The 288,358-nt window shown below is 38.5% G+C and overlaps 14 protein-coding genes and 1 long non-coding RNA gene across 18 annotated transcripts in view; 5 read left to right on the plus strand and 10 right to left on the minus strand.

Moving 5' to 3' along the window:
* Positions 1-6,344, minus strand: part of LOC119779705 (vang-like protein 2) — a 30,209-nt gene extending 23,865 nt beyond the window's left edge. The window contains exon 1 of one of the 2 annotated variants that reach the window (XM_038279470.1): positions 6,198-6,344. The gene's annotated coding sequence lies outside the window, so the exon portion shown is untranslated. Of the gene's footprint in view, positions 1-5,649; positions 5,843-6,197 lie in introns of those variants that run through there. The other variant, XM_038279480.1, reaches the window with a different exon arrangement.
* Positions 6,345-9,372: 3,028 nt separating this feature from the next.
* Positions 9,373-35,650, minus strand: ncstn (nicastrin). The gene is made up of 17 exons (XM_038279504.1): positions 35,547-35,650; positions 33,737-33,838; positions 31,488-31,611; positions 25,743-25,864; positions 24,237-24,382; positions 22,650-22,794; positions 22,395-22,507; positions 20,584-20,736; positions 20,386-20,490; positions 19,132-19,209; positions 17,500-17,669; positions 17,316-17,418; positions 17,030-17,128; positions 13,453-13,540; positions 12,992-13,155; positions 12,440-12,652; positions 9,373-10,402 (listed from the first exon to the last, which is right to left on the minus strand). Exons 1-17 carry the CDS (start codon positions 35,602-35,604, stop codon positions 10,280-10,282), a joined length of 2,106 nt encoding a protein of 701 aa, XP_038135432.1. The 5' UTR covers positions 35,605-35,650; the 3' UTR covers positions 9,373-10,279.
* A 2,182-nt stretch (positions 35,651-37,832) lies between these two features.
* copa (COPI coat complex subunit alpha) lies at positions 37,833-57,009 on the minus strand. Its single transcript, XM_038279511.1, is given in 29 exon segments — positions 37,833-38,048; positions 38,146-38,507; positions 38,600-38,782; positions 38,857-38,997; positions 39,131-39,277; positions 39,495-39,598; positions 39,689-39,778; positions 40,805-40,928; positions 41,592-41,680; positions 42,760-42,855; positions 42,933-43,122; positions 43,227-43,373; positions 43,496-43,658; positions 43,859-43,997; positions 44,109-44,334; positions 44,781-44,813; positions 44,815-44,864; positions 45,024-45,099; positions 45,183-45,249; positions 45,335-45,485; positions 45,623-45,841; positions 46,099-46,198; positions 48,736-48,845; positions 51,295-51,404; positions 52,520-52,596; positions 56,053-56,133; positions 56,261-56,334; positions 56,425-56,538; positions 56,796-57,009. Coding segments are annotated over 28 exon segments (3,264 nt in total). The 5' UTR covers positions 56,836-57,009; the 3' UTR covers positions 37,833-38,048; positions 38,146-38,384.
* Positions 57,010-63,046: 6,037 nt separating this feature from the next.
* On the minus strand, positions 63,047-79,763 carry ltb4r2b (leukotriene B4 receptor 2b). The gene is made up of 5 exons (XM_038279519.1): positions 79,607-79,763; positions 71,461-72,019; positions 67,288-67,488; positions 67,144-67,187; positions 63,047-63,874 (listed from the first exon to the last, which is right to left on the minus strand). The coding sequence occupies exons 2-5, from the start codon at positions 72,016-72,018 to the stop codon at positions 63,601-63,603; spliced, it is 1,077 nt and encodes a 358-aa protein (XP_038135447.1). The 5' UTR covers position 72,019; positions 79,607-79,763; the 3' UTR covers positions 63,047-63,600.
* Positions 79,764-85,159: 5,396 nt separating this feature from the next.
* On the minus strand, positions 85,160-97,503 carry pex19 (peroxisomal biogenesis factor 19). The gene is made up of 8 exons (XM_038279529.1): positions 97,360-97,503; positions 96,262-96,353; positions 95,101-95,263; positions 93,469-93,554; positions 93,210-93,383; positions 92,945-93,115; positions 91,533-91,577; positions 85,160-86,450 (listed from the first exon to the last, which is right to left on the minus strand). Exons 1-8 carry the CDS (start codon positions 97,421-97,423, stop codon positions 86,364-86,366), a joined length of 882 nt encoding a protein of 293 aa, XP_038135457.1. The 5' UTR covers positions 97,424-97,503; the 3' UTR covers positions 85,160-86,363.
* Positions 97,504-104,061: 6,558 nt separating this feature from the next.
* On the plus strand, positions 104,062-115,640 carry LOC119779757 (myeloid-associated differentiation marker homolog). The gene is made up of 2 exons (XM_038279540.1): positions 104,062-104,211; positions 113,299-115,640. The coding sequence occupies exon 2, from the start codon at positions 113,385-113,387 to the stop codon at positions 114,267-114,269; it is 885 nt and encodes a 294-aa protein (XP_038135468.1). The 5' UTR covers positions 104,062-104,211; positions 113,299-113,384; the 3' UTR covers positions 114,270-115,640.
* An 8,090-nt stretch (positions 115,641-123,730) lies between these two features.
* LOC119779448 (myeloid-associated differentiation marker homolog) lies at positions 123,731-125,650 on the plus strand. Its single transcript, XM_038279099.1, has one exon. The coding sequence runs from the start codon at positions 123,852-123,854 to the stop codon at positions 124,740-124,742; it is 891 nt and encodes a 296-aa protein (XP_038135027.1). The 5' UTR covers positions 123,731-123,851; the 3' UTR covers positions 124,743-125,650.
* Positions 125,651-130,223: 4,573 nt separating this feature from the next.
* On the plus strand, positions 130,224-132,168 carry LOC119779456 (myeloid-associated differentiation marker homolog). The gene has a single exon (XM_038279110.1). The coding sequence runs from the start codon at positions 130,379-130,381 to the stop codon at positions 131,258-131,260; it is 882 nt and encodes a 293-aa protein (XP_038135038.1). The 5' UTR covers positions 130,224-130,378; the 3' UTR covers positions 131,261-132,168.
* Positions 132,169-138,157: 5,989 nt separating this feature from the next.
* nfatc4 (nuclear factor of activated T cells 4) lies at positions 138,158-182,847 on the minus strand. Its single transcript, XM_038279551.1, has 13 exons — positions 182,208-182,847; positions 173,887-174,053; positions 172,913-173,425; positions 172,649-172,824; positions 167,223-167,385; positions 166,937-167,037; positions 157,486-157,587; positions 154,953-155,140; positions 154,725-154,865; positions 151,451-151,506; positions 150,695-150,821; positions 140,958-141,653; positions 138,158-138,428 (listed from the first exon to the last, which is right to left on the minus strand). Exons 1-13 carry the CDS (start codon positions 182,392-182,394, stop codon positions 138,367-138,369), a joined length of 2,679 nt encoding a protein of 892 aa, XP_038135479.1. The 5' UTR covers positions 182,395-182,847; the 3' UTR covers positions 138,158-138,366.
* Positions 182,848-190,015: 7,168 nt separating this feature from the next.
* On the minus strand, positions 190,016-191,403 carry LOC119779465. The gene is made up of 3 exons (XR_005280230.1): positions 191,286-191,403; positions 190,387-190,412; positions 190,016-190,226 (listed from the first exon to the last, which is right to left on the minus strand). It is a non-coding gene; the product is annotated as an uncharacterized LOC119779465 (long non-coding RNA).
* A 3,561-nt stretch (positions 191,404-194,964) lies between these two features.
* sdr39u1 (short chain dehydrogenase/reductase family 39U, member 1) lies at positions 194,965-205,126 on the plus strand. Its single transcript, XM_038279561.1, has 6 exons — positions 194,965-195,120; positions 196,214-196,320; positions 196,516-196,598; positions 200,819-200,940; positions 201,042-201,194; positions 204,638-205,126. Exons 1-6 carry the CDS (start codon positions 195,105-195,107, stop codon positions 205,069-205,071), a joined length of 915 nt encoding a protein of 304 aa, XP_038135489.1. The 5' UTR covers positions 194,965-195,104; the 3' UTR covers positions 205,072-205,126.
* A 3,911-nt stretch (positions 205,127-209,037) lies between these two features.
* On the minus strand, positions 209,038-221,670 carry mettl17 (methyltransferase like 17). Its single transcript, XM_038279572.1, has 14 exons — positions 221,489-221,670; positions 220,761-220,902; positions 220,342-220,491; positions 219,001-219,088; positions 218,836-218,917; positions 218,375-218,448; positions 218,200-218,294; positions 218,055-218,125; positions 215,690-215,797; positions 212,482-212,550; positions 212,352-212,402; positions 212,158-212,250; positions 211,377-211,573; positions 209,038-209,420 (listed from the first exon to the last, which is right to left on the minus strand). The coding sequence occupies exons 1-14, from the start codon at positions 221,555-221,557 to the stop codon at positions 209,321-209,323; spliced, it is 1,389 nt and encodes a 462-aa protein (XP_038135500.1). The 5' UTR covers positions 221,558-221,670; the 3' UTR covers positions 209,038-209,320.
* Positions 221,671-221,946: 276 nt separating this feature from the next.
* parp2 (poly (ADP-ribose) polymerase 2) lies at positions 221,947-242,447 on the plus strand. 2 transcript variants are annotated; one of them, XM_038279584.1, is made up of 17 exons: positions 221,947-222,102; positions 225,029-225,238; positions 226,564-226,719; positions 227,590-227,660; positions 229,788-229,838; positions 230,173-230,269; positions 230,348-230,423; positions 230,507-230,609; positions 232,190-232,343; positions 232,427-232,565; positions 232,634-232,697; positions 232,790-232,924; positions 236,230-236,357; positions 236,459-236,558; positions 237,892-237,990; positions 238,169-238,293; positions 241,589-242,435. In XM_038279584.1, exons 1-17 carry the CDS (start codon positions 222,030-222,032, stop codon positions 241,746-241,748), a joined length of 1,941 nt encoding a protein of 646 aa, XP_038135512.1. In that variant the 5' UTR covers positions 221,947-222,029; the 3' UTR covers positions 241,749-242,435. The 2 variants fall into 2 exon arrangements, with proteins under 2 accessions (XP_038135512.1, XP_038135520.1); XM_038279592.1 differs by lacking the exon at positions 225,029-225,238 and having other exon boundaries at positions 221,952-222,102; positions 241,589-242,447.
* A 79-nt stretch (positions 242,448-242,526) lies between these two features.
* Positions 242,527-249,255, minus strand: si:ch211-284o19.8 (protein lifeguard 1). 2 transcript variants are annotated; one of them, XM_038279605.1, is made up of 6 exons: positions 249,100-249,255; positions 247,915-248,183; positions 246,585-246,785; positions 246,354-246,482; positions 244,125-244,268; positions 242,527-242,766 (listed from the first exon to the last, which is right to left on the minus strand). In XM_038279605.1, exons 1-6 carry the CDS (start codon positions 249,197-249,199, stop codon positions 242,632-242,634), a joined length of 978 nt encoding a protein of 325 aa, XP_038135533.1. In that variant the 5' UTR covers positions 249,200-249,255; the 3' UTR covers positions 242,527-242,631. The 2 variants fall into 2 exon arrangements, with proteins under 2 accessions (XP_038135533.1, XP_038135542.1); XM_038279614.1 differs by having other exon boundaries at positions 247,915-248,179; positions 249,100-249,248.
* Positions 249,256-254,408: 5,153 nt separating this feature from the next.
* Positions 254,409-277,070, minus strand: zgc:66427 (uncharacterized protein LOC406256 homolog). The gene is made up of 5 exons (XM_038279624.1): positions 276,272-277,070; positions 274,384-274,479; positions 274,176-274,281; positions 268,871-268,972; positions 254,409-256,617 (listed from the first exon to the last, which is right to left on the minus strand). The coding sequence occupies exons 1-4, from the start codon at positions 276,801-276,803 to the stop codon at positions 268,915-268,917; spliced, it is 792 nt and encodes a 263-aa protein (XP_038135552.1). The 5' UTR covers positions 276,804-277,070; the 3' UTR covers positions 254,409-256,617; positions 268,871-268,914.
* Positions 277,071-288,358: the final 11,288 nt, after the last annotated feature.

Raw genomic sequence — 288,358 nt, forward strand, 5'->3', positions numbered from 1 at the left:
GCCCCCCAGCGGCTCGGGGCTCCAAGCAGTTGCTTGGTTTGCCTGTTGACAAGGTGCGCCTCTGACTGTAGGCGACGCTATGACGCATGCGTGTAAAAAAAAAATGCGGTTAGAGCTTAAAGATGGAAACGCGAAAACAGCGTTTCAAAATCTTCCCACTCTGAAGGCTGAATAAAAAAAAGATCGTTTACAGACCCCCGAAACGCCGGCTTCGTATAGATGAGAGGCTGGTTTGGTGAAAAATTTGTGCGTTTAGGCCAGGGTTTGACTTCGTGTGGACGGGGCCTAACTGTAGGCCAGCAGGAAGAGATGGTTCTACTTATTAACCAGTTAAAGTAAACAATGTTGTACTGGGTTACTTTTCAATTAGAAGTAAGGAAAAATTTAGATAATCTGCTTGATAAGTCTGTTTACTAAATAACTACTGATAAATCAATGGGTCTTTATATCAATATTTTTAGCAATAGCAGTGGTGAATATGGTGTAATTCCCTCTCTGGCCACTAGTTGACTGTATGTTTTTTCAAATAACACTTTGGGCTTAGCGAGCAGCTAAAAATATGATCTCATATTTGGCAAAATATCTTTCGATTCAAAGGCGTTGACACTAAAAGTAAGTACTCTGCCATTGATATTGATGATGTATCAAAATCAAATCAAATGATTTTATTTTAAGTTCAGTTTTAGCCTACCAGTAATAATAAACAACATCCAGAAACATTGTCAGCAGCATCATATTGCATTTGGGTACCAGGAAAAAGAAGCAAATGCAAAGATCATAATACACCGCAATACATGAAGCAGGCGGGGACCAAGGTTTACAATGCCTGGTCCAGTTCTAGTTAGTACTGTCAGCATTATTCAAAAGCCAGATGGCTTAATCTGATTAATTGCTTCAGCCCTGCATGGATTACAACTTTAACCAGTTATAACAACGTTATTATTGAATTCATACAGTTTGATCTGCTGTTGTTTAACTACTTTGGTACCTTTAAAGTCGTAGGGAAGCGGCTGTTCCAACGGTTGAATTTCCGAATTCTCCCAATGGTGCACGACTTTATACGAGTGAATAAAGTGAATGTGATTAGTCGTTTATCAAAGGAGTGGGATTGTTGTGACGGAAGGTTCACAAGCAAGTTTGGTTGTGGCTGGTTTGTCGGAAGCATCTTGCTAACCAGTTAGCAACTTAGTGCTAGTAGGTTCAAAATTGGAAATTCCATTGGGACCAAGTAGCACTAAATTGGTGACTTAGAAACGACACTGTGAAGGAACGCTATGGACAGAGGAAACATGCAAGAGGAGGAGAGTTTAGAGTCGGAGGTCGTGGATGAGTCTCCTCCGTCATACATTTTTTATCTAGAGGAGGAAAGCGAGGACGAAGATGTTGTGGAAGAGGACGCCAGGGCAGCAGAAGCTTGGTTTGGTGTAGAAGGCTTCCAGCCGTACATGTTTGAGCCCTTGCCTCGCAACGCTGCCTGTTCTGTTAGCTCTACGCCTGCTGAAGACACAGACGTCCATCCCCGTGAACACTGGGACGGAAATCAATGGGAAAGGAAATTATTCCTATTTCTTATTTCAACTGTTGTGTATATTAGCTGCGATTTATGAATCAAGATGCTATGACCGAAAAAAATTTGATTGACAGATGACCGTTGATTGGCCGAATTTAGGTGTTTCAGCTGACGTATAAATAAGTGGCCTGCATAGATAAATAAGCTAAAAAAAAAACAATACAGATTTTAAGACAGGATTTTTTTTCTTTAAAACAGAAATTTTCTTAATTTTAGGACAATATCATCTGATAAAGAGTACATTTATATACATGTTCAAGCCAGAATGTTTTGACATTTAAATGTGCTTCCGTACGACTTTTTAAAGGTCAGAGATAAAGCCACCTTTAAATGCTGTAAATCTGGCTTTATTCCTCTCTAGTTAGTATAAACTCACATGCCTAATAAGGCTGATGAGATTCCCTTAATATCTGGAATCTAAGAGAATAAATTGTGGTCACTCTGTCCAAAAAAAGTCACAAACATTTTCTTTCTGCAACTTTTCCAGTTAGGCTTATAATCAACGGATTCTGTGAGGTAGCTGGAGGTTTTACAGATAAACCAAACTTGACGTGAAGATTATATAATTTAGGTCTGGCTGTAAATGTCAGACGTTGCCAACAAAGGTGGAAAATTCTCAAGCAATACACAGAAAATCAGCAAAGCCTTTAAATAAAAACACAATGTATGCCATAGAGACTCTTAACTGGAAAACCAAGTGATTTTTTTTGCTGAATGATTATTCAAGTAAAATTAATTCCTCATAAATAAATGCATGACTTGTCATTTGTGGAATCCATTTCAACAGATGCATTTTTTTTTTTTTTTACTGCCTCCTTTTGTCCCCAAAGGCAAAAAGTAATCAAGCCGTCATCAAACGTAGGGCGCTGCTGTCCCTGTGCCAGCAGCTGTCAGGAGGAACAGCAAGCCGGGACATCTCTGAAATGACCGGCTCCACTCGACAGCCAACTGTGATAATAAGCCTGTACACACACCCAGGATCCATCAGAGGAAGAGGCTCATCAGCGTGGCAGCAGGGCCACACACACACACACACACAGATTATCGACCACCACCCACGCCTGCCTGGGATAACATCAGGGAGAACCAGAGATAAAGTGGCCAACTGCTGCTGTCAGTTTTAAAGCTTACTGGTTTAAAAAACTCCAGCAGGTGCGCCGCCGAGTGTCAAAAGCTCCCACGGTGAGATTACGTCCACACTGGGGTCTTGTTTTAATAGAGTCCTGGTACATTTATTTACAAACCCTGCTAAATGAATGCAGAGAGAGAGACAGGAAGTGGTTCAGCCTGAAGGATCGAGGCTACTCTTCCCAGAGTGATTCATCTTGGAAAATAAAGGCATTTTGTAGCAGATAACAGAGCTTTGCAGAAGTATTTAAACTTGATGTGATAGATCAGCTCAGAGCAGAGCAGAGTTATGGAGTGCAAACACAGAATAAAGAAAAATATATGTTTTTTAAACAGCATGTGATATCTAGCCCCCTTTACTGCGATACCTCTCAAGAAAATCCAGTGGATTTTCCAGCAGAAGTCACAAAACTTAGAGTTCACCTTTTGTGTAATTTATCATCAAAATAAATCAGGGTGTTCTGTGGAGGTTTATATAGTAGGGGTGCACCGACCGCAGGGTTCTGACCAATCACCGATTGCAATCGTTAAAAGGCCTGGAATGTTGATTCCAGTTCGGACTGATAAGGGTTTCGTTTTTTGTCAATTGCTATAATATCATAAGAAACCTTTAATATTTCAATCTTATCTTTCTTAAAGACAAGAATCAGATTTAAAACAATAAAAACTTGTAATATAAATGCTGTCAAAAATAAATCAAAGTTTAGAACAACAACAACAACACGAAATCTTCAGATATTTGCAGAGGCAGATAAGATTGCTGGAAAAGATCGGCAGACATCTACCTTGGGGAGTGTTGGATTAGTGATTAGAGCAGAGCGCTTGTGCTCTGGAAGGTTACAAGTACCCGGTTTGATCCCCACAGCCTGCATTCTGGGTCCCTGAGCAAGACCCTTAACCCCACACTGCTCCCCGGGAGCCCCATGATGGCAGCCAAATGATCCTCAAGGGGATGGGTTAAATGCAGAGGTGAATTTCTCCAATGTGAGATCAATAAAGTTCAATTACAGCATCACAAAGACCAAGGAACACCAGACAAGTTGAGGAAAACATTGAGGAGACATTTAAACATTTAATTGGGTTCTGCTCAATTCAATGAAAATCTGTTGACTTGATGGTCTGGGCATTATGGAGGAGTGGGAAGAAGCAAGAAAGTCACAGAAAGCTTGTAAAAGCCGTGTGGAAAACAGCAAAAGTAAAAAAAAAAAAGGTGCTCTGACACCAAAATATTACCTTTTTAAACATATTAAAACGCTCCATGTGGAGAAAACTAACCTTCCAGAACACATCAGTTCCTCGTCATGCTGTGGGTATCCTTTTTATCAGCAGGAGGAATAATAATAATAATTGAACTTTATTGATCTCATATTGGAGAAATTTAGCTCTGCATTTAACCCATCCCCTTGGGGAGCAGTGGGCTGCCATTGTGCAGCGCTCGGGGAGCAGTGTGGGGTTTAAGGGTCTTGCTCAGGAACCCAGAGTGGCAGTCTGTGGGAGTGGGGCTCCAGCTCAGAACCTCTATGCCCTAACCACTAGGCCGCAACTCCCCAATAACGAAGGAAAGCAATCAGAGTTGATGGGAAGATGGATGATTGATAAATAAGAATTCCAGCCAGACGGCAACCCTGAGTTTATAAAGTTTAAATCAAAGCATAATGTGTTTTGGAACGGCCCAGTCAAAGTCCTTCACTGGTTCTCTGGATTTAGTCTGATTGAGCCTGAGCTCTAAAGAGAAGAGGAAAAAAAATCTCTGCCTGTCGACATCATTGCCAGAAACGCTGAAGCGTGTAATGTGTCAACACATCGAAGAGTTTAAAAGGAATTAAGTCTTTTCCAAGACACTGCACCATCGTATCCTAACACAGCGTGAAACAGGAACACGTTCATCATCGCGGTACTTAGGAATTATCAAATGAAAACAAATCCAAACATAGAGTGTCAGTAAATTTATGATGGCGGAATGGATCTCATCTCTGCAAGAGATTTAAAACAGAGAAACCTTTCCTCCCACATGCAGCCAAATCCTGCGGATTATTAGGGCCACTGAAAAAATTTTTAAAAGTTAACTGATTCTTTAATTTTATTTCAGTTTAATATGGGGAAAAAGTCAGAATCCTGATTTCAATCTCAGAATTCTGATTTTTTTTTTCTCAGAATTTCTGAGTTTTTTTTCTCAGAATTCTAACTTTAATCTCAATATCTGACCCATATTAAACTGAAATAAAATGTAAAAATCAGTTACCTTTCTTTATTTTTTCAGTGGCCCTAATCATCTTCCGTAAAATCCTCACCTTCCAATATGTCTAAATAAATAATTATATTTTGAAAAACAGAAAAGAATAAAACATTTGAAAAGAAGGTTTAAATAATCCAACAAGATTATGAATATTTGTTCATATCTGATTTTAGAATTAGTTTCTGAACAGTGAATATATTTATTTAGGATTTTTTGCCTTTAGCATCACCTACTTCGGCTTTATTAATTAGGATTAATGTTCTCTCTGAAGATGAAGTGGTGTGGAAAACTTATTTTTTGTATTATTTAAATATGCAACAAGAAGTTTAACACTAGTAGCTGGACAATATAATGAACATTAGCAAATATTTATCTCTTTTTTCCCCTTAATAACATTTTTACTGATTAAAACTTTGATATTTGGCCATATTATTCAGGATATCTGTTAACATCCTATTCCATCACTGAACTGTTCACCCTTTTTTAAACATTTTCTCAACAGGAAGCTCTGTTTCTATGAAGATGGAGTAAGTATTTGTGTATGTGAATGCCTCAGTGATGGGCCTGTTTCTCTCCGTCAGATCATCATCCTGTCTGTTTAAATTTCAGCCTCATGGTAACAAAACTAAACAAACAGAATAAAGAGATATTTTTATCTGCTCTCTCCTTCCTCAGCATTTCAGCAACCATCCTCACACACAAAGGGAGAACTTACTGTGAAGCTCTATAAAGAGTTGTGGGAGCAATAAAATGAGGGGAGGGAAAGAGGGACAATGGAGGGCCCTTCGAGGCCCCCTTTAGTGGCGTCCTGAAGCCAAATGATCCAAATGTTTGGCCTGCTTGTTTCTTTCCCCCCTTCCTGTGAGTCCAGAACGGGACGCCCTCTGGAAATGAATGGAGGAAAATTCAAACCCTTCGGCCTACAGGCAGAGGAGACGCGCTCATCCCTCCAGGCGCATCTGCGTTCTGCTCCAAATCCACCCGGATCCGGTCCTCTGCTGGCCCCGGATCACCGCCGGAGCCGAGTGGGCCCCCGGAGAACAACAATAGGTGGAGATGAGGCTCCTAAAGTTGGCTGCGCTGCGGGAGAAAGGGCGACCATCGCGTCCTCCAGACTATTGTTTGCGGGGCTGAAACCGGAGCGCGCAGCGCCACACGATCCTCCGCGCTCCGCGTAAAGAAGCGGACACAAAGGGCCCACATCCACGCAAGCTCTGCCACATTTCCCCACAGCAAGAGGAAAACAACACAAATACTACTTACTTATTGCAGATCTTCCATTCAGGTATTTTTTTTTTCTCTCCCCACTTCCCACTTTCTCTCCACTCAACCGAAGCACCGTGGGGCCCCGCCTCCGTTCGGGATTGGCCCCTCCTCCGGGTTTCTCCCCCTCAGGGGACAAACGGGGCCCAGGAAACGATGCTGCTCAACCAAAACACACCGCATCTCCGTGTTGGGACTCATTTGAAAGGAATGCGTGTTTAAACATAAAAAAATAAAACCAGTTTTGGCATAAATTAGTGCTTTAAAGCAGAGGTGGGGCCCCTTTAAGGAGGAGCGGCGACTATGAAGACATTTATAGGGATTATCTTTAAAATATAAAGCGTTTAATAAATTATTATTTATTAAATTTATTTGCAATGCATGCATTTACAGCTCGGACTTCCAGGACCAGACAGAATGACTGTCCTCTGCAGAAACACCAGGAGGAGCTGGTTGGCTGGTTATGGAGCTGGTTGGCTGGTTATGGAGCTGGTTGGCTGGTTATAGAGCTGGTTGGCTGGTTATGGAGCTGGTTGGCTGGTTATAGAGCTGGTTGGCTGGTTATGGTGTCAAAACAATCATAATTAAAACACCTGAGAGGATTTCACAGGAAACAGGAACAATTCAAACCTCTGATGCAGTATTGCTGAGTTTATGGTCTAAAGTGTAATGTGCAATAACTAATTATGAAATAAAGAGTATTTATTTCATCTTTTTAACTTGAGCATTTTCTTGGCTTCCAACTAAAAAAAAAACATAGGCCTACATATGTTGCCTGGAGGTTAGTAGGAAATCAGAATAAATACAAAATAAAATCATACTATAAATCTGCCTTTTTAAAACTGGAGCTCCTCTGAGTAACTGTCCCCTTGGGACAAATTACTGAACAAAAATAATATTTAATGCTCTGAACTTCCATATCAATGCAATTTTTTTGCATCATGTTTTTTCTCCCACATCGTTTACATTCGATGCACTTTATGAAATGGAAATGTCATGAGAGCTGCACAAAACTAAATTTATTTTAATATACACTCAAATGACAATAAAAAATGTTTCTATAGCCAGACTAACTCTGTTTATTTTAATATTCATGACACCTGAGCTTGTTTTGATGTTGGAAAACAGCTGATCCCAGCTTGTTCCTCTGCTTGGTTTGATTGTCAAAGCTGAACTCAAACATATAAGAAAAACTTACTTTTAGGTTGAAAAAAACTTGTTTTATCCTTTAGTTTGGCCCTCACAAAACGGAACCGATCCCAGCCCTATTTTATTTTATTACCTGGGAAATAAAATATTTTCATGTAATTCAATTCAATTCAGTTTATTTATATAGCGCCAAATTCACAACACATGTCATCTCAAGGCACTTTACAGTTGTACCTCTTGCAATGCACTCCTGGACCACTAAGGATACAAGTACTCCCAGTTAGGAATCACTGGTTTATAAGAAGGTGAAGGGGATTAAATGATTAAATAAGTTTCACTTCTTCATACTTATTTTCTGACATAAGCACCAAATAATCCATATAACAATTTCTTTTGTCATTAATTATAATATTTGCATGGTAAATTTGTAAATCAAGTTTTTCTTGACACGTTGTTTCTGAAATAAAGTAGAAGTGGAAGAAAATAAATACCTGGGTGTTCATCTGGACAAGAAACTCAACCAGAGGCACTACTTTAGTAGAAGGGAGAGAGCAGACTGTAGTACTTCAGGAAGCTGATGATCTCTTCTGCCATCATCTGTTAGAGCAGCATCAGAGCAACGGAGTTAAAGAAACTCAAGCTGATAGAGAGGGCTGCCTCTGTAGAGAACTTCCTGACACTCTGAGCCTAATCCGACCGTCTAAAGTCTTCAATCACAGGACAGAGTTTCAGGTCATTTTCCTTTGAATTTTTCCTATGTGAATGTCAGAAAGGAGAGGTCCATCTTCAATTAACAGCTATATTATTATTTACTTGCAGATGCACGAGTGTGATATTGCATTGCTTAAAACTAATATCTAATAAAATCTGATTTTAAAAAAGGACAAATCAGGTAATTTATCTGTTTATCATTGTGCTTGGACGCCTATATAGGCCCTTTTTAAAGGGAATAGCCTCAAGAACACATTTAAAAAGATAAACCTTTAGATTTTTAGCTATTGAATCAATGTGCGTTCATGCATAAACAAAGACAGAAAATATAGAATGCATTTTATTTTAAATATCAATTTCAGAGAACCAGTTTCAAAGAAAACCAACATTCATTCATTACTAATTATTACTCATTTCCTATTTGCAAATCACAAGGATCGGTAATTGATAAAGAAAAGAACAGCTTTTATATTTATAAAATAGGTCTAAATGCTTAATTTTCTATTCCTCGTTTGAAGAAGTCGTCAACCTTGAAAAAAAATAAACCTTATATGGACATCAATTAGTTTAAGTTCAAGAAACAAGATGAGCAGTATGAATGATGGCTTTTCTTTATCTATTTATGTATAAATTGTTTTTTGTTTTTATAGTTTAAAAAAAGAAGATATGAATACAGTGTAACCTTTATTTTTTATTATTAATGTCATTTTTGTTGTTCAGAGATGGAGAATTATAAATTTTTTTGAAAAATCAACAGAAAATGATGAGAAAGCAGCTAGGAAAGTTTGAAAAACTTGATCCAAACCAGGTCTAAAAGCTTCTAAACAATATTAAAAAGATGTTTGGGAGGGAAACGGTCAGTACATTAAAAGTAAACAAAAAGTCAGAAATGTGACGATCCAAGGATCAAAACTTGATTTCAGTGAAGGCAGACGATGCTGAATTATTGTAGAGGGAGTTTTCAGGCAGAGCACTGAAACTGCATTTCCTTGTTCTTGCAAAATATTAATCTTATTAAACACGCAGAGATTCCAGGGAGCTGAATGCTAACAGCGTGAAAGCGGCATTTTAAGCAACCAGCTGCTGGCTGTGGTCATGGGAATTCTCTGTCCACAAAAAGTTATAAAACACACCAAAGGAAGAGGAAAGCATCTAAGTTCTAATAAAATGACGCAGATCCAAACCGGTTTTTATGGCTACTGTGGTGAACTAAAGCCACAGTATTATTACTGCAGTTTATAAACTGCTACTATCAGCTCAGTTCTTTTTAACAGCTTCAACATGTTGCAACACATCACAAACCAAACTCTGGGAATACACTCTGGGAAAAAAGAAAATGTTTATTTATTTTGTCTTCAAGACCCCAAAACCTTTTTATTCCAGCCATTCAATTGATAGAATTAAATAAAAACTTGCATTTTCTGCATAATGCTTCCAAAAATGATCCTAGGACTGAAAAAGAGGAATTGTGGGAGTGCAGAGAGTACCAGCACGTTTTCAGTGTTAAAACTCTAAATTTCTCCCTAAAAACTTTCCTACTGATATTTTCCAAATAAAACACTACATAAACACGTGCTGCACGACAGTTTACATTTCCTACCTTTCCAGGTCAGTTTAAAGCGTAAATAGGAATTTTAAAAGCTGATCATCGGCTCAAAAAGTGGCTTTTTTTTAATCATTACAGCTGATTGATAATTTACTTACATTTACACAGAAGATAGCTTCAGTATTGCACATACATCGCAATCCCCGAAATTCAGGCTCTGAACTCGCACTCACACACCCGTGCAAATGTTCACCCACTAGATCAGGCAGTCCGAATGTTTCTCACACACAATCGCTCAGAGACACAGTAAACAAAAACATTCCTCCACGTTAAAAAGTTAGAGAAATGAAAAAAAAAGGAAATTCCAGAGAAATATGAACATCTTGTCCGCTGACAGGGCCCCTCTGGTGCCTGACCAGTGTTTCTGACCCTGAGGAGTCCAGATCCATCCAGTCCACTCCGGTCCTGGCTTCCGACCTCACCGGGGTGAGTCCATGAACACAGAGTGGGTCTTAGAACCGGCCCGACTGCGCTGCTGACTCAAAGCTGTCTGTGTACCTTAATGTGCCGAGTTTTAAAGTCTGCTTGGGACAGAAGTAGTACTAGCGGTTGTTATAGTAGTAGTAGTAGTAGTGGGGGTTGTAGTGGTGGCAGGCCGGAGACGTCTTCCTGTGGATCAGTAGGTGGCGCTGGTGGGCTCCCGCCCTGAGCTGAACAGGATGTCTACCTTGGAGCTGATGATGTACGTCAGCAAGAGGGACGTCAGCAGCACGCCGATCCCCACGCCGAGCGTCAACATCTGGAGGAGAAAAGCTTAACCTTAGAAAACTTTATCAACTCCTATTAAATGTTCTAAAGCCTGGTTCTGCTGGAGGTTTCTTCCTGTTAAAAGGGAGTTTTTCCTCTCCACTGTGGCTACAAGCATGCTTAGTGTGAGGGATTGCCTTTGAATCAATGATCCGATGCAATCAACTGGTTTTCCTTAGATAGAAAACTGTGAATCAATTTGGTTGAACTGTAAAGTGCCTTTAGATGACATGTTGTGAATTTGCGCCATAGAAATGAACTGAATTGAATTTTTCTAAATGTTTACATCTAATGCAGGCTGATTCTGGAGAAATGGCATTTAAACTTTTATTTAAAGGAGGCCAAATATGAGGTTAACTCTTAAATTCTGCTCTGAAGAGAGAACATCTGGCTGACGAACTCTAGGATGCTTCAAATTAACCGTCACGTTTTGCCCCGAGACCCCATTTAAAATTCCACCTCCAGTGAAGTGATAGCAGAGATGAGGGGCCCTCATTTAGTTCAGCACGATGCTCCGCTGAGCGTGCAGAGACTTGAAGCTCCTTCAAGAAACACGATCCATCTCTGTCACATCTGGACAGATTTACGTTTATTGCTGGAGTGAAGTAATGGCTGTTAGTTGAGCTCTGCTCTGCTGCAGGAAGGCTGCCTCACAATAAGCCAATGACTGGGTGCATTTGACACACCGCTGCTTAATAAACAAAGAGGTGATATTAAACAGCCACTTTTAGATCATTTCCAATGTAAAATTAAAGACTTTTCCACACTTTTATTTCCAGATTTATCCGGTAGTTTTCCTTATAGAAAACACCTTTACTATGAGTATAATCCACAAACTGTGGCTTTTTTTAACCAATTAATAATTAGATAGCAAAACTTCCTTAAAGTAGATTTTAATTTTTTACTAAAAAGGTAAAACTAAAACTTTTCCACTTGAGAAGTAGAGCATATTGACAGACAAAGCGCTTTTTTTTTTTAGAACTTAGGCCCCGTCCACACGAAGTCAAACCCTGGCCTAAACGCACAAATTTTTCACCAAACCAGCCTCTCATCCACACGAAGCCGGCGTTTCGGGGGTCTGTAAACGATCTTTTTTTTATTCAGCCTTCAGAGTGGGAAGATTTTGAAACGCCGTTTTCGCGTTTCCATCTTTACGCTCTAACCGCATATTTTTTTTTACACGCATGCGTCATAGCGGCGCCTCTAAACACGCATGCGCGACCAGTATCACAACAACAATGGCGCTGCTAATGCTACTCACCCTGCTGTCGGGCTTACAACAGAATCTTCTTCTTCTGGAATATCTCCAGGAAGAACAGAGCAATATCGACGACATAGTGCATCACCTGAATTTGACTGAACCACGAAAATGGACCCACAGGGCAACCATGTATAAATATTAGTGCGCATGCCCAACATTTCGTCGCTTATTTTTGCTTTGGCACCACAGCGCCACTTACAGGCCTGGCATACATTTTGCAGCGTTTTCATGCATTCGTGTGGACGCTCACATTTATTTTACGTCTCCGTCTTTACGGCAAACGTTTTGGAAAATATCAGCGTTTCGTGTTCGTTTTGACTTCGTGTGGACGGGGCCTTAAATGCAAATGTGTTTGGTGTAATTACTGCTCTAAGTGAGTCGTTCTGTAAGTTAAAGGTATGTTTTAAAGTCTCTATCCTCCAGTTAACAATTAATCGATTACTAAATTAGTTGGAGATTATTTTAATAATCGATTAATCCGATGAATTTTTTCAGGCCTATATGGTATATTTATACATTTTTATCTGTTAGTTAGAGAGAGAAATAAGTTTGATCTGATATCTGAGACAAAATACTTTAACTAATTATGATCCAAAATAAAAAATCCAGTGTTTACAAAAAATGAACTCAGAAGCATCAAAGTCTAAGACGTTAATCCCACCAGAAGCCCAGCAAAGCACAATCTCTGCAGCTACTAAACAGGAAGATTAATCCATAATTCAGAAACTGCAGGACAGATGGCTGCGGGACGAAACCTGACCGATTTACCTCCAAGTCATGGCTGGCCACCAGGAATATGCGTCCCTTGATTTTCTTCCACCTGGACTCCGTCCATGTTGAGTAAATACTGGAGGTGTAGTCCTCGAGCTCGAAGGCCGGGGACAACGCTTTGGACCACGACACGGTGGAGCGGATGCAGAAACCCTCCCGCTGCGTGCCGTTGGGAGCTGCTGCCCCCTGAACCCAAAGGTACTTGTACAGCTGAGGGGGAGGGAGGGAGTTAGAACAGGGGGGGTTATAATCTAACAGTTAAATAAAAACTTTTGGATGATGATGCTTTTATTGTTATTTTCAAAGCGTTCATTTTCAAACTTGGTTAAACTTCATAACAACCTTTAAATTTAGCTGATGGCGTTTCTTCAATTAAAAACAAACATTATATTGAGTTAAAATCAGAACTATACTAGTTTCTACATATTTACCATCCGTTCTTATTATCTATACTTTTACAAGCTGATTACTCTGATTGATTTCTGAAAAAGTAGCATAAATAAGGCCAAATAATGAAGATGGTGTCATAAAGAAAGCTGGAGATCTCACATGTTGGCTCTCCGTGTCGTCTTTGTTCTCTCTCTGGTTCCTGCAGTCCTCCTCTGTGACGTTGACCGTGATCCCAGTCAGGTTAGCCAACATTTGCTTGACCAGAAGAGCCGGCAAACTGGTTTGGTCCAACACACTGATATAGAAGTTTGTAGTCTGGTTGTCTAACAGAAAAGACCAGCATAAATATCCAAAGCCCGATCCAAAGTAGATCACTTATAACCCTTTAGATTTCACATCCCCTTAAACTGTGAACCAAAAGTCTCATTTTTTAAATTAATATCAGGGTTAAATTACACAAAAATTGACTCAATTAACCAACTGGCTGACTTCTGAATGTAAAAGAGTTCTATTTTAGCACTGAGACGTCAGATTAAAACAAACTAACACCACACATGAACAAAATGTAAAGCAAGAACAGCTTTTTGTTTGTTTCAGAAAACACCCCAAAGGTAACTTACTTAGATGGCCCACATGTTCTGGGCTGATTATCTCCTGGATCCAAGAGTTATTTGATGATATGAGGAAACTGTAAAGCATTCGGCTCACCTGGGGAAAGAAAAAAAACAAAACTAATAAGCTTTATACAGTTCTTATGACTTGAGGAAACATGCTTCTGACAAGCAACCAAGAATTTATTGTTACAGGATTTATAATAAACCAGAAAGGCTTTGATGAAAACATCTGACTTTAGTAAAAGAATCCCAGCATAACTTGGAACAGAGTATAAAAGTTGATAAAAATGTTGCTCTCAACCAGCAAACTGGATTCTGGTCAGCAGTATGTGATCCTAAGGATAAATATGTTTGGGATAATCATCCTGAGCTCACCAGCCTCTTTGTAAAATGGCTGAATTAAATCCTTCAGAGAGACACAAAAGACTAACAGCAGTTATAAATGATAGCAGTTAATGTTGCTGAGCTTTTAAGGTGCAAAATAACTTTCACACAGAGCTAGGTTTGGATTAATCATTGAAATAATCCAAAACCTATCTTTTATTAACTTCATTCTAGGCTTTACTGGCCTAAAATAGGAATAACTTTAAAGAGCTATATGTACATCTAGAAGCAACATAAAAGCTGAAACATTAAAAAAAAAGTATTTTTTATGGCAACCTCAACATAAAATAGAAAAATAATATCAATAACAAAAACTGTAAACATAAAGAGTCTAAACTTCATTTCCAACAGGGCAGACATTTATTATTTAGAGTGTAGAAAAGCAAAGCACAAACACATTAAGTCTAAACTATAAAAAAGCTATGCTAACTTTACTAAGAACTGTTCATCTTAAAGGTTATTAAACCTGTAGAGGCTAAAACTACAGCGCTCAGTGCAACTTATTCAAAAAATAAGTGTCTAGTTTCTTAGAGACCGACTCGGTTCTTGTTCTCTGCGATGAAATCAAAAGGTTAGAAATAAGTTGGATGTAAGAACAACAATAAATAAACGATGAGTGTAAGTTAATTAACCTAGCTTGTATGGTGGTATAAAGAAAGACAGAGTTTAAGCCCAGTTTACACAGCAAGATTTTAAAAAGGTCAGTGGTTTTAAAAACGAGCCCACATGGCGATAAAAAACATCTGAGATAAAACGGGTACAGCTCTACAGGGTGCAAGCACAACACGTCACACACCAGCTGATTTTAACCAGAAAAATATTAATAAATAAAAACAGCTATGTTTGCATTAGGGGTGGAATGGTTCACAAAATCCACGATTCGGGTTCACGGTTTTGGGTCACCGTTTTCGGTTCGGTATATGTTGATAGTTAGCCTGACATGTTGGTCATGTTGCTGTTAGCATAAACCAAACGTGTTGCACAATGCTTGCACACTGTTGCACTTTTATCCACCACTTTCTTTCCGCCGTCATCGTAGGTCACTCTAAATGCAAAGTGGTCCCATACAGCAGACCTATAAAGTGCTGCTGGCGCGTCTTCCAACTCCTGTTCTTTCCCACTCGCCATGCCCACAACTGTTTGTTTTTTTCTGCTTCGCTACTTCTTCTTGTTTACTACTGGTGGTTGGCTTTGGTCTCAGTACCGCCACCTTCTGCTCTGGAGTGTAATCGCTTCGCCTATGAGAAAAAGGAGCAGCGCATGAACCGAACGCAACACACGTGAACCGAACCGAGACAGTAGAACCGAACGGTTCGGACGGTTTTCATAAACCGTTCCATCCCTAGTTTGCATGCACAAAACCCCCCCCGATCCGATCTAAACCTTTGTTGAAATTCTAAATCTCTGTTTAAAGAAGCACTAAATAAAACGATCCAGTCATAACGAGTGTACAGGGGACGTGCAGCTGACTTTAGCCAATCATGTGACACCCGGGACTCCGCCTCCTTGGAAAGCAAAACAAACTTTACATATATAGAAAAAGACTAACAGCCATGGCAGTTTTCCCCCACATTACCTTGAAAACACCAACAAAAACATGTTAATCTCGTGTTTAGCATATGGGTGTACCAACCGACAAGGAAGAAAGGGCGCCATCTCATTCTATCGCTTTCCTAAAGACCCAGAAAGGTGAGTGAAACGGGCGTCTGCCGTTAAGAAGCAGCTGAAACCAACTAGCAGAATTTGCTGCAAACAATTTAATTGAATAGAATAGAACAGAATAGAATAGCATAGAAAATCCCTTTATTGTCCCACAGTGGGGAAATTCTGGGTTACAGCAGCAAAAAGATTATAGAAAAAAATGGTCACACAAATTTGGACCTTAGAAAGAGAGTTAAAAGATAAACGATAAAAAAAAAGTATTTTAACAATTTAAAACTGTGCACCTGGAGAAAAAACAACCTATATACAGTTGTTAAACTACAATTTGGTTATAGAGATTAATTTAATTTGGACAGCTGTGGAAATTGCCTCTGACGCTAGTCAAAAAAAAGGTGGAGAGTTTTATCTGTTACCAGGAATTTATAGCTGAATAGCTGAAATGCTAACTATGATTATAACCCAAATGCACAGTACGTCCACCACGCTTCGCTCCTTTCGCTGCCATGGCTCAGAACTTTCCCCTGCTTGGTTTACACAAAATAGCTATAGAAATCTAAACCTTTTAAAACCTTCAATGTTTTTCCTGAAAAGTAAATCTGGTGATTCAGCAAATAACTATTCAAGTGGTGGTAGATGAAGTCAGGGATGTAACGATGGCAGTCATGAATCAGTGAAAACAAGCTAGCTTATAGAGATCCTGCTCTGCAACAAGAGAACTTTTTGCAATTTAGCAGCTTATTAACTCCCTACCTAAAAATGTTGAAGATATTTTGGCGATGCAGGGTTGGCAGATTCTCCTCCCGTTTTGGATTAAATCTCTGTATTAAACATCTCGCTGTATTATTGCCAGGTATGCAGGTGCTTTATAGGTCGTCCAGCATGGTAGCGTTAACAGACATAGGTTATTTGATTGCACGTCCTCTATACATGTACCACGGTTTCGATCAGATTAAATAATTTTAGCATAGATAGAACTGCCTAATTTTTCCAGAAAAATTGCACAATGCCACTGACATTTCACGCATGTTAGTGGAGATTATTTTACTCCAAAGAATGGACATGGACACCAATCAGGAATGGTGTTCAGCAAACCTCCCTGTTTAGGAATAAAATATATTTCAGATCGGAGTAAATAAGATTAGAATCTGATCAGGCCTTCAATTCGATTATTGGTGCTCATGCTAACGGCTAATGAGATGTTAAGACAGGACGTCTCACAGAATCTTGTGAAATAAAAAAGGTGTTCCAACGACAATGTCAACATTCCAACGAGGAAGAAGCAATGGAGATACTTTGAGGATTAATTCTGACAAAAAAAAAGTACAGTAAGAGAAGAAGTCGGTAGACGTTGTTTTCTTTTCCAGGAGCTGCTTTCTGATTGGCTGCACGTCACTTTCAAAAGGTTTTATACTTAATTTGCAGTCTAGAAACACCGCAGGACATCAGCCCAAGACAATCCGATATGTCGGACTTCCCCTATTGGCGATGGGATCGACCTGCTATGTGAACCAGGCGTCAAGGTAGATCATAGCCTTACCGTCAGCTCATCTGCTTTAATGGTGCTGATTTGGCTTTTTTCTCCTCCAGCCTGAACAAAGAGAGCTCGAGCCACGAGGGTCGCCACCTCAGTCAGAGACTAACGAGGAATCAAAGAACAGAAAATAGGTTTAAAATGTGATGGATGGATAAAGATGGGTGGATAGAGAGATGGATAAATAAATGATGGAGTAACAGAAAGATTTAAAGCTCAGACAGTTTTTGTCTTTGATCTAAACTACAATCTATAGGGGAAGAAGAAGCCATTCTATCATCTATATTTCTACCTTTGCAGTGTCTGAGATGTGGTTCAGCTGCTCCTCAGGGGTCAGATCAGGAGGGAACAACAGGTTCAGGTATTCGGGGTTATCATACATGCTTTGGTAATACCTGCACATAGACACCAATCAGTACCTTAAACCAGTGGCAGAAACACCACAGTATTCTGGGTCGCGTGTTTTTAAAAGTTACTTGTTGGTGAAACTGGAGCTGTGGTCCTCAATGACGACACCAGGGAACGGCCGGGCTAGCAGGAACCTGTGGAAGGACGCAGGAGGCAGCGGCTGGGTGGCGGCGGGTTCCTCCACAGAGACGTTCGAACCGTTAGCAGCGACCTGCAGGTTGGTGATGAGGTTCTTCACCTGCAGCAGATCAATTAAAGGGAAACCACTGAATTCTTCCTTAATCCAACAACAAAAAGGGATGAAAGACTTTATTACTGATTAAACACTGAATAAATAGATAGAAATATGAAAATAGATTTCATCTGAAATTCATTGCCACATTTCAAGTGAAATTTCTGTGCTCGTCTTTATCTTATGCTTTCTACTTTAGTAACTATTTATGTCCGTCTAAAAAATAAAGTTACAAACAGAAACATCACCGCTGTTGAACGTCTGCCAGACCTTGAACGGAGCAGACAGACCGCTGCACGCTAGGTGCACAGATCCTGCTGACTTCTCCTTTAAGCTCCTTTAAGCCGGGCATACACTGTGCGATATTTACAATTGCTGCACGCAGCTACAACTTAAATTGTACGACAAAATAGCATGGTTTAAAAATGTACAGCTCACGATGTATGTTCTCACATTGTGCGACATTGGAAAAATTCTTGCACGACAAAAAGGCAAAGAAATCGTAGTGTATGCCCAGCTTTAGTGCTTATATCCCTTCTTCTATATCCCTTTTTGTAAATAGGCTATTTTAATGCAGACAAACAAATATACATTTCTTTAATTTAATTTTTTTTTTTCATGATATAAATTTGTTTCCACTTTTCAGCCACTTGTGCTGCAAGTATAAAACGGTCACCAGGTCCTAATTATGAGTGAGTTTTCTCTGCAGCTGTCATCTGTGAGTTTAAAAAAAAAAAAAGATCTGATCTGCTATCAGCTAGAACCTCAGAGCCAGAACCCACCATGTTCCTACCATGTTTTAGACTAAAAGTTCCCAGACCTAAAAGGTTTTCTGTCGTTTTTTTAAGTATGAATGTTCAATGTGCCTTTAAACCTCTTTATAGAGTATCTCTAGTTTACGCTGCCAAAAAAATATTGATTTAAATATATAGTGGGTTTCCATACTTACAAAAAAAAAATACTTCAACAGCATAGTGTGATAAAAATGTTTTTAGATGATGACAATAATCGCATCTAAACACATCCTGTGAACAATTACAACAGCTTTGTTTACCTTTTTTTAAACTTCCCCTCAGAGGCCAGTCTTCTTCTCTCTAATCTCACTCTTAGGCCTGAGGGGGGAACTTTAAACTGCTACTACTAATGCTACTAATGCTTCTGTCTCCTTGAACCCCAGTCTGCCTCAGCAGATGGCCGCTCACACTGAGCCTGGTTCTGCTGGAGGTTTCTTCCAGTTAAAGGGAGTTTTTCCTCTCCTCTGTCGCTACAAGCATGCTTGGTGTGAGGGATTGCTTTCAAGTCAATGAGTCGATGCGATCAACTGGTTTTCCTTAGAAACCTTTGAATCAGTCTGACTGAATGATCTGGTGAGCTGTAAAGTACCTTCAGATGGCATGTGTTGTGAATTGGCGCTACATAAATAAAGTGAACTGAATTACTACTGTATGTGAGAAGCAAAGAGCCAAACCTCTTCCTCGATGCTGCTATTTCTCCTAGAGACAGGATCTGTGTGGAGCCAGAGCTTGGAGTTGGAGAGCAATCCCACCTGTAAAAGGAATTCAAATGAACTCATGATTTACAATAATTAAGATGAACAAATTACAAATCCCCACAAGTAATATTAAATAAATGAATATAGATTTTCTTTTTTTAATGCAGTGTTAAAATGGCCGCTGTTCTGTCAGATCAGCACCGTAAAACCGATCTAGAAATAAGTCACCATTTCTTAAATTAAGTGTAATCACTCTTAGTTTGAGCAGGTAAATAAAATAATTTCCAAATTGAATGAGGATTTTTAGATAGTATGTACTTAAAATAAGACAATGTAATTTTTTTTCTAGTTTTAAATGTAAATTGTCTGGTATCATTGGCAAAGTGTCTCACTTACATCCTCAATTCAAGAACAAATGCACTTATTTTAAGATTTCGATTTTTTCCAGTGAGCATACCCCGTCAGACCAGCATACCCATAGTAATAATGCACAAAGGGAACAACTTTAAACAACTTCTGTTACATTTTCAGATCAGTATGACAATCGGACAGGTTAGCTGCTATGTCAGGGTGTGAAGTAGAGAACACAGAAGGTGAGGCTGTCTGTGTTTAAAGCAGTTTAGCTTTAAATCTGTTTACCTCAGACTAAAACTTTTTGTTACATAAATAAGCTAGCCTACTTGACTTTCAGTGTGCTTTTCTGGTAAGTTTGTGTGTTTACCTTCAACTACAACGTTTTGTTTATCATATCACGCATGAATAAAGTAGCCTAGTAGACTTATAGTGTCAGACGTATAAAAATCTGGCGTCCTGCGCATGCGTATTGACTCTGGGTATGCTGATCTGACAGAACACCGGATAAAGATCATATTCAAAACTAATAAGTGGATTAAGAATATTTTGGGTTGGACTGGGAAATCTAAGAGAACTAGACACTAGCTGCATTTCCATTAACCATTGAATATCACAAAAATATAATTATGAAAAAGCTGAAGGAAACTGCAATTTTGTAAAAACTCCACAATTTTGCAATATAAAGTTTTTACAATTAAGTGAGGTGTTTTTTTTCGGTTGCAGTGAAATTGTTATAATTCACTAAACCGCTATGGAAACACTTTTTTCACACCACAAAACCTTTCTGCCTTTTAAAAAGACGAAGAATAAGACGAGAAGTCGGTGCGGCATATTTGGAGAAGACTGACTTTAAAAAATAAGGCTTCAAAGACAAACCTGTCCAATCTCCAGCACTGAGTGAATGTTGTCCAGATCAATAGGGAACTGATTCCTCTCCATGTCAAACACCATCCTCGAACTGCCGATGTAGTCAAACGTTTCCTGTGGGTAGAGGAGATCGTTGTTTCAAGTGGACAGAGTTGCAGAAAGTAAATCAATGGGGTTATATTTGTTAAAGACGGCCAGTAAACCGACCCCATGGAAGAAAGTGTAGAAGATGGTGCGGTTCAGCTGAGCCTCCTGGGTGGCGTTTCGTAGAGCGTGAGCAGCCGCCAGCAGGGTGACGAGGCCTGAGGCTGCACTCTCTGCTCCGGGGGCGATGTCAGAGAAAAAGGACCGGCTGTCAAGCTGAAGACATGAAAGGACAGGAAACAGCCGTCAGGTGACGTATTTATTTACATCAATCAATATGTGGCAACAATCTTCTATGTATAACTTTGAAAAATGTGGAGAACTTATGTTATGAGGGAGAATATTAATGTTACCATAAATGTTTTTGTTCCACTGCAGCAATTATTTACAATGGAACGCCGAAAAGGGATAAAAGATGTCATCATTAAAAGTGCAAAGTCACGTTATATAAAATGTTTTAAATCTATATGCCAGCAACTAACTCTGGTGGAATAAAAAGTTCATGTCCTGCTGCTGCTTTATTTGTTATTTTGTGTTTAATGCATTGTTTCTGCGTAAGTTGTTAGTAAATAAAGCCATTTGTGTTTGTTAACAACAGATGTAGGACAGTGCACATTTGCACAGAGGGTAAACAAAGAAGTAGCTTACAGCAGTTAAGCTATTAGCACCTCCAAGGGTAAAGAAACCAAAACGATTTGATTTCAGAAGGGATGTCACTTGAAAAGCACACGTAGAGCTGTATGAATGTTGAGGTTCACTGAAGCGAGAGCTAAATTTGCAGAGGCGTTCAGATGTAGCTGCATAGCTGATGAATGCAAACGTTATTAGGGCTGAAACAATTAATCAGATTAATGAAATAATCTTCAACTAATTTATCAATCGATTAATCGTTAACTGGAGAGTAGAGACTCCTGAACATGCCTTTAGCTGACAGAGCGACCCATATAGGTTCCATATATATATTAGGTTCTAGGGAGGGATCACTAGAACTTAGAGTTGCTGCAGATCACTTTATTTAATCAATATCGGCTGGACCAAGCCGAGCCGTTGCTTTCCAGCGAGGCACTGCAGGACAGCCAGGCTCTATTTACAGCCTCACCATTTGGTTTTCTGGTAGTTCAGCAGTACTGCCAGCAGATGGCGTAACATCTGTTTATATCTGCCCACCACCTGCGGTGCTGAAATCAGATTTAGCCTAAAAAATATCTAAACCCCATCATGTTGGATGCTTGGTGTATATAAACTTATTTTATTACGATCAAATGTTTTTTAATCTTCTTGTCAGGGCAGATAATGTGACTGCATCTTTAAACCAGGAAGAATATTTTTATTCACATTGATTTTATAGTTAATTTCACCCGCTACCAGTTGATTTCTGATGTCATTTAGTCCTCAATGCAATGCAAATAACGACTTTCCCCTTTTCTTATACTTCTTTTTTTTCCTAATTAAAAAACAATGAAATTCACAAACACTTTTCCAGAGTTTTAACATTAGATTTTTTTTGTGATGTTTTTTCCTCACTATTCAATGAGATTTACATTTAAAAATAGATGTTTGGACGTCCTAAAGGTTTTTATTACTTGTATTTATAAATAATGCAATACAGAACAAGCTAAAAACACACAAAAAAATTCAGATTGAAATAAAATGTTTTAAGAAAATCATCAAAGTCATAAACCTTCAGAAGAAAAATATACATCAGTGTGGGTTAAGAATTTTGAAAAGGACAAACAAACGAAGTTGCCATCATATGATTAGTTTATTTTCTCGCATCAGCTTAGGAACATGTGCTGCTCTGTTTATGAGGATCTGAAAATTCATTTCTTATCATATTTGCTTTAAAAAAATCACAGTAGATAACCGATACTCACCCTGGCTGATGCGATGACCACGCTCTCCCCCGCCTTGTGGCCTTTCTCTGTGGTGTTCAAAGGTTTAACTGGGGCCCAAATATTATAGTCACTCAGCGGATCACAAACCATTTCTGAAAGATGAAGCAGACATAAAAATAATACATTAAAATGTATTACAAACAAAAAACAAGTTTCTGAAAACATTTCACTACATAACGAATGAACCGTCAGTTCATTTGAAGTCGTTTCAGTTTAGTGATGCTGTGGGATTACCTGGGCTAATGCTGAAACTGATGCTGTTTCTCCTCATGCAGGTGGCCGTGTTGGTGACGGCAGACATGTGGGAGAAAAGCTGCATGGCACACAGAGGGTACTGCGGGTCGCTGCCGTTCAATGCGCGGTTGTGGTCCATGTAGCACTGAGAATCAAGCAGACACATGCAATAGTTAGTTCTTCTTTAAACAGGGGTCTGCATCTTCAGTACCCTGCTGGCCAAATCCTCCAACCTTGGTATGCATCCCTGCTCCATCGCACAGACATCAGACGGCTAAATGACCTCCTGTTAGCCTGGTCAATTACCCATTCAACTGATTCAGGTGTGTTGGAGCAGGGATGTATGCAAATGTTGCAGGAGAGAAGCTCTCGAGGACTGAAGTCATAGCATCTTTAAAGACTCCAATCTTTTTTTAGTCAGCTAAAAAAAAAAAGGTAATATCTGCTGAAAAAAGCTAAGGGGCATCACTGTACATCAAAGTTTATAATCTTTAATCCAAATAGCTGCCAAAAGAGGAGAAAAATAAGAGTCTCCGTTTCCAGAACAAATTTTATTTTATTAACCTCACTACAAATAACTTTAAGAAAACATGCACATTTTGTCGTGGAAAAAAAGGGCTTCCATAATCCAACTGCAGGGACCTACTGGCAAAATGAACATTAATAAATTTTCCATATTTTGCTATATTACAACTAGGGCTGAAACAATTTATCTGATTAATCGATTGAAACAATTGTCAACTAATTTAGTGATCGATTAATCATTTACTGGAGTTTAGAGGCTGTAAAACATGCCCTTAGCTGACAGAGCAACACACTTTGAGCAGTAATTATACCAGGACTGCAAAAAAAAACCCCACATATATGCATTTTATTTAAGATAAACTATAATTTTTGTTTGTCAATATGCTCTATTCAGAACTCCTCGAGTGGAAAAGATTTACCTGGTTTAATTTCACAAAAAATCTTTAGGAACCTTTGGCTATTCGAATATTAATCTAAATGACAGATTATTAATTTGGAAAATAATCATTAGTTGCAGCCCTTGTTAGAACTATTTCCTATAAAAACCAACAGGAAGTTGTTTATAGCTGTCAAGTTGGGGGAAAATTATTTTTTAAATGGGTTTTAAACAATAATCTTACAGGTTTTGCGTCTACGAATATTTAGTTCCTTTTACATCGACACCTTTAAATAACAACGTGAAATGAACCACCTCTAGAAATTATATTTCTGTAATGTTTTTGTAATGTTTCACTTCTTGCATGTGTTTTACTTTCCTCTTGACTTCTGATGGTCTCCGTCTCGACCGCATATGTGTTCACTCTCGTCTCTCACAAATACTGAAGACTCAGAATTTCATTTTAAGAAAGTAAACTATGGAAATCTAAAATATCCTTGATTTTTTTTCCTTCTGCTGCAAAATATTATGTAATAATTACTTATGATTTATTTTTTCTACTGCTGTCATTTATCCGCCCAGCTGCTAAACATCTGATCTTTTATAAATTGCGTAATGGGAGGAAGGGTTTGGGTCAGATTATCCAGTTTCTGTCCTAAAAACAAATAAACGTTTGAAACCTTTACCTGCCGTATAACCTGTGTGTCATTGTCGTCTTTAAGGGAGAAGATGGGAAAGTCAAAGTCCTCGTAGGACAAGCCGTTTCCGAGGGGGTTCCACTCTGTTGTGTTGCAGTGGGCCAGACTGGGACCATAGTTCTCCGAGTACACGCCTGGGAAGAGGAGAAAAAAAAAAAAAAAAAAAAGAAGGATTTTGATCCTTGTTTGGAATCCTGTTTGGATGCCTTTATTTGCTTGTTGCTTTTAGCATTAAACCATCAATGTATTTATTACTAAATGACACAACTTGTGATGAGAGGTCAGAATCCTATAAAGTGGAAGGGCTCACCAGATGTTAACTGATAAACATCCTCCTTTTGTATTATAATTCTTCTTTATTTGATCACCTGGCTTGATATGATTGTGTTGATGTGAGGCTTTAAATATGTCTGTTAATTTTTGCCGGCCGATGAAGACATGTGCTGATTCCCAATCTGTGTACTTGTGCGTCATCATTCCCAGTACTGTTCCAATTCACAACAACAGCAGACCGAGAACGGACAAAGTCCCCGGATGTTGTTCTCGCCCCGCCCTCTTTACCCAGCATGCATCAGAGCAGACTGGTCCGTTCTTGAGATTGACAGCTGTCCCAGCATGCACTGCGGCAGCAGCAGTCACAGAGCTCAGAGTATTAAAGGGGAACACCGTTTTTTTTTACATTGGGCCCTTGATTTTACGGTACAGCCAGGGCTAATCCCTGCAGCAGCCCTCTCTCGGCATAGCCGTGTGTGAAGTAACACTGGATCTAATGGCGTTTTTTTTTTTTTGTGTGTGTTATTTGGCAAAACTACTATTAACTATATAACTATTATTCACCCAATAAATGAAAAAAGTCAGAATTTTTTAATATTATCTAGAGACTATTAATAATAGGAGGTGAAATGCAGCTCCAGACAAGCCGAGCGTGTGGTGACGTCATGACTACGCTTCTGTTCCAATTGACCCATATTTATGCTGCGTGCTCCCGTTCTCCCCGAGTCCAGACTTTCGTGTGTTCTTCTCAAGAACAAACTTGGAGAGGACACAGGTCTGGAGTCCATACTCGCGTTGTGAATTGAGAAACGGCCAAGATTTAATGTGAATATCACATTGTATGGCGACTTCCTTTAATTTTATTTATTTACTTTTTGTTTGTTTGTTTGTTCCTGCTCCGTATCCCATACTCATGTAAGATGATAGGCAACACAGAGTACAATTTGTGAAAACACAAAACTAACAAAAATGTTTAAATAAAAATGTATCTAATACATAAGATTTGTTCAAGGAACATACCTCATCGTCCAGCTGAGCATATAGTGCATAATGTCATTAACTACAAAGGGCAACACCTTAAACTGAACTTTGGGATCATGTTTCTCCTCATGTTTACAAAATATTTGTCTCAAACAATGAGGCCCAAAGTATTCAGCATTACAAATCTTTGCCTTCAAGCATTCTCTCTCTCCATCTGTTTCCACCCGACTCTCCACCCACCTGTGTTCTCGTTGGGACATTTAGTGTGCGGGGAGAAGCCCTGCGGTGGATTGGCGCTGGGCTCCACCACAGCGACGCCAGCCACCCTTTTGGAGCCGCTCTTCAGCTTCATCATGATGGATCTGAGGGACGGGAATTCAACAACGACAACAGGAGTTAAACAATGAACCGATGCATCTCAGAAAAAAAGTTCATTTACGTAGGTTTTCAACTAAGTGAAAGAATGAAATCTATGAATGGACTGCAGACAAGGCCGCACATTTCAAGCATTTTATTTTGGTTTATTTTAATGCTCGTAGCTTAAAATTGGTGAAAGTTTAATAACTAAACCAATGACACTAAGCAGGAAGTCGCCTAAAATGAATGTTAAAGATGCTTGCTGTGTACGGATGGTTGTATCCGAGCTTTTCAATAAAAGGTTTGGTGTAAGGAAAAAAGAAACAGTCGATAAAAGTGTAAAAACAGCAGCTTTGAGAATATTTGTTGGAAATACAGAGATAAAAGCCCCTACAGACAGACGTATGAAGAGACGGTCTAAAATGTGGCGCTCATGCGTTAACATCTGACCTACAGACAACGACCAGAAGAGGTTTGAGGAGAAAACCACTGAGCTGTTGCTCAGGTGAGAGTCTGTTTTATATTTCATTTCAAAATAAGATTTAAAGTCTGGAGGAAAGGGAGAGGTTTTCAATCCAAGCTGTTTTAATTGGAAAGCACAATTTAACCGCAGTTTTACCAGGTCCAAAGTCAGGAACCTTTAGAGCTCTTTATAATCCAATCCCTTCTTTAATGACCCAAACCTGAACAGATGAGCTAAAGGACACAATAACACCAACCTGGGCTTCCTGAACAGCTCAGCAGAGCAACATCCAGGCACTAAGAGCTTCAGCTGTTCACTACCTAGATCAGGGTTGCTCAAGTCCAGTCCTCAAGAGCTTCCATCCTGGAACTTTTAGAGCTACGTTCCCACGCAACCTGAAGTGACCCAAATCTGTTTTTTCGCCCATATTTGACCTGGATCTGATCTTTTCATGACTATCTGAACAACATAGAGCTGATTTTTTCCAATGCGATCAGGTCATTTGGCTACGTGGGCCTGAATCCGATACAATCTGATCTTTTTAAATGCGACGCAGAAGTGGCAAAAAAACAACAACAACAATGATGGACGATAATGCGGAGGGTAGTAGTTATAATTAATTATCTTGGAAAGATTTAGTTTTAAGGTTTTTAAGGTTGGGAAAGTTTGCTAAATGTTCTCCAGCACTACCATCCATCTTTACTTCCGTAAACACAGAGCATGCTTGCTTGTGATGTCATTGCTTCCTCTACTGCGCATGCGGGACACTTGCGTTGTATGACTGCAGTTCACTCAGGAGATCACATACAAGTTGCATATATATGGAAATGTGAACAGCAACGCAAAAAAATCAGAATTAAGCATCAAGGCCTGCAGTGTGAACATAGCCTTTGATGTATAATTTCTCTAACACATCTGAATCGAAAGGATCAATCCCCTCATTTAGCCCAGCTGAGGCATGGTAAGGAGCCACTCATCAGGTGTGTTAAAAATGGGTTGCATCAAAAAGTTCCAGGATGGTAGCTCTTCAGGTCTGGACTTGAGCAACCCTGACCTAGACTTTTAGGATTATAATGATAATTAAAGCCACAAGTGGCATTGCGCGGCCCTCGCAGCTCGCACCGCCTGGTATGTTGCGATCGCTGGAACCAAGCGACCTCCACCTCCACGCTCCTTCCTAGCCTGTGCTCCTGCTCTTCAGCCTATACCTGCTGCTGCTTCTCTTTATCCTCCCCCTCCTTCTTATTCTGCTGCTGCCACTGTTTCTCCTCCACCTGCAGCCTCTCCTCCTCTTACTCATCCTCCTGCTAATGCAGCTTCTCCTCATCATCCTCCTGCCGCTGCTTATCTTGCTGCGTCTCCTTCTCCTCCTCCTGCTGTTGCTCTTGCTGCATCTCCTTCTCCTCATCCTGCTGCTGCTCTTGCTGCATCTCCTTCTCCTCATCCTGCTGCTGCTGTTTCTCTTCATCCCCTGCCTGCTGCTGCTTCTCCTGATCCTCTTCATCCTCCTTATCCTGCTTCTTTTCATCCTCCCCCATTCTCCTTCTGCTGTTTCTCTTCCTTACCACCCTCCTCCTCCTTGTGTTGCTCATTCTCCTCATCCTCCTGTTGCTCCTGCCTATCTTCATCCTTCCCCTCCTTCTGCTGCTTTTCTAAATCCTCCCCTTCCTTCTACTTCTTCTTATTATCATCCTAATCATCCTCCTCCCCCTGTGCTCCTTCTCTTCATATTCCTCTTCCTGCTGCTGCTCTCACTGCGTCTCCTACTGCTGTTTGTTTCTCATCCTCATCATCCTTCTCCTCCTCCTAAAAGCATGGCTTTGTATGACTGGAGTTAACAGTTTGATGCTTAGCCACGCCCACATGCTTCCATGTAGAATAATAATTTTGATAACTTTTAAATTGCTATGACTATAGTCCATGTAAAGTTAATTTGAAGTCTCTAACTAAAAAAAAACCAAGAGCCCTTCACTCAGATATGTCATGACTTAAAAAAAGAAAATGGTAACTTTGATCCAAAATGGCTGACTTCTTGTTGGGTGTGGACCATGGCTTTAATTGACTTTTTTGAGCATCCTGTTGCGTTATACAGATTTAATAATCCTTAATAAAAGCAGGGCCTGAGGCAGTTTAGTCATACTCTAATGGCGAGAAGTCTAATTTTGATGCTTGGCCATGCCGACATGGTTTGTCACAGCAAAAATCTTTTGATAACTTTTGATCCCTTATGTCTTAAGTCTAGGCTCAGCAAGTTAGAAGTTTGCAGCCCAATCGCTCAAGGAGGAGTTAGCTAACATACAATATAAAGATGAAAAAGCTAATGATGGCTTTGATTCAAAATGGCGGACTTCCTGTGGGGTTTAGACCATGGCTCCAATATAACTTTTTTAGGTCCTGATGGGTTACATATGTGTACCAAATTTCATAACTCTCATTAAAAAAATGGCCTGGGATTTGCATTGTGTTTCATAGCAAAGGGACCACATTTGACACTTGGCCACGCCCACATGCTTTGATGTAGAAAAATTCCTTTGATAACTTTTGATCCCCCGTACCTCAGCTCAAGGTGGAGTAAGTTTGAACTCTGTAACTCAAACGGTCTAGGAGGAGTTTGCTCAAACAGGTAACGAAGGTAAAAAAGCAAAGTGATTGTTTTGATTCAAAATGGCTGACTTCCTGTGGGGTTTGGACCATGGCCCCAAGAGGCTTTTTTGTAGGTCCTAAGGGGTTACATAGGTGGTCCAAGTTTCATATCTCTCAGTCATAACATGGCATGGGGCTTACCCTTTGTTTCACTGCCTAGTGACCAATTTTTGCGCTTGGCCACGCCCACATGCTTTGATGTAGAAAAATTCCTTTGATAACTTTTGATCCCCAATGTCTCAAGTCATTATACAGTGAATATAAAGTCTGTAACTCAAAAGCTCTAGGAGGAGTTCGCTCAAATAGGTCACGAAGGTAAAAAAGCAAAGTGATTGTTTTGATTCAAAATGGCCGACTTCCTGTGTGATTTGGACCATGGCCCCAAGAGACTTTTTTGTAGGTCCTGAGGGGTTACATAAGTGGTCCAAGTTTCAGAACTCTCAGTCATAACATGGCACGGGGCTTACCCTTTGTTTCCCTGTCTAATGACCAAGTTTGACGCCTGGCCACGCCCACATGCTTTGATGTAGAAAAATTCCTTTGATAACTTTTAATCCCCAATGCCTCAAGTCAAGTTGGAGTTAGTTTGAAGCCTGTGACTCAAAAGCTGTAGGAGGAGTTCGTTCAAATATAGAGGCTATAAAATGCTAAATTACGGTGAAAATTTGAACTTCAATCCAAAATGGCCGACTTCCTGTGGGGTTTAGACCATGGGTCCAAGAGGCTTTTTTGTAGGTCCTGGGGTGTGTAACAGGTGTGCCAACTTTCATAATCCTAAGTCATTGCATGGCTTGGGGCTGGTCGTTTTAGTTTTTCTAGGGGGCGCTGTATAGAAAGTAAGCCACGCCCATCGATTATTGGCCTAGATTCTTGTGTGGGCTTGGACCAAGTTCCATCCTAGTGACTTTGGTGCAGATTGAAGGATCTATGAGGAGATGAGAGCCAAAAGTATGGTCACGGCGAAACGCCTGACTTTGCCAGGTCACCATGGCAACATCATTTAACTCAAAATCTTTGTGCTTTAAACGAAGTTAGACCAACATGTTTTCTATCATCTGACAAAGTTTCAAGGTGCTGGTGTTTAAAATGACTGAAAGGGACCCTCCCAAGTGAAAAAAGTGACTTTCTTCCCTTAGGGGGCGGGACTTAGATGATGTCATCATTTGACCATCCAGTATGGTCAAGCACCCAAAGGGGCTCCTTACTGCCAAACTTGGTTTGATTTGAATTTTTTTTGTAAAAGTTATTCAACTTTGAAATTCTTCAAAAGTAGCCTAACTTTGGGGCCCCTGGGGACCCCTTAAACATGCTCAAAAACGAAAACCTTTGATAACTTTTAATCTCCAATGCCTTAACTGCATAATTACCGAGTTTGAAGCCGATAGCTCATTATCCCTAGGAGGAGTTCGTTAAAGTTCGACATGAGCGAAAATGAAAAATGGCCAAAAATCGCACTTTGACCCAAAATGGCTGACTTCCTGTGGGTTTTAGAGCATACCTCCAAGAGACTTTTTTTCATGATTTGAGGAGATGTACCTGTGTGCCAAAGTTCAGATCTCTGGGACTTACAGTTTCCCCCAACTCACGTTAGGGGGCGCTGTGGCGTAATTTGGGGGCGGCCATTTTGGATTCCATTATAGACCGGCTATTTCACGCGGGGGACAATTTACTGCCACGTTTTCCTGAGTTTTTGAATATGCGAAGTCCCTGTAAAATGCGTTCGAAGTGAGAAAAGAAAAATAATAATAAGAAACTTTCGAAATACAATAGGCCTTCGCAGCGCTTTGCTGCTCGGGCCTAATAAATAATAATAATTCAACTTTACTGATCTCACATTGGAGAAATGTACCTGTGCATTTAATCCATCCCCTTGGGGAGCAGTGGGCTGCCATCGTGTGGTGGAGTGAGGGTTAAGGGTCTTGCTCAGAGTCCCAGAGTACAGGCTGCGGGATCAAACCGGGTAGTTTTTTGTTTGTTTTTTAAGCTTTTGTTGTCATTTATTAGGGGGATTTACCCAGAGTGTCAGTCTGTGGGAGTGGGGCTCGAACTCACAACCTCAGGATTCCAAGCTCTATGCCCTAACCACTAGGCCGCCACTCCCCTCAGAGTGGAAAAAGTTTTTCTTTTACCTGCAACCTTATCGGAGCACAGGCACACTCCTCTGACCACTAGGCCAACACTTCCCATTACGTTTGTGACATAACAGAAACAAAATGATTTTTGTTTCTTTCACATTTTAATTTCCAAAAAACTTATATATCTTTGTTCCCATTGGTTGAAAGTCATAATCATCAAAAAGAAAAGAAACAGACGCTTAAAGGATATGAATGCAAACTGAAAGAATAATTTAATATAGCTACATGCACCTACAGTATGTAAAGGTAAAAAAAAAAAAATTTTATTTTGCCATGAACGATTGTTTTAGTTCATTTTATTGATTAATCTATTTTATATTTGGGAAACTAAACTTCTAACCTCTAGCATCGTTACATCCACTGCTGGATAACAGCTGCAAACTGTACCTGGTAAAGAGTGGAGTCTCCAGAATGACCATGTAAGGAGGGTGGAGACCAGAACGAAGCACCAAGTCCAGGTTGTCTTCTGACTCCAGTACATGAAGAACTCCAACATCACCTGACAAAGATGCTAAATGAAGAGATGAGACTAGATATTGGTACCTAATGGCAGACGAACACAGTAAATGTCCTGGAAGTCGACCTTATCCACAGAATGTCTATTTATCAGAAAGGTTTTAGTATGAAGCATTTAAAATGAGGCAAATACAAGGTAATTTTATCTGGTTTTTATCCTCAATTATCTACACACTGTGGACTGCATGTTTTATATGGACATTTCAACTTTACAGAGTTTTTTCTAACCACATAACATGCATGCTAGTTACTAGGTCTAAAATGCCTGAAGAAACAAGAACAATATAGTGGTAGTTATTTAAAAACCCTCAAGTTTTAGGCCTGGATGAAAAAGACAAATATTAATGACAGGCGACAAATATTGCTTCTCTGCGTCACACGTGTCCGACTCACCGTTGTTTATCCATTGGAGATATGGTGGAGTTTAAAAGGAACTTTGTCAGAGAGGTTCTGATTTTTTATATTTCTTTAAACACTGTTTATTAATTTTTGATCACTGATCCATGACTCATTCCTAAGAGGAAGTCATGGATGTTTTAAAGGATTCTGATTGGCCGACAAGTTTTGGTTCTAAAGTGGCCCCTACGCGTCTGCTGAAGTAAAAAAACTAAACTAAACAAAAACGCACAATAGTGTATTTCTGTGAGTTGGTATGGAGGAAAAATTTACTTAAAAAAACCTCCCAGATGTTAAGTGTTGTTTTTAAAAGCGGTGTACGGTAGATTCTTTGTCTTTTAATCCCTGCTACGTGTGGTTTAGGCAAAACAGTTCTGAAAGAAAGCAATTGCATCAATAATCCCCAAATTGCCCAAATAAGACAGAACTTTTAAACACGTTTTGGGTCCTTGTACCATTTAGTCTTATTTAGTTCAAGATTTTACAGTGATATAATTCAATTCAGCTGAATAATATACCAACAATTCACAACACATTATTAGGATAAAGATTTTATAAAGCTTATAGTTAGAGTGGCTCAGGTTATCCTGAGCTATCTCTATAGTTATGCTGCTATAGGCTTAGACTTCTAGAAGACATAGGGACTCCTATTTCATAATTTTTTACTTAATTCTATCTCTAGTCTCCTACTCTGCAGGATCTGTTAGTTCAGATCTCTGTTAGGCTCTCTCTGCTTTTTCTCATAGTAGCTTCATCTGGTCTGTTCCTGTTTGGCTTTGACTCCATCCTTGAGAGAAACATCAGCTGTGCTGCTTCCATCAACACCCTTGTTAATAGATGTTGGAGATCGGCCTGTTTTCCAGTGAAGTCCTGTTTCTCTGACTGTGACTGGCTGGATGTGCTCTCTTCGTCCTCTGGCATGGGAGCTGGCTCGGAGCTCGTCTGCCTGGCTGTGTGTTTCCTGGACGGGGCCGCCTTTTACAGCTGCTATTTCTATCTCTGCTTCTGTCTCCTTGAACCTCAGTCGGCCTCGGCAGATGGCCGATCACACTGAGCCTGGTTCTGCTGGATGTTTCTTCCTGTTAAAAGGGAGTTTTTCCTCTCCTCTGTCACTAAAAGCATGCTTAGTGTGAGGGATTGCCTTCAAGTCAATAAGCCGATGCAATCAACTGGTTTTCCTTAGATAGAAAACTTTGAATCAATTCATCAAAAGTGCCTTAAGATGACATGTGTTGTGAATTGGCGCTATATAAAGAAACTGAATTGAATTGAATCAAGAGACAATTAGCCCAGATCATACAGTTAGATTGGTTAAAGTTTTTTTATTTAAGGAAAACCATGTGATTGCATTGATGACTTTGCAGAATTTGCTCCTCCTGTATGAGCTTAATTGTAAATCTTGGCTTGCACCAAGCAGCCTTTAGCAGAGTTGAAATTGCTTACATATAATTATCAACGTTTACATGTAAAAGAACACCACAGAAATGTTTACACCTTTAAACCTTAAGATTTGAAGTGCATTGTTTTGTTCTTCTCCTGAACAAGGCAATGTATTGTTGCTTCTACTGGTTATACATTTAAAAAAACACCTTTATGAGTCAGTGATTCACTTGAAAAAGCAAACTTTAGCATGTGGATGTGGACATGTGGACAGGGGAAGCTTTTTGTTCGCCTCTGCCCATCGGAAAACTCTGAAAATTAAACATATGCGCAGTTATACTCACACTGGCAACCTATTTGATGAGTTGCATTAAGAAGTCGTACGCAAGGCATAGTGTAGTTGAGATTGATGTAAATCTTGTTTTCCATTGAATTGCAACTGACATCTAGAAGGAAGGAAAGAAAAAAGTAATAATCAGAAAAGGTTAAATTAAAGGACCTTTTATTTATCTCTTTTTAAATGCATTGTAAGGATTTTAAGTGATATATGAGGTAATGCACCAGTGTTACATGGACAAAGGTCATATAATACTTTTTTAGTTCTACTGAGCACTCAAAGTGCCTTACAGTACAGCCATGTTCACCCTATAGCAAGCACTAACACACACACTGGTATGCAGATCGGAAACATGTGCCTTGCACAAGGGAACATGAGAATGCGGCAGGGGAAGGCTGGATTCCATCCTAATGCAAGGCGGCTGCCCTCAGACAACATCTAAGTCTAACAGCTCAAACTTTCTTCAAATAAGTCAGCTATTTGATTTAAAAATTGGGAGTGAGGAGTAACGGTTTAAAGTGAACATCACTTAGAAATACTAACACTTTTACACGCTTTATCATATTTATTAATACACATTAACTTCTGGTAAATAATTTAGGTATGTTTGCTATTTGAATAAAAAAATAAACTATTCCCAGAATATTTATGAGATTTTCTTTTTAAAAATCTCTAAAGGGCTGAAGATGGTTAGGGGGGATAACCATATTTATTCTATAATTACTAAATGACATAATTAAGAATACATTATGAAAAGAAAAGGGATTATCTTCCATTAAATTGTGTATTATTTTAACTTATAAATGTGGATTTGTTTGTTTTTATGTGTGACAGCGGGATTTCACTCAAATTAAAATAAAAATGAATGTAGGAGTTCATTGTGGGACTAAATCTCCACCTTTTCACTGGGGGAAAAAAAATCACGAGCAGTCACGCTGATGCCAGGCTACAACACACTGAAGTTGGCTTCCGGTTCGGAGGTGTAGTTCTTTTACTTTGATCCACCTTTGATTTGATCAGCTCAGGATCAAAAGAAGCTAATTAAATGGTCAAACCCTATGTTTTACAAATAACGGATATTTACAGAAGTACATTTTCCGAAAGGTTTACCCAGTTTTTACTTTTAGATTTTGAGTCCATTGTTTGAAGTTCCTTTTAAATCATGATAATAGCTTTGAAGGAAAAGCACATCCCTGTTTTACTAAACAAGGATTTTCTTTTTAAACTTTATTAAGGCTGGGTTAAGTTTCAAGCTCCATAATATGCATTTAAACTCAATCTGTCATACAGGATAGCCTAGCCTTCAGATTTTACAATCAAAAGTCATCTGGTTTGGTGACAGACTGATTAAAATGTTTCCAGATGAGATAAAAAAACAATAAAGAACCATAATAAATTTGATTAAAATAATTAAAAATTAAAGTCTAATAACTTTAAAAACACTAATATAAGCCTTGTTTATAACCAAAATAGCCTTTAACCGGTGCACCGAAAAGTCAACCAACTTCAGCTTTGTTTTCGATTAACCAAGACAGCTGTCATTTAATAAGACAATATGTCATTATTTTCTGTCTTGGTCTCCATTCAGAGGTATAAAAGTTATTCTCAGCCATGAAGGTCTTTGGTAAACCTCCGTAAATGATCTTAAAATGCAGATTAAACTTCAACAGGGCAGCTGTCGCTACAGCTAACAAGCTTAGCATCCAGCTAGCTACGGCACAGAAACATCTACCTAGCGAGCGTAATAAAAGAAATTGACATTTATAGTTATACTGGATATGTGGGCTCATAAGCTCAGAACTAATTGTTAAACTTACCAGTGAAAAACAAACATATAGTCAAATATACAATCCAGTTGTGAGACAGCAAATCCATCTTCCTGGTTTGAAAAGCAGAGAAACAGCGAACTATGATCAGGGAAACATCCGCTTCCGGTTTTTGGTTCCGTGTTAAATCAAAAAATAGCCATTTCCTCTATTTATTTATTTTTTTTGCCCCATAAAGCGTAAAAAAAAGGAAAAAAAAAAGAAAATTGTTAAATATTTTTATATTTTAGAGATTGTGAACCTGAGCTTTCCCTGCAACACCACCTGACAACAGAGTGCTCCCTTGTTTTGATGTCCCCTATGGCCCAGCCTTAATGTCCATCTTCAAGAATCCAATTCTACATTCACGTCCCTCTTTAACATTTTAATAACCACAGTATAACAGAAACAAAACAACACGATGCAGTTCTGTTCATAAACAGGAGCTTTATTATAGTTTCAGATGCAATAGAACAGTTCCACAGACTTTGAAATATTTATTTTGAGCTCAGACAAAGTGAAAAGCATGTTTTATATATAGGATTTAAGATAGGAGTAAAGGGTTGACACAGCAGAACTAACAAGAAAAAGCATTTTTATTTCTATCAACATGTACTGTAAGCAGATTTAAGTTTATTTCATCAGTATTATGTTGGATGTGTTTTGCAGAACATCTCGCCTTAACGAAACTGGAGTGGGCTCACACGCAGACCAATCACATCCTTGCCAATCTCAGTCACCTGAAAAATAAAATTAAATCACAGAAAACAAGATCAATACAAACTGATTAAGGAACTTAATCGAAGCTTGTCAACACTTAAAATTATGTAATAAGTATTGCCGTTTATAAATTTAGCAAACTAAACCTGTAATTATCAAAAAAACCAATACACCAAAAAATACAAAACCAATGTTTTTAAATACGTAAATCTTTAGGTTGCCCTTCCTAAATGGACTTCTGTATGGCTCTACAAAACATCTGTCATAAAACTTATTGCTGTAAAGTCTTAACGGTGGCTTTTCTGACCCCTGGAAACAGTTAAAAAAAACTCACTGAAACAAAAATCAAAGGTTTATAAAAAACCAAAAATGTATTTTGGTTTTTATGGCAGAATATGATCCGTTTCTAACGTAAATGCTAAACAGTACTGTAATAATCTAGACATTTGTGTGAAATAAAGGAAATTTAGTTAACCTACATGTTTTCCAAAATTTTCTCAGGAATTCATGTAAACTAGTAAACATTAATCAATCCTGAATCTTAAAATAATAAAATATTATATTAACCGTGACTAACGATTGGCTTTTTAGAAATGCGTTTTAAAGGCTAAAGGGCTGGTTATACTTCCGCAGCAGTGTGTCGCAGTGAGCTTGTCGGAGGTGTGATGCAGATATTTTTTATTTATGCCCAATATTGAAGCGTGGTCTGCGCTGTGTTATTCCACGCCACAACGCAAGAGGGACAATCACCATCTAGCTGTGGGTCTAGATATAGCCAAAGCGGTGAGGAAGTGGGGGCAAGTTTGTGCGACAACGGAGGGACATGAGGGCAAAAAAGAGCGGGGATCCAGGTGGAAAAAAGGTCCCAGCATTCTCGTGGACCTCGCTCTTCTAGCTGGTCCATCTTCATGAGTCGTTTTCCACAATGGCGGTCATACAAACAAAACAAGCCAGTAAGGTACCAAACAGGAAATACGCATAGTGTAGAGCGGATTTAGATTTGACCAATCAGAGGACTCCTGTCTGCGGTCACCTACAATGTTGGAGACGTGCAGCAGAGTATCTGCGGAAGGGGCGGGCCATATCTGCGTTCACTGCGGCACACATGCAGACGACCTGGTTTCTGAGTATAAATCAGCCTTAAATGCCACTTGGATTAAGCTGTAGGTTAAAAACACCAACCATTTATAATTCATCTACTCTATTTTGTAAATATTTATCATAAAAACCCAAATACATTTTAAATAAATTCATATACTGATGCTTTGTTTGAGACCTTATATTTTTTCAGTGCAGCCTGCAGTGATAAGTTTCAAATACTAAGTGAAATGGAGCAAATTATATCAATAGGACAAATTTCTACGTTATTCAATGACAATCTAGGAGAACCATCTATATAAATATTTAATATGACCTTTTAAGCACTATGTTTTCTCAATGAAAAATAGAATTTCTAAAACAATTTCCACTTTTCTATGACAACCATGTTTTCCTAGAGCTACTGTGGTAATCAGAATATCTTGGAGAACAAATGTATTCTCCTTGCCGTCTAGTAAAACATGGAGTCTAGATCTGTGGATGCCAGGTGTCCTTGCCTACCTGTGTTACCCTGCATATCTGGCTTTTATAAGGAGGGCAGTAGCAGGCTCCAGACAGTGGGCACTTCTCTACAGGACGTCCTCGGTAGAGAGGAACAAAGGAGGCGGCGCACAGATCAAAAGGATTGTGGGGGTCGTAGTTCAGCTGGTGGGTGTCTGTCAGGGTCTTCTCACAAGCTGCCAATATTTTGCGGGTCTAAAACACAGGGGATGGGGGGGATAAATAAATAAATAAATATTGGTAAAATGTCAACTTGATGGTTGTGAATGGAATAAAAGGAAACCACGGTAACCTGCTGTGCAACATCTGGCTTCGGGCCGAGCTCCAAGAGACGGCGTGCAAATCCTGCAGCTGTTTTGAAGTTGCGGAGCTTAAAGAAGAGGTTCAGAGCTGTGCGCAGCACAAGCACCATGTGGACTGGCTGCAGGTTACAGTGGGTGAAATAAGCAGCCATCTACAGAAAGAATACAGAAAAACAATCAGTTCAGAGTATTAAAAAATAGAAAAACAAAATAAATCAGTTCAGTATGATCATATCTTTACCTCGCAAATCCTCTTCTGTTGATCCAACGTCTCTTTCGGCAACTTCTTCCTCTCCACCTCCATAGTCAGACCCACAATGTACTCTCTGCATATGGTGATGAGCTGCTGAGCCTAAAATACAGAGATGTGGACATGCATATCAGCTGAACTTCAGTTTGTTGCCGATTAATATCCAATGTCATCCAAAGAAGAGGCTTGCTCACCTCTGCTATCTCCTGCTTGTTATCAACCACCAGTAGAGGGACAGAAAGCAAGATGGCTCTGAAGCGTTCAACCGCTTCCTCGAACCTTCCAGCAGTAGTCAGCTGGTAGCACTGCTGAAGGCGGGAAATCAGGTCGGAGAGGCGGAGCCCCACAGCAGGCAGGCCCTGCTTCGCCCCACAGTCCTACAAAAACATCCAAGGGTCAGGGCATAGAAGGATCTACAGTGAACAGCTGTGTGATTAGCCAAGAGCCATACCTTCCAGTTCCTCTGAGGATGGCCGCGCAGACACGGCAGAGACGGCAGCCCCAGGTAAGAGGTCCGCCCTCTAGACAGCGTCTGCATGAACAGGGACTTGTACGGAGCAAAGTTCACAACTCCAACCTGGTCATGAAGCAGCTGTGGGAAGAACATATCAGGGTGATTAGTTTATATGGACATCACTCATTAGGATTGGTTGTATTTTGTAATAACTGGCATCAAATAGCAAACCAACAGGAGAGAAAAAAAAAAGGTAAAATGTAGAACGTACCCTCATAGCAGTTTCAAAGGATCCAGCCAGGATGTGATCTACTGGCAGCTGGGAATTGTTACACCACATCTGAGTTGGACTCATCCCCTTGGTTGGCGGCACGAAGAAGCCGTCCTCTGTCAATCCACCAGCGCCCAGAGGAACATCCTGATGGTTGCAAGTAAAATTAGGAAATTTTAATGTTCATTTTCAACAAATTGAACCAAAATATAAAGGAGCTTCAGGCTAATACAATTTATCGCTGATAATGAAAACCATTTAGGATTTCCGCTATAAACGTTTTTAAAAACACTTTTCTTATGCCATTTATCTGTAGGAGGGTTTGATTCAATGTAAGAAGCTCCAAATCTGTTTCCAGTCTCACCAGCTCTGGAGGAAGTTCCACTTCTTCATCAATATCCCATCCTCCTCCTTCCTCCTTCCCCAAGCCTTCATCCCCTATACCATCCTGTGCATCAATGAAGCCATCTAGGAGAAAAAAAAAAAAAAAGAAAGATGTAATGATGTCAGCCAATCACGTTAAAGAAACTGAAGAAAACCTATCCGTTTCCAATTTACCTTCATCCATGGCGAGCTCAGCATCATCTCCCCACCCCTCACCTCCAGCAGCCTCCATATCCAAATCTGCAGCCATCTGACCTGCTTTACCTGCAACATAAAAACTTCTTAGCACCAATAACTCACAGCTTGGGTTAATTCACATATTCCTTCCCCTTACTCTTCATTAAACAAGGAAACATTATTCCTCTGGTGCAGATTAGTCTAATAGTGTTTTATTAAATTGGATAGAATCTATAGATTTCAGAAGGAGAAATATGATTGGACAACAAGGACAAGAAAATCCATCTGGAAACACTATGAATATAGGATAATTAATCATCTGAATGCAGTAAATATGCTGAGCAGTTACAGTGCAGTTGACATTAGTAGAGCAGGTCATTTTCAACATTATATTATCTACAAATTTCCCTTCATATTACTGAGATTTCAGTTTCTCCTGAGGAGAGTTTCACCAGCATGATGCTGCCACCGCCATGCTGGATCAGGGCGGTTTGTTTAAAGTTAGCGTTAGTTTATTCATGATCAGATTTACAGAGTGCACAGCTCACGGTAGCCCTGGCAACAAAGTCTGAGCAGCTGATCTCTGCAGCTCTATGGAGGAAATGCAGATTAATTGCTGCTTATGATAGTATCAATCACTGATTAGCTAGTCTGCTCAGGTAGGTTTGAAGTACTTCCACACTCTAAACTTTAAGATAACAAATAAAACGGTGCTCTGAGATGTTCAAAGCTTGGGATCTTGTTTTATAATCTTTGTCTGATGTGTCCCTTGTTATTTACAGCCTGTTTGTTTACAGGGGTTCTCTAACATCTGAGGCCTCCATAGAGCAGCTGGGTTTACCCGTAGGAGGGGTTCTGCAGCCGACTGGAGGCACTAGATCAAATGAACAGGGACTGAACACAGATTACATCTTTCTGAATGTTATTTTCTACAAATTAACCACCACTTGCTGGTTCTCTTTAACGTCAAACATATGATCTCCAATATGTTAATCTAACTCAAACACTAACAATAAAATACCTTGAATGCTGTTGTTGCAATGTGGCAAAATACACCCAAAGGGTTTTTTTTTTTTTGCAAGAAGAATGAAGCAATGATTCCTGATGACTGACCTTTAGCTGCAATGGCTCCCTCAAAGAAGCCCTTCGATACAGTGAGCAGGGGCCAGTTAGTGTCCAGAGGGTTGATGGGTGGAGGAGGCTGCAGCAGCTGTGCATTGGGGTCGACCTCTGGCACCTGCATGGCATAAAAATCAAACAGTTTTTATTTTACCAAGAAGTTTTAGTTAGACAACCTTTATTTTAATTTTGTATACATGTTGGAATAATTATGTATAAGATACTTAATGTTTGTTCTTATGATGTATACTGTCTGACATACTACTGTTCCAGAGAGGTGTTGCACAAGCAGTATAGGTCAACTATCAGGAAGTATTGCTCAAGCTTAACGAAACCAGGAGGTTCTCGGACCATTTGACCGCAAGACATTTAAATGCAAATTGACCTGTTCACTGAGGCTGCAAATTGAATTGTATTTCTTGTTTCCTCTTCCTTTAGCACAACCTCAGCTTGTGTAACTAGGGACCCCCCCCTGACGTAATAAATAGAGAGGAGAAAGCTGAAGACCGGCAGAGTGGGTTGGAGATTTGTAAACTCCGCAGTCTCTTCCTACTCTCCTCGCGAGTAAAACTAAATTAATTGTCTCTGTGCCTTCTTTCCTTCCCTGTATGTATGTATGATGTTTTAGGTGCTTAGACCTGACAATACAGAATGTAGACAAAACAAAATTTTGTTTAGTACAGCTTTTTAAATGGTAAATGAAGAAAAATAAATGCTGTAACAACAAAGCGTTGTTCTACTGATTACATTTTGAGTCAGAAGCCTCTCTTTGCTAACTCACCGTCTCCTTTTCTGGGTCAAAGGTCTCCTTTAGGGCCTCAGCCTCTTCATCCAGCCCATGTGTGGCTGCAGTGAGGTAAGCCAGAGACTCTGAAAAAGCAAATTAAGGAGACCAAATCATTAAATATAAATCAGGTTTTTTTTTCCTAATTCAAAGTATTACATTTAAGAAGCTTCGAATTAAATTGTTTTATGGTTTAGCCCTAAAGCTCTTAAAGTGTGGCCCAAGTTTTAAGCCATCTTCAATGGCAATTCAGATGCAAGGTGGTGTGCTTTTTTTTAAAGGTGAATATTAATTAACTCAAAAAAGGCATATGGCACCAAGAATGATGTCTAACCTCAACTGTGCTTCTAATGAAAACAAAAAAGTGGAATATATGACAGGGTTTTATACATCTCTATCTGAATGTATATCTCTAAATTTGTTTACTTTTTGCACTGTAGCAACATGTTTAATAGGAGGTTTTAGAGCACAACATGTGATAAAGGTAAGAGACAAATGCAAATAAATACTTTTTTTTTGCAAATATCATAATAATAGTTTTATGAATAATCAAATATCACTGTACCAATGGACTTAGGAGCACACACTGAAAAAGGTAATATTTAGTGTTAGCTGTGGCACCACATTTCCATCTATTTTCTTTTACAGGTTATAACACAATTTTATTAAACATTACTTGAACAGTGGATTAAAAAGAAAACCTGCCTTCTATGCAGGGGAAAGTACAGAAAAAACATACCTCTTTACAAAGAGCAAAAAACGGTGGCGTTCTGAGTAACCCGACTTTAATTAGCCATTTGCTTAAACTGCATTAAACGCAGCCCAGCTGCAGTTAAACTCTGCGTGCCAATTAAAGTAATTCAATTCAGCATAACCAGCATATCCTTAAATTAGAGGTGGAGCCAATATGTCTCCTCTTCTGGAAGCAGTTGTTCCCAAGGGCAACTGGAAAACTACAGCTAATTAATTGGAGGTAAAGCTAGCAATCTAATAAGTGAGCTTATTTTACTTTTCTTTATGATATTTATGTTAATATGGAGTCAATTTAAGTTAAGTCATTTTCTAGATTTCAAGAGGAATAGAGTTAATACTTATGGGTAGGTATAGATAGCAGGGAGGAATTTTGCATCAAAGGACAGAAAATGAGTGAAAGAAATGAACTCACTCTGTCCACAGTTCTTCAGGATGCGGACCCTCTCACTGACGTCCCCCAGATACAAAGCAGCCTGGTAGTGACCACTCATGTCCTTTCTGATCTCAGCTACACATCAATAAGCACACGTTAGAAAGGAATAACATTATATCAAATAATTGGTTCGAGATCTTCTCATTCCTCACCGATCTTCATCATCTTGCGCAGCTTAGCCAAGTTTCCAGTGATCAGGTAAAGGAAGGTGAGCTTGTCAAAGTTCTTTGTCCTCTGGTAGCACATTTCAACAACCTGGTGGTGTCCCTGCAGCAGCGCCGCCTCACCCAGACGCTCCCAGCAGCTGCGATCATCCAGGGCCTTGGCTGCCTCCAGTGCCACCTGGATTTATGGAGAGGATTATGCTTTTGGTAGCTTTACAAACAGAGCAGATTTGCCTGGTCTGCTCCATAAGCTCATGTCTTATAGCAGTCTGTCATGCTGACCTCAATGTTTCCACATTCCAGAGCGAGGCTGAACCGCGTTTTCTCATCTTTCACAAAGTGAAGCGCTACTTCAGGGTAGCCCTTCTTCTGAAGGTAGGCAATGATGGACTGCCCCACCAACTTGGCGTTACGCACCATGTGGAGCACCTTAAAGGGACAACAGTTAAAGGAATAAAAAAATAATAATAATTAGTGAAACAAATGAGAAAACAAATTAGTCAAAGTAAAAAAAAAAAAAAAAAAAAAGAAGCAGCAGTTTGAAAACAAACCTCGTCGTATTTACGATTGATCAGAGCCAACTTAAAGCGGTACTCTGTGGGGTCGATGGTGAGCACCCGCGGCCTGCACTCCCTGTCCAGGCAGTAAACACTGTTGCCTCTGACTCGGGTCACATAGATAGGCAGGTCCAGGGTCCGGATGATGCCATGATCACTGCAGGAATGTTAATTAGAGCGCAATTTTATAAAATTACAGACCAACTATGAACATATATATTGTAGCACAGCAGGCAGGCATATATATATATATATATATATATATATATATATATATATATATATATATATATATATAGAGTAGGGAATAGAAAACTAGTAATGTCCTATATTGAATCATATAAATGAAGAATTTACCCTGAGGTGAGGGCATATTTGATGTGGTTGGATGTGGTATAAATAAAGACCCCACTCTCATCCCAGGCTCCACTCTTCACTCTGATGTTCTCATGAATGTTGCAGAGACTTTCCAGCTTACGGTTGCAGATCATAATCGCTAAATAAAAAGAGATAATTAGCAAAAAATTGAATCAATTTTGGTGTAAAAATGAAGAAAAAAGCTCAGAGGGATATATGAATGCTGCAGATATTACTCTCATCAGCTCACCATGTTTTGCCAGCAGAGCCACATGGCTGGTGTCGGAGCTCCACACCACATACTTGACCTTGGCGATTTTGACCGTGGCCAGAGAGCGTTTCTGCTGCACGTCGAACAGCGTGACGCCGTCGGCATCGCGCAGCAGCAGCGATCCTGTGCCGGCGTAGAAGATTTCCTCGCAGCTCGGCACCTGGACCTTCTTCACTATTTCATTCTTCAGGTTTTTGATCAGAAGCTACAGTAAAAAAAAAAAAGGGGGGATTTATTTAGCAAAACCAGGTAAAACGACAATTTTTATAAATTAGATACTTAAATGGAGGGTTTTCTCCCTCCTGCATTTGGCTTCCCCAAGGATTACTACAACCAACTTAACACAAGGTAAATCATCAAGTCACTTAGCAGGATATTAATGTTTTTTTTTTTATATTTTTGAATTAAGGATTTGTTAATTTTTTTGAACAGCAGTAAAACAGATGTTGAGATTTTAAAAAGCTACAAGACAAACACGTTAATGAGAGTTATAGATACATAAACTATTTAAAGATACATCAATAGGTTAGCGAAGGTTAGCAGTTTGCTCTAACATATAGAAAACTACTAAACAATTTAAGAATTTAAAATTATAACACTTCTGATGTTTTAGATACACTTTTCAACATGACTGTTAACAAAATCACGTACAGAGTGCATGCGATCCAGGACTGCAAATCGGTTCCCTCGCCACCCAAACTGCAGTCAGGCCTGATGATCTTTTTCCCTCTGGAGCTTTAAGAAAAAAAAAATATATATATATATAAGAGCCTTAAAAAGACAGATTTCAAAAACATAAACAAATATGGATAAAAGAAGGAAGAATCAAAATAATCAAAGATCTGAGGTTCAACAGTGGCCACACGGTGGCGCTATTTTGAAAGCTTTCTTTACCATCAGGGTTCTGGGAGTCGCTTTCTTTGGGAATAGAGTAGAGGTCGTATGTGCTGTTCTCCAGGTTGGTTGCTCTCTGGAGAAAAGAGCAAATTATCAGCAAAAATCTGTAAAAACCTGGGAATGATCATTAAGGTGATTTCAGGGAGAGATACGTACTGTACAGAGCAGGACGGCGTTCTCAGCAGGGTTATAAGACATGCTGAATACTGGGAACTTAGAACCACTGGGAAAAGGGAAAAGCATAATTCAAAGCTGCCTGGACTGCTTTAAAAGGCTGCATTGGGAAATCTTAAGCTAAAAGGACCAACCTGCGGAGCTGCATGACAGCAGTGTCCTTGCTGCTGTTGAAGTCCAGCTGGCGGAGGAATCGGTCCTTCACATAGTACAGCATGTTGCCGTGCACGGCGTAGGCTGGACGCTCACGCTCAAGCTTGAATACGATCATTCCACTGTCATGACCTACAGGAAATAAAGCAGAGTTTAAATAAGGACAAAAACAATCTGTTAAGACTTGAGCTAAACAATTTCAAGCACTAATTAAAAGAAGAAGCCTTCAGATTTAAAGGCTCCCGGTGCAATCTGCGGTCACTACCTACCGGCTGCAAACAGGTTGAGGTTCGGATGGGCCCCCAGAACCCAGAAGCGATCGTGATCACGCCGAAACGTTTGAACTCCGGTCCGCTTGGACATGTCCCACACCCGGATGCTCTTGTCCTCAGAGTTGGAAAGGATGAGCTCCTGACGCGGATGGAAGACGGCGCAGGAGACGTTGTTGTAGTGGCCGCGGCATGTATCCAGCTCCCACGCCTTGGACTCTGGACAGGAAAAAGAAAAATGCATGAAGGCCAAATTGATTGATACCAGAGTCATCCAAAATCAGATTATTTCATATTTTTCCTCAAATTAGAGCAGAGCTAAGGCTAAACAAAGTAAGTAGAAAGGAAGCATCTTCCAGAGATGACGGGGGTTTTATTTAATTCCTCAAACTTTGTGCATTTAAGTCTAAAATCTTACTGTGGAAGAGAGGATCTTTGCAGGAAGGGACTAAAGTAACCCCTGTTGAATGGCTCACCGTTCATTCTCCAGATCTTGACCTGCCGGTCGTCAGCTCCAGACACGATGAGGGGCATGCTGGGGTGGAAAGCAGCCCAGTTGACCCCACGGTCGTGTCCCTGTAAATAGACATATACAAAATTATTGTGAGGATAATTATAATCGATGATGTGCGAGTTTATTACACCTTAATATTAGCTGCCTTTTAAGTGTTATAACTTATATTTTCCCCAGTAGTTTATCTAATTAGGCCAGTTCCTCAGTCCGTCTATATACAGTTATAATCTTTGTTCTGTACGTGGCAAATATTTGGAAATGGAATGAGTGGTGTCCTTCAGCTAAGAACAAAGTAATATTTTGATAATGGTATCTCCTCATCTACAAACGTGTATGATGTACAATGTGACGGGAGATATATAAAATGCTTCTTTAGCTGTTAATTGGGGCCACTTAACGAGAAGTGAGCACGGATGATAAGCTGCTGCCTTCTGTAATCATAAGCAACTTCTCTGATCTAATCATCAAAATCTGTTGTCTTGTCTCCTGGTTATTTAATATGAAATGTTATTTAAAGAGTTTCCCCCAAGTGATCTCTTACCAAAAACAAACCAGAGACAGAAAGCTTCAAGGTGCAGACCAAAATCTACCTTTAACATTATCCTAAATAATGCATAATTTAAGAAGCAAAAGCAATGGTGGCTTTTCCTCACTGCTGCCCCCCATTAAACCAGAGGTTTAGATTTTCACTCAAGTTCAGAAAACAAAAACATCAAGTTCACTTCTAGGGATATAAGGGACTATTTCTCTGCCTTTAAGGAATCTGAACCAACTTAAATCAGGTTAGACTTAGATTTAGCCGTATCAGCCTATGTCAAATATTATTTCTTAAAAGCAATTTGTGATCTATAATGCCCTCATTTGTTTGTAAGTCATTTTAAAATGAGTCTCAAAACATTGAAGCCCAGATCTGGTTTTAAGCTACCGTAATTTTTGGACTATAAGCCGTGACTTTTTCCCCATTTTTCGACCTTGCGGCTTATATAACAATGCGGCTTATCTATTGACTTTTACAGCTAACGGCCACTAGGGTAATATGGTACCTCCGGAAGCAGACTCCAAGAAAGACGGACATTGCGAGCGCAAGACAGTTTGTGTGACACCCTCATTATGGAAAACAAACGTTGAAACGCATATGATGACGCTTTTAGGTTAAAGGCAGTCAATTTGGCAGTAAACGAAGGAAATAGAACCGCTGCACATAACCTTAGACTCAACGAGTCAATGGTGAGACGGAGACGCCAGCAAGAAGAATTGTCTCAATTCAATTGTGTTGAAATGTTAATAAATAAGAGCTTCCCCAAACAGTTGCCTCTTTCCCAACAATCCTCTCTGTGCACGAATCATATGGTAATTAAACATAAAAAAAACCTGCGGCTTATAGTCCGGTGCGGCTTGTATATGTACAAATCATGCAATTTAGCTTCTAGGGCTTATATTCAGGTGCAGCTTATAGTCAGAAAGTTACGGTAATATATGAAGATGATCCGAACAAGAGTAAATGTTTGTAGGATCATAATCCTGCATAGATGATATGGGTAACTTACTAATGATTTACTCACTATCGAAAAAAGTTTAGACTAAAATAGTTCAGATTTTTTTTTTCATCCTAATAAACAGTTTTGTCTTTTAATGCAAAAAAAAGCAACTAGTTGCTGCCTCTTTTTCTCAGTGTTGGATATTGTGATATTTTATACTTTTGTGCTTCACTTTCTTCACAAATATGAGAATAAGTTCACATCATTGACTAATGACAATGATGTAAATAAATAATGAAATGACAAAAAGAGCACAAAGCTCTCCTTGCCACTCCAGTTATCAGTTCTTGCTCTCTGTGCTTAATGTTCGCACCAAGGTGAAGAAAAAAAATGATTTTTCCCCACTTAGTCCCAGTTGGCGGCACATTCAGCAAAGAATCAGCTGGATCTTCCCACGTATGTTTACAGATTGATTCATGGCCAGAGACATGACTTATTTTAACCGTTTTAACATTTACTAAATGCTTTTTGTAATCGTTCGATTCTATTTTTATATAATGTTTTGTGTAATATTTTGTAACTTTTAAACCAGGTCTCCTTTGACAAAGAGCAAGTTATCTAAAAACTAAACCAAGAGATGCAGGAAACTAAAAATAAAGGATGTCTTCAAGATATAATTTCAGAACAAATTGCCTTTGAAAAAATAAAAATACAGATCTATTTTGCTTAGAAGAAAGAAGTTTAGAACAGTATCTAAGCTTCTGTATTTTTCATTACCTCATTAGCATCAGCACTAGTGAAATGCAGGACTATGACGAATCTTATATCACTCTAAATGCCCTTAATTAAAGTAAAATAGGCACAAAAACAAACTAAGAAAACCATGTTCATTGCATTTGAATAATGAAGACTGTTTGTAAGGGAACTGCTTTAATATTTAAATTCTTAAATACAATCTGGGTCCTAATCATAATAACATTTCTCGTTTCCTTATAGGTTAGAAATATTTTGTTGCATATGTAATTAAAGTATATTTACTAAAAAAGCTAATAAATTATTTCAAATTATTCCAGATTACTTAATCAATCATAAATCTGCTGAGTGAAAATTGCTGATTTTACCTCAAGGACGTGCTTCACAACAGCATCGGAGCCACCGAACAGGTCAACGCCTGTGATGCCGCGCACGTCAGTCTCCACGGCGCCCGGAGACAGATTCTTCTTCCTGAGACCTGGAACCATCATTCAGAGCATTGCGTGCAAGGAGGGAAAAGCCATTTTCATGTTAAAGGGTGCAATTATGGTACAGGGGAGGGCACGAGAATAAACAAACCAAAAGAAAAGAAATGATAGAGAAACGCCAAAAACACAAGCACTGTAATAAAAAGTAAAGATAGTGAAAAAGTTTAAACCGTTGGACTGCTGAACACACACAGGGACGAAAAGCACCAACACAACCTTTGGCTTTCTAAATCCTGGAAATGACCACACCAACACTATTGATTGGGTTGCTACAGAAAATGATTTGCAATTTGATTGGACGACACATCCAAGGCTCAAAGGAAACAGCCAACCGAGATTGTATTAATGATTTCAGTCGGTTAAGATTATGTGGTGAACAGACAGCTCAACAGCTTTGAGAGCAGAGAGGAAATGACACTAGGAACCCATGTGCAGGCATGGATGTTTCCTGGAAGAGCATGGGACAAGGATGACAGAGTGTGTGGACTAAGCTGACAGGGGTTGGGTTGGGTGGGGCGGATAGATGGGTGGTTGGCGGCACTGACAGGATGTGCTCTGACAGGCAATGAACGCCGGGAATCTGAGGATGATGGCTGGTCTGGTAGAAAGGCTCATGCTTGTTTTAGTCACATGCAGCATCAATGATATTGGGAAGTTCTAGTAATGTGCAGCTGTGAGTAGTATTAATGGTAATATTGTAAAAGTAGGAATTTTTCAAAGTAGAGTCAAATCTCTGCATGCAAACCTAATTTATAGTAGAAATTTATACATTATCAAAAATGGGAATTCGACCCAATTAGTAGTCAGGATTTAAAAGGAATACAAAGCAGTTTAAACTGTTGCAAGTCAGCAGCACAGACTGTCAGTAAGAGGGAGTTAAGCTTTCTGTAAGCAAAACCTGGCTGCACATTCAGTGGAAATACGCTTTCAGCTGCAGCAACATCATGCATTTAATAGGTAAATACTATGCATATGGATGCAAATTAAACAGATACAGGAAACTACAAAGGACTGAAACATGTAAGGGTCATAGATCTACATCTTTACAGGTCTGGAAATTAAAGATGATGAGAGACGAGAGCTTGTTTAGTTAGTGTAAACAGGAAATAAGAAAGCAAAAAGGTATATGGAGCATGCAAAGGTACAGAAACACTTCTCCCGGTCCACAACTGATAAAATGTGCTGCAAAGATCAAAGATCAATGACAGCCTTTCAAGGTGCAGTAGGAGATCTTTTCTGATGCATTTTTTACCATGTGGCTTAAAGATCTCCCCACAGCCGATTAGCAAGAGGTGAAATAGAAGGTCTGGAAGTGAAACTAAAATAAATGGTCCCCGCTACAGTTAGAAATCAATGAATAACCCCAACCAATCACAGAAGACGGTCTATTGTACATGATTGGTTTCTGACACGGCAATCCCTCCCCCCGTACGCGTATCTTGACACGTGAACGAATAAACCCCCCAATGCTCATGCAGGACGCCATGGCTGGAAGCTAGCCACTGTTATGCTACGCTCACAGCTAAAACAGCAAAAAGGCTCGTGCTGCTTCATTTTTTATGCTTTAACAAGTTTAGTTCTGATGCACAGCTGAAGCATCTTTGCTGCTCTGGCTGCGTGCTGGAAAAAATTGAGTCTGATGCGCGTTGGGCGGAGCTACCCTATCCTTTCTTTGCCTGTAACAATGGCAGCTATATTTGCTGTGATCAGTGGGTAAAAAGTACTTAGAATCTATTTCAAAGTGAGAAAGTCCACCTGAAAACATCGTCAGTGCAGTCAGTTCATCCAGATTACCATCCTCCCTTCAAATATTATTTCTGTCGGAGGCGCTCAGGAATCACTAGGAATCCCATTCAACAGCAGCCTATGGTCTGGTCACCTCCTCGCGGTTCAACGAGGCGGCTGCAAGGCGTTTTTCCTGTATGTAATCCAAACTGCAGGCACCAGGCTAATAAAAGCAAACATGTTTTGCAGGCAGATTTCGGCATTGTAAGGTAATTTAGGCGGTACACTATTTCGGAGGAGCGATCATAGCGCTCTGCATCATCAGTGCTGCCCGTCTCCTTGCCAGCAGCTGCTCTAGACGCGCTGCAGACAGCATGCACGCTCATGTGCTTTGGAGGGGTGGTCTGAAGGGAGAGGCATGGTTGTGTATGTTCAAAAATATAGCTTGCTGGAACCGTTTTTCCAAGATCTCCTAAAGCACCTTTAACTTATAAATATATCATATATAGGTTCAAAAAATTTTTGTATTATATTTTAATTTGTTTGCTGAAAGGAGAAATGTTTCTGCAAAACAAAAAGAACACAGGCATTTAGTCTTCATACATTAGAGAGAATCCCGTTCCTTTCTCATCCTCTGAAACACTCAGTCTCCAACCCCTCCTCCCCAAAAACCAGCCCACTGCCCACTCTGTTCCTTTCCTCCCAGGCCCTCACCGGAGATATCCCACACTCGCACGGTCTGGTCCAGACTGGCAGACACCACCAGGTCTTCGGATGGATGGAACTGGGCACACATCACGTAGTGATTATGTCCCGTCAGGACGCTGTAGGCGACAGAGGAGAAAATAAAATGAACCTTTCATGCTTCATTGACCATTTATTATTTGTTTTAAGGTCATCAATCTGCAGGTATGAAGGAGTTCTCAGCAATATGGCTGATATTAGCCTGATAAACCAGACTAAATGTGATATTAAATGTGTAATTTAGTCTGGCCACAATGAATGAGACATCAGAAGATTGTTGATGAGAACAACCCGTTGTTTTTCAAACCATGTCTGTGCCTATTGGCCAACGCTCTGACCAATGAGCGCAACTGACTGACGTAGTAAGCGCGATAGAAAGCTGGTGGGGGAGTGTAAACAAACAGCCTGTCGGTAAATCAGCGAATACATCCTTCTTAAAATGAATGAGCGTAGAGCCTCTACCTGCTCACATTTCAACGAAAACCCCAAGTCTAATCCTTCCAAACCTGATTCCAAAGCTGAGTAGAAAATCGCCATCAGAGCCAGCGGTCGTTCACTCAATGCCGAGAGGGCCGCTGCAGACGGGCTGCGGTTAGCATCGGAGGTCCGCTGGTTGCCGCAGTCCTCTCAACTTCAGAAATTGTTATTTTAATTACGCATTAAATTGGTAAATGGGACAGATAGTAATGCTTTAAAGTATAATATTCTCGCCTCAAATGATCTTAAAACGTACTTTTATTGAACAACAGCAACAGAAAAGAGAACTTTGAACTTTCAATGGAGCGCTCCATTGAAAGCTGCTGCTGCTGCAGTGCATGCTACTGTTCAATAGTTGTTGTGCTTTCTCCAGCAGTGTGCAGCTTTGTCGTCACGCCTTTAAAACCCCGCCTACTTTGCATCCAAAAATTCAAAACATCTCTGCGTTGTGATTGGCCCACCGGTTCTAGGGCCTGGGGCATTGATCTAGGCTAGACCACTCGCAGGCAAAAAAGATTTTGGCCACTGGTGGGTGGGGCTAGTTTACTAGGCTATGCTGATATAGCAATAAGAAGAAAAAGTTTTGTCTGGAAAATTTCAGCCTTTTTCAAAGATAAATTCTTGTTAAAGAGCAGTTGTCCTGATTGTCTCATGTTAACACTACGTCTGAGCTTTATAGCCAACAGCTGAATAACAGAATCATGTATAATTTTCTTACCATACACAGGTCCTCGACTGCCAGTTCCAGATGCGGATGGTCTGATCATCTGAGGCACTCAGAATCCAGGGATATTCCTAGAGGAAAAATGCAACCGTGAAATGATTGATGGACTTTATGAATCTCACAGTGGAGATATTTATGAAACCTCAGTAAAACAAACCCCATAATTCTACCGCAGAGAGTCTTTCCCCGAAGCAGCCCTAGAGCAGCTCACTAGTATCTTTCATTTTCAATGACCATTTCTCTCATTTTTGTGTTTCTATTTTTATTTATTTAGATCTGATTATTGACTATATTGTTTTCATGCCATGATCATATTCATTCACTCCTGAATATTTTTTCGGCTGGACAGTAATTGCTTTTTAACTACATTGAGTGTCTTGAATTGTGGTCCATTTACTAAAATCTTGGTACAGCCCCTTCTTTTCTCCAACTATTTGTTTCAACCCTGCTTTAATGTGCCTGTGACACGCTTTTCCTTTAAGCAAAACGGAATTAAAGCATGTAATCAGCAATCAGAATAAATTCAACATTCAGTCCCTCTGTTTTATAGTTTCAGTTTCTGAAATGTTTTGTTGGGCTTAACCCATTTAGGCCGGGAAAGCATTACCGCATTTCTACCATTCAAGCCGGGGGCGCTGTTGCGTAATTCTACCATTGACGCCGGGAGAGCATATAAGTCAAGCAAGAAGAAAGAAGTTTTTTTCAAGCAAACATGGAGGAGTTTGACAGAGAAGAGATGTCGGAAGGCAGTGATTTTGAGGAGTGTGTCGGCTTTGATGACGGTATAGATGAAAATGATGACTTTGAACGCGCTGAACCAATCGAACTACCACCGCAATGCACGGAGTGTTTTCAACCGCACACCTGGAGTGAAAGTTGATTTGCCTGCAGACACCACACCGCTGCAGGCATTTGAGCATATTTTTAATGAAGAACTTTGGATGCATCTTGTTACCGAGACGAATAGGTACAGTGACCAAACAAACCAAACTCCAACAAGAGCAAAGATGGCAAAGTGGTCACCCGTGACTGTGACGGAGATGAAGACATTTATTGGGCTGTGTATGGGCATAGGACTTCTTGTGTTGCCAGTACGAAGAGATTATTGGCGACAGAGTAAACCTCTCTTCAGGACGCAGTTCCGCCAAAATATGTCCCGGGACAGATTTGTGGCCATCTGGAGGTAAGTTGTATGCAATTTATAACACAGACATATGCATTATTATGCATAATAATACTGTTAATAAGTAATCATCAGATAGTTATTTATGTAATGTTTGTTCTTTATTTTAAAAACGTTTTATATTGCACATTCTCAATGAAGACATGATCACATATGGAAAAAATAAAGGTTGAATTTTTTATTTTTTTATTACTGCTTTTCACTTTTTTTTTTGGAAGAATTTCAAAGATAAAATATATTTTGAGTTCTATCTGCTACAGAAGCTGAGATATCAATAATTTACTAGGCGTTGACACAGTTGCTGAATTTACAGAAAAACTTCAGGTTTTAGGGGTATTTTTTAAAATCGGCCATAGGTTTTTAAGGTGTTTTTTCCAGGCGTTTTAGGCCTAAATGGGTTAAAGCACCCACTCCCAGCATACAGTCCAAGGATCATTTAAAGGCTGGTTATCCTCCAGCAGCAGTGTGTCTAAGTGAGCTTTACAAAGATATTTCTGATTTATTCCCAATTTTGAAGCGTGGTCAGCGCTATGTTATTCCACACCACAATGCAAGAGGGACAATCAGAAACTAGCTGTGGGTCTAGATATGGCCGAGGCGGTGAGGAAGTGGGGGCAAGTTTGTCCGACAACGGAGGAGGATGAGAGTGAAAAAGAGCGGGGATCCAGGTGGAAAAAAGGTCCCATCGTTCTCGAGCACCTCGCTCTTCTAGCTGGTCCATCTTCACGAGTCGTTATTCCGCAATGGCGGTCATACAAACCAAGCCAGTAAGGTACCAAACAGGAAATATGCTTTAGTGTAGAGCGGATGTAGATTTGACCAATCAGGGGCCTCCTGTCTGCAGTCACCTACAATTTTGGAGAGGTGCAGCAGAGTATCTGCGGAAGGGGCGGGGCATATCTGCGTTTACTGCGGCACACATGCAGACGACCTGGTTTCTGACTATAAATCAGCCTTAAATGCCACTAACATTAAATTGTAGGTTAAAACACCAACAATTTATAATTCATCTACTCTATTTTGTAAATATTTATCATAAAAACCCAAATACATTTTAAATATATTCATATATACGCTTATCTGCGTTCACTGCGACACACAATCAGCCTTTGCTCTTTAGATGAAATTGCCTATAAGTGTAACAATATATTACACTAAAATTAAACATATATCATGTTTTTTTATGTTCTAGGTTTCTTAAATCACCCAACGTATGAAAGTCTGGTAATACTTGTTGATTTTATAGTTTTATTTTAAAAAGACTTAGATGTGGATATGGAACTTGTTTTATTTCACCCATCTTCTCCATTTTTCTCTGACAGAGTTGCGGTGGGGCTGGTGACAATCTCCGGCTGATTACTTGATCAGTATTCAACTTGAGTGCAAACGATTAAATTCAGTTTATTTATATATTGTCAATTCGCGACACATGTCATCTCAAGGTACTTTACAGACACAATCCAACCAGATCATGCAGTCAAATTGATTCAAAGATTTTCTTTCTAAGGAAAACCAGTTGATTGCATCGACTCATTGACTCAAAGGCAATCCCTTACACTAAGCATACTTGTAGCGACAGTGGAGAGGAAAAACTCCCTTTTAACAGGAAGAGACCTCAAATAGAACCAGACTCAGAGTAAGCGACCATCTGCTGAGGCCGACTGGGGTTTAAGGAGACAAGACAATACGTATAATATCTTATCGTTTAAAGAAAAACAAACAATTTAAAAAAGTATGTTTTTTTTTTTAGGACTCTATAGTTTACATATTTATAAATTTCCAGTCTACTTTTTAACATTTTGACAAACACGATTAGGCCACCAATTGGCTAGCCTAGCGACACCCTCCACTGGGCTTTGGCAATTTTCTGCTAGGAAACCCTAAATCTAAACACCTTTTATCAGCTCAACTAGAAAATTATGCGTTTTTATAAAATATAGAGGAATAATCTCTCATACAATTAAAATGCCCTTTTCAAAGAATAATTTTGAGTTGGATCCTTTTGCCATTGTTTGCGGCTCTGATTCTCCCTTAGTCATCCTTAATCTTATAACATGAAACTCTATTAAACAATATTAATTGGGGGCAGCCTTAAACTAGAGTTTATATTTGCAAGCCATGCATCTATACCTTTTTAAAACAGAAAACTGCATAAAATATGTTTTATTAAAAGGGATACAAAACCTCCCAAATAGGAGGACCAATTAACAAGCAGTAAATACCAGTGAAAGAGCAATAAATCAGTCTTTAAAAATGCCAGGTGCAAAAGACCACTGGTGCAAAAAAAAATAGTGACAGGCTGACATCAGGGCCAAGCCTATTGTGAAGCTTTATAGAAACTCACATGATGAAAGAAGGTGGTCCTGATGTAATCCAGGTGCCCCAAAAGGGTAAAGAGACAACGTCTCAGCTTGTAGTTCCACACCTGGTTGGAAAAATACATGTAATGTTAGAAGCTGCAGAGGAAAACAACACAATGACAGAAATAAATACACTGCATCCAACATGTTAACTGCACACATTTCATGCTAGTTGTGTTTCATGTCCTTCACCTTAATCTTGTAGTCATCTCCTCCGGAGACAAAGAGAGGCTGCTGCTTGTGGAAATCAATTCCTCTGACGGGACCTGTAGTGAATATGACATTAAATTAATTTCAGCTCCATCAGAAAAAAAAAACAATACATAAACTCTATATAAAAACAACCACTAAATTACCATCGTGCTCATCAAATTTGTCGATCAGTGTGCACATCCGGTAGTCCCACAGCTGGATGACACCGTTGTGCAAACTTGCCAGAACCCATGGCCTTTTGGGGTGGAAGCTGAGACCTAAAATATACCCAAAAACATCAAGTATAACCAATAACCTGATCAAACAGTTATGCTAACGTTAGCTACGCCGACATGTAATTCGCAACACCCAATCTTTACACAAACTAATACAAAAGAAAAAAAAAACACCGTTACTTAAAACAAAGCATGTGCATTTTTATATACAATTGACTTTTATCTATAAAACAGTTGGCAAAAGCAACGTCTGCCGTTTAAGGGCTAGCATATAAGCTAACTGTTGTTAGCAGGCTTACCTTTGACACGGGCTGACTTTGTTTCAAATTTTGTTAACATCGTCGCTGTTCAAATATCCAGCTTTTAATTTTCAAACGTAGTAAAAATCGATCCAAATTTAGCAATAGAAAGAATTCAATTATTGCAGAGTTTATCTCAGACGGCCTGGTCGCCTTCGCCCATTTAGCCGAATAGACTTTTCCTGACACGTAGCCACATCTCACTTCCGGTACGAAAGTGACGTAAAAAGCTACACGACGGAGGAGGATAGAAATAGTACACACGGAACTGCACCCTGGATAAGGACTGGACGCCAGTGTACTAACAGAACAACTCTATAATTGATTTTTCTATAGTATCTTTTTTTTTTCGACATTCTTGTGCTGAGGTCAGTGTCCTGTACAGATTATATGGGGCAGATGTTAGAAAGTCTTTAGAAATAAGAGCAAATAGCAGATGAATAAACTGGGAAGAATTAATCACGTAATGACTGAATACATGAACAACTCCCAAATATGTAACATTGAACAATAAATTTGAAGAAAACAAATACATTCATATTTCACTATCAAACCTATAGATTTAATTTATGTATCTATATGTATATATATATATATATATATATATATATATATATATATATATATATATATATATATAGATATATATATATATATATATATATATATATATATATATATATATATATATATATATATATATATATAGATATATATGTATATATAGGCTGAGGGCTAGTGAGTGTCAAGATCACTGTCCAAGATGAAACAGCTAAGATCCAGGAGTTAGAGGTGGGCGATACCGGGATTTTTTAATCGATCCGATACCAAGTAAATACTGGGTCAGTATCGCCGATATCGATACCGATACCGATACTTTTTACATTTAAGCTGCACTTGCCTGTTGCTTTTTTTCTATAAAGTTCTCAATCGTGGAATAAATAAGAGATTATCTAATGTTAGCTTATTTTAGCTAACAATTTTTAATGGGATAAATGTACTGGGTTTTTTCAAGGTCTTAACTACACTTTCTGAGTAATATATGATGTATAATGAAGTGCTGCAGACGATGACCACTGTTATCTACCTGGATATTCTCTGGAGGACTGAAACGCTTGGGTCAAAGATGTCTGTCTGAGGCTGGAGGCGGGTCTTTGGTCTCTCTCTCCATCCAAGTCTGAGTGAGCACTCACCCAGCAACCGGCAGCGCGGTTGTCTGTGTGACGTAGTGCTGAGTGGGCAGGCCAAGCTAAGCCTGCGCGCTGATTGGCTGGCGCCGCTGAGCCATGTGACTGTAGGAGAGGGGAGGGGGAGCAAAGTGCTGTAACACATATGGGGAAACTGGTGACTCCGCAGCAGTCAGCGCGCGCGAGAGAGGATAAAAAGTATCGATCTTGTTAAACGAATATTGTTCAATATAAATACCAGCGTTGGTATCGATAGTATCGATCCTGGGATCGATCCGCCCACCTCTGCCAGGAGTACATCAGGAAGATAGCCCCCAAAGACAAATGTCTTGGCTAATACCTCAGGCAGTAGAAAATTGAAAGTGATGACCAGAAAGATGAAGTAGAACCATCATGGAGGGACAAGCCGCTGCACGGCGTATACCACAGACAAATAGAAGAAGTGGCCGATATCAAAAAATCCTACCAGTGGCTGGAAAAGGCTGGACTGAAGGACAGCACAGAGGCACTAATCATGGCAGCACCAGAACAGGCACTCAGTACAAGATCAATAGAGGCCAGGGTCTACCACACCAGGCAGGACCCCCGATGCAGACTGTGCAAAGATGCCTCTGAAACAATACAGCACATAACAGCAGGGTGTAAAATGCAGGCAGGAAGTGCATACATGGAACGCCATAACCAGGTAGCTGTCATAGTGTTCAGGAACATCTGCCATGAGTATGGGCTGGAAGTCCCAAGGTCAAAATGGAAGACACCTCTTAAGATAGTTGAGAATGACCAAGCTAAGATCCTATGGGACTTCAAGATCCAGACTGACAAACAGGAGATGGCTAACCAACCAGACATCGTGTTGATCGACAAACAGCAGAAGAAGGCAGTAGTGATAGATGTGGCAATCCCAAGTGACAGCAACATCAAGAAGAAAGAACACGAGAAGCTTGAGAAATAGCAAGGGCTGAAGGAGGAGCTAGAAAAGATGTGGAAAGTAAGAGCAGCAGTGGTGCCAGTGGTAATTATAGCACAGCAGATTCCAGGTAAGACATCAGAGGTCTCTGTCCAGAAGAGCGCAGTCCTAGGAACAGCTAAGATGCTGCGCAGAACCCTCAAACTCCCAGGCCTCTGGTAGAGGATCCGAGCTTGAGGATGACACATACCACCCCACGAGGAGTGAGAAAATAGGTTATATATATATATATATATATATATATATATATATATATATATATATATATATATATATATATATATATATATATATATATATATACATATACATACATATATAAATTTCTAAATATCATTTCTAAATATCTCATAGCTTTTGACGTCTCAGGGGGGCTGTAACTCTCAGGCTGGAGGTAAATATAGCTTAAAAAAATCGGTTATTAACATTTTTACACTTTTTTATGTGTTCAATAAGTCTTAGGTAAGTTTTTGAGGCCAATAAACTTTACTAGTTTTCACACACATTCATATACCCAGACCTAAAACCTGTCTTTGCACAGCAGCTTTAATCACTTGGAAATATCTCTTCTGACAGGAAACATTTGAAGAGATGTTTGTCTATTATTCCCTAGCTCGTAATTTTTCAGTGGTTTAGATTACGCTCAAAAGTAGCCTGCATGGCTCACCACCATCATTGCATTAGCAGATGAGTCATTGGCCGACACATGTACTCTGAATATTTTGTCCACGTTTTTGTTTAAAATGTATTTATATCTGAGAATTAGATGGGAAATACACTGCCCCATCATAATGAAACTAGTCAAAAAGATGTTTAATGTAAATGTTTTGGTCCATAAGGTTTGCTAGCTGGCACAGCTTCATTTAAATCGCATCTGTGTTAGATAAGTGCCAATCCTTTCTCCTTAATTGAATGGTGTTCGCTGTTATTTTTCAGCTGATGAGAAATGCATCAATAATAAAGGTACTAATGGAAATGTTGAGTGCTGCTTTGTGGTGCATTTGACAACCTTTTAATGTCTTTTCCAATTCTATCTGGAGCTGAAAAGCTTCAGGCTAGGATGGTTCAGGGATAGTTTAATGTAAACCTGGCTGAGCAACATTTTATAACAACTGTTGCACCCATAGCCTCATGTTTTTGTAAAGGCCAATTGGATTTTTTTTTTTAGATTTCTTAGACATTTTAGTTTATTTATTTATTTTTTAGTACAACCATGCTAAAATAACTGCTGTCATTATATTGGTCAAATATTATATTGACTGTGGAAAAGGTTGTGTGCTGGAATTTCTCTAGATCAATTTAAAGCAGCAACAAGTGGACTTAAGGTACTTTTTTATGTCCTCAGACAAAATGCTTTAAAAGAGGCTTTGGAGCAGAGATGGTATTGATACAAACTGCCCAGGGTGCCATCAGGTTTGGACCAGCGACGAGAGGAAAGAAGAAATCTGGTGGAACTGGAGCAGGTTTGCATTGTCTCTTACACATAGATGGGAAGTCCGCACCTCTCTGTTATCAGTCTGCACCCTTTGGTGTCTTCTTGGAATATGAAAACTGTTCACAAGATTTTATCTCAGCTCAGTCTCAGAAAACTTGCATTTTTTTTATCAAAGGGGAACAGAAATGGCATTGAATGCCATTCAGGCAAGAACCACGACTGCATCAGAGCAGGGGCGGAGCTAGATGAGGGGCCAGGGGTGGCCATGGCCACCCTTAGCTAATCACTGGCCACCCATGTGGCCACCACTACCAATTTTTTCCCTCTAATACAGATGGTGACAGCAGTGATAATCTGAAGTGGAATATTTAAAACATTTAAATTTTTCATATAGTAACAATTGATTGACAACAAAATGCACTTTGGTTAATTATACAGTACACAACAATATACTAACATTAAAGATGATAAGTACAGAATTCATGCTCTTTTCAGAACTAGATTTTGTGTTTTATGGGGTAAAGAGAGAATTATGTCTCTCTGCAAGTCATTTAGGAGTCTTCAGTGAAATCATAGATAAATAACCATTTTAATAAAAACTTATTAAGCAATCAGTTTATGTAGATATTAGTACTTGTAAATATACATTTTATGCAGAATGATTATTGATAAAAGTAGGTAAGTAATGACAATAGAAAAGATGTCCACCCCAGAACTCAAACCTGAAAGAATTTAACCCACTATATATTTTATCTAGAAAGCGCAGATGTTTAAATATATGCGTCTATTTGTTAGCAAAGGCTGTAGGAAAGTATAGTTATGGATGTTGTGCTTGTTAATTTTCCTTTTGGAACAGGGTAGATTGACCCTGAGGTTCTGGTGCCTATCCACTTTCGGGCACCCCTCAGTGTTCATTGGTTTTTGCCTGGCCACCCTTATAAAAACTTTCTGGCAACGCCTCAGCATCAGAGCGACTTGGACTAACACCTTGCTTGGAACTGCTTTTTCAACATCCTGTATTTTGTTTGTTGGTGAATATCGTAGGTCCAATTTATTTTCTATGAATAGCTGACATCTTAGACATTGATTCAGAGGTCAGTGTTCGCTGTCAAAGGTTATGTTTCTGTCCAAAGTATCTCACTGATAAATGAATGACAAAAAGATCGCTAAACCAAAATAACCTTCTCTCCAGTTGAGAAGACTTTAGACAGACAGCGTTATCTTAAAAAAACATGTTTTATTTATTGATTTAAGGAAATTGTAGCAAATAATTAAAAAACAAAATTACATAGGAGAGGCGGACACAGTGCAATTTTTAATGCAAACACAAGAAGTAATACACTGTAAAAACATTTTCTTAAAATACAATGGAATTATGTACTAACAATATAAAAAATAACGGTAGTGTTTTATTTATATATATATTTTTTTATATATATATTATATATATATATATATATATATATATATATATATATATATATATATAGAGAGAGAGAGAGAGAGAGAGAGAGAGAGAGAGATGCAGCCCCTTCGATTCTCTATGTTGACTTGTGTTAAAAGGCTGACCCACTAAATACCAGCTTTTACATTAACGTATATACTTTTATTATTTTCATTGTAAATTTCTAATATCATGCAAAGAAATGATACGTTACACTGCTGGAGCGTTATATTATATTGATGGCATCGTTTTCTGACTTCTTAACTTTTGTACAGTGTATTGCCTACAGTTTTATATATCTGTGTAGTATCTGAATTTAACACTGACTCTTTTGAAACCATGTGGGGTGTAGGTTTACAAATGTTGAAGAGGAATTTTCTGCATTTGGTTGCAATAATTTTATATTTGTGCATACAGTTTAGATATGTACAACTTATATTTCTATCTAAGGTTATGAAAATCATTTGTTTTTACTGCTTGTGGGCCTCAAGGATTAAAACATCCTAATTTTGCCCACCTAGACTTCACATTCATGTCTGATTTAAGGTCCAATATTGTTGCTAATGATGAATGAAAAATTGTAAGTTCACATACGTGTGGTCGTATAGAACAAAATTCTTTAAAGAAAAATAAAACAAAAAACAAGGTAATGTGAAACAGTGTTAAGTGGGAGTATACAAGGTGGAAATTATAATAATAAAAATTACCATGAGGACTCAGAACTTTATCACAGACAAGCTTTTATGTTTTGTTTACCTCTTTCCATGAAAGATAAACCAAAGAGCAAAACAATCTTATTTATTTAGAGTATTGTTTTGTTTAGAAAAAGCACTGATACACAATGAACACATTTAGATATAGTATGCTTGTTTAAATTAAATTCTGAAAATAGACTTTTCGACTTTATTTAGTAGATTTTTTTAAATCATTGAACTTTTGAAGTCAATTTTAAACATCAGTTGTGGTGTTCCAACTTAATTAGGTTAATTGGCCGGAATACCACTATTAATTTGTCTTTAAGTTGTTCTGTTTCTTTTCAGAAACATTGTTTAAAATCGATCAGATCAAAAGAAAGCACATTCTTCCTCCATTTCTTTTTCTTCTGTTTTTAATACTTTTATTTTTTCAGAGAATCATATCAGTTTCCTAAAGTAAAGTTACAGATTTGTTTATGTTCTCGGGGTACTCTCCTCTGAAGTTTAAGACTAAGATTAAAACTTTCAACATAAGCCAGTTTATTCTGAATTCTAAATAAGATTACACGCTTTTTTTTTTTCTTAGCAAGTAATTTTGTTGTTAACAGCCTTAGCTGGACCAAAGCTTTGATGTTTAGGTGCACCACTTCCTGGATAGATCAACAGATCAGCTTAGTAAAACTCTTTTCAGCAAATGTGCGAATCCATGCAGTCTAAGAACACTTTTTCAAAAGCAGACCTCCATAGTCTAATAATGTTACAAGATTACATTTTTACCAGTTTTTTTATTATCTAAAGTGCATGTTGAGCTACATATATTATGTTCAAAAGTGGGACAGCATTGTTTTTCTATCATTTTCAGTAAAGGAGATGTATGGTTAAAGGTAGTTAAATGGTAATTTAGCGTCATTTATTTTGTAAACACACACAGACACACGTGCACATATATATATATATATATATATATGTGTGTTTTAGTCTGTAGTAATTTATGGTAATGTTTAAAAATTGAAGGCTTTACAGTGTAACTTGTCTTCTACCAGAAAACATGCATTTAGGTATATTTGGTGCTTTTAGCTAGATGCTTGATCCATTTGCTATATTTATACTTTCATTGTTTATTGACTCATTTTTAATATATCCCGTACTGTCTTTGCTAATCACACGACTCATTTTGTTTGCTGATTGATCCGATGACGACGTGCCTTCAAAGAGCTTAGCCATGAAGGCAAAGCCGTTTTTCTTGATGTAGGACTTTCCAGCAAAAGTATAAAGGACAGGGTTGGCGCAGCTGCTGATGAAAGCCAAAGCTGAGGTCACTGCTCGGCAGGACTGATGAATGCTGTCCAGCCTGTGGGATGAAAAGAAAGGAAAACTGTTAAGTGCAAGAATGAAGAACACTGAGGACAGTTCCCTTGGATTCTTTAGAAACTTAGAAATGGTAAATAACCTGTACTTCAATAGGACTGCCATGATTCTGCATTTTTGGTTCTGTTTAAGATTTCTTTTTGGGTTTAAGTTACACTTTGATTTCTGTCATTCTGTGTTTTCTTTGTCATTGGTTTCATTTCCATGTTGTGTCATTCTAGTTTTTTTCCACTTGTGTATTTCTTGATTACATGTGTTGCTCCTACAGTATATGTTGATGGTGGCAAGTAGCCACAGTTGCCCTGGGAGAGAAGGTAGGTAGCCAGCTTTTCCCTCTTCTCTTTCGGTATCAAATGGAGTTCCTCAGGCTCTGCATTAGGGACCATTCTCTTTAATCTTTGTGATATTTTATTAAAAGACACATTTATTTTGTCTATTATCTTAAACCATAATATTTTGGCATTGTATCAATGCTAAAGACAGGTGCTGCTTCGGTGGTTTTGTTACTGACTCTAGAATTGTTGAATCGTTTTTACATTTAAAGAATACCTCAAACAACCTGGAGATGTTAGTCTGTGTCACTGCTCCTGTTCTTAGCCTTTGAGGACAGGATTTCTAAGCGGGGCCAAGGACCAGAGGGTGTTTGGGGACCAGCAGATTTAGTCCTTGGTTTTTGCAGGTGACGTGTTTCTATTGGCTCCCTCCTGTAAACATCTATGTTGTCCACTGGGACGGTTTGCAGCTGAGTATAAAGGAGCGAGGACAAGGATCAGCTCCTCCAAGTTTGATGCCATGATTCTAAAGTTGGTTTGCCATTTTCAAGATGGCACACCTGCCTTACCTAATTAATGGGGAGAAGTTGACCTTAATTATTTTAAGGTTCTGTTCTCAAGTGAGGGGAAAATGGATCAGGAGATCAAAAGATGGATCAGCGTGGTTGCTGCTATAATGTAGCTCTGCTGTGGTTAACAGAGAGCTGAGCTTTTTACCAAATGGCCTTCAGTCTTACCCTCACCTATGGCCATGGAATATATTGGAAGAGCAAGATCAGTTTACAGGCGACTGAAATTATCTTTCTCTGCAGGGTGGCAGGTTTCTCTGCAGATAATAAGGGGAAGAGAATGACGATGCCTTTAAATATTTGTCCTTCTTTTATTCCTCAGGTTATAGAATGTGATAGTGTCATTATTTTCCTGGGTATCCATATTGACCTTAACATTTTAGTATCATGGCAACCCTACTATAAATTGAATAAAATGGGTAAAGGTTCAGGAAAACCTTTCCCTCACTTTTTTTTACCCGACATTTCCAAATAAGCATAGATATGTAATTTCTCTCCTGGCATGAAGACACTCGATTCTATTACAAAATGTCATTTTGTAAGAGATCTGGGAAAGAAGAGTCAGGGGATTTCAGACAAAGAAAATGAAAATCATTCAGAATCTTGCAAAAATTTGTTTTTCAATGTCACCAATATCACCAAACAGTTATTATCTGATACCAAACGAATTAGTAAAATAAATGCTGATCTTATATTACTTACTCTCTTTATTTTGTGCAACTAAATGAAACCTTTTGGAACTTTTCAAAGTGTCAGAAAACAGAAAGGTGATCCATACACTTGCTGCAAAAAAAAAAAAAAATTACTCTTTCCTTAAAGGGGAACGCCGTTTTTTTTTACATTGGGCCCTTAATTTTACGTCATTACATCATGTTCTACTCACCCATATGAGTTTTGTGTCATTTTGAGCCGTTCTGAAGATATTCTGTTGGGTTATATCCAAGTAACGTCTTCCTATGGGCAACGACTAAACTGTTCGTAATTTATTCTTTTTGGTACGCCAGCATTGATAACATGTAGGCGAATCACTGTCCCCCAAAACAATTCTAATTACCTAGTCGAATGAATAGAAGGGGCATGCTGATGAAGATTCTCAGCCATCCAGGTCATAGTCATTCCGTAAAAGTTAAAAAAACAATCCACTGGACTTGGTTTCCAAGATTTGAAGACGTTTCGCTACCACTCCAGGAAGCTTTCTCAATTCAAATGTGAATTGAGAACATTGAACATTTGAATTGAGAAAGCTTCCTGGAGGGGAAGCGAAACGTCTTCAAGTCTTGGAAACCAAGTCCAGTGGATTGTTTTTTTAACTTTTATGGAATAGAAGGGGTAAGGCGTAGCCGCCTGTGGCCCGAGGCTGCCTGTCACAACTCCAGTTCAGTGGGCGGACGACATCCTACACACGGCGCTTTGTTTTTAAAAGATATAAATATAAATAATATAACTGAGGATGTCTGGGGTACAGTGATTCGCCTACATGTTATGAATGCTGGCGTACCATAAATGATAAATTATGAACAGTTCAGTTTGTGCCTTCAAGTCGTTGCCCATAGGAAGACGTTACTTGGATACAACCTAACGGAATATCTTCAGAACGGCTCCAAATGACACAAAACTCATATAGGTGAGTAGAACACGATGTAATAACATAAAATCAAGGGCCCAATAAAAAAAAAAACTGCGTTTCCCTTTAATAGTCAAGTAACGAAGTACAAATACTTTGTTACTTGACTTAAGTACACTTTTTAGGTATTTATACTTTACTCCATTTCTTATTTTTCTTACTACTTCCAACTTCTACTCATTACATTTTCACACAAGTATCTGTACTTTCTATTCCTTACTTTTTAAAAACAAACGTTACTCGTTACTCTTGGCTTCAGTTTAATGTTTATAAATATTTATTTCACGTCATGTGCGCCACCCAAGCAGATCATTGGCGCCACCAACATCTAGTGAAAACTAGTGTGATTGGATGACTCATATAACGCAAACACTCATTGGTTAGGTAAAGGAAATCATCTGAAGCAAGCAGGTGTTCTTCAAACTGCAAACATGAATTGTCTACTGTATGCCATGCAACAATATTGGATGCTGAAATGTCTGAAAGTTCGGACACAGGCGAGGCCCTACATTTTTTTGAAATAGTTGAAAATTTGAGCTTTCAATTCATAAAGTGGCATCTGGCTGTTTTTTTTAAAGGTTACTTTATACTTTTATACTTTAAGTAGTTTTTGGAGCAAATACTTTTTCACTTTTACTTGAGTAAAGAGGTCAAGTTGATACTTTAGCTTTCATCAGAGTGCTTTTAAACTGCAGTATCTATACTTCTACTTAAGTAACAAATGTGTGTACTTTTGACACCACTGCTGAGCAGTAAAAGTATGTACAAGAAAACTTGTTTTACTCACACTTCTTTCGTTCTTGAACCCTCATTGTACCACTCTGCTGCAACCTTTGAGACACAAATCCGTTTTTAATCAGAGCAAGAAGCAGGAGCAGAATTGAGAGAAGTTCTCATTGGTTTGACTATAGGTTAAAACTGATTCATTCACCTGCACCATGTTGATTACGTGGTATGGGAACCAAAATACGCCAAATGTTATAACAATGGCGAGGATGAGTTTTTCGCTGCGAATCATTCGTTGGAACTGGGTCTGCCTCAAGCGTCTCAGGGTGAGGACGTAGCAGGTTATGATAACTGCATATGGAAGAATGAATCCTGAAACAGTCTCTAGAGCGTACTGGAACCTGACCTGCAGAGAAAAGCAAGGGAGAAAAACACACTTAAAGAGATATTGACACAAACAAAGAATCTACATGTTTATGTTGGAAAAACTTGAAACTGCTGGACTCTTTCTAGTTGCCAACTAAATTTAAGAAACATATTGTTATTCATTTTTGTTAACGTGTTTTAAATTTGTTTTGTTTGTACAAATCTATTAATATAATATGTCTATGAAAGTAATTTCTTAAGATTTTTTTTTTCCTCCCCTGTCCTCACGTCTTAATAAAACGAAGTACTGACACTTTTTGTGTCACATTGTTAAATGGCAGAGGTCAGTCTGTCTTAGAAGGCAAGGATTTTCTTCAAGACTGAGAATGATTGTTTCTGGTTTTGGCTGCTTTAGATTGTAGATGAAATGTAAAACAATAACAAATATGAGTAATGATATGGTAAACCCCAGTAGAGATCTGATTCTTAAGAAACGGGTGTAATACAGTTTGTCCCACTGGAGTTGCCTAATGATGCCGTGATAAGAAAGAGCAAGGTACCTACACTGGCAATACAATATTTGTTAATGCAATAATTGAAATATGTTTGTTTTAACAAATGTCATTTATAGACAGACAGACAGACAGACAGACAGGCAGATGCATGAATACATGCGTCTATGTATGTACACTGCTCAAAAATGGGCAAAAAAATAAAGGGAGAATGTAAACAACACAAAATAACTTAAGTCAAATAAAACTTCTGTGAAATCACTGTGCACTTAGGAAGCAATAGTGATTGACAAATAATTTCACATGCTGTTGTGCACGAAATGGACTCTATGTTGGGATCCTCAGGCTTGCCCACCAGAGGGCGCCGAGGATTCTCTTCAGCTCTTTGTATTTTCTCCTTAGGGCTGGAGTTACTGTTGGGATCTGGAGATTACCCTCTGTCTCCAGCAGAGTGCACTGTGGGTCTTCTGGAGCTGGAACCTTCCAGCACACCTGATTTCCATCCACTCATCAGGAGACCTCCCCTTTATAAGCTCCTGCCAGACCTTGCTTCCATGCCGCAGTGTTGATCTTAGTTGGTTAGCTTCCTGAGCCTCAGTTACAGATTGAATCTTGGTTGTCCCTAGTGTGAGATCTGATTCTAATCTCTCCTTTGTCTGTGCCTCACAGGAAACCTGTCTCTGGTCTGAAGCTCAGGAAGAGCTGCCTCACAGGAAACCAGTCTCAAGCCTGAAGCTCTAGGAGAGCTTAACCTGCTAATCTGCCCTGGTGAGCCAACCTGAAGGTTCCTATGTGGATATTCCCTCTTGTTCTCTGCAATGAGCTGGAAGCTCAGCCTGAGCAATCCTATGTGGATATTCCCTGTTGTTCTCTGCAGTGAGCTGGAAGCTCAGATCAAGGTCTGCCATGCTAAGCCTGAAGCTAGACGCTTAGCTTCCCATGAACTCTGCTAACCAACAGTCTCCAGTCCCAGTTAAGACTTTAGTGAACCAGCCCTGAACCTGTTCCAGAACTTATTCTTTATCGTGTGCTTGTGTTCCACAATAAACTCAGTTGAACTTTTACCCAGTTTCCGTGTGTGTTCTGCATTTTGGGCTTAATTCAGATACCCATCATGACACTCTACAACCCACGTAAGTGGCTCAGGTGGTGCAGCTCATCCAGGATGGCGCATCAATGCAAGCAGTTGCAAGAAGGTTAGCTGTGTCTGTCTAAAGGATGGAAGAGCTAACAGGAGACAGGCCAGTACCCCAGCAGATGTGGAGGGCAACAACCCAGCAGCAGGACTGCTACCTCCGCCTTTGTGCAAAGAGGAACAGGAGGAGCACTGCCAGAGCCCTGAAAAATGAGCTCCAGCAGTTAGAAACTGACTCCATGATGATGGTATGAGGGCCTGACGTCCACAGATGTGGGTTGTGCTCACAGCCCAACACCATGCAGGATGCTTGGCATAAACCAGAGGCACACCAGGATTGGCAAATTGTGACATAGTCTGGAAACAACATGGATGGTTTGGCAGTGGTCATTAAGGGGGTGGGGTCGCACTTCTTTGGAGGGCCACACTAGAGACTGAAATTTTTTTCAGGAATCCCACAGGTCACGGGTTTCCTGTGGGATGGGAGTCAGTATTAGTAATGATCACGTGATTGGGACGGTAAAGGATTAAACATTAACGGGATCCTAGAAAAAAACTAGGAGCTATGCCAAAAAATAAATTAAAATAGAAAAAAAATTCAATACTGGCGCCGCCAGTACTGAATTTTTTTTTCTTGAAGCCTACACTATAATGCAAGTCAAAAAAACTACAGGACCCAAAAACCAACAGTGCTTCCGCTCTGAGTTTTTCACCCGCGCTCAAAAACAACAATGGAGGGACCAACAGTTACTACAGTTAGAAACAGGAACTTAACTGACCCTTCATAGAAATTCAGATTCAATGTATTGGCAGAAATCTTATTGAAGACATCAAGAATGGGAGTGGTGCAGGAGCGGGAGTCATTCTGAATGGGAGCAGGATGGGAGTGGGAGTATTTTCACCAGGAGTGGGACGGGACAGGATTTAGATTTCTACTCTGGCCCGGGATCGGGATGGGACACATTTTTTTTTCTGTTGGAGTGGGACGGGACAGGAGTGAAAATCCACTCCTGTGTCAGTCTCTAAGCCACACAGACCTCCATGTGCCCACAGGAGGTAGCATAACCTCAGACCTCTTCTGAGACTATATGCTGGTGTGTTTGGCCCTGGGTTCCTCCTTATGAAGGACAATGCAAGACCTCATGTGGCTGGAGTGTGTCAGCAGTTCCTACAAGGCATTGAAGCTATGGACTGGCCCTTTCCCCAGACCTGAAAGCGATTGAGCACATCTGGAACATCCTGTCTCGATCCATCCCCCAACGTCACGGTGCACCACAGTCAGTCCAGGAGTTGGCAGCTTCTTTAATACAGGTCTGGGAGGAGATCCCTCAGGAGACCATTCGCCACCAGGAGCATATGGAGCATGTCCAGGTGTTATACACACAATACTGAGTCTCATTTTGTTTAAAGGGCATTACATCAAAGATGGATCAGCCTGTAGTGTGGTTTTGCACTTTAATGTTGTATTTGATTTCAAATGCAGACTCTATTGGTTCATACATTTGATTTCTATTCATGATTTTTGTGTGATTTTGTTGTCGGCACATTCAGCTTTGTACAGAACAAAGCATTCAATAAAATAATTTAATTCATTCAGATGTAGGATGCGTTATATGAGTTTTCCCTTTATTTGTTTTAGCAGTGTATATTTCTTGCTTTCTCTTTCCAACAGAAACTACTACTGTAGCTCACCCTTTCTTTCCAAGATAGATTCACTTTCCATAATTACTTAATTTCAATAAATAGGTCTATGACAAGCCATTCACTCATGAACTATTTGTTTTTTGTTTGGATCTCCCTCTTCGGTGTTGCTTTGAAAGCGCTGTCTTTTCCTCAGAAAAAATATTTTAATAGCTACTTATTATCTGGTGTGTTATTTTTTTTTTCCCCTAAGGACTCTTAAATCATAGTTTTTGGGCTTCTATACGGTCTCTTCCTGTCATTTCAAGCTCAAGCCAGACACTACAGGTGATTGTGTTAATTGGCCCCAGATCTGATTTTGACAGAGGGTCCTCCTAAAATTGATCTGTTCCTCTCTACTGTCACCAAATGCCTTCTCAGGATGAAGGATTGCTTTAAAAAGTGATTAATAATGGGTCGATCCTATTAATAATCAGTTATCAGCATTTTTACAACACACTTCTATTATAATAGATGTAATCATAAGATAATGAAATATGAAAGACTGAATGATTCCAAATCAAGTTGCCAAGATTCCCTAATTTCATAGCCAAAGAGGGCACGGATCAAACAGGCTTTGCACTGTCTGGCGAACTTGACGCAATCAACACTGATCCTCAGCATCATCACAACATTTTACATTAAAATGTTACCAAAAACAAGTAAAAATATTATCAAAACTTACATGACTGGCAATGGTGTGATTCGGCGCACACACAATCCGTATCTTAGTGGTATTGCCATCAGGCTCCTCTTCCAGTTCTCGAAACACCAATGAGGGGATGGCGATCACCATGACCAGAACCCACATGCCCAGGATCACCCTAATCACAATCTTTCTGGTTATTAGAAACAGCTTCTGTGGAAACAGTACTGCCACCATCCTGTGAACGCTCATCAGGGTGATCAGGAAGATGGAGGCGTACATGTTGGCATTGCACAAGTAGAAGAGACCTTTACACAAAACTGAGCCGAAGATCCATGACTGCTTGGCCAAGTAGATGATGAAGAAGATGGTGAGTGCCATCAGCAATCCATCTGCACATGCCAGGTTGAGAATGAGGATGGTGGTGACAGAGCGCTTCCTGGTGCGCGCTAGGATGCTCCAGACGATGAAGAGGTTGCCGGGTACGCCCAGGAGGAAAACTAGGCTTAGGATCAGGGCGCCGATGGCTGTGGCGTAATCATTGCTTACGGAACTATCTTCTTCCTCTGGGTGTATTTGATTCTGAGAGTGGACCATTCTAAAAAAGATTTGATTAGAAAGAGAGTTTTTAGAAATTACACACTTTGTTGGTATAAATAGTCAGAAATCTCTTTCCTACAAACTAAGAGCAGTAGACTCAGAATTGCTTGTCACATATTTATCAATCTAAACATTTCCTTTTTTTCCTGTTGACTTAGAATGACCAAACTTTTATTCCTCTTTTAAAAAGATACATTTCAGGACTAACATAAGCATGAATGCAGTCTTTTATTTTTGATTTCATCATTCAAATTGTGGATTAATTATACAAAAAACAACAACACAGATTTTAAAGAAAAAGCAGAAAAAAACCAAACAAGAATTGAAACCTTTTTCAACGGCCATTCCAAAGATGTCACCCAGGGTTGTATTAGGTTCAGGGCAGAATTTGATTTTGGGGCCCCTCCTATTTAATAGATTGAGCTTTAAAGCTATGAAAATATATTATATATATCCATGGTCAGTTTAAAAATTTTGCATTTAAGACCCCTGATTGTTTGAGGGTCCTACAAAAAAGCCAATTTGCATTAGTTCAGCTCTGCTGTGACCGACTGATTAAACAAATAAAGGGTCTGGATCAACCAGGAACCCACCTGGGCCTAAAGACGCACCACCAGCTGAAATATTCTCAAAAACTAATGTATAAATCTTCCATAAAGCTCATTAAACATCAGTATGATCAAATAAAGTGACAAGGAAGAAATTATTAATCTTGAAAACACAACTGAATAACTATTTTACAGTTGGTTACGACTTAAATCGAACAATTTGGATGTAATGATAATGGGTTTAAGGAATCAAAGAGAGGATTTCAATCTTAAGGTCAGTGCACCTTCTGCTAAGCATGGTGGAAATCCAGGTTGATTGCAACCATTTTGTTAAATAAAAGAATCAGAGGCTTGCTTTCATATTCAACAAAGTTAATAGTTGAATTGTTAAAGAGGCATTATGGAGTTTTTTAATAATACTGCCCCCTGAGACAGAAACAAGGAACTGCAGCTTTCTTCTGCTATCTGTCGAAGCGTACCCTCAAATCACAAGGTTTTTTTGGGGGGGGGTTATTACTTTTTTACTGTGCATAGACCTGCTATTGGTGTTTCAACTGGATGTCGGTCACTTCTCACTATCCACAAAAATCCATCCTGACGATAACTCTTTGATTGTTTGCTTTGGACCCATTTCTTGATGTCACATATGCTCAGCAGAGACGGACATTCTGACCAGAAGTACATTCAGGGAAAATAGGCCACAGGCTTATAGCTGCATCAGTCCTGTGCTACAGAGGTGTCAGACTGCTCATCAAACCGTGTTTTAGTTGTAAAAACATGGTTTGATGATTTGTTTGTTTGAAAACAGTTGAATAATAGAACAGGACAATGGTACCAAATTCTCATCTAAATAGGTTGGAATGGATGAAGCTTTTGTATTAATCTTCATAATCAACAAAGTTAACCCAGGAAAATGTGATGATTTCAAAGAACTGATTTCTGAAATGAAATGTGGTCAAATATCCAGCCAGCATTATCCCCACAGGTTTCTAAAGGTCCATCCATTTTCTGTCACGCTTTATCCCTGCTGGAGTAGTGAGGTGTGCTCCAGCTGTCTACTGGTGAGAGGCGGGGTACGCCCTGGACAGGTGGCCAGTCCATCGCAGGGCAACACTGAGACAAACAGGACAAACAACGATTCATGCACACTCTTAGCCTCGTGAGACCATCCTGATCTCGCAAGCTTTCAAGGTTTCACTCGCAGATCAGTCTGGAGCCTCTCCCTTAAAGAAAATTTGGAGCCGTTCACCAAACGAACGTCCAATCAGCGTTGGCTTTCAGGCGGGTTGAGGTGTGACGCAACGAGAAGCGCGACACTTCAGTCTAAAGAACATGGCGGCTTCAGCCGATGAAACTAGTCTTAGCGTGGCTATCGAGCAAGTTTTATCGGAATTACAGAGTATTTCTTCACTGAAAGAAGAGCAAAACACTGCTCTGGAGGCTTTTCTCAGAGGAAAAGATGTTTTTGCTCTTCTCCCGAGCCTGGCTTGTGGTTGTGTTTTCATCGTCGCTCTGTTAGAACGTCATATGCTTCCTTGATCTGATTGGTTTATTTGGCCCGTCTATCACCAACATAGGCCAATCAGCTAACCAGTATTTTCGCCCCTTCCCAAAATTACTTCAACGCAGGGACGTGGCTAGACCTATTTTAGGGTGGCTGAAGTCATCCCTTCGTTGGTATTAGCCACCCCATAATTATTTTGCGATTTTTATTGTTATTTTTTTATTTATTGATTTTTTTTCCATATAACCCCAAACAATTGCAGTAAAGCACTGAAAACGAGCCACCAAGAAGGCAAGTAAATCTGAAGATAAGTTCCTGTTAGTTTATTTACAAACACAATTATTTATACAATTATTAATATCGTTAGGATATTCATTTCCTTCATTGGCTCCGCGTCCAGCGTCACGTCACGTGGTACACGGCCGTCAACTGGACCATAGCAGCTGTGCAGTGCAGCAACAGCGCGCCCTTTGAATCTCCACACAGTCATCGAGCTTGATTAGGAAAGTTATGGTTGCGTGCAGATACATACGGTGAGTTTGCCATTTGATGTCAGCGGTTTACATTTTCTTCACTTTACCTGGAGTGAGGAAAGAGACAATATAGGCCTAATAGCTTGTCTGATTCAGTAGGAATTACGTTACCATGGTGAACAAAGTCAGTGGTGTGGGAAAACACGATGTTGTTGTAGCCTACTAGCATCATTATAATAGTTTTGTCACAGGAGCAGTGATGGGCAGTAGCGCCGCTACATGTAGCGAAGCTATTAGTTTAACTACATTTTCAAGTAGCTTGACCGTAGCGTCGCTGCTTTATTTATCAAGTAACTTTCCTGTAGCGACGTTATTGTTTTGATCAAGTAGCGACGTAGCGTCCACAAACGCTACAAAATCCAGGGCAAAACTAAGAAATGAAACCAGGTTTTCTATTTCTAAACAACAATCAGCCACAAAACTACTGTAAATAGCAGTTTCAGCTGACGCTTTATAAGTGGCGTAGTAGCACAGGCACACTCCGTAGGGTTAAACAAGCGCACCTTCTTCTTCTTCTTATGGGGTTTTATGGCGGTTGGCAGACTTGTGAATTGTGCATTACCGCCACCAACTGATATGGAGTAAAGCAAGAAAACAGAAAACGATTCACCCCCCCCCCCCCCCCCAAAAAAAAAAAAAAAAAAAAAAAAAAAAAAAAAAAAAAAAAAAAACCTGTGTAACTTAAACCAACATAATACTAAATCACATTTGCCCATATAATTTTAATTTACTCTAGGTCATCTTAACTCTGCCAGTTTCTGATGGTCCCATCGGTCCTCCCATCATACTTCCAACCATCTCCCAGTTCAAATCTTTAATGTCCAGATATTTTTCTGCAGCCTTCACTATTATTTTGATTTTTTCCGTTTTTTTTGTTGTCTGTGCAGTACAATTAATAACTTCTACCATGAAAAGAACAAAATTTGTCTTTTTAACAATAAGTGAGTCTTCATCAATTTTTAGAGATTTCTCTAGAGGTTTGGAATTTGCTGTGTGTTGAACTGTAGGTTTGGGTTTTTCTGACTGAGATGGGATCCTTTTTGCAGCTTCAGCGTAGGTTATTCCGAGCTCAAATTTCATTTTTTTAATTTCCTCAGACCTTTTGCTTGCTTCACAGCCGCGATAGGCAGCAGTATGTTCTCCACCACAATTACAGCATTTTATTTTAGCTTCTTTTCCACATTTTCCGTACTCATGTTCTCCTGCACACCTTCCACACCTCTGTTTCCCTTTACAAACTGCTGCAATGTGACCGAATTTTTGGCATTTGAAACATCTCAATGGTGGAGGATTGTAGATTTTGACATTATAGCTTATGTAACCGATGAATACTTTGCTTGGTAATTGCTCTTCTTCGAATTTAATTAGCACAGATAAACTGTCAGATCTTTCTCCGTTTCTTGTTGTTTTTAACCGTTTTACTTCTTTTACTTTTGCACCTCTTATGTTTTCCAGAATCTCTTTTTCAGAAATTTTTAGAGGAACTCCTCCAATGACTCCCCTGCTGAACTTTTTGTTCTCCATTAAGCTGCACTGAACTCTTATCCCGTCAATTTTGTTGATCCGTATTGCTTTGCCTTGCTGGGCGCTGTCTCTGCAGATAATTAGCAGGTCTCCACTGTACAGAATTCTGGCACCTCTGACTTCTCCGACAAGTTTATTGATGGTTTTTGTTAAGTGAACCGGATTCCAATTTGTAAAAGAGTCTGCCTGATTAACGACTTTGAATATGACTTTGAATTCATTTTGTTGTGCTGTGGAATGTATGGAATGATCATCACTGGATTGTTCTGAACTAGATTCCCCTTGAACTGATCTCTGTTTTTTCCGCTTTTTCTCATTTTTTGATGTTGCTATCTTCCAACCTTCATTGTCACTATTTCCCTCTTCCATCCCACAAGAATCGCTTCCTGTTTCCTCACTACTCACGGCCCAAGACATTTCTCCATAAGCAGCTTCAAAACACGCGCCATGCACCAAACGACCATCCACATGCAATCTTTCCGGCCTTCCACCTCCGACGTTTCTTCTTCGTGGGAAATTTTCACGTCTAACAAGCGCACCTTTTCCGAGGCTGTCGTTCTATTGGCTGGAAAGGTTGCTAGGCAACGATCCAACTGCAGTCTGAGAGAGCAAAACAAATCCGCAAGCAGAGCGTAACTGAGACCCGTGCAGAGCGGAGATGGAGGCAAGCGAGAGGAAAAAATATCTGTGATAATATAGAAAATATCTGTTTAAATCTGAGAGAAGAAACAAAGATTTTTGAGAGAAGAGAAAATATTTGAGAGAGAGCGCATGTTTTGAGTGTGAGCATTATAAGTTTTGAGTGCAAGAAGATGAAATTCTTTTCTCTAATTGAAGTTATGTGCTCTTGCATTATGGCAGGATAATTCTCCCATATCTATGTGCCACCAGTCTGATAGGGCGACACTGTGTGATATGGTAGTGCTTCCTTGGGTTGACTATAGTTCTAAGTTGTACGTTTCATATACTGTTGATTTTGTGTTTTCATTAATACATTGTACTTAAAAATACTTCCTTTATTTGCATTAAAACTTTGTCAGACTGATGTGAAAAAGTCTCAAGGATATCCTTCTTTGCAATGATGCTATTGCCTATTGCCTACTGTCCATTTATGCAACTTGTATTTTGTGGTTAAACTTTAGATTAAGCAGAAATCTATCAAAGATAATGCTGCATTTATTGTTAAGTTCCTCACATATATGTGTTTCTCTCTGTGCCAGGTGTAGAGAAAGACATGCCAAAGTCCAGGTCACACACACACACCAAGCACACACACAGAAACAGGGTTATTGCAAAGCAGACAGGGGTTCCTGACAGGTTGTGGGTGCAGGGGAGATGGGGAAAGATGAATGGCCAGGTTAAGGGTTTATGAAGATGTTGGGAGTCTGTTGGTTAGACAACTGTCTTCTGTAGAAGGTTTCCATTATGATGAGTGGCGAACCACTTGCCTTCTTCCATTTATGCAGTAATGCATGGCACCTACCATTTACTCTTTGTAATTTAGCACATTTTAACTGGTGTAGTTTAGTTGGTGAAGTAGCATTAGTGAGGGAAGTGTTTCCCAGGTATGTTGCTCTTAAAATAATGAATTTATAGACAGCGCCTTAGAAAGTGCACTGAAAAAATTTCGGCGCGCGCTATGCGCGCGCAATATCTTACCTAGGGGCTAAGCCACCCATGTCTCTCAAACCTAGTGACGGCCCTGCTTCAACGGAAGGTTTCCAGATGGATATGCGGAGCAAATCCATCTGGCGGAGTCAGGTTAGCACACTCTAACACCTGAGTAGAATTTAGAGAAGTCAATTAACCAGTCATGTTTTTGGACTGTGGGAGGAAGCTGGGGTACCTGGAGAGAACCAACGCATGCTAAGGGAGAACATGCAAACTCCATGTTGAAAGACCCAGGGCCAGGAATTGAACCTGGAAACTTCTTGCTGCAAGGCAGCAGTGCTACCCACTGCCTCACTGTGCAGCCTGTAGGTCTCCAAAGGTGAATTATGCAAATATTAGCAAGGATTTTGACAAAGGCGCCAGAGAAAAATCCTCCTCAAATATGTCTAAAGAGCACAAACGCTTTTCACAATTATTTATTTAATAATTTTCTACATTATAAATCCTAAACATATAACTATTTGTAGCACTAAATATTTTCTCTGTTCTTAGATCTGAAAAAAACTTTTTTTAAGTTTGGTTTGTAAACACTGGACAAATTTGACGTTTTGGTCCTGCACTATAAAATGCGTAAAGAAGTCTTTAAAGTGTTAGGTCATTAAAAGTTGGGGAAGATTTAATTAGTGAAAAAGAAGATGTGTGCCAACCTGACGTAATCTCTAAAATATCTACAGCAAGCTAAAGCATGTGAAAAAGTAGCAGCAGTGCGTCAAAGACGTATTTCATCAGTTTCATATAAATAGTTTTACGTCCCCCAGAATTCTTTTACTCTCTATCACTTTACTTATTAACTTTGTAGATCAGAGATCATTCGGCCTCTGGGTTGACTATAACAAAGCAATTAATTCAGTTTTTCTTTACTTAGAAGACCAGTATTTGTTTCCCCCTCATCACTTCTTAACAGATGCAACATAAACTGCTATGTATCTTGTAGAATGTAACAGAAATTATGTAAAATGTACTACTTGATTATTGTTAAAAGGAAAACATAGCAAAAGTCTGAAATAATTTGAAGCTGAGCAGAAAATAAAGATGTAGCAGGCAATAAAGCTGGATATCAGGGTTATTTAAGTGATTTTTTTATGCATTTGTTTGTGTGATAATAGTGCTTTAAAATACAGTTAACAACCAATTAATAAAAATCCTTACAGATTTAGATTTGAAATTATTTTCATTCAATAAGTCATGTTTTTTCTATAGAAATGAGACAGGCATTATTGTAAATATTTGAAAATAAAGTAATATGAGTTCCAACTAAATCTGTTCATAGACTTTTCAGCAATCAGTCAAAAATCCTAATTGAAATTACAGCAGTTTGTTCTTCTTACTGATTTTTTTTCTTTCTCTAATTCTACTGCTTTTTCAGTGATTTGTCTTTGGAATAAGCTCCAAATATACTGCGTGATATTGGAAGGCCTCCCCACCATCACCCTAATCCTTAGCTCCTTGCGCTTATTTTCTATTAAATAAAAGTAACAACGCTGATGTGCCTCTCTGACATCTTTCTATTACTCCCAGTGAAAAGAAACATTTTGGTAAAATGATTAGTTTAAATTGAAATATGTAAAAAATATAACTTGTTTTGGACTTCAGTATAAACCCTTAATGTTCGGATAAAATAAAAAAGGGAGAAAGTTTGGGTTTAAAACCATGTAACACTGAATTGAGAAATAAATATTTACAGCGGATCAGTATTAAGATACTTTGCCACAGATTTGTAATAAATTCCAATTGTGTGCAAATTCAGAAGAGCCAAGATGACGGAAAGAAAGCGACAAATAAAAGGTGAATTCAGAGTTACTAACCTCTAATTAGGTTGGCTTTTTGGTGATCTTTGTTGGATGAAAAAATCCGGCTCTCGTCCTGCTTTCAGTCTCTGTTAGTTTATTATAAAGGAGATCTTGTCCTTCCCTGCAGGTTGCAACATGCTTTGGTTTTACAGCACAAGGAAGAGAGGTGTGTCTTTCTCCAAGACTGCAACACCCCCGAGCTTTCCTCACTGACAGTTCTCATATATGATCATTTTATCAAGCATTCTGCTAAAAACAAATATACTTTATCATATACAATAATGCATATTTATGTATGGTTGCCCAAATGTTGTCAAACTACATTCAGATTAGTGTTGCCCTGAAGGGAATCTTTTACTCAGCTTCTGTGTTGTGAAATGATACAAAGAGTAAGAGTGATTCAAGTGCTCACAAAACCTCCCTCCCTAATGGATGCTGAACGTGCAGAGACAAACATGATCAGTCCGAATGCTCACGCAAATAAAACTTACAAGTTGAAACATGTCAAATTGTAACAGGAATGCCATTTTCCACGTAAAGGCGGAGATCAAAAGGAGCACAAGTCCCTGCCAGAACCTCAAGAATAGAACAGGAAGTCTTCTGTCCTGAATTTTCTAGCATTTCTTTTTACTGGAACTGCCTGATCACTATCACTGGCCTCATCTCTGACATTCATGGTATCACTCGCTTTTCAGCTTGAAGTACCTGAATGAGGGATGGAATGGAACCAGTTTGTTTCACTGTGCCTGGAATCTGCTTGATTTACATCTGAATAATTTCACTGTTTGGTTGACATAAGCTGAATAGTTTTAGGATTATTAGTTGTTTTGGGTAATTTATCAAGATTCACTTTAATCACCTTGTGTTTGTTTTAAAGGTGTCATGGTATTAAAGGTATATTGTATAATTCCAGAGGATTATTTAACGTTTTTCCTGTTTTATTTATGTTAGTCTGTTTTTATTTCTTGTGGGTTTCTAGTCGAGCTGCTTTCTATTACCTGTTCTGCTTTCTGTTCTGCTTTCTGCTAACGCTCCTGGACTCAGTCAGTCTGTGATCCACCTGTAGGTGTAGAAGCATGGAGATCCACCCTTCTGAGCACATTCCACATCAGATGCAAATCAAATATCCGTCCTTCATTCTTCTGGATTGTTGGAGTCTTTTGTTTTATAAAACATACGGCTTCTGATTAAGCAAATCATTTGTTGAAACATGATTTTACCAAATGTTTTATTTATTTTAGCTGTTGGATTTGCATTGTGAATTGGTTTGAACACATTCCAATAGCTCTAAATTAATTAAAATCTAATTTGATTACATTATAAATTCCTCAAGAGAAACTTTGGTTCTAAAATGCACCATCCATGCTAAACTGTGATATCATTGCATCATTTTATTGATTAAGATATTCGCCCATGTTTTTTTCCTTCTTTATGAACATATCTTAGTTTAGTTAAGTTTCACTAGTATAGTCAAGGGTTTATAACTGAAATACGTCTGACTTGGAGTTGAATGATTTTTAGTTAATTAACTCATATTTTGAATGGAAATGTTGGTGAATTTATTCCATATGTGTGGAGTTATCTGTTTGACCATGATTTCAGCTCAATTTACACTTTAATGTGTTTTTCTAACATACAGACATTTGGACGTGTGTCCACAGAATAATATATATGATGGTCTGAATATTTTTTTGACTGAATGACATATTTGCCACCCCTACTGGGATAGTCAATAAATATATCCTAATTGTTTAACAAAACCTTGCCTTAAGACTATTGTGACTGACTGTATCAAATGCAGCACTAAGATCCAACAGAGCGGGGGGGGGGGGGGGGGGGGGGGGGGGGGGGGGGGGGATATAAGTCAATCTGAGGCCCTAAGAACATCATTAGTGCTATGATGAGCTCTAAAACCTGACTAAAACTGCTCAACAAGTCCATTATAGTATAACTGGCCACACACTTGTTTAGTAACTAAAAGTATATAAAAGTATTTAAAACTACTCTTTGAGATACGTGGAGTCAGTGTGAGGACATTAGAACAGGGGTGATGTGCTCGACTTTCTTAATTTTAGTGATGCTGTGGGCAGCAGCATTCTGGATAAACTTTGTCTGCCTTATTGACCCGTTAGACAGAAAGAGAACCCTAACCCTAAACAGGCAGGGCAGAACAGACTAGTGAAGTAATCATAAATTATGTTGTAATTCTTCTTTTCTTTTGATTAAAGGGATGAAGATAAACATTCAGAAATAAAAAATGTTGCCTAAAGGTGCAATACTGCACTGAAATGAGAGTTTGAAGAAAGATTTGTATATGAGTTTAATCATTATATAGTAATGAGAGTTATAACTGACAGAACTTCTCACCTTTGACCTTCATACCTACTATTCTTCATATAGCAGATGCTATTTAAATGGCAATGGCTTCCTTTGACGTTGTTTTTCCTTTGCGTGTGGGGCTGCTGTTTCATTAACTCTGACTTGAGACATAAACACTTGAACATGTATTCTGTTGACAGTGGGTTCTCATAAGGCAGCAAGTTAACAGGGACAGAAAATGAGTCAGAACCAAAGTGGTCTATGTCAACAGAATTCTGTCTTTTTGTTTGCATTATCTTTATAGATACAACTAATCAAACTATACATTTTCTCTTTCTAACTGCCTAAGGATCCGGTGTATTAGAGGTTCTTTAAAAAGGGTCTTTGATAGGTTTAGAAAGAGTTAATGACCCTTTTTTACGCCTTATGGCGGAGGTCTTCAACAGGGTGTCCGTGGCCCTTAGGGGTTCCACGGAGGTACTGCATTGGGGTCGCGAAAGTTTTGCTTTTTTTTTATTCCTCCCTGCAATTTTTTCCACTAATTGAAATGTCTTTAAATCCACATTAACATGAATTCAACACACTGTAGTAAACAGATTAATGAAGGCAGAAGATGTCTTTCAGTCATCAATGCACACATTCAGACACACAGGAGCTCTTTCAAGCTGGACACCATTTCATCCATTACACCTGTCCCATCAACCAGAAATCAGAAATACTTTAATAATTCCAGCGAGAAATTACTTTAATTACATTACTCCATCTGTAATAGAGTGACTATAGGACCAGTTTTATATAACAGAATTTCATACTATATATGATTAGGGGGTCCCCGCTCCATCTCTCCATCAGTTTGGGGGTCCTTGGCCTGGAACACATTGAATTATTTGTTTAATACATTCTTACATTCTGAATGGAATTTCTAGCTGAAACAGCCCTGTTTGTCAAATGAACAGATGTTTCGGTGGCATCTTTAATTTTTTTAACCAGCCTGTCTCATAATCTTTACGTAGACATTGAAGTTGCTGCCAGGTAATATTCACTGAGTGCTGCTGTGTGTCTCTCCTCCAACAACATAGCTACTATGTACGTCAGTGAAATGAGGCCGCAAATCAGATGACTCAAAATGACAGATCCGATGACGTATCCCCGAGAGGCGGAACACGGGAACAGGGGGAGAGACTAAAAAAAACACAGACTGAAAACGCTCCTCACATGGAGAGCTGCACCCAACCTCTGTTACGTTTGGCTAAAGGAAATGAGCGGAAAGGAAAAAAAAAAAAAGATAATTATTGGTGGGTACTGTCCCCACCAGGCCAAGGTTGGCGGGGACATGTCCACCCCAATCCTTCATATAGTTACGCCTGTGGCTCAATGTGCCAGCTGTTCATAAGTAGGCTTCTTTCATTGATATCTGCTGCAGCTTCCTGGTGATGTGAGGTATGATCAGGTCCCGTAGATTGGTAAAAAGCTTTGCAGACCTTTACAGAGACTGCTGGATCCAGGAAGCGTTTTGTCATTAATTCAAAGACATGCAGCTGTCACAGCACTGGCACACAGTCTGGATAGAGAGGCAGGAATATTGAAATGTTGGGGGTCAGAATGTAGGAAGTAAAGCAGAATCAAATAATAACTGTCAACAACAAGTACAGCTGCCTGACAACCTCTCTGCTCCACCTACTTAGGTCAATGTGCACCTTTCAAAACTTGCACACACCTGCACACGTGTGCCACCGCCCATGTAGTTACCCACGCTGTCCACACGAGGGCAGCAGACACAAACACCCATATGATGTTTCATACCATCCTTGTGGGGACTTTCTATTGACTTCCATTCATATTGCATTTAATTCTACAGCTTAACATTGACCATTACCCCCACCAACACATAACTAACCCTATAACTAACCCCTCCTCCATGAGGTTAACTTCTCATGAAATAATTAGTCCCCAAAAGCACCTATATGCCTCCAGAGGTGTCAAGTAAAGTAAAAATATTTCATTACTTTACGCGAGTAGAAATTTTGGCTATATATACTTTAATTGAGTAATGTTTTTAGACATATTTTACTTATACTCTTTACATTGCTTCTTTTTATTTTGTACAGTATATCTACTTTCTAATATATATATATATATATATATATATATATATATATATAAAGACTTGTTAGTTTTGTTTTATTTAAACTAATTTTCGTTATGGCTTGTTGGTATTTAAAAGAAAATCATATCACTTTGTTTCATCCAGACAATTTCTCTGTAATTGAACTCGGTGCTGCACCAACTTGTTCACCACATACCAAGATAAATAGCTTTTCAAGATGTTGCAAAGTTAAATTTGACACTGTTACCATTAGTTATACAACTTAAAAACTGTATAACTAAAACTAAAAGTGTAAGGAAGTTATCGTGCAGATTTGTAGAACAATCTTCTTTACATAGGTTAGAGCAGTAAAGCTTCTGCCTTAGCATTTTTTCATGCATTAGTTTTTATTTTATATTCTAAGCAGTTTAAAAAAATGATTTGAGTAAAAAGCTTAAGTTGATACTCTAACTCCAAGTGTTTTAAACCATAGAATTCATACTTTTAATTGATTAATAAACATTCATATTTTTGACACCTCTGTAAGCCTTCAAAATGCAGCCATATTTATGGGAAATTGTCCCCACAGAACGACAAAAACACACACTCTGCTCACCTTCACGTCTTCAATAGTGACTATCTCAAATAGTTCACTATGAGAATCCCTCAATTTGTTTAGAAATGTTCTCAAAGCTGAAGATTTGTTTTTCTTTGGATAATTTAGATTCTTTATCAAATATTATATACTTTGTTAATGTTTTTACTCTGTATGCTTGTCAATCCTCCTAATCTTGTTAGAAAACAAAAATCATAAATTGTGATAATTTTTCAGGTACTATAAAAGGAAAAATCAGGAATTAATACATTAGAAGTGTATAAATAAATTAATTTTAAATCATTTATATATAAAATATTCAATTATATTTTTATCTGATCTGAAAATATGTTGCATAATTGACTTTGTTTACAATCTTTGCTCTATATTTTGACTTTTTTCCTGTCCTATGTTCTTTATTTATCGGTTTTTATCAGTCTCCTATTAAAACCATAAACGGTAAAAAGGAAGTCTTGAGTCTGCATGAAACATATGGGATGTAAACATTTAGTTTCATCAGCTTCTTCTAAGGCAGAAGTAACAATAAAACATCCAAGACAGAAGCAGATTTTTATACACATAGCAATGTTTTAATCAGGACATTTACAAACCCAGTAGTGTCATAACAGGTTGTATTTCCATTATTATGGGGGTGCTGGGTCCCACCATGTGACCAAACCTCAGCAGCAGCTTCTCATTATGCTGCTTCTGATGTACATCTGATCTGTGTTCAGTGCATAGCTAAATCCTCTGACCGTAGCCTTTTATTGTGCAGTCAGAGATGGGCTGATGGCCGCGTTATTTCTGGACCTCTCTCCATTGTTACAGATGAAAACTGTGGGGCAAAGAGATCCTGCTGCAATAAACAAACAACCAGAGCCACAAAGTGCTAGCATCAGGGTGGTGATGTGTTACCAAACAGTGAATCTGCAGGAGTTCCACACGTTTCATGAGACAATATGGTGTTTTTGAATAAGCCCCTTTTTCTGGAAAGAACACAATGGGTATAACCCTCTATCTGATCAACAAACTAAATCCTACTCTGGATAGGGGTTTTTTTTTTTCCTGCAGGGCCTCACTGCATAATAAAAAACAAAACACTGGGAATCACACAGTATTTCAACACTATAAAGATCATCACTGTAACCACAGCAACGCCATCCAGGAATCAGGTTTTTCACATCAAATCAAAACCTTGGGATGGGAAATAACCGTCGGGAATGGATCTTGTTTACTTTACTTGCAGCTTTATATAGTTAGCTTATCACAAGCTTGTGCAAATTTTACTTTTTAAACCAAAAAATATCAAATTATTTATGATCCATCTTAACAACTTTAACACATTATTAAAACTAGGAATTAGTCATCTGAAAAACAGCTACGTTTCATTTAATAAGACCTAAAATAAATTAAGCTTCTCTTAAGAAGGCACGGTTTAAACCTGCGTTAAGCCGCGACTGATTTCAACCCAAGAGTAAACATGAGGTTAAATGAACAGAGAACAACTGAGCTCGTTTCTCCTTCAGAAAATGCTGTTAAAATTAATAATGGAGGAGATTTGAAAAACTTTAACAAATTATTCCAAATATCTTAGGGGCGGCAGGGATTTTGCAGCTCCTCCTGTTGTTTCTACACACTTTGTCATGAACAGTGTCTGCGGTCGGGTTCCACTCCTGCCCGACCGTTTCGCTCGCCAAAGTCCTCCCTGCTGCTAAAACACACAGAGTGACCATTTGGCTTCAGATCTTGTGATGGACCGAAGCAGCCCCTCATCACATGACGGAGCACCGCTCGGCGGCGCCGGCCCCGCCCACTCCTGGGAGGTTGAGGGAATCCATGTCGAAGTTGAAGCCTGGAGGCTGGGAGGGAAGCAGAAAGAGGAACAATGAGGAAGCAGAATACATGTTTACCTTTTAACTTTGTCATCACCCACATTTTCCATCTTGAAAACCCTTCAGAGCTCTTAGTAGGGACACTGCTGAAAACCTGGGACTTATTTTTGCTCAGTGACGTTCTTTGTTTATTAGAATAAAGTGCCTTGAAATAAACAGAACGCTTCAAATTTCATCTCAACAATCTCAGTTAACTAAATTCATGTATTATATGATCGATTAAAACAAAGAAGCGCACAGCTATGGAAAAAAAAAGCAGAAAAGGTTTGCAGTATTACACCTATAAACCCCCACCCCAGGGCTAGGGTCCTTTATAGTTCTAGGATCATTTTACACATAGAATGGGATGCATTAGTATTTAACTTCTTCTCCAAAAAAGGCTTATTTGGTTGCTCTATATGTCAGTTGGCTATATTTGAGTAAATTGTTTGATCTTAATAAAAACTACAAATGTCATAAGTGGGTTTAAAAATCTTATATCTGATTTTTTCCTAACAAATCTGATTAACTGATTTATTCCTCCTTAATTATAGAGTGGAGCATTTTTGCGAATTTTTGAAAAAAACGTTCCACTTTAAAAAAAAAATGCACATGCATAACACTGTACCTGCTTCCGAAAGGGAAAACCTATTAAATGTGTTAAAGAGCCCGTTTCTCCTTGTGCACAGTCTGTTTAAAAGTTGCTGTTTGCTTTGCTCATACAAGCTTACTTTCCAAAAGAAGATTTGCAATTTTTCCACCATGTCAGCCTTACCACTGGTAAGTAAAAATGGGGACGAGCACGTAGGACGGCCTTAGGTAAACATACACTATATTGCCAAAAGTATTTGCTCACCTGCCTTGACTCACATATGAGCTTAAGTGACATCCCGTTCCTAATCCATAGGGTTCAATATGACATCGGTCCACCCTTTGCAGCTAGAACAGCTTCAACTCTTCTGGGACGGCTGTCCACAAGGTTTAGGAGTGTGTTTATGGGAATTTTTGACCATTCTTCCAGAAGCGCATTTGTGAGGTTGCACACTGATGTTGGACGAGAAGGCCTGGCTCTCAGTCTCCGCTCTAATTCATCCCAAAGGTGTTCTATCGGGTTGAGGTCAGGACTCTGTGCAGGCCAGTCAAGTTCATCCACACCAGACTCTGTCATCCATGTCTTTATGGACCTTGCTTTGTGCACTGGTGCACAGTCATGTTGGAAGAGGAAGGGGCCAGCTCCAAACTGTTCCCACAAAGTTGGGAGCATGGAATTGTCCAAAATGTCTTGGTATGCTGAAGCATTCAGAGTTCCTTTCACTGGAACTAAGGGGCCAAGCCCAGCTCCTGAAAAACAACCCCACACCATAATCCCCCCTCCACCAAACTTTACACTTGGCACAATGCAGTCAGACAAGTACCGTTCTCCTGGCAACCGCCAAACCCAGACCCGTCCATCAGATTGCCAGATGGAGAAGCGCGATTCGTCACTCCAGAGAACGCGTCTCCACTGCTCTAGAGTCCAGTGGCGGCGTGCTTTACACCACCGCATCCGACGCTTTGCATTGCACTTGGTGATGTATGGCTTGGATGCAGCTGCTCGACCATGGAAACCCATTCCATGAAGCTCTCTGCGCACTGTTCTTGAGCTAATCTGAAGGCCACATGAAGTTTGGAGGTCTGTAGTGATTGACTCTGCAGAAAGTTGGCGACCTCTTCGCACTATGCGCGTCAGCATCCGCTGACCCCGCTCCGTCAGTTTACGTGGCCTACCACTTCGTGGCTGAGTTGCTGTCGTTCCCAAACACTTCCATTTTCTTATAATACAGCTGACAGTTGACTGTGGAATATTTAGGAGCGAGGAAATTTCACGACTGGATTTGTTGCACAGGTGGCATCCTATCACAGTTCCACGCTGGAATTCACTGAGCTCCTGAGAGCGACCCATTCTTTCACAAATGTTTGTAAAAACAGTCTGCATGCCTAGGTGCTTGAATTTATACACCTGTGGCCATGGAAGTGATTGGAACACCTGATTCCAATAATTTGGATGGGTGAGCAAATACTTTTGGCAATATAGTGTATCACCAGAATGATCCACCCAGAAAACGAATATCCTTCACTATACCTTTAAGTTTCATAATTGACAAATGACATAAATTCCTTTTAAAAACTAGCTTCACCTTCAACTTTGACTTTCATAAAGGACTTAATGCGTTAAAATCAAAGATCCAGGTGCTAAAGCAATGGAAATAAAAAATGATTCCCCATCATTTCTTAGAAAATCTGATAGGAAAATAATATTTTTTTAAGATTCTGTCTGTGAGGGAATCTCCTTTTCATTCAATTTTATTGTTTTTTAAGTTTTCCTTGTTCAACCTTAATCTAGGGCTGAAACATTGCCCATTAATCATTGGATTAATCGTGATTAATCGATTATTGATATAATAGTCTAATTTAGTAATCGATTGATCGTTAAAGGGGAGCACATTTTTTTTTTTTTTACATTGGTCCCTTGATTTTATGTTCTACTCACCCATGTGAGTTTTGTGTCATCTGGAGCCGTTCTGAAGATATTCTGTTAGATTATATCCTAGTAACGTCTTCCTATGGGCAACAACTTGAAGGCACAAACTAAACTGTTCATAATGTATTCTTTATGGTACGCCAGCATTCATAACATGTAGGCGAATGACTGTCCCCTAGACATACGCGGCTATATTTTTTATATTTGTATATTTTTAGAACAAAGCGGAGTGTGTATGACGTCATCCTTGCGCCGGACTGGAGTTGCGACAGGCTGCCCGGGCCACAGGCGGCTACACATTACCCCTTCTATTCATGCGGCTAGCTAATCTGAATCGTTCAATTCCATTTGGAGAGCGAGATCATCTGTGGTAGTAGCACTAGACATCTTCCAGGCATGGGAGTAAAACTAGCAGCAGTTCAGCTGACAGGATGAATGAACGGTAGCCGGCGCACGTGGATGACGTCATACACACTCTGCTTTGTTTCAACAATATATAAATATAAAAAGTATGACCGTGGATGTCTAGCCCATTTAGGCCGGGAAAGCATTACCGCATTTCTACCATTCAAGCCGGGGGCGCTGTTGCGTAATTCTACCATTGACGCCGGGAGAGCATATAAGTCAAGCAAGAAGAAAGAAGTTTTTTTCAAGCAAACATGGAGGAGTTTGACAGAGAAGAGTTGTCGGAAGGCAGTGATTTTGAGGAGTGTGTCGGCTTTGATGACGGTATAGATGAAAATGATGACTTTGAACGCGCTGAACCAATCGACCGGGATTTGTGGTTAAGACATATGTTCGAAGACGACGAGCTGGACGCTAGCGACGATGAGTTTGAAGGTTTTGATAGTGACTGGAAGATGGAGAACTACCACCGCAATGCACGGAGTGTTTTCAACCGCACACCTGGAGTGAAAGTTGATTTGCCTGCAGACGCCACACCGCTGCAGGCATTTGAGCATATTTTTAATGAAGAACTTTGGATGCATCTTGTTACCGAGACGAATAGGTACAGTGACCAAACAAACCAAACTCCAACAAGAGCAAAGATGGCAAAGTGGTCACCCGTGACTGTGACGGAGATGAAGACATTTATTGGGCTGTGTATGGGCATGGGACTTCTTGTGTTGCCAGTACGAAGAGATTATTGGCGACAGAGTAAACCTCTCTTCAGGACGCAGTTCCCCCAAAATCTGTCCCGGGACAGATTTGTGGCCATCTGGAGGTAAGTTGTATTGCAATTTATAACACAGACATATGCATTATTATGCATAATAATACTGTTAATAAGTAATCATCAGATAGTTATTTATGTAATGTTTGTTCTTTATTTTAAAAACGTTTTATATTGCACATTCTCAATGAAGACATCATCACATATGGAAAAAATAAAAGGTTGAATTTTTTTTTTTTTTTTTTTGATTACTGCTTTTCACTTTTTTTTTTTGGAAGAATTTCAAAGATAAAATATATTTTGAGTTCTATCTGCTACAGAAGCTGAGATATCAATAATTTACTAGGCGTTGACACAGTTGCTGAATTTACAGAAAAACTTCAGGTTTTAGGGGTATTTTTTTTAAATCGGCCATAGGTTTTTAAGGTGTTTTTTCCAGGCGTTTTAGGCCTAAATGGGTTAAGGGACAGTGATTCGCCTACATGTTATGAATGCTGGCGTACCATAAATGATAAATGATGAACTGTTTAGTTTGTGCCTTCAAGTCGTTGCCCATAGGAAGACGTTACTTGGATATAACGGAATATCTTCAGAACAGCTCCAAATGACACAAAACTCATATGGGTGAGTAGAACATGATGTAATAACGTAAAATCAAGGGCCCAATGCAAAAAAACAAACAAAATGGCGTTTCCCTTTAACTGGAGTGTAGAGACCCTAAAAAACGTCTTTAGCTGACAGAGATACTCACTTAGAGCAGTAATTATACCAATATTGAAAAAAAATATATATAAACCTTTTGCATTTAAGATAAAAAAGATATTTTCACCTATCAGTATACTCTATCCAGAACTCCTCAACTGAAAATGTTTTAGTTTAGAGACAGATTAATCAATTTGCAAATAATAAGTTAGTTACAGACCTACTTCAATCAGAATATATTATTAACAGCTACTCTATAAAACCTCGACTCAACTCTATTCCAGACATTTTGAATTGAAGAAGCTTCCTGGATGGGAAGCGAAACGTCTTCAAACCTGGAAACAAAGTCCATTGGATTGTTTTTAATTTTTTTTGGAATGACAATGACCTGGATGACTGAGAATATTCACCAGCATTATTAACAGCGACTGTAAGGTTAGTTCAGAAAAAACATGGTGCAGAACTTCAGTATCGGTGCGTTTTGTACCATGGTTTTTTTTTCTCCCTCAATCTTTGCATTCCATCACTCCTGCACTTAATGAAATGGTAATGTTCATTTCACTGCTAAGCTGCTGCTCATTTACTGTCTGAAAGCTGTACAAAATAAATGTCTTTTTCTATACACTATGTGTATACAAAGTGACATTAAAAATGATCCAAGTTCATGACTCACCGCTTCTCCTGCCAGCTCCTTAGGTGGCTGACCAAGATCCTGCAGCTGTAAACCAAACACAAATATCCAGCATTTATTTCAGTCTCACTACAGTTATTTTGAATATCTCTCTATTTTTACCTAAATTACTGTCAATGCTCACATTTAAAACAAAATTAAAATCAACCTTTTTTCAAGCATAAATGCCAGATAGCTTGGAGAAATGATTCAACTGCAACAATCTAACTGAAATCAGGATCAATGTCACGTGTTCAGTAGCTCCTGATTATGTCCAACATTATTCCATCACAATAAGGTGCAGAAGGCTGCAGGTTCTTCTATTCATTTTTTTCTGACAGCAACAGATATTTTTGGTTAAAGTGAGGCCATACATAACTAAACATCACACAACGGGTCTTTAATGACCTTCTCCCAATGTGGAACGGTTTGTGCTAGAAATAGTTTAGATCTCTAACCCATCTCTGACATATGCTGCAGATTTTAGATGGAGAATTATGAAGCAGAAATAACTTTATCTTCCAAATTTAGGTGGTAAAAATGGCACAGTGGTAAAAAATGTTACACAAGTTTCATCCATCCATTTCTGTCACGCTCAACACAGAGACAAAGAGGACAAACAACCATTCACACACTCTCACACCTAAGGAGAGTTTAGAGAAGCCGATTAACCTAACAGTCATGTTTTTGGACTGTGGGAGGAAGCAGGAGTACCCGGAGAGAACCCATGCATGCTCAGGGAGAACATGCAAACTCCATGCAGAACCCCCGGACACAAGTTTCAATTTTAGCAACAAAAAAAAAAGTTTATAAACATATTAAAGGAAACATTAACCATAGATGGAGTAAATGGAGGGATGCATGCACTTCTCATGATCTAAAGGCACGGCTGCTGAATGCACTAATTTGCTGAAGTAATGATTGGATGAAATGAATCTATATCAAGTCTAAAGTCTATCCACTAGAACAAATAAACAAAAACTAATTGAAACTGTAGTAAGATTTACCAAAACTAATTGAAACTAACTGAATGTTAGTTTTTTGTTTGAGTCCCTATGATAAGGCATTTATGGGACATCCAGTTTCATGTTGCTGTTTTTGCTTTTTTTCCTCTGTTCTGCATTAAGCCAGCAGATCACAGGAACACCAATCAGCTCATCCATGTAGATGCAGAAGTCTGACCTTATCTGGGATTTTATTTAGTTTTACTCTTGCCCCTGGTATGCAACTTGTATTATATTAAAGACTAAAACTATAACTGAAATTAAACATTTTGAAGAAATGAAACTGAACTAGCTAACCAATAATAAACAAACAAATTAAAAGCAAAATAGAATTGAAAATATTAAGTAAATAAAAAATAAAATCCAATGAAAATGTGAAAACCATTTCAGCCTTGGATGGAACAGCTTTACCTTTTGCATCAGATCCATGATGCACTCAAATGTTCGCGCTTTATCTTCAGACTCCTCTTCCTCCTTCTCAAAGAGCTTACAGATCTCTCCCATGACCTTGGCCTGCTGCTGGTAACGCTGGTAATCCTCAGCGCTCAGGGTTGACCGGTTTGTTTCTAGCCACTCTGGGTACTGGAGGGGAACACAAAAATCACCACAAATACAAAAAATTGATTTTTTCATTTGCTGTTTTTTACAAAATGTGCAGTTGAAAAAGCAGGCAGACCTTGGCGGTGATCTCTTTGAGAGAAGGATAGAGGACATCCTTAGAGAGGAGGTTCTGCATGATGGACTGCATGATGGGGAGGATATTCCCATCGTCTCCTCCTCCTTCGCCCCCTTCGTCGAGCCCCAAACCTTCTAGAGTTTTCACCAGGTCATCTCCAGCAAGTCCAGAGGACTGAATAAAGATCAGACACGTTGAATGTAAACTGCTGCCTATTTAATCCACCTTAGAACAATCGTTCCTCTCTGACTGGACCAACCTGCAGGTTGTCTGCGTTCTTCGCCAGGCCCCGGAGAGTTTCTTTAAGACAGGAGGTGAACTCTTGCTGGGAGGCAGTATCAGTGCCTGTAGAGAATAAATAGGTAGGAGAAACCATGGAAGAAACAGAGGCTGTTTCTCAATTCACAAGAAAGTGAGTACAGACTCATGTCCTCGCCAAGTATGTTCTTGGGAAGAACACAGGAAAGTCTGGACTTTGGGAGAACGGGAGCACGCAGCATAGATATGGGTCAATTAGAGCAGAAGCGTACTGATGACATCACCACACGCTCAGCTTGTCTAGAGCTGAATTTCACCTCCTGTTATTAATAGTCTCTAGATGATAATAAATATTAACTTTTTTCATTTAGTGGGGGAATAATAATTAACACAATCAGATAAACACAAATTAAATGAATGTTTTGCAAAATATAAAGAAATAAAAAAAAAATGGCCATCAGAACCAGCAGTACTTGAAAGGGCTCCTCCAAAGGGCTGTGGTTAGCCTCGGAGGTCCACTGGTTGTCGCGGTCCTCTCAACATTAGGGCTGGGTAAAAAAAAAAAAATCGATTTAATCGATATTGAATCGATTCCTTTACATTTTTGTCAAATTGATCTCTAGGTAAGGAGATCGATTAGTTTCATAGTGACACGCGTGACGTTGACATTCAAATGAGCAGGAAAGATGCACTCAAGATGACTTCAAGCCAGATAGCTGCAAATGCACTCAATAGGTTGACTGAAGACATGGGGGCTGACCAGAAAACACCCTGTAGTTGTTACAGACAACGCTGCAAATATAGTTTCTGCAGTGAAAATAATGCAGCTCATGCATGTCTGCTGTGTGACGTCTGCTCGCTCGAGTGAGGCTTCACCTTTTCACTTTTCACAGACAGTTTTCTTTCACATCTGAAGTTTAAACTGTCTGATTTACAAGTTTGCACTTTGTGTTTAATATGACAGGGAAAATAAAACACATGAGTGTTTTGAAACACAGTTGAACCACTTTCATTATTGTAAAAACAGATCGAATTGAATTTAATCGATTTAGAACTTTATTAATCAAAATCAAATCAATTCAGGACTTTGACAAAAATACCCAGCCCTACGCAACATAAAAAAATGTTTTACATTACGCAATAAATCAGTAAATGGGCCATATAGTGATACTTAAAAGTGTAATTTTTTTGCCTCAAATGATCTTAAAATGTACTTTTACTGAACAACAGAAACAGAAAAGAGAACTTTTAACTTAATACTCTGAGCTCTGTGAGCGCTCCATTGGAAGCTGCTGCTGCTGCAGTGCATGGTGGGACAGCTGTCAATCTCAAGAATGGAGAAGTCTGCTCTGATGCATGCTGGGTAAATAGGGAGGGGCGAGAACAACATCCGGGGACTTTGTTCTCGGTCTGCTGTTCTTGTGAATTGGAACAGTACTAGTGCTGAGGCTGATGACGTTTCTCAAGCACACGAGAACGCACAAGTACACAGATTGGGAATCGACCATAGTCTATGGGGTCTTGCTATTCTGACAACAAAATTGCTCAATCCCAAAAAAAATACAATAAAAGGAGATTTGTAGCCCCGCTTTTAAAAAGCACTGAATAATGTTAAACATAACACAGCTCTTACCAACTTTACCTGCAGCCTCAGAGAGTTTATGGAAGTGCTGCAGGAGTTCTGGTTCCTCCTGGGCAAGCTCCGTCATGGCCTTCTCCCACTCTTCCCTGGCCTGGGCTGCCATGTCCCCTTCAAAAAGGGTCTCAAAAAGATTGCTATCCTCTAGTAGAGGAGGCTAAATGAAGAGAAAACTAATTAATTACATTTAACACTCACTGAAAGACGCATGAATGGAATCTAGAGGCTGATCTATACTCAGAAACCAGGTCGTCTGCGTGTGTTGCAGTGAAACCAAATGTGCCCCCGTCCTTTCTGCAGATCTCCCAAATTGTAGGTGACCACAGACAGTGACGCAGACAGGAGGCCCCTGATTGGTCAAATCTACATCCGCTCTACACTATGCGTATTAACTGTTTGGTACCTTAGCGGCTCGTATTGTTTGTATGACCACCATTGTGGAAAACGACTCGTGAAGATGGACCAGCTGGAAGAGCGAGGTGAGCGAGAACGCTGGGAACCTTTTTCCACCTGGATCCCCGCTCTTTTTGGCCCTCATGTCCCTCCATTTTCACAGAAACTCGCCCCACTTCCTCACCGCCTTGGCCGTATCTAGACCCACAGCTAGTTACTGATTGTCCCTCTTGCGTTGTGTCGTGGAATAACAGCGCAGACCAAGCTTCAATATTGGGAATAAATCAAATGTATCTGCGTCAAGCTCACTGCGACACACTGCTGCAGGAGGATAACCAGCCCTTAATACCTAAACCGCAGGCTTTGCTTATAACAAGCAGATAATCTATTTTCTTGGTTTTAGATCCAATTTCAGAGGCTTTAAAGAGCCAAAAATGAACCATTATCAAATTAAAAAAAAGCTCAAACATTTTTTATCAACTCTCTAGATATAAACTAATAAGAAACTCTGTCAAAGAAAAAGCAAAACATACAGGAAACACTAAGATAAATGAGACACTTTAGCTTACATCCAACATACTCTGCATTCTTCATCATAAATCTATAACACTTGCTTGTAGAGATATTCTAAAAACACAAAACTCCTCTTAGGAGCAACATATCCCGCAATAAAAACAAGTTTTCACTCTCTCTGTGTGTCACTCAAACCAGGGTGATATGCAATTGCTTAAAAACAGGCTCCCTTTAGAAGATGAAACAGACCTTCTGTGCAGAGCCGCTGGCAGAGGATGAAGAGGCTGCAGGTTCAGGAGCTGCTGAAGCAGCAGATGCTTTGTCAAAATCATCCAACGCACCTGAAGAGGTTAGAGAGCAGCAGGTCAGAGGGAGCACAAACCTGCTAATACATTATTTTAACAACATCTAAAGAGGGGGAAATTATTCACAAAACTCTACAGTGGAAATAAAAGAAAATATTTTAATACCTCAGAGAATAAAATATGATAATTATGTGCTAAAAATAAACAGAAATAAGAGTATTAGGGAGTTTTTGATGAAGCAGTGATGATGTAAATCATCTTAATGGTGCATTCAATCTGAAAAACTAGAAAATATTTGAATAGACTTAGACAGATTTAGTACACACAAGTGTATACAAAAAGTAACATTAGTCAAATATTATAGAATATATATTATAGAATAGTAAAAGTACATATTAAATTAAAATCCTGATCCTTTTATTTAGTAATTTAGGTCTTTAACACATTCATTTGAAATTTCAGAAGAGCGTAACATCAATCTTATTTATGTAATTTATTTATTGAAAAAATAAAGTTAAGACAGAATGACTGTTTAATAGGAATAGTTTAACCTTGAATTAGTTCAAATATCAGCAGTAAATAGTCTAAAAAAACAACAAATGAAAAACATTGGAATAGTTATCTGCAGTCCTGATAAGTGTTTTAACTTTAATGGATGCCTTATAAAACGCCGCTTAGTAAAAAAAAACTAACAAAAGAAAAGAAATAAAGCGCAATTAAAACCAGAAGCTACCAAAACTACGGCTGATTGGCTAAAAAAACAAAATAAAAATAAGAGTCTGACTGTTTGTACGTTAAACAACCAAATCCTTTGTATTGAGTTTGTCTCTTTTTAGCGTTATAATGAAAGTTGTTCCACTTTGCGTGCAGTTTGAAGGCCACTAAAGGTTGCTCCAACTGTCAGTGTTTCCAACATTAGCTTAAAGCAGCGCGGCTCTAACACGGACAGCGAATCAAAGCAGCAGGTCCCAGCTGGAAAACACAGCTCATTTAACGTCCTGCGGCTGAACTCCTTTAAGATAAACCTCCTGTCAACACTCACTGTCCAATAATTCATCCAGTTCTGCATCGTGTCCTCCTGAAGATTCACCAGTTCCTGACGCCATGATGTTCAGCAGCCTGTACGAATGTTTCCGAATGTTTCCGAGTAGTGGCGGGCCGCGTTAACATAGCTAAGGCAGGCTGATTTAACATAAAATCGGCTTCTTCTGCCTATCCATAATTACTTCATAAATAAAGGGTGTTGACAAGGAAAAACTACATTTTGACTATCATGAAAGATACTTTAAAATATCAGAATATAACAATTCAAGATAACTTTAATCACATTTTGGAGAATTAAAAGACATCTCAAATAACATCATCATTTGAAATCTGTGTAAAATTGTTCTACTGGACTGGACAGATGAGGCACAATCATCTTTATTCAATTTTAATTTTTTTCCCCTATTTTTTTTTCTTTTTTTTAGGAATTATTAAAGTAAAAAAAAATACTGTTTCTGCAATAGCTTCTAGGTCATGTGACCCACTGACTGATCTGTTTAAATCTGTTCTACTGACTGGACATATAAGGCACAACCTTAGTGCCGCTGAAAAAAGCACAAAAAGTAACGTTTCTCTAGCCAATGCTTAGCATAAAATTATCTAGCGCATTTCCATGAGATAATGATGTTATATTTGCTTTAACTTCTTCCATATTTAATTCTTAATTTAACACTAACACAAACCCAAAAAAGTTAAAATAAATAAATAAATAAATAAATCGTAAGCAAAAAACATTTTGAGGACACATGACCTGAAAGATAAAAAAGAAAAATGAATTAAATATAACAATTCATGAAAATATAAAAACACTTAAAATCTTATGAAAATTAGTGTGCCTTATCTGTCCATGCCAGTTTTCCGATTCAAGACATCTGGACTGTAAGCGTGGTGAAGCCGATTTTATGATAAAATGCCCTGCCATACAGGGACTCCTGAACCTGTAACGTCATTTGTTCAGGCGCTCAATGCGCTCAATGGCCAATAACGCCCCCTAGAGGTTTGCAAACCAGACTACTGGCCTTCGGAAACGGGCAGCAAATGAAATGTTTAGGTTTTTAAATAAATGAATTTAAGAAAAAGAGGTTCAGAGAGGGGAACATTTATGAATGCAATTTATTTATTTCTTTTTTTATTTATAATTTATTATCATTCTATTTGTCCTCCTGCTTCTTATAAGCATCCATCCATCCATCCATCCATCCATCCATCCATCCATCCATCCATCCATCCATCCATCCATCCATCCATCCATCCATCCATCCATCCATCATCCAGACTGTGGATGCTCACAAACTTTATGGGTTTTCTGAATGAACACATTCCCCGAGTTAAAAATGGGGAATTTTGTTTTTCCCTGACTGGACATTTCTTTTACCTGCAAAAGTTGTGCTGCTGTGCACAAAACCCCTCAGCCCATACTGATGGAAAGAGTTGTAAAACCCTCAGAGATTTCTTTCTTTCTTTCTTTGTTTTTTTTTTTTTTTTTTTTCCAAAACTTAAGTCCTTAAATACAAAAAGGTATGTTAATTAATAATTTATTTACCGGAAGTTCTTCTCACCAACAGGTAGGTCAAGAGAAAACCAGCCTATATGCTTGTCTGTTTATCATGCCATATTTATATTCCATTGAAAGACACAGTAACTGTTGTTACTAAAGTAAAGCATTTGATAACATATGATTTGGTAGGTGGTCTCCTCTAACCTGGTGATTTTATAAAAAAAACTACTACTACTACTTTTTTTTTTTTTTTACATATATTTTTTTTTTCTCCATGGCTCCCTGGACCCCTCTGGGTGCTAGACCAAAGGATCAACGAACCCCCCCACCTAGACAAAGAAAACTGGCCGAGACCACAGAGAGATGTCCCAAGAAAAGTGAAACAAAAATGGGATGTTCTCACAACAAATGATAGGAGTAAAGCTGCTGGAAATGTTGGAATTCCGTTACAAAACAGATTTGCTCCACTCCAAGATGAGACCCAGAAGGATCACAACGACAATCAAAGGTATGTCAACAATCTTCACTCTAAGCTACCAGAGAAAAAACAGGCCACAGGGCCAAGGACCCTGATATTATGCAATGGATCTATAAGTGGGATTAAACATTTCGTTAACAGGAAAAACACAGAGGTGCTGATTTATAACCCTTCGAACTGTGGCCTGGTCTCTAATGTATCAGACATCCTTCCAGAGATCATGAAAAAAACGACCGACCTTGGAAAAACTCATCATACAAGCTGAAGCCTTGGGCGACACAGCCCTGAGAAAATCAGAAATACTGAAAGAGGATTACATTCGTCTGCTGAATTTAGTTGATGGTCTTAATGTCAAGGAGTTTCTCAGCGGCCCTCATGTGCCCATTAATTGTGGAGATGAAATGTTTTCCAGAGTTCTGATGTTAAACAAATGGCTGGATGCAACATGCAAACAAACAGCTGTAACGTTCATAGACAACTTTAACATCTTTGGGGAGAGGAGACATCTGTTCAACAGAGATGGTTTCTCTCTAAATTGGTCAGGCGCAAAATGGCTGATATAAAACATTTTCTATTCTGTGAACCATGCACCATCAGCTTTGTTCCAAAACAAAGCTCAATCAGTGCCTAAACAAACGATAAGCCCAGTACAGCCCAACCAAGCCAAGATAAAGATGTCCAGAAAGAGGACACAGAAAGAGCCTACGTCAGAACTACAGGAGGATTCATCCCAGATCTCAGCAGGACAAAAAGAGGACTCCCCTTTAAATTCCAAAGAGAACCAAAAACCCCAATCCCCACAGACACCAGTCCAGACTGCACCCACCTCCCTCTCTTGTCTACAAAGCCCAGATGTTCCTTTGCTGGAATTTTCTCATAACAGGAACAAAGTTTTTAAGATAGGCCTACAGTTGACATCCTCTCCACTTAGCCATTCTGAAAACCGCAGCTATGAGACAAAACCAGCATCTTCTAAAAGCCGCAGAGCCCCAGATCCTCCTCTACATATCACGGAACGTCAGGACCTTCAGATAACTTCTCCGTGATAAACACCGGGCCCTGGCAACAAGCTTATCAGACATAACAGTTTCCAGCATCAGCTTGGGCCTTTTACCGGAGATTATGGAATATCTGTGATGATACGTGGCAGAAATAAGAAAAACAAAATGGGAACAAACAGGAACAGACACTTAAGAGTCATAAACTGTCAGATGCAGCCTGCCAAAGAGACAACATCAACCACTAAGTCATATAAACTGGCTTTATTAAACATTAGATCTCTGTCAGGAAATTCCCTTTTAATTAATGACTTCATTATTGACAATAATGTTGATGTTATGTTTTTAACACAAACATGGTTACATGGACTTAATGAAGCACATATTCTGTTAGAGTCGTCTCCTCCAAACTATAATTTTCTTTGCGAGAGCAAAGGAAAGGTGGAGGAGTGGCAACATCGTTTAATGATTCACTGAAGTGTAAAAAGGTGTTTTTTGGAAAATTTGACTCTTTTGAACATTTGGCTCTGCAGGTAAAGAGCCCGGTACGAACTATGTTTCTAAATGTTTATAGGCCTCCTAAGTCCACATCAAACTTTTTTAATGATCTTAGTGACCTCCTGCCTGTGTTATGTGTTGATTATGACTTTACCTTTCATGTTGACAACCCTGAAGACAGAAGTGCAAAAGAACTGTGTGACACACTTAGAAACTTTAGTTTAACTCAACATATTAAAACAACAAACGCACAAACAGGGACATATTTTAGACTTGATCATCACTAAAGGTCTGAAGATTTCTAAAGTCAGTGTTACTGATGTTGCCCTATCTGATCACTTTTCTGTTACCTTTGAGGGCATCATTTCCAGTGACTCATTTAGCCAAAGGGACATCATAAGAAAACGCACCTTTAAGGAAAATGCCACAGAAACTTTTATTCAAACTTACTCTGCTACTTAAACCTTGGGCTGCAACTCAGTAGAAGAGCTAGTAGATAACTTTCAGTCTAAAGTCTCAGACATCAATAGCTGCATTGCTCCAATTAAAGTGAAAGTCTTTTCCGGAAAGAAAAAATCCCCTTGGAGAAGTGCTCCAGCAGTTAGAAGTGAAAAAAGGGAGTGTCGAAAAGCTGAACGCAGGTGGAGAAAGACGGAACTCCTGGTTCACTATGACATCTATAAAGAGAGACTTTACAGGTATAGCTTACAACTGAAAAATGCAAGAGAATCATTACCAAGAACATTAATAATACTCGTGCGTTATTTGCCACAGTCGACACGCTAACAAATCCTCCTGTGTCTGTGGCTCCTGAACTCCACTCCACCAGGGCCTGCAATCAATTTGCTAATTTCTTTACTGAGAAAATCCTAAAGATCAGAGTATCAGTTTATACATCCATATCAAGTTCAGTACCAAAGTTGTCTCCAACTGGAATTGATCTTGACCAAATGTCCCAATTCAGCCAAATAAACTATAAAAGCTTAGAGGAAATCATTCAGCAGCTAAGTTCCTTCTCCTGCTGCCTTGATGTTCTACCCACAGCTTTCTTTAAAAAAGTTTTGCCTGTCATAGCATCTGATTTGACTCAGATAATAAACACGTCCCTTCTGTCAGGTGTTTTCCCGCAGTCCCTAAAAACAGCAAATATCAAACCACTGCTGAAAAAGAACAGTTTAGACAAACTACCACTCCAGAACTACAGGCCCATATCAAACCTCCCCTTTATCAGTAAGATTATTGAAAAAGCAGTGTTTCAACAGTTGAACACTTTCTTAGATATGACCAGCCGCTTTGACGTGTTCCAGTCAGGTTTCTGTGCTCACCACAGTACAGAGACTGCCCTTATCAAGGTGTTTAATAACTGCGGAAAAACCACAGTGCTGGTACTATTGGACCTCAGTGCAGCATTCGATACTGTCGATCACTCCATCCTGTTAGAACGCCTGGAAAACTGGGTCGGCCTCTCTGGTACAGCTCTCAACTGGTTTAAATCCTACTTAAAGCACAGGGACTTTTTGTGTCAGTAGGCAACTTTACATCAGAGATAACAAAAATCACATGTGGGGTTCCCCAAGGGTCCATCCTGGGTCCCCTCCTATTCAATATCTACATGCTCCCTCTGGCTCAGTTAATAAAAAACAACAACATCAGCTACCACAACTATGCAGACGACACACAGCTTTACATCACCATGTCGCCAGGTGATTATGAACCAATTCAAGCACTGAGGAAATGCTTAGAAGAAATCAATGCATGGATGTGCCATGATTTTCTTCAACTGAATAAAAACAAAACTGAAGTAATAATCTTTGGACCAATAGAGGAGAGATCTAAAGTTAGCACACAGCTTCAGTCGCTTCAGCTAGTAACCACTGATCAGGCCCGAAGTCTAGGTGTAGTGCTGGATTCAGACTTGAACCTCCAAAAGCATTTAAAGACAATTACAAGGTCGGCTTTCTATCACCTGAAGAACATTTCCAGGATTAAAGGACTAATGTCTCAGCATGATCTGGAAAAACTAATCCATGCGTTTATTTTTAGTCGAATTGATTACTGCAACGGTGTTTTCACAGGTCTGCCTAAAAAGTGGATCAGACAGCTGCAGCTGATCCAGAACACTGCTGCCTGTGTCCTCACTAAGACTAAGAAAGTAGAGCACATCACCTCAGTTCTAAAGTCCTTACACTGGCTCCCTGTATCTCAGAGAATAGACTTTAAAATGCTTCTGTTAGTCTATAAATCTCTGAATGGCTTAGCACCTAAATACATCACAGACTTGCTATCAGTGTATCAACCCTCCAGACCACTCAGGTCATCTGGCTCCAGCCTGCTCTGCATACCTAGAACTAAAACTAAACATGGAGAAGCAGCATTTAGTTCCTATGCTCCACTTATCTGGAACAAACTTCCAGAAAACTGTAAAAGTGCGGAAAGCCTGAGTTCTTTTAAATCAAGACTAAAAACACATTTGTTTAGGATTGCCTTCCACTGTTCTAGTTAAACAGTTCAACTAAAACATATTTTCTTTAGTCCAACTGTTTTTAATATTATTTTTTGTTTCTGCATTTTTTATTTTATGTCGTTTTTTTTATTTTTTTTCCTACTTGCTTTGATTCTGTTTTATTTTCCTGTATTTTAATCATGTAAAGCCCTTTGCATTGTCTTTGTACTGAATTGTGCTATACAAATAAATTTTCCTTGCCTTGCCTATTAATTTTCTGGCATAATTCTAAGTATACTAACATATATTTATCTTCATAGTTGCCCAGGAAAGGCATCAACACCTGCCTTTCAGTAAACAAATGAATTGCCAAGCAACACAGCTAAATAAACTTTTCAAAAATGCGTTGCGTCATTCTAAATATTCTTTTTTTTTTTCATGATTATCCGGTTTGTGGTGTTCAGAAGGTTTCAGTTACAGTCTCTTTTAGTAATATTTTATAGAGAAGCAGTTCTTAAAAGGGGATTTCACAATGAGGCCTTATGTTACATTGGTTTCACAAAGATAATCTGCAAGACTGATTGGTTTTTCTACAGATGCTTTGATGAACGTGATTAGATTCTATAGATCCGAACAGAAAACATCCGTTTTACTTATAAAGGACTTAAGTTAGTAACCATAGAGACAAAGAAGGCTGAACTTCTGTTGTGTGGGAGTAAGCAGGAGAAGCCCCAGTCACGGTGGTGGAGGAGGAGCTCAGACAGATGTGAATAACGGTGCAGACATTCAGCTCCTTATTTGGTTTTCTGGGCGGGGAGGTGCTCTTTGGGGCAACTGGTAGTTTCAGCCAGAGGGCTGAGGAGCTACAATCTGCATCTCTCTACCTCTGCAGACTCTGGAGAACAGAGATCAGCATCAGAAAAAGAGGGAGAAAGGTAAGAAAAGTCTAGATTAAGAGGAAAATGCAGGCATTCATGTATAAACTGATAGTAAAACCACAGAAAGGATAGAATATGCCAGTTACAGTTTATTTTGAAAGGATTTATAACAATGGAAATATGTTATGCATGTTTGAGAAAATAGTAGTTACAGGTTTGCAACAGGTTTGGATTTAAAAAGAGTTGAAAACAGAGAATAGTTTGCCTCATTTTTACATTTTGAGAATACTTCATTGCTCTAAGAGCTTTAACTTCACCTATATTTGTTACGGATAACTGTCCCTTTAATGAGGAAGAATGTTGCAGAGAAGGATGTTTGAGCGTGCAGCATGGGAGAAGGGTGTGGCAGCCTTTAAGGCACCAAAGGGTTGATTTTTAGCTGAACATATGCGGTCTGAGCAATAGAAGGATGGGCTGTAAACTAAATCATTTGGTCTTACAGCTGGGAAAGAAAACACAGCAAAAATAGAACTGCTCTGGATGATGGAAATTCAATAAATAAAGCTCCTTTTTTGACCACTTTGATTTTTACTTTAATACTTAATGCACTGATGTAGACTGATATATTTTAGCTCACCCAGTAGTTTGGTTTATTAGAAACTCTTTTTGTGTCTCGTCAAACTTTTTTATGTTTTTCGTATCTATGACTCTTATGGTTCTTTACATTATTGCAACTTTAAGTAGATTTCCTTCCATTTTTCTAAAGGGATTTTTGCTTTACATTTAGTCAGTTCTAAAAATCATTCATGAAGTCTAAATTTCAATGTTGTATTAACTCCAACTATCTATATTCCTTTAAAAGACTCAGAGATGTTGTAACAACCAGGAAGGTCTGCTATAGAAAAAAAATCAAAAACACTTCAAAATGTTGTTTATTTTCTACTTCAATACATTTACAGGCACTTTATAACAACTTTACCAGGGATTAAAAATGTATACGCATCAGGAAATTTAGATTTTCTTAACAAATAAATTAAAACAATTTGCTTGAAATTCCAACTTACGAAAAAAATATCTGCTTCTTATTAAACTAAGATATGCAAAAGGGTTATTTATGGGGAAATAGAATTATTTCATGGAGAGTACAAACATTCAATATTATTTGCAAAAAATCAATGCTTATACAAAATATTCGACTTCAGAATAAATATATATATATATATATATATATATTTATATACACCATATAATTATGTGGTTCTTTCTTTAATTGGTACTTTAAAAGGAAAAACAAGGGGCTTCAACCTCTCATTGTAAAGAAGGAAAAAATATTCTAAATTTAGACAGATGGGCTTTTTTATTTTTTACTGTTTGCTTTTTTAAGTAGGCAGCTGTCGCAATTTACAGTGGAGCATACCAAACCTGGGGGGTCCAAGCTCAGGAAAGCTTCATTTAGCTATACATAGGGCAGGAACTTTCTTGTTCCTTTCAGAATCAGAATCAGACATACTTTAATAATCCCAGAGGGTAATTACTTTTGTTACACGCCCCAGATATACACACATTTTTATTTATATACAATATACATATGTATAACTTTAGATCCATTTCAGACTAACAGATAAAATATTATTCTAAGGCTCATTTCTGTTTGTGGGATTTATGGTTTGACACGAGCTCCATATGTTGACCACATTTTCGGACTTAAACACAGCAGCTTTGAATGCCTTGAACATGTAGTCTGGTGTTTTTGTAGAATAAAATCAGTAAACAGTTTTTCAGTGTGTTGGTTTGGTTGTTGCTCTAACGCTGCGTGCTCAGGAGACAGGGCGTGGCAGGCTGCACACCACCTTAAATGTCAGTGAATGAACTCTATTGCTGCCTGAAACAGATCCACATTATGGAGAAACTCTCACTTCCTCTTTTTTTTACATATTCTGTGACTCTGGCTGTGTTTTCTTATCCATAAATTGGTTCAGGCTCTCCTCTTTGCTTTTTCATGTGCATTTTTTCAGTTTTACGCTAATAATCCAACTTTCTGTCCCATGACAGCCTCAGCCCCTGTTTTTTTTTTTTTTTTTGGATGATTCCATTTTGTTCTTTTTAACTCTCAAACCTTTGCATACCGGCTCTGACTCACAGTCACTGCAATGATTTGCCAATAGAGCTGGTCTTGTGTTTCGATCCACCCAGCGTTTGCTCTAACTGGATTAGGGGTCAAATTGAATAAGTGATGTTGTGTCATGACAATGAACCAAACAAGCACGCCTGACCTCTCTGGCTTGGAAAAAGGCTTGTTTCCTGAAACTTCCTTCTCGGCCTCTGCTCTGTCTGCTGTCACGTCCTGTTTAAAAGCATCTACTTATTTTCAGCACCGGGGAGGTGCTCTTGTTGCTGTCACGTTTTCCATGCTGTGCTGCAAAAAAACGATGCTTTTTCCACACTTAATTTTCTCCAATATGTCATTTTCCTATCATTTTTTTTTTTCTGACCTGATTCTGTAGGCGGGAAAGCATTGGTTGTGATGGCAGGAATGGGGGTGTGTTTTTCCAAATTGAACCCTTGTATATGTTTCGAATGGTTTACATGAGCTGGTAGCCACAGCTATAAAGCTGAAGGGGAGTTTAGAACACAGAGAGGAGGGGAAGAAAGTGGAGCCCTGATGGAAACCATGAGGGAGCAGCTACTAAATAACAGGGAAGGAGCACACAATGTGGAGGGGAAAGCTTGGCAGATATGACAAAGTGCCCAGTTGTTCAGACAGCAGCAACATCTGGATCACATCAGTAAGTTGGAAAATCTTACAAGAAATCCTGGAGGAGGTGCAAAGAGCAAGGAGGAGTGGTGAAAGGAACTAGGACCACCGGTGACTCACTCTGCAGATATTTCATCCATCACTGTGTTTACACTATGAGTCTTTCTGTGGCCGAGGGACAGGGCTTTCCCCATCTCCCTCACTCCTCAACATTCTCTCACACCTCCCTGGTTACCTTACCAGAGTTTTAGAAGATCCAGCTTTGCATTCTTTGCCCTTTTTTTGTAGTTTTCTTTATTTAACAGCAGTTCTGCTTTCTAAATGTGCAGCCGTAAATCCTCCATAGGTGTTTATTAGTCCCTAACATAAACAGAGCTCATCTCCTTGTTTATAAATGTCACTCTGTATAGACTGGGAACTAGGAATGTGCCGCCAGTGGAGCCAAATGGGCCTTGGGTGTCACTAAGGGGGGGGTGGGAGCGAGCGTAGCCAGTACAGCATATCAGACTGCTGTTGAACTGTAAAAATTTCCATTAATTTAAAAAAAAACTCAGTTCGCTAAGGTTAGCCACTAGGTTATCTGGGAGGAGTGGCCTGGTGGTCAGAGAACTGGGTGTTTGTGCCAGGTCCCTAAACAGGACCCTTGACTCCAGATTTTGTTAGTTACCGTGGCAACAAACTGCTCCCTAAGGGATGAGTTTAAAGTTTATATTGAGTTTGAATTCCCCTTCTTTGTTTTCATTGAATTTTAAAGTTGCCAGCAGCTTCATTTTTCTGTGTACCCTCTTTTAGCTGAAAATAAATCAATATTAGAGGACTAAACAACAAATCAGAACTGTTTTATTCCTTGTTAATACGGCTAACCAATCGCAGGAGAACAATTCAAAGCATAGATGTCTCAAATCCTAATAAAAAGAATGAAAATAAGCTGAGACTTTTTTTGTCACCTTGTTAGATAGCAGAGCTCAGTCTTAGAGCGCAGCACTGTCCTATAAGACTGAAAATAATTGTTTTCTACTTTCGGCTACTTTAGATCGCCAATTAAATGTAATATAACAGTAAATATAGTAGGTATTAATATGCTGAGACTCCAAAAGAGATGTAATCCTTAAAATACAGGTGCATTACAGTTTGTCCGAGTGGTGTTGCCATATATCATAAAACATCATAACAAGGGGCCAGGCCCCCGAGCAGATCTGGTACCTACACTGGTACCTACAGCGGTTATAGACAGAATATATCAGGGGGGTAAGGATGGGCAAGTGTTTTTTCTTTTTATGGGGCACAGATAAAAAGTCAAGTTCTCAGACTCCTTAACTAGCAGATGAAAACTGAGACCCTTATTAAAAGCACTTATTCAAAAATTCTATTCAATTCAAAACTACTTTATCACTCCCAAAGTGAGATGAAATGTTGCAGGAACTCATGGTCAGTGTTTCAGTGAGATTGTAGGTAGTGATAAGAGTGAGCAGGAAGGATCTTTATTTATTTTTGTCTTTATTTGCTTTGATCATGCTTTTATTTTTCTTAGATTTTTACGTATCATCTAATTAATATAAAACACTTTGAATTGTCTTTGTACTGAATTGTGCTATATGAATAAACCAGCCTTGTCTTCTGTAGAGGTCTGTCTTGCACCAGCTCTGGAGAAGCCTCTGACTGAAGACACTCTGTTGGTGTTTAACAGTCTGAGGAAGAGGATGCTCATGGTTGTCCATAATCCTATTAACTTTATGAAAAGCTCTTTTTTGTGTGAATTCATCTTCAGATGTTCTAGAGCAGTTCCTGAAACAGAGCCGATCTTCTTCATTAGCTGTTAAAGTAAATTCTAAAGGCAAAATATTAAATCGGTCCTATAGGGATGAATCAGTTAAGGTCTCTTCTTTTGGCTTATATCATCCTAAGTATTAAACTGCAAAAGCTGATCTAAATAAGTGAAGATTTCCTCGAATAATTTGCTCTTAATTTTAGCTGGTAAAAAAGATGATCAGCAAAATTAAAGAATAATTCTGCTTTTATAGTAAGATTATTAGATATAACACTGGAAATTTTCTATTTTAAACGTATTATTATTATTATTAGGTTAGAAAATTGTCTTACCTAATTGCATATCTGCTAAAATCAAGGGAAAATTGCACTTAATTAAAGAAAATCAACTTACTTAGATCTAAATTAAATTTTGCAGCGTATGTTTTCAGTATAGGCGGCATAAATTGGGGGAGTGGTGGCCTAGTGGTTAGGGCATTGCGCTAGGAATCTAGAGGTTCTGAGCCTAAGCCCCACTCCCACAGACTGACACTCTGGGTCCCTGAGCAAAGACCCTTAACCCCACACTGCTCCCCGGGTGCCGCACAATGGCAGCCCACTGCTCCCCAAGGGGATGTGTTAAGATGCAGAGATTTAATTTTTTTGCTCTGTACTTGTGACAGTGTAATGAGAATAAAAGGTGGGAAAAAAATAAGTAACAGGGGTCACAACCTGTTCTAGAGGGGCATTGAGCCTGTCTAGAACCATCCATGTCAGAGTGGTTGAAGACGACTTGCTGGAGCTCAAATGTAGCCTTAGATTACCAAAAAAAAAGGATTTTTAGGTGACTTTTTACCTGGCTAAGCAATTTTTCCAGGCGAGCTGGAAGGACTATTTTAGAAAATGCTGATTCTCTGGGCATTTCCCTCACAATCAGCTCTCTGGTTTACAGAGAATGGTCTATAAATGAGGATCCAGTCAACGAGTAACGTTTATGGGCTCAGAATTGGCTTGATGATGTCATTGTTAGACAAAGATTTGTATATGGGTTTGAAATGAAAGGTAAAACTCAAATGAGGGTTCCTGGTATATCTGGAATACCATATACAGTGGGTGTGGTTAGCATAGAAAACTAAAGCTACAGTTTACATGAGAAAAGCATTTGCCATGTCAGACAAGTTTGGATTTTCCCATCAACACTGAGATGTTGGGGTCTGAATCTAATTTAGCACGCTTGATATATTCTTGGCATTTTTATGCATTTTAACCATTTTCTTAATGGATAGTGATCCATTAAGGATCACAGTGGATCTATCTGCTAAAGGCTACTTCTAACAGAATAACCAAATATTTACAGGAAACCTCTAACAATTTTAACTGACTTCTTAAAGGTGAAAATGAACCACTGGCTTTAAAGGTGACCAGTAAGTCTAATTGAGATCTGTCAGGATGTGGTAGAAAAGGAGATTCACACCTCATGGGTGTGTTGCTGAAAAATCTGCAAAAGCTGCCAAACATGATCGTATCAGAATGGAACAACTTACTGGATAAACGTCTTAATTTCAAGTACCTTTAAAATACCTTTAAAAAGTTATTTTCTGCAGGTCGCTCCTCAGTATGGAGCTATTCATACTTGTTATTCATTTAATTCAAAATTTAATAAATAGAAAATACTGCTATTGAACAACAGCACTTTCCTAAATTCTGAAAATTAAAAATAAAGTATTTAATCCACAAACATAACCTAAAGTAATTAACGACTACATCAATCTTTAAATGAAGTATAATTTTTCAAAGTGTGATAGTTAGATTTTGAAAGTTTTACTGTAAAAACAGCTCTCAGTAAATAAAAATGCTTCTCCCAATGTTTGATGGGTGGCATTTTTGTAACTTTGTGTTTGTTTTGGTGCCGTTTGGGTCCATATGAAAGCAAAGTCGGACTCTAAGAGACGTTTCTCTATGTCTGAAGGTGTTTTTGAATAAAAAAGGTAATCTCTGTCTCTACAGGTTATCCAACTGAGAGAAGAGCCACTTTACCCTGAGTTCAGCAAAGTCAAATTGGTTATAGCCACAGATCTTACATAACCTTTTAACAAAACACAATGTAATATTTTTGTTAAATATCTGCTATACCTTTTAAAATGAATAAGGAGAAACCGAAAATGTTCCATAAAGGTGAAGCATGGATTTTCTTCTATATGATATCTTTTATTTAAAAAGTTGACAAGAAGGAAAATATCTGTGAAAAAACTCTAATTCTTTTAATATCATTTTCTTATGAAAATTCAATTAAATTATATATCATACACCCCAGTTAGGCTACCAACAGTGGTATTTTTTATTATACTGTTTAAATTGGTTCTTTATGTCATCCTAAGCCCCTAAAGAGCCACTTTAGACTGCTGTAGAGCCACAGACTGTGTCCATATGTCCACCCTAACCACTATAAATAGCACTATATAGCAGTTACGCTATTTTAGATGAGTGTCTGAACGTCTAGTGGATGGAAAAGTAGTGGACTCAAAAAAATCCCACAATGCACCTTGAAAAGTAGTGATCATACATGGTCAATAAGTGAACAGATGTATTCCCGAAGTGCTTTGTCAGGAAAGCTCTCACATCATGGGATTTGTTGTGGCGACAAAAAATAACAAAGATGACTCTGGCACTGTGTGGGGAGGCGGAGTCACGTGACCAGCGTGGAGCGAAAAGGAGTGATCATCAATCCCAACAGTCTGTGTACTGATTTCACTTCACTATAAAGTCCATTAAATAGTCGCCACTCTGTAGTGGCGACTATTTAATGTGATTAAGGGATTAAGAGTGATTGAGGGATTTAGGGATTAGGGCAGACATTCAGACACACCCACAGGTTGCAGACCCCAGCCCCATAACCTATTAAATCTATTAAAAAGTCTTTTCCCAACCTATAGAGGATTGGTTAACCTCTTCAGATATGTGTGAGATGTCATTCCAACTATGTTTTTGTTTAATTATTAAGCAAAACTACTACTGTAAGTCTGCCATTCTGAAGCAGCATTTGTTGTAAGGATTAGTTGATACTTGTTGAGGACCCAAATGCAGAGCTGAAGAGGTAGAGATTATTTCTTTCCAAATTTAATAAATAAGTAAAGATACAGAAGCTACAATCCAGAACAATAAACCAAAGGAATGACGAGAATCCAGCAAACATTGACTGCAGAGGAGGAGTATTTATGCCAAAGAGAACAAAGAATGGCGTAATTGACCAATTGGGAGCAGGAGCCGACAGAAGGAACTAGAAGGGAGCTAGGGGAAAGAATACTGGCACAAGGGGCAACAGAGAAACCATGAAATACAACAGGGCTTAAATATAACTAGAAAATAACACGGATGACACTAAATGGAAAAGAAACCGATGACCTAAAAACCTTAGAATAACATAAATCAAAGTATAACTGAAAACTTAAAAAGAAAACTTAAACAGAAGCAAAAAGTCCAGAAAGGGCAGAATCATGACAAGTGTTTTACATAATTGTGTTGATTTTCTCTCAATCATTATCAATTCATTTAATTGTTGATTCTTTCAGCTTTTTAAAAAAATATTTCCCATAATACTTGGTGACGTCTTGGAGTTAATTATACAAGAAAATCCAATTTCCTAAGAAATCTACTGAAAATCTCCTGATTCTTGTGGCAGGAATTGTTTAATAGAAAGTAAGAGCAGTGTGAATTACTGCTGTAATAAAATAAGCTATTTTTTGACTTTTTTGCAGTTTTTGTGAGTTTTTTTTAAATAATAATCATTAATTTATTTTCACATCTGTTATGTGTTGAAGGGAAGAACATTTGGCTCACTGGAAACTGAGACAGTTTCCTCGCAATGGCAGCAACAATAAGAATCATAAAGAGGCTAAAGGTTTACAACTTGGATTTTTTTCTCATGAATCTTGGAAACGGTGAAAGGATATTATACAGAGCTTCTACCTTTTAAAGCTACACTTAAATAGCTGCTTGATGAATATTTCTGGGACCTTATCTGTTGTTTTACAATCCAGTTTGGAATCCAGACCCCAGTTTCTATGACCTTTGAACTAAAACCATGGCTTCAGCACATTATTTTATTAGACAATTACCCCAAAGGAGTTTTGAACTATTCATGCAGTTTTTATTGGCGCTGAGGTTCAGATTTCAGAGTGCTCTGGTTCCTTAAGAACAGGAGGGGGAAACACGACAAAGGCTGTTCACTTAGGCTGTTGGTGAAAGTTATGGCACAATTTCCATTACAGAGGGCATGAGCATGGAGGCTGGTCGTGAAGGAATGTCTCAGTGTATTTTCCAGGAATGCCTTTAAGGTTGCAGTTCATTGAGCACCTAAAGGTAGAAGTTTTCTGCGGCTGATTTAACCAGACGTAATTGTGCTGTGACCAGTGCAATCACAGTGCAGCCTTTATTTGGGGTTTTGAACTGAGGTTTTGTGCCTGACTTGCCATGTCTGCTGTACATGAAAACAACAAGAACCTTGTGTGTTTTGGACAAGTGTGTATAGGGGAGATGGAGAGAGCTATTACCTTTGGTCTCACATGGTTTAATCATGTGCTTTGGGAAGTCATTGCAGTTTATCAGACATCTAAAATACATTTTTCTGTCTTTTAATCCTACAGCTTACCCTGTTCAAGGCTGCTGGTGAAATTCTAAGAGAGTCGCTCCGAGAAGAAAGAACATTTACCAAGTTCCAGCAGATTTCATCATGCCTGTTGTCCTGAAGACCAGCCCTCTGCTTTGGACACGGTTGGCTGCCCTGGCCTTCTCATGCGTGGCCTTCTCTATAGCCGTGCATGGGGGAAATCTCCAGCATGGCACTGGGGATTTTTGCATCTTCTGCTGGGCGTTTAGCTTCGCCGGGACTCTTCTTGTCATCCTGGTGGAGCTCTTTGGCCTGCAGACCAGAGCTCCTGTTTCCTGGAAGAACTTCCCCATCACCTTTGCGTGTTATGCTTCCCTGCTCTGCCTGTCGGCCTCCATCATCTTTCCTCTTTATTTCCTGAAGGGGTCCAGAGAAGGGAAAGAGGTCCGTGACTTCCGCATCGTGTCCACCGTTTTCTCCTGCCTAGCCACTATCGCCTACATGAGCGAGGTCAGCCTCACCAAGGCTCGTCCGGGTGAGGTTGCCGGATACATGGCTACCGGTCCTGGCTTGCTGAAAGTCTGTGAGACCTTTGTTGCCTGCATCATCTTTGTCTTCATCAGCGACCCAGTATTGTTTGAAGACCACGATGCTCTCAAGTACTGCATGTCTGTGTATTGCATCTGCTTCATCCTGTCTGCGGTCATCATCCTGCTCTGCATCGGAGAGTTCACCGGCTGCCTCCCCTTCCCATTTGCCCGTTTCCTGTCCGGGTACGCCCTGCTGGCTGTCGTCCTCTATCTGTCAGCAACCATCATCTGGCCTATCTTCAAATTTGACCCAAAACATGGCGGTCGGAAGGACAGGCCAAGCGGCTGTTCCACCTCCCCAGTGGGCTTGTGCAGCTGGGATAGGGCCATGGCAGTGGCCGTGCTAACCGGGGTCAACTTTATCCTCTACCTGGCTGATCTAATCTACTCCAGCCGCCTGGTGTTCGTAAGCGCCTGATTGTAGCAAAATGAAACAGAGCTTGCAGTGTGTTTTAAAGGAAATTGAATTTGGTCCCCAAATTCAGGGCTGTAAAACTGCTGTCAAACAAACTGCTGCAAGAAAGAGTTTGTGTCTTATTGCTATATTAGTTCTAATTCTAAAAAATAATGTAATTGATCCAAAATATCCTGAAGTGGTTAAACACAAATGTATGGCTTTAAAATGCCAGCTGATAAAAAAAAAAGTTCTAAAGGTAGGATTTATATCTTAAGCTCTTTTGATTCCAAGTCTATTTTTTAGCTTTTCCAGACCTGCAAAACTGAACTGAATTTACTGCAGTACTGAGGATTGAAGGTATGGCAAGATTTAAAGTCAGTTGTTTCATTTCAAACTGCAGATTTAATCCTTCAAAACAAAACTTCCTGTTCATTTTTTGCTTTTACCAACATAAAAAATGTATATATTTTTAAAATGACAGCAGGTTTTCTGAAATAGTTTAAGATAAAATAAAACTTGACTGATACACTTTGGTTTGATGAAGGATCGGAAAAAAAAAACATCTTGTTTGTTCCAAGGATAGTTTTAAACATAATGAAATGTATTAATTGATTATATACTATGAAAATCTAAAATCCTACTGTTAACATATACAAAAAAGTGAAAAAAGAAATGAAGATGGTTTGGATGTACCAATTTGGATATTACTTTAAAGTTTAAAAAAAGCAATGGTGGAGAAATATTAACTGAAAAGCTAAAACAGAGCAAGCAAGTACTAAAAAATTTAAATGTTTATCGCCAGCTTTTAAATCTCTGCAACACGATATACAATACACTGCCTCAAATACAGTTTTGTTATACATTTTGACATTTTACATAGATTTCTGATATTTTTTCAAAAGTATTTTATAACTCATTTAGTTTTTTTTTTTGGTTTTTTTGTATCTTGCTAAAAGTTTTTTATTGTTTGCCTAATCCAGCAATGTTGTTGTTCATTTTCATTCAATTGTTTTTTTTTTTTTCATATTTCATGATATCGTTCACCCTTTATCCATTGTATTGCTTGAATGAATGGAGTTGTGAAATAACACCAATATGTTCAAATCATGGTAGTCTGTGTTGACAGCTACAAAAAAGAAAGCAAAAATCAGGTTTCTATGTTTTAATAATGTATATCTGTCAGTTGATACGTAACTAGTTGTGTAAACTGTTATTATACAAGAGTTATCTATTCAAAATATCTGGAGTCACACCTGAATGTCACTTATGGTCTTTATCAGTACATTTTTTAAAGCATGCATTTTTCTGATGGTATGATTTCCATCTTTTTGAATTGTATCATAACCTTAAAAAAATGATATATGATGAATAAATATGAAACATGTTAACATACATCCTAGGCTGGCATTCTGTTCCTTATTTAACTGCATTGCAAGCTAGATTCAATAACAGAGAAACAGTCTGTAAAGAGAAAGTACATGTAGTGGGAGTGGAGAACTAGTGGTTAGGGCATAGAGCTTGCAATTCTGAGGTTGTGAATTTGAAACCCACTTCCACTCTGGGTCTCTGAGCAAAAGACCCTTAACCCCACACTGCACCCCGGGCGCCGCACAATGGCAGCCCGCTGCTCCCCAAGGGGATGGTTTAAATGCAGAGGTCAATTTCTCCAATATGACCTCAATTAAGTTCACTTCAATTAATAAAGACACAGCACCAGTACTTTCCTAATGCTCTCCTTACAGATTTATTGAAAACATGGTCTAACAGATAACTAGTGATGCCTGATATTATCAGTATGCTATATTTATTGACCTTTAAAACCAAGTACATGACATTGGCCATTTCATCAATAAAATTCACAAATTTATGAGGCACTGATTTCCTGACAAATATAAGATTTGCCAGCCCATAGATGGGGGATGTGGAGCCATCAAGTCATCTCAATATGTATTTGTTCTACTCAGCCACTGAACCAGGTGAGTCCAATCTGCAGAGTGAACTAACCTGTGCAGATTGGACTCACCTGGTTCAGTGGCTGGGTAGAATAAATACATGACATAGAGATGACTTGACCACTTGTGACCCCCCACCTCTGCATCAGCCTTTTCACATGCACCAAACGGATTAATGAGTTTGTAACAGAGGAGATGCTGAATTAAAAATGTAGGCGTTGTTGACGTTTTTCAAAGTTTCAGAAACGGATAACCTAACTGCTATTTGCAATGACTGCACAGAGCAGGAGGGAGAAAACTACATATTGTCTGTGCAAAAATATCTGCATTAGTCGTTGGTCCAGGTAAGTAGAAAAATGTCGACATATCGGATATCGGCGAAAACACAATTGATGATTAGGCCTACTAGCTAACCGATACCATGAATTTTTTTTTTATATATCTGGTTTATTTGATTTGTTGTTTCTGGACATATGTCTTAAAATACTTTAATAAAGGTTATTAAAAACTGGACTTGTTGGGGATTTTATGTGGTTTCATATTTCAGTAATTTAGGTTTTAAAATAGACTCATTAGGTTTGTTTCATTTAAGCTAATTTTCATTATAGCCACTTGGTATATATATATATATATATATATATATATATATATATATATATATATATATATATATATATATATATATATATATATATATATATATAAAAAATCAAAATAATTTGTTTTATCCAGACAGTTAATTGCTTTGTGATTAGACTCGGTGCTGCACCAAATAGTTATTCGTCACATACCAAAAGAAATAGTTTTTCAAGATGACGGATGTTAAATTTCACAATGTTACCATTAGATATACAACTAATAAATTAATTATAAGGAAGTTACCATGCAGATTTGTAGAAAAAAGTTCTTATAATAGGGTAGTGCAGTTACCAGTATAAAGTGTAAAGCATCTGTCCTTAAATTTTTTCCTACAGTACTTTTACTTTTGTACTTTAAATAGATTTTAAAAATAGTACTTTTACACTTTTACTTCAGTAAAAAGCTTAAGTTGAAACTCTAACTTCTACAACAGCGTTTTAAACGGTAGTATTTATACTTTTGCATGAGTTATAGACATTAATCCTTTTGACATCTCTGCACATTGTGTATTTTACTCAAATTTTAACATGTTCTCTGGTTTCCTAGGAAATGTAACTTTTAGCTATAAAAACTGCTTTAATTCGGGTCCCTTTCAATATGTCATAAAAAGAAACCCTTTTCCGCTACAGAAGGATCCACAGGATCTCCACAATATGAGGCCACAATAACTTTCTAGGTTGCCATCTCCCATAATATTTTGCATGAATTTGAAAGTTTTTCTGATATGAAAAAAATTGGAATATCAATGTAAATATATGACTGTCAGTACTATTTTAAGAAGTCAAAGGCTGAATAGGATATATTTTCACTAAATTTTCTGTTATATTTTAAAACACTAAATGTGAAAAAGTTCCAGTCATGAGATAATTATTAAATTATTTTTTCGACTGCATGTCTTCAAATGAAAATGTAAGGTCTGGTTTTCCGCTTTCAATATTCAGTTGGCTCTTGTGTCCAATTTGGATTGGATGCACGGACCCAAATGCTGCTGACAAGGACTTCACAAACATAATCAGGAAGGACTGGTCAGCCTACTAAAATTTAGTTGAATTAAATTTCTCGTCATCTGCTCACATAGTTATTCAAACTATAACTTTGTTTGAATGTAAAGGTCTGTTTGAGGAAAATAGTCTTTTTTGTCTCTGTTAGTCACTATACTTGTGCTTGTCTGTGGTTTATTTCTCAGTAATTAGAGAAATACATGTAATTATCAATTTTATCAGCAATCAGCTTCCTTCTTGCCATCGCATTTAGCTGAAGTGCAGTCCTGGAGTCGATTATGAATAAAAGTGAAGATCCCTGAGAAATGCACACAAATCTCCTGTTTGTTAATATGATAGAGATTCATTACTTAAAGGAAATTCTCTAGATTGGGCTTTATTGCCTTTTTTTCCTATTATTTTGTCAAACCTGTGTTGTTATTCCTATCCTTGATCAGCCCTTATGTCTTTCAGATGACATCTGGCTTACCAGAAGCTAAAACAGTTTCCTTGAATTGGCAGCAACAGTTCAGACCGTGGTGCTTTGCAGGATGCACCTCATCTGCATATATAACTTTTCACCACGCAAAGACTCAGAGGTTGAAATGCTGTCCCCTCTAACATTGCTGTTTTGAAACTTTGAAAATAACAATCATGATGTATTTCCATATGCACACAATATTGAAAAAACTTAAACATTGGGCTTATATGACAGTGGACTTTAGCACAGGAGAGGAGGAACATTAGCATATATGCAAACAGCTAACGTAAGCTTTTTGAATGTGGTGCATAGTATGGCATACTATGCACCACATTCAAAGAGCTTACAACATAAACAAAATAGAGCGCATGTGGATATTTTGTCATTTCTAATTATATCTAACTACAATGAAACCCAAAGAGTTTAGGTGTGTGCAGGGTTTGCTGAAAAGCCTTAACCAAGTGGATTTTAGTCTTAAGAAAGTCACATTTTCAAAGACAAGTGAAGTAACATTTCAAATGGAGGATGATGCTCTCTGCTCTCATTTTCAAAAATGGATAAATGGCAAAGGATTTTATTGGTCCAGTGAATTATTTAGGCTTGCCTTTCTGGTGTACAGAACTGCATAAAGGCCTCCAACTTAACTTTTACAAACACACAAACTTTTATCCAGTGATGGATGCACAAAAAAAGAAATTCTTAGTTTGGTCTACAAGATGGAAAAAATATATTCACTCAGTGTGCACATCGAGTTCCAGTGATTTACCAGCAAAAAATAAGCATGACTGGAATTTGTGTTTATAGGAATGTCCTTATCACTAATCGAGCTAAAGGCATGAGGAATGCGCACCAAACACATGAGAACACAAGCCAGCAATCCCCAAAGAGAAAACTTAGTGAATCTCTGAGTACCAAAGCTGTTTACCTCGGGTTTTGAAGAGGATATTTATAGTCTATTATTATCACCTGATCAGCTTTTCAGGGACGTTGCATCCAGGAAGGTTCTGACTTAGCTAAGTGAGATATTTATTCGAGTGAAAGGGCTGTTAAGTGTCAACTGGTTGGCAGGGACAAACTATGAGGTGGTGAATGCAGGGTACTGATTAGTATACAAATAGCTCTTCCCAGTGTGGGAAGCACAAGGAAATGCTTCCCACACTGTTGTCTTACTTCATTGTAGGAGATTACCTTACCATATGGTGACCAGATCTAGCTGGACCGGACCGGCACCAGCCCAGGATTGGTTCTGCTGCACTGTAGTTGTCCAAAATCCCGGTACAAATCAGCCAAAAATGGACCCAGCAGACCTGGACACAGTTTTGGGCACCAGAGAGAGACAGCTGAACATTCAGGAGGAGAAACTGGCATTACTGCAACGGCAGAATAAACAACTGGTTACACAACAGGGCAAGTTCATGATAATTTTTTTCTAAAAAACTCAACTTCCCAGTGGAACAAATCCAAAGATTTCAGTGCTCCTCTGGTCTGCCTATTAACCATACTCCTAGCCTCCCTCCACCACCCAACCAGATTAGTTTTCCCTCTCCAGGTTCAGCCCCCTCTATTGTCCCCTCTCTAGTCTCAGTCCCCTCTAATGTCCACTCTATTTTCTCTGCCCCCTCTAATTATCCCTCTCTAGTCTCGGCCCCCTCTAGTAATTATTCTCTAGTCTCATCCCCTCTAGTTATCCCTATCTAGTCTCGGTCTCCTCTAGTGTCCGCTCTCTGGTCTCGGCCCCCTCTAGTAATTATTCTCTAGTCTCATCCCCTCTAGTTATCCCTATCTAGTCTCGGTCTCCTCTAGTAATTATTCTCTAGTCTCATCCCCTCTAGTTATCCCTCTCTAGTCTCGGCCCCCTCTAGTAATTATTCTCTAGTCTCATCCCCTCTAGTTATCCCTATCTAGTCTCGGTCTCCTCTAGTGTCCGCTATCTAGTCTCGGCCCCCTCTAGTAATTATTCTCTAGTCTCATCCCCTCTAGTTATCCCTATCTAGTCTTGGTCTCCTCTAGTGTCCGCTCTCTGGTCTCGGCCCCCTCTAGTGTCCGCTCTCTAGTCTTGGCCCCCTCTAGTTATCCCTCTCTAGTCTTGGCCCCCTCTAGTTATCCCTCTCTAGTCTCTGCCCCCTCTAGTGTCCGCTATCTAGTCTCGGTCCCTTCTAGTTATCCCTCTCTAGCCTCGGCCCCCTCTAGTTATCCCTCTCTAGTCTTGGCCCCCTCTCATGTCGCTCTCTAGTCTCGGACCCATCTAGTGTCCGCTCTCTAGTCTCTGCCCCCTCTAGTGTCGCTCTCTAGTCTCGGTCCCTTCTAGTTATCCCTCTTCAGTCTCGGTCCCTTCTAGTTATCCCTCTCTAGTCTTGGACCGCTCTAGTGTCCGCTCTCTAGTCTCAGCCCCTTCTAGTTATCCCTCTTTAGTCTTGGCCCCCTCTAGTTATCCCCCTCCAGTCTCTGCCCCCTCCAGTGTCCGCTCTCTAGTCTCGGCCCCTTCTAGTTATCCCTCTTTAGTCTTGGCCCCCTCTAGTTATCCCCCTCCAGTCTCTGCCCCCTCCAGTGTCCGCTCTCTAGTCTCGCCCCCTTCTAGTGATCCCCCTCTAGTCTCTGCCCCCTCCAGTGTCCGCTCTCTAGTCTCAGCCCCTTCTAGTTATCCCTCTTTAGTCTTGGCCCCCTCTAGTTATCCCCCTCCAGTCTCTGCCCCCTCCAGTGTCCGCTCTCTAGTCTCGCCCCCTTCTAGTTATCCCCCTCCAGTCTCTGCCCCCTCCAGTGTCCGCTCTCTAGTCTCGGCCCCTTCTAGTTATCCCTCTCTAGTCTCAGCCCCCTCTAGTTATCCCTCTCTAGTCTCAGCCCCCTCTAGTGTCTACTCTCTACGCTCAGGTCTGTCTAGTGTCCCCTCTCTAGCCTCGGGTCCCTCTGGTGTCCCCTCTTTAGTGCCCTCTGGTGTCCCCTCTCCAGCCTTGGAGCCCTCTGGTGTCCCCTCTCCATGGTCAGGTCTCCTTGATGTTCCTCCTCAGAGACCCCTGGAGCCTGCCCTGGCCTGTCCAGAGCCCCCTGAGCCCCCTCTGACCCATCCAGAGACCCCTGAGCCTGCTCTGGCCCATCCAGAGACCCCTGAGCCCGCTCTGTGCCATCCAGACAGCCCTGATGAACTAGTCCCTGACTTTGTGCTCAGTGAGAATTTGTCCTTAAGGCCCCTCGGTGTGAGCTTTTCGCCCCCAAATCCTGTCAGTGGGCGCTCCTCGCCCCCTAGGTCCCTCAGCAGGTGCTTTTCGCTGCTTTGTCTTGGGTCCCAAGCTGTGCGCCGCAGACTTTGCTTGTCCTCCAGCCTCACGGCTGGCCACCAGAGACTTTGCTTGTCCTCCCACACCTTTGGTAGGTTGTTTTGTGTTTGGACTCTGTTTTTGGTGTTTGTTTCTTGCCCTCCTTCCTGGTTATACCTCTGCCCACCCTGGGTGGGTTGTTTTTTGTTTTGGACTTTGTTTTTGTTTTGTGCCCTCCTTCCTGGTCCCGCCTCCACCCACCCTGAGTGGGTCGTTTTGTTTTGGGACTTTTTAGGCCGTCTGGAATCCGCCCTTAAGTGGGGGGTACTGTCATGGTTTTGTTCAAGTTTTATCTCTGAGTTTTCATTGGTCTTATCTCCATTCTTGTGTCCTAGCTATTTTTGATTGTATTTGAGTTCTTAGATATTTCTTTTTTGCCCTCTTGTGTCAGTCTTCTTTTCCCTAGCTCCCTTCTTTCCTCTATTCACACCTGCTTCCAATCTGCTAATTAGCCTGGTCTTTGTTTCTGTCTCCCACTTATTCTGCTCTTGTTAAGTTACTCTTTGCTGGTTTGTCGTCATTACTTTGTCCTCTTCTTGCATTTTTGGATTTTTGTGGATTCATGTTTTTGGATTTTTGCTTCTGTTGAACTTTTGTTATTAAACCTTTAAGTAACCATCTCAAGCTTTTGGGTCTGCATTTGGGTCCTATCAAACCTCCACCCCTCACTGTAACAAGAGTGTGGCCTCGGTCATCTGCTGAGGCCGGCTGGGGTTCAATGACACAGAGGCAGAGATACAAAAGGCAACTGTAAAAGGCGGCCCCGTCCAGGAAACATACAGCCAGGCAGACAAGATCCGAGCCAGCTCCCATATCAGAGGATGAATAGAGCACATCCAGCCAGTCACAGTCAGGAAAACAGGACTACACTGAAAAACAGGCTGATCTCCAACGTCTATAAACAAAGTTGTTAATGGCAGCCGCACAGCTGATATTTCTCTCCAGGATGGTGTCACAGCCAAACAGGAACAGAGGAAGTGAAGCTACTATGAGAAAAAGCAGAGAGAGCATTAAGTAAATATACTCTAAATATAAAACAATGACATATATATATATATATATACATATATATATATATATATATATATATATATATATATATATATATATATATATATATATATATATATATATATATATATATATATATATATAAATAATAATAATGAAATTATCAAAAAAATGGAAAGAGCATAGGACTGAAAACTTACCTGCTAAAAGGGTGAAACTACAAAACCTAACAATGCATATGCATGCATTACATTATACACATAAGGCTGAAACAAACAAATATAAACTCTGACTTACATTAAACAAAGCAGAGTGGAGCACAGAGGTTACTAATGAGCAAAAAAGGGAAGAACTAAAGAATTCCCGAATTTCAAATCTAAACATAACGGGAAGTATCACAGAAGAGAACAATGCCGGTAATATAAAAGGTAACCAATAGGTGGCAGTATTGCCATATAGAAGAGTTTCATATTTCTCATGGTGGATCTGTCAAGGTTTATGGTTTAGGCTCAAAGGTAAACAAAACCCTGGAGTAGCATGATGATTTGGAGGATTTCAATGAGGACCAAGAGGCAATAACTCTCAACAAGCCAAGAAGAAGAAAGGACATGGTGTGGGGGAAAAAAAGAACTTGCATAATGGCACAAGAGATCAGGATAAAGAGTGTAGGATGAGACCAGAACCAGGGAGTTATAAAGCTGTTAAAACAGGAACGCTAATGACACTTTCAGCTAACTTTAATGAGCACATGGAAATAAACAGGAGGGCAAGGCTTAAAGAATGTAGCACTAGGAAAATGGTCAAAATAGGAACATAAAATAAAAACGAGAACCCAAACATGCCTAGATCACAATAGAATCTTTGAAAATGTGCAAAATATAAAGTAGTATGAAAAGTATGAGAGCTCTGTGTTTACACCTTGAAGCTTTCTCTCTCTTGTTCTTTTTCCTGAAAAGAGATCACTCGGGACCAACTCTTTAAATATTACTTGTTGTTGTATCTGCGATTCATAGAAAACAATAAGAACCTTGTGTATCTGGTAAAAATGCTGTGTGGGAGGATTGGGCAGAACTGCGAGCTCTTGGTCTCACATTGATTTATCTTGTGCTTCATGAAGTCATTACAGTTTAGCAGACGTCTAAAACCTTTCGTTTAAAGCTGGTGGAAAACATCTGAGAAGACAAGTAGAAAAGGAAACAAAATTTGCTAACTTTGAACAAAATCTCATCATGCCTTTTGCGTTGAAGACCAGCCCTTTGCTTTGGACACGGTTGGCTGCCCTGGCCTTCACCTGCATAGCTTTCTCTATGGCTGCTCTTGGAGGCAGATTCATTGACCACACCGGAGCCTTTTGTATCTTCTGCTGGGCTTTTAGCTTTGGCGGGACTCTCCTAGTCATTCTAGTTGAGCTTTTCAACCCACTGACCAGAGCTCCTCTCTCCTGGAAGAACTTCCACATCACCTTTGCATGCTACTCTTTCCTCCTCTGCATGTCGGCCTCCTTCATCTTTCCTATTTACTTCCTTAAGGACTCCATTGTTGTTTTTGCTCCGAGCCAGCTCCGTGACCTTCGCATCGTGTCCAGCGTTTCCTCCTGTGTTGCCACTTTGGCCTACATGAATGAGGTCAGACTCACCAAGGCTTACCGAGGTGAGGTTTCTGGCTACATGACTACCTGTCCAGGCCTGCTGAAAGTCTTGGAGACCTTTGTGGCCTGCATCCTCTTTGTCTTCATCAATGACCCGGTCTCATATGACCAGCATCATTCAGTCAAGTACTGTATGTCTGTTTATTGCATCTGCTTCATCCTGTCTGCCTTCATCATTCTGCTCTGCATTGGCGAGTGCACTTACCTCCTCCCCTTCCCATTCCCTCGTTTCCTGTTCACCCATGCTTTGTTGGCTGTCTTCCTCTATCTGTCAGCGGCGATGATCTGGGTGATCTTCAACTTTGTCCCCAGGTACGGCGGTCACAATGAGCGGCCGCACAACTGCTGGTCCTCTGAGGGCTTGTGCAGTTGGGATAAAGACATGTTGATAGCCGTGCTGACCGGCATTAACTTTATCCTCTACCTGATTGATCTCATCTACTCCATCCCTCTGGTCCTTGTCAGCACATGACTTTGGGAAAAGGAAGTTAGGCTGACAGTGTGTTTAAAGGGAAATTTAAGTTGTGAAATTTAAGAAGAAGTGACGTAAAATCACTTTTTAGTCAATAAACAGAAATCTAATGCTTAAAAAGTTTTTTAAAGCTTTTTATTCAGGTTTACATTTTGTTCTCCTGTTACATTTCTATAGTGACAAGCAATACTATCTTAATAAAAACAGAATAGAAATAGTTACTTGTCAAGGAGAATTCTGGCAGCTTCAGGATCCCTTTTAAAATCTTACCTGATGTTTGTCCTATTTTTTCATGTCTCCGGTTTCTTATCTTTAATTTTTTATTTTGTATTTCTTGAGGACGCTAAACCCAATTATTGAGCTGCTGTTGCATATTCATCAATTTCAGGCAATAAAAAGAGAAATTGTTACGCAATATCCGTTTAAAAAAGGCCTGGTGTTTATTGTTCGCTTCCTTCAACTTTTTCGAGACATTTTTTCTCAGTTTTAAGAAAACACATGTAAGAATGTTTTAACGACATGTTGTGATTGAAAGAAAAGTAGGTTGTTTAATTTAAAACGTTTTTTTCTGTGTCAGAAGGTTAATGTTACAAAAACCTATTAAGTGATAGAATTAAATATTTTTCATTAATGCTATCTATTAATGCTATCAATTAATAATTATTTATTAATTAATAGATAGCATTAAATAACTTTTTTTTAACTATATAACCTTATTTAGCAAAAAGCTTGTGTATAAATGTATCAGAAAAAGCAAAAACAATAGTGGTTTTCTGTAATTTCTTTAATCTGTACAACTTAAAACACGATGCAGTGCTTAATACAATTAGTCTTTTTTTATCAGTTGTTTTATTATCTTGTTTAATTTGTCATTGCTTGTCTAATGTGATTATTATTTTCATTATAGTGGTTTTGTCAAACTTTGTGCTTGTCAGATGTTAAATATCTAATTGCATAGCTGCTGATGGAGAATATTACAATTTTAAATGTCTGGAGTTATACTTTAATGTCATTTAAAGTCTTTATGTTTTCACTTTTCTAAAGCATCCATCTGTAGATTGTAGATTTCCAACAATAAAACATGTTTGAATTGTGAGGTGGCAAAAGATTTTTTTAAGCAAAGTCACTTAAATCAAAGGGAAATATGTTGACAAAAGTTAACATAACAGTTTTTGCTCCTGATTGATTGGTTGATTTTATGATGATATGCAATTACTAAGTTTAATTCTTTAAGTTTCATTGTTTATAATCATTGCTATTTCATAATAATTTATTAACATTGTCCACTGGCTTAATTACAGGTGACATTTTTAGTTTTTAGATTTTTTTTTTACAGAAAAATCTGTCTCCTATTGATCCCTTTTTAATTATATTGAAAGATGAGTTCTGACTTTCATTTATTCAGGCCTCAGAGCTGCAAGCGTTAAGGGAGAGGGGTTGTTTATACTATAAGGGAGTGTTTGAGATAAAAAATAATAGTTCTCATAACATGCCAGACTGTTTCTCGAAGTTTATTTCATAAAATTTTATGTTGGCTCCAACTGTCTTTAAACGTTTACAGTAATTGTATGTGGAGACCTTCACAGCCTTTCTGCAGGGTTTTAGTTAGGGAAACACAAAGTTGGTGTAACCAGAACAGGGCTAGACGTTATGCCATCTTGTTCTCTTTTTCTTTGCAAAGACAATAAAGTACCGACTGAGTGAATTCCCATCCATCCCCTTTATTGAACTGGACTTCATAGTTAAATACCTTTTTCCAACTAAAGTTGTAAGCTTCATTCAATAAAAAAAAAAACAGTATGAGGCTGAAAAGGAAACGTACAATTGATTAATAATAAAACAATAGTACATTTCTTATATTTGTTTGTGCTAAATACAAATTTATCATCTCCTATAATAATGTCAATTAACAGAGAATTAATTTCCTTCTTAATTTGACCCATTGGTTCTGGACTGCTGAGGGAAAATACTTTTATCAAACAGAACTTTTAAAAATTAAAAACATTCTTAAATCCAGAACTTCCAGTGCTCGTTGAATGTGTTAGACCTCCGTTTGGAAAAAAAAAAAAAAAATCATCATAAGAGATGTTACTTTTTTTTTGTATTTAAATGGGAAAACAGATCCAGGCCTTATATGGCAACATGAGGGTGATATTATTGTAACTTAGAGAAGTTTCTAAGTGTCTGCATTCATAAACTAAAAAGGAAAAGTCTGCCTTTATCCATTAAGAATGTAGCTCTTGAGTTACATGAAGCATGTTTGTGATTTGATAAGCCCTATCTGCTGAGTTTAAAATCAAGCCAAACCTAAGAACCATAAAAATCCATTGATTTTACTGGTAGCAATGACTAAAGTAATTTACATGAAAAATGAAAAGCAAAAAAAAAGCTAAAACCTGGGTCCAGGCACAAGTAGAGCAGGAGCTCATTTCACAAAACCTGAATTTATTAATCCCAGAAGGCTCATGGTGGTGTGAAGAGTGCATCCTGGCTTCATCCGTTCCACAAATGCTCCACAGGTGTGGCTACTTCAACCCAGCGGTAAGTTATCAAACTAAATGCTGGTCTGCAGTTTTCTTCAAGAGACCATGAGGTCGACCACAAATGTTGTTGATTCAGCATCGCCTAAAATACACATTTGCTGAAACACATTCGATTCTCTTAAATAAAAACATCTTAATTTAAAGAGTCACTTGCTTCATTTTTCTCAAATTAACAATTAACCAAAAACAAGAAACAGTATATGTCAATATGGCAACTTGTACAGATCTTAAAGTTTCTAGATTGATATATTTTTTTTCCATAATTTTGTGTCTCTCTCCTAAACAGGGATTTCAATCTTTGACTTTAAAGCAGGGGGCTCAGGACTGAACCCTGGGTACTTCATATAGTCATCAAGCCTTAAAACTTTTATCAAACATCAGATGTGTTTAATCACTTTTTGTTACACAATTCTATTTTTCCCAGAATTCACACTGGGAGAAAATGACCTTTAACTTAAACAGAGGAAGACCTATCTTAGAAAGAATCCAGAGAGGAAGTGGTTTGAAAGCAATAAGGTGTGTTCAGATAATGTATGTACTGTAGGCCTAACTATAGCTTACTCCTAGACAAGGCAAGTTTATTTATATAGCACACAAACAGTGCAAACACAATTTAAAATGCTTTATATGAATTAAACAATAGAATAAAAGAAAATCAAAAGCAGAATAAAAGCAAGTAGACTCAAACCGGTTACAGAAAGGGCCGTGTGGCTGTAGGTTTTCTTTCCAACCAAGCAATAGCACACCAGACTCCATTCATCTCATCAAATCATCATGTTCAGATTGGACTCAGTTGATGAGAGGACTGGAGTCTGGTGTGGTGTTGCTTGTTTGGAAAGAATACCTGCAGCCACACGGCCCTTTCTGGAGCCAGTTTGAGACCCCTGAGGTAAAAACATGATAACAGCAGCTAGTAAAACATATGAAACATTGAATCTTTGGTTTTCAATTAACAGAATCCCCTTCATGAGCTCCAGAGTGTGTGCATAAGTGTGCTGTTCAGCAAACCTATAACATTAAGGAAAGCTGTGTCAAAAGAACAAAAAAGTATTCCACATAATTGTGATGTTTATCCTAATGTTATTACGTTTAATATTGTAGAATCCTTCATTAATGTATTTAAATCTTTTCTGGAGGGGGAAGGTTATGAAGATGTGCCTATTTTCCTTTTAATGCCAGAAACCCGTTTCTGGTGGTGCAGCAAATAGTGACTTTTCAGCAACGTACCAAAGTGGAAAATCCAAGCCCAGATCAGATCATCCGTATAATGGTAAAGGCCTGGATCTGCTCTATGTCCAGCGGTCTGCACAGTACCAGATTTTATCCTGAGGAAAGCCATAAGGCTCATGTAATTATAAGAAAATTCAAACATGGAGATTTATCTGATCCCCTTAAAAGATAAGTAGTCTATTATAGGTCATTCTGTCAAACTTAGAACAACACCTGTCTTTAAAAGCACATTCAACCGTGACAATGTACAAACAGAAAATTATAAAGGTAATAATAGTTTAGAATACCATAATAATAATCACTGCTGATTGAGCAGATAAGGCGCCACAATCAAATAAGCCTGGGTGACAGCCTGTTTAGGAGCAGGCTGGTTGCACAGAATAAATCACCATGGTAACTTATATTTTACTGCTTTGTGAAATTGGGTTGGGGCTACGTTATTTACAGAAAATCCCAACTTTAATCCTGATTTTCCTCTCATGAAATAGGCCTCAAGACATGGAGCAGGGAAACAAAAAGCACCAGCAGCATGGCTCAAAGAGATAAGGAGAGAGTTGCAAACTGAACATTTGACCCGGAAACAAGTAGAAGACAGGAACCTATGTGGCAAGTTCTATTAGTGAACCACGTGAGAGTGTTTTAGAGAAGCAGATGGTTACAATCACATGGACTGTAGTGAGCCTGAAGGAGGAAGACTAATAGACATGAATGAAGTGGACAAAAACAAAGATCCAAAAAAACTTATGGAAAACTGAACATAATGTGTCATGTACTCTAGATTGGGGGAATGGTGGCCTAGTGGTTAGGGCATAGAGCTTGGAATCCTGAGGTTGTGAGTCTGAAACCCACTCCCAAAGACTGCCACTCTGGGTCTCTGAGTATGACCCTTAACCTTCGATTGTTCCCTGGGCGCCACACAATGGCAGCCCACTGCTCCCCATGGAGATGGCTTAGATGCAGACGTACATTTCTCCAATGTGAGCTCAATAAAGTTCAATTGTTTTTAATTTTTTTTATTACGCTAAAAGGTCAAGAGTGAACTTGTAAGATAAATAAAGAAAATATATATTTAATGAGTCTGCAGGCCAAGTAGGCAAGACTAAAAAAAATAAATAACCCAACAGTAAATAAAACGGTAGAAATATATAAACAACCTAAACAAAGAGAAACAACCTTTAGTAGAATCACTACCCTCATTTCTGGAAGATCTCAGCTCAAATCATGGTTTGGGTTCCTGATGTTTAAAAGTACTTTTGAAATATACATATAATCCTCACTTTGGCTGAGAATCAGATTTCTAGAGTTCTTCAGTTTCTTTACAGCAAATCGGGAACACATGAGAGAAGCCATGTTAAGAAGATGATGACAGACACGCTGAGAGGGCCAGTAAAAGTTTTGGCGCCACTCCAGTCACCAGGAAAATGAGCATGGAGGCTCATAATGAAGGAGGTTCATCTCAGGAATGCCATTAACGTTCTAATTACCTACATTCAACAACTAGAGGGAAAAGTTGTTTTCTTTGGGGTGATTTGACCAGAAGTAATTCGGTGTTGTGACCATGGTAAACACAGCACAGCCTTTACTTGTGATTTGGAACTCAGTGTTTATGCTACAAAGTGAGCATCTGCAAGTCATGAGAAACAATAAGAACATTGTGTGCCTGGGAAAACGCTGTGTAGGAGGACTGGGCAGAACAGCAAGCTTTTGGTCAGTCATCTTGGGCTTCATTAAGTCATTACAGTTTAGCAGACATCTAAAACACACCTTTTTTGGCTTATTTTTTACAGCTTACCCTGTTTAGGGCTGGTGGTAAAAATCTAAGAGGGTCGGTCCAAAAAGGAAGAACATTCAGCAAATTTCATCATGCCAGTTGTCCTAAAGACCAGCGCTCTGCTTTGGATACGGTTGGCTGCCCTGGCCTTCTTATGCGTGGCCTTCTCTATAGCCATTCATGGGGGGAAACTCCCGCATGGCACTGGGGATTTTTGCATCTTCTGCTGGGGCCTTAGTTTCAGCGGGACTCTTCTTGTCATCCTGGTGGAGCTATTTGGCCTGCAGACCAGAGCTCCTGTCTCCTGGAAGAACTTCCCCATCACCTTTGCCTGTTATGCTGCCCTGCTCTGCCTGTCGGCCTCCATCATCTTTCCTCTTTACTTCCTGAAGGGTTCCATTGGTCAAAGTGAGGTCCACGACTTCCGCCTTTTGTCCACCATTTTCTCATGCCTAGCCACCGTTGCCTATTTAGGCGAGGTCATTCTCACCAAGGCTCGTCCCGGTGAGGTTTCGGGCTACATGGCTACCACTCCTGGTCTGCTGAAAGCATTGGAGACTTTTGTGGCCTGCATCATCTTTGTCTTCATCAGTGAACCTGTGTTGTATGATCATCACTATACGGGCAAGTACTGCATGTCTGTGTATTGCATCTGCTTCATAGTGTCTACGGTCATCATCCTGCTCTGCATCAGCGGCCGCACCGGCTGCCTCCCCTTCCCATTTACTCGTTTCCTCTACACTTACGCCATGCTGGCTGTCGTCCTTTATCTGTCAGTGACAGTCATCTGGCCAGTCTTCCACTTTGACCCCAGGCATGGCGGTCAGAAACAGAGGCCACACAACTGCACCTCCACAATGGGTTTGTGCAGTTGGGATAAGGCCATGGCGGTGGCCGTGCTGACCGGGGTCAACTTTATCCTCTACCTGGCTGATCTAATCTACACCAACCGCCTGATGTTCGTAAGCACCTGATTGTAGCAAATGGGAATGGGCTGCCAATTAACAACTGAATTTAGTCACACAATTCATGGCTGTAAAACTGCTGTCAAAGATCCTGCTACAAGAGAGTGTTTCTGTACTACACAGTAAATATATTAGCTCTGATATTAGCAAAGATAACTGACCTAAATTATTTTTGAGTTTTGAGATGAACTTAGTGGTGTGTTTTTCTTTCGTTCATGGGTCTATTTGGTCTCCCAGTAATATTTGCTCCTTAGAGGACTGTAATAATTCATGATGGCAGCAGCCTTCATACTGAGCCCCCAGTAACCAAATTAATTCCAGGGATTCCCACCATCAACAGTGGGAGGAACAAAGGCAAAGTCATCAGTCATACAACGGCTCACTCCAAATGAAAGAAGCCTTAACCAGCAGATATGCTGTTTTCATCACAGTAAAGAAAATAAATGCAAAATCAAACATGATGCTTAACAGAGAAGGTGGAGAATCAAAGAAGATATTCAGATGAAATAAGAATCAGTTTGTTTCCTTTTAAAGGAAAAATCGGCTCCGAGATTTCTTCTTGGCCTTTGTGGTTTTTGATCTCTGTCCAAACATCATGGACACAGTCATGCCGACTTGGAGTGAGTCATAAATACCAGGATTTTTTTCTTCAGGGTGTTTTTCCTCTTCATGAACATTCAATTTCAACAAATCTGTGTCCTCTGACCTTCACACACTGACTGCTGTCAGGGGGAAAATGTTTGGCTTCCTTTTTCAACAAAATCCTTTTGGTTTTACAAAGCAGACTATGGATATTTTAACTTCAGTCAACAAATAAAAAAATCACATTCTGTTAATGTAGGTTAAAGGAAAAGTCCGCTCATATTCAGAATTCAAACTTCTGAAAGTACTTTAAATATGACATTATTACATACTGTTCAATAATGATAAGTGTTTTTAATTAAGAGTAATTTCCATTTGAATGTGCTTTATTGGAGACATCCATGTTTGTCAAAGAACACTACTGCCACCTACTGGTTTGTGACGTCACAGTGCGGTATCGGCTGTTGATCAAGTCCCAGTGCTGTATCTGGTGTTTGTAACAACGCGCTAATATCCAAGTCATCTTGAAAAGCTTCTTCGAAATGTTGGCTACATATGACGTGTTTTTTTTCTCTGGCCAGAAGTTCGATGGCAAATCCTCCCTCTTCAAGTTGGCAATCCAACGACCAACCCTTCCGTGGAGGATCATCAATCGGAAAGGTGAAATAACAAGTTTTTTTCCCCCACTTTTACTCTATGTATTACAGCATCCAGCTGCCATGCACGTGGGCATTGTAAGTTTAACTATAGCTCTGGTAAATTTCAATGGTAAAGGCTTGAAATCTTAAATAATTCCCATTGATTTTGCTTGTAAAGCGGGGAGAATGGCGCTAGGTTTATCGCACCGTGACGTCACTGCAGGAAGACGACAGGAGTGAGGTGTTACTATATTTGGGGAAAAATGGCTGCTTCCAGACTCAGTGATCACAGCAAAAATTATGTTTTTATTTTTTACTGATTAACGCTAAATTATTGAAATCACCGTGAATGTATTAGTTTTAGGTATAGATAATGATCCATTGATTATTCCTTGCTGACTTGATTTTCCTTTACGTTGTCAGTCAGTGAAATGAAAGCTTTTTAAAAAGTTTAAAAAATATGTGAAATTGACAAAACAGAGCTTAAATCTTTAATGTGGGATTACATGTGGTCGACCAGAATCCCACTGACCAATACAGACAATAGTGATGTATAGAAAGACTTCTAGCAAGAAAACATCTGGATCTATTCTCTAACCTATGTTTTTTTGACCGCACATCAAATTTGCTACATTTTTCTTTCAGGATATGATTTTTTAAGGTTAATGTTGTGTTAACAATTATACTTTCCCTTTTTAATAATTAAATGAACCCAGAGTCTACAGCCGGATGCCATATTTTTTTGGTCTGTGTTTTAATGTATTGCTTGCATATATATAGAAGAATGTAAACATATAAACGTAGCTTCAGATTGCATACAGTTCGTATCCTTCAGGGGAAAATGATACATTATTCAGACTTCTCATAAAAAACCTTAATCAAAAAGCATCTGAAACTGAATAACGATGAGGCTTCTTATCTAATCTACTTGTGTTTACTCTGCCATTTCCATGGTCTGATGTGGCCAAGTGAACAACTCACACTAAATAAAAGACTCTAATGAAACAGGAGAATGATGTGCAGATTGCTGTAAGGTATCCATCCATCCATTTTCACGAGGGGTGCTGGTGCCTATCTCCAGCTGTCTACAGGCGAGAGGCGGGGTCCATCCTAGACAGGTCCCCAGTCCATCACAGGACAACACAGAGACACACAGGACAAACAACCATTCACACACACACACACTCACACCTAAGGAGAATTCAGAGCAGCCAATTAACCTATCAGTCATGTTTTTGGACTTTGGGAGGAAGTTGGATTACCCGGAGGGAACCCATGCATGCACAGAAATAACATGAAAACTCCATGCAGAATCGAACCCGGAACCTTCTTGCTGCAAGGCAGCAGTGTAACCCACTGCATCTGACTTTAAATCATGTGGGTTTCAAGTCAGATGCTGAGAAGCATCTGACTAGAAAAACGCCTAGGGGCCTCCGTGTTATTACAAACAGCAGCCTCTAACTATTGCTTGACTGCCACCAGAATTGACATACAGTAGACCCTTGGATAGGAGTGTGTGAATGTAAATTGAATAAGGAAAAAAATGGAGTGAAACTTGATTTAAGCCTGTTTGCGGTTGCCATGACCCAAAAGACTGAGTACAGTATTAGCACATGCTTGTGAATTATTGGAGGCAACTGGTAACAAGAAAAGGCTATACAGACAGTTATAAAGATTAAGATTGGACCATGAAGGCTTCTCACTACAAGGGAACAGTTCTACGACTACTGAAGATAATGATGATACTAACAATAATATTACACACAAAATTACAAAGAAAAGGTGAAAGCTTTATACATTTTTACATTTTTTTATGACATCTAAGTTCAAATGTAGTATAGGAGGTTTTGAGTCTGGCAGAAGTTAAGGTCTGATGTTTGAAGCTCTAACTCCCCCTAGTGGACATTAGAATAGTCACATACAAAAAAAAACTTATGAGGTTTAATTTAAAAAGATTTGTGTTTTTTATGCAGACAGACATTCTTGTAATACAGATAATGATGTTCCTTAAAAATAATTTTCTTTTTTATTATTTATTTTCAGTTCTGGATGAATTATTGTTCAGATGAACTGTAATCTATTATAAAATCACTGAATTCTGTTCAGAAATCCCTGAAGAAGTACTCATCAGACCATTTAAAAATATGATACAGTTGTTGGGTTCTTTGGGAGCAAATTCAATGACAAAAAGTGCTGTAAATCTTTCTTTTTCTGTTTTATAAAAGAAATAAATGGGATACAAATCTGAATTTATGTTTTATTCTTTTGCATTTCAACACTTTTAATGATGGAATGAATAAAGCAGTGAGCAATTATGCACATATAATACAAGATATATACAGATAATTATTGAAATCATAACACATAATAAGAGGGGGAGGGACGTGTCAGAATATGCATGAGGAATAATAATGATGTTATCACTAGTGGTCCTCAAGTGGTCCTCCTAAATTGTCAATCATTGTGTTAATATGTTTACGTAAGGCCGTCCTACGTGCTCGTTCCCATTTTCACTTACCAGTGGTGAGTCTGACATAGTGGAAAAATAGCAAATCTTCTTTTGGAAAGTAAGCTTGTATGAGCGATGCAAACAGAGTGTGCTAAAGGAGAAATTGGCACAGGCATAGTCTTGTACACGTTTAATAGACGTTCCCTCTCGGGAGCAGGTACAGGGTTTGGCATGTGCATTTTTTTTAAAGTGGAGAGGGCGGGTCTTTTCAAAAATTTGCGGAAACCCTCCACTATACCTTTCAGAGAAAAAGATCACCATTAATACTGTAGTAAGATTCGACCATTAACATGGAAGATGTGGAATATGAATTGTTTGGAAAGATCCTGTTAGACTAATTTTTTTTGCAGGGGTAGGCAGACTAGAAAATAGAAATATGGTTCTTAATGGTTCATAATATTAACTTTAGTAATAGAGACGTACAAAAGCCGATTGTTTCCAAAGTGTATGATATGCTAAGGAGATTTATGAAATCTTGCCCACTGTCATAGACAAACACACGTGAAGATGCAGAAAAAAGAGAAAACTAAAGTTACCTTATCATCGCTTGATATTTTGATATTGAAAATGTTTTTTTCCTAAGATACACATGAAGTGCAGATAATGCATTAGTTGGGGGTCTTTCATCTCACTCAAGGAGTAGCACTAAAAGCCGCTGGGTATGTGTAACCTTTGAACTCTCTGGCAGACACCAGGCTTTATATAGTCACGGCGGATCTGGATTAGCCCTGAAACCCATCGCTCTTAACACAGTCTGTTGCTTAATCCATGTATATGCAACCTGACTCTGTTTCACACAAGTAGAAAGGCTAAAGTAGAAAATGTCCCTTAGTTTTTGGGACACAGACCCACAGAAAACCTGTTTCTCATCAGATTTCCCAGGGTTTAACATTTTAGGTCATTTTGTCACTTAGACGATATGTGCTTCATTACCCATGATACATTTAGAATGCATCTGCATGGAGCCAAGTGTCCATGGGGATTTTGTTCACAAACTATAGATGCAACTAATCAGCAAATTTTCATTTTCACTTTTCAAGAATCTGTACACTTTAAAGCAACACATTTCACACAGTGATTTAGGTTATTATGAACAGGTCTTTCTCAAGGCACCTTACAATTAAACCAGATCATGCAGTCAAATTGATTTAAAGTTTTCTCTCTAAGGAAAACCAGTTAATTGCATCGACTCATTGACTGGAGGTCAATCCCTTACACTAAGCATGCTTGTAGCGACAGTAGAGAGGAAAAACTCCCTTTTAACAGGAAGAAACCTCCAATAGAACCAGGCTCAGTGTGAGCGGCCATCTTCTGAAGTCGACTGGGGTTCAAGGAGACAGAAGCAAAGATACAAAAAGCAGCTGTAAAAGGCGGCCCCGTCCAGGAAACACACAGCCTGGCAGACGAGCTCCGAACCGACTCCCATGTCAGAGGATGAAGAGAGCACATCCAGCCAGTCACGGTCAGAGAAACAGGACTACACTGAAAAATACTGGGATTGTGTGTTCCTAAGTGAACTGACCGTAGTCTGTATAACTATCTAAAAAAAGGCATCATTATGAGGCTTATAGGATGTGAGGGAGTCTGAAAACTGATCTTTAGACGAGACAAACTCAGGAACCCTTTAAAAAAAAGTTCTGCTGCAGTTATACAGTGAAACTAAAGAAAAATCTATAATTAAAACCGGTTTCAACATTCATAGACAAAATAATGTTTTCATTTTCTCTGAAGAAAAAATGGTTTTCTTGACATTGTGCTTGTGAAATTATAGTTTATCCAAATTACAAATATATCATAATTTAACTTTTTATGTCCTTTGTTTGTTTTTTGGGGGGGAGGAATCTTGAAAATTGAGTAGGAACAAATATGTGTTGAAAGCAAGAAACGGAGAATAGAAGGTTTGAGAAATTATTTGAGCTAATAATCCGATCACAGAAAACACTTCCAGCTTTCTTTTTCAGCCAATTTAAAAGTGAAATGCTCCAGACTTTAGAGTCAGAGTGACCTTGTTTGCCTATTCTTGGACTGGGAATGTATGCCTAGAAAGATAAATAACATGTAAAATCACTGCCAGGGACAACAGTTATGTGTAGATGTTTAATATATAAACATGAAAATTCTCACTAGTAAATAAGAGTTTTGATAATCACAAAAACAATATTTCTTCTCATTTCTGAATTAAACTGGCAAAAAATCCAAACAACACACCAAGTCAGGGACTGTATGGAGTTTTGAATATAAGGGTTCATTTGTACAGGTACAGGTATATAAACAATACATTAGTAAGTTACGTAAATAAGTCAGAAGGGATCGACCTTGTTGAAATGTGACCATAGAATGTAGTCCTGAGGAGCCCAAATAAGTGAAATCTGTAGACTCAGATTTATGGTCACGTATATTAAGTACACGATGTAATCCCCATCTGCTAATAAGATCTGAATCAATATGAAGGGTTATTAGACAAGACCATCAAGCTTTTCATTCTTTTACCCAGGCCCGCTGAAAATAATATTTTATGCAACAGCATTTCCCTTGCCACATCTACAAAAATTAAATAAATGACGGAGCAAATTATTAAAATGTATTTAACATCAAGTTTTTGGATTTCCACTAAAACATGCAGGCCTCTAGAGGAGTGTAGAAGCTATCAAGGCCAACATAAGTTTAAAATGTGCAACTGCATCAACAGAAAGAAAGACTTCTGGTTGGAAAGAATTGTAGAACATCTCCTACAGCTGCTTCACTAACTTTGCAAAGTCATAATTTGTTTTAAAACTATTTCAGAATCTGTTTACATAAATTTTCTGAACAAAATCTCTTGTTTAAACATTTCTAAGCAGCACAGAAGATGTTTAAACAGAAGGGTTCTATAAAATCTACTGCAAAATACATCTAAACATTTTGAACAATTAAGCATCTTGGGGCAAGAAGTAAAGTAGTTTGGTAACTTTAACCCTTTAAATTTGTAACTGAGAAAATAAACCATTCAACTATGAGAAAATGAATGATCGATAATTAACATTTTCTTATTTGCAAGACTATTGTGCGAATAAAGATAACTATATGAAAGTTTATTATCAATCATAATTAATCAATTCTTTATTCAAAATTTTGTTTAAGGGTTTATTTCTGGCTAAAAATTAAAGACACCAAAAGACACACCAGAGTCATACAGAATAATTTCTTATATAATTTATTTTGGCAGATATCTTAAAACATGAGTTCCCTTCAATAAACAGTGGTTAAAAAAGGACTGCATACATCTCCTAACAGATCCTCCTGTCAGTTATGTGCTACTGCAGTAACCCATCTGAACACCGACTGCAAAGGGAATTTAAAAAGCATGTTTCAATGTCTCCCAGGGTCCATCATGAGCTGTGCTGAGATCAGTTGGACTGGTTGTTCATGGACTGGTAGGCCTGGATGTCCTCTCCGATGAACTCTGACACTGTGAGGGGAGCAGAATAAAAGAGGGAAAAAATGTAATTGCATCTATCCACAGCATATCTACAGCTCAGAAGCTTAAAATCAACACAAATTCTGTTTTATCTTTTCTTCCAATCATTAAAAGCGATTTTAATCTAAAGTTCTGCAGGCTTTCTGTAGGACGTATTTGTGCTTTAGCTGCGTTTCACTCATTCACTTAAGTCCAGCCATGTACTCCAAAGTATTTTATTGAATGAATGTGAGGAAAATCAAATAATACAATCGTGGGAAAAATATAATGAGACGATCCCATTTAATGTTGAGTGCAACCAGTTGTATGTCTGGGTTATAACAAATATCCCATGCTTTCACATTGAACTTTGTACAGTCTATCATCTAAGACAGCGATCTACAACGTTTTCACTGCCAAATTGATGTCTCCTTGACCCCCAAAGTGATGGCGAGATGGAGCGGGGAACCCCTACTTATATAAATTGTATGAAATTATGTTAGATCAAACTAGTCCTATAGTCACTCTATTACAGATTGAGTCATGTAATGAAAGTAATTTCTCCCTGGGATTATTAAAGTATTTCTGATTCGGATTCCTGGTTGATGGGACAGGTGTTGTGAATGAAACGGTGCCCAACTTGAAAGAGCTCCTGTGTGTTGCTGAATGTGTGCATTGATGACTGAAAGACATCTTCTGCCTCCATTTATCTGTATACTACAGTGTGTTGAATTCATGTTAATGTGGATTTAAAGACATTTTAATTAGTGGAAAAAATTGCAGGGGGGAATATAAAGAAAAGTCTAATCAACCAAAACTTTCACGACCCCCATGCAGTACCTCCGGGGACCACCTAGGGGTCACAGACCCCTGTTGAAGACCTCTGATCTAAGAGAAGAATGACTATGAAGCAACAGCGAACCATGAAACCATGAACAACCACCTAAACTGAATGGTTCAGGTCACGTGTGAAACCTGAGGCCTGCGGGCCGATTCTTGCCAATCACAGAGAGTCTGTAACGGACGCTCAAATGCTGAAAAAAAAACACGTTTAGGTACGTCGGTATGTCAGCCACGTCAACTTTAAAGCGACACGTCGAGTGAAAACATCTGTGCTATCTGGTGAAATAATTGCTACTGAATGAGGAACGTAGGAAATCCTTTTTATCCGGATCTTTTCAGCAGAACCTGAATGTTCCTGAATGTTTCTGAACTTCTGTGTAATCTGGCTAAATAAAGGTGTCACTGCACATCCAGTATACCTGGACTGCATCCAGTATTTTAAATTTCTTTCAATATATTATGATGATACATTTAAAGAGTGAAATATGAGGTTCTATTGTAGGATTGTGGCTTAATTCACAAAACAAAGTTGAACTAGTTCATTTATAGGTTTGTGAACTTAGATCATTTTTTTGAAAAAATGAACTATGAAGGTGAGCTAGTTCATTTGTGTCATCTGTGCGAACTGAACTTTGAGCTCATCGTTTTTATTTATGAACTGGTGCAACATTGACTACAGGCATCTGTTTTTTTTTTTTTTTTATAAAGAGTACAAAGTAGCTGATCTGCTAAATGAAAGAAAAAAATCATAATACTAGAGCAGTGTGCTGCTTTTAAATGACAAAATGAAATAAAAAATGTAATATTTTTCTGAAACTTAAAGACAATGAGGCCTGAAATAGAAAAGAAAAAAAAACGGAAACTGATTATTCCTCTCCTTAATGTAAGGAGAGGAATAAACAAAGAAGCAGCCAAGATCTCCATGGTGACTCTGGAGGAGCTGCAAAAACCTACAGCTCTGGTGGGAAAAAAAATATATATATCAACATGGGTATAGCTATAGGTCACAGATTTGGCCTATATGGCAGTGTGGGAAATATGGCCTTCTTGCATAAACTGCGTGTTTGAAATTTAACATGCGTTCCATCTGAGCACAGCATGCCCATGGCGAAACATGAATCTGACAGAATCAGGTAGGTTTATTTTTATTTCCAGCACCAACAGGAAAACTGATCAGACTTGATTGGAGGATGCAAAGAGTTAAATAAAATAAAGAAATACTGTCAGTGTGTAAAATTCAGACAAAAATCCAAGAAACGGGAAAAAAAATTTACTTTCACAAATGCTTCCCATCCTATGTATGAAATCATGCAACAATGTGTTGGTTTATTCTATAAAGTATTTCAAATAAGATAGAGCTGTGCTTGTAATAGGATAAAATATAATAATGTCTATAGGGTAGGGATACTTTATAAGGAACTGTATTATCCAATAATGGCCTATTGAAATGAATTGAAGTGAACAAGGGATAAAGAAAAGTGCTTGATCCACAAAAATCACATTATCTGAGCTTCAAGAATTTGTCAAACAGGAATTTGAATCATAGATCTTTATGGGAATCACACTGTTTGAGATTAAAATATATGTTTTTTTCAAGAGTATGTTAAATATTTAAGACAAATGTGTATTTCTGCAAAGCCATTTCCTAAGTGCTTCAAGATGATCAATAAAACTGTCCATTATGGATTAATGCCTCACCTTCTTCAAAGGTAATGTGGTGCATAGAGGCAGAGCTGGTAAACTCCAAAGGACACTCCTGGTTCTTGGCGTCCCATTCGCCCTCGTGTCGGATACCAAACATCCTTCCCTGAGGTTCCCAGCCCTCATAGTGGGAGTAAGGTGCTGGACAGGTGTCCTGGTAAGGGTTGGAGGGTGGAGAGGGGCACATCTCCTGAGGATAGGCAGAGTACTGTGGGAAAGGCGAGGTGGGGATCGGCGGCAGAGGGGAGTTTGCAAGGGGACTTTCAGTGGGGAAAGGACTGAGAGAGGAGGAGTGAGATGGAGAGGGGGAAGAGGAGAGGTAGGGAGAGTCCAGCCACGGGGAAGGAGACGGGGAAGCAGGCTGTGGACCGCGGGAATAAAGAGGAGGGAGCAGTTCAGTGAAGCCTAACTCCAGGTTCTCAAAACTGGGGTGACGTTCGGACAGGGTGCCTCTAGACCCGCCTGGCTCCTCCACAGCGCTGTCTGGTTTGGAGCAGAACTCCTCATGGTAACTCACGACTTGGCATGGAGGGGAGTAGGCTGACGGGTACGGGGGCAGTTGGAAGCCGAGACCCCGGTCATCAGAAACGTGGAAACCTCTGTCCATTCTGGGAGGCCCTCCAACTGGACAGACCCCGTCCAGGGATGTCACAGAGGGTCGGGAAAGTAACGGATCTTCCTCTTTAAACATCACTGAAAGGGAAAAAAAGCAGAGGAAATATCTAATATTAATAATTGTACGTTTTTATCCGTATTTTATTGTGTGGATCGCCTCTGGATCAATGAGATGGTAAATGGCATGTACTTATATAGCGCCTTTATTCAAGTTAGGAGACTTGACCAAAGCACTTTACACTACATCCATTCACGCACACACTCACACACTGATGGTGGCAAGCTACATTGTAGCCACAGCTGCCCTGGGGCTCACTGACAGAAGCGGGGCTGCCGTACACTGGCGCCACCGGGCCCTCTGACCACCTTCAGTAGACAATGCAGGTGAAGTGTCTTGCCCAAGGACACAACGACACTGAAAGTCAGAGTCGAGGCTTGAACCGTCAATCCTTCGATTTCAGGGCAAACTCCTACATCCAACGCCACTGTCAAGATGTGAAGTTGATGTCAGCCAATGATTAGCGGGTTAAGACAGTCGATTAATTGAGGATTTTCTGATGTTCACACCTCATAATTACTAAGTTGGCATAAGCCAGACTGATCGATGAAGTTATATTTAAAACCACACAGTATCCATCTGGAAAGGATTATATGGAAAGTGTTCACAAATGGGAGGTACATTCAGTGGTATTCAGAGATGGGAAGTAACGAAGTACAAATACTTCGTTACTGTACTCAAGTAGATTTTTCTGATATTTTTACTTTACTTGACTACTTATTTTTATGGCGACTTTTTACTTCTACTCCTTACATTTTTACACAAATATCTGTACTTTCTACTCCTTACATTTTTAAAAATTGGCTCGTTACTTTAGTTTTGAATCATTTCAATGGAGTTGCCGTTATTATTTTTCACGTCATCAATACCAAATTCAATCTAATTGGATGGGAATCTACGTTGCATTTGACGCACCACTACAAGATGAATCGACAGATTCGGCGGTATTCATTCGCGGCAAATCATTGCAGCTTGGTGGCGGTGGCGTTAGCATAGTAGTATGGACGACGGGATGATTGAAAATGAACACAACGGAGATCTAGTCCTATTGGTAGACATCCATTTAAAATGTAGGCAACGGCATGAAAAAAGTAGTTTCTACTTTTACTTTTGTACTTTAAGTAAATTTACAAGCCTGTACTTTGTTACTTTTACTTGAGTAAAGAAGTTTAATCAGTACTTCCACTTTTACCAGAGTATTTTTTAACACAAGTATCTGTACTTTTACTCAAGTACGGAAAGTGAGTACTTTTGCCATCTCTGGTGGTATTAGTTGAGCTAATTTGGTAATTCATTGAGTGGTACCTGCCTCCCAGGTATAAACAGATAAATCAATCACATAAATGTTACCAAAACTGGTCGGGGGGTAACGCCATAACATCTTTCCCATCCACAAAGGCAAAAAATCACATACTGTTGCTAATAAGTCACCACTCCTTAGCAACAGTAGGCAGGTAAAAAACAATCCAAAGGACTTTGTTTCCAAGTTTGAAGATTTTCCTCTTCCCATCCAGGAAGCTTTCTTCCTGGATGGGAAGACCTAAATGTCAGGATGAGTTTGAGGTGTGACCTGGATCCTGAATGAGAATCTTCACCTGCGTAAACCTCGAACTCAACGCTCTTCCAGACATTTTGAATTGAGAAAGCTTCCTGGATAGGAAGCGCAACATTTTCAAACTTAGAAACAAAGTCCAGTAGATTGTTTTTAATTTTCTTTTTTAAAATGTCAGAATTAGCGTGGAGTTCAAAGCTTTATAGAGTAACCCAAAAACTTGTTTTGGCTTAGAAAACATGTAAATTGAACTGGAAGAACGGGTCCACCACTTAGTAATGGGCAGTCTTTGGGGTTCTTTGGTAGCCTGTAATACCAGATACTGGTCTATGCCTCTGAAAGGGGGCTGTTAGGGGCATTGTTGGCCTGGCCGACCAGGTGAGACGTCTTGGTCCCCTGCCTGGGGGTCGGGGTTTAGATGATAGTGGGAAGGAATCAACTCTATCGCTGCGTTCTAGGGTTTTGAGAGCTGAAACCTGAGTCCACTCCTTCTGTTTAAGGTTGGTTTTTCTCTCAACATAAATGGCTTCCTTCACACCCCTTTCAAACCACCTGTCTCCTTTCCTGTCCTGCTATCATCTCAACCCCCACCCCCATGCAGGGGACCAAAACATTGTTGGCCTGTTCAATCAGGCCAACAATGCCCCTAACGTTTCCCCTCTCTTTAAGAGATATAGACCAGTATCGGGTATTGCAGTCAAAGATTGTTAACAAAGATCTTAACTAATCTCCATTACTAAGGGGCGGACCCGTTCTTCGGTTTCAATTTGCATGTTTTCTAAGTCAAAACAAGGCTTTGTATTGGGCTACTCTATTAAGCTTCAAACTCAACCTTATTTCTGACATTTTGAACAGAACAAGCTTCCTGGATGGGAAGCGAAATGTCTTCAAACTTGGAAACAAAGTCTATTGGATTGTTTCTTAACTTTTTTTGGAATGACAGTGACCTGAATGACTGAATCTTCACCAACACCTAAAGTAGAAAAACAAAAAAAGATGCAGGACAAACTAAAACTACCTGGAAGGTGTGTCGTGTAGTACTCCATCCTATATCACACACCCTGCTCATGTATGATGTTGTATATGCAATGAAGGAAGGCATGGAAGCCTAGTTTAAGGCATAAATCCCTGTGGGGGCCCCCACTCTTCAACTGCCCCCTGATTCTGCATCAACGCCAACACAAAATAGAGTGGACGGAGGCCAGGGTCCCCCACACACAGAATTCCCTAATGGCACCAATTCAGAATCCTACTGTATGAGGGAAGAGCATAGCCCTTTTATTTGGCTAAATGTCAAGGTCTTTCCAAATGGGGGTTAGCCTGCATGGGAGAAATGAGGACCTATTCGTTTTGAGATGTTCCCAGCAGGCTCTCATAAATGAGATATCGTCCAACCTAATTTATAGATAAATTGTAATCAAAGTATTTATTTCTAGAAAAGTGTTTCTGGCATCATAAACTTATGAATATAAACATGATTAACTATTTGGATTCTATAAATGCTTCTAATGAAGTTTCTTTTTTTTTTTTTTATACCAATCATAATGCAACAAAGTACTAAAGCACGCTTCCTTACTTCCAGTATTTAATTGTTTTTGGGGGAAATTGGCATCTGGCCAAGTTTTGATCACACTGTAAAAACGACAACTCAAAATTGTTCACCTTACTAAGATTTTTGCATTCACTGACATTAAAATTGCCAGTTGGAACTTGAACTGTCTTTTGTGAGCCAGTTGAACTCACTTTCATAAGTTTCTGATGAAAAGTTCATCTTATTCAATAAATTAAGTTGAGTTTACTTAGAAGTTGTAGTTGACACCCAGTCCGAGCGAGGTCAACTTATCTGCGCATGCTCATTTCAAATTTGTCATGGCAACCGGCTGCTACAGGGTTTCCATGGATTTTCCCAGGAGCTCCCTTCTAAAGTTTGGTTCAGCCATCTGGTCACTCTGCTGGCGGTAACTTTCCCTGAGGACTCATCCAACAGAAGACTAAGGCACTGGTTTCCTGTCATCTCTGGCAATATTGCATTATTTGTAAGGTTTTAACAGGAGTTGGAAAGTAAAAAAAATATGTGCTGAAACCTGATTTGCTTTAAGCATAAGATTACTTGTTTACATTGTGGAACTGTAAACCTGTTTTAGCCAAAGTGGTTCAAATAAACATGCAAAATTTAACATGTTTATTGTAAGGGCTGCTCAGTGGCGCAGTGGGTAGCACTGCTGCCTTGCAGCAAGAAGGTTCTGGGTTCGATTCCTGGGCCGGGGTCTTTCTGTATGGAGTTTGCATGTTCTGAGCATGTGTGGGTTCTGTCTGGGTTCTCTGGCTTCCTCCTACAGTCCAAAAACATGACTGTTAGGTTGTAAAGTGGATGATTTAATGGCGGGGATTCAAAGTTATTACAGGGGATGGTAATCTGAATTTAAAAGAACTTTTTACAGAAAATCTGAACTTAAAATAATAAGTTTTTACAGACTTGAAAGTTCCAGTAACTTGAATTAAAAAAACTTAGTTGGCAGAACTTGAAAAACTTAGCTGACACAACTTAATAAGTGTAGTTCTACAAAACTTAAAAAATTAAGTTGAAGCCTTCAACTCAAAAATTCTGTGCAGCCAGTTGCCTTGAAATTTTGAGTTGAACTAACTTTTTCGTTTTTACAGTGCAGGAAATCTCAGCTGGATCAGCCTTGATTTAACACAGGTGATTTTTATCAATGAATGCTTTGTCTTACAACACATTCAACACTAAAACCCATTCAGAACTTTAAACAAAGTTTAGAATCCTGATGTAAAAGAATCTAGATGCCACAAAAGCAATGAGATCAAAGTTTTTCTGATTTATTAGTGAGCATCTATCTTTTGGTACTACTTTAATATTTCAGTTTTTTAAATATATCTACATTGTTGTCTTACAAAGCTATGTGAATAAATGAATAAAGTAGTAGTATTTGGCAACCTATTCTCATTATGAGTGTGTATGAAATCGTACGAAAAGTTATGCACCGTAATTTCGTACGTTTTGGACTTTTCTTTCGTCGTATGCGCATGCGCATCTGATGCACCATTCACGAATCTACAGGTGCTGGTCATAAAATTAGAATATCATGAAAAAGTAGATTGATTTCAGTAATTCCATTTAAAAAGTGAAACGTGTATATTATATTCATACATTACATACAAACTCATATATTTCAGATGTTTATTTTGTTTAATTTTGATGATTACAAATGACAACAAATGAAAATCTCAAATTCATCATATCAGAAAATTAGAATATTGTGAAAAGGTTCAAAATTGATGGCCCCTGGTGCCACACTCTAATCAGCTAATTAACTCAAACCACCTGCAAAAGCCTTTAAATGGTCTTTCAGTCTAGTTCTATAGGCTACACAATCATTGGGAAGACTGCTGACTTGACAGTTGTCCAAAAGACGACCATCGACACCTTGCACAAGGAGGGCAAGACACAAAAGGTCATCGCTAAAGAGGCTGGCTGTTCACAGAGCTCAGTGTCCAAGCACATTAATAGAGAGGCGAAGGGAAGGAAAAGATGTGGTCGAAAAAAGTGTACAAGCAAGAGAGATAACCGCACCCTGGAGAGGATTGTGAAACAAAACCCATTCAAAAATGTGGGGGAGATTCACAAAGAGTGGACTGCAGCTGGAGTGAGTGCTTCAAGAACCACCACACACAGACGTATGAAAGACATGGGTTTCTGCTGTCGCATTCCTTGTGTCAAGCCACTCTTGAACCACAGACAGCGTCAGAAGCGTCTAAAGAGAAACAGGACTGGACTGCTGGTGAGTGGTCCAAAGTCATGTTCTCTGATGAAAGTAAATTTTGCATTTCCTTTGGAAATCAAGGTCCCAGAGTCTGGAGGAAAAGAAGAGAGGCACTTCATCCACGTTGCTTGAAGTCCAGTGTAAAGTTTCCACAGTCAGTGATGGTTTGGGGTGCCATGTCATCTGCTGGTGTTGGTCCATTGTGTTTTCTGAGGTCCAGGGTCAACGCAGCCACATACCAGGAAGTTTTAGAGCACTTCATGCTTCCTGCAGCTGACCAACTTTTTGGAGATGCAGATTTCATTTTCCAACAGGACTTGGCACCTGCACACAGTGCCAAAGCTACCAGTACCTGGTTGAAGGACCATGGTATCCCTGTTCTTAATTGGCCAGCAAACTCTCCTGACCTTAACCCCATAGAAAATCTATGGGGTATTGTGAAGAAGAAGATGCAATACACCAGACCCAACAATTCAGAAGAGCTAAAAGCCACTATTAGAGCAACCTGGGCTATCATAACACCTGAGCAGTGCCACAGACTGATCGACTCCATGCCACGCCGCATTGCTGCAGTAATACAGGCCAAAGGAGGCCCAACTAAATACTGAGTGCTGTACATGCTCATACTTTTCATGTTCATACTTTTCAGTTGGCCAACATTTCTATAAATCCTTTGTTTTTATTGGTCTTCAGTAATATTCTAATTTTCTGATATGATGAATTTGAGATTTTCATTTGTTGTCATTTGTAATCATCAAAATTAAACAAAATAAACATCTGAAATATATGAGTTTGTATGTAATGTATGAATATAATATACAAGTTTCACTTTTTAAATGGAATTACTGAAATCAATCTACTTTTTCATGATATTCTAATTTTATGACCAGCACCTGTAGAATATAAATTACAATTAGCCCTAACCCTGACCCTAACCCTATGATATAAAACAGCAACCAACGTAGTTAGAGACATGAATAAGTGATGATTGCACTGTTTTTCCCAGTTTTACATCCATCTGCGGATCTGCTTTTTTTTTTTGTCTGCCAGCGTATGCGCACTGATGTGGTTTTTTGAGGAAAAACGTCCAAAACGTACGAAATAGTGTGCATAACTTTTCGTACGATTTCATACGCACTGATAATGAGAATATGTTGTATTTGGTGACTCAAAAATCAAAATCATAAATCAGTTTGATAAAAGAAAAGTTTTGATGTGACCTAGGAATCTATTCTAGCTCCAAGGTTTTAATGAGGACACTGACCTTTTCTGTGAATTTCTTCTCTGTTTTCTCTGAAAACTTCAAAATGTATGATATGGAGATACAGTTTTAAATTCATCCCCGTCTGCAAAAGGATTTCTGTTTCTTTAGTTTTTACAGTCTCCTTAACGCTTGTCTTGCTGTGGATTTTTTGTTAATATAACGCTCCTGGTAATATCATTGCTAATATTTAATGTATTCATTAAAACCATGATGAGGTGGCAGCCTTTATCCTTGTTAACGCATTACATAATGATGGTTTATGTTCATGTAGTGAACAAGAAGCTTTGTGTCTAAATGTTAATTTATTCTTATGATATAACTGATAGATTTTTTTCAGGTGATCAGGCCTATTAAGCCTGTACATGTAAAGGCAGGTGCCTTTTAGACTGAGGTAGGGAGTGAGGCCCATAACGTCACTGGGTGTTTTTGTTGAATAAACCCACTTTAGAGCTACAAATAGTGCTTGGATCCATATTTTATTTAGTCACTTAGGGCCAGATTTATCAAGATCCAATTTTGCGTGTAGTAATTTGCGCTCGCAAACTGGAATTTTGCGCGAGGGGCTGAACCATGGTTTGCGGGTGATTTAACAAGAGTGATTGCGTAACTGGTGGAAGGTGCAAAACTGTTGGAGACGCCCTATTTAAATGATGGTTTTGCGCGTTTTGTGGTTTGCGGCAAAGTAGTTTGTAGTCTGTACGAACTAGTGCATTAAGAAATTTAAATCTTACAGTGACCCCCATCAAAAAAAATAAATAAGTAAATATATATATATATATATATATATATATATATATATATATATATATATATATATATATATATATATATATATATTTATAAATTGGCAACCTTTATTCCCTAAGGTGGTATGTGCTGCAGTAAAAAAAAAAAAAAACAGGTGTTTTGTATTGGCCTGTGACTGTGGATGAGATCCCCGCAGCATTTGGCACGTTGCTCCACAGGCGCAGGGGGAGAACCCCGACCCCGTCGGACAGCACTTCTGAAAAAACGAGATTGGGAGATCCCAGCTCACGCTGCAACCGAACGCTGGAATGACCCAGATGCAAAAAAGTGCAATGTTGCAAGGAGTTTTGTGATATCTGGTATTGCGTGGGTCCTCCTTGTGGCTGGCTCCAAATCCATTCGGAGTTCCCCCAACAGCTCCAGAATGGAAATGCTGGATAGACGATAAGTTTTGATGATCGTTTCCTCGTTCATTGCAAAAATATTTACACGGAGTGAAAAAATGCGTTCTCTGCGTCTCCTTGCTTTATTTCCATGTCTCCTTCTTGCGACAATAACCGCTGCCATGTGTGCGCAATTACGCATACAGACCATTTGCACCTTCTTTTGAAACGTGTTAAATATAGAGTCAGATACCGTTAGCAAAATTGCGTTCAAGTTTGATAAATCACTTTGCGAGTGCTAAATTAATATATTTACATGTTCTCCATCCCACAAGACACACTTTAGCGTGTAAACGCCCCATATTGCATATTCATTGCAAAAAAAAGTACTAAATGGATCAGAGGCGCTATTTAGCACGTTTTAAAGACCAAATGCTTTTAGCACGCTGTTGATAGATCAGTTTGTACATTTTTTAGCGTGCGCAGTGAAATAGCTCACGTTTTAATACACGCAAACCTTTGATAGATCCGGCCCTTAGAGATTAGGGCCATTGGGTGAAACATCTACTTTTTTTCTGTCATTGAAAAGGAAATAAATCTGGACAAACAGTGTGCTGCTATGGTGTGGAGGTAGAGAACATGATCATATACCAGCTGTTGCAGGTTCAAATCCTAGACCTGCTGAGTTGAATGTCTCTTCTAACCCATTTTCCTGTGGCCATAATTTTGAGAATAACAAAATAAAGGCCACTAGATCCTAAAAATAATCTTAAAAAAAAAAATCTGGACAAACGTTCCGTTTCACCATATTTATTCACAGGTGGAAGATAATACAACTAAATTTTGTTCTTTTTCACAGACTTTTGTTAAACCATTTGTAAGATAAGGGCGGTGAGAAGAGTGCGATCTGGAGGTCCCTACGGCTTTATAAAAAATATCAGACACTATCTATGTGTTGATTAGTTATTTAAAAGTGGCTCCAAAAACAGACCTTTTCTGTCATAAAGCTGAAACACTGTTTGGCATCAGGTCTATTTGCATCCAAATGTGGCCAAATCAACACAGGCAAGGTTTACCAGGAGTAAATTAATTATTCTATTTAACTTCTACAAAGTATTTTGACATGATAATAAAAATGGTACCACTGATTTAAGCACCACCACACTCTACAGATTTATTTAATTGTGACATTATGCAAATGGTTGTTGTTACACACCTAAAGCAGGATTGCATGTTTTTCTGGCTAGATTTCTATCTGTCTATGTTGCTGTAAATATGAGGAGGCTTAATAAAGTCGGTGTTCGTCAGAGGTAAGTAAAGAGTGGTGACTCACCAGGCAGATACTTGAAGCAGTGAGTGCAGCTTCGCTTCCTCTTCCCGTTGGAGACGTACAGACTGACAGAGACAGGCCGGCTGACAGAGAGGTCGCTGTAGGCAGGAACCCTCACACACAGCAGACACTGCAACAAACACAGAAACAGAGTAAGTACGCACACATGCACACAAATACGCATATATAAATATACATAACACAAGTAAGATGCTTCTGTCATTGTCTCCGGTTCAGGAGTGGCTATTCGTCTCCCTGTCACACCTGTTTCCACCACAATTCTTCATTCCACTCAATTTTCTGTTTGTGTACACAACCCCCTTCTTTAGTTATGACTTTTTGTGGCTAACCTTTTTTGTTAAAGCTGTCGGTGACTATCTTCTGGACCTCTGCTATGCTAGCAGTCTTCCTCATGACTGTGTAACCAACTGACCCAAAGTGAGAGACTGGTTAAAGACTCAGGAAACCTTTCCAGGTATTTACAGATGAGTAGCTGATTAGGGTGAGACATTACGAGTTTCCAATATTTTATCTTTTTCATAGTGAGTCATAATCATTCAAATTACAAGCAACAAAGGCTGATTGATATAAATCCAATGTGTGATGATTCTAGAAAATAAGGCACATAAAGGAACATTAAATTATTTAAGGTATTTATTTAATTATTTAAGGTAACATGTACATGTAAAATAATTTCCTGGGTGGAGCAGCAGCAGCAGCAGCAGCACACAGAAATAAGTGAGAGATTCCTTAAATTACCTCATTGCTGTTGTCGCGGTTGACATGTGCTTCCTCCTCCCACTGTAGTTTACCATCTAATGGGTCAGAACAAAAGGCACAATTAGCAAAACAGATCTCATTTTACTACAAAGGTGCAAACTTTAGAGACGCTTGACCCTGACTAAAACACAATAATAAATTGAAGATAGAATGAAGGCAGAAAGTATTCGCTCTTAAGATGAAAAGTGATACTAATCAACATCATAGGCTATGTTCACACTGCAGGCCTTGATGCTCAATTCCCATTTTTTTTAAATCCAATTTTTTTGCGTTGCCCTTCACATTTCCAAATATATGCGACGTCTATGTGATCTCCTGTATGAACTGCATTCATACAGCTTGTGAGTGAGTGACCAATGTCCTGCATGCACAGCAGAGGATACAATGATGTCACAAGCAAGCGTGCTCTGTGTTTACGAAAGTAAACATGGATGGTAGTGCTGGAGGACATCTAGCCATCTTTCCCAACCTTAAAAACTCAACCTTTACAAGATGGTTAAAAATAAAGACTGCGGTCCACATTATTGTCCACAGTGGTTGTTGTTTTTCCTCCCACTTCTGTGTAGAAATATGCAGAATTTTGATGGTTGTTGAGTATTAATGTCGTTTAGGTCGGATGAATGCAACCTGGCCGTTCACACATAGGTCGGATTAGAAAAGATCAGATTTGTATCAGATTCAGGACCATATAGACAAGCGGCCTGGGTCACATTGGAAAACATCTGTGTCCTTCAGACTGCCATGAAAAGGTCGGATATTTGCAAAAAAAAATCAGATTTGGGTCACTTCAGGCTGCAGTGTGAACGTAGCCATAGTTACACTAAAACATATTTTCTGTCTGTGAAATAAAAATGAAACTGAATTTTAGATTTTAAGAATCATACATTTGCAGAAACATTCCACTTTCCTCTTATAGTAAAAAATTGGTTTTAAATATTTTCATAACAATCAGAGACGAAAGAACAATTTTACAGAAGGCTGTCAATTTTTCATTCCTCTGGTGTTTTGATAGACAGCACAAAATGTTAGACTGACAGTAAGAGAAATGTCTCTTTGTTACCCAAAATAATTTTTATTAGTTAAAGGCAATGTATCCTTCATGTGAAGTGGATTTAGAGCACTTTAAACCTGATAGATTTACTTCCTTATAATGCTAATAAAGGATCCTTTTTATCTAGTAGAGTAGGAATAGTACTTTTCTGTTTGTCTTTCTTACATATGTACCCAGAGATATTTTAGTAAATATCCAGGACTATAGAGAAATAACACTGATTAGATTATATGTCTCGAGGAGCTTATAATACATTTCAGCATGTTTAATCGTTGGCATCTTTTCATTCAGAGGTTGATTTTTAGATTCTTATTTTAAATGGATATCAGAAATTTAACTAATGGTTATTATTTGTGATAAAATCTGTTCTTTTTGGCTTTAAATTTGAAGTATCAGTTTAAACATTGGAGCAACAAATAAATAACAGTGACTGGTAAAAAAATGACAGCTTGTAGCTGTAATCATGTATTTTTCCAATGACATGATCGATCTCATCCGCGGTAATTTGATTGACAGTATTTCTGGCCAGTGGTGGCCGCACAATAGAGGGCGCTAGGGCATCGCCCGACCCACCCAATGACCCTGATTGCTATAATTTAATTTTAACATTTAAAATATTTTGAAATATACTATTATATATTTTTTAGATGTGCAAGATAAATATTGAATCTTTAATGACTAGTAAAACATAATTTCATTTTTCGTCGGATTGGTGACATATTTCTAGCCTGACGTAGTCCGACTCAATTCTAGTCAGAATATGAGTCTGATACTGCTCCATAGAGCTGTGATTATGGGGCGTGTTTCGAACGAACCAGGAAAAAAAATGCCTCTGCACTCAATTGGATAGATCTACAACCAATAAGAGCAACGGAGTGCGTGACGTATGTTAAGCGAGGCATAGTTGTTGTCCACAAAAATCAAAGCGTGCAGTTTCACGCCTAGAATAAGAAGATGAGCCTTGATCGCGTTTCTCTGTTCCTCTTTTAAAATTAAGTTGCTGTCGATATCTTCTAGAACAGACCTAATAGCAGAATCTACTCACCCAAACTCTCCAGCGGCAGCCATTATTGTTGTCACCCAAGCGCGCTTTGGTCACGTGGTTGATTACGTTACTCTTGATCATCTGTCCATCATCGTATAAAGCCCGCCCTGACAATTTGATTGGATCGCCTGACAGTGGGCAATAATACTCGTGCTACTATGGAGCAGAGCCAGACCGAACTTCCCCGAACTCAAACCTTGTGGGCGGGACTAAGTTCGGACTGGCACCCAGGCTAACATATTTCCGCTCTGGGGTGCAGAAAATGTTTACCCACTGACTTTTGTTAAAAGTTGTATGTCCGCAGTAGCTCCTCTGCAACACAAAGGTATGGGACAGCTCAGGGAACAGCTAAGCTAAGCTGCACCCTGAGGGAGAGGAAGTATTTCCTCACCACCTGCTGCCACAGTGCAGAAGTTTTGCGGGTAATTGACAGGTCGAGTCGTGGGAGTTGGAGATGCATTGGAGAGAGAGAGAGAGAAATGGAACAAGAAAAGCTCTTTTCCAGGACCTGGTTTAGCTTGAAGGCTTGGCTAACTGCATGCAGTGAGGCTAATGCTATATTCTGCTGCCTTGACTGCCTCCTTTTGCAAACATCAAGATCTGATCTAACATGGATATAGACAGGTAGGACAGATTTAAAGCACTTTTTAGAAAAGGTAAAGAGGAATAAAAACAATCTGGAATTCACATGGAAAATAATATAATATAGCGTACTTTTTATAGATGTTTGTTATTTTGCATAGTTGCTCTTAAATAAACTCATTCTCAGAAAATAAATAGTTTTTATATATTAAAAAAATATAAAGCCGACTAATAGCTTCTTCATTATTAAACTGGTACATTATTTTTTTAAGTGTGTGACACAATATTGGACCATAAAAAACATAGATTTGCCTTTAGAAAGCCTCAGAAGAGCAAAATTTATGTACAAAAAGTAAATCTGTAATGAATTATAATTTTTTTTTATTAAGTGTTTTTATAACGTTTTTTGTTGTTGGCATTCATATAAATATACTGGTGTGATAACTTAGTATAAGTTTGATTTGTTTTTGGTGTATGCATATTTTGAATTTATACCCTCCCCCTGGAGAAAACTCCACCGGCCGCCACTGATTCTGGCAGCACGTTGTTTAAACAGGTTGGTGTCAAAGTCATACCGGACCCTCTCTCCATGAAGAGGACTCTGGAGATGGGCAGGAAGTTGGTGCCACTCAGCAGCATCTCCTCGCCTCCCTCCACAGAGCAGGAAGTAAGGCTGACTGACTCGATGACAGGCAATTCCTGGGCTGACCGCTGAGCTGAAGCATGAAAGAGAAAAAAACAATCATCTATTGTGGAATCACAATAAAACAAATCTAGAAAAATGTCAATTTGGTGCCTCTTACAGCATTCAATGGGTAAAGAGGCGACCTGCAGGGCCAAGACTCGTCCAGGTGGAGCCACAGGGGGCACTACAGGGAGGTGAGTACGAAACACCAGACGGACGCGAGTATTTTTCCTCCCGACGTCCGTTTCACCTTTCCTCAACTCGATGTCAGAGTTCCTCAGCTTCAGAATCCCAGCACAGTCAATGCTGGAAGTTCAATATTACAGGATGAGATATTTTCTGGAGACTGTGTCCTTTATTGCTGCTTTAATACTTATCTTTACAATGATGAAAAATAGCTTGACACGACTAGTGATATAGAAAGAAATGAGAAAAAAAAATCTGAATTAAAAAGTTAGACAATCGTATTAAAGAATTTATCTTAGGCATTATTGTCAAATGAGAACACAACTCATGTTTTCAAATAACCTAATCAAAAATACCTTGGTGGAAAGAAAGTAAACTTGACTGTGACATAGTTCAGTTAAAAATTAATTTTAAAAAGTTTGCTTTAAAGAGGCATGATGGAGTTTTCTACTGATACTGCCACCTGTGGCAAATACACAGAACTGCAGCTCAATTCAGTTTATTTATATAGGTACAATAAACAACATGTCATCTCAAGGCACTTTACAGTTCATCAGATCTTACATTCAAATTGTTTTAAAGTTTTCTATCTAAGGAAAACCAGTTGATTGCATCGACTCATTGACTCTTCAGCAATCCCTCACACTAAACATGCTTGTAGGGACAGTGGAGAGGAAAAACTCCCTTTTACCAGGAAGAAACGTCCACTAAAACCAGGCTAACTCAGTGTGAGCGGCCATCTGTGAGACAGAAGCAAAGATACAAAATACAACTGTAAAAGGCGGCCCAGTCCAGGAAACACACAGCCACAGCCATTTTTTCTTCATGTAATTATCCATCCATTTCCAAACACAGGCTCTTACCACCACGATCGCTTTATGTAAACCCACTCTGTATAGTTAAGTATAGTTAGTGTATGTTTTTATGCCATTATATCCCACATTTTTATCACACAATATGCAATCCTCGTCTTGGTGATTCCGTGGTTAAGTTGAAACATAGACTATAACAGATTGTAGGCACAGACTACAGCATAGGCATTGGCCTAGGTTTGTAAGTCAAACATGAATTCAAATAAAGTCGGAGCGAACTGGAGCTGAGCGAAATCCTCGATCCGGCCTTTGAATTGAAAACCACTCTGCTCTCCACCATATTTCTTCCAGTCCACCGCTAGCTCCGCGCTCCGCTCACATGCTCTGGCTGCAGTTACACTCATTTCTATTGACTGCATATTATTCTTTTTGAAGAACCTTAGCCACAAATCAAATTTCTTGCATTTAGGGCAATTTTTAGAAAGTGAGAGATGAGCCACAACGCCATGGTCTCTATTTTAGACTTAGACAGATTTATTTGTTTTATATTATATTTAGTAATTGGTCTACTGTCCTCCCTTCACCTTTGGTAATGACCAACAGGGAGGGGCTTAGGGGAGAGCTGCTGCTTCTTCCCTTCAAGAAAAATAAGTTAAGGTGACTTGGGCATCTGTTTGGGATACCACCTAAATGCAACGCTAGAGTGCTTCAGGTACATTTCACTTAAAGGGGTAGGAAGCGGAGAAGCTGGAGGAGGTGCCTAGAGAGAAGGGGAAGACTGGATCTCTGCTGAGACTCCTTCTTTTCACAACCCACTTCTAGGTAAAGTGGAGTCACACAACCAACTTTGTCCAATTAAAAAAAAAAAAGTTCCTTTTATTCAATAGTAAGTAAACTTTAATTAACATTTTATTTGGAAAGCTAACTTCATTACTGACACACAGATACGTAGAATGAAGAAATAGGTTAAATGTAATTTGTCAAACAACAGAGAGAGATTAAAAAGGCACCACATCGACTCCACATTCCAATCTCAATAGATTCAAGTAATCTGGAAAGGATTACAAAGCCATTTCTGACACTGCTGGACTCCTGTGATTACCCACTAAGGGCTAAGAAATGAAACGGTAGTGATCCTTCTCAGGAGAGACCAGCCTACCAAGAATGCTCCAAGAGTGCTTTGAAGAATCATCCAAGAGGTCCAAACAAACACATTTGAAGCAGAACAGATCTCAGTTAAGATCAGTGTTCACGATTCACAAATCACAAAGAGCGATTGAGCAATCTGCTAAGTTCGATTAAAACCATCGCTGTCTGAAAACGAGAAAAATAAGGAAAAACTGAAACATTTTAATGGGAAAAGTAATCCACATACACACAACCTTACATCTGGTGTAAATCCAAGACAACATCTAATTCTGGGGCCTTTTGGGGCTCAATCCTCAGCTGTAATTGATGGTAACAGGAATTGTGGTCCACAGAAAATCTTGAAGGAGAATGTCTAGCCATCAGTATGTGACCAAAAACTCAAGATCAATTTGATTACGCAGCAGGAAAATAATCTGAAGCCCACTAAGCAAGTCCACCACAGAACGGCACAGAGTGAAGAAGGTTTTAAAGGTAAAGGTTAGACTTTGTTTGTTTCCTACTCACATTGCAGTCATGTTGTTTTCTGGATTGAGAGGGATGTCCAGGAGTTTGGTCCCTGCCTGGACGCTTTCATGGCTGGCAGTACCGACCATCTTCCCAGTGACCCTACAAATGAGACAAGTTTGACAGAAAGGTGTCCTAAACATAGATATTTCTGCAGTACATGATCATGAACATTCAAAGTATTTCCAAAAAATGAAAGAAAATTAAAAACAATCCACTGGACTTTGTTTCCAAGTTTGAAGACGTTTCGCTTTCAGTCCAGGAAGCTTTTTCAATTCAAAATGTCAAATAGCGTTGAGTTCGAGGTTTTATACAGTAGCCCAAGAAAGCCTTGTTTTTGTTTTGAAAACATGCAAATTGGAACAGACGAAGCGGTTCACCCCTTTGGAATGGGGGTAGTTTGGCTACTTTTGTTAGCCTGCAAAACACCATACCTGTCTAAGTGTCTGAAAGGGGGGTCATTAAAGGGAATTGTTGGCCTGGTTTATATTATATTATAACACTTAATCAGTGTTATGCTTTTACTGTTATGTTCATTAGGAAACAGTCATGCTTTACTGGGTAAAAAATAAAACACTCTACATTTCTATCATTTAGGGTAATTAACAGTCATTCTTAATCACCGACAGCGCTTCGACCCCAACCAGGTCAGTTATTGGATGCAGGCGGAGATTTTTTATTTTTAATTAAGTAACAATTATTACCAAAAATATATATTTTTACTTAAGAAAATGTACATAGACACAAAATAGTTGTCTTTCTACTGCAGTTTCTTGCCCAGCAACAGAATTCTTTGCACCCAAATCTAAATTAAAGGTATAGAGGACGATCTTTTATTTGCAGGTGGATCATCTAAATAAGTGGTCCTCCTAATTGTCAATCATTCTGGCTGATATGTTTACATAAGGCCATCCTAAGTGCTCATCCCGTCAGCTACCTTTTCCTGCACATGCGCACTTTCAGGCATATATTTTTGGTGAGCTATGGTTTCAGACAGTCATTGGAGCCAGACATCCCAAATCTCCCTGAAGTTCCGAGAGTCTCCCTGATATCGATAGTTGTTCACGGATGCCCTCGAGTTGGATAAATTATACCGGATTTTAGACTTTGTGAGGTGGTGTTTTTTAATGCGAATGAGAGTGTGCAGGCAATAATTAATTCACAATGTGCGGATTAGAACTACTGCGATAGCGGAGACAACAAGAGAGCGCGGGGTGTGAAGAGGAGGTTGCTGGTGAAACCTGTGCAGCGTTGCTCTGTTCAACCAGCGTTCCAGGTGACTGGTTGATCAGAGAGCTGACTGGATCAGTCGGATAAGTTTCAGGTTACTCTCACCTATTTACCACTCAAAGCTGTGCCTCCTGTGAAACGGCAGAGGTTGAATCCACGAGTAAAAGATGAAAATATAGGACAAACTTTACAGCAGAATATACTAAAGAATATCCTGGTCTAGTCTGTGTTTTTATGGGGGCACAGAAAAGCATGAAATAAAAACAGGGCAAGGGATTCAAATATATTAAGAGAGCTGCATGAAGTAAATTTTCTTTTCAATTAGGTTCAATAGAAATTCTATTTCTTATGAGGTCAATATAAATGTATAATTCAGGAATTTTACATATTTTTGACTTAATTTAAGCTAAAACTACTGTTTTCTATGAAATTTGAAGTTGGACTCAAGAAAAACTGTTACATTTATCTGTAAATATTTTCTTTTTATCTCCCTGAAATTAGTTTTTGGAACTTGGGATGTCCGTGAAGCTCACCTTTCTCACCGCAGTTCTGAGGCGTCATAAGAGAAAAAGGGTTTACAAAGTGTATGAGAGGAAAAGAAAGGCATTAGAAGAGGCTGATATTCCGCAGAGAGCTCTCCTCGCAAAGCGTTATGGGATTTGCTGTCACAGCGGACCGTTGTTGCCATAGGCTGTAGCTTCCCAACAGCTGCGACTAATAACAAAGATGGCGCAGCACCCCGCAGTGGACTAATGGGGAAGTGATCATCTGTCCGAACGGTAAGTTAACTGAGTTCGCTATGAAGTCCACCAGGGGCGTGCATACATAGACACTAGGTGGTGCTAAAGCACTAGGAAGTTTGCCCTTTTTCAAAGAAAATGCCCTTTTGAAACTCATTTTTTATTTTATTTTATTATTATTAATATATTAAGATTTTACTGAGGTCGGTTTTGAAATTATCTTTTGAAAACCTGAGCCATTAAAAACGACTGAAACAATGCCCCAATATGAGCCATTAGCCGACCAGCCTACTGTATCTCTCTTCCTTTGTCACGTGAACTCGCGCGGTCGCCCGCAGGGCATGCCAGATGCGAAGCATCATAGCGGTTCAGTAAGCGTCTTCAGATAGCAGGAACGCTCGCTGACAGGCTGCTTCTCCCGTGCCCCATTAGCCAGGTAATATACAGATCAAGCAGAATCATTTTGTTGTGCGTTAAAATGTCTCATTCAGCAGCACCAAACAAGCATTTTTGCCGACTGGTCACCTGATAAACTAGTTGTCTCCTTGTAAGATGCTATTTTACTTTTTATATTTTATAACCATATTTTTTATCTTAAGTGTATATATTATTCTATTTTATTGCATGACGTATACCCACAGTTTTTAGATATTTTTATAATTTTATTTACCTATTCCATATATGTTTCATGTTGCACGATTGTACCATAAAAAATTCCTAGTTTGTGAACTCCTTCACTAACAATGGCAATAAACCTGATTCTGAAAGTTTTACACTGTAGCCCAAGTCAATGACAGATAACGTGAGGACGACCACATAGGCTACAAATAATTTCGGTAGAGTTTGCAATTGCAAATCTACGGAAGAGGATTAGGGCTACTGAAAAAAAAATAAGTTAACTGATTTTTAAATTTTATTTCAGTTTAGTATGAATCAGAATTCTGACTTTTTTTCTAAGAATTCTGACTTTTTTCTCAGAATTCTGACTTTTTTTCTCAGAATTCTGACTTTTTTTCTCAGTATTCTGACTTTAATCTCAGAATTCTGACTTTTTAACCCTAACCCTTTAAATAAAATTTAAAAATCAGTCAACTTTTTTTTTTCCAGTGGCCCTAATCCTTCCATACAAATCTATATGTTAAGACAAACGTTTTCTGTTGTATAGGTTTTGTTAGGCAACATAAATTAACACATTTTGGTCTCTTTATTGTCTTAATTGTATATTGATTTACAGTTTTTTTGGATTGCTTACACACTAAAGTTAAAAGTAGTACACTATTAGCAAAACCTTACACTCAAAAAGCAAAACATCAGCCCATATTTGCACAACTATAAGCACATTGTCAACCTCACACTTGTTACAAAACTCTACACACAGTGATTGGGAAAACACTAAACACACTTAACATACATTACACACAAAAATCTATTATGAAGTCACTTCCTTGCAATCCCAAAGCACTGTCTGTCAAATTACCACACCTTCCAACCAATTGATTCAACACAGTCATCAGGTGTGCAAACACTTGTTTGCTTAATTGTAGACACACCGATCAAGCGTATAAGCACTATAAAAAGCAGTAGGTGAGTTCATCGGTCTTCAAGTACAATGGAAAGAGTCACAGAAATAATAAGACGAGGTGGAGGACGAGGTGGAGGAGTAGGAGGAGGACAAGGACAAGGAGGAGGACAACTAGGAGGAGGAGAAGGACAAGGAGGAAGAGGAGGAAGGGGAAGAAGAGGAATCAACAGAGGAGGAATCAACAGAAGAGGAAGAGATGGAGGCCATGCTGGAGGTAGAGGAAGAGGAAGACAAGAACATGCTCAAAGAGGACCGAATTTGACAAATGAGATCCGCACAACAATGGTTGACCACGTTGTCAACCACGGCCTGACGCTGAGGGAGGCTGGACTGAGAGTACAGCCAGATCTAAGCCGATACACAGTGGCAAGTGTGATAAGAACATTTTGACTGGAAAATAGGTAAAAATATCATCATATCAAAAACATCTGTACGGTTTCAGCAACTGCTTACAGTACTGTATTCTATGCACTATCAGCACTTCTGTTACCTTTTCCTGTGAAATTACTGTACTATTGTTTACTGTTTTTTTTTTCTACATAGGATTGAGGGTCAGGAACGACGAGGTGGAAGGCCTCCTATGTTCACAGAACAGCAAGAGAGGGAGATAGTAAACATGGTTTTGGCCAACAATGCTATAACCCTCAATCAGCTCCAAGCTAACATTGTCAATAACCACGTCGGTTTCAACAATATCCATCAGGTCTCAACATCACCACTGGCACGCATCCTAATAAAAAACCATATTCAAATGAATAAAATTTATCGAGTGCCTTTCGAGCTCAATTGCGAAAGGGTAAAACGACTGCGGCATGATTATGCAGAGGTATGTATTCACCTAAGCATTGTGATCTTGCATACTGTCTCATAATCTTTTACTTTACTGTAATATGTATACTAGATCTATACTGAACACAATTTTGCCTGACACTGTTCTTCAGAGAGTTTTACAAATGGATGGAGAGGAGATCCAGCATGAGTTTATCTACGTAGATGAGGCTGGGTTCAACCTGACGAGAACACGAAGGAGGGGAAGAAACATCATTGGCCACAGGGCTATAGTCAATGTCCCAGGGCAACGTGGGGGTAATATAACACTCTGTGCAGCCATTACACAGAATGGGGTCCTCCACCGCCATGCCCATATGGGCCCTTACAACACAGCACTCATTCTTACATTCTTGGACCAATTGCACAATATAACAGCAGCAAACCAAATCGATCATATGCAATACATTGTTGTCTGGGACAATGTGTCTTTCCACCGCACTGCTCTGGTTCAGAACTGGTTTCAGCAACATCCACATTTCACCGTCCTATATCTTCCACCATACTCTCCATTTCTCAACCCTATAGAAGAGTTTTTCTCGGCATGGCGGTGGAAGGTATATGATCTCCGTCTCCAGGCTGAGGTACCCCTCATCCAAGCCATGGAGGCCTGTGACCAGATGGAGGTAGCAGCAATGCAAGGATGGATTCGTCATTCAAGACGTTTCTTTCCAAGGTGTCTTGCTAATGACAACATTGCCTGCAATGTTGATGAAATTCTCTGGCCAGATCCAGCTAGGCGAAGAGACAATGTCTAGTTTTTGTTTTTTGTTTTTTTACAGTAAACTTCCAGTACAATACGTAAATGGGCATTTTGTTACAGTATTATGAATCTCCATGTCAACATTTTGGGCGTGTTGAGAAATAAATGAGTTTCTTCAGTCTGCAACATTGGTCTTGTGTAGTGTTTGGTGAATTTACATTATATTTGTACTTTGTTGATGGTAACCAACTCTAATCATAGGGAAGTAGAAGTGCTAAAAGTGTTTTAGGTTTATCACAGCAGAGTGTAACTCGTGCAAACAGAGTATAGTAATGTGAAACGTGTGTGTTTCATATGGTAACAAAGTGTGGTTTTTAAACAGAAGTGTATAGTTTTTACAAGAGTGTTTAATTATGCAAAGGATCTGTAGTGTTTTGCTAAATGGGTGTGTGGTTGTGCTAATTGTGTGTAGTGTTTTGAAAACATGGGCCCTGTTTTGAAAATCGTGCTTAAGCAATCCAAAAAAACTGTAGTAATTGCAGCACAATGCCAAGAAAGGAGGGTTAATCGTATTGAAAAATCTTAAAAGCTGTTCACATTTTATGTTTAAGTGGTTTGTACAAAATCAGCAGGTATTAAAATAGCTATTATTTTGTAGGCTACCATAAGTCATATCCACGTGACAAGACTTCCAGTCATGTTGCCCTAATAGCCCATTATTTAAACTAATGTGGCATATTTGTTAAAGCTATTATTATTATTATTATTATTATTATTATTGTTATTATTGTCATGATGGTTATTATTAATATATTGTAGCCAGTCACAGCAGGGAAGCTCTATACCATCAACATCTACCAGGACAGGAGATGAGGAAGAGTTCAGGGAAGACACAGAGACAGAAAAAGACCAGGATGAGGGAGAGCAGATGGATGAGGGAAAACGGGGAGATGAGCCAGATGAAAGAAGTACGCTTTAGTCTGTTCTGTTGGTGGTGTGACTTTTTTCCATTGAAAACTCACGTTTAGAGAATGTTACAAATTAAAGTCAATTTTCATTCAACATGCGTGTATTTTTTTTTTTTATAATTAAGTGTTCCACGTGTGCTAAAAAGTGCCCTCCCCACCTCCTGAGCACCTGCCCCCCAAAATGTCTGTGCACGCCTCTGAAGTCCACTATATAGTCTCCGCTCTATACAGTGACAGGGATTTAGGGGTTAGGGCGTGCACGAGGAGAAATGGGCTTGTGCATGCTCTCCCATGCTCATTTTTTGAAAATGGAGAAGGTGGGTCTTTTAAAAAAATCCAGAAATTCTCCACAATACCTTTAAGTTTATTAAAGTTTTCTAGATACACATTCTTTGAAAGAAAGTGTCATTCTGATTGCTGGGAACAGTCTTTCTAGTTTATTTTATTGACCCCAAAACAAATAGCCACCTGAGGGGTGTTACCATCAATAGAAACGGAAAAGGGATGGAAGCCCATTGCTGAGAGATTAAAAGCATTTTACATTTAACCAGTAACTGCGGTATAAAATATAGTGCCTAAGTTAAGTCAGAATTAGGCGCTTAAGTCTGACTTTTCTGGGCGAGTTTTATGAAATACACTCAGGTAAAGTTCATTGGGCCCATTGCCATAGTAACCAATTCAGACTTACAGCGAGTAATATGTTAAACCCAAATAACAACAAACTAAGCCCCATTTGGCCAACCTATCCGACTTACAAACTAAACCAGTTTTATGAAACTTGCTTTCGTTTCAGAGGTAAAAATGCAAGAAAAAAATGTTTTTAAGTTCTATATCTAAAATAAATGCATCCATCATAGTGAGTTCCTTTCCAATAAAACATCTGACCAACTTAATCTGTTACTTATGATCAAGCAAGACTCAAAAAATAATCACATGATAATTTTTTATGGTCCCTGAATAATTTTGACTTGAAGATTTTGGACCATGTGACATAAAGTTTGGACACCACGGCGGTTGATCGTTAATGCATTTTAGTCGTGGGTCCTCTCTTCTCCTCTGCTCAACCCACTGATTAACCATAGGTCTGGGGACTGAAAGGGAAAACTTCATTCTATATCTGATAAGCCTTTTTGTATTAATTTAGCCATGTGTTCTCCTAATCCCCCTGAAAATCCCTAAATGAACCTTTATTATTTTTCAGCCAAAGTTCACCAGATTTTTATCTTAAAACTTCTAGTATACTAAGGAGTTCATGAGATCAAAGTTTCCACTGTCCTCTGAATGAAAAAAAGCCCCTCCTGTAGTTTTACAGATCCTCCACTGTACTTATCAGTCTGGATAAGGGGCGATTCAACACATTGATAATTTATTTTAATGCTAAATCAACCTGAGGCCTATTACACAGAAACTGAATTCAGAAATCCCAGGAAAATTAATAAAGCCAGGCTGAGCTTGAGGAGGGCATCCTGGCTTCATTCGTTCCATAAAGGCCAAGCCGGGCGCCACAGGTGTGGCTTCCTCAAGTCATCAAGCTAAATGCAGGTCTGCAGAGAGACCATGAGGTTGATCATAGATTCATTATAAGATAAAATACACATTTTCTAAAAACAACATCATTTAAGGAGCTAGTTTTCATTTACTAACTTAAAAAGAGCAGTACCATTATAGTAACACGTGCAGATCTTAATGTTTGTGGATTTATTTTACCTTTTTTTTTCTCGTTATTTGGTCTTTGTGGTGTACAGGTTTAATTCTTAGCCACGCAACTGATAGAAGAATACTTCATAAATGTCATCCTGCATTAAAACATTATTAAACAGCAGAAATTATTTATCACCTTTTTGTTGTTACCACTTATTTCCTTATGAAATATGAGAAATTTAGTATCAAGAAATGACTAAATTCCAGCGTTTGTCAAAGTTATAAGTGTTGCTAGGTTTGTCTGCTGCTCCTCTTCCACTCTACACACATGTGACCCATTATGTTCATCAATGGGACGTTAAGAGGGGCTGGCTGCCAGTCTTTAGACACCTGGGTTTGAACCTATGTGTTACATCTTTTTATTTCATTCTGTTTGAGCTTATTTTTAATCTCCTGGCTGAAACCTAAACTTGAACTACCAGTGTTTTGCTACCTGTGATTTGCTTCTCAAGCTGATCTGAGCTCCCAGAATACTTCCTTATACCATCATTAACCTTATGATCCCATTTCCTAAAACATTCAAGATTTAGTTGTGGTGCTTTTTATTTTAACTTCATGTGCCTACTATAGAGATATCCCAGTTTAAGATGGTTTATTTGCAAAGTTACAGATTTGTTAATGATTAGTGCTGTTTTTCTGGTCTCAGGACCTACAGCACCTCTATCCCATTCTCTTTGAAGTTCCTCTATTTTCTTGCATTTTTCTGAACTTAATTTAAAAATTAATACATTCCTATATTTAATCAGCTCAACATCGTCCCTCAATTTATTGGTTAGAACTGTGTTTCGTAAAGTCATGTTCTTAATTCTTTATTTAAATTAATTAATTACTAAAAATATGAGTACTGATGAAATTTTTATTATATTGGTTAGTAGATGCCATATAATCAATCAACTTGCTTTTTATAGTGCATAGCATATAAGATATTTTACCACATTATTATTATTATTATTTTCTTCTCCTCCATGATTTACGTAAATCTCCTCACAGAGACATTTAAATCCTTAAGATGTGAATTGTTATATATTTTCTATTCTGATAGGAAAGACATATGTTTATTAAGACCAACTTTGTATAAGTTTATTTTCAATTACAAGATAGATTAAAGTGGGATTTTCTGTATTCTTTAAAATATACTTGTCCTCTTTATTACTTGAGTGCCTGTATTATTATTATTATTAATGTTCTTATTAATATTATTGATGCTAAAGTTGTTTTTTACAAAAATATACAAAATTCTGCATCAGAGTCTCAGGTGGTTCATTATTGTGCATCTTTTCTCTGCCTGTATTTGTTCTTGTTTATCCTTAATTTCTATATCTTTATTTCCCATCTTAAAGCAGGCATTCCAAATCTGTTTACTTAAAACATCCTTTTAAAAATTTTATCACATGCTGTTAAGAGCATGAATTACAGTTTTAATGTACTGAGTTCTGATGAATGGGCCCTGTACATAAAAAAAAAACTGTATATCTTGTGTCTAAATCTTATCTGTTTATTTACAGCTGATTTTTTATAAAGGAGTAAATCGGAGGCGGTGGATTCTTCATGGAGTCTTTCAAAAGCACCAAGTGATTAGTTACGCTGAATTTAAAACCACAGTCAGATGATGCATCCTCTGAGGGTTTTGGTGGTTTCAGATTCAAAAAATAATAAGAAACATGGAGACACATTCGTTTTTGACACCAAAGGTCCATACCTGTGTATCTGATAGAAAGGGTGTGGCCTGATTGAGCGGTCGTCAGCTGTTCCGACGAAGACCTGCAGTGACAGTGGCTTCCTCTCTGTATATCCACACAGCTGCACAGATTAAGATCAATAGCATCAGACTGAGACGAGATCAGCAGGCAGACACAGCATGTGACTTTAAGTCAGTATTATATAAGCACAGCTAAAAAATAACTCCTGATTAAATCAAACAAAATCCAGTTCCCAATCCCTGCAGGTGAATAGAAGCTAGCTTTTGTGAATTTCATGTGTTGGACCTTGACAACGGGATGTCCTGTCGGTGCTGCTTTGACGGCACCTCTGCTGCCCTCCGTCTCATAGTGAGCTCGATGGTGTGGGCGGGGCTGCACCTCAATGCGCAGCTCGAACTGGTCAAACTGGGACGGTAGCGGCCAGTCCAGTGGAGGCAGAGCATTAGACCTAAGGGATAGCAGATAATATTGCAACAGGTGAGCAGAATACAAAAAAACAGCACACCAGGACGCCAGTATTAGATATATAGCAAATAGAAAGTGTTATATCTCAGTTAGCTTACCTGAAGGCCAAAAACTAAACTAAGTTCAATTCAATTCAATTAAATTTATTTATATAGCTCAAATTCACAACACGTCATCTCAAGGCACTTTACAGTTCTCCAGATTATCCAGTCAGATTGATTCAAAGTTTTCTATCTAAGGAAAACCAGTTGATTGCATCGACTCAAGGCAATTCCTCACACTAAGCATGCTTGTAGCAACAGTGGAGAGGAAAACTCCCTTTTAACAGGAAGAAACCTCCAGCAGAACCAGGCTCAGTGTGAGCGGCCATCTGCCGAGGCCGACTGGGGTTCAAGGAGACAGAAGCAGAGATACAAAAAGCAGCTGTTGAAAAGTTTAAGTTTTTAATATCTGTTCATTCATACTCATTGACATTAGGGCTGGAAAGTTATTCAGTATCGATCCGTATTGTTAAATAACAATGATATGGCAGTTGAAGACATTTCCAGTATTTTTATGTATGCTTCAGTCTGTGTTTAAGTAATTTATTGCTTAATGAACAGTAAGAGCTGCAGCAAATTGGCTACAAGATTAATTCCATCACAGACAGGAAGCTGTGCTCTGCAGCTGTTAGCTGTGCTACTAAGACACTTAGCTACAAGATGGTTAGTTTTAGCTATAACCTGAGCGCCCATGATAATGTAACCAAACCTGTAGCCAGCAGAACAATTCCCCCAAAAATATCTCCAACTTCAGCTTTTGTTGAATGAGGAAAAGATTGCTCCGTGCAGACTGTGAAGGAGGCACATTGTTCCCAAGGCAACAGCTGGCGGCATAGCTTCAAGTTAAATTAAAAGGGGAGCCGAGCGCAGACTTTAAGGCAGCTCCCTCCTGTCACATTATGGAACGGGTGAAAGAATTCATTTTGTTTTAACTGAGCTGATCCTTACTATGATAATAATTGAACTTTATTGATCTAACAGTCGAGAAATTTACCTCTGCATTTAACCCATCCACTTGGGGAGCAGTGGGCTGCCATTGTGGGGCGCCCAGGGAGCAGTGTGGGGTTAAGGGACCCAGAGTGGCAGTGGGGCTCGAACTCAGAATCCCAGGATTCCAAGCTCTATGCCGTAACCACTAGGCCGCCAATCTCCCCTAAGATTAAGTGTTGTTTCCTGTTGTTATAGTTCAATGTGCCCAGGTAACAAAACAAGAGGACTGTAATCTGTTTTGTTTTTTTACTAAAGAGGATAAGGCTTTTATTAAAAAACAGAACACATTAAGTCAAGACTAGAACTGGGGGGTGATCCTGATCCTGATAGGATGGTTTATAAAGCTCTGCCTATAGTGTCATTAAGGGTTTAATGAAAAGCTTGATTTTTGTGAATCAATTGGCGACATTTATTCTGCACATTTAGAGCCAATCATGAGCTGTTTTGCTAATTTATTTTAGTCTTCTTGAACAATGAATGTTAATAAAAAAAATGGAGGCAATGGCAAAGAAACTAAAAGAGGGAAGAAGCCATTTGAATATGAGGAGGGAGAGATAATCACCTGGGTGAATGTGCATTTAATCTGTTTGAGCTCAGAGGGCCCGGTGGCGCCAGTGTACGGCAGCCTCGCTTCTGTCAGTGAGCCCCAGGGCAGCTGTGGCTACAATGTAGCTTGCCACCATCAGTGTGTGAGTGTGTGTGTGAATGGGTGAATGAATGTAGTGTAAAGCGCTTTGGTCAAGTCTCCTAACTTGAATAAAGGCGCTATATAAGTACATACCATTTACCATTTACCATTTACCATAGCACCAAAAACTACACACGTTTTTCTTTTTGAAAAATCATTTCTGACATGTTATATTTCAGGAGTTTCTTTGCATAATAAAAATCAGACATCTGGATAGGACTCTGCTGTGGGCTTGCTTGGCACATTTTTCTGAGGCTTTTATGATATTTATATAAATATCAGATTTATATTGCATTGAGAGAAATCAAGATATACAGTATATCATAATATGAGTTTTAGCAGTATTATCCAGCCCTAATCGCAAATGACGATAATGGAATTTCCAACATTACTATTGTTAATTAGGATGCATTTCTTTAAATAATTAAGTTTGACTTCTAGAAACAAAACTGATAATGATTAATATCAGATCACTGAATAGGATCCTTCCTATGGATACTGGGAATGAACATGTATAGGATGTAATACCACAAACGGCTACAGTATAGCAGGAAGGAATCAACAGAGAATAGCAAACATATTGTTGGAAACCCCTCTAGTTTTACGTATTATCCGTGACCCTTCCATTAAATGGTGGCTAAGCTGTGGTCACACTGGTGACAATACAAATATCTAATGGGACTGCCTGTTTTTAACAAGGTATTGGGAATATATAACCACTAAAACTATAAAATGTTCGTATTTGGACGTCCCACTAGATCCATCTGTTTGTATTCTTAAGATCTTTCTAGAAAATCTGTGGTGATAACAAGTAAATAAATAAATCAGCGTATTACTTTTAATAGCAAGGAATGCAAGAACAGTTTTACAGTTGGAAAAATACTCAGAATGGAAAGAAGGTAAAACAGGTCTGACCAATGGAGACGGGGATAAACGAGACCCCTGCCGGTGTAGGTACCAGATCTGCTTGGGTGGTCAGATCTGTTCGGGCCCTGCGTGTGTCAGTGCTATTACACTATATGATTGGCTGAACGTTGTCACATGACGTGGTTGCCTAGACAACGATTATAACATAATGCAGCATCCATGTGCGGAGTCTGGAGCCTCTGTAATGTGTCCAATGACCGAGAAAGTTTCCCCTGAAACTGAAAAAAATCTGTCGATGCTGAACTGCAAGGCCGTGATATAAAGGGGTCGAGCTGAATAGTGCTTTGGCTAGCTGTATTCAGTGGCTAACAGGTTAGCCTATTTTAGCTCGCTCAGTTAGCCATGTCACTGCCAGATTCGTCCCCGAAGTACAAGCTGTTCTACGCATGCGCCATCAGTTCATCTACACATCCAAATATGCATCCGGGCCGTCTTTGCTTTTATTTTTTTTAAAAGACCTAAATGACGTTTTTCCCTCTGCAAAAATAGGAAACGTACTAAAATATAATGTGTTCAAGGTTAATAATGTATTTCCTGAGAAAATAAATGCCTTACAATTCTTTCTGTTTTATCAGTCGTCTTTGCCCGATCTGCACCTGAATTGGGATCCTACGCTACTTCCGGTACTTTTTCGGCTTTGGATATTAACATAAATCTAGTTTTTGAGTTTTATGTTTTCCTTTCGTATTAACCTTATGGTATATAGTGCGTAATCTAAAAAAAGAAACAACTAAAATGCAGATAAACACGGTAAACATATTTTGCCGGACTGTTCTGAGCATGTCCTATGATGACATCAGAGGAACGGTTTAACGAAGAAAATGTAAAAAGCATCAAAATTGTCTCGCAAAAGTCATACAGCATTTTTTAAAGATGTGTATTAGCATTCTTTAGTGAGTTAAGCATAGAAATAAGTAATTTAGTACTATAATTACATTATTTATGGACACCCAGATGTATATCTGTTCATGCAAGACGGATCGTGCTTCCGGGATAGATCTGGAAGTGACCATATTAAGCTACACTGCTTATAAATTTCTGTCAACAACAGCTGTTCGTTTTTTACAAGTAGAATAACTGTTTTCTTCGTCTTAAATCTCTACAAAAGTCATTTTAAGATGTTCCATTTGTCCTCCTTGCCTTCAGATCGTAATAAAAAAATATAAATAAGCTGGGATTTTTTTTGTCACCTTGTTAAACGGCAGAGCTCAGTCTGTCTGAGATCGCAGGACTTTCCTTCGATACTGATAAATGATTGTTTTCTACTTTTGACTACTTTAGATCGTTGATGAAATGTAAAAAATATGGGTAATAATAATATGTTAAGACTCCAGAAGAGATCTGATTCATAAGAAACGGGTGCAATACAGTTTGTCCGAGTGGCGTTATGATGATGTCATAGGAAAGGGCAGGACCCCGAGCAGATCTGGTACCTACACTGCAATCTAAATAACACCAAATAATGTTTAACCACAAGCTTAGCAACACCAACATAGCTTGACACCTGTGTGGTTTAAGTAAAATGGGGGCCTGCTTAGTTGCAATGATAGAGGCGAGAATGAAAATGTAAGCGGAACAAACTAGCTGTGATTCACCACATGCATCTGGCACCACTTTGTTAAGATTTATCGCAGGTGATTCTTCAGCCATGCTATTAACCTTTCATCACAGATGAAACCTAAATGGAAATGTTGAACCAGGAGGGGGAACCATGGCTTGCATGGATTGCTTATGGTCCACCGATGGCATTCTTAATTAGGTTGAGGTATAAACTTTAACTAGGTCACTATAGCCACTTGATTCTTTTCTTATACAGCCATTTTTTTTTTTTTTTTTTAGTTTTGCTGTTGTGTTTGGCATCCTTTTCTTGATTATATCAGACAGATGGCCTCACGTTTGAATCTGGAACGCTTTGGCATGCAGAGAGGTTTATGTTTGGCCTAATGATTGCAACGTGTTCAGATCCTGTGACTGCAAAACAAGCCTAAACACCATCACTCAATCACCATGCCTGTCAGTTTGTATGATGTGTTTTTGCAGAAAGGTTGTGTTTGGTTTTACCAAACAAATTGCACTGCGTTATTGCCAAACATCTCTGCTTTGGTTTCATCTGTCTAAAAGACGTTACTACACAAGTCTTAGGAATCATTACACTTTGCGAGCATAAGTAAGGCTGTACCTTTCTTTCTTCAAGAGAAAGAGGCTCCTTTTTGGCAATAAAGCCATATTGTTATGAATTTGGTGTTTTCTCCAATATTTTTAATTAAAAAAATATGTTTTGATGACATTTTTTAAGGGTCAGAAAAGTGAACAAGGAAAATCAAGACCCTGCTTCAAGAGCAGCCTAGGTATAAATGAAACCAGATTTTTTTTTTTTTTACTTCATTAAAGTCTAATTATGAATTAAAGTGTGGAATCAAATTAGCCATTTTGAACGATTGAGGTTATACTGGATTCATTTTTGGACTCTATCTTTAAGAGAAACATGGAGTGCTTTCATTGTGATGTGTTTTTCAGTTACTTTTCTGTTTTAATGGAGGACATTTAAACCTCTTCTAAGGTTTTTAACACTTTGATGACAACATAAAAAGTGTTCTTGCCTGAATAGAGGACTGTGGGCACTAGCTCTGGTTCTGCCCCAGGCCAGAGCAGGAGGCACAGGGAGGTAGTCCATTCCGACGGATGGGGGCTCCCTCCGGGTCTGCTGGGTCTCCGGCATCGGGCAGGGGGAGCTTCGGCCCGGTCCCTGTTCCTGATCCCCCTCTCTGGGAGACAACTGACATAAAAAACGCTTTCATTTACTTATAAATTGAATTGCTTGGAATTTGGTAAAGAGCGTAATAAGAGCAAGTCAGGATCTTTGCCTGCTCCAGTGATGTCTTCCTGGTTTTCTGCGGGATGTTTAGCTCACAGAGGCTGGGCAGAGCTTGAGACTGGGAGGTAGACTCTCCACCTTCGAGGTTACACCCCTGCAGGTCCTCTGAGTAACTGCTTCGCCGTGAGATGCAGGGGGAAGCTAAAGGAGAGTTCCTGCGCTTTTTACCCCCAGGAGAAGTAGGCCTGGAGGAGGGAGAAAGTCCAAAACTAATGGTGGCCTCATTGAGCTCCTCTTCCTCCACCAGCAGGGAGTCGCAGCTGGAAGCGGGGCTAAGCCAGCCTCTGGATGAAGGGCTGGAGGCGGGGCTGGGGCTGAGGGAGCCAGGGAACCTGTCGCGGTAAGAAAAGGGGTCCAGCAGGGGGAGGTAGAGGCGCTCTCTGTCCCACCCACCACTGCTGCTGGTGTCCCAGTAGCTGGCAATAGTTGGTGCTGGGTCATCTTCTGGTGAAATGGTGGTTATCTGGATACTGGGGCATTCAACCACACACGACTCTGAAACCTGACATAAACATATAACAAAGATTTAGACTTATTGGTTTACTATCTGATTGGAATATTCCATTTGGACTGAAATGGAACCAGTATGTCTAACAACGAGCACTTTAGATATAAAAAAGTAGAAGGAATCTCAAATAAAAAAATAGGACTCGGAGGCGTTTTAGATGAGAAGACAAAAAAAATTCAAACAGAAGAAATAAACAACAAAGAACAGTTAAAAATAACTCTACTACTCACAGCCCAGAGGCCTGTTTAAACCCAGTAAGGTTTTAATTAATCCGGAAATGTTTTTTTGCACCAGTCCAATCATCGTTGTCACTTGTGAAGAAACATATTTGGCTACAAATTTAAGAGCAATATTTATCCTCATTGATTGCAAAGTGGAACCAGAGTCAACATTTTTTCTTGCATGGACCAGCGTGCAAATAGAGCTGATTCTGATTGGAAGTGTTGTTTACTTACCTGCACAGAGCGAGCCGGCAGGCTTTCATAGGTGCCGCTGAACTCTCTGACTGCAGCACGTCTGGGAGGAGGCGAATGCATCCCTGCTCGCTGATTGGATGAAGGCGGCGGGCTGGGGATGCTGATTGATTGTCCTGCATGACTGATGGCTAAGTGGTTGTCTGTACCTGAATGAATAAATGAACGAATGAATGAACAAGGTACAAGGTTAAATATCAGGGAAATATGATCAAATTTGAATAGATTTCATTTTACGTGTCTAAATCATTGAAATATTCAGACAACAATCTATTGTCTGAAAGACAAAAAAAAAATCTAACTGAATATTCATGAGGTATTTTTATATAAAAGCATGCAAGATTTATAATGAAGCATACTGCCTTTTAGTTAACAGTCTGCTATTTTATCCAGAGCATGCAATATGTTGGTGTTTTTTGTTAATTTGGTAGATTATTTAGTAGATACAGATAAAACTTGGATCAAAATCTTTTAAGCAAAATTACTGGTGTGTTTTTTATTATTTGGTGCACATTAGTTTTACTCAATCTACTGTAATTATGCTGTAAGGAAAGTAATTACTCCACCCTCTGAAGCCTTTCAAAGGAATCCAAGAACAGCAGTGGATCCAAATGTTGAGCCTTTTTTGTTACAGTTATATCAAGATCATAGGGGTAGGCTAGATTATTGTTGTTTCATTCAGATAACGCAGCTAATTTTCCCATTAATCCTTTCATTGCTTTATATTTATTTTTCAATTTCCATGCAACATTAGACTCTGGGTTATTTCCGTTTTTGTTTGTTTTTTAAGTGTCTGCAGTCCTGTTATTGGAGCAGACAACATGATCTTATCAGATAATTAACAGCAGGTAGAACAGTTCCTTTAACCTCAATACTTTAACAACCATCCGGTAAAATAAACAGAGAAATCACAAACACATCACTAGGACAGAATAAGCTTTGAAATGTTATTGATTATGCAGAGAGATCTGCTTTCTGTTCAGCTAATTGTTGCATAGGTCACATTTTTTTTTATAAGTGACACCATCTTTCTTTTCTTTATGTGATGAAAAAGAAAAATAGTCTTTTCTTTAAAAGAAATCCCCCATTCTTGATTAAAGCCACCATTATGATCTACTGGCTACTTATCTTCAGATTAGACTAATCTTTTGGGAGGAGGTAGATAAAATAGGATTGGTGCAATACACGGGCGGATTTAGGAAATGTGGGGCCCTAGGCAAAGACAGGCAGGGGGCCAGTCTTACCAATCTACTTGCTCTGGAGAGCAGAGTTCGCTGCTTTTAGATGTTGTCTCCAAAGTCTCCAGTAGCAAAAAAAAGTCTCTAGATTTGGCGCTAGGCGCTTTTTGAAATCAAAGTGCTAGAGGGGTCTGAAAAGTGGCTAAATATAGCGACTAAAGCGCTAAGTTTGCAACACTGCTCTTTGCATCATTTGTTTTCAAATGGTTTGCTGCTGTCTGTTTGGACCTTTCTGAACATGTGCATCAAATGGACTGATCCAATATGGTGGACACTGAAGGGGGGGCTGAGACACACTTAATATTATAAGCGTTCTGATGGCATTTTAGCCAAAGGATTTTATATAAAAACATAATTAATGTGGACACACAAGGAATAGTTATATTAACCATACATTTAAACAGTTTTATGGGGCCCCCAGGAACTTGGGGCCCTAGGCAACAGCTGAGTATTGCCTAATGGTAAATCCCCCCCAGGTGCCAAAGCAAAGCCAGTTGTAGCTCAAGAACCTCGAAGTGTCTGCATTAAATAAGAAAATTAAGAGAGATTTGATGCTTTAGCTTCCCTGTGAGTCCAACCATGCAACCGTTTTAACCAGAGAGTGGCTTAAGTAGAGGATTGTTGAAGTTTTGAAATGCCCCTGCCAGACTCTAGTTAACCTGAAACATTTAGAGAACGTTTGCAAGGCAGAGAGAACAAATATAATTAACTCAAGATGCAGGAAGCTGAACGTGACTGTTCATTTTAGACAGGGGTCTTTAAAGTTTTCCAGGCCACGGACCCCCAAACTGATGGCGAGATGGAGCGGGGACCCCTAATTATATATTGTATGAAATTGTGTTATATCAAACTGGTCCTATAATCACTCTATTACAGATGCAGTGATGTGGATTCCTGGTTGATGGGACAGGTGTTGTGAATGAGACGGTGCCCAGCTTGAAGGAGCTCCTGTGTGTCTCTGAATGTGTGCATTGATGACTGAAAGACATCTTCTGCCTCCATTTATCCGATTTGCATCTTCTTATTTAAACATTTCCGTTAAAAAAAGGTTTGGATTATTTTGTTTTGTTTCTGGGTTGTAAATAATCAATATCAAATTATATTCAGAAAAAGTTTGCAGATAATTTGCACTATTTCCTTTAGCAGAAAAAAATGACAGTAAAAGGAATGCATACACATTTATAAGCTACTGTATTTTTTTTTCTCTGCATTGTTATACCATAATAATCATTGTTTCATTTTCTAAAAAGTACATTCATGGTTAACAAATGTTCTGTTAAGCATTAAAAAAATGCATGCATGACCAAATCACGGAGAGCCCATTCTTTTTTCATTAACAGTCGCATACCATGCTTCTAGTTTTTATAACCGGTACTAAAACACATTTTCTTAAGCATGAAATCACCAAAACTTTTTTTTTTTTGTGTGTGTATTTGATGCCAAACACCCACCCAAACAAGGCCATAACTGCTGCAGGCCACATATAATTCCCGCCTATGCTGTGTGGACGGCTTCCACACGGAGCATAGCGGCGGTTATTCTGTAATGAGCAAGGCTCCATCTGATCATTGTTGTGCAATGATGGCGGTGAGCCATGCAGGCAAATTTTGGGCAACACGGACACACAACTGAAACCGCCAACAAATTACGAGTTAGGGAAAAAAAAAAACATCTCTTCAAATGTTTCCTGGCAGAAGAGATATTTCCAAGTGATTAAAGCTGCTGTGCAAAGGCAGGTTTTAGGTCTGGGTATATGAATGTTTGTGTGCAAACCAGTAAAGTTTATGGGCCTCAAAAGCTTACCTAACGCTTATTGAACACATAAAAAGTTATTCTACACATAAAAAGTTATTCTAAAGTGCAAAGATGTTAATAACCGATTTTTAAAGCTATATTTACCTCCAGCCTGAGAGTTACAGCCCCCCTGAGACGTCAAAAGCTATGAGATATTTAGAAATGCATCATGCCTGAATCTGTGATATTCCTTTCAATGTGAACCCAGATCTGTATGAGGCAATAGGGTGTATGGATTTCACCACTAACAACGGTGCAAACAAAAAGCAACATTCCTTAAATAAATACAAGTTTGACCTTTGAGAAATTATTGATATTGGTGCATCAATCAATTAGAGATTAAAACAGGCCAGTTTGTCTTTGGACATCTACTCTTTTTTCAACAAATCCTAAGGAAACACATAAATGATCCAATGATTTTTTTTTTACTTCTGGTACAGAAACCCAAAGGGCTCACAGAATGACACAGAGTGTTATAAAATGGCTTTCTTTAAATAAAACTTAACAGCAGATAGATAAAGAAACTGATCCTAATGTTATTGTTTCATTTCTAGTTAGATTAAAAACTAGTATATATATTAAAAGAATATTTCCTTAATGTTTTAAACATTATCATTTTTGGCAAAGAAAGAAAAATCTTATTCAGGGAAAAAAAACTTGAATAGCAACAAAAAGCCTGATGATTGCGACTCAAGATGACGAGTAAATATTCTTGTTTTACAGTTTTGGATATTCTGGTTTAAGAGCATCTAAGACTAATGCCATTTTTTGGCCCCAATACCATCTGTTTTAAATTGATGTGTGTGTGTATATAGATGAAGAACTGCATACTACTTGGATGTAAAATAATTGCCATCATGGCTTTGACAAGCTGCTGCCTACCTTTGTGAAGCAGGAAAAAGACTAATACAAAGTGGATCCAGTAGAAGTTTTTATTGCCTACCTGGAATGGGTGACAATAGATGAATAAACTTTTGGCTCTCTAAATGGTATTGTTGCCTTATTTGTTGGTACATACTGATACCAATACCACCATTTTAGTGCTGGATCAGGGCCCCGCCCTATACTGGTATCGGTGCAACACTACTAACGAGTATTGTGGTTCACTTTTTTTTACTTGAATAAGAATTACATGAAAGTTAATGAGACATTAAATGAAGCATAAATTAGAACAAAGCTGCTGTTTTACTTTCTGTTTCTTTTTGTTTCTGTCACAATAAGAATAGCTGTTATAATCAGAGATGGGAAGTAACGAAATACAAATACTTTGTTACTGTACTCAAGTAGATTTTTCTGATATTTTTACTTTACTTTTCTACTTATTTTTATGGCGACTTTTTACTTCTACTCCTTACATTTTTACACAAATATCTGTACTTTCTACTCCTTACATTTTTAAAAATTGGCTCGTTACTTTAGTTTTGAATCATTTCAATGGAGTTACCGTTATTATTTTTCACGTCATCAATACCAAATTCATTCGCGGCAAATCATTGCAGCTTGGTGGCGGTGGCGTTAGCATAGTAGCATGGACGACGAGATGATTGAAAATGAACACAACGGAGATCTAGTCCTATTGGCAGACATCCATTTAAAATGTAGGCAACGGCATGAAAAAAGTGGTTTCTACTTTTACTTTTATACTTTAAGTAAATTTACAAGCCTGTACTTTGTTACTTTTACTTGAGTAAAGAAGTTTAATCAGTACTTCCACTTTTACCAGAATATTTTTTAACACAAGTATCTGTACTTTTACTCAAGTACGGAAAGTGAGTACTTTTGCCATCTCTGGTTATAATTCACATTTTTTTGTTTCTTATCAGCTTTTTGGAGTAAAATGATTTTCCTTTATCAGCTGTTTTGCTGGCATCATGCCGCATGTATTAATGAATAGCATAAAATGTTTCCATATGACCTCGACAAAGATGTTAATACAAGTTAATTTAACATAATATGTTACAATATAATAAGGCTGATATAAACACAATGAGGGTCAAATGGTTATAGTTGGAATTTAACTTGAATTGATAATCACATTTAATTATTAAGATTAAATAAAAGCTGCTTTTTTTTCTTGTTAGCTCAATACTGTATGTTCAACAGATGTGAAGATAACAGCATAAAATCCTAATGAAGTACGGGTCACAAACCTTTCACTGCTTCCGGAACAAAGTTCAGTTGAAAACATTTGATCCCAACATCTAAGAGAGTTTGTGCCACATGGGAAATAAATCTTTCTTTGAAGTGTGAATTAACTTGTTTTAAATTTATTAGTAGGAGGAATAAAAATGCTGACGTCTTACATTAAAGACTTGCGCTATTATCCACAAATGCATGAGTGTTTCTAAAGGATAAGGGTTGATTTTGGGGTGTCTGTGTCTCCCAATGTTTTGGCTAAATAAATAAATTCAAGGAAATGATACAGATGCTTAATTTAAAGATGAAGGTAAGTATGCTAAAACGTAGATAAAACATAAATGCTAACAGAACAAAAAGGGGAGATTATAAACCTACTATTGACTCATTTTAAGAGATGCACCCATCAGCTTTTTCTAACTGATCATCTCAAAGCACTATCTCCATTTGGTAAGGAACGAAAACACAACCATTTTATATTAGTTACTGGTTTTAAGGCCCATATATTTTCCTGGTTTGCAAATATAAAACATTAAAACTATTATTCGATAATAGTTTTAAATCCAAGATAAAGTGAAAGAATTCCTGAATTATTGATTGGACAAGAAATAAGATAAGGTCACTTATGAGATCAATAAGGTGAGAGTTAAAGTTAAACATAAGGCTGTGTAAGTTGTGTTTTTTGACTGGGGGGGTAGAGTAGGTGGAGGAACAACTGTGTCCTCATGCAGCCCAACATCAAAGTACTGGTGCCTTCTATTGTCCATGGAGCTTCAAACTAGGAGCGAATTGGAGTTAAATGGGTTCCACTTTCCTACTTATGTACCTCTATATTTTAGACTATTTATATATGGTAGTTCTTGAAACCCTAACAATAAAAACTACTGTTCTACATGTAATTTTGTGCATATAAAAATGTAGAGATGTCAAGTAACAAAATAAAAATACTTTGTTAATGTACTTTACTCCATTACTTTTTTTTCTTCCTACTTCTGACTTCTACACATTACATTTTAACACAAATATTTGTACTTTCTATTCCTTACATTAAAAAAAAAAAAAAACGTTTCTCGTTACTCTTGGCTTCGGTTTAATGTTTATAAATATTTATTTCCCGTCATGTGCTCCATCCAATGCAGATCATTGGCGCCATCCACATCTAGTGAAAACTAGTGTAGTTGGATGAGTCATAGAAAACAAACACTCATTGGTTAGCTAAAGGAAATCATCAGAAGCAAGCAGGTGTTCTTCAAACTGCAAACGTGAATTGTCTATGCCATGCTACAATGTTGGATTCAGAAAAAGATGCTGAAAGGTCGGACACAGGCGGGAACTTATCGGAAGATAGAGAATAACAAGACCTCCCTCATCCTTGGTCCTTTCTCAAAGAATTTTCAGAAATAGTCGAAAAATTTAGCTTTCAATTCATATAGTGGCATCTGGCTGATTTTTTTTAAAGGGTACTTAATACTTTTATACTTTAAGTAGTTTTTGGAGCACATACTTTTTCACTTTTACTTGAGTAAAGAGGTCAAGTTGATACTTCAACTTTTACCAGAGTGTTTTTAAACTGCTGTATCTATACTTCTACTTAACTAACAAATATGAGTACTTCTGACACCACTGTAAAAATGCTAAAATATCTCATCTTATAAACAGTGAGACGTAGCATGCAAGAATTACTTAACGCTTCATACATAATAAATAACTGCCGCACACTGTCAAATCGAGACATTTACACTGCAAAAAATGTAAATCTAAATAAGTCATTTTTTCTTAAAATAAGTTCATTTTATCCTGAATTGAGGAGATAAATGAGACACTTTGCCAATGGAACAAGACAATTTACATTTGAAATAAGAAAAATCAATTGCATTGTCTTATTTCAAGTGCATGTTATCTATTTAACTTGTTTTAAGTGTAAAGGTACTCATTCTATTGGCAAACTATCTTATTTACCTGCTCAAATTAAGGGTAAATACACTTGATTTAAGAAATTTTTACTTAATTTCAGATGGTTTTTGCAGTGTAAACTGCTGTTACAGCGTGTACTATCCATCTTGACTGTATAAGTCTAGTCTAGTCCTGTTGCTTCAAATTTCTGCTTCAAATTACCAAGTTTTGAGAATGTTTCAACTGAAATATCTAATTTTGAAGTCGGAAATGTCGTCAGAGGACAAAATACACCATTCTATTACTGGTTAATCAATGCAGATGCTCCTAGATCATGCATTTAAAACAAAAGATATTTGCATTTCTTTGTTTTGATAAATTCAATAAGACAGAAATTTCAGCAGGAAAATCTGAGAGGAAGAGTAGTTTAAAGTTGTACAGGAGGATTCCAATCATTTGCCAATGGATTGGTGCATCTCAACCCTTAAAATAGGTAAAACTATCCAAAGGGTATAATATAAAAGCATATGTCTGTACCAAAAAGCTCATCTTTATAATAAAAAAAAATAAGTTCAACAGAATAATGGGACCATTTATGCCTCTTTTCCCCTCTATTTATAATTAAAGGTTTGATTACACTTAATTTAAAAAAGGGAGTATGTTATTAATCAGATCTGATCTCTGTGTTTGGTGGATCTCTTACTTCGCCTTCCACTTCATCATCCCCAGGATTTGATAGTTAAACTTATTACCTTTGCGGACGTTAAACAAACGATTTCATACTGAGCGTGTTTCTGAGAGTTTTTGCGGTTAAAAATAAGAGGGAGATGGAGTCTGAGCGATAGAAAGGAGGTGCGCTCAGCTCAGCACACACAGAGGTTGAGGTTCCTTCCCAGATGGCAGCTGTTAACTTTGCTCACACGCACAGCTGATTAGAAACACATTGAGTCTGGGGCCGCACGCACACATGTCCAAACACGCGCGCAAATGCGCGCAACAAATAGGAATACAGCGAGATATGCACGCAGATGCATACCATACTGGAAAACAAAGCCTCGGTGAGAATTCACCCGGGGAAACAGGCACGCATTCAGTCCCAAACACAAACAGCAGATGCATATGGCTGGAGGCCCTCATTAGAGTACATGCAACTATACAAACACGCATAAACGTTCCCATGCATTAAGAAAGCAGGCCTGCAGCTTCTTTAACTGCAGCCTGAACTTAAATGATGACTCTAACCCAGATTGTTGGAGTCCAGCCGCAACAGGGCGCCATTATTTTCCTCTTCCCCGGAGACGGAGCTCTCTGGCTCGGCAGTGCGCGCCGGGGTGGGCCCCTGGATCTGCCGCTGAGGCTGGTCCTCCTCAAACACCAACTTGAACTCGAACTCGCCCTCCTCCCAGCCCGAGCCCGGCGCGGCCCCCATCGGATCAAAACCCAACGATCCCTTCTCTATCTTAAAGTGCGCCACAAAAAAAGGAAGAAAAAATCTTTCCAAGAAGTCTTTCAAGAACTTTCAGCCCTTTCTAATCAGCGCATCATTGCGCAAAAAATAAATAAACAAAAATATTAAAAATAAACATACATATATATATTTGTTAATATATATATATATTTTCCTTCTTCAGGGTTTTGATTCAACTTTCCACCTAAATAAAGAAAAAAGTTTGGGCTTCGTGTCGCTTTATTTGTAAGTTTATCCAACCGGATGCTTTGCGGTCAGCATTAAATCATCCTTCAGGAAAAATGTTCAATGTTTTCCCAAACAATACCGCCAGTAAACAGGGTTCCTTAATTCCAGAGCCATCCAGATCCCACGACTCCTTCCTGCGTCCCGTCAGAGGCAGCGAGAGAGAAGAAAAAAGTTCATCAAATATTTCTGTCGTCCTTTACCCTTAATTGCCTTTGGGTGGGTTTCCCAGCCCCGGCTGCTCTGTTACTCATTCCCCATAGGACTCTGTATGTGTCAGTCATGGGTAACCCCCTCCCTCCCCCTCACTCCCTCCTCTCCCCCCTTTTCTGGGGTTTCTTTCTATAATATTTACTTCACATCCTCTTAATACACTCTAGCCATTAAACTTTTCCCATGTTGCTTCCCATCATTATATCTGTCTTTATTTCACCTCAGACTAAACTGAGCATCAGGGTTCATGTTTCACATATTTGGGCTAAAAACAGTATGATTGTTATTCTAATGAGGAGCAGCTAAAGTCTCTGATACCTCAGCTTGTGGACCAGCTGCAGGGCCACCAGGGCTGCAGTGTTAACTGTCAGTTAGTGAACATAAGAGGGCCTATTTCCTGTGGCGATCAACGCCACAACCCCCCCTTTTTTGGCTGTCACTCTCCCCCTCTCCTCCCCTTTTCTCTTCTTCTTCATTTTTTTTTTTTTGTTGCTCCCCCTCGACCACATCTATGTCGTCTCTTCTCCCCCCCTCCTCTTCCTCTTCACCCAAGATCTGTTTCTCATTATCCTCTCTAGTCTGCTCTCTGTCTGAGTCAGGAGACGAAAAACTTAAATAAACACACTCTCTCTTGGTCTCTCCAACATCTCTATGCCCTGTCCCCCATACACTCTCTAAGCCCCCGCCTCTGGTTCTCACAATCAGTGGGCTTATGTTGCACTGGTGTGGAACATGGGGCTCGTTTCCCTCTGTGTCATCCTCCTGGGGTTCTGTGGGCCGGCCTTGGGTCCTGGATTTGACTGCATTATGGTTGGGGAGAAGAAAAACTGCTACCAACAAGGCAGACACAAACATTTCCAGAACCCCGTACATTTGATTAAAAAAAAAAGGTTAAAATAAAGAACAAAAACAAAAAAAACAACATCGCTCAATCCAAAGTGACAAGATCAGCATCAGGCGACTTGTATTTAGTGGGTTAAAAATTAATTCGGCATGTTTGAGTTGTTTGGAAACTACAAACATCCATCTGCTTTTCTAGTAATAACTTGTTTACATCCATCAAAGTAAATAAAGTGCACATAAATAGTACAATGTAGACATGAACAGTCTATTAATGGAGTTTATGTGGGACAGAACAGCCCACAAGTTCAGTACTAATACAGTGTAGAATAGTATAATATGTGAGTGAAAGATAAAATCAAGTAATCAATCCCACCAAAGATGTATAAAGTTCCTGCTGAGACAATATTCCTTTAATCCGGGAGATGTTTTTTAATTCAATTCAATTCAGTTTATTTATATAGCGCCAACTCACAATACATGTCACCTCAAGGCACTTTACATTTTTCTATCTAAGGAAAATCAGTTAATTGCCTCGACTCATTGACTCTTCAGCAATCCCTCACACTAAGTATGCTTGAAGCGACAGTGGAGAGGAAAACCTCCCTTTTAACAGGAAGAAGCCTCCAGCAGAACCAGGCTCAGTGTGAGCGGCCAACTGCTGAGGCCGACTGGGGTTCAAGGAGAGAGAAGCAGAGATATAAAAAGCAACTATAAAAGGCAGCGCCGTCCAGGAAACACACAGCCAGGCAGACGAGCTCCGAACCAGCTCCCATGTCAGAGGATGAAGAGAGCACATCCAGTTAGTCACAGTCAGAGAAACTGGACTACACTGAAAAACAGGCAGATCTCCAACATCTATAAACAAAGGTGTTGATGGCAGCAGCACAGCTGATATTTCTCTACAGGATGGTGTCACAGCTGACACCATCACAGGATGGCTGTGATCATTTAGGTGATAGAAGGTTGACTGTTGCTATCTTTATCTGCCTCTGAAGGGTCAAGTCTGAGTCCATCACACGAATTTTGATCCTGATTGGCGTTTTTTAGCTGTATTTACTGAAAATGCAAGCTCACTTTTAAAATACCTGACTTTGGTTCCAAAACTATAACTTCAGTTTTGTTTTTGTTCAGCTGAAGAAAAAAAAAACATTTGCACATCCATGCATTGATTTCTTTCTTTTATTTATCCAGAGTTTGAATGGATTCATAATGTATAGCTGTGTGTGTTTCATTTAACCCCAGTCGGCCTCAGCAGATGGCCGCTCACAATGGTCCTGGTTCTGCTGGAGGTTTCTTCCTGTTAAAAGGGAGTTTTTCCTCTCTACTGTCGCTACAAGTGGGCTTGGTGTGAGGGATTGCATTTGAGTCAATGCAATATACTGGTTTTCCTTAGATAGAAAACTTTGATCAATCTGACTGTATGATCTGGTTAAATTGCATCTGTAAAGTGCTTTGAGATGACATGTGTTGTGAATTGGTGCTTTATAAATAAACTGAATAGAATTGCATAGTTATCATTACTTATATTGTTATTTAAAGAAATATGAGTTAGGCAGAGCTTGTAGACATTGAATAAAATCAGTGTCCAGACCCAGTTGTCCAGACACTGGAGTGAACAACAGTGCTGAATGCTGCACTGAGGTCCAATAATCTTACACAGTCTGCATTTATACTGATGTCATTGAACACATTAACGAGGGCAGTCTATGTACTGACTGGAAGACATCAAAGCAGCTGGTCATAGTTAAGAAGGTATTTAGCTGTTGAAACACCTATAGTAGTAGCCATATTAATGGCACACGATAGGAATATGACTTTAATAGGATTTGGCACTATATAGATCTAGTATATAGATAGTCTTGTGTGGAACACGTACAGCAAAGGATAGTAAGGTAATATAGTCTAGGACATTATGGTTAGTGTATAATCACGGTATAATGAGTGACCACAAAGTACAGAATAGAAGAAATAAAGAAAAGTTAAGTAGTGTTTTAAAATGATCATATTTGCAAGACAATATAATGCTATTGTGGAAGCCAGCTGAGTATGACTAGTGTTTGGGATAGTATATCAATAGTATTTCTTGGGGTAGCGTAATTAAAGCATTTGCTGGAGCAGTATAAAAAAATAAAAAATAAAAACCCAGTCATATGTGGAGACGCTCTATATACTATATATATCCCATCCACCCTTTTCTTCCTTTGGCACATTCTTCTTCTTTGACTATTTGAGCTGATGTAGCGAGTCAATTTCTAAACTCTGAGATCAGTAAAGTCAATCAATCAATCAATCAGTCAATCAATCAGTAGTCTCATAGTACACCCAGACAGTAAAAATATAAGTAAAGGAAAAGGCAATATTCTAATATTATACTGCTGAGAGTATAGTAATGACGTAAGGAGAAACATTACATAAGTGTAGTGTAGGACAGTAAAGAAATTGTATAGCAAGGACAGGAGAGCTGTTTTCCCTATGGTACAACATTATAAAGGTGCATCACTGTGTGGGAAATTAATGTAGAGCCCTGTGATCAGAGTGCACCATGGTGCAGTTTAAAGCAATGCTGCCTCCAGGGTGGATCAGGGTCTTTCTGCATGAAGTTAAGAGTCTAAAAACATGACTACTAGATCAATAAGTTGACCTTGGATGGATGGATGGATGGATGGATGGATGGATGGATGGATGGATGGATGGATGGATGGATGGATGGATGGATGGATGGATGGATGGATGGATGGATGGATGGATGGATGGATGAGCATTCTACTGTCAGGACAAGATAAGATCAGTGAAGCTATGCTGCCCTCATGTGGTCAGAGTCAGAGTAGTTTGACTGTTTCCTTCCTTGAAAGTCAGCAGAGCATCCAGGAGATCTTTGGACACAGTTAAAAAAAAAGCTTTTTGCAATCATACTGCTGATTGGAAAAATAAAACTTATATTGCTTTACTGTTGTGCTGTTGGAGAGCATCATTTAAAAAAAATATGAACATGAACCTAGCAGAAGGTCAGTGGAAGATAAATTTTAGGAGTCAAGATAATAAAAAATACTGTGATACAATATAAGCTCAAAGAAAATTTATATATATATATATATATATATATATATATATATATATATATATATATATATATATATATATATATGCATCTTGCATTTAAGATTTACAAGAATTTTGTTACCATCAATATGTTCTATCCAGAACTCAGTTGGAACCGTTTAAGTTTCACCGTGTTTGAATTCTGTAAAAATAAATATCTTTCTAGCCTATTCCAAAAAGTTTAAAAAATTGACTATGACCTGGATGACTGAGAATCTTCACCAGCTTTCTATCCTTTTTTTAACAGCACTAGTGGCTTGTTTTTTGGACAGTAGGCTGACAGGAAAGGGGGTATGAGAGAGTGGGAAAGGACCACAGGCCAGATTTGAACCCGAGTCGGCCGCATTAACCACTGTCTTACCTGCACACCGCACCAGCTTTATGTCCTATTATCAATCAAAAAACAAAACAAAAAACAGATCAATTAGCAAAATGAACATTATTTTCAGCCCTAAATAAATGAACATTTCTACGTTTTCCCATTGTACTATAAAACAATCAATGAATAGTTACTGAGCAAAACACTTAACCTCACAATGCTCCCTGGGCGCCACACGAATGCAGCCCACTGCTCCCCAAGGGGACTGGTTAAATGCAGAGGTAAATTTCTCCAATGTGAGATCAATAAAGTTCAATTATTATTATGAACCAAGCAGAAGGGAATGTGCGCTGAGGTGAAGTGCTCTGTGGAACAAGACAGGTGGAGTTTTAGTCACCAGACTGAGAGCATTGGCAGGAATGGAAGGGTGGAAAATTGGACCAAAAAAAAAACACAAAATGACTCATACCGTTAGCATATCTAGGTTTAAACTAATTATTTTACCAAAATGTTTCTTTGATTTCAGAGGAGCATCTCAGAGTTCTGATTTTTATTTGATAGAGAATAAGTGCAAGAAGCTAAAGAATAGGGCGATGGTAAGGAGGCCTTCCAATATCACCCAGTACCAAAGTAAAATCCCTGACATGCAAGAGGAAATACAGAAAAAAGATATTCAGTCAGCAGAACTGACTGTTGTCATTTCAATTAGGAATTTCCCCTGATTACTGAAAAGGAAATAATCTTTTTATGGAAACTGATTTATTTTTTCTAAGTTGGAAATCATTTTACTTTATTTTATAATCTTTATTGAAATTTCTGTCTCATTTCATATCAGAAAAATGATTTAAAGTCAAAATCTGTAATATTTGTAATCCATTTTAATGATTGGTTGGCATAGCAGTGATTAAGTGATCAGGGGGATCAAATCCTGCTCTTCTGTTACTAGCATAGAAATAATGAATAAAAACAGAATTTTCCCCATACTTCATTTTAATTGCTTTGTTATAGTCAACCCAGAGGTCGACTGATCTTTGACCTACGAGGTTAACAAGTAAAGTGATATAGAGCAAAAACTATTCTGGGGGACGTAAAAATGTTTATATGAAACTGATGAAATATGTCTCTGACTCACTGCTGCTACTTTTTCACATGCTTTAGCTTGCTGTAGATATTTTAGAGATTACATCAGTATGGCACACCTCTTTTTCAGTAAAAAAATCCTCCCCAAAGTTTTAATGATTCAACATGGTTTACATTCAAAAAGTGTTTTTATTATATATAGTTTCGTCTGCTTCTTCTTTGAAGACTTCTTTACATTTTATAGCACAGGAGCAAAACATCAAGTTGTCTATTGTTTAAAAAGCCAATTTCAAAAAGTTTTTTTTAGATCTTTGAAAGAACAGAGAAAAATACCTAATGTTTAGTGTCTTTTTATGAAATTCATATTTCTCCATTAGTTTTGAGCTTCATAACAAATAAAATGATTAAATGATTATGAAAAGCAGTTCTGCTCAGATAAACGATATTTCAGGGATTTCTCAATGATTCAATTTGTCTTTTGTGGTAGCTCAGTAATAAAGGTACCTTCAGATAGGTTGCACAAGTTTACATTTAAGGATTTTTCACTTTGTAAAAAATATTCCATATTTGATTAATTCACCTTTAGAAACCTGTTGGGATAATGCTGGGAGGATATCCGAACACATTTTTCAGAAATCAGTTCTTTAAAATCCATTTTCCAGGAAGCAAATGATCTAATAAAGGGTTAATTTGTGGGTTAGGAAGGTTAATGCAAAAGCTTCGTCCATTTCCAACCATTTAAATGTTTGGATTCATTGAACCGTCTCATAATTAAAATGTGTCCAAATTATTCAGTTTGAGTCACAATAGTAAAACTTCTTCCAAGGCCTTCGTCCCCCCCCCCCTCACTCTCTTTGACCATGCTGATGTTTAATGAGCTTTGATATTTACACTGGCTTTTTCAGAATATTTGGTGCATGATTAAACCCAGATGGGTTCCTGGTTGTTCCAGATCATCTGAACCAATGTTCTTTATCAGTGGCTCACAGCAGAGCTGACACAATGCAACTTGACTTTTGTGAAGGGGCCCCCAAACAATCAGGGGTCTTAATGCTACATTTTTAAACAGAATATGTAAATATACATTTTAATCACTTTTAAGCTCAACCCATTCCACAGGGACGCTGGCAGGAAGAGGGGCCCCAAAATCTAATTCTGTCCCAAACCCCATGCATCCTTGGACAGTTTTGGTCACATGGCTATAGTGCATTCAAACTGGAGTTTGTGGGGGCTGGAACCCCACAGTGGTAATATTTCTTTCAGTTTGTAATTTTTTTTATCTTGCATTGATGTGGCGTGCACACATGCCAGCAATGGAAGGCATCTTTTAACATTTCTTTCCTTTGAGTTGCCATGGTGGGAGATGAGCCTCGTTCCTGAGAACCAGAGGAGTGGCACCAGGCTGAGAAGGCTTAAAACTGGTCACCGGCTCGTACCACTTCATGGGGGGATTTGGGTTTAGTTAGTTTAAATGTTTGCTTTATTCAATTGTCAGCAATCTTGTTTTCTGGTTCGGTTTGATAGTTAAGTATTGTTAGTTTCCGTTGACCTCTTATGTGCTGGCTGATTTTTGCATTTTGTTCTTTTTTTTTAATCACAAAATGCTGTGGAAATAGAAGTTGAAAGGATGTGGAGGGCTCCACAAACCAGCGCAGCTTTATCATACTCCTATTGTTCATAAGTTTTGTATCGGCAGACAAGTCATAGTAAGCAGCATTCGTTTGAAGTGAAACAATTTAACAAAAATGCACTTTAAAGTTGTCAACTATTAAACCTTAGGGACCAAATAATTTACACAGAAGATTTTTAGTTTATTCTTTATTAGAGAGCAGCCATTTCCCCCTCATCAGGGTCTCCAAATACATTAAAACAGACAATATTTAGAGTACATTCATTTGCCAGTAGCTCAGCTGCTAAAGCACTGAATCTGTCGGCGCATTAGCAGCTAAGCTATTGGCCAGACCTGGAGGACTGGAGTTGGCCCATCCCAGCTAGTGAAGTCCTGATGTCCCACCTGTAGAAAACAGACCAATTAAAGATCCATTTTATCTACTGTAAACAAAACTCCAACCATGTGAACAAGTAGGGCAGGAAAGCATTTAATCTAGTAATATCAAATGAAAACAGACTTGCATGTTTCACATCAGTTTTAGAACCAAAAAACCAAATCTTACCTTGAGGAACATAAGCAGATTCTTTCCTAAAACATAAAAAAAAAAGAGAGAAATTAACATTTATTCTGAACTGTGAGGGACTCTACTTTGAGTGCATCACGATGTCAAACCCATCAGTGCAGTGAAAGTATAATCATCGGCTTCAGGTGAAACACGGACTCACGTGCAAATCATCATTTAAGGTTTGACTTCAAAAATTCATCACTTAACAGAAACGGCTTTTAACTGTTGCTACTCTATGACCAACCATGGAGCTGAGGGCAGATGCAGCAGTGCATTAGAAAAACAACATTACCTAAAATATTAAAGTGGCTCATTTATAGTGCATTTAAAAAAATAATAAAAGACATTTTCAAAAGACAGGCACAGCTGAGGAGCTTGTTAACTCATCCCTTTGTGCACCGACTTTGATGTAAATGCAAAGTTTTTCCTTGCACTAAACTTTCTATGCAATACAAAGACTGAAGTCAGCAAACTTCCCATTGCAAGATTAACAAAATCAGATTTTTCTGTGGATTTCACATTCATAGTGGATAAATTACATTTTTTTTTATTAACCATTTACAAAAAAATAAATTAGGATTTCAACTAAAAGTTAATCAATCCTTTGCTGCACTAAATGCATATAAAGCCCCAAAACAAAAATTTGTGATTTAGTTTAAAATTTACTTGGCAGTTTTAATATAAATGATAAACTAGGCATGACCAAGGATTTACAGTTTATATGTGTTTTTAAGCCTTTAATTGTCAAGCATCTCCTGTGAGATCAAACCATGTGGTTTGGTTTGGCGCTAAGCCTGCAACAAAGAGGCGAAGCTGCTCTGCGCTAAAAAGCTCATCCACCTGCTTCAGCATCAGCTCAGGAGGAACCAAGGCCGACTTTAAAAACAAACATTTACCGGATTTCCAGCTCCTAAAAACGCTGCTCTCTGGTTCCACTGCAGGGGAAACTCCTTCACCATCCAGCGCAACGAGGAGGAAAGAACGTTAATGAGGCGGCGCCTTAATTTATGTCTCTATCAAACCACGTGCGTGACGTCACACCGGGCAACTTCCGGTTTAGGCCTGTTTCTTTGAAAATCAAGGTATCTAAAGGCTCTTATGTGCAAATAATAACAAAAATAAAAATCTGAATTACTTAAGTATAGGTTTGTTTTACAAAAAACTCTTATTTCATCTTCAGAGGCTTGAAATAAAACAATGGACATAAATAAGACATTTAATTCTAATTCTGTATTCTTCCCTCAGGCAAACATTTTAACTGAGTTTTTTTTTTTTTGTATTACATTTTAATGTTTAAAACAATCAATTAAAAAAAAACACAATGCTATAGTCACTATACAACACAAAATTCCTTCTAAAATGGCAAAGGATGTAGTAGAACCAAATAAATATTATTTTTACAATCAAATGATCTAAAAATTACTAAACGAGTACATACCGTATGTAATTAGTTTCTTGATTACTGTCTGAAGGCCCCAACAGCCAATACATATGAATTTATAACACATAGAAGCACCATAGAGAGCGTTCTGACCAGTTGTCTCACTGTGTGGTGTGGAGGCTGCAGCGCCTCAGACTGGAGGAAGGTGAGGAGAGTGGTGAGAACAGCAGAGAAGATCATAGGGGCTCCTCTTCCCTCCAATGAAGACATTTCATCTCAGCGCTGCGATTCCTGAGCCCGTAACATTATAAATAACCCCTCACACCCCCACCATGAACTGTTCTCCCTGCTGCCCTCTGCTTTGAACCATTGGATGCATGTCAAGCAGTTTCTGCAACAGTTTCTTCCTCACCGCCATCAGACTGCTGAACTGTTGAATTAAATGGGTTTAAAAAATAAATAAATAAACAAATAAAAAGTGCTGAATGTTGGAATATATACCAGTCTTATGGCTGGTATATATTTGATCACTGCTGCTTACTTTTTATCACTGCTGCACTTTAGCAATGGAAATGTCTGGTTGAGGTGGAACTGAGGGAACCAATGGATGGACTGAAATCAGATCCCCAGAAACCAGGAAGTAGGTGAGTCTTTCCACAGGGACACGCAGCCTACTTAGTGGAGGTGAGAAAGAGGAAAAATAAAGAAAAAAGGGAAACACAAATATGACGTCTGTCTGTCTAAGTCTAACACCCAGAAGAAAATTAGAACACACAAAATGAAACATAATTTTCAAAATTGCAAAAATAAAAAGGAAAGCCTGGAATGCATACATTTTCTGCCCCACTCAGTACTTTCAGACACCTTTCCCTTCAATTACTGCTTTAAAAGTTCTAGTTTTTGTCCTCTCCTGCTTTGCACATCTAGAGACCAGGATTTTAGATCATTCCTCTTTCCATCATAGCCAAAACTCTGTCACATCTTATACAGCTTGGTCTCTTTGAAATATAAGTTTTTAAGTGCTGCAACAGATTCTTAATCAAATTTAGATTTAAACCTTAACTGGGTCTTTCTATGAACATGCTTAAAGTGCAGCTCTAGGTGCATGTTTCAAGTCGAAGGAGATCATTTGCTCTTCTTTCAAATCCCAGACTCATTTTAAAATGGTTGGATTTACCCTAGTCAATTTCCGTATTAACCCTGATGGGAAAATATCAGAGCTAGAGCGAAGCATCCCAACATCATGATGTTGCCACCACCATGCTTTTTGCAGTAATGTGTGTGCGTGTGTTAAACTGCTGCCAGTAGTCAAACAAATACAATCCTTTCACTTTACAATATTTTGTCATCTTGAAAACGTGGAGATAAATGCAAAGTCAAAGTATTTAAAAAAAAATGTGATTTAAAACTAATTAGCTTTACTTGATAAAGAAAATGATCCAGTTCTTTACTTTGGACTGTATTCTATCTCTCTCTCTATATATATATATATAATATTTATATATAATATTTATGAAGTCAGTAGATGTTATCAACGAGAAATGTCCTGGGACGTGAGTATGAAACACCAGTCGGCCTCAGCAGATGGCCACTCACACTGAGTCTGGTTCTGTTAGAGGTTTCTTCCTGTTAAAAGGGAGTTTTTCCTCTCCACTATCGCTACAAGCATGCTTAGTGTGAGGGATTGCTGAAGAGTCAATGATTTGATGCAATCAACTGGTTTTCCTTAGATAGAAAACTTTGTATCAATTTGACTGTATGATTTGGTGAACTGTAAAGTGTCTTGAGACGACATGTGTTGTTAATTGGCGCTATGTAAATAAACTGAAATGAGTGGCAAGGAAACAGGAAGCTATTTTTTGGGGGGTAGGAATAAGGAAATAGTGAAAACGAAGAAGATTGGAATAAAGTAGAATAAAAAAATTAGATAAAGCAGAGACCAATTGAAGGGGAGTCCAGCACAAAACAGTCAATTAATGAACAATCTAGATATTCCATTGATGACTGAATGATGACAAAGTAATATTCAAAGTAGTTAATCAGGAAGAGAGCGCTCAAGGCAAAGCTATATGCATCAACAAGATTGATGTGGAAAAGATCTCAGTGCAGCTTGGTGGAGAACAAAAGGATTAGCGGAGGAGTAATGGAGGAGGGCCTCTTAAAGTAACTGAAAAAGAAATTCTAGAAAATAGTGGTGCAAAAGTAAAACAAGGGAAACGGTTAAAATGAACAAGAAATGAAGAAAGGTGTGACAGCTTATCAGTGTTGATGAAATTCAAAGAAGGGAATTTATCAAGTAAGGTTTTCATTGGTTTTATGAGCTACAATGTGGTTTTCATGGTAGAAGTGATCAATTGTAGTGCCGAGATGACAAAGAAAACAAAAAAAAAATCAAAATAATAGTGAACGCTGCGGAAAAGAAAGATTTAAACCGGGAAACTGTTGAAAGTATGATGGGAAAACGAGTAGGACCATTAGGAACTGGAAGAGTGACGACAGCATAAAGACAAATTAGAAATTATGAGGACGAATTTGATTAAGTATTTATTATGTTGGATTAAGTTAAAAAGTTAGGAAAAATATTGATTTTTTTATTTTAGTTTATTTTTTTCTGGGGTGAGTCTTGTTTCCTGTTTCCTTGTTTAACTCCTTATTAGTCGGTGGTGGGAATGAACTTTATACTAGTTTGCCAACCGCCATAAAACCTCACAAGAAGAAGAAGAAACTACAAGAAGAAGATGTTCTCAGCAGATACAGGAAAAAATAGGCAAACATAACACCGACATGTGTGAATACTGTGAGTAACAAGAAATAATTGAACATGTTGTGGTAAACTGTAAGAAATATGAAAGAAAAAGGAGGAAATTGGTTCAAAATCTTAAAAAAGAGAGAATACACTTTAATTTAATAGAAATCCTAAGAAAGAACTAACGAGATAAGTGTTATGTAATTATTTTTCATTATCTTAGATTAATCAATGTAAATGAGAGGATTTGAATCTTATTTTGGTTTTGTTAGTTTTTGTTTTATTGATTTTGTTTTGTTCAGTATAAGTAGGTATTTGCCATTCAGATTCACATTCCATCCAGTTGGTGGCGGTAATGCACCATTTCGTTGCGGGCCAACCGCCAATAAAATCCTATAAAGAAGAAAAAGAAAAATTACGGAGAAAAAAAAAAAAACTACAACGTCCTACTCGCAATGTTTTCTTACGGAACGCCCATTGGTGCAAAAAGGCGTTATGAAAGATTGAGGGACACTAGCAGAGGAGCAAAATTATACAAGCGGCGGCGTCAAGGGATTTAAATCTTGTCCTGAGAGGAAACTTTTAACCATGAGGGTCTTAATCGGTAGGAAAGTTTTTTTTCCCCCCAGTTCTGTTTATTTGTAGATTGTCAAAAAGGTCGAATCCTGCAAGCTAGCTTATGAGGCTGCTAAGCTAAGGTTAAAACTGCAGACAGTTGCTAAATTAAACATATATTAAATGCAAACAGTCAATCACCTACGTGTAAAAAGCTGCTGTTGAGTTAAGTAAATAAATACACGCAGTTTTAAAAGAAAATCTGTTAGTATGTAAGCTAAACTCACTCGTGTTTTGTTTTGTAAGCATGCATAATACGCATGCGCACTTTATTTTATTATTCTGCTTGATTTTTAGGGACGTTGATTAAAATACATAATGTTCTGTTATCAATACATCGATGGATACGATCTATTAACTTTAGTTTTATTAATATCGTTTTAGTTTTAATTTAATATCACTTGCACCACTACCTGGTGCACAAGCAGTAGTGAATATTATTACTTTGTCTTTCCATTAATCCTGTCTTCCTTTTTGGATATTTTAATTTCTTTTAGTTCTTATATACAGCACTTTAGTTTTTAAACAGTTTAAACAAAAATAAAACATTGGTTATGTTAGTAATATTAGATCAGCAAATGCACTAATTTCCTATTTTCCCATAATTTCCTATTCCCTATACCAGGGGTCTGCAACCTTTCATATCCAAAGAGCCGTTTTGCCCAGAGTACGACCAAATAAAAGTTGTTTAGAGCCGCAAAATATACCATGACTTTAACTAGAAAACCTTTTTTTTTTTTTTTATCTTGTATAGGAAATTAGTTGTTGCCATCTCAAACAATCAATTCATCTATTTTTAATGTTAAAACGTATAATTTTAAAGCTAATTCATAGAAAAATGTCTCTTAAAACACATTTCTGGTTCTTTTAATCTCATTCTTTTCCAACTTATAAAAAACGCTAAAGCTATTGATACCGGTATATATTATAGTAAATTATTTAGATCTTTATGTACATTTTAACCACTATCAAGAGCCGCTGGAGAAGGTCCAAAGAGCCATATGTGGCTCCGGAGCCGCAGGTTGCAGACCCCTGCCCTATACCTTTCCTATACCTGTTTATTTGACTGGTGTGCCTCTCAGGAGGAGGCTCTGGATTTGTGGGTCGTGAACTGACGCGTCTTCTCAGAGACAAGGGCCACGAGGTCACAGTGATATCCCGTCAGTCTGGTCCAGGAAAGATAACATGGGTAAGATCAGCAGCCTCAGTTCCTCCATGTTACATCCTACTGATTCTGCAGCTGAAAGGTTCTCCCAGATGATGAACAGTGATGGATTTTTTTTTTCTTTTTCTAGCTTTTGATCACTAGACTGTTCACCATGCATCTCTGTAAATCAAGATAACGTCATAAATCCTTCAGATTGTACTTTTTTCACTCCTGCAGGGCGAACTTGAGTCTCGCGGCCTGCCGCCATGTGATGGTGCTGTCAACTTGGCTGGAGAGAACGTTCTTAACCCTCTCCGATGGTGAGGTCTTTTCCTTATTACTCTAGTCCAGAGGCCACAGATTAGGAGGCCGCTGTCCGGATCCAACCGGATTTAAAACATTTAGAAATTACCGCATGCTGTCCGACGACAGTGTCTAACTTCACTTGCACCACTTCTCCTGTTAACATGGTAAACCCTCCAGAGCGTCCGGCACCAGGCCACACGTGATACAAATTAGCCAATGAGCTGTATCAGTCTGCTGTTACTTTTAGACACAGCAGGGAAACCTGTGGCAAACAGGGCGATGGGAAAGAAGGAGAAGATGATGAGAAAAATAAATAAAGTCATAATTATCACTATGATAGAGGAAAAATTGTAGCTCTTTATTCTATATGGACTGAGTGTGATCTTAATATATAGACTTCCACCCTCCATCCATCCTTATTTGATCATCCTTCCTTCCATTGGTCCATAAATCTACAATGCCTTGTGAAAATATTTGGCCTCCTTTACTTTTTGCCACATTCCAGGCTTCAAACAGTAGGATATCATTTTTTTATGAAGAATGCACAAGTGGAAAACAGTCCTCAAGTGGAACTAAATTCTTTGGAAATTTTAAACTATTTCAACAAATTTCAGAAATTGGGTGTGCAGGATTATTCAGCAAGGCGTTGTATCTGTCAATCTCTGTCCGTCTGTCCATCCATCCTACATTATACCTCTGCTCACTTAAATTTGCAACAAATTAATTGTAATTGTATTTGTTAAATTGTTGTACGAAAACACAGGGAACGTTGTAAAATTCAGTTTAGGAAAATAGAAATTAGTAGGACTGACACGATTAATCTGATTACCTACTGATGGTACACAGACTCTAAATAAATCCCACGTCTATAAGAATAACTTACCTACAGCAGTGGCAGCTCCAGAGGTTTCTCTCTTCAGGGGCTTAAAGCATAAGAATATAACCGAGGGTGCTAAGAATCATCCTTTCTTCCCACATTTTATACTAAAAACAGATGCAAAGAAAAAACAGATGTGTCTTCACGACTTAAATCTGCAAAAGTCACTAATAAGATGTATAATGAATGTGTGGTGTTCTGCTTTTCAATGAAAACAATTAAACACATGAGTAGAGTGTAGTGTATATAAACTGTAAAGATCAATTCACTTTATTTTGTTTCCCCAGATTAGAAAAAAAAATAATAAAATGAATTCATTGTGAATTCATCAGCAACATCTGGTGAAGTAGATGTAAGGTTATACATATGTCAGTTATTATTAAATGTAGAATTACCTGTTATTAAGACATGGACCAATTGAAATTTATGTTTGTTCTTGTTTTTAATTAAGCAAAACATTGTAATTAAGTAGATGGGTGAGGGCTGAATCAAAGAAGTAATAGTTTATAGAAATCAACAGTTGAATATAAAAGCATAAATATGACCAAATTAGGTTGTGTTATCATGTGACTCTGCAAAGGTTGCTTTAAAGTAGTGATGGTGAGATGAAGCCTCATGACGCATTGAACCGTTTGACCAAATTGCTTCAATGATCCAAACAGTTCACGAGGCTCTATGTGAACATGTCACCACTTACTGGTGTAATGCAGAACTACAGTTAGTAATAAAATCTGTTTTTTTTTTTTTTTTTCGCAACTGTTTTTCTTTTTTTCCCCTTTTAAGTTCCCTTGAAATTATTAATGGTTTGTGTGTATAATAAAATTTCTTAGAACAATCATTTAAGGTTCACAGTTTTTCTGCCATTTTAGTGAAATAAACTCAAGCAGACAGTGAAAGTGTTTGTGCAAATTGGGCAATGATGAGAAAAATGAAAGGTGTTAGTCATTTTTATTATTCAAACATGTTTTTTGTTTTAATCAGGTTGGAAGTTGTGTTCAACCAATCTTTTGACTAAACCGGCCTAATTTACCCAATCTATATTTTTACTCGGGCAAAACAATGCAAATTAGTCTCATCAGCCAAAATAATTAAGTTTAATCGTAACTTTTAAAAGTCAAGGACAAGTCTTGAACCATCAACCTCTAGAGTGGGAGCCTGTCTTGTACAGATGACGCCACCTATGTAGATAACCGTAGAGAAGAGAAAATACTTGTAAATACTGACGTCTTAACACTGGCTTTGTCTGGTGGTTTGCTCAAATTTTGATCATTACATTGTTTATTCTAACAAAATTAGCTTTAAGCAACTAGATTGGTTGGAAAAACAACCAATCTATTCTTAGAATCTATCCAAACTCTATCCAACTGACAGCATCTCTCCTCCAAACTCCCACATCTTGACTGAACACTGAGACTGTTTAAATTCCTGTCAAAATTCTTGCGCTTTCTGAACTGCTTCCCGAAGCGGTCACGCGAAATCACGTTAGCGAGGCCTTGGACCTCACCAATTTTGGCCCCTCCTCTAAATGAATCACGCCTCAACACGCGCTTCTGGGAAACGCCCCCTCCACTACTCGACACACGCCTCGAAGCCTCGGCTCATCTCATAACAAATCACTACTTTAAAGTATTGTTAATATTTTCAAGTTAAATGAAAGGTTTGAAACTCCCCCATGAATATTATGATAAATACTTTGAAATTACAGGACTGCAAATCATTTATGAAATTATGCTAATTCATATAAAAACATTGAAAGTATTTTAATAAGCTTTACAGTAATTACAGTAATTATAGGCTGACAATTCAAATAATAAAAAAAAAAATAAAATCAGTCATGTTTTGAGTGCATCTATAGAAGAGGTTCTACTAACATAGTGTATTTGTATGAATTTAAATAGTTTAGAACAGGGGTCTGCAACCTTTCATATCCAAAGAGCCGTTTTGCCCAGAGTACGACCAAATAAAAGTTGTTTAGAGCCGCAAAATATACCATGACTTTAACTAGAAAACCTTTTTTTTTTTTTATCTTGTATAGGAAATTAGTTGTTGCCATCTCAAACAATCAATTCATCTATTTTTAATGTTAAAACGTATAATTTTAAAGCTAATTCATAGAAAAATGTCTCTTAAAACACATTTCTGGTTCTTTTAATCTCATTCTTTTCCAACTTATAAAAAACGCTAAAGCTATTGATACCGGTATATATTATAGTAAATTATTTAGATCTTTATGTACATTTTAACCACTATCAAGAGCCGCTGGAGAAGGTCCAAAGAGCCATATGTGGCTCCGGAGCCGCAGGTTGCAGACCCCTGGTTTAGAAGTATGTAATTAACTTCTAATTGGGACTGGTCGTGGGGAAAATATCAAAATAACCACATGTTTAATAATAACTTTGATAGAAAAAGATTGCATCAAAATTTTTCTTATGGGGTTTATGAGTTTTCCAGGGGGGGCTTTTGCATCCCCTAGCCCCCCCCCCCCCCCCCCCCCCCCCCCCCCCCCTTGGCACTACCATTAAAACTACAACAAATAGAAAGATTTCAAGTTTTTTATTTTTATTTACGATATATTTTGATATATAAAATAAAGAAGTTATTTTCTAAATTCTAAACTGATGTTTATTTAAAAATGTTGATTTACATTTTTTGTGTAAAGATAGCTACAGCTCTAGAATTACGCCATGAACAGATTCTAAGTATTGTTTACCTGAAAGCTACTAATAAATTTGACTTTTCTGCATCAAACTTTGCGATTCTTGTATAATCCTTCAACTGTTTCAAGAATTAATCTGTTCATAACTGAACCTAAAGCCGTTTAAATTGATTGAAAACCAGCTTAATTGAAGAGCTTATGTTAAAATTTTTTACAAGAGGCTGTAATAATTGTGATGATATAAACGATTAAAAAGTTTTAAACTTTATTAAAATAACATGTATTAGAATCACATGAAAGATTATGTCTGCTGTAAATTAAGCTACTTCGCATTACCTAGCATCTTTTTGTATTTTAATGAATTGAATCCTCCTGTTAAAAGGGAGTTTTTCCTCTCCACTGTCCCTACAAGCATGTTTAGTGTGAGGGATTGCCTTCGAGTCAATGAGTCGATGCAATCAACTGGTTTTCCTTAGATAGAAAACTTTGAATCAATTTAACTGGATGATCTGGTTGAACTGTAAAGTGCCTTTAGATGACGTGTGTTGTGAATTGGCGCTGTTGAAATAAGCTGAATTGAATTGAATTAACCTATTTTAGTGTTTGGATGAATGCCTCTTAAACTAGTAAAAACTTCTCCACTAGTTTGTAGTTTTTGGGTTCAGTTGCTAAATCTTTAACATTAAATTTTCTCTTTCAAGGTGGAATGAAAGCTATAAGAAGGATTTGTTCTCCAGTCGTATCGACACAACTAAAGCTCTGTCTCAAGCCATCGCTGCGTCTTCCAGTCCGCCTCACTCCTGGGTGCTGGTTTCAGGCGTTGGTAAGAGTGTCTCTCAGTAACTGCTCGCCGATCTGCTGCAAGAGGCAAACGTGAGGAAGATTTCTGATGGGCTTTGTCTGTTCTTTCTCATCGACCGACAGCGTGCTACAAACCCAGTCTGACAGCTGAGTACACCGAGGACAGCGATTGGACGCCATTTGACCTCCTGTCACAGCTCGTCAAAGAGTGGGAGGCAGCGGCGTCCCTTCCTGAGAGGGCAGCGAAAACCACCAAACAGGTGGTGATTCGTGCCGGTATGTGTTGGTGAAGAAAATAAGGGAGATTTGTTTATGCCACATATCATTTAGAGTAATATGCTAAAGTTTCAATTTAGTTTATTTATATATCACTAATTCACAAAAGATGCCATCTCAAGGCTCTTTACAGAGACAATGCAGCCAGATTAAGGAAAACCAAGTGACTGCATCCAGTCACTGAATGGAAAGATAGAATTCCTGGATTGAGGCGACAAATTTTCGCTCGCATTTTGTCGACCTGTGTCAAACAACTCAGCAATTGATCCGGGTTAAAATCACATTCAAACTGCTCAGCTCTGATAGGTATTAGTGTTGTACCGATACCAGTAATGTGTGGGGCCCCGATCCAGCATTAAAATGGTGCTATCGGTAGCGAGTACCAACAAATAGGCAGTGATGGGAGTAACGGCATTGAAAGTAACGGTGTTACTAACGCCGTTACCTTTTTTTAAGTAATGAGGTAATCTAACAAATTACTTTGACTGTAACTATAACGCAGTTAGCATTGCAGACACCCCGTTACTGCGCGTTACTCAGGTCGCACAATGAACCTTTTTTCATGATAGAACTCGTGCGCGCCTTGTCATTAGAGAGGAGAGGATGAGAATGGCTGATGTATAGTGAGATTCCGTCTGTCAGTTGGGTAGGTGGGTGTTTCTGCTGGCGGGTGTTAACGTACAGCACACACAGAGAGATGGAGAGTGAGGAGGATCCAGCAGCAAAACAGCGTTTTCCTGATGGAAATACCGGTGTTATGTCGTGCTGCGTTTCCCCATCAGATACGGTTCCCCCTGCATCTCCGCACAGCGCAGGCGGCATTATTCAAGATACATAGATGTTGCAGTATCTATAACAATTAATAACTATTAATTTCTAGGGTTGTCACGACACTAAACTTTTCAACTAAATACCGATACTAAGGAAAATATTCGATACTCGATACCATTTTCGATACCACAAGGATAAAAACAAAGACTCCAAAATTCTATAGAAATATTTTCATTAATAAACAAAATACAATAAATAGATAAATAAATACAATAAATAATATTTTGAGGATGTATGCTGTGCACAATATTAAGCAAGCTTGATAAAAAACTTATAAAATTAAAATTAAGTGTTCCTTCCTTGGCTATGCTTTGCACACATAACAATGACACTAGCCCAACCGGTTAAGAAACAAAAATAATTCTCAGCAGCTGCACCTGTTACAAAAAAAAAGTCTGAAACTGAAAAGTGCACAGAATTATTCAATCACACAGTGTTCAGAAAGTGCATTGTCCTCTATTCTGCACTTTAGATGGATGACTGCTTAGGTGCCACTGGTGGCGACACTGTATCGATACTTTTAAAAACAAGTATTGTATCCGGATACAACATTTCAGTACCGATACTTTTTTGAGTATCGATACTTTTGACAACCCTATTAATTTCATACACTCACCAGATCTGAAAGCCCTGTTAAAATACTTCACACCCATGAGTAGAGGCAATGCAGCCTGATGATATTTACACCGCATCAGATACTGTTCCCCACATGTTAAGCAGGGGGAACGCTATTTGACGGGTTTATAGGCCCATCAGATAGCGTTCCCCCCTGATGTCATTTACGTTGAGTTGCAATAAATGCAAAACTCTCTGCAGGTCCTTTATGGGAGAATTATCCTGCCATAATGCAAGAGCACATAATTTCAATTTGAGAAAAGAATTTCACCTTCTTGCACTCAAAACTTATAATGCTCACACTCAAAACATGCGCTCTCTCTCAAATATTTTCTCTTCTCTCTCAAATCTTTGTTTCTTCTCTCAGATTTAATGCTTCTTGCACAGATATTTTCTCCTCTCACTTGCTTCCTTCTCTTCGCGCACAAACAGCGCTCTGCTGGAGTCTCAGTTACGCTCGCAAACCCGTAGGCTCTGCTTGTGGATTTTTTTTGCTCTCTCTCAGTTTGGATCAGATCGTCGCCTAGCAACCTTTCCAGCCAATAGAACGACAGCCTCAGAAAGGGTGCGCTTATCTAACTCTACTGAATTACCTTACTCGGTAGTTACCTTACCGACAATAAAATGGTTTTTTCATTTAAAAAGCTATCCATTTTCAGACGTGACGTGATGTGAACAGAAAACTCCCGCCTCAGAGTTGCTTGTCAGAAGAAAAAAAAAAAAAAGTTTGCTAGTCAGGGCAGATGCTAATTCTGCCTCAAGCAGAAATTAAGTGACTTTTCATTGGTGATTCTTGAATCGCCCTTTATTATTTCCTTTTTTTATTTTCCTGATTGTTATTTTTCAGCTTCTTATTTTAATAGCTTTTAAATTAAAAAGCCATTTTATTGTCGGTAAGGTTTATCACAGGCACACTCAGTAGAAGAAACAAAGATTTGAGAGAGAAGAGAAAATATTTGAGAGAGCATGTTTTGAATGTGAGCATTATAAGTTTTGAGTGCAAGAAGATGGAATTCTTTTCTCAAATTGAAATTATGTGCTCTTGCATTATGGCAGGATAATTCTCCCATAGTCCTTGTCTTTGTCGTACGCTCTATTCAGCTGGCTTTTGAAACACACGGCGAGAAGGTGGGGGCCGGGTGGCGAGGGTTACGGCTGCGAGAAACGCAGAAGTAAAGCAATAGTTACATTTACTAGTAACTAGATACTTTTATTGTGGAGTAACTCAGTTAGGAACTCAGTTACCTTTGTGGAGAAGTAACTATAACTAATTACTTTTTCAAAGTAACGTGCCCAACACTGCTAATAGGGCACCGATACCATTTTGAGAGCCATAAGTTTATTCAACTACTGTCACCCATTCCAGGAAGGCAATAAAAAGTTCTGCTGGATTCACTTTGTATTAGTCTGTTTTTCCCTTCTTCAAAAAGATAGGCAGCAGCTTGACAAAGCCATGATGGCAACTATTTTACATCCAAGTAGTTTGTAGTTCTTCATATATACACACACATCAATGCACCATCAGACAGATGGTATCAGTATCTGCCAATACTGCACAGCCAGGGTTCGGACATCGGGGCCAAAAAAATGATATCGGTGCAACACTAATAGGTATACAGTGGGAACACCTTCACATCGCCCAGCCCTAGGTCCAATCAGAATATATTAATGATCAGTTTTGATATTCTTATTGTTCAGTTTTACAGTTTTTGAATTCTTAATAATGTTTCAACTTTTCAGGAGTGCAGGATTTATATGCGTGGAAAGATTGGAAAAAAGTAATGTTACTAAACATGAGTGGCTCTCCGTCACTCATTTGTATGTGTGTAAATGTAGCTTTTGGAAGATAAAAGTTTGGCGACTCCTGATCTGTAGCAACTACTAGTTTCAGAGCACTTTTCTGTCCTGCAGTTTGGCTGAGGACAGCCAAAGGGACGGTTTAGAACTAAAGCCCCCAGGTCGGATGGTCTTTCACTCCTTCCTCCTTTATCCACCAGGGGCAGTATTGGGTCGTGACGGCGGCGCTATGAAGCAGATGCTGCTGCCCTTCTGGCTGGGGCTCGGGGGAACTCTGGGCTCTGGAAGACAGCCGTTCCCTTGGATCCACGTCACGGATCTGGCAGGAATCATTGCTCGATCTCTGGAGCCTCCTGCCAACACTGAAGTCACACACTCCTCACCACAGGTGTACAACGGAGTAGCACCCGCGTTCGCCACCAACTATGAGTTCACCAAGGAACTGGGTCGAATTCTGAGGCGGCCCACAATCTTTCCTGTTCCTGAGTTCGTCATGAGCGCCCTGTTGGGCTCCGAGAGGGCCGTGATCCTCACTCAGGGACAGAAAGTCCGACCCATGAAGACTCTAGAGTCTGGATATCAGTTCAAATACCCAGACTTGACCTCAGCACTGAAACAGATTGTAGGGAGTTAACAGATGCTGAACTTTATGATTGTGTTTCATGAATAAAAACTGTTGATTAAAGCTGCTCAGATTGCAGACAATTTGAATTTTATTTCCACAATACATTAAACTACACTAAAAAGGTATTTTCAAATAAAAGAATCTATCAGATTTCTTCAGACTCTATTATAGAATTCCACTATGATCACTATGAGATAATGCATATGTCTGATTAGTGGGTTTGTTTACAAAGGAAAAGGTAAATAACATTTAAAAGCTGCAAATTATTCCCATTTTCCACTTAAACGTTAAAGGTTTGCATTAGAATCTGTCACCTTTGACCATCAAATTGTAAAATTTTAAAACGGGACATAATCTTCTCATGTTGAACCCAACCAGCACTTATCAGAAGTTCCTGTTGCTCTCTGCTCCATGCAGCCATTAACAAAATATCCAGTTTTTGTAGCATCACTTTTTTCCCTTAAGTCAATTTAACTTAGGGAGGCGGTATGAACACAGTAATGCTAAATAAAGTTTTAATAAAGTATTATATGTAGTAAAGTAGTTAATGCAGAGAAAAAGAATTTCAACATTTTTGCTTCGGATAAATTCAATCAACTTTTAACATCAAATATAAGCTCTCTTTTCACCTAAAATGATGCAGATTGAAGCACTTAGCAGGAGGCTGCATCTTCAACCTAAAGCAGGGGCACCCAAGCATTTCTGCATAGGCAAACATCTGACAAGTTTAAACTAGACACAAAAATATTCCCTTTTTTTTAAACATATATAAAAACACAATCATAGTTCTGTTGTAAAATTATTAAATAGTGTTTTAATGAAAGACTGATTTCTATTCTGAAAGGTTTAGTTAACATTTAAGATCACAAAGCTAAAAAGGAAAAGCAAAAAAAAAAAAGAAGAAAGGTTTGATTTTTTTTTTTCAGTTTTTGTTGTAGCTTACATTTATGTTTTTGATATTTTGAATTTGAAACCAACTTTATTGTTTTGTTTGAAAATTTCGCTGTTAAATGCATGTTACCACCAACAGCCTGGACCAGTGAATTTAATTTGAGCCATATTTAACTTTTGCTCAAGGACCACAGAAGATCCTTCCAATGGCTAAATATGGCCTCATTTTTAACACTGGGGTTTAAGAAGAGCCCAACTGCTATTCTTTATACTTCTTAAGAGGTTAGAGTCTTTTGGTTTTTACTTGCACTCGACTTCTCTGGGTAAATACCCCAGATAACCATGTTATCCTCGACTTTAGCGACAGGAATAATATCCAAATCTTGGGGCCTATTTAATGAAAGCTTCATTCAGAAATCCCAGAATAAGGATAAAACCAGACTCCAGGTAGCGTGAGGAATGCATCCTTGTTTCATCCGTTCCACAAAGACCAGGCAGTTCCACTTCAAAGCATGGTGTATGTAATCAAACTAAATGCTGGTCTGTAGATTTCTTCAAGAGACTAAAAGGTTGATCACAGATTCATTGATTCAGCAAACAACAGATCCACTAAATGCCTAAACTGCCAGTTAACGAAATCCGGAGCATCATTTAATTGTAATGTATCTTCCATCCAACACACCAATAACCTCGGGAAATGTTGCATCAAAAAATGAAAGTAGTCCAGCTGTTCTTTTCAGTGATGTGAAGTCTAAATCATGTTACATCCAATATTGTAGAGTCCCTCCTTGATATACTTTAATCTTCCATGGCCAGGAAAGTTATGAAGATGTACCTATCTTCCTTTTAAACCCACTTCTGATGGTGCATTTAATCGTTTCTTTGCTAAGGTTTTCAGCATCTCTTTCTGCATACAGGAAAATATCATTAGAGGAAAATGAGCCCAGATCAGATCATCTGTGAGGTGGTAAAGGTGTGGCTCTGCTCTGTGCGATGCTGAATGTTGGACCCAGTAGTCTGCACAGGTAGCAGATGTCCTCCCTAGAAATACCTGCTCATGCAGGTAATTTAAAAAAAACAACAATCAAATATAGGCATTTCTTTAATACCTTCAACACAGCAGGAATCCAACAAAGGCCTTTCTGTCGAACTTAGAACAACAGCCGTCTTTAAAAAAAAAAAGAACAAAAAGCAACGTTCACAGAAAACTATAAGGTTAAAGATAATAAAGGCCAGTGATTCCCAACCAGGAGCAATGATTTGATCTGCAGGAGCTATGTGAAAACATTTAATATTTTACTTCCCAGATAAAGAAATACAATAAAATAGGACTGGGATGTTTTTTTTTATCAGTAAGGGCAACATAAACCAAGATTTGATCAACAAAAAAAGATTCAAATCAATATTTTCATGAAAGACTAAAGTGGGTATCAGTGCTTTGCACCTGCACGACTTCTCTGTGAGCTAGAGCAGGAAGCAGCGCAAAGTCAAAGAGAAGAAAGCACCAAAGCAGCTGCATTCAAGGCTAAATGGATAAAACATCCCATTACTGGGGATTCAGGAGGGCAGACGTTTCATTAACACAGTGAATGGTGAAACCAAAGTAAAAGTGTCATATCTGAAGATCATTTATTCATTTCCCCCCCCCTGATTTATAGGAGACTTGTTCAGAAGAAATCCAGCTTCTGTTAAAAAAAAAACGTAGATTTGTAACTTGATTTGATTTTGTATTTATTCCAGTACTTATTCACTTTCCAGGAAACAAATTTATTTGAAATGAAATTAATGAAATGTCTGAGCATTAAAGCTTTATTTTAAGAAATTAAATGAATATTTTTTGTTTTATGCTCTATCATACTATTTTTGGAAAGTAAAATGTTTGATGGGGGAACAAGGAGGTAGTCCTGGTGTGATAAAATGACCAAGGGGGTACATAAGTCAAAGAAGGTTGGGAAAAACTGGTATACGCTACCATCATAATGTTAAAATATTGAAAGTAATTTAATAGTATTTATTAGTGTTTTTATATAATGTAGAGAGATGGGGTACAGACATCACTGAAAAACCTCATTGCTTTGATACATATGGCTTTTATTGGAATCTGAAGGGGACCAGGATGCATAACAAGAATATAAATCATTGGGTCAGATGCTCTGGCCCACAGTCCAGTCACAGTAGATAAACTATCTGCCTCCACCGGCCAATGATCCCAAGAAGGAGAGAAAGTCTTTGGTTTGTGATCAGTGTCACCTGACTAGCTTGGCCAGGAGCAGGCTAGCGGTGCAAGTTAGCATGGTTCCATGAAACCAAAGTGAAGTAGAGCTCCGGAGTGTTTCAGCTACTCTCAACGAAACAGATATTTTCATCTGGAAAGTCTGGATGTTGATGGCAAGTTTTATTTTGACCAGTGGTGTCAAAAATACAAACATTTGTTACTTAAGTAGAAGTATAGATGCTGCAGTTTAAAAACACTCTGGTAAAACTTGAAGTATCAACTTGACCTCTTTACTCAAGTTAAAGTGAAAAAGTATGTGCTCCAGAAACTACTTAAAGTGTAAAAATATAAAGTAACCTTTAATAAAAACAGCCAGATGCCACTTTATGAATTAAAAGCTCAATTTTACAACTATTTAAACAAAATTATTTGAGATAGGACCAAGGATGAGGGAGGTCTTGTTGGTCTCCATCTCCAGATACGCTCTCGTCTGTGTCCGACCTTTCAGACATTTCAGCATCTTTTTCTGAATCCTACATTGCAGCATGGCATAGACAATTCATGTTAGCAGTTTGAAGAACACCTGCTTGCTTCTGATGATTTCCTTTAGCTAACCAATGAGTGTTTGCGTTAATAACCCATCCAATCACACTAGTTTTCACTAGATGTTGGTGGCGCCAATGATCTGCTTGGGTGGCGCACATGACGTGAAATAAATATTTATAAACAATTTAAACGAAGCCAAGAGTAACGAGTAACATTTGTCTTAAAAATATAAGGAATAGAAAGTACAGATACTTGTGTGAAAATGTAATGAGTAGAAGTATGAAAAAAAATAAGTAATGGAGTAAAGTATAGATACCTTAAAATTGTACTTAATGAAGTATTTGTACTTTTTTACTTGACACCTCTGATTTTGACATTTCTAAACTTTCATTTGATGCAAAGTAAGACACAAAAATACAACATCCAAATACTTATGGACTACAGTTGGGGAAACCAAACATATGTAAATGTTTAATAGAGACCTATAGACTTCCTGTAGTTTAGCAAACAGACCTGGAGTAAAACACTACAGCAGACGATCTGCCTTTAGATTCTGAAGGGATTTCTGTTTCCAAACAGTCCAGAATTAACTAGTTTCCATCTGGATCATCTCTCCGAGTTGCTGTCGATCTCCTCTTCTTTGACGTGTTCAATGACTGGCAGCTGATCTCCCCAATCGCTGTTCCGAGCGCAGCGGTACACATCTCTGGAAAAACAATTATTTCACATCAAAATAGCACAGAATATATGTATCAGAAAGTAGTCAAACATCTAAAGAAGGCATCCCCAAAGTCGGTCCTGGAGGGCCGCTGTCCTGCAGGTTTTAGAGGTTTCTCTGCTTTAGCACAGCTGATTCTGATGATTGCAGTTCAGCAAAAGCCTGTTAATCAACTATTAATGGAAATCAGCTGTGCTGGAGCAGGGGAACCTCTAAAACCTGCAGGACAGCGGCCCTCCGGGACCAACTTTGGAGATGCCTGATCTAAATCATTATTATGTCATAGCTGATTTATTCTAAATGGATTAATGACATTTTATCCAATAAGGTAAGAAATAAATTCTGAAATGTCATGTTTATTTTTTTAACTTTATGAGAATAAAAATAAAACAGTGGGCCTGAGAACTTTTCCTGATAAGAATTTATGAAAAAATAACTTTCTACCTAATAATCAATTAATCAATAAATCGTATTTATTTCACATTTTAAATGTACACTTATTTTCAAATGATGAATATCATCAACTTGACATCACAGCTGAACACCGAAGGTTTAGCAATTACCAGGGCGGTGCAGCTCCCTCTGCAGCTTTAAATGCCTTTTTGACTCCGTGATTGCCCGTCTAAATTTATGTTGGTTCCGTATACCTCCTAGACCCAGCCAGGGGATGCAACAGAATCAGACAAGGTGTTTTTTTCTTTTTCCTAACTTGTGACTTTCTGTCAGTGGGACAAAAATGCAGCAAACCAGCAGAACTTATATCTGACTGCACTGGTTCCCTCTGCGACTAGCTTGCCATTACACCGGCTGCCAATTTCCAGCGAGCCTGCACTGCTGCAGACTGGTCCACTCGCCCTACTCAGCCGGATTGGGATTAAACCCCAATCTCGGGGGGGGTTACCGCTGAAAATGACACAATATGGAAGTTTTACTTCCTCCGTTCTGTTAGTGGCACACTTGCACGCTCTAATTCAGTATTGTTTTCTAGCTTTTTTTTAGCATTAGCAGATATTTAACTTACCGTAATTTTCGGAATATAAGCAGCACCTGAATATAAGCCGCAGGTTTTTTCTGTTTAATTACCATATGATTCATGCACAGAGAGGATTGTCGGGAAAGAGGCAACTGTTTGGGGAAGCTCCTATTTATTAACATTTCAACACAATTGAATTGAGACAATTCTTCCTGCTGGCGTCTCCAACGTACTCTTGATTGATGACTCGTTGATTTCAAGGTTACGTGCAGCGGTTCTATTTCCTTTGTTTACTGCCAAATTGACTGCCTTTAACTTAAAAGCGTCATCATATGCATTTCAACGTTTGTTTTCCGTAATGAGGGTGTCACACAAACTTGACACAATGTCCAAGTTTGCGCTCACAATGTCCGTCTTTCTTTGAGTTTGCTTCCGGAGGTACCGTATTACCCTATTGGCCATTAGCTGTAAAAGTCTATAGATAAGCCGCATTGTTATATAAGCCGCAAGGTCAAAAAATGGTCGAAAAATGGGGAAAAAGTTTACCGTACTTTTCGGCTTATAGTCCGAAAAGTACGGTACTTGTCCAAAAGGAAAGCAGCTTCACCAATCTTTACCTTTTTTTTTTTCTTTTGGCTTGCATCAGAGAAATTGTGCGAAAGAAGAAGCCATTGCGAGGCTCCAACACGCAACTAGGATCTGGGAACGCCTGTGATCCATTTCATGTGAATTTAAACGCTGCAGAGCCCTTTCTTATCAACGTTAGCATCAAAACTAGAAGTAAATATTTATATATTTTGGACCCATGACAAGTTTTTTTTTATTTTGATGAAAAAATATTTTGAGGAAAAAACTTGTAGTTATGACCTTTAAGTCATTTAGCTCTGGGTTTATATTAAGGTCTACAAACTAGCTTCAGTCCACTGATCTATTTAACCAGCAGCTTTCCCTCTCTTCCAGCCGCTTCTTACCGGCTGTGTTTCCGTGCCGTCACCACCATGTGCTGCAGCTGCCCATCCGAGCGGCACATGTGGCAGTGGACGTGTCGGGTTCTGCGCAGCACTGGTGCGATCAGCCTTCCCCAGTCCAGACCTTCTGCTCCTGCCTTTGCTGGTTCTGTTCGGCTCAGGATCAAGTAGCTGAACTTCTCTGTCTGACACTCATGTTTCTGAATACAGAACAAATGGATGGAGGAAATATTTAAATGTTCATTTATTTAACTACTGTAGTGGGCATAAAAAGTATTCAACTATTTACTCTAGTTAAATAAACAGAGATCCAAAGATTTCACTCAGTCTGCACTTTAGTTTATATCTTTTAATCATACAGCCCTTATGGCACAGTATTCAGCCCCGTTCTGCCTGAGCAGCGTTCGTTCCCCCTTACTTACAACAATAGAAAAGTAGTCAGAGTCAAAACAAATTACAGCCACTTTGGTTAAACAGTAACATGTTAGGAATAAACCTTGAGAAAGAATGTGGTTTGATTTGGGAAGAAGCTATGTCTGGTCTACAAACACTCTAACAGGGGAATTGTGTGGCCTTGCAGGTAAAAACAGACTGAGTGAAAACCTTTATAGTGAGTAAAAAGGATAAATGAATATATAAAATAAGAGAAATAAACTGAATATTTGACAAAAGTTGTATCAAAATTAAAGTATTTACTACCATCAAATGTATGACTAACCACAGACATAAAACAATTGATCCAATGTTCTGTATTTTTTCCCTCTGTTAGCAGGTTGGGTCTTACCCCTGGCAGAGGTAGAGGATGGTAGCGCTGCTGGAAGTTGCAGGGTGTGATGGGCTCCTGGGCCAGTTTAGGACAAACCATTTCATGAGGGCACTGAATTAAATTAGACGATAAAAAACAAGTCAATAAAAAACAACCATGTTTGACTCTGCTGGCTGAGATGATGACTGATCTTTGAAGGTTTTTCAGCCTACCGGTGCAAACATGGATGCTGGTCGAGGGTCATGAAGGACCTTTTCCTGTTTCTGGAGATCGACCATTAGGTTTATAAGACTGATCCATCATCACAAAATAACAGGAATAATTTATTAAATACTCAAATACCTTTAATAAAGACTCTCTGGCCTCCATCAGCATCTGATGACCCTCTTTGGTACCATTTTCCACCAGAACCTAAAACACAGATCGTATCATATAAACAAACAATGAACTGCTGGTTGTAGTATTATTATTATAGTAGGAGTACTTTTATTTTAACATTAAATAAATTATAAAATATAAATTCTATTACATTTTATACCTGTTTTATTTTAAATAAATATTTAGAAATTCTAAATATTGGCTGCATTAAGTAGAGTTAAGTTATTTATCAATTTCAACTGATTATTTGAAATGTATTGAATATAAACTTTAATCATATTATTGTAAAAGACATTTAAAACATTGAATGTAAGTTTATCTTTGCCTCTTAGAAGTTATGCTGGTAATTTTTATCAACATTTAAAGTTTTACTAATATTCTTCTTGATTCGGTGCCGGAGTGCGCCATTTTTAAAAAACTGAGGAACAACAACAATGGAGAAATACGACGAAAGGTTAATCGGTCTTTTTGCATACTATTAACAAAGACTCTTCCGCTTTAATGTCTAGCAACTCTAGATCCATCTCCATGACCGTGATATTTTGCAGATGTGCCATTGTGGTTTTGAAAGATAAACACCTGCTGGCGCCGCCAAAGTTCTCGTGACCATCCGCCGAAGTTCTCGAATATGCTCCCCCTTGCACTCTGGTAGGAAACTACTGTGCGTCTCTAGAAATTCCAGACCGACGGTGCAGAAGCATACCATTAAAACTGGTTCGCGACCAGACCCAAGCCACATTTGATGTGTGCGGTTAAAGAAGTATAATCTGCTCTTTAGCCAACGACCTGAATGACTTCTACAGTCCTGCAACCACCAGCCATGACACCTCCCCCACCTCAGCTGGGGCCTGGGCGCCTCTCACGATACCCACCTTAAAGGCCCATCCCTTCTCCCCTCCTCCCACCTCAGTGACAACTCTTTCCATAAATTAGAGAGATGTTAATAAACTCTTCTGAAGACAGAACCCCCGGGAAGCTGCTGGACCAGATTCTGTGTCTCCATCCACACTGAAGCACTGATCAGCTGTCTCCATTGTTCACAGACATTTTAACACCTTACTGGCGACATGTCATGTTCCAAACTGCTTCAAATCCTCCACCATTATCCCTGTTCCTTGAAGCCAAGGACATCAGGACCTAATGACTTTAGACCCGTCGCCCTGACCTCTGTGTCACACCTGAAAGAGATCACTGACCCCCTCCTGGACCCCCTACAGTTTGCCTACAGAGTCAACAGGTCTGCAGATGACGCTGTCAACTTGGCCCTTCACTACATCCTCCAGCACCTGGATTCCATAGGTACCTACGCCAGGATCCTGTTTGTGGATTTCAGCTCTGCCTTCAACACAATCATCCCAGCTCTGCTTCAGGAGAAGCTCCCCTAGCTGAGTGTGTCTGACTCCACCTGCAGGTGGATTACAGACTTCCTGTCAGACAGGAAGCAGCACATGAAGCTGGGAAAACACATCTCTGACTCACAGCTCATCAGCACCGGTTTCCCCCCAGGGCTGTGTTCTTTCTGCTCTGCTCTTCTACACCAACAGCTGCACCTCCAGTCATCCGTCTGTCAAACTTCTAAGTTTGCAGAAGACACCACTCTCATCGGACTTATCTCTTATGGGGACAAGTCCGCCTACAGGTGGGAGGTTGACCATCTGGTGACCTGCTGCAGGGAGAACAACCTGGAGCTCAACGTTCTAAAAACAACGTGGATGGTTGTGGACTTCAGGAAGAACTCATCCCCAGCTATCCCCATCACCCTCTGTGACTCCACGGTTATCATTGGGAAGTCTTTCTGCTTTCTGGGAACTATCATCTCACCTCCTCCATCACCATCTGGTACGCTGGTGCCACCGCTAAGGACAAGAGCAGACTGCAGCGTGTCATCCGGTCTGCAGAGAAGGTGATTGGCTAAAATCTTCCATCTCTCCAGGATCGGTACGCCTCCAGGACTCTAAACCGCGCAGGGAAGATTGTGGCTGATTCCTCATCCCCAAGCCACAAACTATTCCAGTCACTTCCCTCTGGCAGGAGGCTGCCGTCCATCAAGACCATAACCTCACGCCACACCACCAGCCTTATCAACAAGGACCACCTTTCTACATTAACGCACAGTCTACTGTGTATATAGTATATAGCAGGGGTAACCGATTAAAAATCAGCGGGGTCCGAATAATGAAAATCAACAACTAGTAAAGGTCCGGAGCCATTTTTAGTTATAATCTGTTACTTTAAACATAATTTAACACTGAAATAAAAAGCAGTTTTTTATGCATTCATGTTATACATTGAATTTATAAATTAACATATATTTAAAAAAAATTTTTTTGAGAAAGAGAACAACAATCTTTCACTTTGGTATATCGACAATTTTGTGATTCATATAGTTTATAAAACACCTGAACTGACCATTTGAACTGACAGCAGCTCATTGGCTAATTTGTATCACATGCTGGACGCTCCGTGTGGCTTTACCATATTACCAGGAGAAGCGGCGCAAGTGAAGTTAGACACTGTCGTCAGACAACGTGGTAATTTATAAATGTTTTAAATCAGGTTGGGTCCAGATCCGGACTGCGGTCCGCTAATCTGTGACCTCTGGTATATAGCTATGTACTATATATAGTAAATAGTATATTGTATATAGCTGTAGATTCTGTTCACATATTTAATTTGTCTGCACCATAAACACCAAGTCAAATTCCTTATAAGTGCAAACCTATTTGGCAATAATCTTGATTCTGATTCAATTACTAATTTTAAAACTAACCTTAAAATCAATTTTAATCTTTGGATTTTGCCAGCATGAGACTCTCTGTTTTGACACTTGTGGCCTTTTTTTTTTTATTTGGTTTTATTTGTTTTAATCAATGTATTATATTTGCTTGATTCCTTTACATTCTGTTGTTTTTAAACAATTTTAACTTTAAGTCATATGTATTTTGTGGCAGCTGTGGTTGTTTTCGAGGGCTTTATAAATAAAGTTGAGTTTATCTGGGGGTTTTTTGGACCACAGCGTGCCATTAATTGTGTTGTGTAAATTGGCTCGTCTTTCAAATAATAAAACTGTCAATAAAAAGTAGAAAAGCAGCATCATTTTAACACGTGGCTCTTCCCTTGCGGCCAGTTTCAGAGCAGTAAAGCCTGTTGAACATTGAAAGATTCAACCAACCAGGTAAGAATTGGTCTTCCTCCACAGAGTCACCACTGCCTCCTCTCGGTCCACGCCGCTGGGAAGCTCTGACAGAGTAAAAGCTGCAACCACCAGATCAAACTGCACCTGGAGAGACAGAACCTGGAGCTTCAAGGCCTTCATTATAATAATAATCTGCAAAGCTGACATTTACAAATGCAGATTTTAATCCCAGATTTTGTTTAAGTGTGTTTTTAAGCTCACCAAGTTAAAAATGTGTCTTGGGCAATGAATCAATTGATAATATTATTTATCTATTACTGTAATAGATTATTAATATCATCAAACCGTACTGTACATTTTTAATTATTCTAAGTTGGTAAAAGTTGTGTATGAGATGCATGTTTTACAATTTGATCATGTTATTGTTTATATTTCATGTTATTATAATGTATGTTTATTTTTAATAAGTGTAGTATTTATTATATTATAATGGAAATTAGCTTTGGCTATAAACTTTAAATGCAGCACTTGTTTGGCCACTATGTTTGCCTGTACTGTCCATCAAATAAAGATGAAATGAAAATAGGTGGAATTTATTATGTGTCTTTTACTGTTGCCTGGGTTGGTGTTATAAACTGGTTATCAGTCATTAAATAAAAGCTTGAAAAAATAAATAAAAAAAGGTCAAAGGTTTGGAGATTTTTAGGTTTTAGGATTTGCAGCAGAAAAAGACTAATGCTAAATAATTTTTATGGGAATTATAATTATATTATCAACTGAGGCACTTTAAATGTTATTATTGGGATGAGTGTATTTAATGATACTATGCCTTAACTATTTTAAGTTATTTTAGTTTTTGCAATTAGAAATAATCTGTTGATTATTTTTTAGATTAATCATTTGCTAATCAGATAGCCAAAGGTTCCTTAAAGGAGATTTTTTTTTTATTGAACCAGGTGAAACTAAGCTTTTCCACTTGAGGAGTTCTGGATAGAGCATACTGACAGAGAAAAAAAGATTTCTTATCTTAAATACAAAATGTTTACTTTTTTTTTTAACAATCTTGGTATAATTACTGATCTAAGTGGGTTGTTTTGTCAGTTAAAGACATGTTTTAGAGTCTCTATACTCCAGTTAATTGTTTAATAAATTAGTCGATGATTATTTCAATAATTGAATTATCACGATTAATCCCATTAAATGTTTCAGCCCAAATATATATATATAGACACATAAACCCCCATTTTTGTTTTTGAGTGTGTGCGTCGGGGCAAGTGATGACACTTCTAAAGGTAAAAAGAATACTAAGACTCTATTAATTAGAATCTGTTAAATGGGGCTCACTTTGTAAGATTAACAGTAACTTTTGGAATAGAGACCTTTAGTTAGCTTTCAAACAGGTTTTTTTGTAAGCCAACCTTTCAAGTTTTCAACCTTTAGCTTAAATGTGATGCTTTCATTATCTGTAAATGCAGAACAAACAGAAATAAAAGTTCTAAAACATTAGGCTCTGTGTAAAACAACCCATATAATGTGTTTCAACTAATGAACGTAGGACTGTATTGATGAGGAGCTCATCATCTGTTCTGTGTACATATAGAGCAGGTTTAATTTTGTCCCTTTAAGGCACCATTACCAGAAGGTTCTCTTCATGTTGGGACAGAATAGAAACTAAAATAACCCAGACCCCCCGTCCCTAAGTGAGGTCTAGAAGCACAAGATCTATATCCAGGCATTCAGCAAAGATCCTGCTGCATGGCTGGACAACTGATTGGATCAATTAGATGAGCCCTTGGATGATACGTTATCTACTGTAAATTAAGTTGGAAAAAAGTTAACAAGTCAAGAAAAAAAAAGGAAAAAAGCTAATTGAAAAGTTAAAAAGTTAAGAAGCCTAGTTAACAATTATATTTAAATTTATAAACTAAAAAATGTAAGTGCCAGTATCATCATTAATGCCTCTAAGGTTATGTTGGACCAAAAAAAAAAATGTGTTTCTTTCACTCTGACTGTTTTTCATGAATTTTGGGCAATATATTGCCTGAATATATTTTTCTTAATATTTTCTTAATATATATTTGGGCAAGATGGCGTTTCTTGTTATTACATGGACATTAATTTTTGCCATCAAAATATCCATTTTTTTTTTATGTTACAAAGGTAATAAGGTTTTGTCCTGGTTTCCAAAAACACTATTGGCTTGAAAAATTTTCAAAGTATTTCACTGAATTCTCTATAAAGGGTTAACAGAATAGATGAGAGAGAGTGATTATGTTGCTGTAATATCAAACATATTATGGATCTTTAAACATCTTTCACTAGGTGGGCCAAAAAGTAGTTGTCTAATCAAGAGATCTGTTAGTGCGACAGCCTGGTTTGGGTTTTTCTGGGACAAACGTACCTTTGGAGAGACGGGAAGAAATTGTCTGAAATAGACATTTCTGATGTGAGGTTTGGCTCTTTCATTGTCGCCTGCAAAGCAGAGCAAAGCAGACCAATAAACAGTCGTCGCTTAAAAAGACTTGAATTTAAATTCATCCTTTTACCTTTGAGGAGTCGCTCAGCTAAAACATTCATCGGTGCAGAGCTGTCCACGCACACCATCTCCTTCAAAGAGTCGCCCCAACATGAATGCGACGCCCTGCAGACAGGAGGGAGACAATCAACAAGCTGTTGGTGTGTTTAATGCAGACAAAGGTTTAGTTTTCTTTTCTAACCAACCAGGCGACGGTTCCTAAGCCGGAGCCGAAATCCAGGAGGGAGTGAGGAGCAAATGAAGGATCCCTCTTTTTAATCTAAAAAAAATAATAACAGTAAAACATAGATTTTTATAATCTGGACACTCTCTTTCCTCAACCATCCAAGTGCAATACACTACATAACTGTTAATTTAAGTTATTGTTTTGCTATAGCCCTCTGTATTTATTTGTCTATCCTCATCCCCCAATACATCTTCCTACATCTTATTTAATTGTTTTTATTTTTCTATTGTATATACTGTGCCTAAACATCCTCTATTTTCTTGTATGTCTATTTTTTTTTCCTGCTACTGGAAATACAATTTCCTGAAGGGAGTAATCCCAAGGGATTAATAAAGTCAAGTCTAAGTGTAAGTCTAAGTCTAAGTCTAAATTCAGAACTGGTTCAATCAGTTCAATGAGGCGTCATCCTGTTCAATCTACCTCATTTAGAGCTCTCCTCACTGCTGCATAGCCTCCAGCCAGCCGAGCCGCCATGTACACCACGCCCAGCTCTTCTTCGTACCTGAAACCAGGGTGGACATACTTATCTACTGAAGCTACGACATTCGGCGGCACAAAGATCAAGGCGAATGCTTGCTGTGTTACTTCAAGGGAGTCCAGCGATACGTGGTTCTTCTGAGCTCAGACAACACTTTCTTCCTGATGCGATCCTCGAGCAGTTGCTCATCGAAATCTGCAAAAATATCACAGTTAATGCCTCCTCCTCCTCCTTCTCCTCCCTCCAAGGTCGTCAGACTAAACAATTTTAGAAAAGTCTTCCTTCCCACAAAAATAGAATTTTTTATTGGGATTTTAGCCGATAAGGCGACACAAAATGACACATACAAGTAAAATTAAGGGAAAAATTATTCCTATTTTTTTTTTTTAAATGCTTAAAACTTGTGGCTTACATTTTGTTGTATTAACGCCCTAAATTGACTTCTAAAGTAACTCAACTGAAAGAGCCTTTTAGATGCACAGATACAATTGTCATTATTAACGATGTAGTATTTTCATTGTTTTATAATTTTCCCTCATAAGTCAAGTTTTAATTATCTTGTCCATTGTGTTAAAATAGCACCTAGAATATAAGTAATGTAACAAGGGGTAAGATTATTTCTTTAAAGGGGAACAGTGTTAGAGGCTTGCATTAGAGAGACACAGACAGCTGCGGCTGGAACAATGCACGCAGCTCCAAGCTGAATAACAACAACGGTCCTTTTTTTTTTTTTTGGATGCTGATTTTGCTTTATTCCAATACCTAAGGCTAAAAAATAAAATAAAATACAGCTCAGAAAAGGAACTGGGGCTTATTTTAGCTTAAAAACCAGCAGTCTCCCTTTGTTTTGTAGATTTTTATGTTATTATAGGTGTAAAAATTCTACATTTTGTTATATACACTGATTCTGAAAATTAGTGCAAAATACTTGCCTCATAAATGTTTTGTGGCCATCAAAATACTTCAGTGTTATTCGATGAGTCAAATAGTAAAGCAAAGCATAGTAAAAGCATTTGGCACATATGGAGATTTTTGGAGACGCCGGTGACACCAAAAGTTCAAAGCCCCACAGCTCTGGAAATGTTATAGCCAGAGGTCTGAAATCTTCTGCATTTGTGGTTGACATGATGTGGAACAAATGTAATAAAATGAGACCTGCCTTTTCTCAAAAATGTATTTATTACTCCTGTTTAAAAACAACCTATCATTTTTCGAGAATAAGAAAAACAACTTTGAGTCATGTTTGAACTGATGTAGCTTGGTCTGTGTTTACTCACCCAATTTTGCTTTCAAATATTGTATTGTACATTTAATTTGGGCTTACAGTTCCTAAGTTATTTGCTTTTCCATTTGGGTGTGCAAAATAGGCAAGAATTTCCCGAAATTAGGTGAATGTTAAGTTAAGGAATAGCATGCAGTAAGATCATAAAATGGCCTCAATCCTTCACCTCCGATCTTCTGCATGGCTTTCTCCCAGAGTTCCTTCTCCAGGCTCACAGCTTTCTGCCTCAGGGTCAAATCTTCAACCGCTCGCTTCCGGCTCCAAAGAAAGTTTGTGAGCTTCTGAACGCGCTCTGGAAGCTGTGGCACTTGTGCTTCTATATATGGAAACATAAGACTGATGTGTGAGAAAGCAATCTGTCCAACTGCTGAATAAAGAAGGTGTAAGGTAAGTTAAGGCAAGACACATATTAGGAAGGACATAAAAAAATTCAAAGTGATTTACACTAATTAAATATAAAAGAATGAAAATAAAATCAGAATAAAAGCGAGTTAAGATTAAAAAGTGATAAATGCAGATAGTAAAGCAAATAAAGCAGTTCACCAACAAACATAAAGTACCGTAGTAACGTAGTAGTAAACCTACTGTGAATAATGGACTGTGCAGCCACCTGGAGCTCTTCGGGTAGCCGCACAGTCTTCAGGTTTGTCACTCCTGGGTGCTTCCTGTGAGGTTCTCCTTTCAGGAAATCTGCCTTCGGCTTTGGTTGAGCTGCTGCACTCACAGTCTGGATGAAAAAAAAAAAAAAGGTACCAATGATCGGTTCCAGCACTTTAACTGAACCCAGCCTAGTCATAAATGCATCAGCAAACTCATAAATTAACAAAACCATACAATGGATTGATGCTGATCTAATTATCCCTTTTTGGAGGGGAGTGGAAGCCTGGTGGTTAGCGCCCCACTCCCACAGACTGCCACTGTGGGTCCCTGAGCAAGACCCTTAACCCCACACTGCTCCCCAGGCGCCCCACAATGGCAGCCCACTGCTCCCCAAGGGGATGGGTTAAATGTTAAAGGTTCTTTTCGCTGCCCTGTACTTGTGACAGTGTAATAACAATAAAAAAGCTGTAATATAATTATTGGATCAGGAAAATAAAATGTAATCTTACAGATTTTAGATATAGAGTCCTACATTTATAATTTATTATATATGGATAGGACGGGTGTAGAACTAGCCAGGTGACACAGAAGAGGGTAAATGACAATTAAATAAAAAGTAAAATGTGTTTAAAAGGCAACTGTTTCATTAATCCTGTCATCTGACCTCCACTGTAAACATGCTGCATTCAATGACACCCACTAACTTCACCCACCCTGATCATCATCTTCACCGCCGCCAGCCGCTGACAGAGGGAACAGGCCCCGTAGCTCCACGATGCCATGTCCTCGGTGTCACAAAAACAGACTTCAATTGCATTAAACTAAACAAGTGTTATCCACGCTTTTGTAAAGCACACTCTGCAATGGCCGAGTCACAGCAAAATAAGTCCGATCAACGGCTAAGGAGGAACCTCTTAACGAGAATGTTTGTTCCTACCGTAAAAGAAAACACGAAGAGGGCCCACTCTTTCTCATTCAATCTTACGGTTAACTCTATGAGAAAGTAGTGCCGTTATATAATTCATTTGAATGGGGTTCTGTTAGCTGACATTAAATAATATATACATTTATACAAGTTAGGAGATTACACAATGCAACGTGCGTGTCATTTGACTGTGAAAGAGATGTGGGTGTGAACCATCTGTATTTATAAACGATCTTTACCATCCTTAGCAGCAGTAGTCTGCTTCCCGCTCTGTGTTAGCCCCTCCGCTTCCGGTTTTTAGTTAACTAAATTATTTACCGCGGAACACTATGAGGAGAACCAGAGGTTCAAGGAAACAAACTCAGAGCGTTGACGAAAGCGATGAGGTCCAGGAAAAGAAAGGTTTGTGCTTTTTTTTTAGGCCAGTTTATGTTTGCATTTAAACATGTCCGGGCAGAGAACAGCGAGCCCGTAACACAAGGCTAGGGAGCAGTAGAGTTTGCAGAGTCATTTATTACTGCTCTATTGACTCTGAAGGGTTTATACAAAGTCCACTTAAAGTCCATATAGTAGAAGCTTGAAAGAAAGCCCCCTCAGATCAATATCAGGGAGTTGTGACGAGTAGTGATGGGTTAATGAGGCATCTTTGAAGCGTTTCGACTGATAGCCAAACTGCTTTGATGCTGCGTTGATACTCTCTCACAGAATACTGACACCTATTGGACATTTTAAGAAACTACAGGCAGCTTATCGGACAGACTAAAATGAATTGATTTGATGACGTAGTGTATGGAGGACCAACTCTGCCATATTTAAAAATCAATACAGAAATAAATAAATGCTCAATAAATAAAAATGCATACAATTATTTGCTACCAAAAATACAATAAGCAAATAAATGTAGGTTGAAATTAAACTATACAGTGAGACATAAATGTATATAACTCTTTTAATTAGCTTCTTTATTTATTTGCATTTGTAATATTTACCTTATTTATTTTTTTTGTCCTTTATAATCTTCAACTTTATTTTTTAATTACTTATATTTTTAAGTATTTATTTGTGTGCATGTTATAATATTTTTGTCTGTTTATTGTTCCTTTGTATTTTTTTTTACCTTAGTTATTTCTTTTCTTCCTTCGCTATTTATTTCTGTCTGCCCTTTTTACTTTTCTCTATGCATTTCTGCATCATTATGCAAATGAGGAGGGGGTGTTTCCTAGAGAATCAACTTCTGCTCATTGGTTGGCTTGGCGGTCCATCTTAACTCACAGAGCTCAGAGTATTAAGTTAAATGTTCTCAATAAAAGTACATTTTAAGATTATTTGAGGCAAGAACATACTTTTAAGCATCTCCATATGGCCCATTCACAGATTTAATGCGTAATTTAAAAGAAAATGTTCTGAACTTGAGAGGACCGCGGCACCAATTAATTGTATGCTTATTTATTTATTGAGCATTTATTTATTTCTGTATTGATTTTTAAATATGGCAGAGTTGGTCCTCCATACAGACTAAACTGAATTGATTTGATGACGTAGTGCAGGGGTAAGCAATTAAAAATCAGCGGGGTCTGAAAAAAGAAAATCAACAACTTGTAAAGGTCCGGAGACAATTTAATTATAATCTGTTACTTTAAACAGAATATAAAACTTAAATACAAAGCAAGTTTTTATACATCTATGTTATACATTGGGTATCTAATAAAAGTATATATTGAAAACATTTTTTTTTAAGTACAGAACAAGAATCTTTCAGTTTGCTATTTAGACAAATTTTGTGATTCACATATTTTATAAAACACCTGAACTGACCGTTTGAAGTGACAGCAGCTCATTGACTAATTTGTATCACGTGCAGCCTGGTGCTGGACGCTCCAGAGGGCTTTACCATATTAACCAGAGAAGCGGCGCATGTGAAGTTAGACCCTGTCGTTGAACAACATGCGGTCATTTATAAATGTTTTAAATCAGATTGCGTCCGGATAAGCCAGAAGGTGGGTCCGGATCCGCGACCTCTGACCTAGTACAATGATATAATTTATGTTATTGTAGGTTATATTGTATTATTTCATATCTATATTTAAATTGAGCCAATAAATAATGTAAACATATATTAAAATTAGAAAAATTAGGGGTAAATGTGAATGAGGATGGTTGTGGCCTTGGATTTTAAATCATATTTAAAATTAAAATCATAAAACAGTAAGTAAAGTAAAAACAGTAAATATACTAAGAGTCAATTTGAAATAAACTTTAATTCCAATAACTTGAGTGATGACTGAGGAACAGGAAGAAACTACAAGAAACGGCTGAAAGGTTCCTATTCCTTTTAGGCTGCTCCAAAATTCTTGATCATTTTAATAATAAACCGCAAAAGATGAGAAATTTTTTTAGCAGATGCAATATGTTGACAGATTTATTTTTAAACACGGTTTAGTGTTTCAGTCTGTTAGAAACAATTCCTGTATCGGTCACATGAAACAACATGTGCCGATAGAGTTTTGCTCTATGGGCTCCACGCATGCATCTATCTCTGTGCGTGACCACGCCCCCCGCACAGAGGTTCTGCAACCGTCGTTGCGCACCTCAAAAAAACCCTGACTACACGTCGGAAAATCGCAAACCAGTGAAGACCTCAAGCGGAAGTGTGCAGATAAAAAGCAGCTGGGATTGGTCCTCGGTTTGCCTTTCCGCCTGTCTGTGTGGTCATCCTTCTCAATTCGGTGCCGGGGCGTGCCATTTTTAAAAACCGAGGAGTAATAACAAATGAATAACCATGACAAAAGGTTGATCCATTAGGTTGGGAAGTACAACTCTTGTATGATGCCTCAGACATGTTGTTTTGAAAGATAAACACTCCCACCGGTGCAGCCGAAGAAGTTCTCGTGACCATCCGCTAAAGTTCTTGAATAGAACCCGAGAGAAGGGCTCCCCCTTGTGCTTTGTTCTTGTTCTGCTGTGTTCCTGTGTGGAAGACGGGTGACTTTCCGCCTGGACTAGCCAGTCTCAAGTTCTAATGCTCCTCTCTAGAAATGAAAACAATGCTGACATCATCAAAGGGAGGAACAACATAGATTTGCATGCAAAGGAAGCCTAAAAACAAGCCTGTGTAAATCACAGCAAATTGAACATTACTAGCCTGTATGACCCATCTAGTTGCCCATTTGTTGATTCCTTCCCTCCCTTTAAAAAAAAAAACTAGGCCATGTTTTTTATTGTCTTTTTCTGTTTAAATTGTTCTATTTGGATCTTAGCTTATTGATTTTGTCTTAAATGAATCGAGGAAAAGGTAGCAGCAGCTCTCATGACTCCTGTTTGTTCCCAGTTTGGCAGTGGAGAGGAGATGACGGGCAGTGGGAGGCGTACCCAGATGCAGCCTGCTCCGTGCTGGAATCTGCTGTCTCGTCTGGGAAGAAAACGATTACTCTGACTCTTGGTGCAGGCAGGAAGTACAAAGTCGATCTGGAGAAAATGATCCAGATTAATCCTGCAACCAAATACAAGAGAGAGATTCGCTGTCAGGCGGTAAAAGAAGGTAAAAGGAGAATTCATTTGGTATCTGTTACGACTTTATTCTCTTAACGTTACGAATTTATTCTCTTAACTTTACGACTTTATTCTAGTAATGTTACGACTTTATTCTCTTAATGTTACGACTTTATTCTCGTAACTTTACGACTTTATTCTAGTAATGTTACGACTTTATTCTCGTAACATTACGACTTTATTCTAGTAACGTTAGAACTTTATTCTCGTAACGTTACAACTTTATTCTAGTAATGTTACGACTTTATTGTCGTGACGTTACAACTTTATTCTAGTAATGTTACGACTTTATTCTCGTAACGTTACGACTTTATTCTCGTAACGTTACAACTTTATTCTAGTAATGTTACGACTTTATTCTCGTAATGTTACGATTTTATTCTCGTAATATTACGACTTTATTCTAGTAATGTTACGACTTTATTCTCGTAACTTTACAAATTATTCTAGTAATCTTACGACTTTATTCTCGTAACGTTACAACTTTATTCTAGTAATCTCACGACTTTATTCTCGTAACGTTACAACTTTATTCTAGTAATGTTATGACTTTATTCTCGTAACGTTACAACTTTATTCTAGTAATGTTACGACTTTATTCTAGTAATGTTATGACTTTATTCTCGTAATGTTACGACTTTATTCTCGTAATATAACGATTTTTTTCTCGTAATTTTCCGACTTTATTCTCGTAATGTTACGACTTTATTCTCGATATAGAAGCAAAAAATCTCTAGCCTGGCCTTAATACTCGTACGTCATACATAACCCCACAGTAAAAACGTAACAAAAGTTCTGGGGGAAATCCCTGAATATCCTATGATCACGATCAGAGGGTAGCGATCCGCGCCGAGTTCGGAATTAGCTACGATGATCAGTTAACCGTGCCGAGCTCAGTTCCTTATGACCATTTACACACCACCCTAGCACGGTTCCTCGCCTCCTAACGAGGATCTATGGTTCTACTATTCTCTAGAGGTAAACCAGCATATCAATACTGACCCCCACTACAAGCAAGCATGACCACTGATTTGTATCCATTTTCACAAATCTTTACCTGCTCTTTAAATGTCTCTTCATCCACTCCAGAAATTTTGCAATTAAGCTGAGCAGAAAGGGAAAGATATGAGTTGGTCAGTTAGCTGCTTTCTGTTCAATTGAACCTGAACTGAGCTAAAAGATTATTTCACACATTCCTAACAATTTTTCATTCTCAAAGAATTTGCTCCCTAATTTTTCTTTGATTTATTTCACATATAATCTTTGCAAAGCTGTACTGGATTGAAGTCTCTTTTTTCCCCTGTCTGAATAAAGAAAATTTAAATGAAGACAACAAAGAAGCCTCTCAAAATGGAGCTCCAGCTCAAATTAAAGAGGAAGAGGAGGAGGCAGCGGAGGAGCCGGTGGTTAAGAAGAGAAAAGGGCAAAGCAAGGCTGCAAAAAAACCCAAAGAGGAAATAAAAACGGAAGGTAAGAGGATTAAAGGAAAAGTCTGGTCAACAAGGAATAATCGATATGTTTGTGGTGATTTAATGAATTTATCATTAATCAGTAGAAAAATAAAAATAATTTTCATTGCGATCCCTGAATCTGGAAGCAGCCTTTTTTGCCCAAATATAGTAACACCTCACTCCTGACATCTTCCGGCAGTGACGTCACGGTGCGGTAAGCCTAGCGCCATTCTCCCCGCTTTACAAGCAAAATCAATGGAACTACTGGACACATCTGCATTCAACAATTATTGGACTTCACCATTGAAATTCACAATGCCCACGTGGCAGCTGGATGTAATATTGAGTAAAAGTGGAAAAATGAATTATTTCACCTTTCCGATTCCTGACCCTCCACGGTTCGCACAATTGGCAACATGAAGAGGGAGGATTTGCCATTAAACTCCTGGCCAGAGAAAAAAACACGTAATATGTAGCCAACATTTGGAAGAAGAATGTTTTCAAGATGACTTGGATAATAGCGCGTTGTTACAAACACCAGATACAGCACTGGGACTTGATCAACAGCCGATACCGCACTGTGACGTCACAAACCAGTAGGTGGCAGTAGTGTTCTTTGACAAACATGGATATCTCCAGTAAAGCACATTGAAATTAAAATTACTGTTACGGTAATTAAAAATACTGTGTATTTATTGAACAGTATGTGATAATTTCATATTTGAAGTACTTTCAGAAGTTTGAATTCTGAATATGAGCGGACTTTTCCTTTAAATGTATCAAATGGCAGACTCATAAACAACCAGTAATGCATTTAAAGATCATGAATTGAGTTTAGACTTAGTTCCTGCTGCCTTGCATTAAAGGAATGTGTCTGTTTGCTGAGCAGAAGTGGTGAAGACGGTGGTGATGAAGGGAAAAGCTCCAGTGGATCCTGAATGCAAAGCTAAACTTGGACAGGTGGGTGTTCATAGTCAAACAAGCTGCTCTGTCCCATCTAAGCAAGGCCCACAGAGTCCCCTGAAATCTGGGGACTAAGTCGATAAAAGTCCCTTCCTTTAAATCAGGGGAAAATATTTGAAATTCAGCTCAGTTGAATGTTTTTTTTTTTTTCTTCAGTTTTATGCAAAGGTAAGACAATATAGCACTGTGATGTGTAACCAACAAGGAAAAACTTATGTCAACTTATGAATCACATCAAACAGAAATATCCTGAGGGATGGTTATAAACATATCCCCTGTGGAGAAAAAAATGGTTATTCCTGTAAATTAAGTCTGGGAAAAAGAAAAAAAAAAACGAGGAAAATAGACAACAAAGCCCTAAAAGTTATATAAATACAGACTCTAAAGTCCAGTAACAATATAATCCTGTTTCCCCCCTTATCGGGGCAACAGTGCAATAAAACGCAGCCTGCATCAGCAGCCTCTTGATAAGCTAAACAGGCTATGTAAACCAAAATAAGCTGATATCATTTAATTAGTGTTCCCCCCCACAGGTTTGTTTACAACAGCCACCTGCCTAGCATAGTGCTGAAACGTGTGGCAGGCAATGACACAAACCTTTGTTGCTAGAAATGTTTACATTTATTGTTTACATTTATTTATTATGCAAATTTTGACAACATTTGTCTTCCTACACACTATATAGAAAGACAGACTTTTATTTTGACTTGAAAAGTTGTAGGGAAGCGGCTGTTCTAACCGTTGCATTTCCGAATTCTCCTGAGTGATGTACGACTTTACACAAGTAAATAAAGTGAATGTGATTGGTCGTTTATCAAGAGGGCGGGATTGTTGTGGCGGAAGGTTCGCAAGCACGTTTGGTTGTGTCCGGTTTGTCAGAAGCATCTTGCTAACCAGTTAGCAACTTAGTGTTAGTAGGTTCCCAATGGGAAATTCCATTGGGACCATGTAATACTTAGAAACGACGCTATCAAGGAACGCTATGGACAGAGGAAACATGCAAGAGGAGGAGAGTTTACTGTCAGAGGTCGTGGATGAGTCTCCTCCGTCATCCATTCTTTATTTAGAGGAGGAAAGCTGGGACGAAGTTCTGGAAGAGGACGCCAGGGCGGCAGAAGCTTGGTTTGGTGTAGAAGGCTTCCAGCCGTACATGTTTAAGCCCTTGCCTCGCAACGCTGCCAGTTCTGTTAGCTCTACGCCTGCTGAAGACACAGACGTCCATCCCCGTGAACACTGGGAAAGGAACTCAATGGGAAAGGAAATGATTCTTATTTCAAGCATTGCGTATATTAGCTGCGACATAAGAATCAAGATGCTATGACCAGAAGAATTTGATTGACTGATGATTGTTGATATATGATTGGCTGAATTTAGGTGTAAAAGCTGACGTATAACTAACTGGTCTGCAGAAGATAACGGGGGAAAAAAACACAGATTTTAAGACTTATAAGATTTATATACTTGTTTAAGCCAGAATGATTTGACATTTGAATATGACACTTTTTTTACACAATTCAAAACATATAACCAATGATTAATATACAAAAAGTGTGAGTTAAAAATCATTAAATGAGGAGCTTGTTGAACTGTAGTTGTTCTTCATCTGACACATTAGATAAAATGTTAAAACCCCACAACTGAATAAAATCCTCCATGTTCTGTGTGGCTCTGTGGAAGTGGAAAGAAAGAAGGAAAGCAAGATAGAGGAGGAAAGAAAGAAAGTAGATCCTTTTGCATTTAAAAAGCTCCAGTGAGCCACAAGGGGGCACTAAAGAGCCACAGATTGCCGGCCCCTGCTCTAGTAGACAGGAGCCACTTTTCATTTACTGAATACTAACAATGGTTTTGCAAATCAGTTAATCTGTCCATTATTTAATTTATAGTTTATATATATATATAAACTATTTTTTCAATAATCAATTAATCGGAATGTTTCAGCCCTCCCTGCCTGCCGCCTCTTTTCCCTAAAGCAGCGTTGTCAATTTTTACCCTAGTATTAGCTTAATTTAATATATATATTAAATGTTTGTTTAGGTAATTATTACAGCAGCTGCTGCCTATCGATGCTCATCAGTTCACAATCTTTCGGTCTTATTATAACGTCTGTTTGCATCCTTCTTCCAGGCTCACGTTTACTGTGAAGGAGATGATGTGTATGATGTGATGCTGAACCAGGTAAAATAAAAACTAAATCTTTTCTTTTTTATCATTCCTGCAATAAGTCATTAAAATATGAAAAAAGGAAAGTTAAAATCTGAGTCTGCAGATTGAACCTGAAAATAAAATAATAAAAGAGCTCCTAGGAGGCTGATTGGATGATTTCTACTAATTAAAGACTAACTTTAATTTGTCTTTAGCTTGATTAATGTTCCATAAAAAAAGGATTATTAATAAAGCCTCTGGTTTTATTTTATTATGTAGGAAACCTAAATAAACCCAGCATTTACACTACTTCTAAAAAACAATAAATTTTCATTTAATTGTTATTTTCTTTTCTTTAACTTTGCAGACTAATCTCCAGTTTAACAATAATAAATATTACCTGATCCAGCTGCTGGAGGACGACGGCTCTAAAGTTTACAGCGTCTGGATGAGGTGGGGAAGAGGTGAGTTCATGGTTCAAGCCGACGGCTCAGCAGCACAAAGAAAACTCCTGTCCTTTGATTGACTGTTTCTTTCCACAGTGGGTAAAGTGGGTCAGAACAGCCTGGTTTCCTGTGGCTCAGATCTGAAAAAGGCCAAAGATGTTTTCAAGAAAAAGTGAGATTGTCAGAGAGAAAAGAAATGCATTTTCTCCAAGCTTTGCAAAATGATATTTTGAGTGAATTTTTGTAATGCTGCAGGTTCTACGACAAGACGAGCAACGACTGGGATTTAAGGGATTGTTTTGAGAAGGAACCTGGAAAATATGACCTGGTGTTCATGGACTACAGCGCCAATGAAAAGGTGCATTTAGTTTAAACCAGGGAGCCAGCCTCCTATTATCAAAAGGCCATATTTGTGAAGAGGAATATATTAAATGGTTTCCCTCTGCAGGATTGCTCAGATGATGTTGTAATTTAAAATAATGAGGTTTATTGAGAGAGAACGTCTGGGTTCACATGGAGTCTGAAAAAGGACTTGGTTGGATTATTCTCCATGATTTGATTCTATCTAGATTAGGGCTGCAACTAATTATTTTGCAAATCGATTAATCTGTCAATTTTTTTTCCCCCCGATTAATTGATCAATAATCGGATTGCTTAAGGTTCCTTAAAGAAGATTTTACACAGAATCAAACCAGGTGAAAATAAAACTTTTCGACTTGTGAAATTCTGGATAGAGCATCTTAATAGGAGAAAGTTTTTATATTAAATGCAAAATATTGATATAGTTTTTCATAATTTTGTTATAATTCCTGCTCTAAGTGGGTTTCTCTGTCAGCTAAAGGCGTGTTTTACAGTCTCTATACTCCAGTTAACTATTAATCAATTACTAAATTAGTTGACTATTATTTCAATAAGGGATTAATTGTATTATTTTTTTTTTTAGCCCTAGTTGGATTTAATTTGATCTGAATTAGCAGGGAAAAACAAAAAGAATGAGATAATATTTGTTTCTAGATTGTTTTCCTTATCCTACAGTCTATGTCCTTCCTTTGGTTATTTCATGTTTATACAGTTTCTGTCCTTGTTTTCTTTCCTTCTCTGCTTTGTGTTGCTTCTGTTTCCCCTTCAGATGTGACTTATTTCCTAATAGCCCGCCCTTCCATCCTTCCTTGCTCCTTCCTTCCTTCTAATGCTGCTTCCTTCTCTCCTTCGTTCAATTGCTTCCTTCTTTCCATCGTTTCCTTCCTTCCTTCCTTGCTTGCTTTATTCCTTTCTTCCTTCCTTTCTTACTTTCCTTCCCTCCTTCCTTTCTTGCTCCTTCCTACCTTTCAATCCTGCTTCCTTCCTTCATTTCATTGCTTCCTTCTTCCTTTGTTCCTTCTTCCTTTGTTCCTTGCTTGCTTCCTTCCTTTCCTTCCTTCCAATGCTTGCTTCCTTCCTTCCTTCCAATGCTACTTCCTTCCTTTCTTTGTTTCATTGCTTCCTTCTTTCTTTCGTTTCCTTGCTTCCTTCCTTCTTTCCTTTGTTTCCTTTCTTGCTTCCTTCCTTCTTTCCTTGCTTACATCCTTCAGTTCCTTCCTTGCTTGCTTCCTTTGTTTCCTTCCTTCCTGTATATTACCTTCTTTCCATGCTTGTGTCCTACTTTCCTTTCTGATTTTCTTTCTTCCTTTAAAGCCTTGTGTTATCCATCATAACATCGTTGTCAGCATTTTTATTTTGGAATGGACTGTTTAGGGCTGAGAAATCTGGAAATGTAGGTCAGGAAAAGTCAAACATTTTCAAATAAAAACTCAGTAGGAACCCTGAGAGGTGTAGATGGGTCACCTAAATCAGATCTAATGAAGCAACTAAACCACCTGTTCTTTAATCAAGTGTATAGAGATGAAAGCAAAGTGACCAGCCTGATGGATATAAAACAAACGGTTTGTTTTCCTTCAGGAGGAGAACAGAACAGCAGTCGACTCTGTCCTCAAAAAGCAGCCGTCCAAGCTGGATCCTAAGGTTTACTCTCTCCTCGAACTCATCTGTGACATAAAAGCCATGGAGGAGTGTGTGCTGGAGATGAAGTTCGACACTAAAAAAGCTCCTCTGGGTCAGTCAGGCTTAGATGGATCAAATGGAAGGGAAGGTACGCTGGGACGGATTATCAAAAACACGTAATCTTTCTACCTCCAGGAAAACTGACCCAGGAGCAGATCCGTGCCGGGTATGAAGCCCTGAAGGCTATCGAGTCGTGTTTGAAGAAAAAGGGCAGCGCCCGGAATCTGCTGGAAGCCTGCAACGCGTTTTACACCCGCATCCCTCATGACTTTGGGTAAGAAATGAAGAATCTACCGCTGTAAAGTGAGGAAAAATTCTAACGATAGAAAATATATTCTCCAGGTTAAAACCTCCCCCAATGATTAAAACGGAGCAAGAACTGAAGGAAAAAATAGCTCTGCTGGAGGTAAAACATCTCAGCCCCGTCAGGGAAAGTTTCACTCATCTGCCTCATCGTTTTAAAGCTACAATATAAAATCATAACTTTTGTTTTTTAAGGCACTGGGTGATATCCAGATTGCAGTGAAAATGGCCCAGTCCAATGCAGACAGTGATGAGCATCCACTGGACCGTCAGTACCGCTCCCTGCAGTGCCAGCTGCAACCTTTGGACCACAGCAGCCATGAGTTCAAGGTTGGTTTGATCTGAATGATTAACGATAAAGAGCCTAAAGGTCACAATGAAGGAAAATGAGTTAAAATTTAATTTTTATACATTTTATCCACTTTTTTCAACACAAGTTCTTCGTTTTCTTATCAAAATACTGACTCATTGTAGCCAGCAGGGGGAGCCAAAGAGCCTTTAATAAATAGTGAATTATGTGAAGCTGCTGCAAGTCAGCCAGGTAAAAATAATGAAGTTTAGTTTGAATTGATTTAATATTTTAGAAAGTTCCACGTTTAACTGTTCAGTTGTGTTTTTTTTACATAAAAATTTTAATAATGATATAAAGAAAAATTGAGTTTATAGCAATCATTAAGACTTTGTTAGCTTCCCTTCTGATCATTATTTTAAGTTGAATGCAATTAAATTGATCCTTTATATGGAGCTTAAAAAACAGCTTAAGAAAGGATTTGGCCAAATGTTTCTGGCATATAAATAGTCGGGCTTCTCACAGCTCCTTGAACTCTTAAAGTCATTGGGAAAACATATTTAAATGTCAAAGCATTCTGACTTAAACATGTATATAAATGCATTCTTTATCTGATGAAAATGTCTCAAACTTAGAACATTTCTATTTAAAAAAAAGCATTTTTTGTTATCTCATGCAGGCCAGTTAGTTATACGTCAGCTTGAACACCTAAATTCGGACAATTGTATATCAACGGTCATCTGTCTATCAAATCAAACAGTTGAAATAAGAATCATTTCCTTTCCCATTGAGTTGCGTCCCAGTGTTCACGGGGATGGACGTCTGTGTCTTCAGCAGGCGTAGAGCTAACAGAACTGGCAGCGTTGAGAGGCAAGGGCTCAAACATGTACGGCTGGAAGCCTTCTACACCAAACCAAGCTTCTGCCGCCCTGGCGTCCTCTTCCACAACATCTTCATCCCCGCTTTCCTACTCTAAATAAAAAATGGATGACAGAGGAGACTCATCCATGACCTCAGACACTAAACTCTCCTCCTCTTGCATGTTTCCTCTGTCCATAGCGTTCCTTGACAGCGTCGTTTCTAAGTTACCAATTTAGTGCTACTTGGTCCCAATGGAATTTGCTACTAGCACTAAGTTGCTAACTGGTTAGCAAGATGCTTCCGAGTTTGAATTTGGAAAAAAAGCACATTTCTGAAATAATTTTTAAAAGCAACATAAAAAAAACATTGAAAGACCTTAAAACTTGGGTGGGTGATAAACGCTGTCAAATTGTCAGTTTTATTTGTGTTTTTTATTTATTTATTTTTCAGAGCTGCAGTCTTATGTTTCCCCTAGCTTTTTTTATTGTCATTACTCTGTCACAAGTACACAGGAACATTCTCTGCATATAATCCATCCCCTTGGGGAGCAGTGTGGGGTTAAGGGTCTTGCTCAGGGACCCAGATTGGCAGTCTGTGGGAGTGGGGCTTGAACTCAGAACCACAGGATCCTAACTTCTATGCCCTAACACAGCCCTCCCCAACCTTTTTTGCGCCACGGACTGGTTATATGTGAGACAATATTTTCACGGACCGGCCTTCAAAGTGTGGGGGGGTAAATACGATCAAGTAAAATGATACGACTGTCATAAAATCAAATACAAACAGCATAAAAATAAAACTCACTATTATGTTGAATTAGTGGGAGCCCTGAGCTTGTTTCTTTGAAAAAAGCCGGTCCCATCTAGGCTTAATCGGAGACGATGACACACGAAGTGTGCTCCTGATGTCCAGTTTGCTCCGTTGCTTTGTTTTGGTCGCTGTAACCGCAGAAAATCCCGCTTCACAAAGATATGATGTTATAGACAGGATGCATCTTGACCTGAATTAACCTGTGTCAAGAGGCGCAGATGCACCGACTGATGTAATTGGGAGGGAATACCCCAATTTTTTATATTTTTCAAAATAAAACATCACTTAGACTCTGATCGTCGATAAATTATATATACATATAGTTTTTCTGTGCGGTCCGGTACCAAATGACCGATGGACCGGTACCGGTCTGCGGCCCGGTGGTTGGGGACCGCTGCCCTAACACACTAGACCACCACTCCCCTACAAGTCAGTATAGTAAACCTCCAACTTCTTCGTTGGTTAAAAAAAACCAGCAAATGCATCAGTGTGCGTTTTCTTCTTGCGGGTGAATTGATAGATTCCTAGTCGGCCATGAAGTCAGTGTGTGATTAAGTTCGTACAAAATGCTAATTTCAGGGTCCATGGCTTATCAAAGGAAGAAGTTATGCTAAGTGGTTAACAAAGGACCCAAAAAAAATTAACATCCTGCTAGGTGGGGGGCCGCTGCAAATGAATCACATTGATCAAACAGAGGGAAAAATTTGTTGTTAATAGTGAAAGTTAGGTAATTTTCTTAATTTAACTACCCAATAATTATAAAGAAGTCGCTAATGTTACAAGGAAAGTCAAGATGGGATAAATGATGAATTTCTCTTTGGGATTAATTGAATATTTTTAAATTGAATTGAATGAATATTATCAGAATCACTAAAGATTCAATCCACTTTTTATTAAAACTAATATAACTTTTCTTTTTATTATTAAGCTTCTTATTTAAATCATTTATTGGTGACGTATTCGGTTGTAGCAGAAGGTAAATGCTGCAGGGTTTGGCCCTTAAATGTGAGAGAATTGGTCCATAAAATGCTTGAGTTCCACGTTAATCGAGGTTTGAGAACCCGACTCTGTGGTTAGCAGCAAAAAACAAACTAATGAATGAAATCGGTTACTTGAAATCAGGTGGAAGTCCCATTGAGTCGTCTGACCTCATCTTTCTGTGACTCTTTAAAGCTTCACAGCAGCAAAAAAACAGTTTCCTCCACTGTTTGGAAAACAGATTAAAGTGACAAGAACAGACAGCAAAACCTTTAGGAGTATTACAGGGCTTTTTTTAGAACATCTTTTATTTTTCTGGCTAAGATACAAACTTTTAGATAACTTTCTCATCTTTAGAAACATTCAGAATGTGTTCCAGGGGGGACAAGACAAGGGACTCAGACTTGCAGTCTCAGCAAACATAACAAACACAGCAAACACAAAATCTCAAGGTTCAGTCAAAGTTTAAGCTGTTGAAGCTGTTCACCAAAGTTCAGCAGGTTGAGTGCTGCTCGTAAATCAACCACAACCTCCCCAAAAGCAAGTTCACAAATCACAGTATACTTCAGAAAAGGTGGCTATGAAAACATGCACACAGCTTTATGCATGATAACACTACACAGATACATTTATATACAATTATTCTAACAAGGACTTTAACGCTTTTTAAAATCTCTTTCCTCCTCTCTTTGCGCAGCTGATAGAGAAGTACCTGCAGTCCACTCACGCCCCCACTCACCGCAACTACACCATGACGCTCCTCGACATCTTCTCTGTGGACAGAGGCGGGGAGAGCGACAGCTTCCTCTCACACTTGCATAACAAGTGGGTAGAACCAGAACCGCTGTTGATTTGGCTCCGCCCATTGGTTTTCACTTCCACTCGTTTATGTCCCTGTTGTTGATGTGTGTTTGTGTTTTGACCAGGACTCTCCTGTGGCACGGCTCCCGTCTGACTAACTGGGTCGGCATCCTCAGTAAGGGGCTCCGAGTGGCGCCGCCGGAGGCTCCCACCACCGGTTACATGGTACTAGGGAGCATCTTCTTTCTGAAGAATTTATTAACTTCTTTTAAATTTGAATTCTCTTTAAATGTTTTATAAAGGACTCAATCAGAATTGCACATTAACGGTGTTTAGCTTAGCAGTAAAAGTAGCAAAGATAGTCGGAGTAAAATCTGTTTTCCATAGGTTTTGGTTTTTACTGAGCCTGAATAAATGCAGAAAGCTCTAGAAACAGAGCAAGTAAATAATATTTACCATATATTCCAGATTTGAGCTCATTCTTTACATGATCTATTCTCCAGTTCTTCCTTCCTCTGTCCGTCCTTCCCTCCTTTGTTCCTTTCCTTCCATCTCCCTCGAGTCTTTCCTTTCCTTCTTTTCCTTTCCTCTCTAATTCTTTTTTCCTTCATTTCCTCCACTGACTCTTATACCCTTTTTCATATCCTTCATTTTTCTATTTTTCTTCCCTTCTTATTTCCTTTTATTAATCCTTTGGTTTAGATTCCTCACATGCCAACAACCCCAATATCTACCCTCCATAACTAATTAACTTTACAGGAAAAAACGTATCAAACATTTTTGCTGTGAGCTCTAAATGATTTCCTCACAGACTCACATTATTGCACAGGAACTTATTGCAATTTCCTATTTCCTTTTTAAAACGTTGAAACCTTTTTTTCTAGCTGGTGCCAGGCTCTGATGAGCTGAATTTCCACATTTGATCCTGTGTTGAAAGCTACCAGTGAGCCAAGCTTAAAAAAGAAAAAAATAAATAAACGAAAGCACAGAGAGACAGGAAAGAAAAATGTTTTTGCTTTTGTAATGAGTACGATGGGGTGATCAGTGTATCGATTAAGCTAATTTGTGCAGCAGGATTAGGAATTAGTTCCCAATATTAACATGTAATTTGGATGATTGTGGGAGAAGAAAAGGAAACCATGCATCTTTCTATTCTAATTCAAACATTAAATTTATTAATTATAGATTAATCTGATTAATCAACTAACTTGGTAATCGATTGATCACTAACTTGACTTTAGAGAGCGTAAAGCATGCCTTTAGCTGACAGAGCAACCCACTTAAAGCAGTAAAAATATCAAGATTGTAAAGAAAATATGGGAATATTTTGCATTTAGGATAGAAAATCTTTTTTGTGTGTCAATATGCTTTATGAAGAACTCCTCAAGTGGAAAACTTTTAGATTCACCTCGTTTGATTTAGCAAAAAGTCTTCTTTAGGGAACCTTTTCTATCGGATTATTAATGGAGAAAATTATTGACAAATTGATTTGGAAAATAATTAGCTGAAGCCTTTATTATAAAACATAAAGATAATATCTCATTTTTTTCCTTTTCAGTTTGGTAAAGGCATCTACTTTGCAGACATGTCTTCAAAAAGTGCCAACTACTGTCATACCAGCCAGAGCAACCATGTGGGGTTTCTGCTGCTGTGTGAGGCGAGTAAAAATGTCTTTCCGTAACCATGAAACGTGTTTTCCTGAAGAATCCTCATTCTTTAAAACTCTTGATATTTGTCATACTGTTTGTTGAGGGATGCGCGGTGACGCCATGCTGAATGTTTTGCCCTCATGTTTAACTCGGCGCTATCATATATGTCAACATGTTTGTCTGCAGGTGGCTCTGGGTGACTGTAACGAGCTGCTGGACGCCGACTACGAGGCCCATAACCTGCCTCCTGGAAAACACAGCACCAAAGGCCTGGGTCAGACCGGCCCTGACCCCAGAAACGCCGTAACGCTGTCAGTTTCTCTGATTCTGACTTCACTCTGTCATTTCCTGTCTGCCTGTGTGTTTCCCATTTACAATTACCTGGGTAAATCAGACCTTTGCTACAGAGAATCCCAGTTTGCTGTAGAGATAGAAAAACGCAGCTTGATGCTGAATTATCCGTTCTGTTATGACTCGGCCTCTGATGGCCTGAGCTGTCTTCACTCCTTTTGTTCTGCTTTTCCTCTGCAGCGTCCACTGATCCAGCAAAGCTGAGATTTAATAGAGTAAAAAAAACTGATAGTTAAAATCAGTCAGCATGGAGACGGTCTGTGCAGATGTTTCTAAGAACTCTAAGAATGGGCTGGTTTGGGTTTAAAGCCCCACCCTCTTAAAGGAGAAGTCCGGCCAGCAAGGAATAATCAATGGATCATTATCTATACCTAAACTTAACACGTTCACGGTGATTTAATTAACCCTTTAAAGCCCGATCCAAGAATAAAACAAAACAGAAAAATCCTTTTTTTGGTTTGAAGTCCTTATTTGGCCTTTTAACAAAATATGTAAAAAGAAAAAACAGAAATACATTTTTGATATTAATAATTTATTACTATGCGATAAGTCAAGATTTTTTTTGTGTGCAGTCTTCTGCCCTCTGTTATCAGGTATATCTGATTGTGTACAATAAGATTTTGAGCAAAGTTTTTACCGTTAAATTATGCAAAAGGTGTCAGATGCAAAACATTTCAGAAACCCTATGTATCAAATATGATACATTTGGCATTACAGGGTTAATTTAGCGTTAATCAGTAAAAAAATAGAAACAATTTTTCATTGCGATCACTGAGTTCGGGAGCGGCCATTTTTGGCCAAATATAGTAACACCTCAGTCCTGCCATCTTCCTGCAGTGACGTCACGGTGCGCTAAGCCTAGCCCCATTCTTTACAAGCTAAATCAATTCGAGCTACTACACACATCTGCAATCAACAATAATTATTAAAGAATTCCAGAGGACTTCATCATTGAAATTTACCAGAGCTATAGTTAAACCTTTCCGATTCCTGATCCTCCACGGATGGTTTGTCGTTGGCCAACTTGAAGAGGGAGGAATTGCAATCAAACTTCTGGCCAGAAAAAAAAACACGTAATATGTAGCCAATATTTGGAAGAATAATGTTTTCAAGATGACTTGGATAATAGCGCGTTGTGACAAACACCAGATACAGCACTGGGACTTGCTCAACAGCCGATACCGCACCGTGACGTCACAAACCAGTAGGTGGCAGTAGAGTTCTTTGACAAACATGAATGCCTCCAGTAAAGCACATTCAAATGAAAGTTACTCTTAATTAAAAACACTTATTTATTGAAAAGCATGTAATAATTTCATACTAAGTACTTTCAGAAGTTTGAATTCTGATTGTGGGGTAGGTTTGTGGCGTTTAGCATTCATTGAAAGTCAATGGGGATTAACACACTCGATGTGATTTTCTGCGTAGCTCTGACTGAGATAGAGCCCGGGTCTATTTTAGTCACATAAACCAGCTGCAATTTCATCTCCGTCTGACAGGAAGAGAGACGTGGTTACAAAGTAAAACACATGAACATACAGGATAAAATCTTAATCGCACAGGGAAAGAGTCCGATTTGGAGCCGAACAGAGTATAAAGCAGGCGGGACGGATTCATGCAAAAACAATCAGTAACATTTTTAAAATACAGAATACCCATGATAGGATTTCAAGAGAACAGAAAATGGATAAAGTAGTGATCCTCTTTGAACCTCTCAAAAACAATAAGGGAAAACGCAACCTATCACTCTCCTTGAAATAAAAAAAAATCTGGCAGAGCAGGACGACAGCTATAGGAAAATATTGATCCTATTAAAGCCTCGAAAAACCCTTAAACAATGAGGGGCAGACAGTTCAGGTAAGCTCAGCTCATCACTCTCCCCTCTATGAAAAATTTAAAACACAACTTCACAGATTTCTCTCAGAGAATCACCTCTCTGCTTCATCCAGTATCGATTGAAACCGTCCCACAGCCTTTTTTGCTGTGTTTTCCTTTCCTTTAAACATAGTTCCCATTATATTTTAATATAGGCCTATAAAAATATCTGTTCTGGTTTAAGAGATGCTGCACAGTCGGCTTTTCAGATGAATTTTTCATAATCTGTCCCAGTCGAATGTGGAAAATTGCTTCAATTCATGGATCACAGAGGCTGAAAAGAAGAAAATCTGCACAGATCAAGATCTGCTCTCCCTGCATAGTCTGAGCCTCTCTATACGCACTGCAATCAGCGTGCCGTGGAAAAAAATAACGGATCGGAGATTCAAAAGTTGTACGTAACCGGTGTGACCCGGTTTTAGTCTGTGAACTCAGGCTAGAAGCTTCATGCTGTTGATCTTTTAGCGTTGAGCTCTAATCCTACCTGGATGTTTAATAAGTTTGCCCACCATAAATATGATTTCAGCATCTTTAAGAGAAGGTTTCTAATCGTTAAGATAATCACGTGCTTTTAAGGATTTCCTCAGAGACATTTGTCCAGCCGTGTCGATAGGCAGAATGGTGGCCGTTCATGTCTGAATCACAACTAAAATAGTTCACTAGATCACTGTTGTTTAGATGTCATTGAAATGCCTCCTAAGTTAACATTACGTTATGAAATATATGAATTTTTACCTTTTCCTGAATCCACATGGCTTGCAGCTAATGAGAGGCACAAACATCATGAGGGGAATAAGTGATTCTAGCTGGGTGATAATCTGGTCATTCTCATTTGCTTTGTGTTGCTCAGTGTCAGAAAATTCCAATAAAATCCAGAGGTTTTATTTTTCTATTATAAAGAGGCTTTAGCAGGATTTAATAAAGGTTTCATGACACAATTGGAAACTTATTTTAACTTAAGTTTGCGAACCGTTTCTTTAGAAATTTGAGATCATTACCGGTACATAAAAACTACAAACCATATATAAACAAACATTGGGCTCTCTATAATGTTTTTATTAGACTATATTTAATTATGGCGTTTATGTTTCAGTTTATCCCCCCCTATAAAGGAAACTTCCTGCTTTATTTATGTTTGTATTCTTTGAATGTCTTCAAAATATTAGTTTCCCTGATGGTTATGTAATCTACATGTTTAAATTACAATTATATTCCAAGACATTTATTCGTTGTTTGCTAAGATTTTAGAGGAAATAAGAGAATAGATTAAGTATCAGTTTAAATAGTTGCTTTCTTCTCCAAACTAAATGTTTCTCTGTGTAAAATAGGGCAGCGTTTTGTGTCCTTCTGACACCCTGTCTGTGTTTCCTTCTCCATAAGGAATGGGATGACTGTTCCGATGGGTCCCGGCGTTAAAACAAAGGTTAGCAACCCCGGCGGTTATTCGCTGCTCTACAACGAGTTCATCGTTTACAACCCAGCTCAGACCCGGATGAGGTACCTGCTGCGGATCCAGTTCAACTACGCCTCGCTGTGGTGAAGAGCCGTCTGACCACGTTCCGTCTCCAAGCTCCATCCTCCTTTTGTTTATGGGGAAATCTTCTTTTTGGGTTTTTTTTTTCTCCCACTGTTGGTTCTGGGGATCTACTGACACTTGAACAGGCTCCTGTTGCTAGGCAGATTACAGATAGGTTTACTTTCTACTTGGGACTTGAAGTAATTCAGTAAGGAATAATTGATCAACAGGTGGTGCATTAGTGCAGCAGCATTTAAAATAAAAACATTTTTACTGAAGTTTGGATTCATTTATAGTTTATTAATAAAATGTTCTGTGGAATAACTTTCTAATATCTACCTAATAAAAATCAACATTTACCACTGAATGGAATTAAAGCCTTATGAGAGTTAACTGAATGAATGTTGGATTTTAACCCATTGAGGTTTCCTTAAAGATTTAACAGCCTATAATAATAGCCTTAAAGGTCTGAGGTTAAAATGACTGAGTTAAAAAGGGAACATTAAAGCTGGAACCGTTTCTGCTGTGCGGTTTTATTGGTTGCTCCTCTCACATCCCTGTGCCGCTGCAGCTCACCGAGTATTTCAGCCTTTTTGTTCAGTAGAGCTAAACTGAGGGTTTATAAAACTGCAAGGAGGCTGCCTGACATGAAGGGTAAACAAATTGCACTACACCTCATTTATGTTGCTTTTTTTATTCATTTCTCCTTAAAATAAAAGCTTTTTCATGCCATCCTGCTTTATTTGTCCTTGCTCAAACACAATATGCAGTACACCTGCTTTAGAAGGTATGAAGCCTTAAATAAAGTGTAATTAAAAATTATCTTTATTTTTGTAAATGTCAAAGAAAAAAAGAAAAGCTAAGCATTTGATAGTTTAAGTTTGTTTACATTGCGTTGCATGGAGCTTCATCTCTTCCCCAGCAGGTAGAGGAAGATGAGGATTATGTCCAGGTAGATCATGAGCGCAGCATTGATGTATTCCTCTGGACTTAGCCGGTAGCTCATCTTTCCCATCATCAGCTGACAGTCGATCATCAGGAACTGAGGCAGGAAGGGAACATTTTTAATGCATCACAGCTTTATTATAAGAATGATCCATCGTTCTACACAAACAGCAGTCCTGGTGTCTAATATCCTTCCCAGTTCTCCCATTAAGGCTTTGATGTTGAATTTTATTTTGCTTAACTTATTAAATCTCATAGCTTGAGTGATTTACATCTGAAGAGATGCTGTAGACCAGGGGTCACCAACGTGGTGCCCATGGGCACCAAGGGGCCCTCAAGGACAACATGGGGTGCCCTCAGCATCTTTTGAAAACAGAACAATTCACCAGTGGACTAAATCTGAAATGTTATTTTTTACTGAAGCTCTTATTTTGAAGCATTTATGAAGCATTTTATCATATCAATAAATTAGAACATTTGATGATTTATATGGATTTCATAATGAGAATATCTAAAAGCAAATTAAAAATGAAATTAAACAATAGAAATGTTTATTATTTATGAAGTTCAGGTGAACGCCGACTCCTCTAGTTCATAGGTCAGTATTGGTAGCCCGTCCTATCACTCAGTACCCATAAAGTAGCCCTCATCCTTAAAAAAGTTGGTGACCCCTGCTTTAGACCATAGAGGATGTGATGTATTCATGTATTTTTAGAACTGATCAAGCGAACACATTTTGCTATGTGATCCTGTAAAACAAGCCTTTCTATCAGTTATGAAATAAATTAATAGAAATAGTTTTGTGTTTTACTTAATAAACTATAATAATATACATCAATGAGTTAAATTATTAATCTTATTGTAAACCAAAAATAACCTCTGTTGATTCAGCTTTATACAATGTTTATAATTAATTCAATTTACAAAGTTAAGCTTCATTTAGTGGTTTAAATCAACCTTCATGATTTTAAGGGAATGCATAAAACGCTTCATAAAGTAATCTTTAAATAGAAAGCTGTAAGTTCCTATAAAGTGACCTATAGGTGTAAAGCAAATTATTTATGGCTTTATTTACAGCTAGGGCTGAAACAATCAGATTAATCGATCGAAGAATCGTGAACTAATTTAGTAATCGAACAATCGTTAACAGGAGTATAGACTCTAACACATGAATTTAGCTGAGAGAGAAACCCACCTTGTAAAAATTATATGTAAACATTTAGCAATTAACATAAAAAAGACTTTAATGTGTGTCAATATGCTCTATGCAGAACTCCTCCAGTGGAAAAGTTTAGTTTCACCTGGTTTAATTTCATATAAAGTCCTCTTAGAGGAGCCTTTGGCTATCTGATTATTAATCGATTAATATAAACCATAATTGAAAGATTAATCAATTGGCAAATTCTTCGTCATTGCAGCCCTAATTACGGCCTGTTATTTCATTTCTGCTCTTACCAGAGAATACAGCAGCGCTCCAAGACATCCATAGACGATGCTGGAGACGTGGGAGTAGTAGAAGGTGCAGAAGAACCCAAACATGATAAAGTCCACAGCCAGGATCAACAGAACTCCGTAATAAATGGTGAAATCATAACGCGTCTGATCAAAGAAGAAAATGTTAAAAGAAGACAGTCACTTGCTTGGAGCAGTAATTAACAGCAGCTGGATTTATCTTTAAAATAATGTTTTTAAAGACAGTAAATCATCTAAGGAAAAATAACTTATTTTAGATAGTAATCTAAAATATACCAGAAACAAAGAAACATCTACCTATCAATGAATCAACAACTCCCCTCATGGTAATCATCTTTGATGCCACTGAAATGTACCTTTTTTTTCCTTTAAAAAGCATTTAAATGATTCACTTGTGGCTTTATCATCATTGAACATGGACTACAAAACTGCTGCAAGAGAAAAACAAAGTCTGGTTTCAATATTTTGCTCTCATGCAGACTCCCAGTGCCCAACACAATGTATTAAAGGGCAGAGGTGGGTAACTAGTTACATTTACTTGAGTAAAGTTTATGAAAGGTTTAGTTTTAACTGTACTCTTTACTTTTATTTAAATAATAGAATAGAATAATATAGAGAAGAATATAAAATCCCTTTATTGTCCCACAGTGGGGAAATTCTGGTGTTTACAGCAGCAAAAAGGTTATAGGAAAAAATGGTCAAACAAATGGTGACCTTAGAAAAAACATAACATTAAAGGGTTAAAAGTTAAACAATAAAATACTGTACTGTAAAGGGTTTTAACAGTATAAAAACCTGCACCTGGAGAATAATTGATATATAAATAATTTAATACACATATAATGTAATAAAAATATATATTTTATTATAATAATATTCTTGTAAGCATATCACTACACGTGTGTTTATCATGCGATTGGTTTAACCAGCGTGAGTAATTTAAACTTTTCAGTGATTGGGTGTAAATACAGTAAACAGTAGATATTGTAGCTAGAGTTTCTTTATACTTTACTGACATATATACGTAATCCAATGTCAGGAATGTTTTCTTATAGATTTGATTGATGCAATAAAATTTATTTATTTATTTATTAATTTTTTTACAGTGTCCTGTCTGGCAATGTGGCAATAAGAATAATTGTCTTGATGCCAAAAAGAGCCCAACAGATTTTACTTTCACTAGTGTAGCAGTATGGCAATTGCCATATTGCTCCACTTGTTTCATGCATATAAATTGCTTTATTATAATTATGCCGGGAGTTTTACAGTTTATATGGACACTGCAATGTAAATAGAGCAGAAAAACAGAAGAAGAAAAGGAAAAAAGAGAGAAAAAAAAGAGAAAAGATTAAAGAAAGAAGAGATAGAAAGGAGACAATGACAAAACATTTTCAGTCTGCTTCATCACCTGTAACGAGATGTAAAAAGAACAGCACGACCGAAAGACATGGTACGAGATAAACAATAAAGCAACACCTTGAAACTATCGCTAAAGTAATATTATTAAGTCTGACATGTACTCTGTGTTACCTGAAGATACGGATGTGGGCTTAAAATTTATTTTGCAACCCTGTCATTTATTTGTAATTTTTTAACTATATTTTATTACTTTGAAATCATACAATGTGCACATAAGTATCTTTTTAATTACATGATTTTAAACATTATGATTACAACAAAAACTCTACTTGAGTAGCCATTTTACTAAGTACCTTTTACCTTTACTCGAGTAATTTCTTGAATGACTGCTATATACTTTTCCTGAAGTAGAAAATCAAACTTTTTCTGTTCATATTTTATACTAGGGTTTCCATAAAGTTCTAAACCCTGCAGAAAAATTTTGAAATTTAAGTCTTGAAAGTGTTTAATTGAAATAAAAAATGTGCAGAACGCTGTTAATTTGCTCAATCTGGATGGTTGTGATGTTTGTCTGGGCTCACGATAGCTTTCCTTATAGAGCGCCCGCTTTGGTTGACTGAAAACAACCTCTATCAGGATAACTAGGCTCCATATCTAAGTATTAGACAGACCTAAAATGGATGTTTGGAAGAAGAACTTAAATTGGATAAAACTTCTCGGCTCCAGAGGAGTAACTATGTTTTATAAACAGCTGATTCTACAATCTGGGTTCAATGATTATGGGCCCCGTATGTAGATGTTAACTGAGGAAAGGAGCCACAGGTGAGAGTTCTTTATGAAAGTGTCACCAACCTGAGCAGAGTAAGCGATGATTGCACCAGAAATGACCAGCGTCACGGCCATGATGATGACAACCACAGTGGTGTCATGAAAGGAGGCGATGGTCCCCACCATGTAGGACAGGCTGAGGGTGACGAGGACCTGCAGACACAAAAATCAGATCACTATAAGCACCTTATGCGTGTTGCAGACTTTTACAAGAAAAAAAATGCTGTGAAATATATATTTAATATAGCGGCTCACCAGCCCCACGATGTTCCAGGGGTGACGCCTGTTGAAGGACTTGCAGCAGGTGAGGGCGATGGCCACCACAGCAAACACGATGAAGGAGCTGAGGTAGGCCCACAGATTGGTCTGCACCACCTCTTTAACAGCGCTGGAGAAGGTGAACACACAGACCACGCTGAAGGTGAACACCAGCTGGAGGGTCAAGATACTAAACACCTGCAGGAGGAAATAAGAGACACGCTTATTATTATTTAATGGACTTCTGTCCTTGAAGAGGGATTTTATTTAATGGGAAATTGATAAAATATATAAAGCAGTTAAAATGAATGTTTTCCTTACTGTTTGAAATTAAACTAAACCAAAGTTTGACGTTTTTAGCTTAGTATTACACCACATTAGACTTAATTTATTTACACGGCCTGGGAGAGTCCAGCTGGGGTCATGTTCATTTCAATTCAGTTCATTTCTATAGCACCAATTCACAACACGTCATCTCAAGGCACTTTACAGATACAAATCAACTAGATCATACATTCAGATTGATTCAAAGTTTTCTATCTAATGAAAACTAGTTGATTGCATCGACTCATTGACTTCAGGGCCTTCCCTCACATTAAGCATGCTTGCAGTGACAGTGGAGAGAAAAAACTCCCTTTTAACATGAAGGAACCTCCACCAGAACCAGGCTAAGTGTGAGCGGCCATCTGCCGAGGTTAACTGGTGTCTTTATGTTATGCTTCAGATATTTAAGCTCCATAAATGCATGTCTTAAAAACACTGCTTCCCAATGTTAGGTAGCAGGAGGAGAACTGTGGACTGAAGGAGACGAGTTCTGTGTCCCACAGAGGAACGTGTTGGATTACGAAATGTTGGAAACAACCTGAGAACAAAGTCAAAGAAAACTTAAAAAGTACTGTCTTAGGCTTTCCTGTAGTAGCATGGGCTGAAAGCCACTCAGAGAGGAAGAAGCCATCCCTCCAAAGATACACGGAAAGACCGATTACGGTTTGAAAACGGGCACATGGACACAGACCTGAATTTTTCTGAGTCATGTCCTGTGGTCTGGGGAAACTAAAGCAGATAGCCATGATGACCATTGGAGATAAAACGGGGATTCCCTTAAGCCTGATACGCCACCCTAACTGTGAAGTACGGAGGAAGTAGTATCATGTTATGGGGGCGGTTTGCTCGAGGGGAGACAGATGCAAATGTTGAAGAAACATCTTAAGCCAGGAAGTTGGAGCTTTTCTGTAAATAGGTCCTGCTAACCTAAATTCTTTGTTTCCATATTTAAAAATATTCTTCAACTATAACTTTTAATACCTGAAAATTAGAGCAAACAAACCTTTCTAACAAAAGCTCGCCTCACTGTTTTGTCCTCAAAGGACCATGAGGATAACATGGGCGTAGTTTCTGATGTAGCCTCTGGGATTATGTCTTGGAAAGACGCGTATCCCGCGGCGATGGCCTCACTTCTGTGTGCGCTCTCATCTGCGGAGTAAGCTGGAGGCTGCTGCTCCTGGTAGGAATATGGCGGAGGCACGGATGCATCGCTGTAACCATGGCAATCTGGAGTCTGTTTAGGTATGAGGGGCTCCTTTGGATTCATCCTGACTGGAACAGAAGGATGCATGAAACGTGACGGTTAATGCAAAGGAGAAGTATGTTTACCAGCAGAAGTGGGACATTTTTTTTTTTTGCTTCATTGTGGAAAAGAATCAAGGAAGTAAAACTTTAGCAGTGGATGAGGAGCCCGTTCCGCTCAGCAACAATTGTGACATAATCAGTTTGTCACTCGAGTTTAACAGTAAATCTGAACATGAGAAAAATATTTGGAAAGACTGATTTTTAGCATTTATTGACTAAAGGTCGTTTTTTGTTTTTTTGGTGGTGGTATGTTTTATTAATTTTATTTTATTTTTTAAGGACCAAAAGTAACACCAAACCTATATTGCAGAGAAAACCAAGCAGCTTAAACTGCAAGTAATCAAAATCTCAATGGTTTTGGAAATTTTTTTATTTTCCTAATAAGAAAAAATTCAGCTAAAAAAAATGACAGATCATTAAATAAGAATAAATAAATCCACTTATTCAATTCAATTCAATTTAGTTTATTTATATAGCACCAATTCACAACACAGGTCATTTCAAGGCACTTACTCATACTCAGTTGATGTTGAATTCTTTATAATAAAAGAATAATCTTGTTTATCTAGCTTTTATTAAGTGTCATTATTAATATTTCAATCTATAAGTTTTTTCTTTTACAATCGGAATGTTTCCCGGGGGTTAAGATCCCAGTTGTAATTTTTGTTTTCCCATCTGCTTAAATAGAAATGTTTCTATTAGTCCAGTTCTTCATCTCTCCACTAGTTTCACACTTAAATTTCAGTTATATAGAAATTAAATGGTCCATAGTATTATGGTGAAACATTTTGACATCCAATCAATGGTTTTAAACTATGTTTATATGATATAACTATGGTCAAAATAATGCATTGAGCCTGTTATAGAGAATAGATCCTCTTACCTCTCCTTCTGAGTGACTCTCCACAGATAACAGCAGTCCAATGGTTCGCAGTTCTGCTCTGTGAGGAGGAAATACTAAAACCTCCAACCAATGCGCCCATCGGCTTCTTATTTCCCACTTCTGTCTCTTTAAAGTGATGCAAACAGTTTCTGACAGATGACTCCAGGATGCATTGATTCATGCTCCCTCTAATCAAGTCAAATCCAAGTCGTCATGGTGGAGTCCCTCAGGGTTTTTCTGTTTGAGTAATACTTTGTCTGAATGTTGGTCATTAGACGGGGATATGTTTGCATTTCTATAATTTATTACCTGTCCACCTGTTTTACCTGACATCTATGAAGGAAGGAAGGAATAGTCGAGCAGAAACATTAAAAATCATGAAGGAAACTGGAAAACTGATCAAAATATTGTTTATTTTCTGCGACGTCGAACCTGAAAATACTGAAAAAGTGTTTTATAACTAAGATTTTGCCCTGAGCTCAAACAGAAAGTGAAGCTTTAATCATAGATGTAACTGGTGACTTAGTGTAGGGTTAGTTGGTTTGTTTCATTGTTTATTTTTATGCTGATGTAGGTTGATCTAATAAGAAAACAACAAAAAGCAAACTTAATAGGTCTTTCAGACTTTTTTTCAGTTTTTTAGTTTATTTTCTGTTTTCATTCCGTATCTCTTTAAATATCTACCATCAGAAGTTTCAGCGTTTCAAAGTCACTTTGAAATTGTTTTCTATCTGCTGAAACAAACGGAGGTATTTTCTGACTTTAATATGAAGCTCCTGCTTCGTTACATCTCAAACACATTTTTATTCAGATTCAAAAACGATTTTTCATCTATTATCAGCTATGTCTTACAAGCCAAGGCAGTCGGTTCTTCAAACATGATGAAAACATGTGAAAGGAGTATTGATTTCACAATAAAAATATACATTAATCAAACAATTACATTTTAACAGTTGTTTATATTCTTCAAAGGAGTCAGCGGGCTGGGTGATGATTGCACGGCGCTTAGCAATGTTGCTTTGCAGCAGGAAGATTCATAAACGACCATAAACATGAAGGCCAGGTTAACTGGTCGGGTATGGGGGTGTGTGGGGGGGCATTCTTAACAAAGCTATAAAAACCTCTTGTTTCTCAGCATAACAGCTCTTAATGAAAACACCTAATTGTGTTTTAGAAAATGTTTTATTTAAGTTTTATTGCATTTTCATTTGTTTATCAATGTATGCAACCAGGAGCGAATGAGCTGAGCTTTATTGCATATATGCCCTGTTCCCTCTCTGCAGAGATACACATTATAGGAGGCCAGTTAACTCAGATAACAATGATTGTTGTTAGTATTGTGTTACGCACAACACTTTCCTTGCATAAACATCTGGCCATGTCAGTGCTTTACTGATGGGACATTGGAGTACTTCAACACCTGGAAGATTCATACTTTAAGTAACCTTTATGCTTCTTCTGACTGGAAGTTAAACACTAAAGTTTTGGAGGAGGTGAAACTTTACAAGATGAAACTTACACCACTGATTTATTTTAAATATCCAGTGGAAAAATACAATTATAAGCAGGCTGATTATCCATCTATCTATGGAATAAACCCAGTTGTCCTCTCAGGGTCAAAGGGTGGTGCGCAGGTTCATTCCTCCTGCAGGTGTTGGGTGAGAGCTGATGTAGACCTTAAACTGGTGCAAACAAACACACACCAACTCATTGAAGCCCTTATCCTAACTAACATCTGTGGAAAAACCAGACAGATTTAAGAGAGAAACTACTTTACAGTCATCTTCTACCGTCCACCCATCTAGTTAATGCAGATGTTTTCTAGATTCTTCTCCTCTTATCGTTTTCTGCAGATTATCTTGATAAAAGGGTTTGATTTCTGCCTTGATGAACTCTGCGCTGGTGGCAAAACTACCACACTGCAAAACTAATCTAAAAATTAGTACAAATGCCTTAAAATAAGCATATTAAGCGAGAATTTAAACCCTTAAAATAAGATAATTTGATATTTTAAAATAAGATAATTTGATATTATCTGCTTGAAATATTGATTGATTGACTTTATTGATCTTATAATGAAGAAACTTTAAAAGATGCATGGGATATATACAGTGCATCCACATATGACAGCTTTTTTTCTTCTCTTAATAATAGGAATATTATACAGGGTTATTGCACAGGGTGTTTACATGGGTATTAATATAGATGGATATTTTTATGTATATCTTTATATTAATTTGACTGGGTGTCAGATATAAAGAAACAGGTTATTGCACAGGGTATTAAATATTAATTGCAAAATATACATTGCATAAGTTTTTGCCGTTGTCGCTTTGTAGAGTCTGGTTGCAGCAGGGATGAATGACCTGCGGTAGCGCTCCTTTTTACAAACACGGTGTAAAAGTCTTTCACTAAAGGAGCTGCTCAGCTCCTCTACACTCTGGTGCAGAGGGTGAAAGGTGTTGTCCATGATGGATGTAAGCTCGGACTATAAGAGATCGTAGTTGTTTTTTTACGGTTATTTTCATTGTAAATTGTCGTATTCCATTATGAAGGTGTTTCACTTTCCTGCTCAGTTCAAGAAAAATGGCACTTATTTTAAGAACAATTAACTTAGATTTAATTTTTTTGCTGCTTTTTGTATCTCTGCTTCTGTCTCCTTGAATCCCAGTCGCCCTCAGCAGATGGCCGCTCACACTGAGCCTGGTTCTGCTGGAGGTTTCTTCCTGTTAAAAGGGAGTTTTTCCTCTCCACTGTCGCTACAAGCATGCTTAGTGTGAGGGATTGTATTTGAGTCAATGAGACGATGCAATCAACTGGTTTTCCTTAGATAGAAAACTTTGAATCAATTTGACTGGATGATCTGGTTGAACTGTAAAGTGCCTTGAGATGACGTGTTGTAAATTGGCGCTTTAGAAATAAACTGAATTGAATTGCTGTGAGAGTGCTACGGACACTTCATTCTTTATTGCATATACAGAAATATATGTTATTTCAAAGTTAGTGATACAAAGAAACACTATGTGGTTAAAGTCATTCAAAGACTTGGAACTTTTTACACTGTAATCAGTTTGATAGTCACACTATTGGGTGCAGCTGGACTCTCACAGCTTCACCTGTGCTGAATGTACTGATTAGATGATCATTGTGAATAATAAGTGTTTTGTTACATAAATGAATTAACAATGCATGAGCAAAGTTCGTATGAAAACAAAGCGAATGTTAACTTCAACACTTCCATCTGTCAGTAACAACATGTGGTCCTTTGGGCCGTTTCTCTTCATGTATCGTCGTAACTATTGATCTCGCACCTTCAAAGCAGATATTAATCTGGTGCTTAGCAGTTTTTTTTTTTACTTCTCTTCTCTGCTGGCTTGAAGGTTAAAACTGAAAGTTCAGTCTTGACGTAAAAACACAGAAGAGGAAATGGCTGAGGGTCATTGTGTGGTTGGGTACACTGGAAACAGCTGCTGCAGAGCAAACCTACAGAAGAGTTTTTGCAACAAACACAAAGTGTTTGGTAGATAAATGCAGCTCAGGCTTCCCATAACCCGCCTGTTGCATAACTTCATCTGTCTGCAGACACTGACACTGTAAAAAAATAAACAAAGTGCCTGCCTTCTAAATGGACAGAAGGCCACAAACATCTAATTATATTCATATTCCATTTAGGTTTTGGGGATTTTTATTAGTCGTAGTGACGTTTATCTCTCCACCACAAAACTTTTATCTACATTTTTAATGCATTAGTCTAGAGGGTAGAAAAAAACCCATCAAAGCAGCAGAAAAAACAGACTTTCAAAAGAAAATAATCTTGGATTTTTTTTTTTCCATGAATTTTTTATTTATGCCTTTCTTAGAAAGGTTTTATTCTCTCCCTCCTGCAGTCCACATGGCTGTTGTGGTGCGCCTTCTCAACCAACCTTACACAATTGGAAACTCATTATTATCAAGATCAACTTTAAGTATTTTACTTTAGCTTTTAATATAATCCATTGATATCTAGTGATAAACCTTCACAGCCTCCGTCTCTACCTTCCACTCGGTAGGCGGGGGCTTGGGGTTCGGATGCGATATAAATACAGGCACACCACAAGGCTGTGTTCTCAGCCCCTTCCTGTAGACAACTGCCTTTAGGGACAATAAAGAATGAATCTTTACATTTATTTAAATAACATCTGGTTATATGGACAGAATATAACTTTTAGTGTGGTAGGAAATTAAGTAAATCACCCTGAGCAAGCCAAACAATCAACACTAAACATTACAATGGAGGGATTTGCATGACTTTTTATTAATCCACATCCTCAGGAACAGCTTAGTAAACATTGTATTATCGCTACATCACGCCATCCAGTGCTGCAGGAGCTTGTGATTCACCCTCTCATTTAGGGGCAGAATGAGGCTGGGAACCCCCTCTAATTTTGTTTTAGTTACTTTAATGAAGTCAAAATTACAAAAACACCAAAAGGTCAAAAGTTTCATGATACAAAAAAGCTTAAATATAAAAAAATTTTAGTACTAGTATAAATATTAAGGATACTCACCGTGTATTTTTTAATTGGTCAATATTGCTGGTACTGACCAATAATACTATTTTAGCATTTTTAAAAATATATATTTTTAGTCCAATGTTCAGACCTAAAGTCAAGAGCAAACCTGAAAACTTTAGGGCTAATAAAGTTTTGTTGGTAAAAGGAAGCTAATTAAGGGAATATTAGCCTTTATGTCTTTTTTCCTACCGTTTCTAAAATGTCTTTACAGAACTTTTGTCCCAGAGATGCTGAGTTTTTTTTTTTTAAGTTATTTTTTTCCCCATTAATATATAACGATCGGTTTAGCTTTACAGTGATAGTCCTTTATTAAGTTGTGGGGATTGTCTTATTTCTTATTAGTAAAGAAAATTTCAAACCAAGCCTCTTTTTTCTTAATTCTAAATGCATCATATTTTCAGTCAAATCAAAACCTTTTTTGATGCATGTACATAAATCTAGACGATTAGCTGAGCTTCCATCCTCTATGGCTGGCTTATCTAATAGAGTTCTACCACATCTTTCATTATTAAAGTTTAACCAGAGAACTTTAACCCTTCATGTGAAGCTTTTCTACAAACCATCTCCTTTGGACAGTAAAGTATTAATCTGATTGATTCTTTAAAAAACAGAAGGCATTAGAACCTTCTGTGTGGTTGGAAATTAAACCTATATCACCCTGAACACAATGGTTACCTTAGAACCAAGGATAAATAAATAAATCTAAGCCAAGGAGACTTAAATCTGATGGTTACAAATATAAACAAAGAGCAGACGACATCTCTCACACATATTTATTGTAAAAAATACATATAAAAACAATTTCTGAGACATACAAAAGATCAGAGCTTAGAAACAGTATAATTGAACAGACAAGGACCAAGCCATTTTCTTGAACTGTATTACATATTTACAATTTAATAATAAATAAAGTTCAATTTGCTTTCAATACCAGAGTGGAGGCGGATTGTCCATATCCCGAGGATGCAGATCCAGCCAACCGACCCCTTTTTAAAGTTTCTCACCAAATACGTCTGTTTTAAAAAGCGCGAGGCGGACGTGGAGCCCCGGGTTTCAAAACCAAATCTTTGAGGGATTCATTAAAACAAAAAAAAAAAAACACCTTCCTTGGTTGGAAAACAGCTGGTTTTACACACATAGCATTTGGCTAGCATTGGCAAAGAAATACAATAGAAAAAAAATTGAGGTATTGCACCACACAGAGGGTAACAAAGTAAATGAGAGTAATTTAGGGAGGTTAGGACTGCTGACAATCCAACCTCCATAAGCATAAACAAACATCCCGCCCCGCCCCTCCCAGCCAGAGAATACAACATCATAACTCTAAAACGAATGAAACACCTAATGTCCAATGCATCCCGTCACACGCTCACACAACACTCCCAATGTACACACAAACTTTTGGCATCTTTTTATATATATATTTATATATATATATATATATGTCTGCGATGTAATATAAAGAGAAACATGCACAGAGCTGCCCACTAGTGGTTGGGCGAGTCATAGCACCTCCAAATGCAGAGAAAGGTGGACCAGAAGTAAAAAAAAAAAGACCTCAGAAAGCTTTTCTGGTCCTCTGAACAGATCTGTCTCGAGTTAAAAACTCATGAGATGGAAAGAGCTAAATGCAATTTGTTCGTTGAACTGGCCTGTGCACAGCCTCGCTGTTGGGCTCGCTTTTTTAGAGTCCCTTCACCAGAAAAAAGGCAAATCAGATAATAGAAAAAGGCAAAGAAAAGCAACCTGAAACATTTAGCAGTAATCATGAAAGGTGTGTAAATATCCTTAAAATAAAAAAAGCAGGGTGGAAAAAGGAGGAGTATGTAATTATTAATCATCAGCTGTCCATAGCCTCCAGTGTTGTGAAAAGAGGCAGATGCCACACGGCGTAAACATGCCCCCGAAGATACATCCCTCAGTCCATTTATCCCCACGCTATCTGGCATCGGCTCCCCGCCGCAAAAGAAAACAAACCCAAACAGCGCCCCCCGGTGACCACTTTTTAAAAGAAGGGGACAGAAATCCAAACCGCATTCGTAATAAGTACCAAACAGAAGGGGGGGGGGGGGGGGGCTCACCAACCCATCTGTACAACAGATACACACTTTATTGTATATACAGACATATTCAGGCCCTGGTCATCATCCAGGCGCGCGCACACTCAAGGTTATCCCAGACCGTATGAGGAAAATAAAAAAGTGCTCCAGTTGGTGCCAAAGTTTGTGCTACTGTCACCTTGTGAAATGCCCCCGATCTTCCTAAACAACCACCGAGTAGCACAGTAACAAAAATAAAATCAAAATAGCCGTCGATAGGAAACAAAAACTGGCCTAACTTTAAGAATAAACAATAAAAAGCCCAAAAAAATTCCCCTGAAATGTTTAAAGGAAGAGAAGAACTAAAGAGGAAAAGGAAAGAGTAGCAGCAGCCCCCCCTTTTCACCAAAAATAAGCTCTTAACCGATCTAATGGCAGAGCGGTAATCCTGTAACAGCTGAAGATTTGGTTAACGTCGGGTAAAAGCCGAGGAAGAGAAACATTCATCCCACACACAGCCTGGGCCAATACTTTTTGTCTGTTTGCAAAACAAAAAATAATAAAAATACTTGATAAATGAGTGGTCCCGATTCGAAGAGACAGAAACACACAGGAGAGGCGCCGGTCACTGAAACTCCATCGCTCCACAGGTTCCTTAGATGATCATTAAAATCACTGTGGTGATGCGCGTCCACAGAGGAGACGAAGGATGTCGGTCCAAAGAACCGACACGGACATCTAGACCATAAACGGGTTAGAGCAGATGGTTTGAACATCTGTATTTGGCAGGTATAGTCTAAACGGGTCGATCCAGAGTCAAACCGGTTCCAAGGTCAACTTTCACATCTAAAAAACAGGAAATAGGAATTTTGCTTGTTTGATTCTTGATTTTTAATTGGGGTTTTGTTGCGATGCGGTGTAATCTCCTGTGAAGACAAAACAAAAATATATTTTACTTCATATTTCTCTTACACCTGGTATTTATAAACAGTCTAAGGGTAAAAAACAAAACATTATGAATAAACTGAAATATGCCTTCTTAATTTTAGCTTTGCCATTTAGTAGCGGTGCAAGAAAAAACAAATCTTTCAAATGATGCAATATATCTGATGCTGATGATCGTATCGATTCAACACACCAACATTAGAATATATCAATGGATGCTGGTTCAAAATATGGAATCAATATAAAAATATTCACAGCCAAACGTCCCTTTCATTGCTTTACTTTATAGAATGTTTAAACTCCCAACCACTAGATGGCAGCATTACTGCAGCAGCGCAGCAACGACATGATATCCTGAGGTTTTATTAAGCTAAATATATATATATATTAAAAAAAGCAATATATGATGTTTGTTACTGTTCGCGACACATCGGGATACATACTTAATTCCACTTTAGGATTGATAAATTATTATTGAATTTTTATTGAAGTGCGAATCCAGAATCGCACGTAGGGCTACAACTAACAATTATTTTGCCATTTGATTAGTCTTTAGATTTTTTTTTTTCAATTATTAATTGGATAGGTTTGTACGGAGCCCCTAAAGGGACATGGAGGAAAAAATTTACTTTTGTGAGATCCCGCAATACTTTTGTGAGATCCCGCAATACTTTTGTGAGATCCCGCAATACTTTTGTGAGATCCCGCAATACTTTTGTGAGATCCCGCAATACTTTTGTGAGATCCCGCAATAGTTTTGTGAGATCCCGCAATAGTTTTGTGAGATCCCGCAATAGTTTTGTGAGATCCCGCAATAGTTTTGTGATATCTTGCAAAAGTATTGCAGGATCTTGCAAAAGTATTGCGGGATCTCACAAAAGTTCTTTTTTTCCCTCCTCCATGTCCCTTTAGGGGCTCCGTAGGTTTGATGGCACCGTGTAAACCGAGTATCATCCTGCCAACCACTGCGCTGATATGTTGAGAAGTCGGACGAACAGATAGCAGATTATTTTATTTTTATCTTGTAGCATGAATGATGCCAATCAACACCAATCATCTCCTCAATCCATCCAAAAGCAGCCGAGGTCGTCCCAGAGCTGAATTACTGCAGTACAGGTGCTGGTCATAAAATTAGAATATCATGAAAAAGTAGATTGATTTCAGTAATTCCATTTAAAAAGTGAAACTTGTATATTATATTCATACATTACATACAAACTCATATATTTCAGATGTTTATTTTGTTTAATTTTGATGATTACAAATGACAACAAATGAAAATCTCAAATTCATCATATCAGAAAATTAGAATATTGTGAAAAGGTTCAAAATTGATGGCCCCTGGTGCCACACTCTAATCAGCTAATTAACTCAAACCACCTGCAAAAGCCTTTAAATGGTCTTTCAGTCTAGTTCTATAGGCTACACAATCATGGGGAAGACTGCTGACTTGACAGTTGTCCAAAAGACGACCATCGACACCTTGCACAAGGAGGGCAAGACACAAAAGGTCATCGCTAAAGAGGCTGGCTGTTCACAGAGCTCAGTGTCCAAGCACATTAATAGAGAGGCGAAGGGAAGGAAAAGATGTGGTCGAAAAAAGTGTACAAGCAAGAGAGATAACCGCACCCTGGAGAGGATTGTGAAACAAAACCCATTCAAAAATGTGGGGGAGATTCACAAAGAGTGGACTGCAGCTGGAGTGAGTGCTTCAAGAACCACCACACACAGACGTATGAAAGACATGGGTTTCTGCTGTCGCATTCCTTGTGTCAAGCCACTCTTGAACCACAGACAGCGTCAGAAGCGTCTTGCCTGGGCTAAAGAGAAACAGGACTGGACTGCTGGTGAGTGGTCCAAAGTCATGTTCTCTGATGAAAGTAAATTTTGCATTTCCTTTGGAAATCAAGGTCCCAGAGTCTGGAGGAAAAGAAGAGAGGCACTTCATCCACGTTGCTTGAAGTCCAGTGTAAAGTTTCCACAGTCAGTGATGGTTTGGGGTGCCATGTCATCTGCTGGTGTTGGTCCATTGTGTTTTCTGAGGTCCAGGGTCAACGCAGCCACATACCAGGAAGTTTTAGAGCACTTCATGCTTCCTGCAGCTGACCAACTTTTTGGAGATGCAGATTTCATTTTCCAACAGGACTTGGCACCTGCACACAGTGCCAAAGCTACCAGTACCTGGTTGAAGGACCATGGTATCCCTGTTCTTAATTGGCCAGCAAACTCTCCTGACCTTAACCCCATAGAAAATCTATGGGGTATTGTGAAGAAGAAGATGCAATACACCAGACCCAACAATTCAGAAGAGCTAAAAGCCACTATTAGAGCAACCTGGGCTATCATAACACCTGAGCAGTGCCACAGACTGATCGACTCCATGCCACGCCGCATTGCTGCAGTAATACAGGCCAAAGGAGGCCCAACTAAATACTGAGTGCTGTACATGCTCATACTTTTCATGTTCATACTTTTCAGTTGGCCAACATTTCTATAAATCCTTTGTTTTTATTGGTCTTCAGTAATATTCTAATTTTCTGATATGATGAATTTGAGATTTTCATTTGCTGTCATTTGTAATCATCAAAATTAAACAAAACTAGAAAAAGCTGTTTCGGAGAAACATCAAAGTGGGAATGCTTTTGCTGAATGAAAAAAGCTGAAATTACCTGAAGAACATATGAAAATGAGATAGGAAGTCATCAGAAAATTCAAACTGCAGAAAACAATTGAATCATCTGAAGATTTTGTAGGGTAGAATCATTTGGCAGTAAAATGGCAGAAACAAACTCATCTTAAAAGCTGCACAGCCAAACCATACATGATATCAAAAAATGTCTTGAATGTGGGCACTAGAAGGGTCTTAATATAATGTCTCCCAAGTTTCTAGAAAAATGTATAAAGAAATTTTGAAGGGGGGTTTACCTACTTTCCAGAAACATGTCAGGCGTGTTATGAATTAGCAGCAAACAGAAAAGCTTAATTCCTGTCCAGAAACAGAGCAGAATGAAGCCAAAGTTCACAACATAGGCTGAAAAGTATGAAATTAGCTGAAGTAGAAAAGAAATTACAAAGAAAAACTTTAATCTTATCTGGTTGAAGAAAAAATTAGTAGCTTAAGGATGGGAAGTAAAATGTTGAGGACAATGGTATTGAATAAGTCTTAACATTTTGAAATCATATGTGGAAATGTCAAGACTTGGCAAAACCATTGGGAAATTATTTAAAATGTGTCGGTTGATGAGCATAAAGAAAACAGTGTCATCCTTAGAGGATTGAAAATCTACAAACCTATGTTTAAGACTGACCATAAGAAGGAGAGGAAGGACAGATAGAGAAGCTTATAGAAAGAGAGCTAATACCACTTAAGGAGCTGAATTTATAAAAAAAATTGAACCTGCATGTTACGAGCCGCTGTGGTAATAAAAGCACCGTTGGCAGGCTTAGGCTGCAAGTTACGAGGTTAGCTGATGCTTTATTACAGTGTAAATCTAAGAACCTGATTAAGAAATATGCACTGAGGTGTGTGGTCAACAGGCCTTGGTAGTGTAATTTGAAGAAATTGGTTGACTTTGGGTCATAGCTACAAGCCATACGGCACAATGAATGAGTGTGCGTAAGGAAGAGGCTTTTATTTTGTAGGTTCCCTTTAGTCTTATTTTGAAAGTCTATCATGGATGAGTGTCAAGGGAAGGGTCATGCTCAGCAGTGATATAGAATCCATTTCTAAATATGAGATCTCTGGTTTTCCATGTTATTGGGTGAATAAATGCTGTATTAGAGCGTAAATGGGAGACTTTTATTGTGAAATTCACTCTGGGGTATGTTTTGAAAAGGTCCCTAGAGTCTAATAGAAACAAGCTGGTAGAGTTTGGGTCATAATGCTGGGCCATTTGCATCAATTAATACACAAGTACAATACGGAGGCTTTTATTTTGAAGAGTCATTGGAGTCTTATTTTGAAAGTCTAGCAGGGTTGTGTGTTGAGAAAAGGGTCAGACCCAGCAGTGATACTTGATGACTTTCTAATCGTTAAATCACTCTTTTCCCTTGTTATTAGGGCAGTAGATAAAGTGGCAATGGGAGGCTTTTATTTTGAAATTTTCTGTGGGGTGTGTTTTGAAAACCCCCTAGAGTCTCAGTTTTAAAAAAGTGGTTGAGTTTGGGTCATAATGTTGAGCCATATGCTTGGAAAAAAATATGAGTTTAATTTAGGGGCTTTTATTTTGAAGGGTCCCCGGAGTCTTATTTTGAAAGTCTATCAGGGTTGCGTGTGAAGGGAAGGGTCATGGCCAGTAGTCATATTGTATCCACTTCCTAATGTTAAATCAGTGTTGTCTCCCTCCATTAGATTAAAATGTGCTGTTTAAAGTGGTGGAGGTAAAATCCTTTGAAGCACGGTTACCTTGACGACGTTAACGAGCCTGTCAGTGACAGAGAGACATGCACTTCACTTTCGTTCCTTAGTTCTCAGGCTTTTTTGACTGGGATTATCAGCTCCGAACAAACAAGTGCTGAAGACAAACCGTAAATGGTATCTAAAAAATTCTTTCAGTCTAAGCGAGAGCTATCCTTTGTCTCCGATTGGGGTAACTTTCACTGCTGTAACTCATTCACAGCCTTAATGGGAAGGAGGAATAAAAAGGTTTGAGAAATCCTGCTGGTCTCATTGAATAACATGCAGAACAATGGTAGAGCAGAACTCTCAAAAGCAAAACTTTCCCTCCGAACAAACGAGTGGTGAGCCAAAACCGTATTAGGTATTCAAAAAATTCTTTCACCGTGAGCGTCGGCCATCTTTGGACTACAACTGGTGTAACTTTCATATTTCTACAATATTTCGTCTAGGCGTGGTGACGATGTAAAAAAGTGTATAATTGTCAAAATCTTGATTTTGGGGTTCGGACAGATTTGTTACCCCCGAACAAACCTTTTTCCTAGCTAAACGATAAAAGATATCGACACACTTCCTTCAATGTGAGTGCTAGGAAGGTGTGAGGAACAACTTCACCAAGGCTCATGTTACTACGTGAAACGGTTCCCGAATGGGAGCGATACGAAAAAGTCAGTTTTTTTGAATTTTCAGTTCGGATTTTCAGAGAGCTCTCATTGGATTTCTATTGGGGAAGTGTGGACTTCTTCATGGTCTGGGCCAAACTGTCGGAAAACCGTAAATGCCACATAAATTAGGGTTATATTTCCTGAGTCCTGATAAAAATCCCTACGTTTTGATGTATAATTTATTTCAATTGAGTTAAAAATGAGGGAATGAGAATAATTTGTTCAGAAAAACCAGAACAGCTCAAAAGCTAGAGCACGCACTCTAGCAGTTGAAGAATTCCGTCCATAGACTTCCATTATAAATCTGAAAATCTTAAAATTTTCTTTTAAAGTTTGAAGCTTCACTGAAACAAAACTGTAAAAGTTAGCAAAAAGCTGAGTTAAACAGTAATAGCAGAAAGATACGGAAACATTTTAAAGGTTGAATGGTGTTTCTAGCTGAAAGTATGCTGAAGTAGTTAAAAGTCGAAGATGATAAAGTTTTATCTGAATTTTGCTGAAATCTAAGAATTCTACATGCATTTCAATGGGACAAAAAAAACGCAGAAAAAGCAGAATATCGCGAAAACTACAAAAAATATCTTTACCAAAAGACATAGCACAATGCTCCTGAACAAGCTGAACGTTTTGATACCAAAATTGTTGAAATCGGTTGAAAACTGCGGGACTAGTTAGAGTCAGAAAAATTTGAAGTGAACAACAATAAGTGGGAATGCATAAGCATTCCCACTTGATAAGTGGGAATGCATAAGCATTCCCACTTGATAAAGAGAAACAGGATCTCAATAGTGTGAATGCCTACAGCATTCACACAACTAGAAAAAGACAAAAATGAGTAGCTTAAGGATAGGAAGATAAATGTTGAATATGTATAATAAGTATTAAAGTCTGAAATCATATGTGGAAATGTCAAGACTTGTAAAAAAAATTGAAATTAATTAAAATGTGTCAGTTGATCAGCATAGAGAAAACAGTGTCATCCTTAGAAGCTTGAAAATCCACAAACCAAAGTACAAGACTGACCATAAGAAGCACAGGAAGGACAGAGAGAGAAGCTTATAAAAAGAGAGCTAATAAAACTTAAGGAGCTGAATTTATCAAAAAATCTAACCTGCATGTTATGAGCCGCTGTGTTGATGACAGCACCGTTGGCAGGCTTAGGCTGCATGTTACGAGGTTAGCAGATGCTTTATTACAGTGTAAATCTTAGAACCTGATTAAGAAATATGCACTGAGGTGTGTGGTCAACAGGCCTTGGTAGTGTAATTTGAAGAAATTGGTTGAGTTTGGGTCATAGCTACCAGCCATACGGCACAATGAATGAGTGTATGTAAGAAAGAGGCTTTTATTTTGTAGAGTCCCTTTAGTCTTATTTTGAAAGTCTATCATGGATGTGTGTCAAGGGAAGGGTCATGCCCAGCAGTGATATAGAATCCATTTCTAAATATGAAATCACTTGTTTTCCATGTTATTGGGTGAATAGATGCTCTGTTAGAGCGTAAATGGGAGACTTTTATTGTGAAATTCACTCCAGGGTATGTTTTGAAAAGGTCCCTAGAGTCTAATAGAAACAAGCTGGTAGAGTTTGGGTCATAATGCTGAGCCATTTGCATCAATTAATACGCGAGTATAATATAGAGGCTTTTATTTTGTAGGGTCACTGGAGTCTTATTTTGAAAGTCTAGCATGGTTGTGTGTTGAGGAAAAGGGTCAGACCCAGCAGTGATACTTGATGACTTTCCAATCATTAAATCACTCTTTCCCCTGTTATTAGGGCAGAAGATGAAGTGGCAATGGGAGGCTTTTATTGTGAAATTCACTCCAGGGTATGTTTTGAAAAGGTCCCTAGAGTCTAATAGAAACAAGCTGGTAGAGTTTGGGTCATAATGCTGAGCCATTTGCATCAATTAATACACAAGTATAATATAGAGGCTTTTATTTTGTAGGGTCACTGGAGTCTTATTTTGAAAGTCTAGCATGGTTGTGTGTTGAGGAAAAGGGTCAGACCCAGCAGTGATACTTGATGACTTTCCAATCATTAAATCACTCTTTCCCCTGTTATTAGGGCAGTAGATGAAGTGGCAATGGGAGGCTTTTATTTTGAAATTTGCTGTGGGGTGTGTTTTGAAAAACCCCTAGAGTCTATTTTTAAAAAAGTGGTTGAGTTTGGATCATAATGTTGAGCCATATGCTGGGAAAAAAATATGAGTTTAATGTAGGAGCTTTTATTTTGAAGGGTCCCCGGAGTCTTATTTTGAAAGTCTATCAGGGTTGCGTGTGAAGGGAAGGGTCATGGCCAGTAGTCATATTGTATCCACTTCCTAATGTTAAATCAGTGTTGTCTCCCTCCATTAGATTAAAATGTGCTGTTTAAAGTGGTGGAGGTAAAATCCTTTGAAGCACGGTTACCTTGACGACGTTAACGAGCCTGTCAGTGACAGAGAGACATGCGCATCACTTTCGTTCCTTAGTTCTCAGGCTTTTTTGAATGGGATTATCAGCTCCGAACAAACAAGTGCTGAAGACAAACCGTAAATGGTATCTAAAAAATTCTTTCAGTCTAAGCGAGAGCTATCCTTTGTCTCCGATTGGGGTAACTTTCATGGATGTAGCTCATTCACAACCTTAATGGGAAGGAGGAATAAAAAGGTTTGAGAAATCCTGCTGGTCTCATTGAATAACATGCAGCTTAATGGTAGAGCAGAACTCTCAAAAGCAAAACTTTCCCTCCGAACAAACGAGCGGTGAGCCAAAACCGTATTAGGTATTCAAAAAATTCTTTCACCGTGAGCGTCAGCCATCTTTGGACTACAACTGGGGTGACTTTCATATTTCTACAATATTTCGTCTAGGCGTGGTGACGATGTAAAAAAGTGTATAATTGTCAAAATCCTGATTTTGGGGTTCGGACAGATTTGTTACCCCCGAACAAACCTTTTTCCTAGCTAAACGATAAAAGATATCGACACACTTCCTTCAATGTGAGTGCTAGGAAGGTCTGAGGAACAACTTCCACAAGGCTCGTGTTGCTACGTCGAACGGTTCCCGAATGGGAGCGATACGAAAAAGTCTGTTTTTTTGAATTTTCAGTTCGGATTTTCAGAGAGCTCTCATTGGATTTCTATTGGAGAAGTGTGGACTTCTTCGTGGTCTGGGCCAAACTGTCGGAAAACCGTAAATGCCACACAAATGAGGGTTACATTTCCTGAATCCTGACAAAAATCCCTACGTTTTGATGTAAAATTTATCTAGATAGAGTAAAAAATGAGCGAGTGAGTTGAAGCTGTTCGGCATGAGTGAAATGTTTGAAAACGCTAGAGTGGCACACTCTAGCAGCTGAACATTCCGTCCATAGACTTCCATTATAAATTTGAAAATCTGTAAAAATTGTTTAAAAGTTTGAAGCTTCACTGAAGCAAAACTGTAAAAGTTAGCTGAAAGCCGAGTTAAACAGTAATAGCAGAAAGATACGGAAACATTTTAAAAGTTGAATGGTGTTTCTAGCTGAAAGTATGCTGAAGTAGTTAAAGAGCAAAGTAGCTGAAGATTTAGTGGAATTTTTGAAGTTTTACATGCATTTCAATGGGGCCAAAAATCGCAGAAAAAGCTGGATATCGTGAAAACTACGAACAATATCTTTACCAAAAGTCATAGCAGAATTCTCCTGAACAAGCTGAACGTTTTGATACCAAATTTGTTTAAATCAGCTGAAAACTGTTGAACTAGTTAAACGAAGAAAAACCTAAGGAATAATAATAAAGAAAAACAGAAAAACAATAAGTGGGAATGCATAAGCATTCCCACTTGATAAACATCTGAAATATATGAGTTTGTATGTAATGTATGAATATAATATACAAGTTTCACTTTTTAAATGGAATTACTGAAATCAATCTACTTTTTCATGATATTCTAATTTTATGACCAGCACCTGTATATCATCATAGCATATTTCAGTTTACCGTACAGAAACAACTCCAGCAACATGATGCAGTACAACTTTAATCTGAGCCACAGTAAAGAGCCGCTTTTATCAGTTATTAAAATCTGTAGCTGGTTAAAATGCTTCACATTTAATCTGTAAAGTGTTAGATTCAAACTTCCTCTCTTTACATATGCTGAGGAAACTATTCTAAGGATCAAACATTTACTGGAAGAGATGTTATGTAACATCAGCTCTGAGCTTAAACCAAACCCGAGCTTACTGGGTTTTTAATTTAACCCATTTATGTGTTTCTAGTTATGAAATGAATTCCCTTAGTGGATTGATCCTTGTCCTTAAATAAGACTTAAAGCCATCTGATCCTTTCAGCAGCCCAGCACCTACAAAGACCCATCAGCAGTGTGTTTGCACCATCTGCATGTAAAGGAACCATTGACGGTTCAACAAACAAGCAAATTTTTTTGGCTTTCGGAGGTTTTTGCTCCAGCCGCCACAACTCTTTATGATTAAATACGTTAACGGTCTACAGTAAAACCAAGTACGGATGATGCTGCATTAGAAACTATGACATTAATGCAGCAAATATTATCAGAATATAAAGAAGTGCATTTGGGTTGTTTACTATCAACGCGACTAACAAGCAGACGTGGCAAAGCTCCTGATCAGATAAAAATGACAGACATCGGTCCAGCTCTAGTTCAGAGGCATTACCCAATGGGCTGCCTTCACATCTATATGCAGTCCTGGGCAAGACGTGAAATGAAAAAGAACTGGGACTGCAACTAAGAATTATCTTTCAAAGCAATTAATCTGTTTATTATTATTATTATTATTTTTGATTAATAACTGGATAGCCAAAGGTTCCTTAGAAAGACTTTTAGAACTTTAGAGACTTTTTAGAAACTTTTATAAAGTTAAACCAGGGGAAAATAAAACTTTTCCACCTGAGTAGATCTGGATAGAGCATATTGACAGACGAAAATAGGATTTTCATCTTAAAGTCGTAAGGAAGCGGCTGTTCCAACCGTTGCGTTTCCGAATTCTCCCTAGAGGTGCCTTATTTACACGAGCGAATAAAGTGAATGTGATTGGTCGTTTATCAAGGGGGCGGGATTGTTGTGACATACGGTTCGCAATCATTTTGGTTGTGGCTGGTTTGTCGGCAGCATCTTGCTAACCAGTTAACAACTTAGTGCTAGCAGGTTCCCAATGGGAAATTCCATTGGGACCAAGTAGCACTAAATTGGTGACTTAGAAACGACACTGTCAAGGAACGCTATGGACAGAGGAAACATGCAAGAGGAGGAGAGTTTAGTGTCGGAGGTCGTGGATGAGTCTCCTCCGTCATCCATTTTTTATTTAGAGGAGGAAAGTGGGGAAGAAGATGTTGTGGAAGAGGACGCCAGGGCGGCAGAAGCTTGGTTTGGTGTAGAAGGCTTACAGCCGTACATGTTTGAGCCCTTGCCTCGCAACGCTGCCAGTTCTGTTAGCTCTACGCCTGCTGAAGACACAGACGTCCATCCCTGTGAACACTGGGACGGAACTCAATGGGAAAGGAAATGATTTTATTTCTTATTTCAAGCGTTGCGACTATGAATCAAGATGCTATGACTTAAAACATGTGATTGACAGATGACCTTTGATACATGATTGGCCGAATTTAGGTGTACAAGCTGACGTATAACTAACCGGCCTGCAGAAGATAACAAAAAAAACAAACAGATTTTAAGACAGGAATTTTTTTTTTTTAAATAGAAATTTTCTAACTTTTGGGAGAATATGGTCTGCTAAAGAGTACACGTATATACAAGTTTAAGCCAAAATAATTAGAAATTTAAATATGACTTTTAATGCAAAATGTTTATATGCATTTTTAAACAATTTTGATATAATTACTGCTCTACGTGGGTTTCTCTGTCGACTACAAGTGATAGTTTCAGATTTTATTTAAGCTGTATGTGATGGAAACAAACTAAGATCCTTGTTTTTACCACCAGCTGGGTCAGTGAACTCTTCCCTTCTGCTGTTTGCAGACACTGAATAAACAGTAAAAACTCTGCATTTAACCAAACTGCTCCACTTCAACCTTCTTCACCATCTGATGTCAGTAAAGGAAAACTTGTCAAAGGAGAAGAACTTTATATCCTCCCATTTGGAACGAAGCTGGAACACGCAGCCTTTTCTAAGTTAAAATAATTCAGAGGTCCATGTCCTAGCGGTGTGGCCGCTTGCAGATTGCATAACTTTTGGCACACGAACCCTTGCACCCTGTTCGTCACAGCGAGCATAAACCAGGCTTAATGGTAAACAATTGGCATAAACCACTGCAGGTTGTTGATGTCGTTTGCCTTAGCCCTGCACCCTGGTTTATTTGATCTAATGGAAGTGCTTTGAAACTGGTTGGTGTCCCAACAAAAGGTCAAAAATGTTAGCAGAGAAAACTATTGATCTGCTGCTGAGAGACAGAGATCATGGCGGCGCCTTGTGGCGGCCGCCATGATGAGCTCTCCACAATTCCATAAAATATGCTGTTCAAAACGCAGGTCAACTTGTAAATCATATCCCATTCTTTTTTTATTTTTTTTTATTTAGAAAGACAGATTTCCATCACATCAGCAATCACAGCTTCATCCATTTAAGATTATAACAGAAGATATAAGCAGAAAGTCCAAGTGATTTTGTCCATGTTGCCTTTCTGGTATTTTTAACAGAATATCACTAACTTAATCATATCCCATTCTTATGTTTACATTTGATCACCATGTTTACATTTTAGCACTGCTGCACTTTAAGAAATGGAAATTTAGTTTTGTATACAATCTGTGTATGCAAAATGACAACGTTTCTCTAAGTCTAAGTGATATAAATGTTTAATTTTTTCTAATAAAGATTCTTTTTTTTTAATCAAAACATGGAACTTTTCAGTGTGATAAACTGAGAAGAATTTAGATCTCACTTTTTCCCTCAAAGCAACAAACAAGGTTTTTTATCCTGCACACATACACCATTAGCCCTGTAGCTCCGCCCACCTCCTTACGTCAGCATGCATAATCAGCAGCAGCAAATTAGCCGACTTAATGGAGTGTAAAGTTGCTCAGATTATTATCAGATTATTTCTATTTTCAAGAATATTTACATTTCTTAACCAGGAATGCTACAAAAACAGAATATCTTGCCGAGTCCAACAACATCTCTATACATGTAGAAACATCTAGCTACCGTCCACATACCTGAGTCAAGCTGGTCGCTGGGCTTCAAACACCTGACCTGCGAGTCAATTGAAGGGGTGTTCAGGGCAGCAGGGCTTCACCTTGGACCAGGAATCGATGCAGCTGCAGGCAGACGGAGCAGAGAAAGGTTCAGGGGTGTAAACACGAGCAAAGGCCTCTGATTAACTCGTGCTAATGTAGCAAACTGAGGTGTCGCCCACAGGCATTAATCTCCTTCCTGAATCTGAGGAAACAGTTCATGTCATCACTGCAGTTGGCTGCAAAGAACAAACAACTCCTAGTTAGAAAGCAGGAAGACGTCTGATGGGGCTGCTTCACGTCGATATGGGTTTTAAACTGCTTTTATAACGCCAAGGATGTTTACTTTAGCACTGCTACACCATGAGATTATTACAAATGGACATTTAAAATGCATTATCTTCCACGCTTCATGTTTGCTTTGAAAACCAGTAAAGTTTGACTGCAGATGATGCTCAGTTTTAGAGAAGCATCGTAAGGACAGATAATAAAGGACAGAGTGATGACAAGTTATGGATTTATCACAAAATGTTAGATATAAGGACATGAAAACAATGAAAAAACAATCACAGCATTTATTTTTATTTAGGAAAAATGTCTCATCGTGGTGAGAACTGATTTATTGTGAAAGTGGTTGATTCCAATCAGGGGCGGGCAATCAGGACCTTCGCTGCTCGATTAAAATCAATCAGAATCACTAACCTACATTCATAACCTAAAGCTTTAATCTTCTTCTTTCAAACAGTTTTAATTTATTCCAAACAATCCATTCTCTTAATTTTGTAGCATTTCTCTTCGCGGCGCTGCTTCCATTACATTTATGTTGTTACTATATTTTTTATCCAATCAGATTTCAGTGTGTTGCTATGTAAATCCAATCTGCCCCTCAGAATCAGCAGTTCTGGCTGATGTTACCATAACAATATTAGTGAGGAACGTTTTCTTCAACCAATCAGATTTCAGATTTACCCCACAGGATCAGCTAGCAGGCCCGCCCTAACCTCAGCATTTTCTGCCCTCTGATTGGTCCGTTAGAGCAAAATGTTTACAGTTTAAAGGTATTCAGAAATGATTTAAGTTAAGAGAGAAGAAATATAATTTGGGAGGTTTGTTTATATTTGAATGTGCAAAAGAGAAAAGCCAGATAAAGTCTAGATGTGTTTCAGTTATTGGTGTGAAAATGTTGAATGAATTGAATGATGATTTCAAGTTATGTCCTATCTTGGTGAATTTCAAAAGGGCTTTAAAATGTAAAATGATAAAATCCTATGTTATGTAGATCTGAATATTTATATACGCAGTAAAGAACCTGGTAGGTTGTAAAGGTTATAAGTATAAAACAGGGTAGGCAATAATAAGCTTTTCTTCAGCCTATTCCTGTTTTTTGGTAAATTGTTGTTTTTGTTTTGTTTTGATATTGTTGTTTTGTTGTTTAATGTTGGATTATTTGCTAAAAAATAAAGTGAAGTGAGTGATCGATTTTATCTTAATGCACCATTTCATCTGGTAATTACATTCATATTGAATCTGAACGGCCCCTGATGATGTAAATGTGGCAGAGCTGTGGTTATAAAGTAGAAAATCGACTTTGGGCTTCTTGCTTAATTGATCTGTGTTCATCCTCACACTAATCTTCGTCTTGTAAGCAGAAGCCTGTTCAGAAATGAGTGTTTAATTAATAGCAGTGTCTATGTTTAGGGGAAGCGAGTGAGGTGCAGTTAGTTGCCTTAAAAAGGAGCTTTGAATCTCTTTTGCATCCCTTTTAACTTCAGAATAATTACCACAAATATTGTGAGAAATAAAAATATAAAGCCCACCTTTTAGCTAGAGCTCCTTAACAATGTCTTAATCATCTTTTTCTTTTTTAAGTGCATAATTTGCTGTTTTTTTATGGCGCGCCTCCTTTCAGATGTTTTCCACCCATATGATTTGTTTACTCCTCCGCTCTCCGTTTGGAAATCAAAAACGTCAGATCAACAACCCCACCTTCAAAACCTAAAGCAAACTTCCCATCAACCGGAAACCAACGCGGGGTTACTTATCCGTCTGATCTTGCATGAATTTCCATGGAAAGTAAATCTAAGCGCTAATCATCTCAGCTTTTCCATGTGAGGAAATTACGTGGCTTTCCCGATCTGTGCATGAAGCTGCTTGCCCCAAAGACTCAGCCATGATGCAATTCCAGGATGCGTCTCCGTTCTGAGACAAGAGCTAATAAAGCTCATACTTTAAGGCTGCTTAAGAAAATGGGAAAGCTTGGAGAAGCAGGGGAAAGCCAGAGTGGGTTGTTAAGGCGAGGCTGGAAATGTGCTGGAACCATGCAAACACACCAGGAGTCATTTAACCGCTTTATAATTATCATTCTACCAAGGAATGACTGAAATCAAAATAAAAAAAAATACTGAAAGTCTTCAGGTAACGTCAGAATAACTGGTCACAAGAAGCAAACAGATGTTAACTTTTCAAACGTTTGATAAACCAAATTTCTCCTCCTTATTGCACGTCACCTTTCCAAACATGATGAAAAGTTTTCTTCATACCGATTAAAAGCATGTTTAAAGACCATTTTCACAAATCTGTCTTTCACCAACTTTCTACCGAAGTATGACCTTTGCCAGTTTAAAATCCGTTCCACTGAAAGAATATCAAAGTGAGAAAGGAAAGTTTTATCTTAAATCTAAAGCTATTAGAGGTACATTTACAGAGAAGTGGCGGCAATAAACGTTTCATTTGGTCAATAGATGGCCTGGAAAAAGAGGAAATTACAGATGGATGAAGAAATCAGCTGCCAAAAAGAGTTGGGTCTTTTTTTTTTTTTAAGTTTGTTGCACCAACATCAGACAAAATGAAGAAAACAGCCACAGACACCTCCTCCCTTTTAATGCATCTCCTTTTATTATTATTATCATTTTTCCCCCAATTTATACGTTAACCTAACCTATCATCTAAAATGTCCTTTCTTCCTTCCTAACTGCAGGCGTATCTGCCATTAATTAATAGTGGAGGCTTTGATTTCTAGCTTAGAAAATGACTCATTAGTGACTAAAGGGCAGATTAGACTTCTCCAACCGCACACTTTAAATGTGGCTTGGTTCTGGTGGCGAACCAGTTTTGCAGGTATGCTTCTGCACCGTCGGTCTGGAATTTCTAGAGACGCACAGTTTCCAGCCAAAACGCAAGTGGGAGCCTATTCCAGAACTCGTGCATGGAACTTAGGGTTGTCAAAATGTTGTATCCGGATACAATACCCGTTTTTAAAAGTATCGAAACAGTGCTACCACCAGTGGCACCTAAGCAGTCCTTCATCTAAAGTGCAGAATAGAGGACAATGCACTTTCAGAACACTGTGTGATTGAATAATTCTGAGCACTTTTCAGTTTCAGACTTTTTTTAAAATTAATTTTATAAGTTTTTTATCAAGCTTGCTTAATATTGTGCACAGCATACAACCTTTATTGTATTTATTTATTGTATTTTATTTATTAATGAAAATATTTGTGTAGAATTTTGGAGTCTTTGTTTTTATCCTTGTGGTATCAAAAATCGAATATTTTCCTTAGTATCGGTAACGAGTTGAAAAGTTTAGTATCGTGACAACCCTAATGGAACTTCGGCGGAACTTCATCTTGGCAGAGACCTTGGCATCTTTATAGAATTTGTCTGAGGCATCGTACAACTGGTACTTCTGAACCTCCTCTATTAACCTTTTGTCGTAGTTGTCTATTGTAGTTGTTCCTCGGTTTTTAAAAATGGCACGCCTCGGCACCGTATTGAGATGGACGACCACACAGACAGCCGGAAAGGCATAGCAAGGACCAATCACAGCTGCTTTTTGTTAGCGCACTTCCGCTCGAGGTCTGCGTGGGTTTGCGATCGTCCGACGCGCAGTCAGGTTTTTTTTGAGGTGCAGAACCTCTGCGTGGGGGGCGTACTGAGACGGATTCAACGGTTGCAGAGGCTATGCGCCAGAAGCATAAATTGGCCTTTAGACAGATTGTACTTGCTATACAAAATCATATTTCGTTTGTATAGCTCTCATAACATTTTCATTTCTTAAAGTGCAGCAGTGATCAAATGTAAAATTGGGAGAGAAAAACATGGTGCAAAAAACACTGCATTGATATGATCAGTTGGATGCAAAGACTGGGACATGATTAAATTTTTTTTCTCTCCCAACATTCAACTTTTTTCCATTTTTTTTTCTTTAATTTTTTCAATTTTAGTGGTGGTAAGCATAAAAAAAAGTATCTTAACATATACTGTAAAATCTTGTAATTCATTAATCTTAATCAATAGCATCCTTTTAATTTGATGCAATAAACATCCTTTTAATTTGATTTAATCATTAATAAATAAAACAAAAAATCATTTCTACTATGGTGGAAATCGGCTACTTCAGTTTAGGGAAAACTGGAATATCACAGCTGGTATTTCATGCTGTGCTTCATCCAACCTTAAAGGGTTCAGATCCATTTAAATTCAGGCGTTAATGCAAGAAATCCAGCAGATTTTCACTCCTCTAAAATCACAACCCAGAATCTGTGGCAGAAACTGACGATGAGGAGTTGTTCCTCCCTTAACGCCTCTAAGCACCAACGAAAATCATTTCAAAAGCCTTTCATGAGCTAAAAGAAGCATTTTTATTAAAGTAATACCAACAAAGAGGCTTTCACTCCCTTTTTTAAGAGTTTAAATTGTTTTTAACAGCCTAATTTTGTTTTAACGGAAACACCATTTCAGCCAAACTAATTCTCCTTATTTCCCTCTTCGGTATTGAGCTGAACCATTTCAGCCAGTCTGAAAGGAGCTGGATAAAATAATGAGATCATTTAGCCAAGATGCACATTACATTATAATGAAAGCAAAGAAGCAGCTCTAATAACTCTCATATGGGTGTAAATAAAGTGCAACCTTTTCTCTTTGTTGAGTTTATCAGCTCTGTCTCTTCACCTAAATATATAAAAAATGTGTTTTGTTATGCAGAAGCAGCTTTGTGACTTTGGGCTAATGTTCTACTCTACATATTAAGTCAATTAGATAGCTTCAGTTGTTCAAGTATCCAGAAATGAGTTTAAATTTGATGTTTTGCCATCTTTAAACCTTTGTAGCGAAAAAAAAATCAGGTGTTGACAAAGCTCTGGTGAACAGTGCAGCTTTTTAGAAACTTTTGAGAGAAGGCGATTCTGATTTTCACACAATACTTGGGAGATATGTTGAAGGGTAACCCTTTTCAAACACATATAAAACAGATCTGTATATCAGCCTTGCATGGAGTAACTCTTTATACCTTTTGTGGTAGACGCAGAGGCAAGCCAGCCTAGCGATGGTCTCCCCCTGCACCAAATCCTCCAAACAGATAGAGCACTCTCCGCTGTCCTTACTGAGCACGTCCGCTGTAAATAAAACGCAGACAATTGAACGGCGGGTGTCATCAGCTTTTTAAAAAAAAGCAACAGACGCACAGCTGCTGGGGCGCAGCGTTACGAGACGCTTACTGTTGTAAGGTAGTGGAGGAGAGGTGAGGCAGCTCATCAGGTGATCCTCGATCCGACCGCCTGGGAAAGGCTTGGAGCAGAAAGGACAGCGGATATCTGCAGAGGGAGAGCTCAGATTAGCACACCTCGTCAGGCAGAGACATAGAAACGGTACATGACGGAGCATGTTTGGCGTTTGGACATGCAGGCAGCATGAAGCTAGCACCGAGGAGCAGATAAAACCACAAACCGTCGAAATGAATCGAGCCACAGAGCTGAAGATGTGAGCTCCAGTTAGGCTGACCTGAAATGGCTTGGTTTGACTGTAAGCATCAGCATGAAACAGTGAGTCACGCCTCGGGGAAAGCCTCCGACGGGCCATTCATGGATGTGACAGTCAGGCAGAAACAGCGCCTTGCTGCCCTACATCCCCTCCTCCTCCTCCATCCATGAGCCGCTGCAGTGAGGCAGCATGTCAAGTTGTGACCCATTTCCCTACACTTGCTGAAGGCCTGGCCTGGGATACTTACCACACTGTAGTGTTGGGGATGAAAATGTCACGCTTTCAGTCACAACAAGCACCATCTGCTCATATCCGATTATCCAACCCTGCCATCAACCCTTCTGCAAACATCTTCCCTTTTTTAAAAGGAGAACAACGCTTGGTTGCTTAATGTGCTTTTTTAATATATTTATATACTTTCAGTGGAGGGGGATTAGAAAGAACGACCCCTGTCACACAGACTGGAGATGTGAACGAGCTTGTGTGTCACCACTTATGGTTTTACGCCAATGCTCTGCTGCAGACAAAGGGGTCTCTGATGATTTTAGCCAGCATGCAAGCACAAGAGAAGAGATTATGTGTGCAGGAATGTAAATTCCTCAAATAATCCATTTCAGTTTCAGAGTATAATTGAACTGAAATACGCAATTAGTTCAATCAAGCAATGTAATCTATAGGATTAAATACTCATGATAGTTTATTAGAAAATATTATACATAGCCTGATCCCCCCCCCCTCTAAATATTTCTTAAAGCAAAACAGAAAGCATGATTGGAGAGTCTTTCCTTTTTAATACGGTTATAGAAATATTTCCTTTGAGTTTTTATTTGCCTTTTGTGTTTTATTATTTCTTAAGTTAAATAATGAGGATTTCAGTTTTAAACCTGCAGATAAACGTACATAAATATGGTTAAACCTGCTGCATTAATCGATGGACTGAAATGATCAGGCGGATGCTTTGTCAACTTTTCAATAAAAACATTGAAATACATTGTTTTCTTTTAGCATATCTTCATTTTTGTAGTTAATTAGATAAATTAATCCTATGCTACAAATCAACAACATTGTCATTTTTATAACTTGTAGGGAATATTTCACTGTTATGTAACCACCATAAACATTGGAAACTTCTTACATATCAACATCATCTGATGTTAAGCAATCTGTGCCAAAATACTAGTCAGGCATTTGAATAAGAACAAGTCAGTATTTTCTTATTTTATCCTCTAAAAGCATTTAAACTAGAGATGGTTACCTTAGAGATTAACCAATCACAGAGCAGGGTTCATTAGTGTTGGCTCAGATTGGTCATAATCTCGTCAAATACAGAATATTTTCATTTTTTTTAACCATTTTTTATGAAAACAACTCAAAAGTAAAAACTTTCAGTTTTTAATTTTAACAACCAGCATTTACTTTAATGTACTTTTATACATTTATTTGAAAGAAAATAAGTCTAATAAAAGGATTTAAACGGATCCATAGAATATTTATTTCTTTTTTTATATATTGTAAACTGTCAAGATGATGACAGATGAGGCCTAAAAAGATAACTTAACATCCTGATCGGTGTTTATATTAAATAAAAACACATTAACAGACATTCCTCTAAGGTGTTTTACTTACTGCCATGTCGGTTGTTAACGCGGTAGAGGCCGATCCAAGCCTCAGACACCGGCCGCTGGTGAGAGCCTCGGACCCGGGCTGATCTATTACCGACGCTGCGGGAGGAGGAGTGCCGATTCCCGGGGAGCCGCTCGGAGAACGTGCGGTGGGGCGCGCGGCCTGTTTCCTCCCCGGCTTGGCGCTCTGCTTCCGCGGGGGCCTCCGGGCTCAGGCCGCCGTCCTCCTCGGGTTTCCCCTCGCTGCTGCTGTTGTCGTCCACCGGGGACGCTGGGCTGATCCCGGAGGGTAACCCGCGGTGATCGGCGGGGCTGCCGTCGGCGCTCGCTCCTCCATGCTGCCCGAGGTCCGAGTCGCTGCCTTCCTCCGATCGGCTCCGGTTGGGCTCCGTTTCCTCGAAGCTAACCGAGAAATCCACGACGAGGCTGGTGGGCCTGGCACACCGGGCTCTGCGATAGGAATCCCGCTTTGTGGAGTCTTTCCCGAAGGGAGAGGTAACCGGGTCCTCCTGGAGGCGACTCGGTCTGGTTCCCATGTCTGGTAGCAGCAGGCTGGCTAAACGCAGGCGGATTCAGCGCAAAGGGGAACGGACGCGTTCACCTCAAAACGACCCTTAATCGGTTCAATCTGCCTCCTCGATAAAAAGCTCACTTAGTAACGGAGGTCTATTAAAAACAAAACCAGAATCGTTAGAATCAGTGAAGATGTTCGCTGTCCGGGCCTCAGTTCGTCCTCTCCGACCGCATTTTACTTTTATTTTTCACTTGACCGTTGTAGCTGCTGCAGCGGAAATGAGGCAGTTTCGCTTCCTCTTTAAACTGCGCACACACAAACAGTTACGGCATCGTGACGTAGTCATTTTATTAAGTTAACTTTAAAAACAAAAAAAGTAGTTAAAACAAAAACAACTTATGAAGCGGCATCATAAACATAAACAAATAAAAACATAAAAATTAATTTATAAAAAGGAAAATACCAACTGAACGAACCCCCCCACCCCCCGGGATAAATAGAACAGGCCAAAACTCATAAAAATTGAATTTTTATTTTGAATTAGACGTTAGAAATGTTCAGAAACATAAAAAATATTGGTTATGCTTAATTTCACTATAATGTGTTCAAACCAATTCACAATGGAGTCCAAAGGTGAGTATGTGGGGCCCTCTGGAGTGGGCAGATGCACCTGCTTCTCTGATAACCCTCCTAATTTTCCCCTGCTGTGAACAAGTCTATTGATTTCTACATCATTCTACCTTAAAGCAGGGGTCTTCAACGTTTTCCAGGCCAAGGACCCCAAACTGATGGCGAGATGGAGCAGGGGCCCCCTAATTATATATATTGTATGAAATTGTGTTATATCAAACTGGTCCTATAGTCACTCTATTAAATATGGAGTAATGTAACTAAAGTAATTTCTCCCTAGGATTATTAAAGTATTTCTGATTCTGATTCCTGGTTGATGGGACAGGTGTTGTGAATTAAACGGTGCCCAGCTTTAAGAGCTCCTGTTTGTCGCGGAATGTGTGCATTGATGACTGAAAGACATCTTCTGCCTCCATTAATCTGTTTACTACAGTGTGTTGAATTCATGTTAATTTGGATTTAAAGACATTTCAATTAGTGCAAAAAACTGCATAAGGGAGTATAAAAAAGTCTAATCAACCATAACTTTTGCGACCCCCATGCGGTACCTACGTGGACCCCTTAGGGGTCGCGGACCCCCTGTTAAAGACCTCTGCCTTAAAGGAAAAGTCAGGTCAGCAAGGAATAACCAATGGATCATCATCTATATCTGAAACTAATAAGTTTGTGTTGATTTAATGAATTTAGGGTTAATCAGTAAAAAAAATGAAAAAAAAAATTCGCTGTGATCACTGAGTCTGACATCTTCCGGCAGTGACGTCACGGTGCGGTAAACCTAGTGCCATTCTCCCCGCTTTACAAGCAAAACCAATGGGAATGACTAGAAACATCTGCAATCAACAACAATTGCTTATGATTTCCAGAAGACTTCACTATTGAAATTCACCAGAGCTATAATTAAACTGATGATGCCCACTTTCATGGCAGTTGGTAATACATTGCATAAAAGTAAAAAAAAAAGAAGTAATTTCACCTTTCTGATTCCTGACCCTCCACAGACGGGTTCATCATTGGATTGCCAACTTGAAGAGGGAGGATTTGCCATTGAACTTCTGATCAGAGAAAAAACACGTAATATGTTGCCAACATTTGGAAGAAGAATGTTTTCAAGATGACTTGGATAATAGCGCGTTGTTACAAACAGCAGATACAGCACTGGGACCTGCTCAACAGCCGATACCGCACCGTGACGTCACAAACCGGTAGGTGGCAGTAGTGTTCTTTGACAATATGAATGTCTTCAGTAAAGCACAATCAAATGAAATTACTCTTAATTAAAGTCACTTATCATTTATTGAACAGTATGTAATAATTTCATACCCAATGCTTTCAGAAGTTTGTACTCTGAATGTGACCAGACTAGAAACAGATCCGTCCCATTGATTGTGTATACTGTCTGCCTTCCCAGTTCCTGTGCTTGCCATGCCCTCATTGGACACTTTCCAGATTTTGACTCTAGTCACATCCTGGACTGTCCTTGCCCAGTCTGTCACCAGTCTGTTATCTACTTCCAGACAGTTCGGTCATTCACCAGTCTGTTTAGCTATAATCTGGTTTCTTCAAGTCTCTCAATCATCATCAGCCCCCTCAAGCTAACCTGTTTAAACGCCTGTCTACATTCGCAGTCCAATATCACAGACCCGTAATAAACATTTTAAGCACAGAGCTGTGTCTGGCTGATCATTGGGTTATCAGAAATGTCTCATAACACATTCATACTAAGCCTTTTTTACTTTCGAGACCCGAATAAAACCCAGGCCAATCTTCTGTCTCCAGAAGACACCTAATGACTGTAATAATAATTGAATTTTATTGATCTCATAACTGATAAATGTACCTCCTCATTTACCCCATCCCCTTGGGGAGCAGTTGGCTGCCATTGTGCAGCGCCCAGGCTGCAGTGTGGGGTTAAAGGTCTTGCTCAGGGAATCAGAGTGGCAGTCTGTGGGAGTGGAACTCGAAGTCTGAACCTCAGCATTCCAAGCTCTATGCCCTAACCACTGGGACGTCACTCCCCACATAACATCTATATGTTTCTCTGAAGGCCTCAAAGCTTTTACAGAAAACCTTTATGATCAACAAACATTTGACACCGGTGTGCAAAATATTCTAAGAGGAAAACTGAAAAATTTCATTTCTTATAGCTATTTTTCTTGACTATGGTTCTCTATATGAGTAATATTCATAATGATCCGTGCTGATACATTGGAAGGAATAATAATGCGGATATATGTAAATTTAAGGCCTATATCTTTCTTTGCAAGAAATTTTTCTGAGGAAAAAAGTTCTTGGCAATAAGTTGAAGTTGTACAGGTTGGTTCTGGTGCTACTTTCGGTTTGGATTCACCATAATCACTTTTTTTTTATCTTTTAAAGACTAAATACTACATTCTTCAGCTGAGTAAGATATTAACAACAGAAACTACAAACACCTGAGTTTATTTGATAAATCAGAACCTCATAATTTCAGTTTCATTTTAGTTTGTTGCGTTTCTCCTGTACCATGATCCACAAGTCTGTGTAACTAGAGGGGATCTAACGTCACTGAAGATGAGGCTCCAAAGAATATTGAACATCTTTTACTGAGTTTACCCAAGCTCCAAGCATGGCGATTTGTTGTTTTTTATTTACTTATTATGGTAAACTAGATGTAGGAATAATGATTCTTATGTGTCCTTGTCTAGAAGCTGCTGTGTGCAGATCCATGCTCTCCCTCCTTGTTCCCTCTGCTGAAACAGCAATCAAGATCTGAGTGGAGGTACCCTATATATGTTCCTGGCTAGCCCAGTGGGTAACCGATTCTGCTAAACAGATTCTTGAAACCCATTTTCTCTAAGTATACCATTTAGCATTTCTAGCTTTGATCTCCTGCTGTTGACCTGTCTTGTTCCTGTCTTCTTTTTCCTGCATGGTCCCTGTCAGATACTCCTGCAGGCTTCTGATCTGTGGACATCAACCCTGTCTCTGGATCTGGTTTGTTGACCTTGTCCCCTGACTATTGCGTATGACCCTGGATCTACCTCTGTCTTTCTGAAACTCTATCCCAGGTTAATGTGCTTCTTGTTACTGAGTCTATTGCATGTCGATCCCTCTCCCATCTAGCCCTACTGGAGACCTTTGCCTCATGAACCCTTTCCCTTTGTATGACTCCCGAACTGACTTAAAATTACCCCTCTAGCATTTGCTTTGTCTGGTACTATAAGGAATTGGATCAGTTAATCAGGGATTCAAATGATCCAAACACAGCCAATGGAATCAGTCCTTAGAGCCAATGCAATCTTCCAGCAGCTGAGAAGGTTAGCTGCTTTTATTCAGTGCACCTTTAATAACACTGAGGTCTTCCCAGCTACTTATCCAGTTTTCCTCCACACAGTGATTCCAGTTCTAGTCGGTTCCTACAACACAATCGTACGTTTAATAAATTCGTTGTACGCGTATTCCTTGTCTCGGCTGAATTACCAGGTCTCCAGAATTTGTCCAAGCATGTAGTTTCTCCTGGGTGTCTGCCTCACAGACTAAAACTGGTAGTTGGTTCCACAGGAGAGGAGCCTGATAACTATGAGAAAATATATTTAAGCTTATAACACTGAATATAACACTAACAGGGAAGGCTGGTCCTTTTCTAAAAACTCCTCTAGAATCTGTAAAGATTATTTCAAAAATAATATATTTTATTTAAGTGAAGAAGATCATGGACAACAGTGAGTATCATCTTCAGAAAATGTATCTTTAAAACAACAAAAAGAGTCTTCAATTAGAAGCTTCTCTAGGCCTGGTGCAAGACAGACCGCTACAGAGAATCCTTCCCGCCCACAGCTATCAACACCTAAAACTCAATGAAAACAAAATAAACAAAACCCCTATGAGTTACTATAAGGAAGTTCATAAAGCATTTTTGAATTCAATTGAATAAAAATGAAGTGGTGTTACATGCTTAAATATTCCCACAATCTGAAATCTAGGTGGTTTTAATGTATAGGTTTACAAACCATTGCTGTTCACTCACATATAACCTATTTTAATCTAAACTGGACACATTACCAGAAGATAAAAAGTAAATATATTCATTTCCTTTTCTTGTTAATTTATGTTATCTCTTTGCAGTCTGGGCTCCGTTATAATATGGTTAATTGTAGGGTTATAGTGCCATCTGCTGGAATGTAAAAGCATAACACACAAATGGAAAGGATACCCTACCCAAAGGCTTTCGAAACTTTGTAGCAGGGCCGTGCAGAAAGCGTTGGAGACGCAGGTGCTCAAAGTTAAAAGGGGGGCACATGAAGCACAGATGGAGCACGGATTTAAAACGCGATACAGAAACATACCTTGCTATACAACTGGTTGAATACTACCAACCCGTACTATAAAGAATGTAACATGGAATCACAACACGCCATATAACACATACATATTTGTTAGACATAAGTACAAGGCGAAATGAGTGGGTTTTACCTGATGAGTAGATCGAACAGCTTCTGTTGAGGGTGTTGATGCTGCTGTGTTGCTGGAGGTGGCCTCTATTGATCTGATAGTATAGACACTAAAAAGAGCAACAGAGAGATAGTAGCTAATTAAACATGTGGCATGTGTTCATGAGAAATGCAAGAATAACTAACATTAAAAAATGTCTCACTGTGACTGACCTGCCATACTGCTGACAGTTGTGAGGAGACTACTTGTTGATAGAGGATGCTGTCAAGGCTGGCTGCTTAAAAACAAGTTGCTCATTCAAAGCCACAAAGAGAAACAAGACTTCAAGATTTAAGGTTTCAGCCTGTATTTATTAACAGACAAGTATTCACATTGTATAAGTAGCTGTAACTGAAAGAGTAATAGTGAAGTCTTAGGGAAGCAGCTGTTCCAACCGTTGCATTTCCGAATTCTCGCGAGTGGTGCCCGACTTTGTATGATTGGTCATTTATCAACGGAGATGAAGATGTTGTGGAAGAGGACGCCAGGGTGGCAAAAGCTTGGTTTGGTGTAGAAGTTTACAGCCGTACATGTTTGAGCCCTTGCCTCGCAACGCTGCCAGTTCTGTTAGCTCCACGCCTGCAGAAGACACAGATGTCCATCCCTATGAACACTGGGACGGAACTCAATTCGAAAGGAAATAAGATGAGATTTCTTATCTCAAGCGTTGCGTATATTAGCTGCAACATATGAATCAAAATGCTGTGACTGAAAAATGTGATTGAGAGATGACCGTTGATATATGATTGGCCGAATTTAGCTATACAAGCTGACGTATAACTAACTGGCCTAAATAAGATAACAAAAAAAAAAGATTTTAAGAGAGGATTTTGTTTTTTAATAGAAAATGTCAAGCCAGAATGATTTGACTTTTAAATATGACTTCCCTATTACTTTAATAATGGGAGAAACATAATAGAGATGGGTCTGTAGTACTGTTAGTGTCTGTCTGTGCCTGAGTTTTTTTTGTACACATCACAGTTGCATTTTTCTTTTTTTGCATTTATAACAGCAACTTCCTGTTGCCCATGCTCTTAAAAATGTCAATGACTTCACTGAAGTTGACAGGAATATCCTTTTCCATTGCCAGGAAAAGAAGCTCTGACAACCTCTCTTCTGTGCAAAGGGTGCAAAGTTTTGCTTTCATCAGTTAAAGTTTTGAAAAAGAGCATTTATCAGTAGCTGTAGAAAATGAAAGAGGGGCATAAGTCTTCAGCAGCTCAGTCAAGTTGGGGAAAACCAAATTTGCATTGTTTGCTTTGACCACTGAGAGAATAGATGTCACACTGATGGGTGAGGGGCATGAATATGAACTGTGGAAGACTTTTAGTTCTGTCTGCAATTTGCCTTCTTCTTCAATGTTGCAGAACTTGCAGAGCCTTTTCACAGCTTGCACTGCAGCTTCTGACCCGAGAAATAACAATGCAAAAAACTAGCAATCCCCTAAACATACATATTATTACCTCAATGTTTAATTATTTATAAAGCAAAGTAATTATTTTACTTTGTGTTCTTTGAAAATAACAATTCATAATCTTTATTTCATTTATTATTCAATGCTTCCTTTTACAATTTAGTACCTATATTGATGATTAAATTATGCAGTAGAAACTTTTTTATTTAAATAAACATTGTCATTTATATTTATTTCATTATATAATTTGGCCTTCTATATACCTCAGGGATCACGTCACAGTGATTGTAAAAACCATCATGTGACTCCCTACTAAGGAACTCACTTCCCCTCTGGGGATCCAAACCACCACTTTGGGAACTCCTGCTTTATTAAATACTCAACAACAGTATTGCAAGTAAATATCTATTGTCACCGTATTACCATCCAGGAGGAGTGAAAATCCTGCAAAGCCAGGGACTAAATTCAAGCAGCTCGTTTTCCTTTATTATAAAACCTTTTAACAAAACTGTGTTTTGTTTAATTTAATTGTCTATGATTTGAGATTAATTTTGTTGTGAATTTGATCTATATAAAGTGAAATACATTTTTTTGGTATTTTCTTTCTGTTTTATAGTTTAACATTTATTTCAGACAGAGCTCCGCTCTAATCTATTGATAGAAAGATTACACTACTGATGAAAACTTTAGGAACAAAATATAGAAAGATGACACAGTTTGCACTATTAGGTTATAAGAAGAGCTAAATTGCTGCCATCTCCTGCTCTTTTTGCTTCTTTTAACATTATAAAGATTTACTAGCACATATAATTTTTCTTCCCAGCGTTTTGTTGTAATTACGCTCTCACAAGTACAGAGCAATGAAATAAACACTCTGCATCTAAGCCATCCCCTTGGGGAGCAGTGGGCTGCCATTGTGCGGCGCCGTGGGGTTTAAAGGTCTTTGCTCAAAGACCCAGAGGAATATATTTATTTAAATGCTGCAATGCATCCTAAGTCAAATTCCTAACTTAGGAACTCTTTTCAACTGTTTCAACATTAGTTTATGATATTTTTATACAAACCCGCAACATGAGGTTGAATAGGGAGTGCAGTGTCAAAAAACAAAACAAAAACAAAAAACAAAAAAAACATTAGAGGACAATAATTGATGAAAAAAAAAAAAAAAAAAAAAACACCATTAGAGGATTATAATTGATTTAAAAAATACCATTAGAGGTCAATAATTGATAGAAAAAAAAGACAAAAAACAGATTTAAACACCTACTAAATAGATCTAATTTTTGGCGCGGATGTGCACTAAGTCATCAAGGCTGGTGAACCTGCCTTGCGGAAAGGTGTGCCCAGTCCGCCTGTGTTAAGTTTAAATGGCTAGACTAGAGCGTTACCAACTTCCTGTTTTCAGAATAATGCCTAGGCTTTGATACCGAGCGGCAATCGAACTGGAATGCAAATATTTCGCCTATATATTAAAATGCATTGATAATATTTTGAGATTTGATATGCAAAACTAAAAGATGTTTAATGTATCTCATTAAACCCGCCATGACCTCACATTGATTTTAAGTCAATCCATCACAAAACCTCGAAACTATTGAGCAAAAATACCAACATTTTTACATATAAAATTAATGAAAAATATTTAGGGATTAGAAATGCAAAAATAAAAGGTGTAACTTTTGATGCCAATGGAGAACTTTGATCCAACACTGATTGTCAGTCGATTGATCACATGACCTAGAAGCTATTCGGCTAGAATGTTCATATTTTTTTTTTATATAAATATGTATTACAAATGATTCTAGATTTAAACTGCCAAACTAAAAGGTGTAACTTTTGAAGCTAATTGAGTCCTGTGATCCAACACTGATTTTGAGTTGGTTGATAAAATGAGCCTATAGAAGTAAAATTTGAGATATAAAAGGCATGTCGGGTCACAGTACCTCATTGGCTTCAAAAGTTACACCTTTCATTTTTGTATTTCAAATCCCAACTTCATTTTTAGTATTTTTATATGAAAATCTTAGGATTTTGGCTTAATAGCTCCCAGGTCATTGATTCAAAATAAGCGTTGGATTGTATTACGCCACTGACTTCACAAGTTTCGCCTTTCAGTCTTGCATTTTAAATCCCTATGTATTTTAATTAATTTCCATATGAAAATAATACATTTTTGCTCAATAGTTTCCAGGTTTAGTGATGGATTGACTCAAAATCAATAAAGTTCCATGGCTCTACACTGGTTTCATGAGGTAGCCTACATCTTCCAATTTTGGATATAAAATCTCTAAATATTATTAATCTATCATATATGTAGACGAAATATTAATATTCTAGTTTGATAGATCCTCGGCCTTAAAACCTAGGTAAACACTTTTATTTTGAAAATGTGTTTGTTGAAGCGTCTGTCGAAGGGGGCGTTAATGTTTTTTTTGTCGCTTGTTAATTTCCAAGTTAAAACAAAGTTCCCGGCATGAGCTAACAGACTACAAGCTCCGTGACTCTGCCCTGTAAGCCAGGACTCACCATCACCTCTGACAGGTAAGATCAGACAATTTGGGTTCTAATATTAAACTGGGAAAACTAGCGTTACTGTGGCGTTGAATTTAGTTTCTTTATAATTTTTGCATTGAGTGAAGATGCCTGAGTTAATTCTCAGTCATCACGGTGTCACAACACTGTAACACCGGTCACGTTAAGCAGAAAACGGCTTTAAATTGGAAATCAACGCTCAGTTATTTCTTTTCGCTGCGTTCACTGCTCACGCCTTCATGCTCAATTCCGATTTTTTGTGAAATACGATTTTTTTTTTTAGCGTGACAGTTCACATTTCCATAGCTGCTTTCATACAACTTATTGGCCCCACCGGAAGGGGCAGTTCAACAATCTGCATAACTGCAGGCTCGCTGCTATTAGGCAGCAGGTGGAATAGCGGCTGGATGACGTAAAGCGGGCACCACTCCGGAGAATTCAGAAACAGTCGGAACAGCCGCTTCCCTACGATTTTAATGTTACTCTTTCAGTTACAGCTTAATATACAATGTTAATACTAGTCTGTTTAAATTAAAGCTCCGCCGGTTTGCTGCGTCTGCTTCACACTCATGGACAACATTTTGATTTCAGAAGTGAGGGTGCGGTAAGTATTTTTTTTTTTTTTTAAATATAACTGTTATAAGTTCAGCGCGTTTTCTAGTAGCCTCCTCAGTTGGTTTCTCCACTTTCTCTTGCATCGCTGCTATCTCTCTCCTGACATAATATATGGATGCATGACATCAATAATTGGACAAATTGGTGGGCAACAATCCATGTAGATTAAAAACACATAGTTTTACAATTGTTATGAGCTTGGTATAAAATTACAGATTTTATATATATTCAAGCCTTTTCTTTTTCATAATAATATCTTACTTTTTTATATTAATATTATATAAAATTTGATTTGTCAGCACTTTTAATAAATCTAATATACTTTACAAGGTTATTTATAGCTTTACAATGCAGAGGAGGATCTTAAAGTGGATATGCTGCTTTATTGAGCAAGTGAAGGAGTTTAGAAGGGGTTTTACACAGTTCTTTGAATGCAACTCACACTTTGTCTATTTTTTCTGGCACCCTGCCTAACAGCCAAACACATGCAGACTTGAAACCAATTCAAAGATTTGTGTGAATAAATAAACCTAATATTACAACCCTTGCAGCTTACGTGACCCAAGGGAAGAAAAAATTCCTGACCTACAGTAGCAGACTCACTAACTGTCATCTTTCGCGGACCCACGTTTTTCCACAAGACCATGAATCCTGTACAGTTTAAGTCATCTAAAAAACCCAAAACATACCATAAAGCAGATAAAAAAAACGTGTGACCCTTCAGTTCTAATTATGAGATGGAAGTTTTTTTTACTTTTGTGGTAACCCTAAAAGTGAAATGTTAGTGCCCTTCAAAATGATTGTGAAGATAAAGGAACATCCCCCTCCCTATATGAAATGCACAAATTAAGCCATTAAGCAAACAAATGTAATGTGGTAAATAGGTAAATATTCATCAAATCAATCTTATGAGAGAGAGATTTTTTTTGTTTGATTTTTAATAACTAATTTTCAACAAATAATCGATGTAGTATCAAACACTATGTAACAGAAAATTCAATTCAACAAAAACAAAAAACATACATCAAAGAATGTAACATCTTTCCAAAAATGAGTTCTCCTCCCACCACTCTACAAATTACTTTTCCATAACTCCAGATACCACAAAAACTAAAAAATCTAAATCTGAAACTGATCTGTAAAAATTTAATTCAAGCAATAGCCTAGACTTCATCATGTTAAATAAATAAAGAAACCAAGTCAATATGCTGACGCTTTAAAGTATAATATTCGGGCCTCAAATGATCTTAAAACGTTCTTTAATTGAACCACAGCAACAGAAAAGAGAAATTTTAACTTTCAATGGTGCGCTCTATTGCAAGCTGCTGCTGCCGCAGTGCATGCTACTGTTCAATAGTTGTTGCCATCTTCCTTGTGAGCTTTCTCCAGCGTCGCACAGCTTTGTCGTCACGCCCTCAAAACCCCCTTCTGCTTTGCACCCAAAAATTCAAAACACATCTCTGCGTTGTGATTGGCCAGCCAGTTCTTGGGCCAGGGGGATTGATCGGGGCTTGACCAAATTCGCAGGCATAAATGATTTTGGCAGCTGGCGGCTGGGGCTAGTCTACTAGGCTACTCCATACTGTGTTACTGCGTCCATTCAATTTGTGTTGATTGAGAGTTTTTACAATCATGTTATAAATAACTTTTCCAGAAATCTCCTTCTAGGGAGATTCCTTTATTTTCCACGGAATCCGAAAAAGGGCCAGAGCAGTATTCTGTCTCTTTCTCTTTCTTTATCTCTCTCTCTCTGAGAGGCATTGTGCAATCAAAGGCTGTCCTGCACAGTTTTCTCTGTAATGCATTTTGTAATGGAAGTTCTTGGGGACACTAGGGTGGGGGCTGATGGATCCACAGTTACTCTACCTATATCTATCTATAACAGATGATGGATGGTAGATGATGGATGGATGATG

Source organism: Cyprinodon tularosa, unplaced genomic scaffold (genome assembly GCF_016077235.1).
Source record: "Cyprinodon tularosa strain WSP-4 unplaced genomic scaffold, ASM1607723v1 ctg102, whole genome shotgun sequence".
Taxonomy (NCBI): Eukaryota; Metazoa; Chordata; class Actinopteri; order Cyprinodontiformes; family Cyprinodontidae; genus Cyprinodon; species Cyprinodon tularosa.

What these genes read in the sequence shown, in the direction of transcription:
- mettl17 (XM_038279572.1), bottom strand. Translation starts at nt 221,557, where the DNA reads ATGGCATCGTGGAGCTACGGGGCCTGTTCCCTCTGTCAGCGGCTGGCG. An exon ending in AGCCATGCAGAAGATCGGAG is followed by an intron (nt 219,089 to 220,341) that starts GTGAAGGATTGA and finishes ATATTTTTGCAG; the next exon opens with ATTTCGATGAGCAACTGCTC. An exon ending in ACGGCACGGAAACACAGCCG is followed by an intron (nt 209,421 to 211,376) that starts GTAAGAAGCGGC and finishes TTGTTTTTCCAG; the next exon opens with AGATGTGTACCGCTGCGCTC.
- LOC119779448 (XM_038279099.1), top strand. Translation starts at nt 123,852, where the DNA reads ATGCCTTTTGCGTTGAAGACCAGCCCTTTGCTTTGGACACGGTTGGCT.
- sdr39u1 (XM_038279561.1), top strand. An exon ending in GTCCAGGAAAGATAACATGG is followed by an intron (nt 196,321 to 196,515) that starts GTAAGATCAGCA and finishes TCACTCCTGCAG; the next exon opens with GGCGAACTTGAGTCTCGCGG. An exon ending in ACAGGTGGTGATTCGTGCCG is followed by an intron (nt 201,195 to 204,637) that starts GTATGTGTTGGT and finishes TTTATCCACCAG; the next exon opens with GGGCAGTATTGGGTCGTGAC.
- si:ch211-284o19.8 (XM_038279605.1), bottom strand. Translation starts at nt 249,199, where the DNA reads ATGGGCGCATTGGTTGGAGGTTTTAGTATTTCCTCCTCACAGAGCAGA. An exon ending in CCTGGAACATCGTGGGGCTG is followed by an intron (nt 246,483 to 246,584) that starts GTGAGCCGCTAT and finishes TTGTGTCTGCAG; the next exon opens with GTCCTCGTCACCCTCAGCCT. An exon ending in GAGCGCTGCTGTATTCTCTG is followed by an intron (nt 242,767 to 244,124) that starts GTAAGAGCAGAA and finishes TTCCTGCCTCAG; the next exon opens with TTCCTGATGATCGACTGTCA.
- ncstn (XM_038279504.1), bottom strand. Translation starts at nt 35,604, where the DNA reads ATGGATTTGCTGTCTCACAACTGGATTGTATATTTGACTATATGTTTG. An exon ending in TCATCAAATAGGTTGCCAGT is followed by an intron (nt 31,612 to 33,736) that starts GTGAGTATAACT and finishes CTCTTCATTTAG; the next exon opens with CATCTTTGTCAGGTGATGTT. An exon ending in CAGTTTCAGCATTAGCCCAG is followed by an intron (nt 22,508 to 22,649) that starts GTAATCCCACAG and finishes TTCATCTTTCAG; the next exon opens with AAATGGTTTGTGATCCGCTG.
- LOC119779757 (XM_038279540.1), top strand. Translation starts at nt 113,385, where the DNA reads ATGCCTGTTGTCCTGAAGACCAGCCCTCTGCTTTGGACACGGTTGGCT.
- pex19 (XM_038279529.1), bottom strand. Translation starts at nt 97,423, where the DNA reads ATGGCGTCAGGAACTGGTGAATCTTCAGGAGGACACGATGCAGAACTG. An exon ending in ACTGGATGAATTATTGGACA is followed by an intron (nt 96,354 to 97,359) that starts GTGAGTGTTGAC and finishes TAACCTCTTCAG; the next exon opens with GTGCGTTGGATGATTTTGAC. An exon ending in AGGAGCTGGCAGGAGAAGCG is followed by an intron (nt 86,451 to 91,532) that starts GTGAGTCATGAA and finishes CTTCCCTCCCAG; the next exon opens with CCTCCAGGCTTCAACTTCGA.
- parp2 (XM_038279584.1), top strand. Translation starts at nt 222,030, where the DNA reads ATGAGGAGAACCAGAGGTTCAAGGAAACAAACTCAGAGCGTTGACGAA. An exon ending in ATGATGTGATGCTGAACCAG is followed by an intron (nt 229,839 to 230,172) that starts GTAAAATAAAAA and finishes TTAACTTTGCAG; the next exon opens with ACTAATCTCCAGTTTAACAA. An exon ending in CTCCCACCACCGGTTACATG is followed by an intron (nt 236,559 to 237,891) that starts GTACTAGGGAGC and finishes TTTCCTTTTCAG; the next exon opens with TTTGGTAAAGGCATCTACTT.
- nfatc4 (XM_038279551.1), bottom strand. Translation starts at nt 182,394, where the DNA reads ATGGGGGCCGCGCCGGGCTCGGGCTGGGAGGAGGGCGAGTTCGAGTTC. An exon ending in GCCCACAGTCCTCTATTCAG is followed by an intron (nt 167,386 to 172,648) that starts GCAAGAACACTT and finishes GCTATCCCTTAG; the next exon opens with GTCTAATGCTCTGCCTCCAC. An exon ending in CCTTTCTATCAGATACACAG is followed by an intron (nt 157,588 to 166,936) that starts GTATGGACCTTT and finishes TCTCATTTGTAG; the next exon opens with GGTCACTGGGAAGATGGTCG.
- LOC119779456 (XM_038279110.1), top strand. Translation starts at nt 130,379, where the DNA reads ATGCCAGTTGTCCTAAAGACCAGCGCTCTGCTTTGGATACGGTTGGCT.
- zgc:66427 (XM_038279624.1), bottom strand. Translation starts at nt 276,803, where the DNA reads ATGGGAACCAGACCGAGTCGCCTCCAGGAGGACCCGGTTACCTCTCCC. An exon ending in TCCTCCACTACCTTACAACA is followed by an intron (nt 274,282 to 274,383) that starts GTAAGCGTCTCG and finishes TTTTATTTACAG; the next exon opens with CGGACGTGCTCAGTAAGGAC. An exon ending in CTCTGCGTCTACCACAAAAG is followed by an intron (nt 268,973 to 274,175) that starts GTATAAAGAGTT and finishes GTCTGCCTGCAG; the next exon opens with CTGCATCGATTCCTGGTCCA.
- ltb4r2b (XM_038279519.1), bottom strand. Translation starts at nt 72,018, where the DNA reads ATGGTCCACTCTCAGAATCAAATACACCCAGAGGAAGAAGATAGTTCC. An exon ending in ATCACACCATTGCCAGTCAT is followed by an intron (nt 67,489 to 71,460) that starts GTAAGTTTTGAT and finishes TTTTCTCTGCAG; the next exon opens with GTCAGGTTCCAGTACGCTCT. An exon ending in ACGTAATCAACATGGTGCAG is followed by an intron (nt 67,188 to 67,287) that starts GTGAATGAATCA and finishes TGTGTCTCAAAG; the next exon opens with GTTGCAGCAGAGTGGTACAA.